This window comes from Pinus tabuliformis, chromosome 3_2 (assembly GCF_031772625.1).
Source record: "Pinus tabuliformis cultivar Carrire ecotype Pingquan chromosome 3_2, CPIR1, whole genome shotgun sequence".
Taxonomy (NCBI): Eukaryota; Viridiplantae; Streptophyta; class Pinopsida; order Pinales; family Pinaceae; genus Pinus; species Pinus tabuliformis.
The window spans coordinates 918578292-918866649 of record NC_142302.1 but is presented as its reverse complement, the minus strand read 5'-3'; the positions used below and the strand labels follow the sequence as shown (position 1 = coordinate 918866649).

General features: G+C 39.4%; 2 pseudogenes; one reads left to right on the top strand and one right to left on the bottom strand.

The window, feature by feature from the left end:
- Positions 1 to 23875: 23875 nt before the first annotated feature.
- LOC149183619 (rac-like GTP-binding protein RAC2 pseudogene) lies at positions 23876 to 24465 on the top strand (annotated as a pseudogene).
- Positions 24466 to 55982: 31517 nt separating this feature from the next.
- Positions 55983 to 242073, bottom strand: LOC149183618 (benzaldehyde dehydrogenase, mitochondrial-like; annotated as a pseudogene).
- Between the last annotated feature and the right edge of the window lie 46285 nt (positions 242074 to 288358).

Sequence of the window (288358 nt, the reverse complement as noted above, 5' to 3'; positions counted from 1 at the left end):
TAGAATAAAATAATTATTAATTTAAGATATTAAATTAATAATTATTATTCTAGAATGTTTAATTATTTAATGGAGACTTTTAGAATTAGCATATTGTTGTAACTAGATATGACTCTCCAAATGTGTCGTATCTTAGGCTCTATTATAGGGGATTAGTTAGCTAGTTGGTTTGAATAGCATTTATTGTAAATGGACACTTGTTATTTAATAAGTGATCCATAATTAGAGGTAGTTAGGACATGGAGCTTATAAATAGCTCATTGCAAGAGTGTTTGGTTGTTCGGGTGTAAGCTCTTGCAAATCAACTATGTAATTGTTTTTTTTCTGATTAATAAAATTACGTGTCTGAGGGCACTTCTGCCATTATTGTGGTATCAGAGCTCCAGTAATGCTGCAGTGGATTTGAGGAGATTTCAGCTCAACAAAGTCCTGGAAAACTCCATTCAGTTGGCCAGCAAATCATTGGTATGGAAATTGTCCAGTTTTGTTTAAAAGGAAAATAAATTTTATCATTGATTTTAGATTTTTTTAAAAAAATCTAAAATTCAATTTTTTTTTATAAAAAAATTTGCCTCTGCTATCTTGGAATTTTGTATGATTGTTTCAAATTGTTTGAGTAAATTGAAACAAAAAAAAAGGAGTACACCACTAAAGTTGTTGTTTGAACAAAGTTGCTGTTTGAGTAATTGTAGTCGCTGGGCGTTCTTTTTTAAAAGTAATTATCTGCTGCAAGACTCTGAGAGAAAACGGAGATTCCCTGAAGAAGTCCTCGTTGGAGCAAAATACAAAGCAATTTAATTGTTTTAGCTTTTTTGCGGGCATTTTGAGGCAAAAGGCTCGAATATTGGAAATAAAAGGATCATCTAGTTCATAAGTCCGAGATTATTTTGTAAAACATTTATGGATTCACTGTTTTCTGAATAAGAGATCAAGAAAATCGTTCAGTAAAGTGACTTCAGAGCGCAGAGAGTCACGCATTTGTCACAATTTTACACCAATTTGGTCGCGAGTTCCTTCTGGCAGCTACCAAAGAAACGCGCAGAGGATATAGACGAGGTCGTGTGCAGTTGAGAAAATTTGTTGTGTGCGTTTTTGGGACGAGGCCGTGTGCGGCTGAGAGAGTTTACTCTGTTCTTTTGGGACGAGACCGTGTGGAGTTGAGAGAATTTGACCCGACCACACCTACAACGGCATGCTTGGGCATAACTATTAAAACTGTTACAATTTTCTGAAGGTGAAACCACTAGGTAACTTGAACGACAGATTCGATGCTCAACATTTTGGCAGATTCGATGCTCAGCATTTTGGCAGATTCGATGACCGGCAGATTCGATGCTCAGCATTTTGGCAGATTCGATGATCGCTAGGTAACTGCCCGCCAAGCCAGCGTTAAGCTAGTAAGAAGCTAGCCCGAGCTAACTTGCAGCCAGCGTGGCAGACAGTGTAAAAATTCAGCTTCTTAAAAGTGTTTTTTTTGAAAGTTTATAGCTTAATTGAAGTTGGAAGAAATAAGAAATTAATGTGCGCGGGGACTATGCAAAGGATCGCCTTTTTAATGCTCAGCAATACGACATATTGGTGCATCGTTTTTTATTAAAGTTCAGAAATACGACGTGAAGGAGGGCGGTCATATTGGTGCATCGTTCAAGATTGAACATTTGGGTATGGTGCATTTAAAAGTAAAAATGGAGAAATGTTTTTGTTTAATTTTGTAATGTTATTGGAGTAATAAGGGGATTTGTAATTTTGGGCATATTGTATTTTGGAGAGATATGCAGTTTTTTTAATTTATTGTTTGATGAGTAATAAGGGGATTTGTAATTTTGGGAATTTATTGTTAGTGCAGAAATAAGATGTAATAGAAATTTGTAATTTTTGGAGCAATAAGGAGTTTTTTTAATTTTTCAAAGGAGATAAATGTAAACTCAAAGTAATTTTACTTTGAGGGGGGGTAATTTTCTTACCAGATTGTGCAAAAGCACCCTTGTAAAAATCAAATTTTGAAAGTTGCCTTGTAAATATTTGAGAAATTGACTAGAGCCAAGTGCAAAGCTCAGTCAATATTCTCCTGTTTTGATGACTATTCGAGGGTCAAGGCCAAGCCCCGATAGATCGTGTTTTTTGCGTGGTGTGTTGTGTTGCCTATTTTGTCCTTTCTGTTCTGCTTCTTGGTGCGTCTCTTCAACGATAAAAATGTCTAAGTTGATTAATTTATTTTCTGATTCCGACAAACTAGACGGCACCAAATCTTATAAAACGTGGCATCGTCTTATTGAAAGCACACTCATTTACAATGAATTATGGCAAGTAATATGTGATGGAGATGTAAAGCCGAATAAACCCACAGATGCAGATCCACTGGCAAAATGGGAAATCAAGAATGCTAAAGCCTTAGCTCTTATTAAATCGTCTGTGAATGATGAAATGTATGTACATATAGAGAATGCCACAGATGCATGGACTGCCTTGAAAACTTTTAAAGACCTCTTTGATACTCAGCCAGAATCAAAGAAGGTTGATCTAGAGCTAAAATTGTTGCAACAAAAATTAACTGAAGATGGTGATATTCTTGAATATCTCTCCAGACTTAAGAATATTAAGCAGGAAATTATTAATGCTGGTTTTCCCGCAATTGATGATAGCTTTATGGTCACAATTGTAATTTCTGGGCTTCGTTCTTCCTATACGCATTTTTTAGAAACTTTACAAGTAACTGGGAAATTAGAAAAACTAAAGTTTGATGAACTTTGTGAAATGTTAAGTCAGCATGATAAAACTTTTGGGAAGAAGAAGAAAGTTGGCGAAGATGTTTTTCTCACAGAAGCCAGCACAAGTAAGTCTTCAGAAGATAGTTCTCGAGGAAGAGGCCGATGGAATCAGAATCAAGCAACACATAATCGAGGTCGAAGCCAAAGTAGAGGCAAAAATTTTAACAGAGGAGGAAGAAATAATTTTCAAGGTAGAGGAAATAACCAAGGAAGAGGAAATTTTCAAGGACAAGGCTACAATAATCAAGGTCGAGGACAATCTCCAAATAGAGGTCAAAGCAGAGGCAGAGGACAATCTTCAGGACGAGGAAGAGACTTTAGTCAAATTTTGTGTCGAAGATGTAACAAAGTTGGCCATTATGCTGAAGATTGTCGAACTTCACTTAGTAGAATTCCCAAGTTTCAGCAGCATTCAGCACAATTTGCAAATGATCAAGATGAAGACAGCTCAGAATATGTTTTTACTTCTTCACCAGCATCACAAATTTCATCTCATCTTAGAAGTGACTATGAAGATGCCTGGATCTTGGATTCCGGGGCAACTCAGCACATGACATGTCAACGTGATTTTTTCTGGAATTTTCAAGAATGCCAACTTAATTCAATTTTTCTTGTTGATGATACAAAACATACTCCTTATGGAAAAGGAGTCGTAAAAGTTTTTCTCCCTGACATGAGAAAAATTGATTTCCAATGTATGGTATGTACCTAGTTTCAAGAAAAATTTGCTCTCTTTAGTCACGATTCGACAAGCAGGACATTAGGTGATTATGGAAGATGGTTTAGTGAAGATTAATTCAGTGAAACAGAACTTGAAAATAGTTATGACAGGTTATGAAGATGGAAAACTGTTACGGATGAAAGGGACAGTTATTCCAAGGCATTCTGATTTTGCAGGGGCAGTGACTACATGTATTTTACCTATCAGACTATGGCATGTAAGATATGGACATTTGAATTTTGAGAGTCTTTCACAATTGTAGAAACAAGGAATGGTTAAAGGACTTTCCACATTCAAACGGGAAAATGCAAAATGTGAAGCTTGCATTTATGGAAAACACAATCGAGAAAGTTTTCCAACAAGTTCATGGCGAGCAAACAGGCGGCTTCAACTAATTCACAGTGATGTTTGTGGTCCACTACAAACCTCATTTGGTGGTTGCAAGTATTTCTTACTATTCATTGATGATTTCAGCAGAATGACTTGGGTTTACTTCTTGAAGAACAAGTCAGAAGCATTTAATAAGTTTAGAATTTTTCGCCAACTTGTTGAAAATGAAGTCAAAGAAAAGATAGGTACTCTCAGGACGGATAATGGGGGAGAATTCACTTCAAATGAATTCAAAAATTATTGCAGTGAAAATGGCATAAGACGACATCTTACTAATGTTTACACTCCTCAGCAAAATGGAGTAGTCGAAAGAATGAACCGCACTTTGTTAGGAATGGCGAGATCCATGTTAACCTTCAAGAGGTTAAGTCCAACATATTGGGCGGAAGCAATACATATAGTTGTCTACTTAAGAAATAGATCTCCAACTGCTTCTTTAGACGGAATCACACCTTATGAAGCTTGGTTTGGTTTCAAACCTCGAGTTAAACATCTTATAGTTTTTGGGTCAGTGTGTTATGCCTTAGTTCCGAAAGAAAAACGAACTAAGCTTGACTCAAGAAGTTTAAAATGCACAATGATTGGCTATTCTGATGAGAAGAAAGGGTATCGTCTTTTGACCGATGGAAAATTCATTGTGAGCAGGGATGTCACTTTTGATGAAACAGAGAGTAAGAGCACTGAAGAAATTGAAAATCTTTTTCACAAATTAGAAACTAAGGGAAGTAAAAGAAATGGAAAAATGCAAAGTCAACCAACTTCACCAAATTGGTACGAACTTGATTTTCCTTCCTCTGAAGATGAGTCATCCAGTCCATCTACATCAACAACATCATCCGGGTCTTCTAGCAGTTCATCCGCATCTCCAAGCAGCAGTAGTTCTTCAGACAGTGAGTCTCCACATTCTTCACCTGAACGACGTACATCACTTTATATTAATCCTCTTTACAATGATGGGGACTTTACAGAAGCACAAATAAGTGAGCACCAACTTCCGAAATGGGCAGTTCAACTTTTGAAAGATGTAAAACCTGATGAACATAATAAAACTGGCACGAGAAGGACACAGAGAAGTGAAGGCAATTTTGCCTTGATAGCAAATGATTTTACTGAACCTTCCACATACAAAGAGGCAGTAAAACATCAAGAATGGCAATAGGCTATGGTTGAAGAATATAAAGCTGTAATTGATAACAACACTTGGAAACTTGTTGATTGTCCAGCAAATGTTAAACCCATCGGCTGTAAATGGGTTTACCGAATTAAGTATAATAAGAAGGGTGAACTTGACAAGTATAAAGCACGACTTGTCGCAAAAGGTTTTGCGCAGCAGGAAGGCATTGATTATGAAGAAACCTTTGCTCCAACAGCTAAATGGAACACCATCCGATTAACACTTGCATTGGCCGCTCAAAAAGGATGGAAAATTCATCAAATGGATGTGAAAAGTGCTTGGGATTTAGAAGAGGATGTGTATATGACCCAACCACCAGGTTTTGAAGTTGAAGGACAAGAACATAAAGTCTGCAAATTGATCAAGGCTTTATATGGGTTAAAAAAAGCTCCCCGAGCTTGGTATGCAAAGATGGATGATTACCTTAAGAAAGTTGGTTTTCAACGAAGTGAATCTGATGATACTTTGTATGTGCGACAACAGGTCAAATATCTGGTAATTCTTGTTATGTATGTCGATGATTTGATCATCACTGGTAATCATGATGATCATATTGCAAAGGTAAAAAAGGAGTTACATGCAGGTTTTAAGATGACATATTTGGGATTACTTCACTACTATCTTGGAGTTGAAGTCTTCCAACGTCCACATCATATTTTCATTTCTCAGAGTAAGTATGCCGCAGAGGTTCTTCAGCGATTTGGCATGCAAGATTGCAAGCCCGTTCTCACCCCCATGGAGCAAAACTTGAAACTTTAAAAATTTGAAGGGGGGAAAAGGTGGACAGTACAACTTACAGACAGTTGATTGGCAACTTGATTTATTTGACAAATACTCGTCCTGATCTATCTTATGTAGTCAGTATTCTTTCACGTTTTATGCAGGAACCACGAGACAGCCACTGGAATGCAGCCAAAAGAGTTCTTTGATATATCCAAGGAACAAAAGATTTTGGTCTTCTTTACACAAAGACTAAAAATTTTGTACTTGGTGGATATTCTGATGCCGATGTTGCTGGGAGTATTGATGATCGAGCATCAACATCAGGTTATTTAATGAACATGGGGTCAGCAGCAGTATCTTGGAATTGTAAGAAACAAGCTATAGTGGCCACTTCTTCAACAGAAGCAGAGTACATTTCAGCATGGGAAGCAGCATGTGAAATTGTTTGGTTGCACCGAATTTTGCAGGACTTGGGCATTTCTCAGGGAGAAGCTACATCATTGTTCATTGACAGCCAGTTAGCCATCAAACTTGCCAAGAACCCAATTTTTCATTCAAAGACAAAGCATGTGGACACCAAGTATCATCATATCAGGTCTCTCATTGCCAAAGATGTTCTCAAACTAGTTTATTGTCCTTCCGAAGATCAGATCTCCAACATTTTCACGAAACCGCTTGGCAGAATAAAATTTACTAAGTTCGGAGATGAACTTGGTATCTGTTGTAATGTATCTTTGGATCATAGGGGGGAATGTTAGATGATCCAAAAATACAATTTTATCATAGGTTATAAAATTAGAATAAAATTAGAATAAAATAATTATTAATTTAAGATATTAAATTAATAATTATTATTCTAGAATGTTTAATTATTTAATGGAGACTTTTAGAATTAGCATATTGTTGTAACTAGATATGACTCTCCAAATGTGTCGTATCTTAGGCTCTATTATACGAGATTAGTTAGCTAGTTGGTTTGAATAGCATTTATTGTAAATGGACACTTGTTATTTAATAAGTGATCCATAATTAGAGGTAGTTAGGACATGGAGCTTATAAATAGCTCATTGCAAGAGTGTTTGGTTGTTTGGGTGTAAGCTCTTGCAAATCAACTATGTAATTGTTTTTTTCCTGATTAATAAAATTACGTGTCTGAGGACACTTCTGCCATTAGAAATGTACACAAAAGTTGTCGATTATGTTCATGATTTTAGAGGACCAAAAGATCATCAGTGGGGAGGAATGATATAGGTGTCTCTAGACACACTCAGAGGTCAAAAAGGGCTTATAATATCTCAAAATTAAAAGTGGTCAGATTTCTCTCAAACTAGGATCAGGTTGTAGCACTCATCACCTTAATTCCAATGGTGTTAATGAAACTAAAATCTTAGTTCGTATGAAGAAGATAAATATGGTCAAATTTGGACAAGTGGCAAGTTTAATGACCTTATGAATTCGTGGAGAATCTACGCACGAAATCTGGCCATTGTCATGGTAGAATTTTCTGAACCCTTAATTTGTCTAATAAACCTTATTATCACCTGAAAACAAACAAAATGATATATTATATAAAAAATAAAAGAAAAAACAGAAAGCATTGTGGGGTGGCAGGCCACAAACATTACCACCCCAATGGTCCTCATGCCATATATATGGTGGCAGGTGGTCAAATCCTACCACCACCAGAACGAGATACAGTACGTAACCAACAATGACATATTGTATTTAATCGACCATTTCCCAAAAAAAACATTAAATGATCATGTATTAATATGAAACAAAAAGATATCAAACCTGAACTATATACTAAGGTCAATGGTAGGCAGGATTTGAACCCCGGACCTCCCTGCATCAAAAAAAATTTCTAACCAATCCACCAAGGGTAGGTGCTTTGTAAAGTTTGCCACCCAACCCCTTTATAAGCTTTGGTTTTGCTATTCGATGGGGGAGAGATACAACAGACGGAGGCCAAGCCAATGGTGGAGGAATTCTGATATGTCGGAACCACGAGTGGGACAAAGAATGGAACCATGATTTTCAGGGGTCAGGTGGAACTATGTTGGCATGCCTTTCGAGACGTATTTTTTATAGAGAACCTTGAGATGCAAAAAAGATTCCTTAGGAGGTAAACTTTCACATTGTTAGAATGTTATCAGGTTTACAGTCATTTTTCTCAAATTTTCATAGGGAGCGTGATGGTGAATTCATATTTTCTATCTAAGCAACACAATTGCAGGTTCCCCTTAGCAGGGAATCCTTGAATAATCTTGAGGAATCTTTAGATTCCCTTGGAGGCTGAAATTTGCCAGAGTAATGTAGCCAACCTTATACTCAAAAGTCTCAGAATTCCACAAGGATTCAATGGTGAGATCAGATTTTACATTTCAATGGAATATCTCCAGTCAGTGCATGGAGAAAAATATTTAGAGAATCATGGGGAATTTAAAAGATTCCCGAAGGCCCAGATTTTACAGTGTCAAAATTTGAGGAATGGATAGTTGATTTTACACTACAACATCATAAATTTAGTGGTGCGGTCAGTGCTTGCAACTGAGTTTTTAATTTGTTGGCTAGCTTTAGAAGTGAAGGTACATGAAGGAGTCATGTTATGTTTCCTTTCATTATTGTTGAGATGATGTATTATTCTTGAGATCCTTGTTTGACACTATGTCAAGGGTTCATTATTTCCACATTATGTGAGATGCTATTAGCTTGTCATGCTATGTATTGTTGTTGATATCCATCTGTAACTATGTTGAGGGGAAACTCATTTCCACAGTATATGACATCTTTTTAGTTTTTCATGTTGAAGGAAGCCCATTTTGAGTGAGAGTTCCTATAAGGAGAACATCTCATGGAGAGACAAGCCACTATTGTTGAAGGCGTATGACATTGTTATGAAAAAGAATCTTCCATGTACATCATCACCTTTTCCAACATTATATGAAGATGTCTCCAATATCTTGACACTGCGCCTAGAGATGTAGCCCACGCTAGGTGAACTCTATTATCAAATGTATCATGTTCTTGATTTAGTTATCATTGTTATGTTTCATCTTGTTTAAGCATGCACATGTAATTATTTTATTTTCTTTTAAATTCAATTCTAACAACATCATAGAAATAAAAGATCTTTGATAATTTCGGTAGATGAAGAAATCCCGGATCACCATCTCTCTCCCCCTCCATTGCCATCTCTCTTTACCTACCTCTCTTCACTCTCTCACATCCTCTCTCGCTTCCTTCCTCTCTCTCCCTTTCTCTCCCACCTCTCTCTCTCTCTCTCTCCCCCCCTCTCCACCTTCCAACTCCGTTACTATATGCCTATCTGTCTCTCTTTGCCCCCATTCACTCCATCTGTCCTTCTTTTCCTCTTTATCTCACCCCCAAATATGCACATTCTCTCTCCATATCTCCCTTTTCACTCCATCTCTCTCTCCACTTCTCACACACTATGATTTGTTCTACCATCCCTCTCTCCTGCTCCAGCTCCATCTCTCTATCCCTCCCTCTTTCCTCCTCTCTCTCAAGTCCTCTCTCTCATCCTTCCTCTCTCTCTCTTTCTCTCCTACTTCCCTCTATCTTCCCCCATCTCTCTCTCTATTTCTCTCTCTCTCTCTCTCTCTCTCTCTCTCTCTCTCTCTCTCTCTCTCTCTCTCTCTCTCTCTCTCTCTCTCTCTCTCTCTCTCTCTCTCTCTCCCCTACAATCCTCCCTCTTGCCCCATTACTCTCTCCCTCTCTCTCAAGTCCTATATCTCGTCCTTCCTCTCTCTCCCTTTCTCTCTTGCCTCCATCAATCTACCCCTTGCTCTCTCTCTCTCTCTCTCTCTCTCTCTCTCTCTCTCTCTCGCTCTCTCTCTCTCTCTCTCTTCAACTATATTATTATATCTCTTCCTTTCTCTTTCTCTCTCCTTCTCTCCCCCCTTGTATCCATTTCTCCTTCTATTTCTCTCTATCTCAACCCTGAACATAGACACTCTCTCTCCATCTCTCCCTTGTCACTCTTTCTCTCTCCACTTATCGCTCTTTATGTATTTCTTCTACCCTCCCTCTCTCCCCCTCCAAATCTATCTCTCTATCCCTCCCTCTCTCCTCCTCTCTCATCCTTCATCTCTCTTCCATTCTCTACTACCTCCCTCTCTCTTCCCCCATATCCCTCTTCCCTCTAATCCTCTCACTATCTCCCTCCCTCTCTCCTTCTCCCTCCCTCCTTCTCTCTCTCCCACCTCCATCTTTAAGTCTCCCTCTCCCTCTCTTACCCTTCTCTACCTCTCTCACTCCTCTCCCCCTCTCTTCATTCCTTTTCTCCCCTCTCCTTCTATATATCTCCATCTCTTCCTTGTGAGTCCCCCTATTTATCCACCTATATCACAATATGTCTTTGTTCTTATCTGCCACATATATCTAGAGTTTATACATATATTATAATATAACAAATTTAATATTGTATTAATGCAAAGTTATTAAATTTAGTAATAATAATATTAGGGTTAGTAATTTTCTTTTGCATGATATTAATAATAATTTGGTCCATGGTATTTGACCCATAGTCTTGTTATATAGAAAGCAACGAGAGGAATCAAATCTCTTAAGGTGAAAAACTCTTTTTTGAGTGCAAAACTTGAGAAAGGGATTTCACCTCGAGAGATTTTATCCCTCTTGGCGCTTGATAGATCTGGAGTTAACATGGATCTAGGTTGGTTTCAGTATTGTGAGGCCAAAGAAAATATAATGAATAGATGATTGATTTTATCAATAATATGTAAAATCATCTAATATTAATATAATATTTTAAATATGCTAAATATGTATCAGATTAATCTGGTCATTTTAATTTTAACTTTTCTTAATTACTTTAGTTTGTTGGGATGACAAATATTGTGAATAACTTTAATGATGAAAAATGATGAAATTAAAATTTTGAATGTAAAGTGATAATGTAATAGTGTTGAATAATAGAAAATGTGAATAATAAGAATATAGTAAATTACAAATAGGTGATTAATCTCAAACTATTTTCTTCTACTATTTTTATTGTCACCATTGTTACTTTTGTCGTCTTTTCATATTGATTATATGGAAAGGACAGGTTAAATCATTAACCATTTAAATCTTTAGCTCGAGATATTATAGTAAACATCATACCTTGTCTCTCTTTCTCTCAAATATGAATAGGTTATATTACTATAACACAAAAATTAATGTACATTGTCAATAATATTTTATGCTTACACTGAAATCAATGCACAATATTAATCAAATCATTTTAAAATTAATATACCATCATACATCCAATTACATCAAATCAGAAATCAACATATACACTGAAATCAATGCATCTAATGCAAGAATAAATAAGATTAGAAAAAAAAATTTACACTGAAGTCAATGCATCTAATACAAGCAATCAAATGTGATTAGAAATCAACATTTACACTCAAATCAATGCATCTTGTGCAAGTCAGAAAATAGGTTTATAAAACAACATCTTCATTGAAATAAATGCATCTAGTGCAAGTAATGAAATAGGATTATAAATCAATATCTAGACTGAAATAAATGCATATAGTGAAAGCAATGAAATAGGATTAGAAATCACCATCTACATTAAAGTCAATGAATTTAGTGCAAGCAAAAAAATAGGAATAGAAATCGTCTACATTGAAACCAATGTATCTAGTGTAAGCAATCAACTATTATTAGAAATAAACATCTACATTGAAATCAATGCATCGAGTGTAAGCTATCAAATAGGATTACAAATCACCATCTACACTGAAATCAATGCATTTAGTCAAAGCAATCAAATAAGATTAGAAATCATCTACATTGAAATCAATATATATAGTGCAAGCAATCAAATATCATTAGAACTCAACATCTACACTGAAATCAATGCATCTAGTGCAAACAATGAAATAGGATTAGAAATCACCATATAAACTAAAATCAATGCATGTCGTAAAATAAATATTCTTCCCTTTCTTCCCCCTCCACACACACACACACAGATATATATATATATATATATATATATATATATATATATATATATATATATATATATATATATATATCTTCCTCTGTCTCTCCTTCTTTGTCTCTCTATCTCAACCCGCCCAACACACATCGTCTCTCACTCGATATCTATCAATCACTTTGTCCTTCCCTCTCTCTCTCTCCATATCTCTCTGCTTCCCTCTCTTCACTTTCCATATATATCTCTATATCCCTTTGTCTCTCTATATCACCCCCAAAATAGACATGCTCTTTCTCAAATCTATCTATCTATCCCTCCCTCATCCTCTCCCTCCCTCTCTCTCCCCCTCTTCCCCTTCTCTCCCTCTCCCCCGCTTCTACCTCTCTTCCCTCTTGTTGTCCTCTCTCCCTTTCTATGAATTTTTCTTATCACTCCCTCTCCCTCTCTCTCTCCACCTTTCTCTTTGTATTTCTTTATTCTTACCTCCCTCTCTCCCCCTCCAAATCTATCTCTCTCTCCCTCCCTCTCTCCACTCTCTCACATCCTCTCTCTCTATCGTTTTCTCTCTCTTCACCCTTCAACTTTGTTACTATATCCTTCCCTCTCTCCCCTCTCCTTCTCTCCCCCATTCGCTCCACCTCTTCTTCTTTGTCTCTTTCTCTCACCTCCAAACATACACACTATTTCTCCATTTCTCCCTTGTCCCTCGCTCTCTCTCCACTTTTCACTCTCTATGTATTTATTCTTCCCTCCCTCTCTCCTCCTCTCTCTCAAGTCCGCTCTCCCATACATCCTCTCTCTCCCTTTCTCTCCTACCTCCCTCTCTGTTCCTCCATCACTCTCTCATAATTAGTTTGTCTGGAAAAATATAAGCACAAGTTCCATTTCCAATATATTAGCCCTTGTAAAGAATTATCTATATACCTTTGTTTAACAGTTTTGATCTCAGAATAGCGGCTTCCTTCTCCTCCAAAGACTGACATAACTCAATTTTGAACTACTTTACCTAATGAATGAAAATCACATGATAAAAAACATTGGGATCAAACATGTAATTCTTCCATTATTAATTACTATATGCCATTTTATTAGAAGAAGATTGAGATTTTATGCATCTTTCCTTTCACACAATACATGTATAGGAAAATAAAATATTCCATAAAAAGGACTACAAATTCCAATAGTTACATAGACTTATCATCAAAGTTACACAAACCATGGGTGTGACCAAAATGAACAGAAGATTCTGGTACGGTTGCGGCACTCATCCCAAGTTTTTCAGGTTGCCAAATTTGTCCAATATTTCCAGAACTCTTAAGGTCTAAGTTTATTTTGCTGATATTTTCAATGTTTTCACTAGTGTTTCTAATAAATTTCCTTTCAGAACATCAGCAATATATTCCCTAAAATTATGTTTTCAACAATTATATATATATTGAAGAAAAAAAAGACAAAAATAAAATATGAACTATACAATTGTTTAGCTTTCATAAACATATTGGTAAATATATAAACAATAAATTATAAACACTAAACTAGTAAATATCAAATATCATACATATCATTTTCTGATATGAAATCAAATTGAATTTTTAGATTTCTTACGTAAATCGAATTTAAAATTTTGAAATTTAAAATCAAATTTCAGATTTTCATCTCAAGGTATTCATAAATTCTATATCTATCAACTAAGGCCCACATAATAATATCAAATTGAAATGAAAATATCATAATATCTCAACATGTCAATGATAAAGTTGAAAACTTCAAAGAACAAAAAAAGAGATTATCTGGAAATCTCCACGAGTCTAGGAAAAAAGACTTGAGAACATAATCTATATAGTGAGGCTAATTGGACAAAAGTCATCACCCTCTAGATCCTCCAATGGAATTGTTACCCCTCATTTCAGAAAGGGTACCTATAGCTAATTTTTCCTTTTGGGAAGCATCATTGTAGTCCTAGAAAATCCAAATTGTAGACTGGTAGGTCATCTGATGCTATATATTGTGGTGTCCTATGCCTATTATTGTCTGTCATACCCAATTGACTTACACTCCACTTTTAGGTTGTTTCATCCTGCATAGGATTGGAGGGATTAGGAAGGGCATACTTGGACACATGCTTTAGAGGAGCCTTTGGTCTTGTAGCAATGATCACTATTTGTAGTATAGCCCATGTCTTGAGCACACCTATGTCCTATCCACATGGTCATCTGTCATAGAGTCTGTATGCAATCTATGGCTGTGATATATCATTCATGATGCAGTTCTCAACATGGCAGACTCTCATTTTACAACATTTCACCTTTCCCAAGGCAGTTTATAGATCCCAACACATAGGATCCCAAGGATCAAGAGTCAAAAAAGACTCAAATTACTCAACATAATTTTTACTTTCCATGCCACATGGAAATTTTATTAAAATGTCAAGACACCAAGGAGATATGCCCAATCAAAGGTGGTTGTACTCCTTTTGTGACATAGGTGGGCTTGAAGAAGGCATATTGAGGTTAATCCTTGGCCAAATGAGGCAAGTGATATGTTAAAAGTCATCAACCATTTTCTGTCCAAGAAAACCCATGTGCCCAAATTGGCAAAATCAACCTTAAAAGACAAGTCCTGGCACATCTCAGGAGATATGTTAAGCAAGGAAGCCAAGTCGTTGGGCCTCCTAAGGAATCTAAAAATTATTTCAAGTCACTTCAAACCAATTCCAAATGGAACGTTGCATCTCTAAGGCAAACCATCCTCCTCCTATGTTTTCGTCACTTTATTTACTAGTTCTTTTATGACCCATTTTTTAGCATGGACTATAAGCAATATATTATAGAGACATCGAAGAAAGCCATAGTTTTCTCCCTGTGGACAAGTATGCCATATTTGCTTCAGGTTACTATAAAAAAATCATGCATACAACATAGAAGTTTGGATGGAAATTGGAAATATGTCTGTAATAGCATGGGATAAAGATGTGAATGATTTCATGACAATCCCTAAGGTAACTGTTATGGAAATGTCGCTGAAAGTTTCAAGTCTTGGTCTCAACTTGGTTGCTGCATGTTATGTTCTTCTACTTGATCTTTGATGGAATCTAACAAATGAAAACCAACCTACTGATATATCAAATGAGATTGTACAAATGTGTCCAGTAATGGTTTCCCTATTTATAGTTAAATTTATTGTGGAATATCGTATTTTAGCACACCATTAATGGAAATGAGAAATGCTTGCATCACCATTTAGGGAGAATGGAACTGGTGGCCGTCAAATATGCCTTATAGAGGAGGACTTGATACATCTATTTATGGTTTGATAACATTGGTCTTATTTCATGAAAGGAAAAGTGACTGAGGAATTACAGAAAAAGAAGCAAAGCTACAAGTTTCAAGATAATTTTGGGATTTCATGGGAGAAAGTTATACATGAAAGTGAATTTCCATTGGGTTGCTAAGACTATACTTTTCGAAGACCACTAGACATGTATGGAATTTTCCCACAATTTTTTTTGAGCTGTCAGGAAGGAGCCACCCTTCAAGTAGCTTCCTACATGTTCTAACAGTGTTGGATTCCATTTTCTAGATCCAGTTGTAGATTCTGAGCTAAGTTTGGCTCTATTTCAGCATTTTGTGAGCCTCAAGTTTTAGCTTCCCTACCCTCCTTTTAGAAACATCTTGTGCTAATTCATGTTCACTATTCCCCTGACACTTTATATTCGTAACCTCAATTAAACCTAAGCACAGGAGTATCCATCCTACCAAAGCAACTAAAGCATGCATAGTTTATGTCTTCACTTTCCTAGATCCAGGTGTTATAGACATTTTTGTGCCTTACAGCTCTAAGAATGAAATGTCCATAAACCAAGGGATCCTAAGTCCCTAAAAGTGTTGTTCCGGCCCCTAAAGGAACAAGGTCAACAAATTACAGCTTCTCCCAGAAGTTCTCCACCAGAAACTGCTCAGAATCAGTCAAATCAGGATCATTTCAGCTGCTCCACTAGCTAGCTGCGTTGCATAGCACCCAAGTACACTAGCTAGGTGCATTGCAACGCACCTAAATACACTACCAGAGTGTGTTGAGCGGGAAATGATAAATGGTAGTGTCATTCCATGAGGTGGAAAGACAATGGAAGCTTCCAGAATCTTCCCCAATGACACTTGCGTCACTGAGTTTGACCAAGGATGAGTAAGAGGCTCTCAGTCTCCAAGTGGAAGCAAGAACCGACAGAGAGAAGCCACTAGTCAAATCATAAGCTGACTCATCCTCTTTCCATACATATATATGGATCCCTCATCCCAGAGATCCGAAGGCTGGAATTTTGTACATTGCAGAGAATTGTTATTTGTTTTGAGATAGATATCAGAGTATTGGGTGATTTATGCTTTGTTGGAGGTGAAGAGGGGACTCCTTTGCTGGGAGGTTGATGCTGGATCACGAATCATCGGTTGTAACTCCTCCTGGACCTTCTTGTTATATCAATAAAACTATTTGAGTTTCTCCTACATGCTTGTGTACCATTGATGTTTGTTACATTTGTATGTTTAGCTTAAATCTGATCCTAAGCTATTTATGAATATAAATCCATGTCTTTGTGTAGTTTTCTTCTTCTATGATCTTACAGTAACTTGGTGAAGCTGGGCAAGTAAGGGAGCAGGTAGCTGGAAGCTGTCAAAGAGAAGAGAGATTTGATCAAAGGACTAGCGCAAGACATAGGTTGGTTCATCCTATTCCTCTTCGTTTATAGTTCATAAAGAATAATACGAAAGTAGTTTTCCCTGTTTGTTTCTAAGGTCACTGTTACACCTTAGTGCGATAGGGTCGTTCTGAATAGACACTTTTCCTGTTAACAAAATGGCGACTTCACTGGGGATCGTGTCTAGTTAGTTTGTTTATGTTTCTCTTGTTGTTTGTTTCATAAACATAGAAGTAGCAATCGAACTACATTTGCCATTAACAAATGCAAAGTAGACATCTGCTACTTCAATCCATTCACTGGATCTATTTATGATTTGAACAGTTGATTCACAAATGATCTGATTGCTCTTTGTGATAGCTCTTAGACCTCTTTTAAATCTACCCGCTGATTGTGCATTACTGATTGCTTTTACTCGGCCAAAAACCATAGATTAAACTGTAAACCATGACCCAGAACCCAGATAGAATTCTCGTTTCTGCCCCAGTGCAGGCTCTGTGAAGAGATTCTGCATTTCAACGCAGTTCCCGAGAGGGCTACCTGCGCTGCAATCCAGTTTCTCTGTGTAACAGGTGTGTTGATCAGCCTAGCCATGTGCAGTTGAGGTTCTTTTCTTCATTTTTTCAGTTTTGTCTATGATTTTTGCAGCCTGTGATCAGTGTGTGTGTCTGTTTAAAAACCCCTTTTCTTTGCCTTAATTCTGCCTCCTTTGTACAAAAAGACTATAGAAGTTCTTTGTGTGTTTGTTACATCATTTACAGTTTTCCATTGAAAAAGTAGAATAGTCATACTGTCGTCCTTTGATTTAGATCTGTCGTAAGTGTCGATTTTGATCTTAGGAGAAAGTTTATTTGCTGTTGACAGTCAATTATGCTTTTATTTTTGCCTTTGGTTTGAATTTATGACTTTCTAGTGTTGAAACGAGTATTTATTTCAAAATCATAAAGTGTCGTAATCATCTCTGCCTTTTGATTTCGAAAAGAAGCTTGTTTGTGTTTGTCACTTGAAAGCAAATTCAGATTTGTACATCAACTTTCCTTTTAGGCATCAATATTACGAAAGTGAAAAACAAATACATGCACATGTGCATTTGCATATTGATAATCTGTTTGGCTCTATTTAGGAAAAAGTGCATTTACAGTGTGCTCTTTGCTCTTTGAGAAAAGATTGTGTCTTTCTTTTCCCCTTGTAGCTAGGATTTTCATTGCTGAAAAGAGATAAAAGTTTTCTTATCATCTTTAGACTGCATTTTAGGAATTACATCTACATCTCATGGTGAACCTAAAAGGAAAAATTCATAAGAAAGATCAACTTAAAATAAATTGAAAGAATCGAACAACGCTTTGGAACTTAACGCACAACATTTAAAGGTCTAGGCTAGAGACGTATTCCGGTGTCGTAAAGCCTGGTAACTGTTGTCCTCACTGATGGTTGGGTGATTCCTCCACTTTGAGATGATAAGTGCCCATACGGACTTGTGCTCCCACGTACCATCGAGTATATATTGGGAGACCCCTATAGGCTTAAAACCTTTTATACATAGGAAGCTGTGTTGGCCGCCCTACTGATCGCAATGCACCGAACACAACATTCAAGAAGATTGACTCCCGTACCGCAAAAAGTATTCTGTAGATTTGCGATTGGTTTGGTACTCCCTCTACCTAGATCTCCAGATCACTTGTCACTTCAGGCTCATTAAAAATCGAAGGAGACTAGAGTCATCTTTTGTTTTTTCTTGACTCTTAAAAATTGAAAAAACAAGTTGTGTCAAAGCGTCTAAAAATTTATTTTAAACAGAATATTCATACCCTTTTTCCTACGTTGATCTTAGGTTGAGAAAAGGGAGTCTACCAACCAAGGAATTCGCCTTGGTGGAAATCCTAGTCCCTATATGGCCACACTGTCGCTTCCAGGACTGACAATTGGCTTGCCAGTATGGCTCTTCTCAACCAATGTCGTTCAGAACACCACTATTCCTGAACAATCGAATCAGCAACCAGACGAGTCCGAAGTTGCCCACCAGCCTTCTACTTCCTCTAATTCTTCCTCTCCTCCTTCCTCTTCGCTTGATGGGACTGGCAAAGCCAAAAGTCAAGTTCCTAAGGAGAAGAAGGAGAAGAAGAAGAAAGAGAAGAAGAAGAAGGAGCCAAAGGCGAATGGGGGAAAACGAGTGTCATCTAACGAAAATCCACACACTACACCGACCAAGCCTAAATCACCATGTGTCATTTGCAAAGGTGACCACTTTCATAGATATTGTCCTTGCATCCCTCGGATACTAAGGGACTGGTCTCCTCGTTTGCACAATCCGGTGTCGTCAACCTCTGATGATCATGTTGAAAGCACACCGTCAACTAGCGAAAGTGAAGCCCCAGGACAAAACGGGAAAGCTAGATTTCCTTGTAAACTGTGCGAAGGAAATCATGCCATCCACCGTTGTCCCTTCTTAGACGAAGCGAAAAGAGTTTTGGATGATCGTCCGGTTTCACCGTTGCGACTTCCTCCTGGATATAAAAAACTCTTGCCGAATCCGTCGCTAGTTGAGAATCCAGCTGGCCCACTCAAGTGGTCGGCTGAAGCACCTATCATTGAAGATAAACCATCTGAATCCATACCAGATGAAAGTCAAAAGGTCGAGGTGGCAGTTGACCCGGTCTTGCCTTCAGAGGTTTTATCTTCGGATGATACAGTCACTGAAGAGAACAAGAATGACACCGTCCAAATTCTCTTCATCAACACAGACTCCGACGAACATGGGGGCAATCTACCCATTCCCTTTCTGTAGGAGGGAAGCTCGTCAGAGCCATACCTGGCCATCTACTCGGTCCCACCTCCAAGCAACCTAGTTGTCTCCTTCGATTGGAATCAACTAGGCAGACCCCATTTACCAGCAACCGTACCATTCCGAATTATCGTTCAAATATATAGAATGGTCATGGATGGTACCATCATAGATGAGGGGGCTTCTCTGAGTATCCTTTCCTCTACTTCTTGGAAAGCGCTTGGTTCACCATCGCTTTTGCCTGAGATGAGAAATCTGACAGGCTTTCATAAAGTAACCAGCCGACCTTTAGGGATCCTTCCCGATGTGCCCATAACATTGAGAAGGAAGACAGTTCAAATGAACGTAATGGTTGTTCAAGGACCCTTGGATTATAACCTACTCCTTGGACGAGACTATATTTATTGCATTGGAGCCATCATCTCCTCACTCTTTAGAGTAATGTGTTTTCCGCACGAAGGAAGAGTGGTCAAGCTCGTGGACCAGCTTTCATTTCCCGGATCACGCATAGCAAATAGTCATATACCATCCCTAAATGGTCTCTTCACGCAAGAAATGTCTCAATCTCCAGTCTGTCCTTCCGATGAGTGCGAGTAATTTGGAGGGATATGACTGAAACCTAGGGGGCATGCATCTTGGTCTGCTTCGGCAGGAAAACTTTGGGTATAGGGTAGGTTTCCGCGGGATAATATGACTAGTCTGTACCCCGTCTGTCGGTGGAAGAGGGGTTATTCTAGAATAAGATTCTCTTGTCAAAGTTATGTGAGTTGGCGACCATCGTCACTCACCTTTGTTTATTTCGAGTAACATCGCCAAAGAAGTGTTTTGTTTGCACCGCGAATAGAACAATCTTTGGGTAACCTGTAAGAGGTAGGCCTTTCCTGATAGAACAAATGTTTTGTCTGCAAATTGAGGGGTAACCTTGAAACCATATTTTATACCTGGGGGCATGCAAACCTTTTGGAGTGCAAGCGAGGGGCGGCTATTTATTTTTTTAAATTTTTAGGACCTCTAACCATTTAAACTCATAGGATTATTCGTTTCCTAACTTACATAAAGAAAGGATGTGGGAAACACCCGAAAGATTGCCGAGTTTTTTATATGATACATTCTTATCATATGACTGGATTAATCGAGCAGTTTTAGTGCATAGTTGAAGCTCGTTAAAAAATAAACATAAGACATGAGCAAATGTTTCCACCCGCGTTTAAGCTCGTTAAAAAATCGACTATTCCCCGGTAAATAACCACCGTGAATGAAGCATTTTAGCCATTAAAGCCTTGGTCGTGTTTGCACCGTCACCTCCACTTTTTCATTGGCCGATCATTCACCTCCATTTGATTGTTTACCTATTTTGAGGAACAGGTGCGAAGAGTGATTTCATTAGCCATCCTTGTGACACTGCCTTGATTGGAAAATTCCAAACCTTACCTGGAATCAACTGCTACCCATATTATCACTCGTTCCTCAAAAGACGAGTCTTCTTTAAGCTCTTTTCAACTGACTCGTAAAATATGAAAAGATTGTCGAGTTTTGGCTTTCCAGCTCGTTAAAGCGACCAGAAGTGCTATCCCTCCTCTAGATTTTAATCTTTTGGGACCTGAGGGATTATTGCACAAAACGATCGAGCGCTTGTTTTGTTCGGCTCGTTAAAACTATCGAAAATTCATCCCTTCTGTATTTTTTTATACTTTTTCAGACTTAAGGGATTAGATGACGAAAAAGGAATTTTGGAGTTACCTTTACGTACCTTTTCGAACTCTCTAAAAATGAAAAGGACTGAGTTTACTTTGTCGTTAAACTCGTTAAAAAGATTAATAGCGACAAACTTGTCTTTAGACGAGAACGAGTTTCACTATCGCTAGGCTCGTTAAAACATAGCGATGGGTTTGCCCGAAGGGAAAATTATAGAACAAGCATATGTTATCCTACTCAAGATTGACAAAAATAAAGAGGTACTGGTCAGCAATGACTGGGGAAAAATTGGGAAGAAAACTCAAAGAATCTTTATTGGTAGCAAGTCGCTCTTGAACATGACACTTCCACTCCGTGCCTGAGTCGGGTTGGGTTGTTTCATTCACCGGTCACATCACCATGGTCACGCCACACCATCCACATTTGGGGTAAATGCTACCAATCCATCACATAAGTGTCGCCGACATGTTCAAGAGAATTCATCCAGAGAAGTCACCCGTGTCCCATCCACTACCATACATTATACTTCATTCTTTCATGACCGCCATCCTGAACCATATATCATCAGATCGTTTTCACCTCCATCAAAGTCATTTGCTCTGTTCCGTGTCATTGATGTGGGATTCATTAAGGCCCTCCTTTGACAGGTCACTTCTTGTCGACATCAGCTCATTATCCAAGAAGTTGATCTAGGAACACCCCCTTCAGTACTTTGAAGCTTGCATGCCTCAATGGCAAGTTTCTCACTTCTAGCGACAGGTATACATCAATGACCTTCGACCGAAAGATTTTGCGTGGTGTTCGACGCCAAGTCCTTTATTCACACCACGTGAATTGTACTACAGTACCTTGAGGGTCATCATCATTATCGGTGATTCCTCTCACGCTTGTTAACAGTTTACATCATTGACTGGTAATCAAGCGATGTCTTTCCATGTTCGACTTCAAAACATTTCTCACATGGATCGACTTGTACTTCGAGTGAAGATCGGACGAGATTGAAGACCCCAGATCTAGTTTCATCCATCCGGGCTGCGATATCTATTCAGGAAAATAAAAACATTGAAATGTACAACATTGCAGCACAGATAATCATCCTACCAAAAGGATGATAACTCTATCAGAATCATCAGTCTACCATTAGACGATTGTCTGTCCTATGTACATGAAAATGAATTTATAAAGCTGAGCATGGGAATTCCCGCATCAGCTAGATCATGAAAACAGTATGAAGATAATGTATTGTATTGTATCTTATTACAGGTCTCCTCCCAGTATTGAAAGAACTTCAGATCCTCCTAATAATGCATTTCACCCGATAAACGACCTCATACTTTAGGGGGCAACTGTTATAGACATTTTTGTGCCTTACAACTCTAAGCATGAAATGTCCATAAACCAAGGGATCTTAAGTCCCTAAAAGTGTTGTTCCGGCCCCTAAAGGAACAAGGTCAACAAATTACAGCTTCTCCCAGAAGTTCTCCACCAGAAACTGCTCAGAATTAGTCAAATCAGGATCATTTCAGTTGCTCCACTAGCTAGCTACGTTGCATAGCACCCAAGTACACTAGCTAGGTGCGTTGCAACGCACCTAAATACACTACCAGGGTGCGTTGAGTGGGAAATGACAAATGGCAGTGTCATTCCACGAGGTGGACAGACAATGGAAGCTTCCAGAATCTTCCCCAATGACACTTGCCTCACCGAGTTCGACCAAGGATGAGTAAGAGGCTCTCAGTCTCCAAGTGGAAGCAAGAACTGACAGAGAGAAGCCACTAGTCAGATTATAAGCTGACTCATCCTCTTTGCATACATCTATATATGGATCCCTCATCCCAGAGATCCGGAGGCTGGAAATTTGTACATTACAGAGAATTGTTGTTGGTTTTGAGATAGATATCAGAGTATTGGGTGATTTATGCTTTGTTGGAGGTGAAGAGGGGACTCCTGTGCTGGGAGGTTGATGCTGGATCAGGAATTATCGGTTGTAACTCCTCATGGACCTTCTTGTTATATCAATAAAACTATTTGAGTTTCTCATACATGCTTGTGTACCATTGATGTTTGTTACATTTGTATGTTTAGCTTAAATCTGATCCTAAGCTATTTATGAATATAAATCCATGTCTTTGTGTAGTTTTCTTCTTCTGTGATCTTACAGGAACTTGGTGAAGCTGGGCAAGTAAGGGAGTAGGTAGCTGGAAGCTGTCAAAGAGAAGAGAGATTGGATCAAAGGACTAGCGCAAGACACAGGTTGGTTCATCCTATTCCTCTTCGTTTATAGTTCATAAAGAAGAATACGAAAGTAATTTTCCCTGTTTGTTTCTAGGGTCACTGTCACACCTTAGTGGGATAGGGTTGTTCTGAATAGACACTTTTCCCATTAACATCATGTCCCACAAGAGAAGTAGTCCCCATTCCCCCTCAGGACATTGGGTTACTCCTATGGAAGGTTGCTCGGAGGTGCTTAACACAAGACTTTTTGTAATGATAACAATTTGTTCCTCATCCAGTAGACAACCTCCCATAGAAGAAATTGGAAATAACATCATGGACTGTGACAATATCATATTATGGCCTTTAACTATCAAAATTGTTTTTTTTTTCTATAGGAAGTTGGTGGGCCTCGCAGTGTGTGAGAAGAGTGAGAAGATCAGTATTTGGTTTTTGTGAGTACAAATCCCAACTGTGATGTTCTAGATTTAGATGTTTGTTTGTTTCTTTTCAAAATGTGCTCCATTTTCTAATGGTTGTTAATCTCTCTGGGATAGCCTTTTAATATTGAATTGAGAAACAATTTTCTTTCTAGTTTGTAATCACTCTGGGTGCTTTAAAACTTTTGGCTTTCTGTTATGTCTTGTTAGCTAAGGTAAGCAGCCTTTGTGAATTCAGCTACTAGATAGGAAATGTTCCAGCAAATATAGTTAGTTTTTATGAAGAGTCAGATAAACCATGAGTACTGCTAGATTTATTAAGTGTGTGACTGTGGGGAATGGTGTTGTGGGAAAAACTTGCATGCTTGTTTCCTACACAAGCAACACATTTCGAACGGACTATGTACCAATAATGTTTGATAATTTCAGTGCAAATGTAGTGGTGGATGGAAGTACAATGAATCTTGCCCTTCATGACACGAAGGGACAAAAGGATTACAACAGGATCAGGTCCTTGAGTTATAGAGGTGTAGATGTCTTCCTCCTCGCTTTCTCCTTAATTAGTAAGGCCAATTATAGAAAAATTTCCAAAAACTGGATTCCAGAATTGAGACACTACACACCATTTGTATCTATCATTTTGTCAGGGACAAAATTAGATTTATGAAAAGATAAACAATTTTTTTTTATCATCCCGGAGCAGCTCCAATCTCAACAATGAAAGGTGAAGATTTGAAGAGGAAAATCGGGGCTGCAACATACATTGAATGCAATTATAAAACACAACAGAATGTTAAGGTTGTTTTTAATGTCGTAATAAAAGTGGTTCTTCAACCACCAAAGCAAAAGAAACATAGAAAAAAGAAAAGAACATGATTTATTCTTTAAGGGCTTTATCTATCTTTGGCATCTGCAGAACTTTAAAGTGAATTATTTAATCAAAGGATAGCATAATATTTCCCAAGTATTTATGATTTGTTACTATATGTTCAGTATGTTGAATTTATTGTAAATTCATATGCTCTGGCAAAAGGTACTTCTTTTTTCATTTTATATCATTGCCTATGTGGTTATGGAGGACTATTTTGAAATGTAAATGAAAGGTCCTGATTTTTTTCATTTTATATCATTTCCTGTTGTAGTTATGGAGGAATATTTTGAAATGTAAATGAAATTTAGGTGTACATGCATAGGATACTATGATGCGAGTGGTCAAATATGTTTTTTACCATATGAGTTCTCAATTGCAGTTGAAGTCATACTGCTAAGAATCATGTTCAAGGCATGGAGGTGTTCTGTTCCTTGCCCTGTCAGAAAGCCATGAAATTTTTATTACTGAGTTTGGCTATATTGTCTCAATGTGCAAAATTTAATTTAGTATATAAAAGATCATAGAGTATTTGGTTATTCGACTCCTTGCAAAATATCTAAAGATTTTTTTTTTTATGTAATTTCTACTTATAATTCATATGTTTTTAAGTACTGTCTACTTATTTTCATAACTTATTGGGTTTCACCAATCCAAAAATATACAATGATTAAATGGAATAGGAGCTTACTAAGGGTGACATCACCATGGGGCTCTGGAGCATGGAGCCGAGTGAGGTGCAAAGAATTCTCACGATGACCCTAACAACTGCAATGTTAGCCTTCGAAGCATCTAAGTCTCTCATTTGGATTTTCTACACTTACTCCTTCAATATGATAAATGGCCTCTAAAACTCATCAAATGCCAACACCATGTCTGCAAATAGTGAAAAAATACAGCACAAAGATTAAAGCCTAAACATGTTGTTGGCATTATGATTCAGGTTTGGTGCTATGGCACAGGTGTTGTACTTGATGGCAACTCACTCAAGTGGAAAATCTCTGTTCAGGCTCTCAAAATCATAGAAAATGAGATACCCGCAAGTGAGCCTAAGAAAAGCTGCAGACCTGTAGGTGACCAGAACAATAAGTGCAGGCATACCCGCAGGTTCTCCGAACAAAAGGTGCGGGCATCAAATTCACTCACTTCAATGCAGAGAAGCGCGTGCACGTGGGAATTTTTATGAGTGATCCATGGTATTTAGTCCGATGTGTTTGATCCTATGGTTTTGGTCTGTGGTATAGCATCTAAAATAGTGAACCCCGGTTTTGGGTCCCTTGTATTGGCTTTCTATGGTTTTGATCCATGGTTTGTGTAAGGGCTTGCCTATAAAAGGGAAAGAAGATCATTTGGCTAGACACTTATGTGTTGAATATCTTAAGAGGAACAAGATCTGAAATAATTGTAATCGGTTGGTAAGTTAGAGTTGAACTTGAGCATGGGAAGATAGATCAATTGAGGGTTCGTGATCTCTTTGGCGCATGATAAGATCTGTGGATCTGACAGTCTGTAGCAAATTGGAGGATTGATAATTTGGCTCTATTTGGAGGTACGCAGTCCAGTAGAAGGCATAGGTGCGGAGGTACGTAGTCCAGTAGAAGGTGCAGGTGCGGAGGTACGCAGTCCAGTAGAAGGTGCAGATGCGGAGGTACGTAGTCCAGTAGAAAGCACATGTGTGGAGGTACGCAGTCCAGTAGAAGGCGCAGGTGCGGAGGTGCGCGGTCCAGCAGAAGGCGCAGGTGCGGAGGTGCACAGTCCAGCAGACGGATCTGGTGTAGAGATCCGCAGCCAGTAAACGACATAGGTGTAGAGTTGTGCAGTTCAGTAGACGTATCAGGTGTGGAGGTGCGTTGTCGAGTAGATAGAGCAGGTGTGGAGCTACGCAGGCTAGACACAGAACAACTGCGGATATTCGCAGGTTTCTATTGGTGAAGTTGCGAACTTTTCTCGAAATATTTGTTGGCTGCCTTTTGTCTATTGCTGCAGAATTATGGGTTTAGATTACTGGTATTGCTTGTCTAGTTACTGCATTCTGAGAGGCTATTATCTGATTCGTTAGTTGATTATAAAAGGAGATTGGTTGATTCACATGTACTTGATGATTATTTGATGTTCATGGATCTAGTCTGAAAATTAATGAAATGTGGTCCTTGGAAGAAAATAAGTAGGTCAGCACCTACGTACTAATAGCTCAGCTAGTACAAGAGCTAAGGGGGTTGTAGCTCCATTCCAGGAGAGTCTAGAAAACTAGAGAGGGTTGTAGCTCTGTAGGTTGCAGCCTGCGTACTGGTAAAGGATTGCACCAGTACATAATCATTGTAAAAGAAGTTTCTAATTAAAAGAAGATAGAGACACGTTACAGCAGGTGGTTTTCACCCACATTGGGTTTCCACCTTATATCTGGTGTTCTTTGGTGTGATTGTTTATTTTTCTAGTTCCTGTTCATTATTATATGGTACTGACATTCAAATTAATGGTCAACATCTGAAGAGTAAATTAAATTATAAATCTATAGAGAATATTAAAAAGAATTTGATAATAATGATTCACCCCTCCCTCTCAGTATTATTTTCAACAATTGGTATTAGATCAAGTCCTTCAGAAGAAGCTTGTTTGCTTGAAGGAAGATCTATCATCATGAGAAACTACGACAGAGAAGCATCGATCAGGCCACTGATTTTTTATGGGACAAACTTTGTATATTGGAAGGTAAGATTCACTACCTATCTTCAATCTCTTGGTACAGAAGTCTGGGACATCATGGATACAGGGTACACTTTTCCGTCAGCAACACCTACAGATCCGACTGGTAAGAAGCAATATGAAACAAATGCAAAGGTTGCCAATACTCTATTAGGATGTCTATCTCAATTAGAATTCGTCAAGGTTATGCAGTATAAATCTGCAAAAGAAATATGGGACAAGATTGTTCTAAGTTATGAAGGAGATGAACAAGTAAAACGAGCAAAACTTCAAACCCTCAGAATTCAGTATGAAAATCTCAGAATGCACAATGATGAAAGTGTGGCTAACTATTTCCTTTGTGTCGATGAGATTTTTAATTGTATGAAAAACTTGGGTGAAGAAGTAAAAGAGGCTATTGTGGTTGAAAAGGTTCTAAGATCCTTGTCCCCTAAATTTGAATCTAAATTTTCTACAATAGAAGAAAAGGAGAATCTACGAATCCTCACTATGTCACAGCTGCACGGAATTCTGACCACTTACGAAATGAGGAAAGGAGGACCATCAGACAGAAGAGAAGTTGCATTCAAGGCTTCGGGCAAAGGAGATTACTATGAGTCAGGACATATATCAGAAGAAGATGAAGAATCAAATTTTGTCAAGAACCTTCAACGGGGTTGTTAACACTCAGGTTGTTCCCTTTGACTCCCAAGGGAATACGGCCGAGGTAACCACTAACCAATCTTTGGGTCACAGGTTCTAGCCTACCTATGACCAGAGAGGGCTCTCTATTTATGCTTTAGCTTTGTTTGTGTAGAATTTTTAGGCTAGCTATGATGCTCAAGGTTTGTTTTTGGACTTGGTTGGATGATGATTTCAGTCAAGATATATATGTGCTCACTAGAATGTTCTAGGTCATTGGGCATGGAGTCAGTGGTACTTTAGTTGTTTGGTGTGCTGTGTTGATACAGTAGTGATGCTGCAAAGCTGGATAAGTGTATGAGAAACAACGCTTTGAAATTGTGATTAAGTGTGATGTATCCAGTTCATGAAAGGCAGTTAAGAGTCTTCCAATAAACTGATATGCAAAAGAAGTGAGAATATTATTTAGAAGCAATGAATAATTTCTCGATAACGTTCATATTTATAGAATTAATGAAAAACATGAGCATTTAAGAATTCATGTCCATAGCTAATTCTGAAGAAAACATTTACAGCAATAAAAGATTGAGCACAGGGTGTAACCAAACATATCCTGCACTATCCCTTTTCTCTATTGCTAGATTAGTGAAACATGAGCATGATTTAATAACATAAGAAGACAAAACAGAGATTAAGAAAAACTTATTATTCCATCAGAAAGCACAAGAATTCTGCAACAGCACGCATGTCATCAGCAAAACATCAAATTTTTAGGAAATCACTGAGCTGGTCCAGCCCTTTGTATTAGATAATCTGAAAGTGTACAATACATTTGCCTCAGAGTGAAAATCACCAACCCCTCATGCGTTGCTAAGGGGGGTATATATACAAAATTTACATGAGAAAAATATCAAAGAAATGAGTTAATGGCTCATTAATGTTATGCCAACTCCTGGAGCCTTGTAGCTGAGAGAGTTAATGCTGTAATAACTCTTCAGTGCTTTAGATGTCCAAAATAGTCAGAAACTATTGACTTGGTGGCTGTTGGAGTCGGCTGAGGGTACACTGTCCAAAATTTTCGTATTTTCTTATCCTTTGGGCTAGCTGTCATTATCCATGTGCTGAGTCACCTTTCAGATGCCTTAAATGCTAACTTTATTCTGCTGTTTGTCTTCTAGTGAGTTGGAGCTGGCAATGACCGAACAACTGGAGCTATCGTGGCAGAATTTGAAGCATTGCCTGCCACCAATCCTCCTTGGGCAACTGATGTCTTCTAATTTTTACTAAAGTTTCATCAGCCTCTGTATATCTGTAAAAATTTGGAGGAATTTCAAAAAGGTGCTTTACCTCATTTTCAATAAAAAAACAGGCCTTCAAGTTTATTGTATAGGCTCTGTCCTGTTGGAGGCCCTGTTTCCTCAGAAGTACTGCCAGATGCAGCGATTTGATTTTCAATATAAGCTGCCATCCTGTTGGTATACTGCTCTCTGGAGATCAGTCTCCCTGCATCGCTTAGTAGGCTGGGCAGTCCTTTTGCTTGCAGTGCTGCCATTTTGAGTTGGTACTCATCCACCTCAGCCTGTATTTCATAGCACTTCCTCTCCACAGTTTGTACATAATTCCTGAGAGTGATTACCTTTTTAGCTGTGAGGACAGCCTCTGTTCTATTCATTATGTGAATGGCTGCCAGTTCCTCCTTTTCTTGTCTGTTCAAAAAGTCTATCATTCTATTGGCCTGGTCAGGCATGTTTCCCAGCGCTGTCTTGGCCCTCTGAATCTCTGTCTGTGCCTGGCCAATTAAATCCATTTTCTCATGTATAGTTTTAATTGACTTCCATTGCTTAGTGATGGATTGGTCAATTTTGACCCATAGAATCCTTTTTATTTCAGCCATGGTGCTTTCCAGATTCAGCTCTTTCTCCAAGGCCTTTATCCTTTCCTTTAGGGCCTTTATTTCTCTGCCTTGTTCTGCCACAGTTATTTTTGATTTATCATATTTGGCATCTAATTCTGCCAATTTTTCCTTGGCCTGTTTTATTTCATTTTCCTGGAGCTCCATTTCTTTAACGGCCTTAGTCAATTCTTCCACGCTTGTGCTGGAATCTGGAGTTGTTGTTGTTGTTGCTGCTTCTGTTGTGGGAGCCACTGCTGCCTCTGTAGTTTTTGCAGTGGTTGAAGTAGTTGGAGGATCTTGGGAAGTCGATTCTCCCTGTTTATCTTGTAATGCCCCTTCAAGCTCTTTCTCCAAATCGAGGACCTTCTGGTTTAGCTACATTATGAGGTCCAGTTGCTCATCGACCTGCTTTTCCTTTTGTAACTCTGCTGTTTGAGGGTGCTCTGTGGGCAGCAGCTTTAACCTCTTTTTTAATGCATTGAGGTCATCCTCCTTTTTCTTCATAAGGGCCCTTACACCCTTTGGATCCTTAGGATCATGTCCCAGGTAGATAATAATGTCCTCAAGTGATTTTATTCTGTTGTCCTTGGCTAGGGAGGACATTCTTTCAAAATCCAACTAAATGTTGGTATTTTTTAGTGACTCTTTTAGTTCATGGGCCATGGTTGCCTTGTCCACCAAGGTTGCATAGACCATCTCTCCAGTTTGCTTGTGGAGTTCAATTTGGTCCATGGGATGGATGTCTTTGGCTAGGACCTCCACCCTTGTCTTCACATAATCTGCCGCTGATTTTGGATGGGGCATTGTAGGTTTGAAATGGCTAAGGATCATTTTCTCCTCTTGAATGTCATATACAGACAATAGCCTTTCTTTTTGGGCTGGTGTTGCATTTAGGAATTGTTTATAGATTTCCACCCTCAACAAGTCATTCTGCGCCTTTATTTGCTTGAAAGAAGCCTTAGTGCTTTTGGGCTTCTTGCTCTGCTGAGAGGAGGAGGACACCTCCAAACCAAGTTGTAATCCCTACTCCTGCTAAAAGGAGCTTGTACCTGTATGTTGGCTGCCCTCCCTGTCTTTCCTTGAACTGTCAAGGACTTCTTCAGTGATGTCTTCTACCTCTGGGAGTCAGCCCTTTGCCTTTTGGTCTGGGGTTGTTGGGAGGATCCACTAGCAAGAGTGGACTCTTCTCTGTCTCTTTTCATACCCCTCTCCTCCTATGCTGGGGTATGCAAAATTGGAGCTGTTGGTGGCTCAGTTTGTGGAGGGGGAGTCTGCTCTTGTTGCTGCTCTGGTTGCTGCCCTTGTTGCTGCTCTTGTTGCTGCTCACTTGAAGGGGCACGCTTGTGTTTCACGGTTTCTTCTTCGGCACCCATTATTCCTTTCCCTTTGTTTGTACCTGGTGCTGTTGTAGAAGGTGCCTGTGTGGCCGGTGCAGTTCTTGAGGCCGAGGTCCCTTCTCCCGCTGAGTGCAGTTCTTTGAAGGGTACCTGCTGCACAGAATCTAGGTCAAGAGTCTTTTCCAATTCCTTGACATTCTTTTGCATTATCTCTTCTTCAGTTAATTTTTCAATTAAAGTATCCTGCTGCCATTCTTGTTGGTTGGCATATTTTTCAATGTATGGATATTTGCAATGCTTATAACCTAGTAGCCTGTACTTGAATCTTCTTGCAGTAATGAACCCTTCAGGGTCGTAAGGGACCCACCGGAAACTGTGTGATAGCTTGTATTTGTCTTTGAGGATTAGGTCAACATCTTCTCATCCTTCTTTTTTATTCATGATGAAGGGGCCCAAGTGGTGCTTGAACTTGAGCTGGGCTTTCTTTTTGGAGCTGTGAAAGTGAGTGAGGTCAGAGTGAATTAACTGCCTATAATACTCCAAGGCAAATATCCTCGTAGGCACATATTTTGGGAGCTTGTATGGACAGAGCTCACAGCCATAGACTCTGATGACTGTATGATCCTCATATAGGTACCAATCACGTATTTTGTAATTCTTGGAGAGCTGTAGAACTTTCTGTATTTCGATTGATATTCTGGGAGGAGGGGACCTCATCAATAAGCAAGAGACAGGGTATACAAATTGGTCAATAAATTCACAATAGGAATAGGGTGAATTTTGGACTTCGTGAAAGACAGATGTCCAGAAGATAACAGATCTTCTTTCCCCTTCATAATCCAGATTTTTTATGTAGCATGGAAAAACCTCGGACTGATAGTACATGAAAAGGTGGTAGATATAGGATGAGTACTTGAAGACGCCCTGTCTGTCTACTTTGCACAACTGATCATGAATCTTGTTAGCTATGAACTTGGCAAAGTTATATTTGCGGGAAGGGGGTTGGCCTGGGTTGTAAGTAGCTAACAATACCAACATTGTTTCATCCACATGCTCAGTGGTTCTGTATCCCAACACATAAGCAATCATGTCCAGCAATAGTCTACCTACCTCAGTAAAATAGACATCCAAGTAGGGAGGTGGCCCTATGTGCTGGCATTCAGGTCTCATAATGTCTTGGTGATCTTCTGAATATCCTCACTGGTCATCTTGGCACCAGTGTCCAACAGATAGTTCATGGAAAAAGGAAACAGCAGCTCAGTTTGATCAAAGTGGAGCATCTTATTGATGGATTCAGAATTAATGTGAAAGAGGATGATCCCAGATGGAGACTTAATAGCCCTGTGCTGCACATCATAATTTTCAGCACATAGGCGAATAATCTAAGGAAAAACATTGACAGAGGGGAGACAGTAGTATGGCAGATTTGACTCCCATATCCCATATGTATCCTGGCCATTCAGCTAGTCATCTCTTAATTGCATGAAGGTCTGCAAAAAGTCCCTGTTACCCACAAAGTCTTCGATGAGGTAGTCCCTGTCAGCAAGAGCCAAGGACTCCAGGTCTTTATTTGGTGCATTTATAGGAGCAACACTAAGGGCTGTGGGTGCAGGAGCAGCCATTGTGTAGTCTGAATTTGAACCAGGTGAGTGCAATGGTTTGCAAGGTTCCTCAAAGCTTAAGTGATTAGCTCACAGTAGATAATGCTTGAAATTTTCTTCAAAGTGGAATAAGCAGGCTTGGCAGAATTGTCTCTGCTGTTTTTTTGGTAAATTCACAGGGATTGTGAATTGATGAGGATGATTGCAGAGGGTGTGCGGGCTTCAATTTGGTGACATGCAAACTTGGGCCTCCACCCGGCAAAAGGGAACAATGCCGAGCAACTCGGGGCTAAATTTGTAATTGTCAAGCCGTGAATTATCGTTTGAATGTCAAATTCATGGAGCTGGGGCAATTTGGGTTGATTTAATTTCAAATTAAGTAGTAGACAGTGTGTAATTTAGGATTTGACCGACGCTTATTGGAGAATTTGCAGAGTAATGGCAAGCATAGGGACGAAACAAGGAACTTGCGATGAATACCTGGATAAAATAGCTTGGAAAGCCTGCAGGCTGAACAGTGAAAGCTCAAAGTAGCCGAGTTGACGAGTTCTGACGGTTGCAAATTCAAATTTGGAGGTTGGAGGCAACCCAACGATGAAACGGCGACAACAACTTTGTCCTTTACACTCAAAAATGACATAAAATAGCTAAAACCGTTCTTTTTAACGACGGATTCGGGCCAAAAGGGTCATTAGCACCTTTCTGCCGATGACGTAAGCGTGACATCATCGCGGGCCCGGGGTACGAAGGGTGACGTGGACGCTGAGCTGGAGGCCAGCATGGACGGACATGGTGGCGGGCAGAGAACAGTGGTAGGGCTACGTGGAGGGCCACACGGTGCGGGGGTGGACGGAGGTCGCGCAACGTCATGGTGACGTTTAGTTGACGTAGCAGGGGAGGTGGTAACGGGGAGGTGGTAAGCGGTCTCCCCGCACCACCTTTGCACAAAGGCGGTATCGGGGAAGGGGGCCCCGAAAAACCCCGCCGCTTGCCACGTGTCCTGGGTACGGCCCCCAATACCACCATTCCCCGGACGTTAAAGGGCGACGGGTCGGGATCTGATATTGACCGCCCACCGTTAGATCTGGGGTGGCGGAAGATGAACGGCTGGCGGGAGTTTCCGACCGTTCGTGCATGTTGGGGGGGACCCGCCCGCATATTAAATATTCATTTTAATATTTGGGACGCGGGACTTTAGGTGGGTTTTGTATTAGTCTGTTGGGGGAATAAGGGTTAAGGTTAGGTTTGAGTGAAGGGAAAGGGGCTCTTTGATGAAGTTCTTTAGGAAAAGTGGGGGGATGGTGGATTAGGGGGAGGTTATTACTCTAACCAGAGGTTAGAGTAATCCCATGACAGGGTTGACCATAGTCCCTGGTGGACTAATGTCTCCCTTAAACAAATTTATTTAGCTATAGTGCTAACAAGGGGGGCTATTATACATGTTTAGGGGTTTATAAACCATGGTGTTATAATAGTAGGGGGAAGGGAAAACATAAGGGATTTAGTGTAGATACAGTCAGTAGTTAGTACTGTGGGGAATGAGAATGGGAAATGGTGTTTACTAAGCTTTTTTGGGAATCAAACTTAGTCAGGGAGTAGATCAAAATGAAAAGAATTTTTACACAAGAAATGTGGCTTCTTTTCAAAGAAAGAAGTCATTTATGACATCAAATTTGTATAAATGAAGAGCATAAGGAGGACTAGTCAGGCAGATCCTGCAGTCCTCATGGGAGGTTAGTAAGAAACTTTGAAGGGAATGGGGGAAGTTAGTGATGACTTTAGCACTTTGCCACTTAGGCCACTGTTCTTGCCTTTTCTGCTGATGGCTACTTTGATTTACTCCAAGTGATGCACTTGGATTTAGCTTTCTGCAACATTCCACTGCCTACCCTGCCTATTTCCTAGCATTTTTTGTTACTTCAAGGAGGGTGCACTTGGACTTGCAAACCCTTAGGTGCCTTTTCTTTTCCTTTGGCTTTTCTTTTGATTTTCTATCTAAGGCTATCCTTATTGCCTCCAAGGCCCCAGATTAAACAGTTGGGAACCTTCTTTCTCTACGTAACTACTTTGTCTGCCAAGATTGAACTGTTTGGACAGACTTCTTTCTGTAATCTATAACAAAAATTGAAACATGGCCTGACCCAGCTTAAGTTGTTGGATCACCCATTGGGAGATAGGGCAGCATCAACCAAATGTAAATGTGTGTCTTCCATCAGAATATGAGATCTTTGCATCCCAAAGTATATCATATTGGCACTTCCCATGCCAATCATGAAAAATGAAACGTATTGGTATATGTAGCTAACAGTGGCTCCACTTGGGGATGGTTTTTCTTCTTGAAAGACCAAGAACATCAGGTCAGAATGCCTTGGCCCTTGATCTGTTCTTACCAAAATTTGAAAATTCTCTCTTTGTACTTCAAAACTAGAGGCTATTACCTCTGTGGAATTTCTGGCATATGAAGCCCCTTCCTGTTTATTTGTAGTGGCTTCTCAAACTGAACTATTTGTGTGCTGAAAGAAAATATATACAGCTGATTATGTACAGAAGGGGAAACTCTATTATATACATGGAAAGTAGTCGAAATAGTGCTTCAACATCCTGTCGTTTACAGGACCTTCACCTAAGTCAGTGCCATCCAAATTTTCCAAAAAATAAGTGTTATTTCCCTGTAGTGCTTGTATGACAAAAGGCCCTCTCCAAAGGGAGTCAAATTTTCCATGCTTACCCTTGACTTCTCTTCTTGAATCCCACTTAAGCACTTTGTCCCCTATGAAGAAATCTTCAGCCTTAGTTCTTCTGTCAAAGGCTTTCTTCAGCTTTTCTTGTAGGATTTGAACTCTGCTATACACTTGATCTCTGGTTTGCTGCAGACATATTATCTGATTGATCCTTCTCTGCATGTCATTTGGCTCAGCTTGACTTTTTTGGAGTAACTTCATGACAGGTACCCCTAGTGATGAAGGAAATTTGGCTTATAATCCATAAACTAACTCATATGGGCTGACCCCAATGGACCTCTTGGTCGTTAGTCTATCTGCCCATAAGGCATTCACAAGCTTCTTATGCCAATTCTTCTTATTTTCTTCCAACACCTTCTTTATGCTGTTCACAAGGCTTTTATTTGATGATTCAGCTAGGCCATTACCTTGAGGGTAGTATGCAGTGGAATGGCCCAAAGTAATATGAAATTTGTGGCAGAATTTCACCATCTTCTTGGATCTAAAAGCAGCAGCATTGTATGTTATTATCTTGTTGGGGCAGCCAAATCTAGACAATATGTTATTCTCCAAAAACTGAATGATTGTTGAATCATTTGCTTGTCTACATGGGATGGCTTCAATCCATTTGGTGAAGTAGTCTATGGCTGTGAGGATCCATATATGTTTGCCTGAAGATGAGGGATGAATTTCCCAATGAAATCCAAGCCCCATTGCTGAAACGGTCTCTCTGTTGCAATAGGCCTTAAAGGGAGTGGCAGTAACTTTCTCTTTCCCTCAAATATTTGACATTTGTGGCATGAGGTAGAAAACCTTTTAACATCAGAGAACAAGGTGGGCCAATAGTAACCAACCCTCAGTATTTTATCCACAGTGGACTTCCAATACAAGTGTCCACTACAATCACCTCCATGAAATTCTTCCATGATTTTGTTAGTCTCACTCTCAATTAAGTAGTTTAACAATATACCCTCATGGTTTTTCCAAAGTAAATTGCCACCCATGACACAAAATTTTGAAGCTTTCATTTTTAGGAACCTACATCTAGTTCTGGACAATCCTGGGGGAGCACACAGGTTTTGTAACACATAACATATATCAAAATACCAAGGGGATTGTTCAAAGGCTACGTTGATCTTTGGAGTCGCCAGCTCCGGTTCTCTGTCCAGTTGGTTAATGTCTAAGGCTTGAAAGTTTGCTTCTGTCATTAGTTTGGCCAAACCTTGCCCTTTTATCAGTTTTGTAGGTTTTATTTCAATAACAAATTCCAAGATGTTGGCAATCCATTTTCCTCTTCTGCCCTCTAAGTTCTCTTGAGTAAGTATGTCTTTCACAATGGGACTTGGTACATAAGCTATAACATGGGAATATAGGATGTAAATCCTAAAGTCTTTGATGGCTTTGACCAAAGAATAAGCTTGCTTCTCCATGATTTGATATTTCAGAGGTGCATCTCTAAGAGCTCTACTAAAGAAAGCAATGGGTTTCTCATTTCCTTGGTCATCCTTCTGTAATAAGACAACAGCAATGGTATGCTGGGAGGCAAAAGAGAAAATGATGAATTGTCTATCAAATTGAGGATTTTTTAAGACTGGAGCTTGGGTAAGGGCCAATTTTATACCTTCAAAAGCTTGATTTGCTTCTACCGTCCATTTTACTTTTGAACCCTTCTTTATCATGTTATTCAGTAATCTGATCAATTCTGCTAAGTTTGGGATAAACCTCCTTAAAAAGTTAATCTTTCCCAAGAAGGCTTGTAATTCTTTGATGTTTCTTGGGTAGGGAATTTGCAAGATAGCCTGTATCCTATCTGGGTCAATTCTAATGCCATCCTTTGAAATGATGTGACCTAACAACTTACCTTCTTCTAAACCAAACAGGGATTTCTTGGGATTTAAAGAAATTCCATACTTCCTACAGGTTATGAATATTTGCCTTAGATGTTTCAAATGTTCTTGGTCAGTTTTTGAGAAAGGTGTGAGATCATCTAAATAAATGACAAGGAAGTCATGAATCTCTTTAGCAAAAGCAATATCCATTGCTCTTTGGAATGTAGCCCCTGCATTCTTCAATCCAAAAGGCATTTTTACATATTTGAAGGTTCCCCATGGGGTTGTAAATGTTGTTTTGTCCTGATCATCAGGGTGAACTAGGATCTGGTTGAAGCCTGAGAATCCATCAAGTAAAGAAATTCTCGAGGCCCCCACTACTCTTTGCAAGATGCGATCCATCTTGGGTAAGGGGTAATTATCTTCCAAGGACACTTGATTCAAGTTCCTTAGATCAACACAAAGCCTTATTTCACCAGTTTTCTTTCTGTTAGGAACCAAGTTTGAAACCCAATCGGAAAATATGATTGGCGCTATGATGCCAGCCTTAAACATTTTTTGTACCTCTTGCTCCATTGCTGGGAGAAGCATAGGATTGATTCTCCTCAATTTTTTCTTAAAGGGTTTTTGATTTGGCTTGAGAGGGATAGTGTGTTGAATAACAGAGGTGTCATAGGATTTTAAATCCTCATAACTCCATGCAAAGACATCTTGGAATTCTTTAAAGAGGTTAATGTATTTAGGCTTCTGATCAGGTGGTAAAGATGCAGACAATTCAATTATCTTGGGTTGTTCTGCAGTTCCAATGTTACACTCTTCTATGGTAGTATTGAGGGGCTGCAATTTTGGCTTCCTGAGAATATCATTTGAGTCGAAAATGTCTTCCAAGGGATTAAGGCCTGTTGGGAGGAAGTTGTCTTTCAGTTGTATAATTTCAGCTTCATTATCAGCTATCTCCTCACAACTGATTTGTTTAAGTTCTTGTAGATTTTATTTGTTAAAAATGGTTGGATGTAACATTTGGTTTGCTGTTTTGGGCGAAATACTTGTTTGGTGCTGTTCCCCTGGTGTTTGTGAATGAGTTGCAGCCTCCATATCAATCTTTAGCCCTAAAAATTCTTGCTGCAAAGTCAAAAATTTATTTATATGGGTATCATCCTCAAACACTTGCCAGTCGTTGACATTGTTTGGGACAGAAGGTTTGTGTTTTACCTCGGCTGTAAAGCAATGCTGGGGTTCAAAAGGAAGTTTACAAGTGCTTCCAAATGTAGCCAAACTATGAGCATGCAGGTTATGGGTTCTAGGAATTTTGGTAATTTGAAATTCAGTGAAGGATTGTAGTAGTTCAGCAACAGCAGATCTGTAAGATCTCAATCTTTTGTCATTGGTGACAAAATCACCCTTTACTTGTTGGATAACTAGGTCTGAGTCTCCTAGGATTGAAACTTTTATGGCTTGTAAGGATTTTACTAGCTTAAGGCCTAGTAAGAGAGCTTCATATTCTGCCATATTGTTGGTGCACCTGAAGTTTAACCTATAGGCTCGGCCTTCTGCATGACTATTTTGTTTATTATGTATCCAAACCCCTGCTCCTGCCCCTAACTTGTTGACTGACCCACCAAATTCAAGGAACCATATGATATCTTGTTTTAGGGAAGAATTGTCAACTGTTATGGGAGTTAGCATCAACAACTTGAAATCTTGGCTTACATTTAGTTTTCCTTCTTGAACTGCTTTGTTAATTGATTTCTCAATCGTTATTTCTTGAACAGCAGTTTCTTCATTTATATGTTGATCTTGTTTGAGTGTTTGGTTTTCTTCATCATTTGTGGGACCTGTATTATCATTGAAGAGAATATAGGAGTCTATGTCAGAATGGATAGCATATATGGGAAAGTTTTGAGGTTTTTCTTCACTATTGACCATGTATTTCATAAGTGACTCTCTATATAACCTCTTGGGTTGACCAAAGGCTGAGATGGTGGCATATGACATGTCTAATTGTAGGGAACCTTGGAGTTTAGCCCCCCATGATCTTGATAAGAGCATCCCATATTTGGGTGGGATATCAGCAACTACAACATCCATTAGAATTGTTTTATTTGGGTACTGAACAGGGAGACACATAAGTCTTTTATTAAGCCTAAACACTTAACTTGGCTGGAGTCAAATGAGAATAGGTCCTTATATGGTCTTGTAATATCTAGATTCAATCTCTCCATGACTGATTTAGGTATTAGGTTGTGAGAGGCACCTGAGTCAAACATTGCATTGTGTAGTATCTTATCATGAACATGCAGGCTGACATAGAAAGGTAAGATCCCTGTAACTGCTGTCTTTCCATCAACCTCTGGACCAAAAAGCAATTCTGGGGTGTAATCCAACACATTGACATTATCTTTATTACGAGTAAGTTGTAGGGACTTCTTGATTTGTTGTTTATAAATGTCATTCTTGGCTAGTTCTGAGAGAGGAATAGCTACCTTCAATTTTCCAATTTCAGCTTCTAAGTCAAAGGGTCTTTCAGATTGGATCTTGGTGTTGTGGGTGACATCCTTTTCCTTGTTCACTAGGTTTTCTTCTTGATTCTTATCTTGATCTTGAGGCTTGTCCTTCTTACTCATCTCTTGAGAAGTGTTACTTGGATTGGGCTGCAAGGGTGATGTAGCCATAGGCTGTTGTTTTGAAGGCAATGGTTCAATGACTTCTTGAACGGTTATTTCATTTGTAATTGAATCAGTTGTGTCATTTGGTTCTGTGACTATGGCTCTTTTGGGCTGTTGGCTATCCTTTGTTTTTTCAGGCTGTGTTACATTTATAGTTCCGCTTCTTAGCTTATATTGCTTATGAACTTCATAAACAGCTGTGTCATAGCCTTGTTTAAAGTCAAATGACTCACCTGACCTGGTTGGGAATTGCTGAATTTCATCATCCTTATGATCCTCTTGACTCAGAAAAACTTGCTGCTCATCATTCAGGCCCATCAGGTTAATGTGGGTGTCATTTGTTTGCTCATTCGAAGTGGATGCCTCAGTATAGTTTTCTTGGAAAGGAGGTCTTATGTCTGGATCAGAACCAGCCTTGCCAACGTTTGGGTTTTGATTTCTCCTAAAATTGGGATTCCTGATAGGGTTATTTTGTGGTGCTTCCCATGATGAATTTCTTTCAACTGATTCTACTCTATCACCCAATCTCTTCATACCAGTGAGTATTGCATCCAGTTTTTGATCAAAGGCCGAGGGTTCTTATTTGAAAGTGGTTCTCTTTTCCAATCCTGCCCTGTTTCTTTTAGCAATCAGGTTAGCCTCTACTGTGACAACAACCTTTTGGGCATCTTCAAGGGTTTCAGGGGCTCTTTCCTTCAACTGATATGCCATATCAGGGTCAAAACCATCAGGAAATTTGTACAAGGTTAAATCGAGAGGAGGTCTTAAATTTTGTGGTATTGCGTTATATACATTGTTGAATCTTGCACAATACTCCAAAACGGTCTCTTGAGGACCTCGTTTGATTGTATCATATTCACCAAGTATGTGTAGGGGATCTTTCTTTTTATCCCATCTGTTAGTAAAGGCTTGATAAAGCTCATCAGGGGTTGTGATGGTATTTACAGCCAGTGATCTAAACCAAGTTCTTACATCCCCTGTTAGGCTCTGCACAAAGATTCTCATTCTCACACTGTCATCATCTATTTCATAGTTCTCAAAATGGTCTTGCATCCTTTTGGCATGCTGAATTACTGTGAAAGGGCCAGTGGAGTCAAAATACGAGATCTTGGATTGGTAGTCCTGAGGTAGAGCTGCAGCATTAGCAGGCAACTGCAGGGGTGCATATCTATTAGCCATATTTGCAGGATTTATAGGATTGACAGGGATAACTGGGATAACATGAACGACTGGTACAACAGGGGTAATGGGAACGGTAGAAACTAGAGTGTTGGTCAAGGGAAGATGTGCAGTGGATGGAGGTGTGAAAGGAGGGCTTTGAGATGTAGATGGTGAACTGGGGGAATCAGGGGTAGACCTAAATAGAACCTTGATTGGAGTTGGAACAGGTTTTCGGTAAGCTGTCTCAGGACTCAAATCAGCAAGAGCTTCCTGTCCTTGCTTCTTCCTAATGATTTTGGGGATTGTATTAGGATTTTCAAAAACAGTTGGTGGATTGGGGTCAGGATTTGACCTTGTATATCACGGATTCTTCTTGGGAGCCAGCTTCTGAACTTGTTTTTGAGTATGTTTTTGGAATATTTGTGTGTCTACAAGGGCCAGACAAGATTTTGGAATGGCTGTGTATATCTTATAGCTAGTGTGAAGATTGACTGAAGCAGCTTTTAAGAAATATACAGAAATTAGAAAATCATGAGGAGTTCCCCAGTGGAGTCGCCAATTATGTTAACACTCAGGTTGTTCCCTTTGACTCCCAAGGGAATACGGCCGAGGTAACCACTAACCAATCTTTGGGTCACAGGTTCTAGCCTACCTATGACTAGAGAGGGCTCTCTCTTTATGCTTTAGCTTTGTTTGTGTAGAATTTTTAGGCTAGCTATGATGCTCAAGGTTTGTTTTTGGACTTGGTTGGATGATCATTTCAGTCAAGATATATATGTGCTCACTAGAATGTTCTAGGTCATTGGGCATGGAGTCAGTGGTCCTTTAGTTGTTTGGTGTGCTGTGTTGATACAGTAGTGATGCTGCAGAGCTGGATAAGTGTCTGAGAAACAACGCTTTGAAATTGTGATTAAGTGTGATGTATCCAGTTCATGAAAGGCAGTTAAGAGTCTTCCAATAAAATGATATGCAAAAGAAGTGAGAATATTATTTAGAAGCAGTGAAGAATTTCTAGATAACGTTCATATTTATAGAATTAATGAAAAACATGAGCATTTAAGAATTCATGTCCATAGCTAATTCTGAAGAAAACATTTACAGCAATAAAAGATTGAGCACAGGGTGTAACCAAACATATCCTGCACTATCCCTTTTCTCTATTTCTAGATTAGTGAAACATGAGCATGATTTAATAACATAAGAATAAAAAACAGAGATTAAGAAAAACTTATTATTCCATGAGACAACACAAGAATTCTGCAACAGCACGCATGTCATCAGCAAGACATCAAATTTTCAGGAAATCACTGAGCTGGTCCAGCCCATTGTATTAGATAATCTGAAAGTGTACAATACATTTGCCTCATAGTGAAAATCACCAACCCCTCATGCGTTGCTAAGGGGGGTATATATACAAAATTTACATGAGAAAAATATCAAAGAAATGAGTTAATGGCTCATTAATGTTATGCCAACTCCTGGAGCCTTGTAGATGAGAGAGTTAATGTTGTAATAACTCTTTAGTTCTTTAGATGTCCAAAATAGTTAGAAACTGTTGACTTGGTGGATGTTGGAGTCGGCTGAGGGTACACTATCCAAAATTTGCGTATTTTCTTATCCTTTGGGCTAGCTTTTGTTCTCCATGTGCTGAGTCATCTTTCATCTGCCTTAAATGCTAACTTTATTCTGCTGTTTGTTTTCTAGTGAGTTGGAGCTGGCAATGACCGAACAACTAGAGCTATCGTGGCAGAATTTGAAGCATTGCCTGCCATCAATCCTCCTTGGGCAACTGATGTCTTCGAATTTTTACTAAAGTTTCATCGGCCTCTGTATATCTGTAAAAATTTGGAGGAATTTCAAAAAGGTGCTTTACCTCATTTTCAATAAAAAATAGGCCTTCAAGTCTATTGTATAGGCTCTGTCCTGTTGGAGGCCCTGTTTCCTCAGAAGTACTGCCAGATGCAGTGATTTGATTTTCAATATAAGTTGCCATCCTGTTGGTATACTGCTCTCTGGAGATCATTCTTCCTTCACCGCTTAGTAGGCTGGGCAGTCCTTTTGCTTGCAGTGCTTCGATTTTGAGTTGGTACTCATCCACCTCAGCCTGTATTTCATAGCACTTCCTCTCCACAGTTTGTACATAATTCCTGAGAGTGATTACCTTTTTAGCTATGAGGACAGCCTCTGTTCTGCTGACTATGTCAATGGCTGCCAGTTCCTCCTTTTCTTGTCTGTTCAAAAAGTCTATCATTCTATTGGCCTGGTCAGGCCTGTTTCCCAGCGCTGTCTTGGCCCTCTGAATCTCTGTCTGTGCCTGGCCAATTAAATCCATTTGCTCATGTATAGTTTTAATTGACTTCCATTGCTTAGCGATGTATTGGTCAATTTTGGCCCATAGAATCCTTTTTATTTCAGCCATGGTGCTTTCCAGATTCAGCTCTTTCTCCAAGGCCTTTATCCTTTCCTTTAGGGCCTTTATTTCTCTGCCTTGTTCTGCCACAGTTATTTTTGATTTATCATATTTCGCATCTAATTCTACCAATTCTTCCTTGGCCTGTTTTATTTCATTTGCCTGGAGCTCCATTTCTTTAACGACCTTAGTCAATTATTCCACGCTTGTGCTGGAATCTGGAGTTGTTGTTGTTGCTGCTGCTTCTGTTGTGGGAGCCACTGCTGCCTCTGTAGTTGTTGCAGTGGTTGAAGTAGTTGGAGGAGCTTGGGATGTGGATTCTCCCTGTTTATCTTGTAATGCCCCTTCAAGCTCTTTCTCCAAATCGAGGACCTTCTGGTTTAGCTGCATTATGAGGTCCAGTTGCTCATCGACCTGCTTTTCCTTTTGTAACTCTACTGTTTGAGGGTGCTCTGTGGGCAGCATCTTTAACCTCTTTTTTAATGCATTGAGGTCATCCTCCTTTTTCTTCATAAGGGCCCTTACACCCTTTGGATCCTTAGGATCATGTCCCAGGTAGATAATAATGTCCTCAAGTGATTTTATTCTATTGTCCTTGGCTAGGGAGGACATTCTTTCAAAATCCAACTGAATGTTGGTATTTTTTAGTGACTCTTTTAGTTCATGGACCATGGTTGCCCTGTCCACCAAGGTTGCATAGACCATCTCTCCAGTTTGCTTGTGGAGTTCAATTTGGTCCATGGGATGGATGTCTTTGGCTAGGACCTCCACCCTTGTCTTCACATAATCTGCCGCTGATTTTGGATGGGGCACTGTAGGTTTGAAATGGCTGAGGATCATTTTCTCCTCTTGAGTGTCATATACAGACATTAGCCTTTCTTTTTGGGTTGGTGTTGCATTTAGGAATTGTTTATAGACTTCCACCCTCAACAAGTCATTCTGTGCCTTTATTTGCTTGAAAGAATCCTTAGTGCTTTTGGGCTTCTTGCTCTGCTGAGAGGAGGAGGACACCTCCAAACCAAGTTGTAATCGCTACTCCTGTTGAAAGGAGCTTGTACCTGTATGTTGGCTGCCCTCCATGTCTTTCCTTGAACTGTCAAGGACTTCTTCAGTGATGTCTTCTACCTCTGGGGAGTCAGCCCTTTGCCTTTTGGTCTGGGGTTGTTGGGAGGATCCACTAGCAGGAGTGGACTCTTCTCTGTCTCTTTTCATACCCCTCTCCTCCTGTGTAGGGGTCTGCAAAATTGGAGTTGTTGGTGGCCCAGTTTGTGGAGGGGGAGTCTCCTCTTGTTGCTGCTTTGGTTGCTGCGCTTGTTGCTGCTCTTGTTGTTGCTCACTTGAAGGGGCAGGTTTTTCTTTCACGGTTTCTTCTTCAGCACCCATTATTCCTTTCCCTTTGTCTGTACTTGGTGCTGCTGTAGAAGGTGCCTGTGTGGCTGGTGCAGTTCTTGAGGCCGAGGTCCCTTCTCCTGCTGAGTGCGGTCGTTTGAAGGGTACCTGCTGCACAGAATCTAGGTCAAGAGTCTTTTCCAATTTCTTGACATTCTTTTGCATTATCTCTTCTTCAGTTAATTTTTCAATTAAAGTATCCTGCTGCCATTCTTACTGGTTGGCATATTTTTCAATGTGTGGATATTTGCAATGCTTATAACCTAGTAGCCTGTACTTGACTCTTCTAGCAGTAATGAAGCCTTCAGGGTCGTAAGGGACCCATCGGAAACTGTGTGATAGCTTGTATTTGTCTTTGAGGATTAGGTCAGCATCTTCCCATCCTTCTTTTTTATTCATGATGAAGGGGCCCAAGTGGTGCTTGAACTTGAGATGGGCTTTCTTTTTGGACCTGTGAAAGTGAGTGAGGTCAGAGTGAATTAACTGCCTATAATACTCCAAGGCAAATATCCTCATAGGCACATATTTTTGGAGCCTGTATGGACAGAGCTCACAGCTATAGACTCTGATGACTGTATGATCCTCATATAGGTACCAATCACCTATTTTGTAATTCTTGGAGAGCTGCAGGACTTTCTGTATTTCAATTGATATTCTGGGAGGAAGGGACCTCATCAATAAGCAAGAGACAGGGTATACAAATTGGTCAATAAATTCACAATAGGAATAGGGTGAATTTTGGACTTCGTGAAAGACAGATGTCCATAAGATAACAGATCTTCTTTCCCCTTTATAATCCAGATTTTTGATGTAGCATGGAAAAACCTCGGACTGATAGTACAATGAAAAGGTGGTAGATATAGGATGAGTACTTGAAGACACCCTGTCTGTCTACTTTGCACAACTGATCATGAATCTTGTTAGCTATGAACTTGGCAAAGTTATATTTGCGGGCAGGGGGTTGGCCTGGGCTATAAGCAGCTAACAATACCAGCATTGTTTCATCCACATGCTCACTGGTTCTGTATCCCAACACATAAGCAATCATGTACATCAATAGTCTACCTACCTCAGTAAAATAGGCATCCAAGTAGGGAGGTGGCCCTGTGGGCTGGCATTCAGGTCTCATAAATGTCTTGGTGATCTTCTGAATATCCTCACTGGTCATCTTGGCACCAGTGTCCAGCAGATAATTCATGGAAAAAGGGAACATCAGCTCAGTTTGATCAAAGTGGAGCATCGTATTGATGGATTCAGGATTAATGTGAAAGAGGATGCTCCCAGATGGAGACTTAATAGCTCTGTGCTACACATCATAATTTTCAACACATAGGCGAATAATCTCAGGAAAAACATTGACAGAGGGGAGACAGTAATATGGCAGATTTGACTCCCATATCCCATATTTATCCTGGCCATTCAGGTAGTCATCTCTTAATTGCCTGAAGGTCTGCAAAAAGTCCCTGTTACCCACAAAGTCGTCGATGAGGTAGTCCCTGTCAGCAAGAGGCAAGGACTCCAGGTCTTTATTTGGTGCATTTATAGGAGCAACACTGAGGGCTGTGGGTGCAGGAGCAGCCATTGTGTAGTCTGAATTTGAACCAGGTGAGTGCAATGGTTTGCAAGGTTCCTCAAAGCTTAAGTGACTGGCTCACTGTAGATAATGCTTGAAATTTTCTTCAAAGTGGAAGCAGGCTTGGCAGACTTGTCTTTGCTGTTTTTTTGGTAAATTCATAGGGATTGTGAATTGATGAGGATGATTCCAGAGGGTGTGCGGGCTTCAATTTGGTGACATGCAGACTTGGGCCTCCACCCGGCAAAAGGGAACAATGCCGAGCAACTCGGGGCTAAATTTGTAATTGTCAAGCCGTGAATTATCGTTTGAATGTCAAATTCATGGAGCTAGGGCAATGTGGGTTGATTTAATTTCAAATTAAGTAGTAGACAGTGTGTAATTTAGGATTTGACCGACGGTTATTGGAGAATTTGCAGAGTAATGGAAAGCATAGGGACGAAACAAGGAACTTGCGATGAATACTTGGATAAAATAGCTTGGAAATCTTGCGGGCTGAACAGTGAAAGCTCAAAGTAGCCGAGTTGACGAGTTCTGACGGTTGCAAATTCAAATTTGGAGGTTGGAGGCGACCTGCCGATGAAGCGACGACAACAAATCTGTCCTTTACACTCGAAAATAACATAAAACGGCTAAAACCGCGCTTTTTAACGACGGATTCAGGCCAAAAGGGTCATTGGCGCCTTTCCGCCGATGACGTCAGCATGACGTCATGGCGGGCCCGGGGTACGGAGGGTGACGTGGACGCTGAGCTGGAGGCCAGCATGGACGGACATGGTGGCGGGCAGAGAACAGTGGCAGGGCTACGTGGAGGGCCACGCGGTGCGGGGGTGGGCGGAGGTCGCGCAACGTCATGGTGACGTTTAGTTGACGTAGCAGGGGAGGTGGTAACGAGGAGGTGGTAAGAGGTCTCCCCACACCACCTTTGCGCAAAGGCGATATCGGGGAAGGGGACCCCGAACAACCCCGCCACTTGCCACGCGTCCTGGGTACGGCCCACAATACCGCCATTCTCCAGACGTTAAAGGGCGACGGGTCGGGATCTGATATTGACCGCCCACCGTTAGATCTGGGGCGGCGGAAGATGAACGGCTGGTGGGAGTTTCCGACCGTTCGTGCATGTTGGGGGGGACCCGCCCGCATATTAAATATTCATTTTAATATTTGGGATGCGGGACTTTAGGTATTGGGATTTAGGTGGGTTTTGTATTAGTCGGTTGGGGGAATAAGGGTTATGGTTAGGTTTGAGTGAAGGGAAAGGGGCTCTTTGATGAAGTTCTTTAGGAAAAGAGGGGGGATGATGGATTAGGGGGAGGTTATTACTCTAGTAATCCCATGACAGGGTTGACCATAGTCCCTGGTGGACTAATGTCTCCCTTACACAAATTTATTTAGCTATAGTGCTAACAAGGGGGGATATTATACATGTTTAGGGGTTTATACACCATGGTGTTATAATAGTAGGGGGAAGGGAAAACATAAGGGATTTAGTGTAGATACAGTCAGTAGTTAGTACTGTGGGGAATGAGAATGGGAAATGGTGTTTACTAAGCTTTTTTGGGAATCAAACTTAGTCAGGGAGTAGATCAAAATGAAAAGAATTTTTACACAAGAAATGTGGCTTCTTTTCAAAGAAAGAAGTCATTTATGAAATCAAATTTTTATAAATGAAGAGCACAAGGAGGACTGGTCAGGTAGATCCTGCAGTCCTCATGGGAGGTTAGTAAGAAACTTTGAAGGGAATGGGGGAAGTTAGTGATGACTTTAGCACTTTGCCACTTAGGCCACTGTTCTTTCCTTTTCTTCTGATGGCCACTTTGATTTACTCCAAGTGATGCACTTGGATTTAGCTTTCTGCAACATTCCACTACCTACCCTGCCTATTTCCTAGCATTTTTTGTTACTTCAAGGAGGGTGCACTTGGACTTGCAAACCCTTAGGTGCCTTTTCTTTTCCTTTGGCTTTTCTTTTGATTTTCTATCTAAGGCTATCCTTATTACCTCCAAGGCCCTAGATTAAATAGTTGGGAACCTTCTTTCTCTACCTAACTACTTTGTCTGCCAAGATTGAATTGTTTGGACAGACTTCTTTCTCTAATCTATAACAAAAATTGAAACATGGCCTGACCCAGCTTAAGCTGTTGGATCACCCATTGGGAGATAGGGAAGCATCAACCAAATGTAAATGTGCATCTTCCATCAGAATATGAGATCTTTGCATCCCCAAAGTAGATCATATTGGCACTTCCCATGCCAATCATGAAAAATGAAACCTATTGGTATAGGTAGTTAACAGGGGTGTTGGAAGATTCAGAGGTAAGTTACCTTTCAAATGCTTTGCTTGTGGAAGAGTCGGTCACTATGCTGCAAAGTGTCCTCATAAAGATAAACTTGATAAAGGTAAGGAACCTATCAGATGGAACAAGAAACAAAATGTAAATAAGAAAAGTTATTACACTCATGAAGACAGTGATGGACTTTCAAATAGTGACGAAGATGAACAAGGTAACAATTATAGACTCTTAATGGCTTTTGAAGATGATGATTTCATGGATGCTATAGATGAAGAAGGGTTGTATGAAGAGATTTCTAGACTCAAAATTTGTTTAGAAGAGAAAAATATGATTATTGATACTCTGCAATTCCAACTGGCTGAAAAAGAAAAACGTCATGAAAAATTAGAATGTGAAATTGTTGGTCTTAGAAAAGAGATTGATAAAACAAAATCTCTTAATCTTAAATTTGTTAAGGGATCTGAAACTCTGCATGAGATTATCAATGTGTAGTGTTCTCCACTAATCAAGACAGGTTTGTGATATAATGAAGAAGCATCTCAATCATCCACCTCCAAAAGTTATCTTGATGCAGCAAGGAGGAGCGAGCAAAGGCATAATAGAAATCATCAGGTAAATCAGGGACAATTTACCTCAAGAATGAACAAAGACTATCAGGTAAATCGAGGGCAATCTACTTTAAGGACAAACAGAAGCTACAACCAACCTCAGGTAAAACCTTCTCAATTTGCCTCAAGAATGGATGTCAATAGAAACTACAATCATTTGGCTAGTAGATTCGATAATCACAGGAGTTTCTTCAATGGCCAATGTTTCTCTTGTCATAACTTTGGCCACAAAGCAACTCAATGTGTTGCCTATAAGACAATCATGACTAGAGAAACTCAAAAACAAAGAAGTATTACTGGGATCACGAAAAGAACCTACAATAACTTTTCTGCCCTTGAGAATGAAATTGAATGTTCTATTTGTAACAACTTCGATCATGAAGATTCTGAATGTAGGAGCAGGTTTCGACAAACAAAGGAACAAGCCTCATATGCCAAAACATGGAGAATGAAGGAACCACAACCAGAGAGATGTGGTATAGCTTTATATGCAGAAGGGAAAGAAAATCAATGGTACATTGACAGTGGTTGTTCGAAACACATGACGGGTGATAAGGAAAAACTCTAGCCATATATTGCCTTAGAGAATGAGAAGAAGGTCTCTTTTGGAAATGACACCCCTGCACTCATAAAAGGTAAAGGTTCTGTTCGGTTGAAAGAAAAGGTCAAAGCTAGAAATGTTATGTATGTTGATGGGTTAAAGAATAATTTGTTGAGAGTCAGTCAGATGTGTGATCAAGGAATGGAAGTAATATTTTGATCAAATGAATGTAGTGTTCGTGATCTTGATACAGGAAAAACAATGATCAAAGGCATAAGGACTCCAAATAATTTATACATATTCAAAGAAGGAAAACATCAATGCTATCTAAGCAAGAACGATGAACATTGTTTATGGCACAGAAGATTGGGGCATCTTAGCTTCTCACAGATAAGGAAAGCATGTAAATACCAGGCAGTTCATGGTCTTCCAGACATCAGAATTCCAGAGAATACAATTTGAAAATCATGTCAATTTGGTAAGCAAACCAGAACTAACTTCCTTGAGAAGGAAGGATCAGCTAGCAGGCCATTTGAACTTGTCCATATTGATGTATGTGGCCCATCTAGGAAAAGGTCATCTCGAGGAGAAGAATATTTCATATTATTCATTGACGACTTTTCCAAGATGTGTTGGATAGGACTTATGAAGCACAAAGACGAAGCCTTTGACAAGTTCAAATCATTCAAAGCCTTGGTGGAGAACGAATCAGATCACAAAATCAAATGCCTCAAGTCTGATAGAGGTGGGGAGTTTACCTCGAATGAATTTTTCGACTTTTGTGAAGAACATGGAATAAGAAGGGAATTCTCTATAGCTAGGACTCCTCAGCAAAATGGAGTGGTAGAAAGGATGAACAGAACAGTTGAACAAATGGTTCGTGTTATGATTGATGAGTATGGAACTCCCGCAACCTTCTGGGGTGAAGCCGCATTTGCTACAGTTGTTATTCTCAACAAGACAAATATTCGTGTGAACAACACTCAAACTCCTCATGAGCTCTGGTATGGTGAGACTCCTTCGGTAAAACATTTCAAAATTCTTGGAAGCAAATGCTATATTAAAAATAATGATGAAAATCTTGGCAAGTTTGAACCTAGAGCAGATGAAGGCATTCTACTTGGTTATTCTCCTCACAGAAAAGCATACAAATGTTATAATAAAAGGCTTGGAAGAATTGTCGAGAGCATTGATGTAGTGGTGGATGAAAAAGAAAACACTCCCAGGCAGGTAAGATCTGAAGACTTCAAAGATGATGAGGACTATCCATCAACATCAAATCAGATTCATGATGAAGAAGAAACCCATGAAGCACCAGAGGAACAGATAAGGATAGAAGAAAAGACTCCATCCAGGTATGCTCAAAAGAATCATCTAGAATCTCAAATTTTGGGGCAAAAGGAGGCAGGCATACAAACGAGAATAACAATTGCAGAAGCTTCAAGCTATTTGGCATTACTCTCCTCCACTGAACCAAAAAATGTAAGAGAGGCATGCAAAGATGAATGTTGGGTCAAGGCAATGGATGAAGAACTTGAGCAGATCGAGAAGAACAACACATGGGAGTTGGTTCCTAGACCAAAAGATAAGAATGTCATAGGGACAAAATGGATCTTCAAAAACAAGTTGAATGAAAATGGTGAAGTAATTAGAAACAAGGCCAAACTTGTTTGTAAAGGGTATGCTCAACAAGAAGGAATAGACTTTGAAGAAACTTTTGCTCCTGTTGCAAGACTTGAGGCCATTAGAATGTTCCTTGCTCTCTCTAGCTTTCAGAAGTTCAAAGTATTTCAAATGGATGTGAAATCAACATTTCTGAATGGAGACTGAGAAGAAGAAGTGTACATTGAGCAACCAGATGGTTTCATCCTTGGGAATGATCCAAATCTTGTATGCAGCCTAAAAAAGGCTCTCTATGGTCTCAAACAGGCTGCAAGGGCTTCGTACTATCAGTTGGACAAATACCTTCATCAACAAGGTTTTTCAAAAGGATTAGCAGATAGCAATCTTTATATAAAAATTGAAAATGACAAGTTGCTAATGCTTGTTGTGTATGTAGATGATATTATCTTTGGTAGTAATGAAGAAGATATGAGTCAAAACTTTGCCTTGGTAATGAAGAAAGAATTCGAAGTGTCTTTGTTTGGAGAGCTAACATATTTTCTTGGTCTACAAATCCAACAAAATGAAGGTAGTATCTTTTTATCTCAAACCAAGTACCTCAAGCAGATCTTGAAGAAATATGGCATGGAAGATTCAAAAACAGTATGTACCCCTATGGTTATAGGATGCAGCCTCAGTGCAAATGATGAATTAGCAGCAGTGCATCAACCAACCTATAGATCCATGATTGGAAGTCTGCTTTATTTGAAAGGTACCCGACCAGACATCATGCATGCAGTGGGAATAGTCGGAAGATTCCAGGCAAATTCAGGTAGTTAAGAGAATCTTCAAGTACCTTCAAGGAACTCAAAACTATGGCTTATGGTATCCTAAAGATACAGATCTCACACTTCATGCTTATACAGATGCAGATTGGGCCGGAAGCATGGATGATAGAAAAAGTACTAGTGGAGGCACATTCTTCATGGGTTCCAGATTAGTATCTTGGTTCAGCAAAGAAACAGAGTTCAATTGCTTTATCTACAGCTGAAGCAGAGTATGTGGCTGTTGCATCTTGTTGCACATAACTTCTTTGGATGATGCAAACTTTACAGGACTTTCAAATCACTTGTACTCCACCTATCTCCATCCTATGTGATAATACAAGTGCTATCAGCATTTCAAAGAACCCAGTCATGCATTCAAAGACCAAGCATATACCAATCAAATATCATTTTCTTCCGGAACAAGTGCTTGAACAAAAGATCAAGTTGGAGTATGTTCCTTCTAAGGAATAAGTTGCTGATATACTCACCAAACCACTTCCTAGGGAGACCTTTGAATACCTCAGGAAAAAGCTGGGGGTAGTTGATGCATCATCTTGTTGTTGAATCTTATCTGTTTCAGAGATTGTTGGTTGTATGCAAGTTTCATATGGGGTATACGTGCACATTCGCTGGTTTATGGATTGGTCAAAGACCAACTGGCACAGGTTCAGGGGGAGCATATATTCTTAAAATAATGCATTGTTGGCATTATTGTAGAAGATCTTGGATGAGAATGTACAGAAGGAGAGCATGGATGTTGATCTAAATATTGTTGCTAATGTTTTGTCTCTATGTCTTATATTTATTTTTTCAAGGTCATGTAATGGCCTATGTCCGGGATGAATGATGTAATGTACTTTGTTGTCATATGTAAATTTCTGATGAAACCCCACTTGGTTCGGAGGATGATCCCCACTTGGTTTGGTGATGAATGTATGTGTAGAGTCTTTTGGTGATAGGAAGGTCATTTGGTGTATGGTGGTTTATGGTTCTTCTTGAAGAAAATTTCTTTTGCAGATCTGGCCTACAGTCAGGGGGAGCACGATCAGCACAGCAGAATAGAGTTTTCAGCATGTTCTCAGGGGGAGCATAACCCTTTGCCCTTGATGACAAAGGGGGAGAATGACTTTGAGGATCTTGGGGTTGCCATCAAGTCCAAAAGGGGAGATTGTTGGCATTATGATTCAGGTTTGGCGCTATGGCACAGGTGTTGTACTTGATGGCAACTCACTCAAGTGGCAAATCTCTGTTCAGGCTCTCAAAATCATAGAAAATGAGATACCTACAGGTGACCCTAAGAAAAGATGTGGACCCGCAGCTCCCTCAAACAATAAGTGCAGGCATACTCGCAGGTTCTCCAAACAAAAGGTGCGGGCATCAAATTCACTCACTTCAATGTAGAGAAGCGCGCGAACGTGGGAATTTTTATGAGTGATCCATGGTATTTAGTCCGACGTGTTTGATCCTATGGTTTTGGTCCGTGGTATAGCATCTAAAATAGTGAACCCTGGTTTTGGGTCCCTTGTATTGGCTTTCTATGGTTTTGATCTATGGTTTGTGTAAGGGCTTGCCTATAAAAAGGAAAGGAGATCATTTGGCTAGACACTTATGTGTTGAATATCTTAAGAGGAACAAGATCTGAAATAATTGTAATCAGTTGGTAAGCTAGAGTTGAACTTGAGCATGGGAAGATGGATCAATTGAGGGTTCATGATCTCTTTGGCGCATGATCAGATCTGTGGATCTAACAGTCTGTGGCACATTGGAGGACTGATAATTTGGCTCTATTCGGAGGTACGCAATCCAGTAGAAGGCACAGGTGCGGAGGTACACAGTCCAGTAGAAGGCACAGGTGCGGAGGTATGCAATCTAGTAGAAGGCACAGGTCCAGAGGTACGCAGTCCAGTAGAAGGCATAGGTGTGGAGGTACGCAATCCAGTAGAAGGCGCAGGTGCGGAGGTGCGCGGTCCAGCAAAAGGCGCAGGTGCAGAGGTGTACAGTCCAGCAGAGAGATCTGGTGCGGAGATCCGCAGTCCAGTAAATGGCGTAGGTGCGCAGTTGAGCAGACGAATCAGGTGTGGAGGTGTGCTGTCGAGTAGACAGAGCAGGTGCGGAGCTGCGTCGGCTAGACACAGAACAACTGCGGATATTCGCAGTTTTCTATTGGTGAAGTTGCGAACTTTTCTTGAAATATTTGTTGGATGCCTTTTGTATATTGCTGTGAAATTCTTGGTTTATATTACTGGTATTTCTTGTTTGGTTACTGCATTCTGAGAGGCTATTGGCTGATTCATTAGTTGATTGTAAAAGGAGATTTGTTGATTGGTTGATTCACATGTACTTGATGATTATTTGATGTTCATGGATCCAGTCTGAAAATTAATGAAACGCGGTCCTTGGAAGAAAAGAAGTAGTTTAGCACCTATGTACTAGTAGCTCAGCTAGTACAAGAGCTAAGGGGGTTGTAGCTCCCTTCCAAGAGAGTCTGGAAAATGAGAGAGGGTTGTAGCTCTCTGCAGGTTGCAGCCTGCGTACTGGTAAAGGACTCCACCAGTACAGAATAATTGTAAAAGAAGTTTCTAATTAAAACAAGATAGAGACACATTGCAGCAGGTGGTTTTCACCCACATTGGTTTCCACCTTATATCTGGTGTTCTTTGGTGTGACTGTCTGTTTTTCTAGTTGCTGTTCATTATTATATGGTACTGACATTCAAATTAATGGTCAACATCTGAAGAATAAATTAAATTATAAATCTAGAGGGAATATTAAAAAGAATTTGATAATACTGATTCACCCCCCCTCTTAGTATTATTTTCAACACATGCAAGTGATTAAAGCCTAAACATACAAGTGTGGATGCAAAAAAACAATGGATGTTGAACCTAAGACCTAAGATGTGTGTACTCCTCTCTATGTTGAAGACTGAAAATGGGGGAAATGAAAATGAGGGAAATGCAGTGAAGTTAAATATGAAACATACCTTGGCACCATCAAAAGACTGAAGATCAGATGGGGTTAAATACTGGGTTTGCTACTCATAAAGCCCTCATTTGTAAATCTCTTCATTATAGTTTTCACTCTCGCCTATGATCTCCTCAATCTAGTTTGCCCTCCTACCTGTTGAAAAGTGAACAGACACTACTGTTAAGTGTGAAGCCAAACTGACTCACATTGTGCTAATGTCAGCACCAACTCCCCAACACTCTGCCATCCCAATTGTCACTACCACACTCACACCAAACCTACCACACCGCCATTTGTTTCTAGATCTTCATCTAAATCACATGCACGATTCTAGATCCTCCTTTAGCCTCTATAAATTTGTATTTTCTCATCCTGAACATCAGCCTCTATAAATTTGTATTTTCTCAGCTTGAGCAAGGCAAGCCAAGGCCCAGGCTTATTGTGTAATATGAAGTGATTTCTATTCTCCAGCTATTTTTTTCTTTTCTGCTGTCAATTTATCTCTTCTCCTGTCTGTGATTGAGTACAGAATATGATCGAGTAATGCTGTTATTGCTCCATTTCCTGTGATGTTTGTCTGTTTCTAGAAATTTTTTATTTTTGTTGTGTTTCTCCAAACTAACATCAATTTTTTTTTTGATATGAACATGATAATTGAGTTCCAAATTCTGAATCTAGAGTCTTTCATAGACATGACTATGCACCTTCACAGAAAAAAAGAACCATAAATCATGGCAGAAACTATGACACCCTTCATTTTGCATTTGATATGGCCATGATAATTGAGTTCCAAAACTACAGAATATTATAGAGACACGACTGTGTAGGTTCACAGGAAAACAAGAGCATCACACCTATCTGAAGGTCATATACATTATTATTGATATAGAAAGCTAAATTCAAATTAGACTGACTTGACAATACCATCAAGAACTGAATATGTTCCCCCACAAAATAGAACCATTTGTAGGAACTAACAACGTACAAACATGGTGGATTCTTTAAAGGAGATACAACGACTTTAATCTATAAGTAGTTATTGAGATTGTAGATACCCTTCTCTCTTCCAGTGCCACTCATTTTATGCTACCAAAAGGTATACCAACATCAAAAATGTCAAAGCAATTAACCCAAACTGTTTCGGCATGTAATGCCCGAGTAAGAGTGTTCGTAGTCTCTATATTCTTTGTAAACACTCCTGCTGCCAACCCATAACGAGTAGCATTCAACTGCTTTATTACTTCATCTATAGTTCTGTTCAAGATAGCAGCAAATAGTATCCACCAAAAATACAGTTCTTAAATCAAAATTCAAACAGACATTGTGAAATCAATATCTTCGGAATCAATTCAACCATTATCTATACTTACTTGAATTTTATAATTGACTGTACTGGAACAAATATTTCGTTAGTAGCTATGGCCATGTCATCCTATTTTTGTCACAAAAACAGAGGTAAAATAAGTACTGCAACCCCATTCATGTTAAGTAGTAAAGGAAAATTTGTGCTCGAATCGACAATACCCTCACTCCTATTACTCGTGTCTAGTTCCACCAATTAAAGGTAGTAGCAAACAAATCCATAATAATGTCATCTCGAATATATGTGGATTTTAGTCATCTTTGAGAGTTAAAATCTAGTTTAGAGTGGAAAAGAAGAACCAAACCAGTAAAAAGTAAGCATTTTCATAACTAATTGGGGAAAGATTTGCAGAATTGCAATTATCCCCAAAATGTTATTCCCATACCTTAACTTATAAGAAAATGGTAGGCATAATATAGAAGCCCTTGGTACCAATTTGGTCGCCGCCCGTTACAATTTTTGCACCACTCTCCCTCCTAGCGTTGATATAACGCATAACCTTGTTAAACTGATCGTGGTCAATCTGCAGCATTTCAAAAGAAATTCTCAACAATATCAAAATAAGGCCACCGAGAACATGATGACACTTCAGATTTAAAAAATAATACTTTCTACAAGAAAAACATCCTTTGAATAGCTCAATACTTCCCAACATGCTAGTAGTAAAGTAGTCATGCTTTTGTCATTTATGGAAGGAGGACTTCACAAATCGAGCTTTGTCAATTACCAACTGGAGAACGTAGTATAGAATGACAAAATGGTTTTGATGGGCATTAACATGGTGCAAGTGCAATGCAAATTCAAGGACAAAGGGCTAGTCAAGGTCTCAATTTAAGAGTTAATCTGTAAGTCCTGCAATAGTCAACTTATAAATAGACCAAGAAACTTCTGTGGCAGGGACCACCAGCATTTATACATCAAAGTGCTCAGCATTGTCTTCACAAGATAGCATTTCCTAGAACATTTTCAGACAACAAGCTCCTTTCTCAAGTGTAGTGACCTATATTTCTCTTTTTGTAGTGAACCATGATACCCCTCAAAGCACAATTTAGAAGCTGAATTTCTTATTCAAAAAGACCCATTTATGCATCAGGTATTTGATTATCACGCATTCAGTTTCCTATTAGTTACATGTAGACAAGAAACTTTTCTCTGTTTTCTCTATTTTTGCATTAATATAGGTATTCAATGCTTAAGTAATGACCAAAAAACAGCATACCTAAGGACCTTTCTCAACACTTTTTCTAAACAGATCACCGACAACCCAACTTAAACACCGAGCTTTTGCTTTTTCTACAAACTCATCATGTATACTCTTATGTACAAAGGTTCGTGACCTGGAACAACAGCATTGACCCTACAGAAAGAGCAGCGGCTTGATTAACATGTTACAATATTGAGTTCCATGCAGATTAAATACTTGAGAGATTCAAATCCTTACCTGATTGAAAAATAATGCAAAGTAAGTGAGCTCCATGGCTTGATTGACATCAACATCTTCACATACAATAAAAGGGGACTTTCCTCCAAGTTCCAATGTCATTGGCTTAAGGTTGCTCTTGGAAGCTAACTCCAGCACTGCTTGACCAGTAGCAGTTGAACCTGTAAAAGCAACCTTATCAATATCCATGTGCCTTGCAACTACACCTCCCGTAGTTGGACCATATCCCAAAATGATAGTTAGAACTCCTGGAGGCAGTCCAGCCTCATGGAAAATTTTTGCTGCATAAAGAGTTGTTAATGGAAAATTCTAAGCAAACATAAGTAGTGGAAAATTCCAAGGGATGATTTGAGCTACAACTCGAATAGGTTCATGTAATGTTTGACTGATAAGGTCCATCAACTGGAACTATAAGACCATCTATTTTATCTTCCCACCCTGCACAATAACAAAATAGATGCACGGCCATTGGCACCTCAACCAAGGATGCTTGCTCATAAGGCTTCCCATTGTCCCGTGTTTCCAAGGCTGCAATCTCATCATTATGCTTTTCAAGCAAGTCAGCAAACCAGAGCATAATACTCTATCTCTCATAAGCATTCATTTTCAGCCATGGGCCCTCGTCAAAGGCTTTTTGTGCAGCCCTTACAACCCTATCCACGTCTTCTACATCACCTTCAGTAGCATTGACAATCAAATCCCCTATTCTGGGATCCAATCTTGGAAATGTTTTTCTAGAAGCCGGGTTAACAAATTTTCCATCGATAAGAAGGTGTGTATACTTACTTGGATAGTTGGTGCTATAGGTTCTTCCAAAGCACTTGCGGTTGTTCCTAAACTTGGAATTTGAGTATTATTTATGGATGTTTCTTGTGATGAACTTGTCAATCCAACTGCGGGTGACCTTGTGCCAACCAACAGGACTACTTCAGCTAGAAGGGAAGATAGGGGCTTTGGAGCATGGAGCTGAGTGAGGTGCAAAGGATTCTCACGATGGCCTTGACCGCTGCAATGTTGGCCTTCTGAGCATCTAAGTCTCTCATTCAGATTTTCTGCACTTGCTCCTTTAATATGATAAATGGCCTCTAAAACTCATCAAATGCCAATGCCATGCCTGTAAGTAGTAAAAAAAATGCAATATAGAGATTAAAGCCTAAACATACAAGTGTGGATGCCAAAAAATAGTGGATGTTGAACCAGAGACCTAAGATGTGTGTACTTTCTGCGTCAAAGACTGAAAATGGTGGAAATGAAAATGAGGGAAATGTAGTGAAGTTAAATATGAAACAAAACTTGGCACCGTCAATGAACTGAAGATCAGATGGGGTTCAATACTGGGCTTGCTACTGGTAAAACCATCATTCATAAATCTCTTCAATCTAGTTTTCACTCCAGCCTTTGATCTCTTCAATCTAGTTTTCACTTCTCCCTGTTGAAAAGTTAACAGACACTACTTGCTCTGGCACATTAAAAGAAGATTGGGGTTGGGAGGGGTTTCATAAAGCAAAATTAATGCTTAATTTTTTTTAAATGTGCCAAAATTTTCCTCCATAACTCAAACTCAGGTAAGAGCATAATGAAGGGGAGGTTTTTACTTTCATTTGATAAACTAGCGCTAAGTTTTTAGTTTCATTTGATAAAGTAGCGCCCATTTTCACTTTTGCGCTAAGTTTTAAGCTTTTAGTTTCATTTGATAAAGTAGTGCCTATTTTCACTTTCGTGCTGAGTTTTTAGTTTCATTTGATAAACTAGAGTCCATTTTCACTTTCATAATAAGTATTTTAGTTTCATTTGATAAACTATCACCCTCATGTGTGTTTTTGGTTGGGTTTGAAAGATCATCCTAATAGTAATTTAATTTTAAGATTATTGTTTTTATGTAACCATTTTGTTGTTAAAGTTTATGGAGAGAGATGTATTGTATTTTTGGAAAATTTGAATGTTATTTGGTTATTAAAATTTATGGAGGTACATATATTATATTATTGGAATTTGAATGTTATTAGAAGGAAACAAGTGTTTTGCATTGAAAACATTTAAGTGTAGGAAAGAAACATGTGCTCTTAATTTGTTTGTATTGAAAATATTTAAATGTTCTTGCATATTAGGTGGGTGTAAACAAAAGAGAGTGTATAGTAAATATTTAATAATTGAAAACATGTGTTAGTTTCTTAAAAGTTATATGACAAATTTGGAAGGAGTAGGGTAGGTACCCTTCTTTACGTTAAATATATTCAAATTGTTGTGTGAATGGGTTTGTAAGACCCAATGTTTTTATCTTGAGGAAATGGAGTCCTCTCCACGTCACTCGCATAGTTTAGGTTTTCATAAGAAAACTATATTTTTGCCTTAAGATGTAAACATTTCATTTTAAGAAATGTGATAATGTGGTTTCAACAAGGCAAAAAATATGGAATGAGCATGCAGGTTTGGGATGCTAGTGTTATGTTCTACTTGAGGCATGGGTGCACGTCTAAAAAGACTCTAACAAGGGTTGAAGAGGTGGAATAATTAGAGGGGTTGGGGGTTGTGGTCTCACTTAGAGGTGTAGACAAGCACGTTATGCACTATGAGAAGTTGTGAAGCTAACTTAATACATTTGACAAGTTGTGGGAAGGCAACTTGGTAGTGGTACTAAGTGAACATTCCTTGATTGAAGTTGATACCCTCTCCTTGCACTACCACTTTACAAGGTGAAGAAGAAATTTGAAATATATGTGCAACCCACTAAAGAAGTTGGCAAGGTTGTTGCAACATATATAGGTGTTTTTTTTGTGTTGCAAAAGGAAGTATTGGAACTTGGAAGGTGACCATTCAAGTAGATTTATCATGGAGTTTTAAGGAGGTGCAAGGATTTGATAAGGAATGAATTAAACAAATCTAAAAAGATAGGTCATATTGGATTAGGATATTACTATTTTTGGACATCCAAAGTTGAAGGTGCATTTTATGAAGGTGTAGTCTAAGCGCTTGGACTTTTGGTGTGTGTTAATTGTGTTAGTGCATTATGTTTGATGAGCACTATCTAGAATGTGTTCCATGAAGGCAAAAAGCCCATAAGTTTGAAATGGCTTGAGCATTTTGCATTGTAAGGTTTCTTATGCCCTAGTTTTGAGGAGACAACTAGAACCATCTTAGAGTGTGATGGGTTGTACCACGGACTTAGGTCCACTTGCATGGGTTGAGGTTTAAAGGTACCCCATGAGTTGAGGAAAATGATTCCAATGCTTATCTATATAGAGTGTTTATGATATAAGATTAATGATTTTTTTGTTTTGGAATGGAAGAGGAAGATAAGAAAGACGAGGCATTGAAGTTTGTTGTAAATTAATGAAAAGAAAGGAAAAGTGTCTCCTTTTAGTAGGATTATTCAATTTGCCTCTTCAATAGGACTAGATTCTAGTTGGAGCTTGGGAGTTGGCCTCTCAAAGGCATTGATTGGGTACTCTATAATTCCAAGACCTAACATATCTAGAATAGTCAATTAGATAAATTTGTCTTGGGCAAAGGTTGCAAAGGCTAAGGTGCAAATCTCCCCTTTTTAATGTGGGTTTTAAACCTTCCTTTTGAGAATGCTAAAAGAAAGGTGATGACCTTGAAAGGAGGTCCTTGGTTTTACCAAAACCAAATGCCAATTCTTAATCCATGGTGTGATTCTTTCTATTTGAGTTTGGCATTGAATGTTGAGAACTATCTTTGGGTCCAGTTATCACTATGTTGTTTCACTTATGCATTAAGAAGGTGTTAAGGGTTATAGAGGATAAGACAGTTATTTTCCAATACCCTTCCCTTGAAACCCTATAAAGGGATGATGTGCCCCATTTTTTTATCAAAATATTTCAACCACAAGCTCTTCATATGAGGATGCCCTTGAAGGGAGGGTTTATAAAGGAACTGGAATCATGTTGAGTCAAGGGAGGGGTATATATTGTAGGTGTCTCTAGAGATATTGACAAAGGTGAAGGGGAATGGAGTTTACCTCCTATTCCAATGCCTTTTATTCCACCATTTATGGTGCTAAAGGGCACTGACTTTAAGGTTCATAGGTGAAAGCTCATGAAGATCTTAAAAAAGAAAAGGTAGGTGTGATTTAGCATAGGATTCATTCTTCAATGGTTGACTTTTTGGGTGAGATTTCCCAGTAAATGGAAAAAATTGAAGCCCTACCACTTATAGATTAAGTAGATTATGAGAAAACGTTTCCTATGTAAGCAAGAGGTGGGTGATCTCCTTAGCGCACCCACATCATTCCCAAGGCCTACCTCTGTTTGTTTGAATGTGTGGAACTAATAGTCACAGAAGAAGGCTAAACAAATGGCATGTGCCCAATAAATTTGTATTTTTTCTCGGTACTTTTAAATGACTAAATTTTAGGGCTTTGTTCCAACAATAATATAGAAAATTTTGACTTCAATCTTAAAAAATATAAAAATATAAAAGCTAGAGAAACTTCTCACATATCAATTTTTTATGTGTTCAATTTGACAAGATTAATGGTGCAAGCCGAAAAAATTAGTCTTTGTCGTAGGTAGGGTGTTGGGTTGTGTTATATTCTTTCCATGTAGTTAACAAGGGGTTTGAAGGGCACTCGTAACCTCACTTTATGGGGTCCGGGGCAGCACCCTGGAAAATTTTGGGTTTGGACCGTATGTTAGGTTGGGTGGACCCACCTATGGTTTTATGCATGATTTTCGCACATGTTTTTTGGACACGATGCTTTTCATTCCATGGTATTGGACGCGATGGTTTTCGGTCCATGGTATTGGATGCTCCGGCATGTATAAATATGTGTTTTAACATTGAAAGGAATATAATGAAAAATGAAGTTGGTAGTCCCGGTTTTGGGATCCAGGGGAAAATCTTTGTGTATATGTGTTTTATGTGTTATGATCTCACATTGTTCATTTTCTGTGTTTTAGAATTCATATGCAGATAATTTATGTATGGGGTTAAAACCTACACTTGGTATCAGAGCTGTTTTGGCTTCAAGGGGATGCCTTTGTTGCTGAGGGGTTTTGCTCGGGCCTGTGGTAGACCCTATTCAGTGGGAGATCTGCGAGATCAACTCTGGTGCTAAAGGAAGATGGCGAGCAATGGAAAGATAGAGATCGAGAAATTTAATGGGCAGAGTTTTGAGTTGTGGAAACTCAAGATGGAGGATCTGTTGGTGGATAAAGACTAGTGGATCACGATAGATCTAGCTACTAAACCAACGGGAGTGTCCGATGAAGAATGGAAGAAATTGGATTGGAAGGCAAATAGCACAATACGATTGTGTGTCTCAAATTCAATATTGTTGAATGTATCAGGGGAAGCTATGATAAAGGCTTTGTGGGACAAGTTAGGGACTTTGTACCAATCTAAATCTCTGGTGAATAAATTGTTCCTATGGAAAACGATGTATAACCTGAGGATGAAAGATGGAGGCTCGGTGACAGAGCATCTGAATGCATTTAATACTGTGGTAAGTCAGTTAGCATCTGTTGATATTAAAATTTCAAATGAAGATAAGTGCATCAGTTTGTTGTGTTCTCTACCAAATTCGTGGGATAGTCTGGTTATTGCAATAGGTAGTAATGCAACTGCCTTGCATTTTGATGAAATAGTCTCATCCTTGCTGACGGAGGAGATGAGACGAAAAAATATTAAGAGCCTAAATGGTGATGCCTTGTTTGTACGAGGCAGGACCCAGGTCAGAAACAAAAATAAGTCATCGACTGGGAGATCTAAATTTAAAGGGAGTTCTAAATCTCCAGGAAAAACTGTAAAGGTGGTGTGCTGGAAATGTGGAAAGGAAGGGCACTACAAAAGGGATTGTAAATCTAAAGCTCCTGACAAAGGAAAGGGATCTGATGAGGCTCCTTCTGCAGAGGCGAAAACCACCTCAGATGAAGGTGGGGATGTGTACTTAGCTTCTTCAAGTACACATGTGGATCATGAGGCATGGTTGATTGACTCAGGTGCATCCTTTCGCTTCACTCCCCATAGAGAGTGGTTCTGCGAGTATGAGAAATATGATGGTGGTGATGTCTTTTTGGGGGATGACAGGAAGGCTAGAATCATTTGTCGTGGAAAAGTAAAGTTGAAGTTGCAAGGTGGAAGGGTTAGAATGCTTCCAGTTGTTCTACATATTCCTACATTAGCCAGAAATCTGATTTCTGTTAACAAGCTAGATGATGCAGGTGTAAAAACAGTGTTCGAGAAGGATACCTGCAAGATGGTTCAGGGAGCACTAGTATTGATGCGAGGAGTTCAGATTGGAACTCTGCACAGGCTGCAAGGTAGCACTATTATTGACGGGTGCAATAGTTCTGTGGTTCCTGAAAGTGGAGTAGAAAATCTAGTGGTCTCTGGAGAGAAGACCATGTTGTGGCATCAAAGGCTTGGGAATATTGGAGAAAAGGGCCTTCGGATACTTCATGGTAAAGGTATGGTAGAAGGTATGAGTAATAGCTCTCTATATTTTGATTTCTATGAAAATTGTGTATATGGGAAGCAGAATCGGGTGAGTTTCCCCTCTAGTAGTAAGAGGGCGAAACAGATATTAGAACTTGTGCACAGTGATGTGTTTGGACCTGTGAAGGTTCCATCACTAGGTAATTCTGTGTACTATGTATCATTTATAGATGAATTCTCAAGGAATACATGGATATATTTCCTTAAGAAGAAATCTGAAGTCTTTGACAGGCTTAAAGAATTTAAGGCTCTGGTGGAAAACTAGGCAGAGAAGAAGATAAAGGTGCTGAGGACAGATAACGGTGAAGAGTTTTGTAGTAAGGAATTTGAATAATTCTGTAAGAAGTGTGGTATAGAATAGTAAAAGACTACTCCATATACACCTCAGAAAAATAGAATTGCAGAAAGAATGAATAAGATGTTGATTGAAAGGGCAAGAAGCATGCTCAGTGGTGCCAGGTCAGGAAAAGAATTCTGGGCAGAAGCGGTGGATACTGCATATTACCTGGTCAACAGGTCACCTTCATTAGTGTTAGAGGATAAGACTCCACAAGAGGTATGGACTGGTAAGAAACCCTCTTGTTCACATCTGAGGGTATTTGGATGTGATGCATATGTACATGTTCCAAAGGAGAAACGAACTAAGTTGGATAGTAAATCTGAAAAGTGCATCTTTATTGGGTATAAGGATGGTTTAAAGGGTTATAAGATTTGAAACCCAGTCACACAGAAGGTTGTGTATAGCCAATATGTGGTGTTCAAAGAGGTGAAAGATGTTATTAAACATGAATTCCAACGAAAGGAACCTGAGAATATAGAGTTTGAGCTAAAGGAGGAAGAATCAGACTCTACAGTAGAGGAGGAATCAGAAGATGAAGAGCCACAAACTCTGGCTGTGAGAAGATCAGTTCGAGAAAGAAGGCAGCCTGAAAGGTATAGTCCATCTAATTTCTATTCAAATTTTGCATTATCTATTACTGACGATGATCCCAGAACTGTGAAGGAAGAAGTAGATTTCGATGATGGAAAACTCTAGAAAGAGGCCACGGTTGATGAAATGGCATCTTGGCACAAAAATGAGGCTTGGGATCTGGTGGAGTTGCCGAGTGGAAGGAAACACATTGGCAGTAAATGGGTGTTCAAAAAGAAGACAAATGCGGAAGGAAAAGTGGAGAAATACAAAGCTCTGTTGCTAGCAAAAGGTTATTCCCAGGTGCCGGGAATTGATTTTGGTGTCATTTTTTCTCCTATTGCCAATTTAACGTCTATTAGATTACTTTTATCTGTTGCTGCTGCTTTTGGTTTTGAGGTATAACAGATGGATGTGAAGATAGCATTTCCTCATGAGGATTTGGAAGAGGAAATGTACATGAAGCAACCTGAAGGCTTTGCAGCGAAGGGTAAGAAAGAACTGGTATGCAAGTAAAAGAAGTCTATGTATGGGTTAAAACAGTCACCAAGGATGTCGTATCATAAATTTGATACATTTATACAGGGACTTGGCTTCACCACAAGCAAAGTAGATCACTTTTTGTATTTTAAATTAGTTGGTGACCGTGTTATTTATCTGGTATTGTATGTGAATATATGTTGCTGGTTTGAAACGACAAAGAAATTATCTAGGATTTGAAGACCCAATTGTCCTCCAAATTCGACATGAAAGATCTTGGTGCTGCAAACTATATTTTGGGCATGGAAATAAAAGAGATCAGGCAAAGAGGAAGCTTTGGTTAAACCAAAGGAAGTATGTTGAGATAATACTGCAGAGGTTTAATATGCAGGATAGTAAACCGATGAAAGTTCCTATTCCTATAGGTGTGAGGTTATCTACTGAACAATGTCCCAAGACACAAGAAGAGGAAGAGGACATGTCCCGTGTCCCATATGCAAGTGCAGTTGGTAGCCTAATGTATGTAATTGTCTATACTAGACTATACATTACACATGCAGTGGGAGTATTGAGCAGGTTTATGTCAAAAGAAGGAAAGGAGCATTGGACAACAGTGAAGCGGGTTTTCAGGTATTTGCATGGCAATAGTGATTATGGTCTGTGTTACCAAGGAAGACCAAGATTGGATAGAGTGTTGGATATTTGTGGCTTTGTTGATGCAAACTGGGTTGGAGATCTAGATCAGAGAAGATCTACAAGTGGGTATGTGTTTAACCTATTTGGAGGTGCAGTCAGTTGGATGAGTAAGAAACAATCTGTAGTGGCACTATCAATTACAGAGGCAGAATACATGGCTGCCACTCATGCAAGCAACGAAGCAGTCTGGTTGTAGAGATTATGTTCAAGTATGGGGTTAGCACAGGAAGCTATAAGGATAGACTGTGACATGCAAAGTGCAATTTTCTTGGCAAAGAACCCTGCATATCATTCAAAGAGAAAGCAAATTGATGTTCAGTATCACTCTGCGAGGGATATGATAAAAGACAAAAAGGTGTTGCTGGTAAAGGTGGACACTTTGAAGAATACTACAGATGCATTGACAAAACCTGTGAGCTCTGAGAAGTTATCTTGGTGTAGAGAGACAATGGGCATTTCAGGGCTGGGAAAATGACTAAGCTCTCTTATGGCCCCGTATGGAAAGAAAACAACAATGGGAGAATGTTGGGTTGTGTTATAGTCTTTCCACGTAGTTAACAAGGGGTTTGAAGGGCACCCATAACCCCACTTTATGGGGTCCAGGGCAGTGTCCCGGAAAATTTTGGGTTTGGACCCTATGTTAGGTTGGGCAGACCCACCTATGGTTTTGTGCATGATTTCACACATATTTTTTGGACTTGATGGTTTTCGGTCCATGGTATTGGACGCGATGGTTTTTGGTCCATGGTATTGGACACGATGGTTTTCAGTCCATGGTATTGGATGCTTCGGCATGTATAAATATGTATTGTAACATTGAAAGGAATATAATGAAAAATCAAGCTGGTAGTCCCGGTTTTGGGATCTAGGGGGTATATGTGTTTTATGTGTTATGATCTCGCATTGTTTATTTTCTGTGTTTTAGAATTCGTATGCAGGTAATTTCTGTACGGGGTTAAAACCTACATAAGGACTAAAAATAGATCTACTAAATGGGTCTAAAACATTTTATAGATAAGAAACAAAGGAATCTCTCTTCATAATCAAATATCAATTTTGGAGTTACAAAAACAAAATAACAAAATCGATATATTTTATTTCTTAATATTCAACCATATTCCTTCACAATCTGAATGGACATAATCCACCTTCACGTCAATGTTGACATTGACATCATTGATATGTTCTTCACTTACATATTTTGTTTCTTGAAAGTCTACAACCTATGACAAATCTGCATACTCGGGTTCATATGATGTATTAATTCTCAATCCTTTTGGAGGACATGTTAACACTACATACTAGTCAATCTCAACTGGATCTTATACATAGAATACTTGTTTAGCTTGCGATTCTAGAATGAATGGATCATCTTTCCAATGATTTTGACTTAAGCATTTCTTCATATTCACCATTGTAAAATCCAAATCATTAGTTTTGATCCCTCTCTTATTGTATACATCAATCAAATTACATTTGAACAATATGTACTCCATACAAAAATAGTCCAATGTAATTATTTCTTCTACCACTCCATAAATTGTTGTGTTTCTATGTAAAGGGTTTGCATCTTTGGAACTTGACCTCATCATTGTTTGAGCTTCTATACACATGCCACTATTTTGGGTGGTTCTCTCATTCTCTATGCTTTTTGTATGGAATCTATAACCATTGATTAGGAATCCCTTGTACTTATTCATGAATTTCCTAGGGCCACATGCTAGCCATTTAAGTGTATCAGACACCTTTCCATCTCCTTCCACCTGTATAGTTGTATATTTTTAAATCTAGTTATAATTCATACATTTAACCTTTGAAAATATATTTAATTTCCTACATGACAATATTCCCATATACTGATTTTTAAGTACACTTATAATATAAATAATATTGTTACCTGTTGTTTTAACCAACTAGTAGAATTATGGGTGTGGATTTTCTGTAATACAACTTCATCTTTTTTCATTTGGGTAATTGAGTTGGCAATCTCGATTCTACGCATCCTAATTCAACAATTATGGACAACAGATATGGTGGTTAATGTGTTTTGATAAAATATAAATAAAATATGTTTAAACGTAAAATATGTTAATCTATCCATGGAGATGAATTTTGGAAAAGAAAAGGAGGTTTTAGTTAAACATGGAACCAATCAAAATAACCTCCTTTAGTTTTTGCACAGGGGTTATGGTTAAAGAGATATGAGTTTGTCTTCCTTGCTGCTCTTTTCGTTGTGCTTCTCGACGGTCATTTTTGGAATCAAGTTTGAAGAGGTTAAAATGATGTTTTTGCATCATTCAAAGGCTCCAGTGTGTAGTGGACATCTCCAAGTTTCTTCACAGGTCTTTAGCAACACTCAAAACCTCATTCAAGTCATCAAAATTTCAAGTCAACTATTTGTTGCGCCTCTGCAAATATTTGTTCCATTTATGTGTGACCAACTTCAAGCTTGGATTCTAAACAAATGGGAAAGTATTTTTGAAAATGGGAGGAGGTTTTTGTTCATAACATACCCAAAAACAAAAGCCTCTCTCATTGTTTACACAACAGTTATTGTCTTAGAGTTACAAGTGGCACTTTGAGACCCATTTTTCACAATTTCGCCATGCCAGAATTGCTGACAGGGTTCTAGAACTTTTTGAAATTCAACTTGGTGGACCTCCAACTTGGCATGGTTGACCTCAAGTTGGAGAAATGGAGACTTTGGGTTAGGAACAATATTGTTTTTCTAATGAATTTTTTGAGTTCCCAAGTCGCAAAAAAATAAGGTTATCTATGAGGGTGCTAGTGTCAGTTAGTTCAACCTGTCACCAATGATCAAATATGCTCTTACAAGGTGTTGTTAGGGCATCAAGTCAATTTTTTGTCATTTCAGTGAGTCTTAAAATAAAAATTTGGTCGTTGGCTAGTGTGTTAAGGTCTATTTCCACTCCCTCAAGAATTTCATATGCCGGTCACTTTCATCACTGAGTTGAGTCAACCATCATGAAAAAATCATTAATATGACTTCAGTCACATCATCATGGTCTCCATTCAGCTTACTGTCACCATTAGGTCATTAGGATTAAGGTCACAAAATCAGCCATTTCATGTATAAATCCAGCAAATGAGGAGTAGCAATAGGTAAATTTGTTCAATAACACTTGATTTCAACTGTAATTTATGTTTTTAGATGTAATAATGTTCCTAAGGTTCTAAAGTTACAAGCAGAGGTCCTAATTCTACAAAACTCAAAAAGAAAGTGAATTGGTGAGGTGGGCCATCCTACCTCAGTAATAACTTAAACAACAAAATAAAATTATAAAAGCACATGGAGGAGCTCATTCACACTCATTTTCACTCGCATACCATCCTAGCATCGATCTCCCCCCTCCTTTGATAAAAATTGTGATTCCATAGCCCTCACTGGAAAAAATTGACTCTCGCTACGCATAGAGAGCCTTCACTGTGCACCTGGATAGCACACTACGCACATGAATCCTCCAGTGCGCACGGGGCAGAGTTGTCCAAAATTGTTGTTTGACCACCAAACTTCATTTTTCAAATCTCCTCATCACTCATTTCATCCTCCAAGCTCTATAACAAGTAATTTTAATCATTTTCATGCCCTCCTTTGCCTCATATGTCAAGAAAATGATCAAATACTTCTTCTTCCAGGGTTTACATTATTTTCATGGTTTTGATCCTCAAATGATGAGTTGGTGCCCTAAACCCTAAATTCCTTGTCCCTAAACCTATGTTTGCAGCTAACACACCATTTCCATTGATCACAAACCCTTATCCCCTCATTTTCCATCATTTTCCTCTAAACCCTAATCTACCATATCTCTTTCTAGGATAGGCCTGTGTTTTGGCCTTTTCCACCCCCCCCCCCCCCCCCCCCTCACTCATTTCCAAAAATTCATTTTTCCCCTACTCACTGACATCACCCCCTACCCTCCTAAATTTCCTCTCAAATTTAGGCAACTCCTAAGTCCATCATACCACCTCATTCCCTCATAGCAACAAATTTCATTGTTGTTGCTTGCCTTTCACCTAGGATTTGAAGTATGGAGCCTGACTCATCACCATCAAAGAAGAGGAAGTACAAAAAGGAGAGAAAGATACTGAGGTTTGAGCACTCTAATGGAAATGAAGTCACCTCCTCCCGATTTGTCATGAAATTCTTTAAAGATGTCAATTGTTTAGGGTTTTGTCGAAGAGTGCAGGAAGTAGGTTACCATGAGCATCTCATAAGTATATTTGCCCTCACCTTGAAGGAAGACAAGCTCACCATTGCAAGGAATTCTTTCATGTTTTTAGTGGATGTCATCTCTCAAGCTATAGGCATGCCAAACTATGGTAAAAACTGGTTCAAAGGCATGAACCTAGACCTAGAAGAGTACAAACCCTACTTGAAATCACAATACAAAGGAGCTCACTCACATGTTTTCCTATTTAGATATTTGTTGGAGAGATATGACCATTGATGAGGGTTTTCATGAAATTATTCACATGTGAGGGCATAATTTCTAGGCTATATCTGTTGAGATTGCAACAAGATGATGGAGCTTAGTGAAAAGAGTCACCTTCACTAAGTGGGCTCGCAGGCTATTTTTGGCGCAAGTCTATTTTTAGACTATGTCTATTTTTAGACATATGGATCGTGTCTATGGATTGCAGGTTGTTGTTTATGGATGACTGGTCAAGTTGGGAAAAATAGATGGAATTCTATTTTTAGATCACAGCGAAGTGACTGCTCAGTCTAAATATAGAACAATCAAATATTATTAGCTCATAGTAATATTTAGACTATAAACTTAATCTTATTCTCTTGGAGCACTTCAAGATGAGCTATGGATGTGGTACATGCAGATCCTAGAAGGAATACGTGGTTACCTATGGGATGACTAATATTTGCATGCAAGACTTCAGTTAGAACTCAAGTGAGTTGAGTTTAGTGGACTGGAGGTGCAGTTGATGGAGTTGCGTTCAGTTTAGCTTTGTTAAACTGGTTGTAGTTAGTCTAACTGGCAAATAGATAAGAGATGAGTTGGGTGAATTAGTTATTAGTTAATTCACAAGTTATTAACTCATAATGCAACTATAGGATACGTCAGTTAACTCAGTTGCATGTCATTGCATGTTCAGTTCAGTAGGGACAGGTGTTAGAGGATCAAATTGCTATCAGTTGTGACTATAGTTGTGCATGATGATTTGCAAAATCAAAGGGATTGAGTATGCCAATGAATTGGCCAATACCAAGAATTGTATCCTATGCTCACGTCCAACACAGTGTGAGTGATTATTTGCAGGTGAAATACGAGTTTGGTAAACCATTCTCATAAATTCTTGAGCAGGTATTGAGTTGGAGAGGCAGGCAAGCAGTGGAATAGATTTGGAGATCAGATCTGAGCTGTATTGTGTGTAACAGGTGGAACTGGTATTGGATTGCTTGTGATAAGCATTGTACTTTGTAATGTTACATGTTCTCAATCATTAATATACAGATAGTGTGGGGTTTTTAGTGAGATGCTTTCCCCGGGTTTCATACTATGTTAATGTGTGAATGCTCTTGATGTTTTATTGTTATTCTTCTCTGAAAGGGTGAAATTGAAAGGAAAAGTGCATTATCCTAGCCTATTTCACCATAGCCTGATAAAGGTTATAGTACTCCATCAGTTGACAGAGAAGAATATGAGATGGGACACCTTCATTAAGGCAGCCTTCAAAATGCATATAACCACTTCACCAATCCAACACCAAACCATGTCAGTGCATCCCACGGAAGTTGGGTCATTAAGCAAACATGATGAGATTTCCAAGGCACCTAGGCTTGAGGTGACCAAGACATATCATAGATGCAGAAAGATTGTGTTTTCTCCTCAAATTGAGGAAGGGGCCAAACCTACTACATCAACAGAACAAGGATCACCATCACATCATGATGCTTCTTTGCATGATGAGGAGCCCATTGAGCATGAATTTGACCTAGTTGTTTTGGAGGCACATAATGAGCATAAAACCCTACAAAAAGTGATCAAAGAGAAGGATTCTTAGATCATGGAGCTCAAGGAAAATTTGGAAAGGGCCAAATTCATCATTTCATTCCTTGAGCAAGAAAACAGTCAACTTAAGGCAAAACAACTAGTCATGGAGAAAGAGAAATTCAAAGCCATGAAACAAGAGATGAAAGGCAAAGAAGTGGTGGACCATGGGGACACTGAGAAGCATGAAAGAAATGTGGCATGGAAGAGACCAAGGACAATGGGTGTTAGGAATGGTCTTCAAAAGGAAAGAGAACAAAAGCCACCAATGGAAGAATTGACCTTTGAAGATAGGATTTCCAAGGAAATAAATGAGGACAAAGATTTTCACTTGACAAAGTCAATTGCCACCTTGAGAAGCTCCTTGAAAATGCCAACAGGGATAACAAGTTGCAAAAGAAAATGACCATCCATTATTACACAAGGAATCAACTTGCCAAGGTCAAAATCAAGTAGTTGAAGGAAAAACTCAAGGAAACCTTAATCAGCCAAGAGGAGAAGAATAAGTTATATTTTCTTGTTGATGCATCCATGATTACATAAAATACCTCATTAGGAATAGTTGGACAAATTTTTGGAGTATTTGGAGAAAATTTTGTGTTTTGGTGCAGACTTGCAATTTTTAGTAATTTTCTGTCTAGGAGCATAGCAAGCTCACGTTGTGCTTCTTCCTCAAGGTTGCAGATGATGGAAAATCAACATTTTTGGAAAGATTATGACCCCCTCTCAAAACCCATTTTCCCACTTTCCTAGTTTGGAGCTCAGGTTTTGAGAAATTTTCAAAAAAGAGGCCAAAAATCACCTTTTTGCCCCTCTTTTTCCATTTCGTTGCGCACTTGGAGACACCTTGGGAGAATGACCATATATCAGCCAAAAATGGGTCATTTTGAGTGAAAAAATACTCTATATACATCTAAACTCTCCCAAATTTCCAAAACAAGCTTCAGATATGGATTTGGACTTGAGAAACGCACTCAAAAATGGCCTCCAACAACTTGCTGTGCACTTGGAAATTTCTGAGGTTTTTTTTAAAGTTCCACTGTGAATTTTTTTGCAATTCCTAGTTTGACTTTGGTAAAAGTAAAAAGGGTGAAGTATATGAATGTGAGGGGTAAACATAAATGTAAATAATTGGTGGTTAGTCTTTGTAATCCATTTTTATGTAAATTTGACCTCATTTATGAGAGAGGTTGGAGTCAAAGTTAATTGTAGAAATTGTTTTTACCTTCTCTAGACATTAGGGTTTGGTTAGAACACCTCATGGAACAGTTCCTAGAGTCATGGATTCAACCCCTGAGAGTGGGGATATGTTGTTTTGGTATTTATGTATCCGTTTCTCAGTGATAAAATGGGTTGGATTTCAAAGGAGATAACTATTGTAGCTTATACTTGGACATTTTCTGGAAATCTAAAGACACAATTTGCAGCTATTATCTAAGAATTCATGTGCAGTGAGTTTGTGATGTTTTTTTTTCTCTGTTATAAATTTATATGAAAGATATTCATCTTATCTTTCCATTCATCAATTCTTCAATGGTTTTCCTTACAATTTATAAGAAGAATTCTTTGCATAAAGCTCTATTTTGATGGAAAAATCATTATGTGTTACTTCCTTTCTTGCTTAATGAATTCATGTTTCATGATCATTAACACCTTTTTCTTCTTCTAAACACTACACTAAATCAAAAAACCCTAAGATGCATTACAAAAGTAATGCTACATTGTTCCTTTATATAGTTGCTGATGTAACCCTTTGATCTTCTGACCTAGCTACCTGGTTTTTCTCCCTTATCTAGCAACAAAACCCTAAATTTTCCAAAACCCACCCGATCCTAGCTATTTAGCCTAAAATCCTTTATATTCCACTCATCTCTTGGCTATTTTTTCATAGAGAGATCCCTCTCTGGTTTGGTAGGCCTAGATACCAAACTAAAATCCTGGTATGTGGTTACCTTCGTCGATCTCCTCATCAACCTGGGACAATGTCGAGGATAACTAAGGGCATGACAACTAGGGAGTACCAAGGTGTTCTAGTGAATGTAAGGTTCCAAATTCATGGAAAAATGTAATGCTATTTGTGAGGTCATGACTGCCAAGGTGTGTTAGGGATGCTAGGGCATGCTAACACATTCCAGATAGTACGAAGACATGTCAAACAAGCTAAGATGTGCGAAGTGCTTAGGTATGCCAAGATGTACAAGTGTGTGACGATGCATGCCAGGGTCTATCAAGGCAATGAAAGGGAGGAACAAGTTAAACTACAAGGAAATGAGCACATAATAGGGGTAATGAGTCATCAATATAACTTTTCCATGAGGGACATGCTAGGCACACCAACACTAGCTAGGTGCCAATACGTGCCAAGTGCCAAGTGTTAATGCATTCTAAGTACCAAATCATCCTCTTTTTCTTCTCATTTAGTTTCCAATAATTGATCTAATATAACTTTAATGTTAAACCATTCCAAAGCATACCAATCCATCTCAACACATGCCAAACATGCTATAAAGACTTGCCAAGTGCGAACACGTGCCAAGTGCCAATGTGCGTCAGGGAGTGTGATGCATGCTATGAAGTGGAAGAGCATATCAAAGAGTGCTAAGGTGTGCTAGAGAGTGTCAATGCATGCTGAGGAGTGTTAGGGAGTACTAGGAAAACACAAGTGAGAACTAGGTCAAAATTCATGGAAGTGAATGAATATGAGGGTGTGTTGGGGAGTGTCAATGAGTGTTAGCTGTCATGCCAAGGAGGGAGTGACAAGGTATGCTAAGCACAGGTAAGGAATGCCAGGGAGTATTAGGACATGTCAAGAAGTGGTAGAGTGTTCTAGGTAGTTCTGAGGTGTGCTAACATGTGCCAAATAGTGCCAAGGCATGCCAGGTGCTAAGACATGCTAGGATGTGCAGGGTGCTAGAGCATGCCAATTTAAAAGAAATAAAATGAATAACCAAGCTAAAACGTAAGGAAATGAACACATAGGAGGGTTAATAAGTGATGACTTTATCTTTTTCAAAAGGGGCATGCCAGGCACACTAATATATGTTCCAGTACATGCCAAGTTCCAATGTGTGCCAAGTGCTAATGTTTTTCAATGCAATATTATGCCAAGGTGTTCCAAGGAATGCTAGGTGTTGGAGAGGTAAATCCCCTCTACAGATAGAGGCGATCCCTACTAGCCCAGAATGGGACTAGCAACAATCAAACAATGCTACTGTGCAAGTTCCTAATTGCAATTAAAGAAGAGGTAAAGAACACCTACTTGGATTCCAACGCTATCGTTTGATGAAGAGATGTCGCTCTCACTCCTTCGCTCTGGCCGGTCACGATCTTCCACGATCTCCGTGAATAGATACCTGCACACACGAAGAGACAGACAAACACAAGCGTGAAATCTAATAAAAGCAATTATACATCAGTCAGAAAGGATGTAATTCACATTAACCATTGCAACGACAAATGAGAATGGAACCATAGCAGTAGTCACCTATTATTAAATCAATAACAGAGAAAGGTACAACCAATTTTCTGACGCTGAGTCCTTCTGTTGAGGGTCCAGCCAGCAAATCTCTTAAGCATTCACCCTTGGAGGTAAGTTCTCCCAATACAAAAAGCTCTCTCTCACACAAGCAATACTCACAACCTTCCTTAAGCTTCCTCTAACAAAACCACACTTGTCACACCAATTACCTACTAACAGCAGCAATCCAAGCACTATGAATTCCACACTATCCAAAACTAGCTGCTCATGGTAATGGTGGAGGTTTAAGTAGAGAAGGAGTCTCCATGAATGGTGGGAGGAGAAGCTTATCCTCAAGGAAGGTGGTTCCAAATGATGAACAGACATGCCATAGAAAGGAGGGCGACACTCACAAGGCTAACAACCAGACCTGGAACCATCTGGAAGGCTGGTTGTTGGAACAAATTCGCCCAAACTGGATCAGCGCGGGTACAACACTGAACTGACGCGCTGACAGCACATCACAATAATAGTGGAGGTTGTGTCAGCGCGGCTGGATACTTTGATAGGCTGGGCTAGCGCATAAAATTCGACTAGCGCGGGAAACCCGTGTGCTTCCGCGCTGGCAGCGCACCAGTAACACTATAAGCCGCCCGTCAGCGCGGTTATTTTAATAACAGACGCGCTGATGCAGTAAACTTTGGAAAAGTGGGTCATTTGGCCAGTTTCAGAGAGCATGAGCATGGTGCATTTGATTTCATGAGACATCAGGGAGACTGACAGGGAGACAGTGACAAATTACTGCGTAACAGATGCCCCCTAAAGCATGAGACCCGAGAGAGTGGGAGGGGTGAAATGCTTTATGAAACCGCTGATCTGGAACACCACCAAGAAGGACCTGCATGAATGTACAACTGATATCTCGATCACATGTAGTCTAGGCATGGGCGCAGCCATCCAAAAGACATATGAAGAAGGTCTGTGGTATGGATGCCGCCACCCAGCTGAAGAGACCATAAAGATAAGAGGGTATGGTCGCAGCCATCCCAAAGACTCAGGTATGGGCGCAGCCATCCATCAATGAGTCATGCAATAACAATCCACAAAATCGCAGCCTGGTTCATAACAGACAAAAACCAGGGTCTTGCGCTCCATCCCAATCCGAACAAAGTACAAGTTCAAGCATGTGAATACATGAGTTGACGTCGAACATGCATGAACATCGTCTGATTACCAGTCAATGATGAAAACTGTTAACAGACGCGAGAGGTACCACCAATAATGACAATGGTCCTCAAGGTACTTATAGGTACAATCCGCGATGTGTGAATCAATGAGCTGGTGTCGAACACCCGCAGAATCATCCGATCGGAGGCCAATGATGAAAACCTCACATCGAACACGAAGAACCTGCCATTGAGGCATGCAGGCTCCAAGGCACTGAAGGGAGTCTCTAGGTCACCTTCCTGGATAATGAGCTGAAGTCAACAGGAAGTAACCTTGATCGAAGGTGGGTGATGATGTTTCCCACATCATCGACATGAGACAGAGAAGGATAAAAGATTTTGTGTGAGATATCAGAAGGAGGTGGTAATCTTGCAGAGGCCAACTTCTCTTGAACATATCGACAGCACAAAAGCGGATTTGGCAGTATCTGACATCAAATGAGCAGAGGTCATGGTGACAAGGCAATGAGCAGATGATAGGTCAAATAGGATAACCCAAACCCATGGAGGCTAGTGTAAAACAAGATGAGAAATCCCCACCCAAACACGAATGCAGAGGAGTGCCATGTTCAAGAGCGACATACTGCCGACACGACCATTATTACAGTTTCATTTTCCCCACCATTTCTGGCAGGTACCCCGGTTATTTTTGGATGACAAGCTTGACGGGGATAGCATATGCTTGGAGAGGCGTCATCTCGACAATGTCCGATGTCATGAAGTTTTAACGAGCCTGACAAAGGAAGAGCTCGGCGTCTTTTCCTGTTTAGAGAGTCTGAAAAGACAGCGGAAAAGGAAACTCCACGGGGGTCCTTTTTCGTAAACTTGTGTCTCTCGAGCCCGAAAAAGTATAAAACAATGCTCGAAAGAACCGCCCGACCATTACGACCGAGGAGTATGTCTCGTGAATAGTAGCTTCGACCCGAAAAAGTAAAAAAGCGGTTGGAAGCACGTCGTTTTAGAGCAAATAACGAGTGCGAAACGACAAACACCCGGCGAGCTTTTTAAGTTACACGGTCAGAAAAAGAGCTCAAAAAGACCGCCTCTCATTCCCTTTAATGAGCCGAAAGGAATCTTAGCCATCTTTTCTGGATTCATGCTGGAAAAGAGCTTAAAGACGACATTTTTTGGGACCAAGTGCACGAAGAATCGTTATGACCACGCCGGTCACTAGTACCTGCACAAGAATACCACCCACATAAATCCGTTCGATATGCATAAAAACATAGTAAAACATGCATAAAGGCATAATTAAGTGACATTAGAGCTAAATCCATGGTGAAAATACGACAAAAACCCACATTGACAAGAAATTATAGCAAATTATGAGTTTTTTACCATAAATAGGGGGGTAAAAGTCATTTTTTACCATTGTTAACATTTTGAGTTGTGAAGAACGTTGAGGAGCTGCAAGGTTGACAGAGCGATTTCCAGCCCATACAGACACCATTCATCCGGTAGCCTGTTCCAGGGAGGTTCTCCTCTCCCTCCGTTTCAATTTAAGCCCTTTTTTGAGCAATTCCACGGTGGGATGTGGCCCTTTGGGCGAATTTTTTGAGCGTTGGTGCGCTCTCGGTCAGCGCGGGTTTCCCGCTCGGGACCGCGCTGATCGATTTATATTTACACGTACCACCACATGGGTCAGCGCGGAAAGCACGTGTGCTTCCGCACTGACCCAGTGAAAAAACAACGGTGCGCCATTTTTAGTGCGACTGTTTTAGAAACAGTCGCGCTGGTGCCGTAAAGATTTATTTTTTAAGAATTGGACATACAAATCTCAACGGTTAGCAACCTAATATTTTTTCATGGTCTTGCAGGGCAAAATGTCTTCTGTTTAGCAAGAGAGATCTCATGATGATGAGGATATAGCCGCCTACGCACTTGCCGAATGCTGAAATGCAATGCGAGCATGCGGATTCTTGAAATTCTTCCTTACTCCGTGCCTGAGGGCGCAGCCTGACTTGCTAGAGTTCTTAATCAGAGCCTGGAACCCAGTGGATGGCAAATTCACAATCCGTGGCCAGGACATTGAGTTCGATTCCACAGACATTTATTTCTTGACTGGATTATCGCGCGGGGGCCGAATGCCCATCCTGGAGGGGCAACGACCCAGCGGTGAGACTCTTGATGAGCTCATGGCTCGAGTGTGCCCACGGGCTGTGAAAACACGGAGCGGGAAAGTTGGTATCCCGACAGTGGCAGACATGCCTCTTCGCACCATACTCTTTCTAGTGACACGGGCAGCGGGCTCTTTGGCCAATCATGAGGCTTCAAAGACCCAACTACTACTAGCTCTGGAGTGCTTACAACCCACCATTTTCAACTGGGCAGCAGCTGTGACCACTAACATGAAGAGGCAACTGAAAAACTGTCGTCGCGGAGAGACGAAGCAGTTTGCATATGGGTCGCTTCTACTTCCGCTCATGCTGGAGCGGGTGCTGGCCCTACAGCTATAGACCATGGTTGTGGATCCACCTAGAGGTCCTCGGGAGACGAGGGCCAGTCGATGGGCCCGTGTCATGCCACGTGGAGGTGGAGGCCGCCCAGTGTCTTGGGGAGTGTATTTCAGAGAGTGGCTGGATCGCCAGGTTGTCATCATGGAGGACTGGCCATATGCTGGCATGGACTTCCACAATGATCCTGACATGCCACTGCCCGCGGGAGAGCATTGGGACGATGGAGGTATGACACTTGATCTCTTTTCGATATTTTTTGATGTTTTTTTTTTTTTCATGTACATGTCTTAATAAATGTCATGGTGTAGAGATGTGGGACCCGTGAGACCCATCGGGCTAGCCCCAACGGCATGGAGAGAGGGACAAGGAGCTGGAGCCCTGGCCCTAGTTCCTCCAGGAGTTGATACGTCGGAGACTGTAGCTCGCAACCTCGAGGGTTTGCTGGAGGGGGTGCCAGATTACCAGGGGGTCGAGGAGGTCCCTATAGAGCATCAGATCCACACAGTGGGGGTGGCACCCAGGATGCACCGCCTTTTGAGGCGAGTGGCATGGGCAGCAGTATGCTATAGAGAGCATAACCCAGATCAGTAGATATCTAGGTTTTTCACTGATGTTTTGAGAGACACCTGTCTCGGATGTACCGAGGACAGCGACTTTTATTTTTTTGGACATATACACTTATTTTTGAGCGCCTTAGTGTGCCACACGATATATATATATATATATATATATATATATATATATATATATATATATATATATATATATATATATATATATATATATATATATATATATATATATATGCTGTTTTTTGGATGGACCGTTTCACATGTGATGATGTTTTTTAATATGTTTATGCAAATTCTTAATACAAATGTGATCTATGTATCAGTTGCACAACATACAACCCATGTATTTTAATTTTTATGCAAGTTTAAAACACATATGCAGGCACACATGCAAACTATGCTTGGAAAAGAAATTACTTACATATGCTTATTATATGGTCTTATTATGCTTTCTATGTCTTCTTGTATGATGTTTATCTATTACGCAAATGTATATCCAACACATGATTTGCCAATGCATCGGTTAACGTATTTAATCGTCTCGGAATGTGTTGATATGTGATATAATCAAAATTCCTTTCCAACAACCTCACACGTAAATACAACCTTAGAATGTGTTGGTATCTGACGGAATATCACCCGTTGAGTTGATGGACCAAAAGTTGAGAGTCCAAGTTTACCACCAAAGCACGGATGCCAAGATCAACTGCTTCGGCTAGCAATTCAATTACAGCACTGTATTCGGCAACATTATTGGTGGTACGGCCCAAGAACAGGCCTTGAAGATCTAGCAACTCACCGTGAGGATCATAGATCGCCCACGCCACAGAAGACAAATTGCAAGTACTACGACAGGCGCCATCGGCGAAGCCAACGTAAGGTGTATTAGACATCTGCACAAGAAGCAGAAAACAAAATAAGAGGCAAACACACCTTCACACCAAAACAAAATAAGAAATCATGCACACATGACACACTTGCTAAGAACACACGTATGTACAAACTAGGTGCACGAAATCATGCATAATATTTCTTCAAATAGAGCCCATTGCGGGGCTTGTCAAGAGGATTTCCTTCGTAATCGATCAGCTCATATGCCCCCTTTTGCAAACCTCTCTTCACGATATAGGGGCCTAGCCACATGGATTCGAGTTTTCCTACCCCCAGCTTATCCTTAGCTTGATCATAGAGCAGTACTAGGTCTCCCTCAACAAAGGAACGAGGTCGAATGGTGTCGTCGAAGTGGGCCTTAACCCTCTTCTTTTGCGCTTCAATAGCTAGAGAAGCTAAGCGACGGGTCTCGTCTAGCCTTTCTAAATAGAGAAGTCGTTCCTCCACCGGAGTGGTGTTGGGAAGCAACTCGACAGCTAATTTTAACGAAGGAATCTCACACTCAACAGGAAGGGTGGCCTCTAGTCCATAAACAAGTTGAAAAGGAGTAAAACCGGTGGCGTCCTTCACAGAGGTCCGGTAAGCCCACAATGCAGGGAACAGCATTAGATGCCAGCTAGACTTGTGCGTATTCATGGTACGTTGGAGCATTGTGATCAAAACTTTGTTCACGGCTTCAACTTGGCCGTTGGATTGAGGGTAATATGGCGTCGAGCTATCTTGACGCAAGCCTAGCTGGGTCGTTAGTTCCGTCATCATATGATTACGGAAATGTTTTCCGTGGTCTATGACAATAGCCTGGGGGACTCCGAACCGAGTAATAACATGATTAAACAAGAACTGCGCTGCTGTGTAACCGTCTTCCTTCAGTGTAGGCATCGCTTCGGCCCATTTGTTGAAGTAATCCACGACAACGATGATATATCCATGCCCCCCGGCCGAACGAGGGTTACAAGACATATAATCGATGCCCCATTTGGAAAAGGGACCTACGGTAACAACAGGGTGAAGTGGTGCAGGAGGTGCACGCATTTTCCGGTGGTAAACCTGACATTCATGACATGCACGGACGGCAAGGATGCAATCCTTGCAAATAGAAGGCCAGAAATAACCAGCACGGAGAATCTTCTGGGTGGTAGCATATCTGGACATATGGCCGCCACAAGCACCTGAGTGGCAGTCATTCAACACCCGCTCAGCCTCCTCGAGAGTCAAGCATCGGCGGAGAACAGAATCAATGCCGAGGCGGTACAGGGTATCGGCAATAATGCGATAGGGTTGAGATTGGTGACGAATCCTTCATCGAGCGTCTTTCGATACATCAGGATGGAAGGAAGACATCTGCAAATACCCTATGATGTCCCCATACCAAGGGTCGAGGGTGCTGATTAGAAACAATGTTTGATCCGGGATATGCTCTTCCGAACGGGATGGTACAGAAGGGGATGGTAAAGAACAGAGCAGTTCTGCAAAGACCAGAGATTTCTTAGACTTGGCGGCAGTAAATTCCAAGTCAAAATCTTGTAGGATGACAATCCATTTCGAGTACTTTCCCCCCAGCAGCTGACGCGACAAGATGTAGGTCATAGGGTTGCAGTCGGAAATCACGGTCGTAGTGCGCAACAGGATATAATGCCAGAATCGTTGGACGGCGCAGACAGCTGCCAATGCGAACTTCTCGACATACGCATAGCGAGTTTCTGTATCCAAGAGATTGCGACTAAGGTAATAGATAACGTGCTCGTTGCCATCATCATCATCCTTCACCAGAACCATGCCGATGGTGGTGTCAGTGGCAGCTAGATAGAGGGAATAATCACGGTGATAGTTCAGAGGTCTCAAGAGTGGAGCCGAGACAAGGAGGTCCTTGAGTCGCTCGAAAGACTCCTGGGCGATGGCATCCCAACGAAAGGGTGTGTCTCGCTTTAATAATCGTGTGAAACCCTTAGCTACCTCGGCATAACTCGGAATGAATCGTCTAAGAAAATTCGCTTTACCCTGCAGGCTCTGCAATTGCTGCAAAGAGGCAGGGGGAGGAAGATTCAGGATGGCCTCAACTTTGAGGGGATCCAAGCAGATTCCTTCTCAGGAGACGATGAACCCGAGCAGTCGGCCGGATTCTACGCAAAAGACACACTTATGAGGATTAAGCCTTATGCGGTAGTGTCGACAGCGGAGAAAAATCTCACGAAGATGAGCAGGATGGTCCTGACGCTTAGCTGAATGAGCCAGAAGGTCATCCAGGTAAGGTTGTACAATGTGACGTATATCATGAAAGGCATAAGACATTGCACGTTGAAATGTAGCACCGGCGTTCTTTAGACCGAAAGGGAGCTTCTTATAGGCGAAGGTGCCCCAAGGACAAATAAAAGCTGTCTTGTGCTGGTCTGTGGGTGCAATGTTGATCTGGTTATAGCCAGAGAAGCCGTCCATAAACGAGTAAATCTCACTTCCTGCGCACTCATCAATAAGCTGATCGATGAAGGGCGTAGGGAAGTTATCCTTTGGACAAGCACGGTTGATATCTCGGTAGTCAACACAGACCCGGATAGTACCCTGCTTTTTATTCACAGGGACTATATTAGACACCCAATCCATAAGAGGAATGGGGTAGATGAAACCAGCTTTAAGAAGCTTTTCGACTTCGGCCTTGATGGCTGCAGCCTTTCGGGGGTGCACAGGGCGTAAGCGCTGACGAACAGGCTAAGCACCTTGGTACGTAGGTATTTTGTGCACCACTATATTAGGATCGATGCCGGGCATTTCCTCGTAGGACCATGTGAAGACATCACGAAATTCGCGAAATAGAGCGGGATAGAGCTGAACTTCCTCAGGAGTGCAAGTGACTCCGATATGAATGCATTCGACGATCCCTGGTTTGACAGAGATGTCGATCGGTTGGGTTTGCGTGATATTGCCCATATTGCCCTCTGACACTTGATACATCTGAATGGGTGTTTGGAGGGGCGGAGATGGGACACAAGAAGCAAACCGCTCGAGACATGTGGTCATTTCCGGATGGGGAGGGAGAAACGAAGAGCGATGGTGGTGATCTGACCAAGGGAGCTCTTCGAGAGACATGGTCTCTATGATGGCCTCGTCGGAAGGAAATATTTCCTTCAAAGGGTTCGACGTAGCTTCATCTCCTAGCCAAGGGAAATGATCATATGAATCGGGAACACTGCTTGGAAGAGCAGGTTCATTAGGGGGAGCCGATGCAGCGACAATCTCGATGTAGTTGAGTTCGGCAGGACTCAACGGCATCATATCACCCCAAGAGTCTTCCTGATTAGCAGGAGGAAGAACCCACGGATCTGAGCGTACAGAGATCATATTGATAGGGGCGAGATTCAGAGGTGGGTGGGGAAAAACTCCCATTAAGGTGGGATCTTTGAAAAGTCCAGCACCCATGTTCACGAGTGACTTTGAGGTATGCTCCACAAATGGCACATTACCTTCAGAAGAAGAGGCAAAGAAAGAGAGCTGGTCCACCGTGACAATCTTCCCCTGGTGAGGGAAACGAATGACATGGAACAAGGAGGAAGCCACGGCTTGCATGGCGTATGTCCAGCTCCATCCGAGGAGGAGGTTGTAAGTCAAATTGGCATCAACAACTTCAACCTCTACTTCTACGGTCTTTCCTTCCAAAGAGATGGGTAAGCGTTGGAGGATACCGTAAGGGCGAGATTTTCTTCCATCGAAAGCTTCGAGCGTCGTAGGGGACTGACTCAAAGCAGGGGAACCAATCGCTTTCCAGCAAGCAACGGACATGATGTAGGTTGAGGCACCTTCATCAATAACTGTACGGTGAATCGTTCTGCTATTGATGATGACCTGTATAAGGAAAGCGACTTGGTGAGGCAGTCGCTGCGTAAAACCCTCGAGATCGAAAGAGATCAAATCTGAATCTGCCGGGTCGATGCCACCAATAACTGATAGCAAGGACTTCCTCTGGGAGGGGCAGCTCTGGAGGACTTCTAAAGCGGACATAGCAGACGGAGCCTGAGCTAGGTCCTCAACAATGCTATAGTGCTGGGCAGCACGAGCATTAGGGTTGTAAGATGACTTCCTGAGTACTCCTTTTTGAGGGGGTCGGGGGATCGTCTCAGTGTTGGGTCTTTCGATGTGGAGAGGACCAGAACTAGATGGAGGAGCGCTGGAGGGAACCTCCGGCTCTTTCCCGGCACGAGATGGATAATCTTTCACTCGAGTTGAAACATGGATGGGGATCGTGCCAACAATGAACACTTGAGAACCGAACAAGGAAGAGGATTGAGATGGGTCTGCCACCATTTGAGTCTATTGGGAAGGGAAAGGCTCTTTGAGCACGGCAGGGGTCCCAGGAGCACCTTTTAATAACCGACTAACTTCGGACCATGTTGGGCAATCCTTAGTGTAGTGATCCTCATTGCATATGAGACAGGGATACTTAGGTTTTCGTTTAGCTCCTTCCTCGGGTGGAGGTTTAGGGGCATCCTGCTTAGGCTGACCAGATTTATCTTTAGCTTTTCCCTTCTTTTTCCCTTTTGAGGATTTATCCATCGCGGTGGACTGAACGGCATTTACCTCAGAGGTACTTCCAGGATTGGATTGGCCCTGAGAAGCATTTTCATTAGAAGCATTTTGTTTTTGCTTCCCAGGGTTCGCGGCCGATTTCTTCAATGACGAATTAACAGAGCCAATGACTCCATCGACAGATGGTTTGGGCGGAGCCTTGGTCTGTCCAGGCCTCGGGGCGTCTGGCAAATAATCATATAGAGTACCTGACTGAGAGTATACTAAGTCTAGGTACTGAGCTCGCGCGATCGCTTGCTCTTCAGTTACACAAGCTCCCATAGCGATGTCCTTCGCAATTTTAGGGACAAAGGAAGCTGTGAACCAATCGGTAAGGAGTTGATCAGGAATCCAGAATTTGATCAATCGACGACGCCTTCTCCATTCATGTATGTGATCGGATATGTGCGTAGCCATGTCCTGTTTTAGAGACGTGAGGAGATTAGTCCCTGTCTCATACCGAATGGGTAATTGAAAATGAGTTAAAAACGCCATATCCAACGAGTTAAAATCTTGAAACATGCCGCGATTCAGCTCAATATACCATTTAGCGGCTGAACTGGTGAGGGTTCTCTGAAAGAGGCGAAGTCAGATAGAGTCATCAAGCCATGAGTTCATTGAACACCAAAGGTGATAGGTCATAACATGTGCTTGAGGATCCTCCCCTGCTTTGCCATCGAATTTTGGACAATCACCGGGTATTTTAGTTGGAACTGGTGGCCGATACGCATTATGCAGAATGGGATCATTCGTTAATTTGGACACGTCCGGAAGTTCCAACGTCGCTAAGAATGGCAACTGAGGGTTAAAGGACATTTGTGGCTATGGGTTCGAGGCAGTATTAGGGTTCCAACCAGTTGGTGGTTTCCCCCACGAACTCTGTCCAGATGGACCTGGCCTGAAGGGGCCTGGCGCATAAGAACATTGTCCCGATGGACCCAGCCCAAAAGGGCCTGGCGCATAAGAACTTTGTCCCGATGGACCCGGCCCGAAAGGGCTTGGCACATAGGGACCTTGTCCGTAGGGGTTCTGCCCATATGTATTCTGTCCATATGCAGACAGTTGACCCTGGGTCTGCCCCCCAGCACCCCACGTATTAGCAACTTGACCCACAGGTGCAACATACTGATAATTTTGGTAAGGAGTGACCTGCATCTGTTGATAATTTTGGTAAGGGGTAAACTGTGTTTGCCCCTGGGGTTGCTGGTAGCCATACGTTTGCTGGGATACATACTGAGCCTGGTAAGCAGGCTGCACTTGGTAGGAAGGCTGGGGCTGTGGCCCACCTTGCATTTGATAACCCATTTGAGTTTGAGGCCCAGAATAATGTCCTTGAACTGGCTGGGCTTGGATCATCTGACCAGAAGGTTGGCCTGGTTGAACTTGGGATGGACCTGCTTTCCCAGAAGGATGTGCTTGCTGGGTGCCAGGTTGTCCTTGAGCAACCACGGGTTGTCCTTGAGGAACAGATGGCCGAGCTGGCTGGATGGCTGGTTGACCTTGCGGTTGACTAACCTGTCCAGTCGGGTGAGTAGGATGGACAGTGGGTTGGCCTTGTTGCACAGAGGGCTGGCCCGTTTGTCCAGAGGGTTGTACTGGCTGAGCAGTGGGTTGGCCCTGCTGTACGTAGGGTTGCCCCCCTTACCCATAAGGTTGTATGGACTGAGCAGTGGGTTGGCCTTGCTGTATGTAGGGTTGCCCCCCCTGCCTAGAAGGATGACTAGACTGGACAGTGGGTTGGCCCTGCTGCATGTAGGGTTGCCCGCCCTGCCCAGAAGGATACCCTTGTTGGACTGCTGGTTGACCTTGAGGGGTGTAAGTTTGCCCAGCTTTCCAGTGGGATACCCTTGCTGAAAACCAGGTTGGCCTTGTTGGATGTAAGGCTGCCCTGGCTGACCAGACAGATAACCTTGCTGGATACCAGGTTGCCCTGGGTAACCAGAAGGTTGACCCTGATAGGAAAAGGATGGACATCCCATGGCCGAAGGTTGTCCCAGGTAGGGTTGTCCTTATGGGCCCCCAGATTGTCCTGGGTAAGACTGGCCATATAGTAGTTGCCCTTGGGGGCTTGCACATGAGGTGGCTGGCCTAGATTAGGTGGTCCTTGGGGCTGTCCAGGAATTTCCCGGCACCCACGAAAAGTATGAGTAACGGGATCATATGAAACGTCTAACGGTGTCGAGACTTCAACAAAAGGTTGACGAGGCAGGGATTGAACGTGCTCGAGATACTGACTGTTAGCATCATAATAAAAGAGTGGACCTTGATAAGCCGGGTCCACAATGGGTTGCCCATGGGCATCAAACGGCCCTGCTCCTGGAACAGGACCAGAAGAGGGCTGAGCACTTTGTGCAGGATCGATGACTCCAGACGAAACCTCTAGTTGGCCACTGCCCATTTGACTGTGAGAGGGACCAGCCCCAGAGTTTGTAGATGAAGATGTTGTCATAGCACTGACGACTCGAGTTGAGTACGCTACACAAACAGTTGGATTTGTGGGAACTGAGGTAACAGGCGTATTAGGGGGTTGCGAAAGAAAGGGTTCCATGGTGGCAATGACACTAGGATCCCATATAGTCGTAGAAGGCCTTCTGGCAGCTATTCTATCCCTCATTTATTGATAGCATGGAGGGAGTGGAGAAGTAGCTGGAATGGGAGTTTCAATACTTGACACCGCGGGTGTCTCACCTGCGCTGGGTGATGTCTAATCCATTGGGGAAGTTGACATTGGAGACGACATGCTGGGAGGGGTAACAGGAATATCGTCTTCGTCAGGCTCCCAGATAGGGTTCCACTCTTCTTCGTAATCCGGATCACCCGGGGCACGTACGTTGATAGGCTGGATACTCGGGATAACTGAAAGAGTATCGCTTACAACTGGTACCTCAGGAGCAACAGAAGATGGAGAACCTTGATCACTTGGACCGGGAGTTGACGGGTCAGCCAGGATGACAAACCCCACACAGAACCCTAAAGAAAACTAACGACAAAGACCCTACTCAAACTAACGCATACAAAATCTAACCAGGTAATGTTATCGTGGCCGAATTTTTTTTTAAGACACAGGAATTGAACTTGACCTTTTCATGTTTCAAGAGTCGAGAAAAGGACGAAAAGATGACTCTAGTCTCCTTCGAATGTTTAATGAGCACGAAGTGACAAGAAGCTCACTGGCACCTTTTCATTTAGGGAGTCCGAAAAGGATCAAAAGTGACTGCTCTGGAGACTCTAGGCAAAGGGTTTACCAAGCAATCCGTAAAACTGCTTATACACCTTGGCAATCGTATGAGAACCAAGGACTTTCCGTACTACAGTCAATCTTCCCGAATGCTGTGTTCGGTGCGTTACGGGTCGCAGGGCAGCAGACTCGGCTTCCTATGGATCAAGGATAAAAGCCTAGTGGGGTCTCCCTATATACGCGACGGTACGTGGGAGCACAGTCCGTGTTAGACCACTATCGAGTCATAGAAGGAGGAATCACCCAACCGTAATGTGAAACAATAGTGACTATGTTTAAAGACGCCGGAACACGTCTCTAGCCTAGACCTCTACAATATGAGCGTTAAGTTCCAATGCGTTTTTAGATTCATTCGGTTTATTTTAAGGTTGATCTTGAGTTAAGTTTCGGTTTCAAGCCTTATCGTATGATCTCTCACAATTACCTAGATGCAAACTACATGCCAAAGAATACCATTTTGTTCGATGAATTCTAACTATGAGAAGGTTAAGAGCTTTCAATCAAACAAAAAGAACTCAATCAATCAAACAATCTAATGCAGCTAATGACAAAGAAATGAAATTTTTTCTTTTAGAACACAAATCAATGAAATGCTCGTCTTTTCATTAACTATTGAATGCAAAAGATGCTAGCTTGATTTCTCTTTCAATGGCACTAATGCACTTTAAAACAAATTTTGAGAGATAGCAACACTGAGCAAAAAGAATTAAAATCACTCAATGAAAAGCACAACAAGCGTGAAAAGAGCCGATTGAACCCTAGCAACTGTGATCTGTGCCTGGGTAGTGAAACAATCGAAGGATTGGTTCAACAACAATCACCTCAACCAATCAAGCAAAGAAGGCCAAAAGAGGAAGGTTTCCGCAACAGCAAAGGCAAGCAGCAACGAACTTTTGTGAACAAGTGAACAAAACAAGGTCAATCCAGTGAAAACGGGATGATGGCACTAGGTCACGGGACACAAAAATGAAATCCGTCCAACAAGACTTCGCAAGCAAGTGTGTAACAGTTCAAACAATAGATATCAAGTCATAAACCAAGGAGAAAAAGCTGGAGATAGGCAAACCAACAGGCTCAGGAGGCAAAATTGAAACAAATTCAATTTTACAGGATCAACGCGGGTAGCGCTCAGCAACTGTGCGCTGACAAGAGGTCACGCATAGCAACTTTGCGCTGTCAGCGTGGAAGGACACGGATTAAGCGCGCTGGTTCGATTTCAAAACCGTCGCGTCTGTTTTACGTACAAGCGCGATGACAACAGGTTTAAAGAAACAGCTATGCGCTGTCAGCGCAACTGTTTTGATATAAACCGCGCTAAGGTTAAAAAAGAGGCAAGATCAAGCCAAAAACTCCAAAACCAAGGCCAGAACTGTTTAAACAATTAAGACACTTCCCAGATTGAACTAGGAGGGCCAAAAGCAGAGAACTAATCCCCAATTTCAAAAAGAGAGAACAATCAAATTCAAACACAAAGATGGACAAAAGAGACAAAAAGGCCAGCTCCCCAGTGGAGTCGCCAAATTGTTGGAGAGGTAAATCCCCTCTACGGATAGAGGCGATCCCTACTAGCCCAGAATGGGACTAGCAACAATCAAACAATGCTACTGTGAAAGTTCCTAATTGCAATTAAAGAAGAGGTAAAGAACACCTACTTGGATTCCAACGCTATCGTTTGATAAAGAGATGTCGCTCTCACTCCTTCGCTCTGGCCGGTCACGATCTTCCATGATCCCCGTGAATAAATACCTGCACACACGAAGAGACAGACAAACACAAGCGTGAAATCTAATCAAAGCAATTATACATCAGTCAAAAAGGATGTAATTCACATTAACCATTGCAACGACAAATGAGAATGGAACCATAGCAGTAGTCACCTATTATTAAATCAATAACAGAGAAAGGTACAACCAATGTTCTGACGCTGAGTCCTTCTCTTGAGGGTCCAGCTAGAAAATCTCTTAAGCATTCACCCTTGGAGGTAAGTTCTCCCAATACAAGAAGCTATCTCTCACACAAGCAATACTCACAACCTTCCTTAAGCTTCCTCTAACAAAACCACACTTGTCACACCAATTACCTACTAACAGCAGCAATCCAAGCACTATGAATTCCACACTATCCAAAACTAGCTGCTCATGGTAATGGTGGAGGTTTAAGTAGAGAAGGAGTCTCCACGAATGGTGGGAGGAGAAGCTTATCCTCAAGGAAGGTGGTTCCAAATGATGAACAGACATGCCATAGAAAGGAGGGTGACACTCACAAGGCTAACAACCAGACCTGGAACCATCTGGAAGGCTGGTTGTTGGAACAAATTCGCCCAAACTGGATCAGCGCGGGTACAACATTGAACTGACGCGCTGACAGCGCATCACAATAACAGTGGAGGCTGTGTCAGCGCGGCTTGATACTTTGATAGGCTGCGCTGGCACATAAAATTCGACCATCGCGGGAAACCTGTGTGCTTCCGCGCTGGCAGCGCACCAGTAACACTATAAGCCGCCCGTCAGCGCGGTTATTTTAATAACAGACGCGCTGATGCAGTAAACTTTGGAAATGTGGGTCATTTGGCTAGTTTCAGAGAGCATGAGCATGGTGCATTTGATTTCATGAGACATCAGGGAGACTGATAGGGAGACAGTGACAAATTACAACGTAACACTAGGGACTACAAGGCATGCAAAGACATGATAGGGGAGTGCTATGCTATGCTGGCGCATGCCAAGATGTGCTTCAGCATCCTACTCATATCAAGATGTTCTAGGTACAAAGATGTTCCAGGTACAAATATGTTTGAAGACATGAGAGGTGCTAAGGAATGTTAGTGTACTATTCCAAAGTATGTTAAGCTATGCCATGAGTGTTGAGGAGTGCTAGGTCTCTCTCATTAACAAATTGATAGAGCTTGATTATGTGTTAAATAATATCGTTCTTTCACACACTAGTGGAACTTTATTTAAAGGAAATTTGCTAGATAATAAACCTAATAGAGATGAATCATGTGTTGACTAATACGGAAACTATATTCTTATGACTTGAGGGAAATGATACACACTAATTACTTCTTAACAAATTGACTGGTTATAGCCACTACAACCTTGCACAGATAATGAAAAGGACTCCACAACAATAGTCTTAAACCATTATCTTTTGACAAAAAAAATAGTAACAAGTACATAGCGTCATCAAAAACTCATTGGAATGATCAATGATGACGGACATTTTTTACCATCACCAAAAGTAACGAAAAAGAGCATTGGTGAGGGTCAATTAAATATTGTCACTAGAAGTGTAACCAAAGAGAGAATTAGTGATGGGCCTTTAACAACCCTCACCAAAAGTGTCACCAAAGAGAGAATTAGTGACGGCCGTTTAATGACCCTCACCAAAAGTGTCGTTGAAAATAGCTTTGGCGACAAACCTTAAAGGACCATCAATATATACACTTACAACAACGCTTTTTTAAAGACCGTCACCATATGTGACATTAGTGACGAATCTTAAAGGTCTGTCACAAGCATGACCCTCACCAATTACCTTTTTTCTTGTAGTGTTTATTGCTCATGACATCTTGAGGGGTCCTCAAATTCCTCCACCAGTGTCTCAAGAAGTAGGGGGACCTTCTAGCAGTGATCAAGTGAAAATGGATGAGGAAGCCAAAGAGACTAGAGCTACTAAGGTGCCTAGGACCTTCATGACATATCAGAGGGGCATAAGGAGATTATTTGCAGCTGATAGGCAAGTGTTTGCTCCACAAGATGTGGAAGGGACCTTGCCTTATTCATCAACCCATAAGAAAATGCTTGCTCCACAAGATGTGGAAGGGGCTTTCCTTTCTTCATCAACACAGTAGGTACAGGTGAAGCAGCTGCACAAAGGAAAAGAAAAGATGTCAGAGGACAGTTTTGATGATGAGGAGGAAGAAAGAGACTTTGATTTGACAAACCATGATGAGAGGGAGCAGCATTATACTAATCATGGCATGGAAGCAATTGAGTTAGAGGCTCAAGATGAAGAAACAATAAAGGACATCATCATACGGGAAAAGGAGGCTCAAGTCTAAGCATTGATGGATGGAGAGAGCCAAGTATGTCATCACATATTTGGAACAAGAAAACAAGCAATTGAGTGACAAGCAATTCCTCATGGAGCTATAACTTCTCAAGGCAAAACGACAAAGTGAAAAAGAGGCACAAATCACTTTGACTCCTATTGAGAAGGAGATTGAAGATGATAGAGAGACTTGGCTTGACAGAGTCAATTTGCACCTTGAGAAGCTATTGCAGAAGGCCAATATAGACAATCAGATGATCAGGCAAATCGCCTACCATTACAGGACCCGAAACAAGATTTGCAACATGAGGGTCAAAAAGATTAAAGCTAGGCTAGGGTAGGATGTGAAAGATAAAAAGGAGGATGATAGGATTAGGTTGCTTGCTGTAGATTGCTTGGCTCATCAAGATTCTTAATCGTGGTGCTTCTCACCAATTTTGGGCATGTTTGAAGGAATTTTTGTCATTTGCAAATTTTGAAATTCTACACATAGGAAAACTGCCTAAATGCGCAGATCCACCGGCGATGCGCTCTTCCTAGGGGCACCCAATGGAGAAATGGTTTGCATTTTTGGATTCAAAGTGATGAGTACATGCACCCTATAGATTTTCTATGTTTTTGGGGCAGAACTGGTCCACCCAAAGGTCGAAAAACACATTAAAAATGACCTTTCTGCCACTTTTTGGACACATAGGAGTAGTCTAGGGAGAATCACGTTTTGAGGGGCCAAATGAGATTCAAATATAGAAATTCCAGGTGTTTTGGAAATAAGACTTGAAGAAATTTCTAATGAGCTATCATGGGCTCAATTTGGATGCTGAGAAGGCCTCCAAAAGGGACCTGAAAGCGGCATTGCGCGTACGGAAAGTTTTGCACAGGATGGATATTTTTCCATTTTTTTGATTGTGTTCATGGATTTTACCTCATGAAGGATGTTTTACCATTGTAAATGATGATTTGGCATGTAGATATGATAGATAAATAGTAATAGAGGGTAGATTCATTACATTAGAAGTCAAATTGAGCTCAAATGAATTCGTTTTTCACTTTTAGAGGCAAGTTGTTGAGATGCCTATATTCTTGTTTCTTGTTCAATGTTGGTTAGATTAGCTGCTCACCTTAGGGGCTCGACCCCTAAGGATGGGAGGAGTTTGGAACAATGCCTATATATTCTTCTTCTTTCTCATTGTAGAAGGTTAGATTCAGCTGGATGCTCAGACCTTGATTATACACCATTTTTTAGCAGTTTAGAAAGAGATTAATAAGAATTGCAACTATTTTTATGGGTCCATGTGGTATGGAGTTTTAGTATAGTTTCTTCTTTTATGATCATATGTTAATGTGTTTGGTATACTTTCATTCATCATTTCATTGCTTCTAAGTGAATTCTTTCATGTTGATAGGCAGAATTCATTACATCAATGCTCAGCTTTGGGAAAGCATTCACCATTTCATGTTTTCTGCAATCTAGGAAGGATACATGGTCTTCACATGCTCTTCTTAGCTTCTCACCAGTCTTAAAAATCTCATCCCATCAATCCCTAGAGTTCTAAAGCTTATGCCTACCTTACCCCATTGAACACCTTGCATTTTTGACCTAATTCCCTAGACCTAAACTGTCCAACTCCTCCTGATCAGACAAAACCTCTTTCAAAATCCAATCAAAACTTCATGCTACTATACCTAGCCTAAAATCCTTTTCCTGATCTAGTCATCTTGGCTGAGATCTTTATGGAGAGAGCCCTCTCCTGGCCTAATAGGGCTAGCTACTTGGCTAAGCATGGTTTGTGGTTACCCTGGCATTGCCTTCCTTTAGCTTGAGGTTCAATCCAGGTGATAACATAATGGCAACCATACTAGGGAATGACAGAGTAATCACCCCGGTAATGTCTTTCACTTAAATTCTTAAGCTTATGGATGATGAGTTTTAGAATTTATTAGGCTGAATTGGAAAGTTGTAAAGCAATATATAAAACTTCAGAATTTAAGCACGCTGGCTTCGAGAAAGTACACTAGGGCCAATCTAGATCCAAACCCTGCCCTAGTAGTGGATAATCCTAACCTGATTTTGAGAGGACTCAAAAGACAAGAAAGTTCAGTCAGTCCAACACCTTCAATAAAAGTAGATTCTTGCCCTTATGAGTGGTTGTTTTTAGAAGACCTCCCATTTGATCTGTTGTTTGATCTTTCCCTATCTAGAACCAGGTCTAAAAGTGCACTTGACGACATAGTTATAGATGTAGATTTTATTGCAGATCTTGAAGTCCAAAAGGCGAACCGTTCAATCGATGAGTATATTCTAAATTCCCCTCAATCATCCCTTACTACTGCTAAGATCCCCGAGCTTTCTGAACCGGTGTCCACTACCTTAGTTCATCATTATTCCCTTCAACCTCTGAAGTTCATTCCCCACCTCCATTTATACCCTGTCAACCTATCATTCCATATCAATCACCTATTACTCTTGTTCTCCATCAACTACTGCATCAACTTCTAGTAGCATGATCCTTGCTTTAAATCCACCTCGAGTTATGGCTGCTCGATATGCACCCCTTGTTTTACCTCAGAATATTGGTGCCATGCCCGCTGATTATCAAAGCAAAATACCTTTCTTTGATGCCACTCAAACCATTACGGCTCAACAACATGTTGATAAAATGAATGATTTATTTGACCTTCATGAAGTAGATATTGAAGATGTGACAATGAGATTGTTTGTACAAATCTTTGGAGGTGAAGTTCGAAAATGGTTCAGAGCTATACCAAAAAATTCTATCACCAGTTTACCAATCCTCCATAGGAAATTCCTAGATCAATGGGAGGTGAAGAAGAATCAACTTCAAATTTTTCCTGAGTATGAGAAAATTAAAAGGAATGTTGGTGAGAGTGTGCAAGACTATTTTGTGAGGTTTAATGTAGTATATAATGTTATTCCTATAAACATTAAACCGTCAGAGGGATTGGCTTTGCTCAAGTTTCCATACGGTTTCGATGATGATATGGCATATCAGTTGTGGGAACGTGATCCTACCACACTGGAAGACATGCAAAAGAATGCTGAGAGTGTAGAAGAAAACTTACTGGCCAAAAAAGTAAGAATGAGATATGAGAAAAAAGTGACCATAATATAAGAATCATCTACTTCAGATGTAATGATGGATACATTGATTCAAATGGTGGAGAGGATGGTTGACTAGTTAACCATCATAGATAGACCTGAACCACCAATCCGAAATCCAAATTTTAGAGGACAATAGCAGCCCCAATTTTGAATCAAGAAGAGAGAACAAAAAGCACCAGAGAAACCAGCACAACAACAATAGATCAGAACTCCCTTACAGCAGAATTATCTTCAGGGAATGGAAGAAGAAGATGAGGACGATCCGATAATTGAAGCAAATCACTTTTTCACTGGTGATGGTATGCCCATATTTCTGATCGAAGATGAAGAATACACAGAAGTTCCAGACATTCAAAGGGATGAGGATCACATATTAGCAAATGACGTGGTTTTGGAGGCTGAATCTGATGATTATCAGCGTGGTTATGTGAATGATTTGACTACACAACAGAGCCAGTATTCTTTAAGGAGTAGAGATGTACTGGTCAATCCCATTTAGAAAAGAAAAGATGTGCAATCCAAGAATGATTCCTCCAACATTTAGAAGAAAGGGAAAAGACGTGCAATCCAAGAATGATTCCTCAAACATTTAGAAGAAAGGGAAAGAGCTCGCTGATCCGAATACCAACAAGGTACCATGAAGAAGTATCATTGCAAACGAGAAGCACAATCAGAAAAAAGATAGTGCAGAAAAAGAGCAAGCAAACAAGGACATTGGTGTCAAAGTGATAGAAAAGGTTTCATCCTTTAATTTAGAAAGTGAAATTACTAAACTAAAAGTGTCCATTCCTTTGATTGAGCTTCTTAAGAATATCAATTATAAACACCATGTATCTAGAATATTGCAAATAGATACTTTATCAAACATGGTGAATGTCGAGGATGATCATCCTGAACTCATTTTTGGTCCAGCCATAGAAGCTCATCCTGAAGATAGTGAAGTCCCTCCCTTTTATCTAAGTCTTAGACTACATTAGTATATTCTCCATAATGCTATGTTAGATAGCGGAGCTTCCCACAATTTGATGCCTAAACCCATTATGGAAAATTTAGGCCTAGATATCACCCAAAAATATCATGATTTGTACTCCTTTGACTTTGGTAGAGTTTGTTGCATTGGTCTCATCAGAGATTTGGTGGTTTCTTTAGATCAAATCCCAACCAAAAATGTCTTGATGGCTGTGGTAGTTGTTGATATACCGCCTCAATTTTGTATGCTCTTATCTAGATCATGGGGTGCTAAACTCAAAGGAACTTTACAACTTGACTTCTCTTATGCTACCATTCTTGTTTTCAGTTAATTGAGAAAGCTGTACCGGGAAAAGAAAATGAAATACATAATCACTAGTAAAGAGAAGCTCGTGAATCATTTGATAAATGATGTACATACTGATTTAGAGTCCTTTCGTTTGTACTCTGATAGTGGATTGAATGATGTAGATATTCAGCTTGTAAAATTAGATGATGTACCAGAAATTTCTGAGAATTTTAGAGCAGTTCTTAATCAACAAAAAGAAAAAATAGCAAGTTCTTTTGAGCCACCTACACAGTGGCCTACACAGTAGCAGAGGATCAATGAAGAGCAGAAAAATGAAGTAATCAACAAAGGTAAGGTAGAAAAGAAAATATAATTTAAGCATCTAGAAGATGAAGTAGACCTTTGGAGCATGGATTTCGATGGCACTGTGGGTAAAGATGACGCTAGTATTGGAATTTGGATTCGAAGCCCTGCTTTCCAACCTGCCAAAGTCCCAAGTAATGTTAGAGTATGTTCCTACAAGTTAGCTTTTGATTGCTCTAATAATGAAGAACAGTATGAGGTTTTGATTACATGTCTTAAAATTTTGAAGAAACTAGATGCAAAAAGGATTTCTGTTTATGGTGATTCAGAGCTGGTGATTAAACAAGTAAAAGGATAATATGAAGCAAAGTATCTGCGGATGAGAGCCTACAGAAATGCAGTTCTAGATATGTTGAGGATGTTTCCAGAATATACCTTGACAATAGTACCCCGGACTCAAAACATCATTGCAGGTTCACTCACCACTGCAGCTAGCAATTTGAAGATTCCAATGAAATCTAGCTACAAATTTGAAATTCATGTCAAACATAGGCTTGTTGTTCTTGATAATTTGAGGTATTGGCATGTTTTTTGGGATGATAATGAAATTAATGCCTTTTTGTAGAATCAAGGAAAGTTTAAGAATGCTTCCATTGATGATGTTTGTGATTCCGATGAACAAGAGATTGAGGTAAATAAGATGGAGGTTTTACAACTGAAGGATAATATTATTCCTAGTGGTCTTATACCTTTAGAGGAGATTTTTGATTAGGATGATGTGGCAAGAAAACCGAATTTAGTTCCTATGGACAAAGGAGTCAAAGATGTAAATCTTGGAATAGCTGACAAGACCAAGCTTGTAAAGTTATAAAAAACATTGTCTCCCGAAGTGAAGGCTATAAAGTTTGAATGATTAGTGTCAAGTTTGGCTGATTTGGTTTATAGTCAAGTTTAGAGTCAGTTGTGAGTTAGTTTTCAAATTGTATTGAGTCATTTTTCACTTTTTTCTTGTTTGACCATATTGCCCAATGGATGAGGCACTTGGTCTACAGTGTTCTTGACACCTCCAAGGAGCTTCCATCCCCAATAAGGCCAATGTTAGTGTCAGTATCTACATACTTCCATCAAGGATCAAACTTACTCTTTGCATTTTCATTTTAGGGGTCCCATACTAAAATTTTTACATCATTTCATTAGGTCACATCAAACTAATCCATTTATGGTTGTCTTCTCTTCCGAAAATCTTATTTTTTCCTCATAGAGTTTACTCGCTCACCCTTCTTCAAGTTGTCTTTAGTTATGGTTTCATGGTCAATTTACAATCATGCTTTCATTAGGTCATAGGGCATGTTTCCATTAGGTCTTAGGGTTTCATTTCCAAGGTCAAAACTGTTAACACCCAGGTTGTTCCCTTTGACTCCTGAGGGAATACGGCCGGGGTAACCACTAACCAAGCTTTGGATTACAGGTTCTATCCTACCTGTAATTAGAGAGGGCTCTCTCCTTTAGTTTTAACTTTGTTTTTTGAAGATTTTAGGCTAGTTATGAGGTGAAAGTTTTGTTTAAATTTTGGTTGTCAGCTATTGTTCAAAGAAGGGTATGCAAGCATTAAAGAGAGTTCAGTCCATTGGGCATGTGGAGTCCAGAAATGAATAGCATTTGATGAATGTGATAAAGAGAGGTTAAGTGCAAGGCTAGATGGGTATTTATGATACAAACTTTGATTTTTAGAAAAAGAAACAGTATAAATTACACCAGGAAAGGCAATCAAGAGTTCTTTCACAGTGCAACACGAAATGAAGAACAAATCCTACTCAGCAGCAAAAGAGAATTACTGAATAAAGACTTATCATGTGATTAGAGCAAATATGAGCATTTAAGAATTCCATAGTTGCAGCTAACCCTGAAGAAAACATATTTAGTAGTAAGGATTGAGTTTAGGGTGTCTTTAATGGACAAATCCTGAACTAGTCTTTTACCTTTCTACCAAGATTAATCACCATACATCATAGAGAGATTAAGTAAGAAATGAAATATAAATACGGTTAGAAAACACTTATTGTAACAAACCATAGCACGAGAATCCTGCAGCAGTCAATAGTTTCATCACAGCACGTCCAAGCCAAACAGATTTTTTTGGAAACCAACAGCTCCTTTGTATTATATATTTCAGAGAGTATACAACCGAGTTCTCTTGAACAAGTGAGCAACAACAACCCCCAATAAGCTATGCGGGGGTGCATATATACAAAATATCATAGAAATATCTCAACAGTGAGTTATTGCACAATAACTACTCTTACCAACTTTCAAAGATATTTCTTACAAAATTAAAAGCTACTTAAATGAATATACAATAGCTGATTGCTGTTTGTCATAAATTTTTGACTTTTGGGGCAACTGGGTCTGCCGGGTGCTTCGTATTGATTCTGAGTAATAAGCCCTTTATTGCTTTGTCGTGCTGCAGCTATCTCAGCCCTGTCATTTGCATTTGTCGGTGTTGCTTTAGTGGCCAAATTTGTTCGCTGAGTTGGCTCTGTCCACTCCTCTCCAGTCATAATGAATATATCAATTTTCTGAACATGATGACTTATAATTGATGTATAAAAATTTGATGAAAAATCTGTTTGTTCACAACAATGTCTGTATGATGCTTGTCCACCATTCCTGAGTAGGCAATTGATGTCTCAAAATTATGCCTAAGGTTTCATCTGCCTCAGTATATTTGTAGTAATTTGGAGGCACTTCAAACAGATGTCTAATCTCATGCATGATGAAAAACAAATTCTCTATTTTGTCAAAGAGGCTCTGCCCAGATGCAGGCCCTGTTTCCTCTGGGACACCTGATGCTGTAGTGATCTGATTTGTAGCATATGTATTTACCCTCTTGGCATAGTTTTCATGATATAGTAACCTTCCTGCATTGGTTAGTAAGCTGGGAAGGCCTCTGTTATGCAATGCTGTAAATTTCTCCATGAATTTGTTCACCTCTGTCTGCATTTCCTGGCACCTTCTATCCAATGTTTGCACATGATTTCTCAAAGTGAGCACCCTTTTTACTAGTAAGATGGTATCAGTTCTGTTAGAGATACCCATTGCTGCCAGCTGGGGGCTTGTGCGATTGTTAAGGACATTGATCATCCTATTGGCTATCTCAAGCATATTGCCTAGAGATGCCCTTGCTCTTTGACTTTCTTTTTGGGCCCTGCCTATGAGATCTATATGCTCATGGATGGTTTCAATATATTTCCATTGATCTGTTATAGACTGACCAATATTGGCCCACAGGACTTTCTTGACCTCAGCTACAACTTTATCAAGAGAGAGCTCTTTCTCCAGTTCTTTTATTTTCTTCTCAAGAGCCCTTACCTCTCTTGTTTTTTCAGCTACACTTTGCTTTTATTTGTCATATTTTTCATTAAGTGTAGCCAATTTTTCCTTGGCTTCATTTAGTTCTGCCATCTGGGCCTCCAGAGCTTGAAGTTCTTTCATCATATTTTGCATATCAAGGCTGGGTGTCTGTCCTGATGTTGTTGCTGGTGCTGTTGCTGAAGGCCCTGCCTCTGGTGTTTGTCCTGTGGGAGGACTTATAATTTGAGGAGGTTCCTCAAGGTTAACTACTGGCTGAGGGGGCTGAGATATCTTCCCTCCTTCTTTCTGTTTTAGGGCTTCCTGTAATGTACCCTCTGTTGCTATCAATCGTCCTTTTGTTTCTACCAATTGTTTGTGTAGTTTCAACAGCATGGCCACTACGTCTTGATCCTTTCTCTGCTGAGCAACATCTTCTGTTTGGGGGTGAAGGGTTGCTGGAAGTTTGACCATCTTCCTCAAAGCTAATATATATTCATCCTTTTTCTTCATGAGTGCCTGCACAGCTTTAGGATCACTTGGGTCATGCCCAAGCTCTATAATGATATCTTCCAAAGATCTAATCCTGTTGTCTTTGGCTTGAGAAGAAGCTTTCTCCAATTCTAGTTGGGCAATAGTATTATGGAGAGAATTTTTCAGTTTGTGTGCTAGAAATGTTTTATCTGCAAGAGTAGAGTAGACCATCTCACCCGTTTGCTTATGTAGCTCTATTTTGTCCATTGGGTGGATGTCCTTTGCAAACACTTCTAGGTTGGTCCTGATCTAATCTGCAGCTGACTGTGGCTGCAGCAAGGCAGGCATGAAATGGCTCATAGTCATCTTCCCCTCTGCAATGTCATATGCGGACATGAGCCTCTGCTGGATGGTGGGATCCATCTTGAGCAAATGATTGTAAAGCTAGATTCTGACTGGCTCATTCCTAGCTTTTATATCCATAAATTGCTTTTTGATTCCAGACTCTGCTCTTCTTTGCTGGCTTGAGGAACTGACCTCTCCTCCAAGTGGTCTCTCTTGTTCCTACTGGAAGGAACTGGCTGATGCTTCCATGCTAGGGGGACCCATACCCATGGATGGTCCAATAGGCATCTCTTCTTCAGAAAAATGGTTTAATCTTTGCATTTTCTCCCCTTGTTGACTTGCTGATGTAGTGAGGGGAGTTTCTTGCTGTCTGTCCCTCTTCCTAGTTCTCTCTTCATTTATTGGGGTTTGAAGTACCAAGGTATCCATTGCTGTTTCCTGCCTTGGAGGCACACTTTCTTGAGCCTGCTGCTCTGTGGATATAGGGGCCTCAGCCATTTCCTCTTGTTGTTCTGCTTGTTCTTTCTACTGTTCTGTTGTTGGGAGTGTTTGCTCCTGCTCCATTTCTTTTCCCTTATTTGTGCTAGCTGCTTGAGGAGTAGTTTGAGCTGCTTGCTGGGGAGCTATAGAAGATGAGGCAGCTGCTCCAAGTTGAGTATGATAAGAATAAGAAACCTGTCTACAATATTCCAAGTCAGCTTCTTTCTCAAGTTTCATTACTTCTTTTTGTGCTATTTCCTCTTTAGAACATGCCTCTTATAGGGTGCCCTCTTTCCATCTTAACAGATTTGCATATTTTTCAATATGAGGCAACCTAACATGATCATAGCTAGCCAACTTATATTTGACCCTTCTAAGACTAATGAAATGATTGGGATCATAGGGTATCCAGAGGAAACTGGTTTGCAACCCGAGGCATTGCAGGATCTTATCTGCTTCTTGCCATGCCTCTTCTCTTTTATTATAAATAAATGGGCCTAGCTGGTTTCTGACTTTGAGTTGTACCTTCTTATTTTTGCTATGGAAATGGACCATGTCTACATTCCCAAATTGTCTGAAATATTCTAAAGAAAAAAGTCTCATAGGGACATATCTTGGTAGCCTATATGGGGCTAACTCACAACCATATATTCTGATCAATGTATGGTGTTGGTAAAAGTACCAATCCCCAATGCTGTAGGCCTTTGAGAGCTGGAGGATTCTTTGCATCTCATCTGTCAATCTTGCAGGAGGCGAACTCAACAGCAAGGACATGGCTGGATGGATAAAAATGTCTATGAATTCACAGTAGCTATATGGTGAAAAAGATATGTGATGAAAGATTGAAGACCAAAATACCACAGACCTTTGGTTTCCCTGAGCATCAAACTTCTTGAGAGTAATAGGGAAGCTATCAGGATGATAAAATAGGAATAAGTGATAGATGTAAGAAGTGTATCTAAATATCCTTTCCCTCTCTAAATTCATCAATTTCTCATGGTTTTTATTGGCAATGTATGTAGCATAATCATAGTGAACAGAAGGAGGCTTTCCAGGGGAGAAGATAGACATCATGGCCAGAATAGTTTCATCAACATCCTCAGATGATTTGTATCCCAGGACATAACTGATCATATACACAAGCATTTTGCCCAACTCATTGAGATATACATTTCCAATAGGAGGAGTCCTCACAGTTTGAGAGCCTGATTGTTATAGACATTTTTGTGCCTTACACCTGTAAGCATGAAATGTCCATAAACCAAGGGATCCTAAGTCCCTAAAAGTGTTGTTCCGACCCCTAGAGGAACAAGGTCAACAAATTACACCTTCTCCCAGAAGTTCTCCACCAGAAACTACTCAGAATCAGTCAAATCAGGATCATTTCAGCTGCTCCACTAGCTAGCTGCGTTGCATAGCACCCAAGTCCACTAGCTAGGTGCATTGCAACGCACCTAAATGCACTACCAGGGTGCGCTGAGTGGGAAATGACAAATGGCAGTGTCATTCCGTGAGGTGGAAAGACAATGGAAGTTTCCAAAATCTTCCCCAATGACACTTGCCTCACTGAGTTCGACCAAGGATGAGTAAGAGGCTCTCAGTCTCCAAGTGGAAGCAAGAACTGACAGAGAGAAGCCACTAGTCAAATCATAAGCTGACTCATCCTCTTTGCATACATCTATATATGGATCCCTCATCCCAGAGATCCAGAGGCTGGAATTTTGTACATTGAAGAGAATTGGTGCTGGTTTTGAGATAGATATCAGAGTATTGGGTGATTTATGCTTTGTTGGAGGTGAAGAGGGGATTCCTTTGTTGGGGGGTTGATGCTGGATCAGGAATCATCGGTTGTAACTCCTCCTGGACCTTCTTGTTATATCAATAAAACTATTTGAGTTTCTCCTACATGCTCGTGTATCAATGATGTTTTGTTATATTTGCATGTTTAGCTTAAATCTGATCCTAAGCTATTTATGAATATAAATCCATGTCTTTGTGTAGTTTTCCTCTTCTGTGACCTTGCAGGAACTTGGTGAAGCTGGGCAAGTAAGGGAGCAGGTAGCTGGAAGCTGTCAAAGAGGAGAGAGATCAGATCAAAGGACTAGCGCAAGACACAGGTTGGTTCATCCTATTCCTCTTCGTTTATAGTTCATAAAGAAGAATACGAAAGTAGTTTTCTCTGTTTGTTTCTAAGCTATTGTCACACCTTAGTGGGATAGGGGCGTTCTGAGTAGACACTTTTCCCGTTAACAAAATGGCGACTCCACTGGGGATCGTGTCTAGTTAGTTTGTTTGTGTTTCTCTTGTTGTTTGTTTCATAAACACAGAAGTAGCAATCGAACTACATTTTCCATTATCAAATGCAAAGTAGACACCTGCTACTTCAATCCATTCACTGAATTTGTTTATGATTTGAACAGCTGATTCACAAATGATCTGATTACCCTTTGTGATAGCTCTTAGACCTCCTTTAAATCCACCCTCTGATTGTGCATTACTGATTGCTTTCACACGGCCAAAAACCATAGATTAAACTGCAAACCGTGATCCAGAACCTGGATAGAATTCTCATTTCTGCCCCACCGCAGGCACAGTGAAGAGATTCTACATTTCAACGCAGTTCCCGAGAGGGCTACCTGCGCTGCAATTCAGTTTCTCTGTGTAACAGGTGCGCTGATCAGCCTAGCCATGTGCAGCTGAGGTTCTTTGCTTCATTTTTTCAGTTTTGTCTCTGATTTTTGCAGCCTGTGATCAGTGAGTGTTTGTTTAAAAACCCCTTTTCTTTGCCTTAATTCCGCCTCCTTTGTACAAAAAGACTGTAGATGTTCGTTGTGTATTTGTTACATCATTTACAGTTTTCCATTGAAAGAGTAGAATAGTCATACTGTCGTCCTTGGATTTAGATCTGTCGTAAGTGTTGATTTTGATCTTAGGAGAAAGTTTATTTGCTGTTGATAGTCGATTATGCCTTTACTTTTGCCTTTGGTTTGAATTTGAGACTTTCTAGTGTCGAAACGAGTGGTTATTTCAAAATCATAAAGTGTCGTAATCATCTCTACCTTTTGATTTCGAAAAGAAGCTTGTTTGTGTTTGTCACTTGAAAGCAAATTCAGATTTGTACATCAACTTTCTTTTTAGGAATCAATATTAAGAAAGTGAAAACAAATACATGCATATGTGCATTTGCATATTGATAGCCTTTTTGGCTTGATTTAGGAAAAAGTGCATTTACAGTGTGCTCTTTGCTCTTTGGGAAAATATTGTGTCTTTCTTTTCCCCTTGTAGCTAGGATTTTCATTGTTGAAAAGAGTTAAAAGTTTTCTTATCATCTTTAGATTGCATTTTAGGAATTACATCTACATATTGTGGTGATCCCAAAAGGAAAACTTCTAAGAAAGATCAACTTAAAATAAATTGAATGAATCTAACAATGCTTTGGAACTTAACGCACAACATTTAGAGGTCTAGGCTAGAGACGTATTCCGACATCGTAAAGCCTGGTAACTGTTGTCCTCACTGATGGTTGGGTGATTCCTCCACTTTGAGACGATAAGTGCCAGTACAGACTTGTGCTCCCACATACCGTCGAGTATATTTTGCGAGACCCCTATAGGCTTAAAACATTTTATCCATAGGAAGCCGTGTCAGCTGCCCTATTGATCGCAATGCACCTAATAGAGCATTTTGGAAGATTGGCTGCCATACCGTAAAAAGTATTCTGCAATTTTGTGATTGGTTTGGTACTCCCTCTACCTAGATCTTCAGAGTAGTCCCTTTCGTTCCTTTTCAGACTCCTTAACGGAAAAGGTCCATCTGAGCACTTGTCACTTCAGGCTCATTAAAAATCGAAGGAGACTAGAGTCATATTTTGTTTTTTCTCGACTCTTAAAAACTGAAAAAACAAGTTGTGTCAAAGCGTCTTAAAATTTATTTTAAACAGAATATTCATACCCTTTTCCTACGTTGATCTTAGGTTGAGAAAATGGAGTCTACCAACCAAGGAATTCCCCTTGGTGGAAATCCTAGTCCCTTCTCCTCTTGGGGAGATGTTGGTGCACCCCATATGGCCAAATTGTCGCTTCCAGGACTGACAATTGGCTTGCCAGTATGGCTCTTCTCAACCAATGTCATTCAGAACACCACTTTTCCTGAACAATCAAATCAGCAATTAGACGAGTCCAGAGTTGCCCACCAACCTTCTACTTCCTCTAATTCTTCCTCTCCTCCTTCCTCTTCGCTTGATGGGGCTGGCAAAGCCAAAAGTCAGGTTCCTAAGGAGAAGAAGGAGAAGAAGAAGAAAGAAAAGAAGAAGAAGGATCCAAAGGTGAATGGGGGAAAACAAGTGTCGTCTAACGAAAATCCACACACTGCACCGACCAGGCCTAGATCGCCATGTGTCATTTGCAAAGGAGACCACTTTCACAGAGATTTTCCTTGCATCCCTCGGATACTAAGTGACTGGTCTCCTCGTTTGCACAATCCGGTGTCATCAACCTCTGATGATCATGTTGAAAGCACACCGTCAACTAGCAAAAGTGAAGCCCCAGGACAAAAAGGGAAAGCTAGATTTCCCTGCAAACTATGCGAAGGCAATCATGCCGTCCACTGTTGTCCCTTCTTAGACAAAGTGAAAAGAGTTTTGGATGATCATCCGGTTTCACCGTTACGACTTCCTCCTGCATATAAAAAACTCTTGCCGAGTCCATCGCTAGTTGAGAATCCAACTGGCCTGCTCAAGTGGTCAGCTGAAGTGCCTATCATCGAAGATAAACCATCTGAATCCATACCAGATGAAATTCAAAAGGTCGAGGCGGCAGTTGACCCGGTCTTGCCTTCAGAGGTTTTATCTTCGGATGATACAGTCACTGAAGAGAACAAGGATGACACCGTCCAAATTCTCTTCATCAACACAGACTCCGACAAACATGGGGGCAATCTACCCATTCCCTTACCGCAGGAGGGTAGTTCCTCAGAGCCATACCCGGCCATCTACTCGGTCCCACCTCTAAGCAACCTAGTTGTCTCCTTCGACTGGAAACAACTAGGCAGACCCCATTTACCAGCAAGCATACCATTCCGAATTATCGTTCAAATATATAGAATGGTCATGGCTGGTACCATCATAGATGAGGGGGCTTCTGTGAGTATCCTTTCCTCTATTTCTTGGAAAGCACTTGGTTCGTCATCGTTGTTGCCTGAGATGAGAAATCTGACAGGCTTTGATAAAGGAACCAGTCGACCTTTAGGGATCCTTCGCAATGTGCCCATAACATTGAGAGGGAAGACAGTTCAAATGAACGTAATGGTGGTTCAAGGACCCTTGGATTATAACCTACTCCTTGGACGAGACTATATTTATTGCATGGGAGCCATCGTCTCCTCACTCTTTAGAGTAATATGTTTTCCGCACGAAGGAAGAGTGGTCAAGCTCGTGGACCAACTTTCATTTCCCGGATCACGCATAGCAAATAGTCATATACCATCCCTAAATGGTCTCTTCACGCAAGAAATGTCTTTATCCCCAGTCCGTCCTCCCGATGAGTGCGAGTAATTCGGAGGGATATGACTGAAACCCAGGAGGCATGCATCCTAGTCTGCTTCGGCAGGAAAACTTCGGGTATAGGGTAGGTTTCCACGGGAGAATATGACTAGTCTGTACCCCGTTCGTGATTGGAAGAGGGGTTATTGTAGAATAAGATTCTCTTGTCAAAGTTATGTCAGGGATGGTCTCACTATATCATCCGTTCACCTTTGTTTATCTCGGTAGACATTGGCGAAGAAGTGTTTTGTTTACGCCATAAATAGAACAATCTTTGGGTAACCTGTAAGAGGTAGTACCCTTCCTGATAAAACGAATGTTTTGTCAGCTCGAATAAAGGGTGACCCTTCCTGATAAAACAAATGTTTTTTCAGCTCGAATAGAGGGAGACCTCGAAACTCTGTTTTATACCTGGGGGCATGCAAACCTTTTGGAGTGCAAGCGAGGGGCGGCTATTTATTTTTTAAATTTTTAGGACCTCTAACCCTTTAAACTCGTAGGATTAGTCATCACCTAACTTGCATAAAGAAAGGATGTGGGGCAAAAATATAAAAAATTTCCATTTTTATATGAGACTTTCTTATCATATGACTGGATTAATCGAGCAGTTTTAGCACATAGTTCAAGCTCGATAAAAAATAAACATAAGACATGAGAAAATGTTTCCACCCACGTTTAATCTCGTTAAAAAATGAACTATTCCCCGGTAAATAACGACCGTGAATAAGGCATTTCAGCCATTAAAGCCTTGGTTGTGTTTGCACCGTCACCTCCACTTTTCCATTGGCCGATCATTCACCTCCATTTGATTGTTTACCCATTTTGAGGAACAACTGCAAAGAGTGATTTCACTAGCCATCCTTGTGACACTGCCGTGATTGGAAAATTCCAACCCTTATCGAGATTCAGCTGCTACCCATTTTATCACTCGTTCCTCAAAAGATGAGTCTTCTTTAAGCTCTTTTCAACTGACTCGTAAAATATGAAAAGATTGCTGTGTTTTGGCCTTCTAGCTCGTTAAAGCGACCGAAAGCGCTATCCCTCCTCTAGATTTTAATCTTTTTGGACCTGAGGGATTATTGCACAAAAAGATCGAGCGCTTGTTTTGTTCGACTCGTTAAAACTATCGAAAATTCATCCCTACTTTTTTGGACTTAATGGATTAGATGACGAAAAAGGAATTTTGGAGTTACCTTTACGTACCTTTTTAGACACTCTAAAAATGAAAAGGACCGAGTTATATTTGTCGTTAAACTCGTTAAAATGATTAATAGCGACAAACTTGTCTTTAGACGAGAACGAGTTTCACTATCGCTAGGCTCGTTAAAACATAGCGATGGGTTTGCCCGAAGGGCAAATTATAGAACAAGCATATGTTATCCTCCTCAAGCTTGACAAAAATAAAGAGGTACTTGTCAGTAATGACTGGGGAAAAATTGGGAAGAAACTCAAAGAATCTTTATCGGTAGCAAGTCGCTCTTGAACATGACACTTCCACTCCGTGCCTGAGTCGGGTTGGGGGTTGTTTCATTCACTGGTCACATCACCATGGTCACGCCATACCATCCACATTTGGGGTAAATGCTACCAATCCATCACATAAGTGTCGCCAACGTGTTCAAGAGAAGTCATCCAGAGAAGTCATCCGTGTCCCATCCACTACCATACTTTATACTTCATTCTTTCATGACCGCCATCCTGAACCATATATCATCAGATCGTTTTCACCTCCATCAAAATCATTTTCTCCGTTCCGTGTCATTGATGTGGGATTCATCAAGGCCCTCCTTTGATGGATCGCTTCTTGTCGACATCAGCTCATTATCCAAGAAGTTGATCTAGGAACACCCCATTCAGTACATTGAAGCTTGCATGCCTCAATGGAAAGTTTCTCACTTCTGGCGACAGGTATACATCAATGACCTTCGACCGAAATATTTTGCGTGGTGTTCGACGCCAAGTCCTTTATTCACACCACGTGAATTGTGCTGCAGTACCTTGAGGTTCATCATCATTATCGGTGATTCCTCTCACGCTTGTTAACAGTTTACATCATTGACTGGTAATCAAGCGATGTCTTTCCATGTTCGACTTCAAAACATTTCTCACATGGATCGACTTGTACTTCGAGTGAACATCGGATGAGATTGAAGACCCGGATCTAGTTTCATCCATCCAGGTTGTGATATATATTCAGGAGAATAAAGACATTGAAATGTACAGCATTGCAGCACAGATAATCATCCTACCAAAAGGATGATGGCTCTATCAGAATCATCAGTCTACCATCAGACGATTGTCTGTCCTATGTACATGAAAATGAATTTATAAAGCTGAGCATGGGAATGCCCGCCTCAGCTAGATCATGAAAATAGTATGAAGATGATGTATTGTATTGTATCTTATTACATGTCTCCTCCCAGCACTGAAAGAACTTCAGACCCTCCTAATAAAGCATTTCACCCGATAAACGGCCTCATACTTTAGGGGGAAACTGTTATAGACATTTTTGTGCCTTAAAGATCTAAGCATGAAATGTCCATAAACCAAGGGATCCTAAGTCCCTAAAAGTGTTGTTCCCACCCCTAGAGGAACAAGGTCAACAAATAACAGCTTCTCCCAGAAGTTCTCCACCAGAAACTGCTTAGAATCAGTCAAATCAGGATCATTTCAGCTGCTCCACTAGCTAGCTGCGTTGCATAGCACCCAAGTAAACTAGCTAGGTGCGTTGCAATGCACCTAAATGCACTACCAAGGTGCGCTGAGAGGGAAATGACAAATGGCAGTGTCATTCCGCGAGGTGGACAGACAATGGAAGTTTCCAGAATCTTCCCCAATGACACTTGCCTCACTGAGTTCGACCAAGGATGAGTAAGAGGTTCTCAGTCTCCAAGTGGAAGCAAGAACTGACAGAGAGAAGCCACTAGTCAAATCATAAGCTGACTCATCCTCTTTGCATACATATATATATTTATCCCTCATCCCAGAGATCCAGAGGCTAGAATTTTGTACATTGCAGAGAATTGCTGTTAGTTTTGAGATAGAGATCAGAGTAGTGGGTGATTTATGCTTTGTTGGAGGTGAAGAGGGGATTCCTTTGCTGGGGGGTTGATGCTTGATCAGGAATCATCATTTGTAACTCCTCCTGGATCTTCTTGTTATATCAATAAAACTATTTGAGTTTCTCCTACATGCTCGTGTATCAATGATGTTTTGTTATATTTGCATGTTTAGCTTAAATATGATCCTAAGCTATTTATGAATATAAATCCATGTCTTTGTGTAGTTTTCCTCTTCTGTGATCTTGCAGGAACTTGGTGAAGCTGGGCAAGTAAGGGAGCAGGTAGCTGGAAGCTATCAAAGAGGAGAGAGATCGGATCAAAGGACTAGCGCAAGACACAGGTTGGTTCATCCTATTCCTCTTCGTTTATAGTTCATAAAGAAGAATACGAAAGTAGTTTTCTCTGTTTGTTTCTAAGGTACTGTCACACCTTAGTGGGATAGGGGCGTCCCGAGTAGACACTTTTCCCATTAACAATGACTGAATGAATAGTTGATTAATCTCTATGATTTGGGCACTGGATAGCTTGCCTCCTTGCTTTATCAAGTCCATCATAGATAGAGGAGTCAATGGCTTTGTAGTGTAAAAGTGCAGCATTTGATTTATAGCCTCAGGGGTGACATGGAACAAAACTGAGCCTGAGGGAGTGAGGACAGCTCTCTGACATGGGTCATAGTGGGCACTGCATCGATGGATTAAATCTGGGAGTACATTGACTTGAGGAAGATTGAAAATGGGCAAATTGGAGTCCCAAATCCCTAGAATATCATTTCCACTGAGATGTTTGGCTTTCAGCTCATTGAGTACATGAATATGGTATCTGTTGTACTCTGGGATTACTTCTGCCATCTGGTAGTCTCTGTCGGCCAGGGGCAGCCATTCTAGCTCTCTTTGTGGGGCATTTAGAGGTGGAATGTTTAGAGCTACTGGTGTCTCCATGTGTTTGGTGCTCTTCAAGCAGATTTTTACTTGGGAATGTGGGCAAATGCAGCTTTGTGCGGTGAATTGAGGTAAAAAGGTTTTTCACTGAAAATCAGGGCAGTTCTGGTGTAAAAGGGGCACAATTGGTCAGTCTTGGGAGGAATTGAATCACTAGCAGGACAAAAAAGCTTGAGTTTCAGGGGAAAATGGCAGTTCTGGGCGTTTTTTTACAGCGAAGAACGAACTGAACCAGGTGCAGGAAGAAACGGTAAATACCTGGTCACGGCGCGATGGGTGGAAGCTTATCCAAGCTGAGTTCTGGGCGGCCATGGCTTTGAATCAATTTTTTGCAGGTTGGCGGCGAGAAGGACGTAAAAATTCATGCAGGAGGCATAACAGTCTTTTTCACAAAAACGCGAAAAAACGTGAATTTGGGCGAAAATATAGGAAATTTGGCCTTTGGTGCGCTTTTCTCGGATGACGTCAGCATGACGTCATAGGTGGGGTCATGGTATGGAATGATGACATGGCGGTCTGTGAGTGGTCCAGGTGGATGGGGGACATGGCAGACAGCTCGGGGCGATGATGGGTCGGGTGCTGATGTGGTGATGACTCGGCAGTGGCATGGAGGTGACGTAGGGCCGATTGGGCGGGCGGTAAGCGGAAGGCGGTAAGCGGTAATATCAGACCGCTTAAGGTATGGGCGCGGTATTGGTAGGAGGCCGCCCGATACAACCCAGGAGTGATGTGTGTTCGAGCCCTGACATCACCCTCTGACAAATTTCGGGCGCTAAAGTACTGGCATCGAGGGTGGTCCGATATTGCTGTGGGCCGTCGGATGGGAGGGCCCTGATCCGACGGTCGACGGGAAGCGGAGGTGATCGGACAATATGGCGGGGAGAGGACAATAAACAAATGATATTTTTGGAAAGGTACATGAGGTACAAAACTTAGGACAACGACGGATTTGTGGGTTTTGTAATGTTTTTTAGAACAAATGGGTTTTCATGTATTTGTTGGTGAAATGTGCTTGGGCTGTTAAATCAACCAGATGTTGATTTAATCCCGAAATAGATCCTTTAGCGTGCTTTGCCTTAGCGCTAAACTCCCTTGTGCTCCGACCTTTTAGAACTATAAGGCTATACTTCCTAGGGGAAGGGGTATATACACTTTTTGGGTTTTTTTATGTACAATAGTGATATAGTAATAGGGAAAAGGGGAAGATAGGGAGTTAAGTAATAATAGAGTTAGTAGTTAGTATTGGATGGGAGATGTGGAAGAGAGGAGGCAAACACTAAGTTTTTAGGGAACAAACTTAGTTAGGAGAGTAGATCAAAATGAAAATATTCTTACACAAGAAATGTGGCTCTTATATACAACAAGGATCAACAAATGAGTTTGATTTATCTTATGAACCCAGGTGATAGTGGGATGTTAGGAAGGAATTTGATGGGGAATGATTGGGAAATTAGACATTCTTCACTTTACTGACACCAAAATGCTGGATAGGTGGATGTGCTCTGGCCAATATGTGTTTTCTCTGCTTAGGCCAGTGATATGAAAGAAATCATGCTTCTGCAACCCCATCTACCTACCCATTCTATAGCCTAGCATTTTTTGTTACTTCAGGGAGGGCGCACTTAGACTTGCAAACCCTCATGTGCCCTTTTCTTTTCTTTTGGCATTTACTTTTGATTTTCTATCTAAGGCTAGCCTTATTACTTCCAAGGCCCCGGATTCAGGAGTTGGGAACCTTCATTCTCTACCTAACTACTGATCTGCCAAGATTGAACAGTTTGGATAGATTTCTTTCTCTAATCTACAACAAAAATTGAAATGTGGCATGACCCAGCTTAGACTTTTGGATCACCCATTCAGAGGTAGGACATGCATCAAACAATTGTACATAGGTTTTTTCCACAAAAATATGAGATCTTTGCATCACCAAAGTAGAGCATATTTGGAACTTCCCCTGCCAATCATGAAAAATGAAACCTATTGGTATAGGTAGCTAACAGTGGCTCCACTTGCGGATGGTTTTTCTGCTTTGAAAGACCAAGAACAACAGGTCAGAATGCCTTGGCTCTTGACTTCTCATCAAAACTTGAAGGTTTTATCCTTGAATTTCAAAACTTGAATCTTCCACCATTGTGGAACTCCTGAAGTAAAAGCCTTTTCCTGCTTATTTACAAAACTTGTGAAGCTGCAGTATCTATATGCTGCAAGAAAATACTATATACAACTGATAATGTACAGGGCAAAGCCATGTTATATACATGGAAAGTAGTCGAAGTAATGCTTTAACATCCGACCATTCACAGGGCCCTCTTCAACTTCAGTTTCATCTAAATTCTTCAAGAAATAAGTGTTATTTCCTTGTACTACTTGAATTACAAAGGGTCCCCTCCAAAGGGAGTCAAATTTGCCATGCTTTCCCTTGTCTTCTCTTCTTGAATCCCATTTAAGAACTTTATCACCAATAAAGAAACCTTCAGCCTTGGTTCTTCTATCAAAGGATTTCTTCAACTTCTCTTGTAGGACTTGAACTCTGCTATACACTTGATCTCTGGTTTGCTGTAAACAAATTATCTGGTTGATTCTTCTTTGCATGTCATTTGGTTCAGCCTGTCTTTCTTGAAGTAGCTTCATGACAGGGGCCCCCAATGATGAAGGGAATTTGGCTTCCATTCCATAAACCAACTCATATGGGCTGATCCCAATAGATCTTTTAGTTGTTAACATGTCTGCCCATAAGGCATTTACAAGCTTCTTATGCCAATTTTTCTTATTCTCTTCCAGTATCTTCTTAATGATGTTGATAAGGCTTTTGTTAGATGATTCAGCTAAACTATTGCCTTGAGGGTAGTATGCGGCAGAATGGCCCAAAATAATATGGAATTTATGGAAAAATTTCACCATATTCTTGGATCTGAAAGCAGAAGCATTGCCTGTTATAATCTTATCAGGACAACCAAATCTTGAAAGAATATTAGTTTCCAGGAACTGAATGATAGTAGAATCATTTGCTTGTCTGCATGGAACAACCTCAATCCATTTAGTAAAGTAATATGTGGCTGTTAGGATCCATTTATGTTGGCCTGAAGATGAAGGATGAATTTCCCCAATGAAGTCCAAGCCCCATTGTTGAAAGGGCCTTTCTGTTGCAATAGGCTTTAAGGGAAGTGGTAGTAACTTTCTTTTTCCCTCAAACACTTGACACTTGTGACATGAAGTGGTAAAATTTTTAACATCAGAGAACAGAGTGGGCCAATAGTAACCTGCCCTTAATATCTTATCCACAGTGGACTTACAGTACAAATGTCCACCATAATCACCTGCATGGAATTATTTCATAACATTGTTAGTCTCATCCATATCCAAGCAATTCAGCAGTATACCTTCATGATTTTTCCATAGTAAATTACCATCTATAACACAAAATTTTAAAGCTTTCATTTTTAGAAATCTAGATTTGGTTCTGGACAATCCTGGGGGAGCACACAGGTTTTGCAATATATAACAGATATCAGAATACCACAGGGATTGTTCAAAGGCTACATTAATCTTTGGAGTCGCCAGCTCCGGTTCATTGTCCAGTTGGTTAATATCCAAGGCTTGGAAGTTTGCTTCAGACATCAATTTAGCCAAACCTTGCCCCTTTATCAGTTTTGTAGGTCTGATTTCAATGTCAAATTCCAAAATTTTAGCAATTCATTTTCCTCTTCTACCCTCTAAGCTTTCTTGAGTCAGTATGTCTTTCACAATGGGATTTGGTACATAAGCAATAACATGGGAGTATAGGTTGTAAATCCTAAAGTCTTTGGTGGCCTTGACCAAAGCATAAGCTTGCTTTTCCATGATTTGATATTTTAGAGGTGCATCTCTAAGGGCTCTACTAAAGAAAGCAATAGGTTTTTCATTCCCTTGATCATCTTTCTGCAATATGACAGCAACAATGGTATGCTGGGAGGCAAAAGAGAAAATGATAAATTCTCTGTCAAATTGAGGATTTGTTAAGACTGGGGTTTGGGTAAGGGCCAATTTAATACCTTCAAAAGCTTGATTTTCTTCTACTGTCCACTTCACCTTAGAATCCTTTTTTAGCATGTTGTTTAGCAATCTGATCAATTCTGCTAAGTTTGGGATAAATCTCCTTAAAAAGTTGATCTTTCCCAAGAAAGCTTGTAATTCTTTAATATTTCTTGGATGGGGCATTTGTAAGATGGCCTATATTCTGTCTGGATCAATTCTAATGCCATCCTTTGAAATGATATGACCCAATAGCTTACCCTCTTCCAAACCAAATAGAGACTTCTTGGGATTTAAGGAAATTCCATATTTCCTACATGTTATGAATATCTGTCTCAAGTGTTTCAGATGTTCTTGGTCAGATTTTGAAAAAGGTGTGAGGTCATCTAAGTAAATAACAAGGAAATCATGAATCTCTTTAGCAAAAGCAATATCCATTGCTCTCTGAAATGTAGCTCCTGCATTTTTCAACCCAAAAGGCATTTTGACATACTTGAAAGTTCCCCATGGGGTTGTGAATGTTGTTTTATCCTGATCATCAGGGTGGACTAGGATCTGATTAAAGCCTGAAAATCCATCAAGCAATGAGATTCTTGAAGATCCCACCACTCTTTAGAGAATGTGATCCATTTTGGGTAAGGGATAATTGTCTTTGAGGGACACTTGATTCAAATTCCTTAGATCAACACAAAGCCTAATCTCACCAGTCTTCTTTCTTGTGGGGACCAAATTTGAAATCTAGTCTGAAAACCTGATTGGTGCTATGATACCGGCTTTAAACATTTTTTGTACCTCTTTCTCAATGGAAGGGAGAAGCATAGGGTTGATTCTTCTTAATTTTTGCTTGAATGGCTTTTGATTAGGCTTGAGAGGGATGGTGTGTTGAATAACAGAGGTGTCATAGGATTTCAAATCCTCATAACTCCATGCAAACACATCTTGGAACTATTTAAAGAGGTCAATGTATTTGGGATTTTGGTCAGGAGGTAAAGATGCAGACAATTTTATTATCTTGGGTTTTTTAGTAGTTCCAATGTTGCATTCTTCGATGGCAGCATTAAGGGGTTGCATTTTTGGTTTTCTAGGAACATCATTTGAGTAAAAAATGTCCTCCAACGGAGTCAGGCCTGTTGGTAGAAAATTGTCTTTTAGTTGTATGACTTCAGCCTCTGCACCAGCTATTTCATCAAAATGTAACTGTTTGAGTTCTTATATATTTTCCTTGTCAAAGGTTGTTGGTCAAAGTATATGATTTGTTGTTTTGGGCGATATAGTTGTTTGGTCCTATTCACTTAGTGGTTGTGTGTCTTTTACAGAATCAACGTCAATGTTCAAACCTGAAAATTCATGCTGCAAGGTCAAGAAACTATTTATCTATGTGTCATCCTCAAATACTTGCCAATCTTTAACATTGTTTGGGATATAAGGTCTGTGTTTAATCTTAGTTGTAAAGCAGTGGTTGGGTTCAAAAGGCAATTTGCATGTACTGGCAAATGTAGCTAAACTATGTGCATGAAGGTTGTGGGTTCTAGCTATTTTGGTCATTTGAAATTCAGTGAAGGCCTTGAGTATTTCAATAGCAGCAGACCTGTATGACCTTAGTCTTTTGTCATTGGTGACAAAATTGCCTTTCACTTGTTGAATAATGAGGTCTGAGTCTCCCAGGATTGAAACTTTCATGGCCTGTAAGGATCTTACTAGTTTGAGGCCTAGCAGAAGAGCCTCATACTCTGCCATATTATTAGTATATCTGAAATTAAGCCTATAGGCTCGACCTTCTGCATGATTGCTTTGTTTGTTATGAATCCACACTCCAGCTCCTGCCCCTAATTTGTTGACTGATCCATCAAACTCAAGAAACCAAAGGATTTCTTGATTTAGGGGAGATTTAACAGCCTCTCTATGGCTTGGAATTATAAGCTGGAGATCTTGTTTTTCGTCTGGTTTGTCTTCTAAAATGGTCTCATCAATTGATTGCTCAACCTTGATTTCTTGGGAACTTGATTGCTCACTCATATGCCGATCTTGTTCAAGTATGACAGATGTTTCTCCACATATTGGACTTATATCATTATTGAATAGAATGAAGGAATCCATGTCAGAATGGATTGCATAAATAGGGAAGTTTTGAGGTTTTTCTTCACTGCTCACCATGTATTTCATGAGTGATTCTCTGTATAGCCTCTTTGGCTGCCCAAAGACAGAGATGGCGGCATATGACATGTCCAATTGTAGGGAACCTTGGAGTTTAGCTCCCCATGATCATGATAACAACATTCCATATTTAGGTGGGATATCAGCAACTACCACATCCATTAAGATTTTTTTATTTGGGTACTGAACAAGGGAAACACATAGATCTTTTATCAAGCATAAACACTTAACTTGGCTGGAGTCAAATGAAAAAAGGTCCTTATATGGTCTTGTGATGTCTAGATTCAATCTCTCCATTACTGACTTAGGCATAAGGTTATGAGAGGCGCCTGAATCAAACATTGCATTGTGTAATATCTTATCATGAATATGCAAGCTGACATAAAAAGGTAAGATTCCAGTACTTCCTGTCTTTCCATCAACTTCTGGACCGAAAAGTAATTCTGGGGTATCATCCAACACATTGACATCATCCTTATTATGGGTCAGTTGAAGGGACTTCTTGATTTGTTGCTTGTAAATGTTATGTTTGGCTAGCTCTGAAAGAGGAATGGCTATCTTTAATTTGCCAATTTCATCTTCTAAGTCAAAAGGTTTTTCAGATTGGATCTTGGTGTTCTGGTTAACAACTTTTTCTTTCTCAATTGAGTTTTTAGAGGCTTCTTCTTGACTTTCAATCTGATCTTGAGGTTTGTCCTTTTTGCTCATCTTTTGAAAAGTGTTGCTTGCATTGTGCTGTAAAGGCGGTGTAGCCAATGGTTGTTGATTTGAGGGAAATGCTTCAGTTACCTCTTCAACTGTTACTTCATTTGTAATTGTATCAGTTTTGTTAATTGGCTCTGTGATAATAACCTTCTTAGGCAGTGGGGTATCCTTTGTTTTCTCAGGCTGTGTCACATTTATAGTTCTGCTTCTCAATTTGTATTGCTTATGAACTTCAAAAACAGTTGTGTCATAGCCTTGTTTGAAATCAAATGATTCACCTGATTTGGTTTGGAACTGATTAATGTCATCATCTTTGTGATCCTCTTGACTCAGAAAAACTTACTGATCATCATTCAGGCCCATCAAGTTAATGTGGGTATCATCTATCTGCTCACTAGAAGTGGATGCTTCAACATAGTTTTCTTGGAATGGAGGCCTAATCTCTGGTTCATGGCTGGCCTTGCCAACATTAGGATTTTGATTTCTTCTAAAATTGGGATTCTTGATAGGATTGTTCTGTGGTGCTTCCCATGATGACTTCCTCTCAAATGATTCTACTCTGTCACCTAATCTATGCATACCAGTGATTATTGCATATAATTTTTGATCCCAGCCTGAAGGCTCTTCTTTGAAGGTAGTCTTTCTTTCAGTTCTGGCCCTATTTCTCTTAGCTATCAGGTTCGCTTCCACACTAACTGCTATATCTTACATCTCAGCTAAATTTCGGGGAGCTCTTTCTCTCAATTGGTATGCCATATCTGAATCAAACCCATTAGGAAAGGTGTATAGAGCCAGATCAGGTGGGGGTCTGAGATTTTGGGGAATAGCATTGTAGACATTGTTGAATCGAGCACAATAGTCCAAGACAATTTCTTGGGGACCTCTTTTGATAGCATTGTATTCAGATAAAATATGGAGTGGATCCTTTTTCTTCTCCCATCTCTTGATAAAGGTTTGGTACAGGGCTTCGGGGTCGGCTATGGAGTTTGTTGGAAGTGACCTAAACCATGATCTTACATCTCCGGTTAGACTTTGCACAAAAATTTTCATTCTGACCCCATCATCATCTATCTCATAATTTTCAAAATAATCCTGCATTTTCTCAGTATGTTGAAAGGATGAATAAGAGCCAATACTATCAAAATATGATATCTTGGTTTGATAATATTGAGGCATAGGCCCTAGATTGGCAGGTAACTTCAATGGAGCATATCTATTAGCCATGTTTGGTGAGACAATAGGGATAACAGGAACAAATGGGACAAGTGGGGGAAAGGGTATGAGAGGGGTATGTGTAGTTGATGGAGGGGTTAAAAGGACACCTTGTGAAGTGGATGAAGAAATAGGAGAGTGTGGAACAGTGGTATGAGGATGTAAAGAAACCTTAGCAGGGGTTTGAATATTAGTTTGTAGACCTGTTTCATAACTTGAATCTGATAAAGTCCCTTTCGATTTTTGTTTCTTAAGGATTCTTGAAATCAAGTTTGGATTTTGAAACTCAGGTGATGGATCTGGATCTGGGTTAGATCTTGTATAACGAGTTTTCTTCTTAGGAACCAGCTTCTATGATTTCCTTTGGGAGAATTTTCTAGGAAATATTAATCTTTGAAAAGGACTGATCAAGTATAGCACAACTGTATGGAACTTAAGACTGAATAAAGATTGACTGAGGCAGCTTTTATATACTCCTGCAAATGCAAAGCAGAGGCAGTTTCTAAGGTTGTCTAGCTGTCTCTCAGGCTTTATCCACAGTATTAAGAACTAGACAGGGGTTTATGAATTGGGTTGTCCCCAGTGGAGTCGCCATTTATGTTAACACCCAGGTTGTTCCCTTTGACTCCTGAGGGAATACGGCCAGGGTAACCACTAACCAAGCTTTGGATTACAGGTTCTAGCCTACCTGTAATCAGAGAGGGCTCTCTCCTTTAGTTTTAACTTTGTTTTTTGAATATTTTAGGCTAGTTATGAGGTGAAAGTTTTGTTTAAATTTTGGTTGTCAGCTATTGTTCAAAGAAGGGTATGCAAGCATCAAAGAGAGTTCAGTCCATTGGGCATGTGGAGTCCAGAAATGAATAGGATTTGATGTCTGTGATAAAGAGAGGTTCACTGCAAGGCTAGATGGGTATTCATGATACAAACTTTGATTTTTAGAAAAGAAACAGTATAAATTACACCAGGAAAGGCAATCAAGAGTTCTTTCACAGTGCAACACGAAATGAAGAACAAATCCTACTCAGCAACAAAAGAAAATTACTGAATAAAGACTTATCATGTGATTAGAGCAAATAGGAGCATTTAAGAATTCCATAGTTGCAGCTAACCCTGAAGAAAACATATTTAGTAGTAAGGATTGAGTTTAGGGTGTCTTTAATGGACAAATCCTGAACTAGTCTTTTACCTTTCTACCAAGATTAATCACCATACATCACAGAGAGATTAAGTAAGAAATGAAATATAAATATGGTTAGAAAACACTTATTGTAACACGCCATAGCATGAGAATCCTGCAGCAGTCAATAGTTTCATCACAGCACGTCCAAGCCAAACATATTTTTTTCGAAACCAACAGCTCCTTTGTATTATATCTTTCAGAGAATATACAGCCGAGTTCTCTTGAACAAGTGAGCAACAACAACCCCCAATAAGCTATGCGGGGGTGCATATATACAAAATATCATAGAAATATCTCAACAGTGAGTTATTGCACAATAACTGCTCTTACCAACTTTCAAAAATATTTCTTACAAAATTAAAAGCTACTTAAATGAATATACAACAACTGCTTTCTGTTTGTCAGAAATTCTTGACTTTTGAGGCAACTGGGTCTGCTGGGTGCTTCCTATTGATTCTGAGTAATAAGCCCTTTATTGCTTTGTCGTGTTGCAGCTATCTCAGCCCCGTCATCTGCATCTGTCGGTGTTGCTTTAGTGGCCAAATTTGTTCGCTGAGTTGGCTCTGTCCACTCCTCTCCAGTCATAATGAATATATCAATTTTCTGAACATGATGACTTATAATTGATGTACAAAAATTTGATGAAAAATCTGTTTGTTCACAGCAATGTCTGTATCATGCTTGTCCACCATTCCTGAGTAGGCAACTGATGTCTCAAAATTATGCCTAAGGTTTCATCTGCCTCAGTATATTTGTAGTAATTTGGAGGCACTTCAAACAGATGTCTAATCTCATGCATGATGAAAAACAAATTCTCTATTTTGTCATAGAGACTCTGCCCAGATGCAGGCCCTGTTTCCTCTGGGGCACTTGATGCTGCAGTGATCTGATTTGTAGCATATGTATTTACCCTCTTGGCATAGTTTTCATGAGATAGTAACCTTCCTGCACTGGTTAGTAAGCTGGGAAGGCCTCTGTTATGCAATGCTGTAAATTTCTCCATGAATTTGTTCACCTCTGTCTGCATTTCCTGGCACCTTCTATCCAATGTTTGCACATGATTTCTCAAAGTGAGCACCCTTTTTACTAGTAATATGGTACCAGTTCTGTTAGAGATACCCATTGCTGCCAGCTGGGGGCCTGTGCGATTGTTAAGGAAATTGATCATCCTATTGGCTATCTCAAGAATATTGCCTAAAGATGCCCTTGCTCTTTGACTTTCTTTTTGGGCCTTGCCTATGAGATCTATATGCTCATGGATGGTTTCAATATATTGCCATTGATCTGTTATAGACTGACCAATATTGGCCCACAGGACTTTCTTGACCTCAGCTACAACTTTATCAAGAGAGAGCTCTTTCTCCAGTTCTTTTATTTTCTTCTCAAGAGCCCTTACCTCTATTGTTTTTTCAGCTACACTTTGCTTTGATTTATCATATTTTTCATTAAGTGTAGCCAATTTTTCCTTGGCTTCATTTAGTTTTGCCATCTAGGCCTCCAGAGCTTGAAGTTATTTCATCATAGTTTGCATATCAAGGCTGGGTGTCTGTCCTGATGTTGTTGCTGGTGCTGCTACTGAAGGGCCTGCCTCTGGTGTTTGTCCTGTGGGAGGACTTATAATTTGAGGAGGTTCCTCAAGGTTAATTACTGGTTGAGGGGGCTAAGATATATGCCCTCCTTCTTTCTATTTCACGGCTGCCTGTAATGCACCCTCTGTTGCTATCAATTGTCCTTATGTTTCTACCAATTGTTTGTGTAGTGTCAACAGCATGGCCACTACATCTTGATCCTTTCTCTGCTGACCAACATCTTCTGTTTGGGGGTGAAGGGTTGCTGGAAGTTTGACCATCTTCCTCAAAGCTGATATGTCTTCATCCTTTTTCTTCATGAGTGCCTGCACAACTTTAGGATCACCTGGGTCATGCCCAAGCTCTATAATGATATCTTCCAAAGATCTAATCCTGTTGTCTTTGGCTTGAGAAGAAGCTTTCTCCAATTCTAGTTGGGCAGTAGTATTATGGAGAGAATTTTGCAGTTTGTGTGCTAGAAATGTTTTATCTGCAAGAGTAGAGTAGACCATCTCACCCGTTTGCTTATGTAGCTCTATTTGGTCCATTGGGTGGATGTCCTTTGCAAACACTTCTAGGTTGGTCCTGATGTAATCTACAGCTGACTGTGGCTGCAGCAAGGCAGGCATGAAATGGCTCATAGTCATCTTCCCCTCTACAATGTCATATGTGGACATGAGCCTCTGCTGGTTGGTGGGAGCCATCTTGAGCAAATGATTGTAAAGCTGGATTCTGACTGGCTCATTCCTAGCTTTTATATCCATAAATTGCTTTTTGATTCCAGACTTTGCTCTTCTTTGCTGGCTTGAGGAACTGACCTCTCCTCCAAGTGGTCTCTCTTGTTCCTGCTAGAAGGAACTGGCTGATGCTTCCATGCTAGGGGGGCCCATACCCATGGATGGTCCAATAGGCATCTCTTCTTCAGAAAAAGGGTTTAATCTTTGCCTTTTCTCCCCTTGTTGACTTGCTGATGTAGTGAGGGGAGTTTCTTGCTGTCTGTCCCTCTTCCTAGTTCTCTCTTCATTTATTGGGGTTTGAAGTACCGAGGTATCCATTGTTGTTTCCTGCCTTGGAGGCACACTTTCTTGAGCCTGCTGCTCTGTGGATACAGGGGCCTCAGCCATTTCCTCTTGCTGTTCTGCCTGTTCTTTCTGCTGTTCTGTTGTTGGAAGTGTTTGCTCCTGCTCCATTTCTTTTCCCTTATCTGAGCTAGCCGCTTGAGGAGTAGTTTGAGCTGCTTGCTGGGGATATGTAGAAGATGAGGCAGCTGCTCCAAGTTGAGTATGATAAGAAGAAGAAACATGTCCACAATATTCCAAGTCAGCTTCCTTCTCAAGTTTCCTTGCTTCTTTTTGTGCTATTTCCTCTTTAGAACTTGCCTCTTCTAGGGTGCCCTCTTTCCACCTTAACAGATTTGCACATTTTTCAATATGAGGCAACCTGTCATGATCATAGCTAGCCAGCTTATATTTGACCCTTCTAAGACTAATGAAATGATTGGGATCATAGGGTATCCAGAGGAAACTGGTTTGCAACCCGAGGCGTTGTAGGATCTTATCTGCTTCTTGCCATGCCTCTTCTCTTTTTTTATAAATAAATGGGGCTAGCTGGTTTGTGACTTTGAGTTGTACCTTCTTATTTTTGCTATGGAAATGGACCATGTCTGCATTTCCAAATTGTCTTAAATATTCTAAAGCAAAAAGTCTCATAGGGACATATCTTGGTAGCCTATATGGGGCTAACTCACAACCATATATTCTAATCACTGTATGGTGTTGGTAAAAGTACCAATCCCCAATGTTGTAGGCCTTTGAGAGCTGGAGGATTCTTTGCATCTCATCTATCAATCTTGGAGGAGGGGAACTCAACAGCAAGGACATGGCTGGATGGATAAAAAGGTCTATGAATTCATAGTAGCTATATGGTGAAAAAGATATGTGATGAAAGATTGAAGACCAAAATACCACAGACCTTTGGTTTCCCTGAGCATCAAACTTCTTGAGAGTAATAGGGAAGCTATCCGGCTGATAAAATAGGAACAAGTGGTAGATGTAAGAAGTGTATCTAAATATCCTTTCCCTCTCTAAATTCATCAATTGCTCATGAATTTTATTGGCAATGTATGTAGCATAATCATAGTGAACAGAAGGAGGCTTTCCAGGGGAGAAGATAGACATCATGGCCAGAATAGTTTCATCAACATCCTCAGATGATCTATATCCCAAGACATAACTGATCATATCCACAAGCATTTTTCCCAACTCATTGAGATATACATTTCCAATAGGAGGAGTCCTCACAGTTTGAGAGCCTGATTGAATGAATAGTTGATTAATCTCTATGATTTGGGCATTGGACAACTTGCCTCCTTGCTTTATCAAGTCCATCATAGATAGAGGAGTCAATGGCTTTGTAGTGTGAAAGTGCAGCATTTGATTTATAGCCTTAGGGGTGACATGGAACAAAACTGAGCCTGAGGGACTGAGGACAACTCTCTGACATGGGTCATAGTTGGCACTGCATCGATGGATTAAATCTGGGAGGACATTGACTTGAGGATGATTGAAAATGGGCAAATTGGAGTCCCAAATCCCTAGAATATCATTTCCACTGAGATGTTCAGCTTTCAGCTCATTGAGTACATGAATATGGTATCTGCTGTACTCTGGGATTACTTCTTCCATCTGGTAATCTCTGTCAGCCAGGGGCAGCCATTCTAGCTCTCTTTGTGGGGCATTTAGAGGTGGAATGTTTAGAGCTACTGGTGTATCCATGTGTTTGGTGCTCTTCAAGCAGATTTTTACTTGGGAATGTGGGCAAATGCAGCTTTGTGCGGTGAATTGAGGTAAAAAGGTTTTTCACTGAAAATCAAGGCAGTTTTGGTGTAAAAGGGGCACAATTGGTTAGTCTTGGGAGGAGTTGAATCACTAGGAGGACAAAAAAGCTTGAGTTTCAGGGGAAAATGGCAGTTCTAGGCGTTTTTTTACAGCGAAGAACGAACTGAACCAGGTGCAGGAAGAAACGGTAAATACCTGGTCACGGCGCGATGGGTGGAAGCTTATCCAAGCTAAGTTATGGGCACACATGACTTTGAATCAATTTTTTGCAGGTTGGTGGCGAGAAGGATGTAAAAATTCATGCAGGAGGCATAATAGTCTTTTTCACAAAAACGCGAAAAAACGTGAATTTGGGCAAAAATATAGGAAATTTGGCCTTTGGCACGCTTTTCTCGGATGACGTCAGCATGACGCCATAGGTGGGGTCATGGTACGGAATGATGACGTGGCAGTCTGTGAGTGGTCCAGGTGGACGGGGGACATGGCAGACAGCTCGGGGTGGTGGCGGGTCGGGTGCTGATGTGGTGATGACTCGGCAATGGCATGGAGGTGACGTAGGGCCGACTGGGCGGGCGGTAAGCGGAAGGAAGTAAGCGGTAATATCGGACCGCCTAAGGTACAGGTGCGGTATTGGCAGGAGGCCACCCGATACAACCCAGGAGTGACATGTGTCCGAGCCCTGACGTCACCCTCTGATAGATTTCAGGCGCTAAAGTACTAGCATCGGGGGTGGTCTGATATTTCTTTGGGCCGTCGGATGGGAGGGACCTGATCCGACAATCGACGGGAAGCGGAGGTGATCGGACAATACGACGGGGAGTGGAAAATAAACAAATGATATTTGTGGAAAGGCGCGCCAGGTACAAAACTTAGGAAAACGGCGGATTTGTGGGTTTTGTAATGTTTTTTAGAACAAATGGGTTTTCATGTATTTGTTGGTGAAATGTGCTTGGGCTGTTAAATCAACCAGATGTTGATTTAATCCTGAAATAGATCCTTTAGCGCGCTTTTCCTTAGCTCTAAACTCCCTTGTGCTCCGACCTTTTAGAACTATAAGGCTATACTGCCTAGGGGAAGGGGTATATACACTTTTGGGGTTTTGTTATGTACAATAGTGATATAGTAATAGGGAAAAGGGGAAGATAGGGAGTTAAGTAATAATAGAGTTAGTAGTTAGTATTGGATGGGAGATGTGGAAGAGAGGAGGCAAACACTAAGTTTTTAGGGAACAAACTTAGTTAGGAGAGTAGATCAAAATGAAAAGATTCTTACACAAGAAATGTGGCTCTTCTATACAGCAAGGATCAACAAATGAGTTTGATTTCTCTTATGAACCAAGGTGATAGTGGGATGTTATCAAGGAATTTGATGGGGAATGTTTGGGAAATTAGACATGCTTCACTTTATTGACACCAAAATGCTGGATAGGTGGATGTGCTTTGGCCAATATGTGTTTTCTCTGCTTAGGCCAGTGATATGAAAGAAATCATGCTTCTGCAACCCCATCTACCTACCCATTCTATAGCCTAGCATTTTTTGTTACTTCAGGGAGGGTGCACTTAGACTTGCAAACCCTCATGTGCCCTTTTCTTTTCTTTTGGCATTTCCTTTTGATTTTCTATCTAAGGCTAGCCTTATTACTTCCAAGGCCCCAGATTAAGCAGTTGGGAACCTTCATTCTCTACCTAACTACTGATCTGCCAAGATTGAATAGTTTGGACAGATTTCTTTCTCTAATCTACAACAAAAATTGAAATGTGGCATGACCCAGCTTAGACTTTTGGATCACCCATTCAGAAGTAGGACATGCATCAAACAACTGTAGATAGGTGTTTTCCACAAAAATATGAGATCTTTGCATCACTAAATTATAGCATATTTGGAACTTCCCCTACCAATCATGAAAAATGAAACCTATTGGTATAGGTAGCTAACAAAAAGCATGATTTAAAATTGTAAATAAAGGTCAGAAAGGGTACGAGGATGATAAATAAGTCAAGCATGATGGCTTGTCGGTAATAGTCACTATATCATTATCTTTTAACCTAATGTAGAGTATTTTGTGTTAATTTGTATTTCTTATATAATTTTAAGTCACTTTATGTAATAAATGATCCCAACTGCACCAAAGAATCTCTCCTTGCTGCAAGACAAAGAAACACTGCAAAAATCAGTTCAAATTGAGCATTATCCACCTGAAAGAAACCAAGAAGAAAAGACATTAGAAACAAAGTTTTGAAGAAGGTCAACAAAAGTTAGAAATTGGGTTTTTCAAGTGAAAAATGAAAATTTACTCCTATATAAGGCCTCACATTTCATTTTCAAGTTCATCATTCTCATTTGGCAAGCAAGAAGTCAAAAAGTGAGGAGAAGAGGAAAGGTTGAGTGAGTTTTTGGTGAAGGAGAGTTGGCGTTGTGCTTCTGGAGGGTGGCGCTATGCATATGAAGTGACGGTGGATTGGCGCTACGCGTAGGAAGACTGGCGATGCGCATTTCAAGTAGGCAGGGTTGGCGTTGCACGTTGAGAACTTAGCTCTGCACGTTTAGGCCCAGCGCTACGCATCTGGAGTTTTCCACAGTTAAAAATACACTGTGTTGTGCATTGAAGGGTGGTGCTATGTATCTGGGCACTGGTGCTTCGTGTTGAGCAGAAGGGCTAGGAAGCCCTCAAAACTTCAAGAAAATTCAAAATTTATCTCTCTTACCTTCCTTGCAAGTACGTTGACCTCCCTCACTACAATTTTGGTTTGCATTTCAAACTTTTAAACATCATCCCCCATGGTGAATATGAAACCCTAAATTTGCCCCTAGTTATGCCTAAAACCCTAAACCCCAATTGTTCCTCCTATCACCTATCACTACGACTCTAAACTCTTTCACTATCCCTTTGTCGCTTTATCCCTCTTCCCCAAGGACATTATCATAAACAAACCAAGACTCCCTCTCATTTTTATCATTCCTACTCCCTCATTCATTTTCTACCCCATAAGCTCATCTCCCATCCCCTCACTCCTAAAACCATTTCAGTCATTCCCTTCATACAACCTCAAGCCTTGCAAACATGGATAAAAAGGACCGAGACTATGAGGAGGAGGAAAAACAGGCAGAGACACTTCAGAAGATAGTGCTGGGCATCAGAGAAAACGACACAAGGGAGGTATAATTATCAGAGAGGAGCCATCAAACCTTACAAAATTGCAAGCCTCTCAGTTGGTTGTCACTTGTTTAAGATATCTTGGCTGCTATGAGTTCTGTGAGCGTGTAGAGAGAGTTCAACACCACCTTGAGCTCACCAGACGTTTTGTAGCTCATCTTCAGGATAACAAGGTGACTCTTGCTGGGGTAACATTCACCGTCTCACCCTCCATTATTGTAGATGCCACCAGGTTTCTGAATGTAGGGGATAGTTGGTACAGGGCATAAGACCTAGATGAACACTATTATGAGCCTTATATCAAACTCTGATACATGAAAGAGGTGAAAAGACTTTTTCCTTTCATATTTATTGAAAACAAGTATGTCCCCATGATGAAAATCATCATGAAATATTTCACTTGTGAGAGCAAATTTTCCAGGTTGTACACCTATCACATCAACCCCCTCATGAATTTTACCAAGGTGAAGATGTTAAACCTCCCTTATTTCTTGTTTAGGAATACTGAAAAGATGGCTCATTTTGTGAGAAGAAGCCATACCCTCTGCAAATGAGCAGTCTCTATATTACTCCCTGATCAAGATGATTGTGCTTCATCATCTTAGTCTCCTCAACATCTCTTGGGAGACATTTATTTCTCATGACATCTTCAGGGGTCCTAAAATTCCTCCAACAATGTCTCAAGAAGTAGGGGGACCTTCTAGTAGTGCTCAAGTGAAAATGGATGAGGAAGCCAAAAAGACTAGAGCTACTAAGGTGCCCAGGACCTTCATGAAATATCATAAGGGCACAAGGAGATTATTTGCAATCGATATGCAAGTTTTTTCTCCATGGGATGTCAAAGGGACCTTGCCTTCTTCATCAACCCATAGGCAAATGCTTGCTCCACAAGATGTGGAAGGGGCTTTCCTTTCTTCATCAACACAACACATACACTTAAAAAAGTTGCGGAAAGGAAAAGAAAAGATGCCGAAGGAAAGATTTGATGATGAGGAGGAAGAAAGAGACTTTGATTTGGAAGAGCATGATGAGCCGGAGCAACATTATACTAATCATGGCATGGAAAAAATTGACTTAGAGGCTCAGGATGAAGAAATAATAAAGGACATCATCATACGAGAAAAGGAGGCTCAAGTCTAAGCATTGATGGACAATTTGGAGAGAGCCAAGTATGTCATCACATATTTAGAACAAGAAAGCAAGCAATTGAGTGACAAGCAAGTCCTCATGGAGCTAGAACTTCTCAAGGCAAAATGACAAAGTGAAAAAGAGGCATAAGTCACTTTGACTCCTATTGAGAAGGAGATTGAAGATGATAGAGAGACTTGGCTTGAGAGAGTCAATTTTCACCTTGAGAAGTTGTTGCAGAAGGCCAATAGAGACAATCAGATGATCAGGCACATGGCCTACCATTACAGGACCCAAAACAAGATTTACAACATGAGGGTCAAAAAGATGAAGGCTAGGCTAAGGTGGGCTCTAAAAGACAAAAAGGAGGATGATAGGCTTAGGTTGCTGGCTGAAGCTTCCTTAGATCATAAAGATGCTTGATGGTGGTGCTGTTCACAAATTTTAGGCAAGTTTGGAGGAAATTTTGTCATTTGCAAATTTTGAAATTCTACACACAGGAAAACTGCCTAAACAATGGTGCTGCGCTTTTCCTAGGGGCACCCAATGGAGAAATGGTTTGCATTTTTGGATTCGTAGTGATCAAGACATTCACCCTATGGATTTTCTAAGTTTTTGGTGTAGAACAGGTCCACCAAAAGGTCAAAAAACACCCTAAAAATGATCTTTCTGCCACTTTTTGGACACAAAGAATTAGTCTTGGGAGAATCACATTTTTAGGGTCAAATGAGCTTCAAATTCTGAAATTATAGGTTTTTGGGAAAGTAGACTTGAATACCTTTCCAATGAGCTATCATGGGCTCAATTTGGATGCCTGGAAGGCCTCCAAAAGGGACTTGAAATTGGTGTTGCACATTGGGCCAGTGGCACTGTGCGTAGGACAAGTTTTGCACACGATGGCTATTTTGCCCTTTTTTAGAACGTGTTCAAGGATTTTACCTCATGGAGTCTGTTTTACCATTGTAAATGATGACTTGGAATTTAGATATGATAGATAAATAGTAATAGAGGGTAGATTCAATACATTAGAAGTCAATTTGAGCTCAAATGAATCAATTTTTCACTTTTAGAGGCAAGTTGTTGAGATGTCTATATTCCTGTTTCTTGTTCAATGTTGGTTAGATTAGCTCCTCATCTTAGGGATTTGACCCGTGAGGATGGGAGGAGGTTGAAACAATGGCTTTATATTCTTGTTCTTTCTCAGTGTAGAGGGTTGGACTCAACTGGATGCTCAGACCTTGATTGTACAACATTTTGTAGCAGTTTAGTAGGATATTAATAAGAATTGCAACTATTTTTATGGGATCCATGTGGTATGGAGTTTTTGTACAGTTTATTCTTTTTTGATCATACGTTAATGTGTTTTGTATACTTTCATTAATCATTTCATTACTTCTAAGTGAATGCTTTCAAGTTGAAAGGCAAAATTCATTACATCAGTGCTCTGCTTTGGGAAAACATTCACCATTTCATGTTTTCTGTAGTCTAGGAAGGATCGATGGTTTTCACATGCTCTTATTAGCTTCTCACCAGTCTTAAACATCTCACCCCATAGAGCCCTACAGTGCTAAACCTTATTCCTACCTTGCCCCATTGAACACCCTGCAATTTTGACCTAATTCCCTAGACCTAAATTGTCCAACTCCTCCTGATCCAACAAAACTTCTTTCAAAGTCCAATCAAAACTTTGTGCTACTATACCTAGCCTAAAATCCTTTTCTTGATCCAGTCATCTTTACTAAGATATTTACGAAGGGAGCCCTCTCTCGGCCTAGTAGTGCTAGCTACTTGGCTAAGCGTGGTTTTTGGTTACCGTGGCATTGCCTTCCTTCAGCCTGAGGTTCAATCCAGGTGATAACAATAGTGTCCCTATGCTCATGTTTACTTGCGCAAACTAGTTAGAGTGGGTAAATGTGGGAGGACGCGGCTTACAATCAAAATGCAACAAATAACGTTTTTTTGTGAGTTAACACATAGTTCTGCAACATATGATTGAATCTAAATAACCTGAGTATCTAAACTCTTGGAAGTAATTAATTTACACTAGTTACTTGGATTATTGATATTTGTTGACATAATCGAGATATATGGAGATAAATTTTGTAGAATTTAGAGAATTCCATACTTGAATTAAAATATGTTTCTATGGAAAATGTAGATCTATATGCTAGTAGGGTAGGAAAAATTGTAGAAAGGTTGAAATAAACCCAAAGTATGACATGGTAAATGATATGAATCATGATGTGGTGGTTTGACGTTAATGATGTTGATGTAGAGTTAGCAATCCTATTTGCATAAGTTGAGATACTAATTTATCAACCAGGTTAGTAAGATGGTGAAGTACAATCACCATATGTGAATATTTAGTTTAGATTTTTGCCTAAGGTGTCAATTAAATACTGGTACCAATATTCAAATAAGATAGAGTTGAAAATGAATTTTAAATCAAATACTATAATGAAAATAAATGCAAAATATATTCCTAAAAATCAGACAACTGCAATGTAACTATCAATTTTCTACAAACATAAATTCTAATTTAGAAATGTAAAAATTTAAAATAAATAAGGCTTAGTAATAAAAAATGAGTCTATACAAATTCATTAGCAGAGGTTACAATATTTCATTACTTTTAAGTTGTAAATGGTTGATTCAAAAGTATTGTGTTTAATCTATAGTTAATGACTAAAAGGAGATTTAATGAGCATTCGTAGACTATTTAACTAAGAAAAATGGAAAATGTGCAATCAGAATTGAATCTTCTAGCTAGCATCCACTATGGTTCTAGAAGTAGAAAGACATGGCACAACACATTATCACAACACTTTGATTAGATAAAATTAGTAATAGTGCTCAAGTGGCCACTTCAAATTGTTAGTAGAAGGAAGATTCAAGTTTGAGATAAAACGAATATATGACAAATCGAAAGATATAAGATTTCAATGAAGACGTGAATAACTAACATATAATAAGGAGCTAAAAAGAATATAAAATATTTATAAAGAAAAAATATATACAATGGAAACAGAAAAATCTATACGTAAGAACCCACATAAAGATAACATTGCATATGTTGAATTCACGGGGTCTCTCCAAACTTGGCATATGCAAACAAAATTACTATAATTTAAAACTTAGATTAAACACAATGATATATTAAGAAAAAAAAAATTGTACGGGGCTTAATTAAGATTTGCTTGTATACAATGGTCAATTTCTTCTATTTTGTATTGTTATTTGTACAAACTAAAATATAAAGAAAGGAGTTATGATCCCTCTCCTAAAGGAACAACATAGTGATATAGCTTCTAAAAATAGCAAATTTGATCCTTAAAGTGTGCGATATCGAGTTCCATCGCATGTAATGTATAAAATTTGAAGTCAAATCCCTATTCGTGCATTATTTAGTTTGTTGACACCCATGTTAATGGGTGCATTATTTAGTTTGTTGGCACCCATGTTAATGGGAGTGTTGATAAAAGGTTTTTTATTTTCCTTTTCTGGTGTCTGAGGGGAACAAAACTATTCCAAGAATATGGGTATTGCAATGCATCTTGGGTTTTTCTTGAAAATGTATATGACTAGTTCTACCAATAAAGAATTATGAAAATGCATTTATTCCTAAAATCTTTGACAAAATCCAGAATTTCAATATTTTAACTTGCTAACTACTAAAAATAAGAAATAAAATAGTGAATTATTGTGTGTTTTAATGTGTCTTTTTTGAAGAAAAAAAATTGTGTAAACATATGCAAATGAGGTAAAAAGAGGAAAAGTGGAACCAAGATACCTAGTATTTAACTTTGCATATTCCTTAATCCACACATCCCTTACTTTCACCAAGTTTAGTGTTAGTAAGATTTTTCAAGAAGTGAGACTTATAACATATTCTTATAGACATTAACAAATGAGGGAGACTCTCATTGTTGACTTTACGCATAGTTTTTATATAAATACCATTAGAAATATTTATGGGTGAAATATAACAAATTTTAAAAATTCTTCCAATTCAATAATTAATGTGATTTTAATAATTTTGGCTTCATGTTTGTTTTGCAAGCATAGAATTCATAATATGTGTTAACATTTTCAAATATATTAGGTGTAAGAGAAAATCAAGTAAAACAAAAAAAATATATTATAACTTCTTCATGCTTCTGCAATATTGTGGGATGAGTCAAATGGTGCTTACCCTTTTACCTTCGCACATAGTTTGCTTCCACATACTCTTTAGCTCCAAAGATGCCTTTTTTCTACATAGTTTTTAACTCTACACATACTTTTGCCACACAATAGTTCCCCATCCCCGCTTCCATAATTCCATGTGTTCGCATCCATTCTCACCTCCACACACTTCATGCGTCAACCTTCATTCCATTGAGCACTTCTTCTACACATGTACTACTTCACACAATTTATTTCCTACATTTTTCCATTCTTAGATGCTTTCCTACTCGATGCTATTAACTACTTGTATTCCACATGTTGTGATTACAAATATCTCCTAGTATAATATTTATCATTATTTGATGGATTTTTGCACCTTATAAATCATGTTTAGTACACCATGCTTTTCATCCATATGTTATGTTTCCTTTTGCATGTATTTAGGTGTGTAAAGTTTCTAAAAAAAATTCTAACTAGTTCATTTTGTACACCTCCATTCCCCACAACCCGTGTTTAAGCCACGTGCTGCTCCAGGTAATTGCTTTCTTACACGCTTTCCTACTTAGCACTATTAAATTCTTGTATTCCACCTATTATGATTATTAATACTTCGCGGTATAATATATAACATTGTTTGATGTATTTTTACACCTTATCAATTATTTGTAGTACACAATAATTTTTGTACATATGCTATGCTTCTTTTACAAGGTTTTAGAGGCATACAGTCCATAAAATTTTTCTAAATAGTTCATTTTGTATGTCATATTTGCATATATAATATAATTTTTTGCATCATTTTATTCTTATATCAAAATTTTAAACCTTATAATTACATTAAAAAAATGTAATATAGTTTTATTTCATCATATTGAAATAAAAAAAAATGCCTAGTATAAAAACAATGACTAACTACATTGCAACTCTTTCCCTATATATATATATATATATAATATATAAAAATATATATATATATATATATATATATATATATATATATATATATATAAGGATGTTCTCATTTAACACAATTTTCCTTTCACAAATTTATTGTGTACAAAATTCATGTATCCCTTGATTATTATATGTTTGTATGTATTTACCATTGGTTATTGAATTCAATGCATGATTAGGGTGATGATTAAATAATCCAAACTAATGAGAAGGATGTGAAACCCAAAGTGAAAAGTAGCGTTGGAAATTGGGAAAAATATTTTCCTTTTCATTTTGAATTTTTTAATATAATGTTTAAATATATTTGATCATTCTAACAATATTTTTTTATAAATATCTTTTTTTAAAATTTGGTAGTCAACCGATTCAAAACATGCCATTTTTTTTATAAATTTGTAAAGTTATTAAAGAGCTAATAAAAATACATGGATCGCATATTTAGAATATCATGGGGATAATTACACGCGGCCAAGCATAATTTCTACCATTTAGAAATTTTCCTAATAAGGCTTAATATTGTAAACATTTTTTTATTTAAAACCGTGACACCAAATGATTTGTATGGTTTGGTTTTGTTCTTTGTCTAAGTATGTTGAAATCATTACGTACTATTATAACTTTAGGAATGAATCCTTCATCTTGGACTTAATTTTTTTTATAAAATAAGATTGGATAGTGCATAAATTAAAAAATCTATTGAGTTGTAAAATATTCAAAGTTGGAAACAAAATTGCATAATAGAGTCTTAGTGGCATAAATATTATTTTATTTAAAAATATATTTTGAATGATATGGGTTTATTTCTTTGATGAATCTACCAAAATCACTACATACTATGAGAACATAACGGAGTGAATCCTTTAATATCTTGGATCTGAAAATATTATAAAATATGATGATGAAATAGTGAAGAAAACAAAAGATCCTAAATTGATTTGGTTAAAAAATTCACTTTTTTTCAATTTCAATGTTTTGTTATTAGGATTGTGAGATGATGTGTGTAGCGATGATATAAGAAAAATCAAATACGATAAACATTTCCACATATATATAATAACCAATATTATTAAATTGAAGGCAATTGTTTTTTTAACTATGAAAAATAGTAACTCATTAAAGGTATTTGAGAAAGGTTTAGGATTAAATCAATTATGAATTAACTTAAGTTGTTGAAATTAAGTTGTTGTTTACAACACAAATATTTAGATGGATGCTACAAGGAACATCAATTCTTGAATCAAATGTCAAGTTACCAAGTCAAGTTCAACAATATCTCTGCATAACTTCTTGGAATTCAATTAGAGTGTCCAAGGATTTGCATTTCCACTTTTTAAAACACCAAAATCAAATTCATACCTTGCACCACTTTGAAGTAGATGTTTGGATCAACACGCCTTCCTAGCTTCACTAGGTAATTGTCAATGTAGACATACTATGCTCATGAAGGTTGCATCAAAGCATACAATGTTATCTACAAAAATTATACTGACCAATACAATATACTCAGTCTCACACAAATTTATACCATGTAATCAAATCAACTAAGTCAACTTATCAAGCCTTAGATTCCAAATCTAAACTAATATCAAAGCCATAAAAGGTTTTGCCAATATCACAAACTCTTCGGATGAGGTGCCATGAAGACCTCACACCCAAATACCAGGTTACAAAAATGTTATCTATTTTCCCTGTCAACAATTATGATTTATAATATCAAGCGATAATTCATCAAGTAATAATATAAATCACTTATGTCACTATATGAAAATGCATACATTCATTGTGAGTTCATTGTAGATTAAATCACAATTATTTACACTTTAACCAATGTGCCAATACCAATGTTAATCATTAAGAATCACTATGCCCAAACTATCATGTCACATCAAGGTAAATAACCATTGTCAAGTACCAAATATGATCAAAACTCTAACATGTTGTCACTATGAATTTAGTCAATCCGTAAGCCAAAATTTATGTATGAACTATCAAGCATCATGTAAAAATTCAAATTCTTCTCATCTATATTAAATGAACAAGCCAAATATTGTTAAACCTTTGCAACTATTATCAAATACTTAGATATAATAACTTCAATGATCAAATCAAAATAACATATTGAATTGCAAATTCTAGTCCCATGCAAGCATAAATGTAGTCAACACATTCAAATTGTCTATAGTAAGTCAAACATTAAAACATCCCTGCTCATAGGACTTTATATTGCCTGCTCCATATAGCATATCAACATCAACTACTTAACCATCACATATGAAAATGACATCAAACATTCATCAATGGTTAGTGTCAAATAATTAGAACAAATAATAGGAGTATAGTTCAAGGATCATAATCACAACAACACTTCTTTATTACATTATCCAACCAGCAAGACAAGGAATCCAAATTTTCCACAATGTCAAATTTACAAAGATTATCAAAACCTAATAAGAAGGTCCTCAGTATTAACCTTATTCTCACAATTTTATCATGAAAGTTATCATGCTTATCAAAATCATTAAAAATAGTATCAAGTCACCATATAAAAAAAATAATGTATCTAGCTTGTTTCATAATATCAAGAAATCCGTCATGTCTAAAATGTAAGATACTTGTCAAATATCAAGTGCTCAATATATCACATGTACCATAAATCAATCTTACTTTCATATGCATATATGATTCATTTATGAAGGTGATAATCCCATAATACCTTAGGGCTTAGCCTCCCATCCAATATTGCAGTTGAAACAATCTACAATACATATTTATAACATTCAAATACCTTTGCACTTTGTATCACTTACTTGTCATGGGAAACTATAGTTCTTCTCTTCCTGCACTAGATGTATTTTCCCGCACCTTGGATGATTCTCAAGAAGGATGCATTTATCATATCTCATTAGGAGTTTAGAAGTATCCAAATACAAAAATGCACATGAAGGAAGTATAATCAATCATCAAATCAATAAATCTAAACAAAAGTAAAGACATAAAAAGCTAAAATAAATAAAAAAATTACTTATCTTCAATAAGAGGTTAGAATTTCCCCCTTGAATCAACCTTAAGAATCATGGCTTCCCATTGTACATGTAACATTGTTTACTTCATTATATTTCAACCAAATTCATCAACAACCAGGCTTAAGCTGCCTTCAAAGCCAAGGAGGGCCTTTTCGAATTGTTGGTTATGCCTTTCTAGTTAATGAATGTTGGGTGTGGACCCTGATTATCTTCTGTATTCAAATGTATCGCTGCATTGGACCCCAGTTCATATTGGGGCGGCAACACCGCCCGTAAAATATTCGCTATAGGGGGGTTTAGAGGGGGCGGCTACGACCTTTGGTAGCCCCCCTGGCAGGGCGATCGGTTGCAACACCCCCGAAGCTAAAAATAGATCTAAAATTTCCCTGTAAAATGTTGTAATTTTGTAGTCAATCTAGGCCGTTCATTAGGTAGAGATCTGACGGTATAAGCTATGTTTAATTTAGGGTTTTTCCCCCTAGAATTAACCCCTCGCTATATATGAGGGAATTCTACTGCGTCTATGTACATATGTATTCTGAGTGAGGAAGAGAGAGGCAATTGAGAGCGAAGATGGAATTACAGTAGATCTACTGTAGGTTGTATCTCTTCAGTTTGCTAGATAGTATAAATTGAAGGACTGGTTGTTTCTTCGTGGACGTAGCCCAAACTGGGTGAACCACATATATCTGTGTCTCTCTTGTTTTATGCATTTTTGTGTTTATATTTCTGCAATATTTTATGTGTTCCATTTCTCTATAATATATAATTTTCTAGCAACTAGTATCAAAGACGAAGGTCTATTTGGCTGATAAACTCATAGGAGAGAAGGGTTCCCGGTTCGAGTGGGAGCAATGGTCGAAGATGGTAGGTTTAGGCTTGAAAAAATTAATGACCAAAACTACCATCTGTGGAAGATGCAGATGGAAGATTTTCTATATTAGAGAGATATCTACCAACCATTGAGCAGAAAGGCAAAGAAGTTGATGAGTATGAAAGACACAAAATGGGATATTCTTGATAGAAAGGCACTTGGAACATTACGACTATTCCTAGCAGCGTCAGTAGCTTTTAATATTTCAAAGGAAATGATGACATAGGGTTTAATGTCAACATTGACCAAACTATATGAAAAACCCTTGTCCTCAAATAAGGTATTTCTTATGAAGCGTTTATTTAAAATGAAAATGTCAGAAGGTGGATCTATTGTTGATCATTTAAATGAATTTAATATAGTTACAAGTCAGTCAAGTTCTGTAGGGGTAACTTTTGATGATGAAGTTAGGGCTCTGTTACTTTTGTTCTCATTGCCAGAAAGTTAGAATGGTTTAGTTATGGCCATTAGTAACTTTGTCTCTAGATCTAGTACTTTAAAGTTTGATGATGTTGTCGGTGCAATCCTTAGCGAGGAAATGCAATGGAAAAGCTCCGATGAGACATCAGGTAATGCTTTGATTGCAAAGACTAGGGGAAGAAAAATGGAAATAGGAAAGATCCCAGAATATCATAGTAAGTCAAGGAAAGGTAGATCCAAGTCCATAACTGGCATAGTGTGCTGGAAATGCGAGAAGAAAGGACACCTGAAGAAAGACTGCAAGTCTCGGAAGGGAAAACAAGGAGACGGGTTGCAAGAAAACAATCATGCTTTGAAGATGTGTTGCAAGATGCTTTGATTCTTTCTTTATAAAATATTATTGATGCCTGGGTGGTAGATTCAGGGGTCCCATTCCATGCCACACCTGGTAGGAAACATTTTCATGATTATGTTCAAGGAGATTTTGGACAGGTTCGGTTGGGTGATGATAAACACTGTAAAATTGTAGGAATGGGTACAAATTTCATAAAATAGTAGAATAGAAATCAATGGCTATTGAAGGAGGTAAGGCATGTTCTAGATCTGAAGAAAATCTTATTTCAATAGGGCAGTTGGGAGGTGAAGGCTATGTGACTACTTTTACAGATAAAAACTTGAAGGTCACTAAAGGATCCCTGGTAATAGTAAAAGGAAAAAATGTTGGTACATTGTATTTATGCAATGGTATTTCTAGTTCTGTTAATTATTTACCTCTAAAGGAGAAGATATGAAATTGTGGCATCATAGGCTTGGGCACATGAGTGAGAAGTGGATGTAGATTCTTCACTCAAGAAATTTGTTGCCAGGTTTGGAGCATTTTGATTTAAAATTTTGTGAGAATTGTGTTTATGGATAACATAAGAGAGTCAGATTCCTCAGAGTTGGGAAAGAAAAGAAGAGAGAAAAATTATATCTTGTGCATGCAGATGTACGGGGACCTACTCAGGTATCATATATTGGTGGCTCTCGTTATTATGTTACTTTTATTGATGATGCAACCAGAAAAACCTGGATTTATTGTATTAGAATTAAATCTATTGTATTTGATACTTTCAAGAAATGGAAAGCTTTAGTTGAAAATGAGACAGGAAAAAGGTTGAAGTGTCTCAGATCAGACAATGGAGGTGAATATTGCAGCAAAGATTTTGATAGGTACTATTCAGAGAATGGAATTAACAGAGAGAAGGAAATTCTAGTAACACCACAAGAAAATGGTGTGTTAGAAAGGATGAACATGACAATCATGGAGCATGCAAGGCGCATGAGATTACATGCAGGATTGCCTTTACAATTTTGGGCAAATGTTGTAGATATTGTTGTTTATCTAATAAACAAAGGGCCTTCAAGTTCCTTGGATGGTGATCTTCTAGAGGATTCATGGACAGGTAAGAAGGTAAACTACTATTTTTTAAAGACTTTTGGTTGTGAAGCCTTTGTCCACATTAACAAAGAAAATAGAACAAAGCTTGAGGAAAAATCAAAGAATTGTAGCTTTATTGGATATGGTGTTAATGATTTTGGTTATCGCTTTTATGACTATGAAAAGCAAAAAATCATTAGGATCAAAGATGTCATATTCAATGAAAAGGTTTTGTATAAGGATCAACTGCAGGAAAAGAAACAAGAAAAGGAAAGTAGAGAATACATAGTGCTTGATGAGATCACAGAAAAAGTGATGGTTCCTGAAAATAAAAATGATCAATGGGCAGAACAATAACCACAACAATAACAAGTGCCTCAAACACCTGAAAGTGGTGTTAGAAGATCTACCCGGATAGGTAGACCCCCTGAACAATACCCTCCTTCATTATATTATGTACTATTGACTAATTCTAATGCAGGTATAAACCAGGAGGAAGTGGGAGAAAGCCATGAAAGAAGAGATGGAATTCTTAGCACATAACCAGACTTGGGACTTAGTCAAGTTTCTTGCTGGTAAAACAACATTCCAGAGTAAATGGGTTTATAAGTTGAAGGAAGAAGATGGAGGTAGAAAAAGGTATAAAGCTAGACTTTTGGTGAAATGGTTTGCACAGAAAAAAGCTATATACTTTGATGAGATAATGTCTCTTGTTGTTAAAATGACTTCAATCAGAACTATTTTAAGTCTAGTAGCAACTAAAGATTTTCATCTTGACTAGATAGATGTAAAGACAACCTTTCTCCATGGGGATTTGGAGGAAGAGGTATATATGTAGTAACCACAAGGATATGAGGCAAAAGGGAAGGAGAAACTAGTGTGCAAGTTGAAGAAGAGCTTGTATGGCTTAAAACAGGCTCCAAGGCAGTGGTATCTAAAATTTGACAGGTTTATGTTTGAACAAGGTTATACTAGATGTCACTCTGATCATTATGTTTATCTCAAAAGGAAAAAATATGGCAATTATATTATATTGTTATTGTATGTATATTACATGCTTGTTGCAGGTTCTAACATGCAGAAAATACATGTGCTCAAAAGAAAATTGGTGAACTCATTGCAATGAAGGATTTGGGTGCTACAAAACAAATCCTTGGTATGAGAACAAATAAAGACAAGAAGAATCGCAAATTAACATTGTATCAAATTGAGTACATAGAAAAGGTGTTGAAAAGTTTTAATATGCATAATGCAAAACCAATTAGTATACCTTTGGCTATCCATTTCAAATTAAGTAAGAAAGAGTTCCCAAGACTAAGGAAGAAATGGCTCATATGTCTAAAGTTCCATATGCATCATTAGTTGGAAGCTTAATGTATGCAAAGGTTTGTAAAAGGCCTAATATTGCACATGCAGTGGGAGTTGTAAGCAAGTACATGAACAATCCAGGAAAAGAACATTGGATGGCGGTCAAGTGGATTCTCAGGTATTTGAGAGGTACCACAAATCAAGCATTATTCTTTGGTGGTTCAAACATTTCTCTACAGGGATATGTTGATGTAGATATGAAGGGTGATAGAGATAACAAGAGGAGCACCACAGGGTATGTGTTTATTGTAGGTGGAACAGTTGTTAGTTGGGTCTCAAAACTGCAATGTGTTGTTGCACTCACAACAATGCAAGCAGAGTATGTTGCTACTGTAGGGGATGGTAAAGAAATTATTTGGTTACAAAGGCTTCTGGATGAATTGGGTAAGAAGCAGGAGTTGGGCAGGTTATAGCGTGACATCCAGAGTGTCATACATCTTACAAAGATCTATGTATTTCATTCCAAGACCAAACATATACAGCTCAAGTACCATTTAATACGGTCAACATTGGAAGATGGACAATTAAATATGGAAACGATACACACTAGACAAAATCCTGCAGATATGTTAACAAAAGTTGTAACTAGTGAGAAATTGAGAATCTGCTCAATTTCAATTGGTCTTCAAGTATGATGAAGAAGATGAGAAATAGTTAGGTCCAAAGTGGAGCCATTTTCCAGCAAATGAAGCAGTGGTGGAGTTTTTATAATCAGTCTTCAAGTGGGAGATTGCTGGGTGTGGAGCCTGATTATCTTCTATATTCAAACGTATCGCCGCATTGGACCATAGTTTGTAATGGGGCAGAAACGCCGCCTGTAAAATATTGATTGCATGGGGGGTCAAGGACAGCAGCCCCGAAGCTAAAAATATATGTAAAATTGCCTTGTAAAATGTTGTAATTTAGTAGTCAATCTGGGCCATTCATTAGGCGGAGATCTAATGGTAGAAATTATGTTTCATTTAGGTTTGTTTTTCCCTATAAGGCAACCCCTCACTATATATGAGGTAATTGTATTATGTCTATGTAGATATGTATTATATGTGAGGAAGAGAGAGGATATTGGGAGCGAAGAGGGAATTACAACGGATCTGTTGTAGGTTGTATCTCTTCAGTTTGCTGGATAATAAAAAGGAAGGACTGGTTGTTTCTCCATGGCCGTAGCCCAAACTGGGCGAACCAAGTATATCTGTGTCTCTCTTGTTTTCTACATTTTTTGTTTATATTTGTTTATATTTTATGTGTTCCATTGCTCTATAATATATAATTTTCTAACAACGAATTCTCCTGCAAACCTCATGAGGCTGATGGGATGACATCTTGTGTCCATTCACCAAATCATTTATAGTGGTATACTTGGATGATGTCTTGATCTTCAGCCAAAGTTGGGAAGAGCACCTCCACCACATCTGACGGGTTCTCCAAACACTGTGAAAATACAAGCTATGTACCAATTTGGAGAAATTCACTTTTGGCATGACCCAGGTTCAGTATCTAGGAAACATTATTTATGAATGGGGGGTGCATGTGGATCCATCCAAGATCCAAGTCATTCAGGATTGGCGAGCCCGAACCATTCTGGCAGAGCTCTTCACCTTTATGGGTCTTGCCAATTTCTACCATGAGTCCGTGTTAGGGTTCTCTCATATTACTTGGCCCTTGAGTTATGTCACCAAAGGAGGAGCAAAAGAAAAAATCTTTTGGTCTGAATAGAAACAGAAGGAATTCACAACGTTGAAACATCGCCTCTACTCTGCACCAGTGCTCACATTAGTAGACTTGAAACAACCATTTGAGATCAAGATAGAGCCTTTGACTATGCTATTGGGGCATTACTTACTCAACATGGGCATTTAGTGGCATATCATAGTGAGACACTTTCAAACACAGTCCAGAAGTATCCCACTTATGACAAAGAGATGTATTCCATTGTGTAGTCCTACCGACAATGGAAGCATTACATTTTGGGGAAGGAAACAATCATCCACATAGACCACCAACCCCTGCAGTTCATACAGACACAAGGGAAGTTGTAGAATGATCACCATCGGAAGTGGTCCACATACCTGCAAAAATTCCATTTGAATATCAAGTACAAGAAGCGAAGCACAAATAATGTCGCAGACTACCTCAACCAATCACCGATCATGGCGTTAGACACCGTGCTCAACTCTTGTGGGCACGAGACTTCTGATTGGCCACTTCTTTATAAAATCAACCCAAAATTCAGCCACACATACCATACGCTCTTGGAGGGTTAGCAAGTTCCATATTTTCACCTCCAGGAGGCTCTGTTATGCCACCTAGGACACCTTTTTGTTCCTCCAAGCGAGCATGTGAAGATGATTTGGGAAGTGCACTACTATCGAGAGGTTGCGCATTTTTGGGTCTAGAAAATGGTTGTAGTACCGAAAAAGTATTTCTATTCGCCAAATATTTGACACAATGTTGGGAAGTACATCAGATCCTTCACTTCCTGTGCCATTTGCAAACCAACCATCAAGAACCAAGGTTTCTATACTCTGATTCCTACCCCTAGTCAACCTTTGGAATCCATCTCTGTGGATTACGTGTCAGGCCTTCCTTCTACCAAGCATGGCAATAGTTGTGTTTTTGTGGTAGTCGATAGATTCTTGAAGATGACCATTATGTAGGCTTGCAAGAAGAGTATCACAACAGAAGGCACTGCTAAACTCTTCTTTGAAAGCGTGTGGGTACACTTTGGGATCCCACAGTCTATCATCTCATATCGAGACAATGGGTTCCTCAGTACATTTTGGTCCAGTCTCTGGTAGATGCTGGACACCAATCTCACTAAGTCCACATCTTTCTATCCCCAAAATGATGGCTAGACAGAGGTCGTCAAAAGGATGATCGTACACATTTTGTGCATGTATAACTCAAAGCATCCCCGCACATGGGATGAGAGCCTCCCCTATGTCCATCATAGCTACAACCAGGCTCTCCACAGCTCAACTAGGCACAACCCTTTTCAGGTGGGCTTGGGATTCTAGCCACTATTTCCCATTGATGTGGCCATGCCATTTGAAGCGACTCAGGAAGATTCGTCTCATGTCCCGTTCGAATCCGACAAAGAAAATAGTTTCATTGAGAACATTCAACATATCTACCAACAAGTCCATGACATATTGGACAAAGCCAATGCTAACTACAAGTAGCGGCATGATCAACATTGAGTTCCACACAGGTTCCAGGTGGGCGACAAAGTTTGGCTACATTTGCAGAAGGAGTGCCTCTCTGGGCCCCACCAAAAGGTTGATATGGGCCATACACCATCACCAAGTTTATGGGAGATAATTATTTTGAGTTCAACATTACCCCATTCCTTATCTTACACCCAGTGTTTAATGTGGATCACCTTTGGCCATACTTCCCACATTACTAGACACATCCGACATTGTAGATCATCTCAAACCAATAGAGTTAAATCCAGACTGCATGGAACAGTCTGCGACTGATCAGATCATGGAAACGCATGTCAAGAATACTCATTAGTAGAAGATCAAACTGTATTGAGTTGTCAAAGTTGACCAACTCCTGCACCAAGGAAAATGGCTCACTAGGGACCAAGTTTAGCAGAAGTTTCCTCATCTTATGGAGGAACTCAATGCAATGGAGACCATTTCTTCCTAAGGGGGGAGTAATGATCTAGGTGGATATTGGTGGCCACCCACCTATTCCACTTGGACCCCTACCATTGTTTCTTTCATTTTTTTAGTTTCCTTAAGTGTAGCACAATTTACTATTTTTGGCAGTTTTTCAGGTCTTGAACTAACCGAGATGTTTTGAGGCCCTAAATGACGTTTGTTTTTGGAAATATTCTGTTGCATGATTTCAGTTGTAGTCCTTAGAGATATCTTTCCAGCAAGGTATCATGCGTGTCAAACAAAGGTAATATGACCAAGTTACGACCCTCAGAGTTTGGCTGCCCAACTAACCCCTATGGGGCCCATAAACTCTTAGTGTTACATCTCCTTGGGTTATGGTTTGGTTGTTTAGGGTTTTATCTTATTGTTAAATAATAAAAATTCCCTTGAGCCTCATTGTAACTCAGTTCAGAGGCATGTAGCCACAACATTTCTTCTTAGAAAAGCTACCATTACTCGAGTTAGTCTCAGTTCCGTCCTGCTTGTAACCATATTTTGTTATTTGATATTAATGAAAGGAAGTGTTATTTCTATTGCATCTCTATATTTGTGGTTATATCTATAATTTTTTGTATTCCTGTTTAAATTCAGATCAAAAGTATGGTCAAAGTTCATCCACATTGAATATTAGGTGCATTCTAAGGAATCCGAGGATACTTAACTTGAACGTGTTACCACCGATAACTTGGTGATGGTGTAAGGTTTGTATCAGAGTGGACAAATCTTCTAATATGAATCTGCAAGGAAGTCCTACACGTGAAACCAAACCTTGTTTCCCACATCACACTTATGTTGCACTTGGTTTTGATCATTATGTTTTTTGTACATAGTATTAACCTTATGTATGATATCATGTGATTTCTTACAAATGTGCTTAATTAATTCAATAAACTTGGTGGCATTTTTCACTTTGAATTGAAAATGTGCAAATTTTTATTGTGTAATTGTAGGGGCAGTGTAATATCAATAAGACACAATGGTTGCAAAAATACCAAGCCATCTTGAAAGGTTCTATAGCCAATTAAACTATGAAGAGCTCTATTATAGTTGTGTTGGACATAGGGGGCAATTTCATCTGATGTACGTGGGTGTTTGGAGTTGTACATGCGTAAAATGTGCATGATCATCTTGTTGACAACCCTTTTTTACCCATCAATCGGGGATGGAAGGTAGTCAACTAGGTTATCTTGGTATCTAGCAATGACTACAAGCTTGATTAGAATTTGTTGAGGAACCTGCTATCCCGATTTGATATAATGTTATGCAAGATCCAAAATGTACTGATGCGCATTCAAAGAAGAGATTGGTAGTGGCTTCTGTTGTGATACTCTTCTTATAGGTAGCAAATATGGCCATCTTAGAAAATCTATTGATGATTATAGACACACACTCATTATGATGATTGGTAGAAGGAAGGCCAGACATAAATTCCATGGATATAGGTTCCCAATGATATTTAGGAGTAAGAATATGGGTGTATAGGCCTTGATTCTTAATGGTTGGTTTTCCAATGGAATAGGAAGTGTAGGATTTGATATATTTTCAAACATCTTGTTGGACATTCGACAAATAAAAATAATTTTGTATTACTACTACTATATTTTCCACACCAAAGTTCCCTACTACGCAACTGTAATGTTCCTCCCATGTTAACTTGCCATGATCGCCTGAAGGGAAACATATGTCTCATAAGTAGCACAATAGTGCATCCCATAGGTGGATGTCTGGAACTTTACTACCTTCCACCATCATATGGTATGTGTTGGAAAATACAAGATGACTATTGTATAGTTGTAGCCATTCAAATGTATCATGCACACAAGAGTTGAGAACAACACTCACTATAATGACCAAAAGTCAAATAAGGAAAGCTATGATGTGATTGGTGCTACCCTTATTTAATTTAATGTAGAGATAAAATTATTCCATATATGTTCACCATTTATGATGGTGATCATTTTGTAACTTCCCATATGTTTGCATAAATTGAAGAGGTTGGTGATCTGTGAGGATGATCATTTTCTTCTATAAAATATAATATTTCCATTATGTACAAGCCTACATAATGGAATACAACTCCTCATCCTAGTTGGATATATATAGATAGTATTAGAGAGCGCCTCACTATGATAGGCCACCAGATTCCCTTGATGAGGGGGGAATGCACCAATAACATAACCGAAGGAAACTATCTCAATTTCAAATGGTTGTTATAGTTATTCAAAGGGAAGGAATGGCATAGAGAAAGTGTGGTGTTTCAATTCAAGGAAATCCTTCAATCATGAATCAAGCCAAGAAAATTTTTCTTTAGGTAAAACATTTATAACTTAACTTAAGAGCCAAGTTATATGAGAGAACCCTAACACAAATCTTCTGTAGAAATTAAGGAGCAATAAGTTGCGAAGCTCCATTAGAGTCATTGGGTCCAACTAATCCTAAAGGACTTGGATCTTTGATGGGTGGATTTTCACACCTTTCTTATCAATAATGTACCCTATATATTGGACATTTTCCATCCTGAAAGAGCATTTTCTAAGTTAGCACATAGATTTTGTTACCATAGCATGTGAAGGGCTTACTGAATATCTTGCAATTTCTCTTTCCAACTTTTATTGAAGATGAGGACATCATCCATATATGCAACCAAAAAAAATTTATTGAAAGGACACAAGTTGTCATCCATCATCACCATGAAATTTGTAAGGAAATATTTCAAACCAAAGGGCATGACGAACCACTTGAAAAACCCTCCTTGGACTTGAAAGGAATATTCCATAGATTTGTGAGTTCTATTGAAACTGTTAAAATATGAAATTATGGTCAAATTCGACTTTGGACTACTGATTTGATATATATCATGATGGAATCCCATTCCTCTTTCCTAGAGGACCAAAATTGACCTAAATATCACCTCATTTGGAGAAGTGGAAGTTATGTTATGAATTATTTTATTCATACATATATTTTTGATCAGCTCGGCCTTATGCTCATGTACCAATGGAAAGGTCAAATGGACACTCATGGAAGCCTATAAATAGAAGATACATTAGGCTCATTTGGAAACACATCAATCCTTCTTGTCCTCTTTTATTTGGTCTTGGCTCACACAGGTCTGATGGAGGAAGCTCGCTCAAGGGTTTGAAACTTCAGGATGAAGCTCACACTAAACTAGGGTTTTCTGATTCAAGGTCACTCGCACACAACTGAGAATTTGGGTCTCTGGATGCTGGCACACAGTGGTCATGGCATCAAATTTGGGTACTTAGGCACTGGCACAGAGTCTTCATGAGTGTGACTGAGAGTCTGGGTCAGTTTGGTCCCAGGTTGCTGGCAGAGAATGGTATGGGAGCGACCGCGTTTTCACAGGTGCTATCATGTAGTTCACAGAGAGAGACCCTATTTTTCATAGTCACTCACATGGATCCTCCTCCCCATGACTAGGAATCCAACATGATATGTCATTGTTCCAAAGATTTCACTTAGTGACAGAAGTATTTGAGAGCAGGCTACAGGTAGTGACAGTACATTACAATTATCTGAATCACAGTTTCGATGTTTAGATGCATTTCATGGATATTGTAGTTGTTGTGAAGATATGGATCATTATACTCTCTTTCTTTTAATCATTTGATGAAAATATACTAAAATAATATTCGAAAGGGTTTTCCCCATAGTAGGTTTTTCCCTAGTCTCTGACCAATCCTGGTGTCTCTATGTGTGCATGTTTTTCTTCTATTGTTCCCTTATGTTCCACTACATTGATGATAATTTTATTGTTCTTTCATAGTTTCATATGTCGATGAATAATTATGTAAATATGAATAATGTTATGATTTTATGGGGTTAACTTAATGTGTTAATGCAGAAATACAATTATCAAAGCAACGAACTATATAGCCCTATGACAATTTAACATGGTATTGGAGTTGGGCTGAAGAAAATCCATGGAGTTCACCCCCATGGAGAAACTTTTGATAGAATCAAGAAGAGGATGGTGGAAACCTAAAAGAATGCTAGGGTATGGAGTAAATCCTAGGTAGTTAGTGCATAAGGATTTGATGGTTAGGCTTTGAGAGAAACCCTAGTTTATGGCGAAGACTTGAGATTGGATGTATATAACTATAGCATGATCTATGTAAAGATGCTCAAGCACTTGGGACAGATTTGATGAAGCCGTAGATGGCCTGGTGTTGAAAATAGCAACAAGAAACGCTAAATATAGAAGTGTTATTTTTAGCACTACCATAAACAACATTTCAGGATACCTTCCTATTTTAGTTAGTTCCTGAACTGAAATATAGAAGTAAAATTCGAATTTGTTCTTAGCAGTTGTTTGATTAATAATTAATTAATTCATCTTGAGTTAATTCGTTGGAGAAAATCAAACATGAAGTCTATGTGAAGACATGCAATAGTTTCTCCATTGATTGAGGAATTTATCCCTTAGTTAAGGAGATGAGAGTGAGTTGTACTTTGAGATGAAATTAGTTAGCTCAGTTAATTGAGTTAAGTCTAGTTAGATTAATTCTAACAGCTTGTAGAATTAATTGTGAGTTTAGTTAGTTAATGCTTGCATGCATGTAACTACTGCACTTCAGATAACTGAATATTCTCTCATAAATAACTCATGCATGTCAGTTCAGACAGAGACCTAGTTGAGATCAGATGGAGGGATATTGTACTATCAGTTGTAGGAATATTCCTTTGTGAATATATCTTGCATGCAGAAGGAATTATCTCCTTTAGGATTGCGTAATTATTTCTCAGTTTGGTGAGTTGTGTGAAAGGTGAATTCACACAGGTGGCAGCCAGAGGACCCAGGGAAAATTGCGCAAGGAAATATGAGGCTTGGAGTATTGAGGGAAGGCATATGTTGTGTCTATTCATTCTATGAGTAGCATTAAGGGATTTTACTAAGAGCTGGATAGCTTATGAGCTAAAGCTATGTGTAATCCAGAGATATTTCCACTTGTATGATAATACATATAGCAGGGTTTTTAGGCCGAGGCTTTCCCCAGAGTTATCTTCTATGTTCATGTGTGTATGCTTTATCTTCATATGTTATACGTGTTCCATTTTATCTTGCTCATATTTGATTAAGCTTACGCAAAGTTTGTTGTAGAAGTAGATCTAGTATTATGCTTTAGGATATTGCATTATCAATTGATCTACTGGTGAAATTTCTACATGGTATTAGAGCAAAGGTGATCAAAGTGAAGAATAGTATACAAGAAGGGAGAAGTACGAAGTTTAGAGTTCCTGATTATAGAAATTGAGTTCTTATCACATCTCAATTTCATCAATGGTGGTCGATGGTTTGAGGCTTGAGTATGCACTTAGACGATAATGGGTTAAAGGACTTTATTAATCAAGAAGTCCCCAAGCCTGCAGCAACTAATGCCCAAGAATTGGCGGAATGGAATAAATGTGTGGCTAGAGAAAGGAGAATCCTCGTGGAGGGAGTTCGAGACCACATAGTCTCAAGCCTCCATGGCAAGGAGACCCCATTTTCGATGTGGAAAACTTTCAAAGATTTATATCAGAACAACAATGATCAAAGGAAGTTTGTGCTAAAAGAAAATATTCATAAAATCAAGTGTGAGAAGGGCGACATGATCTCTACCTTCCTGAACAAGCTCACCACCTGCAGGGATGAGCTTGGAAGTTTAGGGATCACGACTGTTGATGATGACATGGTGAGTCTAGCACTCTTCGGTCTTCATAAGAGCTGGCATAGCTACCAAGACTTAGTAAATGGAAGAGATAAATTGCCAAATTGGGAATGACTTTGGTCAGATCTGATGCAAGAGGAGATAAGGCGAAGCACCAGAGATGGATCTTCATCAAAACAAGATGATGAAGAAAATCTAGCTTTAGCGAGTAAAGCTAGGAAAGGTAAAGGGAAGGTGTCCCAATCCAAATCTTCTCATGGTGGGAAGAAGTTTGACAAATCAAAAGTGTGATGCTTTCATTGTCATGAAGTGGGCCATTATGCTATGAATTGTCCACTGAAGAAATCCAAGAAAGGATCCTCGAAGGGATCTAATGGTGAGGCCCTTGCCTCACAGTTCGAGTTGGATTTCTCTCTTATCGCATGCATGGTTTCATCCATGGTGGGATGTGTTTGGTACCTAGACAGTGGAGCTTCTTTCCACATGTCGGGGGAAAAGAATATTTTTAGTACATTGGAGGAGAAGGATCTCCAGATGCAGATCAAAATGGGTGATAATGGAAAGTACCATGTTTCAGGTGAAGGAACAGTTGCATTTTAGAGGGAGCATGGAGCTCCTCTCACCCTAACTGATGTCAAGTATGTACCAGGTTTGAAAAAGAATCTTATTTCTGTTGCTATCCTAGAAGATAAGGGCTATGATGTAGTCTTTAGTAAAGGAAAGGTTTCCTTGAGGCATATCGGCACCGGATAGACCAAGCGAATTGGGATTCAAGTAAAGAATCTCTACAAGTTGGAGGTAGACGACTGCGCTACATTGAGTTCCAAAGCTGATTTGGTGCAAATACAAGATGTTGGTGAGCTATGGCATAGAATACTGGGCCAATTGCACCATGGAGCCCTGAAGATCATGCAACAAATTTCTACTAGCTTACTGGGGGAAAACTGGAGAAAACGGATACACACAAATGGTGTACCCTGGGTAAGTATGAAAAATCTTCCTTTCAGGATTGGGATAGTAGAGCTGCAGTAATTTTGGAGTGATTTCACTTAGATGTATGTGGACCATTCTCTACAGCCTCCACCACTAAACAAAGGTACTATGTTATTTTTATTGATGATTTTTCTCGTAGATGTTGGATCTAATTTATGAAAAAGAAGGATCAGACCTTCTTGAGGTTTTGTGAGTTTAAAGCCTTAGCAGAGAAATAATATGTAAAGAAAATAAAAGCCTTGCGAAGTGATAATGGTGGAGATTATGTCTCACAGCAGTTTAAGGACTTTTGCACTACAGAAGGAATTAAATAGGAGCTGACGACACCCCATAACCCACAATAGAATGGGGTGGCCGAAAGGAAGAACAAATCGATAGTGGGAGTAGCTTGATCGATGTTGCATGACCAAATCCTACCACTTCATTTGTGGGTTGAGGCATGCAATACAATAGTATACTTACAAAACGGAAGTCCTCACCATATTTTGGGGATGAACACACCTATGGAGGCCTATTTCAAGAAGTGACCAGATGTGAACCACTTGCACATCTTTGGATCATCAATTTACTGTCATGTGACCAAAGATGCTCGGAAGAAGCTAGACCCAACAACTAATTTGGGGATACTTGTGGGGTACATAGATACACCCCACAACTATCGAGTGTTTCTACCTGCTAGTTAGAGGATCGTAATGCACAAGGATCTGAAGTTCGATGAGCAGAGAGCCATGTGAGTGTCCCTTAAGAGGGAGCTCAAGTTGCATGCAGAGGAGGAACTTTTGGTTCCAAAGGAGGAGGAGCCTCCTGATGACGTGGAGCAGCCGCATGCAGAGGATCCGGAAGTGGAAATATCCACACATGGAGAGTCTTCCAGACATGGGCAGAAACGCAGGGAAGCTGACAGGTTGATGCTAGATGTTTCAGAGAATGCGGGGCAGCCATCCTCTTAGTGCAGACAGAGGAGATCTCCCGAGCGATATGCTGGTTACATGGCCCTGGTTAGGGAGTGTGTAGCGACCGAACCTTCTTCTTTCGAGGAGGCAGTGTAGCAACCAGTCTGGGTTGATGAAATGGTAGAGGAGTATGACTCTATCATATGGAACAGTGTGTGGGATGTTGTCCCAAGACCTGGGGACAAGTCAGTGGTTAGTTCCTGATGGCTTTACAAGGTAAAGCGGGTAGCTAATGGTAGTGTTGAGAAACACAAGGCAAGTTTCATTGCCCGTGGTTTCTCATAGGTCAAGGGGATCGACTACGATGAGACTTTTTCTCCTGTAGCAAGGTACTCATCTATCAGATCGATGTTAGCTCTATCAACTCAAATGGGTTGGAAGATCCATCAGATGGATGTGAAGATGGTGTTCCTCAATGGGAAGATTGAGGAAGAGGTGTACATTGAGCAGCTCGAAGGAGTTGAGACCTTCGACTATGAGTTTCATGTTTGCCAACTCAAGCAAGCATTGTATGGGCTGAAGCAATCACCCCATGCTTGGAACACTAGGATCGACAACTATTTTTCCTGGTTGGGCTTCATGATGAGTGAAGCAGATGCAAACCTTTACCACATCATGGTAGAAGGTATGACATTGATCATTGTTCTTTATATAGATGATCTGATTTTGATAGGTGATGATTAGTTGATCAAATCTTGCAAGGAGGACCTCGCAAGAGAGTTTGAGATGAAGGACATGGGCCTTATGCACTACTTTCTAGGCATGGAAGTGTACCATAAATATGGGGAAGTATTTGTGTCTCAAGGCAATTATTCGAATGAGATACTCAGGTGCTTTCACGTGGAGAAGTGCAAACCCAAGCATACTTCTCTAGTAGGTAACTGGAGGAAGGAAGATGCTACTTCAGGTGAGGTATTAGTAGCTACTATTTATCAGTAGCTTGTGGGTTCACTAATGTATCTAGTGAACACAAGACTAGATTTGTGCTTTGCGGTGAGCGAGCTGAGTCAAGCTATGCTTCAGCTAACCAAGTTGTTTTGGAAGGTAGTGAAGTATGTGCTGAGATACCTCAGAGGCACATCTCAGTATGGATTTTGGTATAGATAGACAGAGGGAGTGAAGCTTCAAGGCTTCATGGATGCTGATTGGGTAGGGAGTCCATAAAACCAAAAGAGCACTTCTAGAGGAATCTTCAACCTTGGTTTAGCTGCATCTTCCTAGTACAATATGAAACAGAGGTCAGTTGCACTTAGCTCAGTAGAGGCTGAATACATGGCTGCCAGTCAGGCAACATGTGAGACCATTTGGATGTGGAAGATTCTAGTGGGATTGTTTGTTTAGATGATGGATCATACCGTGATATACTGCGATAACCAGAGTTGTATCAAACTCTCTGAGAATCCAGTGTTACATGACAGGTCCAAGCACATAGATATCCATTACCATCATCTTCGAGACTGTGTGGTGAAGAAGATCATGCCATTGTTGTATGTTTTGACCGAGGAGCAGGATGCAGATATTTTGACTAAGGCATTATCAAAATGCAAGTTCGAGTTCCACAGAGACAAGATTGGGGTGACTGATAATCCCTTTCTTGTTGAGAACGAGTGTTGAAAATAGCAACAAGAACTGCTAAATATAGAAGTGTTATTTTTAGCACTACCATAAATAGCATTTCAAGATACCTTACTATTTTAGTTAGTCCCTGAACTAAAATAGAGAAGTAAAATCTGAATTTGTTCTTAGAAGCTATTTGATTAATAATTAATTAATTCATCTTGAGTTAATTTGTTGGAGAAAATGAAACATGAAGTCTATGTGAAGACATCAACAGTTTCTCCAATAATTGAGGAATTTATCCCTTAGATAAGGAGATGAGAGTGAGTTGTACTTTGAGATAAAATTAGTTAGCTCAGTTAACTAAGTTAAGTCTAGCTAGATTAATTCTAACAACTTATAGAATTAATTGTGAGTTCATTTAGTTAATGCTTGCATGCATGTAACTACTGCACTTCAGATAATTGAATATTCTCTCATAAATAACTCATGCATTTCAGTTCAGACAGAGACCCAGTTGAGATCAGATGGAGGGATAGTGTACTATCAGTTGCAGGAATATTCCTTTATGAATATCTCTTGCATGCAGAAGGAATTATCTCCTTCAGGATTGTGAAGTTATTTCTGAGTTTGGTGAGTTGTGTGAGAGGTGAATTCACATAGGTGTCAGCCAGAGGACCTAGGAAAATTTACGCAAAGAAATGGGAGGTTTTGAGGACTAATGGAAGGCATATTATGTTTTTATTTAGTCTATGAGCAGCATTGAGGGATTGTACTGAGAGCTGGATAGCTTGTGAGCTAAATCTTTGTGTAATCCAGAGATACTTCCACTTGTATGATAATACAGATAGCGGGGTTTTTAAGCTAAGGTTTTCCCCAGAGTTATCTTTTGTGTTCATGTGTGTATGCTTTCTCTTCATCTGTTATATGTGTTCCATTTGATCTTGCTCATATTCGATTCAGCTTCCGCAAAGTTTGTTGTAGAAGTAGATCTAGTATTATGCTTTAGGATATTACATTATCAATTAATCTCCATGTGAAATTTCTACACTTGGTTGTTGACAATTTTGGTTAAAGGTAATATCGTTATGTGGAATACGGAGAGTGATGACCCTTGAAGGTTGGTTCAAGAGGGATAGGATCACCTATCATTGAAGATATACTCCTTGACTTATGATGTTTTCTTTGTGTCTTTACTCTTGTTAGGCTTATGGATTTTATTATTATGATTTTTTTTTTATCATTGTTTATACGTCTTGCATCTATATCAGAGAATATGTATGGATATAACCTCCTTGATGGTATACGATAAGCATATCCCTCTTGAGGATCATTATATATGCAGGAAATAAAATATAGATCTAAAAATCAATAAAGAGGCACTTGATGAAAAGTTGAGAAGTAATAAAAGTTTCCTATGAGAAGGTGCACAGGTATTTCAACACTACATGGTATGAAAGTGTTGATAGTGTTGGACCTGTCAACATGTAAGGGTATCTCCCAGGCAATAAGTCCCAATTAGACCTCATATAGTTTGCTCCAAGAGTCCTAGGAGTGGGTCGTATGGTAATTCCTTGACCACGATTTCATATAGAGGCAAGTAAGATAACTCTATTGGTAGAAAGTGTGTTACAGCTGTAGCAAGACAAGGAAGGTGCATGAAAGGTTCTAACACATTGAGGGTGAGGTGAGTGCGCCCCTTGGAGACCTGTAATAGTATGCACCTTGGAATGTAACACACAAGCAAAGATACATCACAACATGGAAGAAAAGTTAGTGAGCAATCCAAAGTGATGGTTAGAACAACAACACATTCAAAAAATATTCATACATACTTATACATAATAGTCTATACATGCATGTGTAAGAAAGAAAATACATATATCATTTAGAGTAAACCAGATAGCATAGAATACAATACAACATATGCATGAAACATGTTGGCTCTTGTTATATTAAGAAGTGTAAGTTCTCATCATACACTACAACCATGTCCACCACTAGTTGCAATAGTGGAACGTTACAGCCACAACTCACTACTCATCTAAAGAGATGTACTAGCTCTAGGCAGTGGAGAAGCCAAGGCTCATTACAATACTTTCCAATCTCTCCCCAAGATAGTTGAAAGCTTGGCGGACCAAAAGCCTTTACAATGAGTTATGAGGTTCTATTTATAGCAAAGGGTGGTTTGACCCTTGACATTCCCCTTTTGTGACAATTCATCTACCCTCATGACTCTTCATCTACTCTATGGTTGTTACATCCAACTATTGACACTTAGCTTCCACTTGAAACAACGTTACATTACAATGCACATGTGCTCATGTGAAACAAAATGGCTTGAGAAAGCAATGAAAGACATCACTAACACTCAGTCTGTTGTGGTGAGACCAACCCTTTGACATGCATGTGATGGTGAAGGTGGTGAGTTGATACGAAGCTTGGTCGTCCGTGATGGTGTGCATGCACCCCATGGTGACATCTTGTTGAAGCAAACTCTTACCTCCGTTACATTTGGGTGCATTGGTGTGGCTCCTCATCCAACTCACCTACTAGCATGTGCATGGTCTTCTTGGTGTAACCGAACCAGCAACACACTAACGCATAGTTTCCATGTTGATCTTCTAGTGTGTGTTGGTGGTCATGTGCATCAACTCTCAACTACATGCTCAAAACTAGTCGAACTTGCTTCTTGTCTTAACCTTGGCAAGTGTGTTGAATGGGTTGGATCACGTGCATGCACACAATGAAATGCATGTTGTTGAATCTCTTGCATGTGATCAAAAACACTGCTCATCATGTCTGCTCCATGCTAGCTGCTAGGATGGATCTATAACTTGTACGAGCGTAGTTTCATCCGTGAGTGCATGTTTCACCCCTTGTTGTTCCTATTACTGATGCAACTCATTCACTTGTCTGTGCAGCTCATGTTCTTCCTTGAGTTGTTACTTCACCACATGAAACTCCTTATTTTCTCCATTCTTTGTCTTCGCATGATCGCGTCTTCACCTCATAGCCTGAGTCCCCAAAGCTTCTTTCATCTTCAATGAATCTGATGAGCTTGCAAATTTGTTCCACCTCCATGTTGTCAACAACCTTCCTCTTGAATTTGTTGCATTTGGTATGATACCTTCAGATGTTGTTCATGATATTGCTCACTCTGATGCTGATGCCATCATATCTTGATGTATTTGTCTATGAACAGTTTGATGTCTTCATGAGTAGGCAAGCCCATAGACACTTGATCGACTACATCCCCAAGTGTGCTCAAAACGATGTCTTCGACTCGTCTCTCCTGGAAACCATTGTAGTTGTGTTGTTGAAAGGCAAAAAACCTATGATACCTCGAGACATGGCAACACTCATGGCAAGAAATCTGTCAGTGGAAAACCAAAATGAACTTGAGAACTAACTTGCAACATATCTGTGTGACAGATCATGAAGGTCATGCAATTTCGGTTGGGAGGTCGAGAGACTAAGTGAAAAATATACGCAAGGCACAGTCTGGGCTGTTGGGAGGCTAACTGATTGCAGGAAGGATGATTGACTTCTGGAACTGCACAATGTACAGTCCAATGTAGCTGATGACTACTCTAATTCGCAATTCCATCTGGGAGTGAGTGCAGCTCAGGGACTGCATTGTATAATTTTCTAGGCCAGTAGTCACACTCCCTCAGAAATGTGAAAAACAATCCTAGAGGATAGTGCCTGGGAAGGATTGCACATTTATTGAGAGGAAGAGAGAGCCTTCCTTCCCCTAATTATGCAATGTTGTCTTAGTGAAGGTAGAGTCTAGGCCAAGGTTGGCTAGACTTGCTGATGGGCATCTGAAAGTGAATGTGAATGTGAATTCATGGTGATATTGAGTGTAAGCATAAGTGAATGATCGAGATTGCAAATGGTGAATGATAGATTATGAAAACAGAACAACATGCATGTGGGTGAGGTGACTCGCCGAATCAACGATCGTTCATGAAAAACAGTTTCGTGCATGCGACAATAGTGAGAAGTTAATGAAAACTAAAATAGTGATAGTAAAAGCTAGTATGTATCAAAAAGATAGCAAGCACTCACTGAAATCAAGCAGACAACATCCATACAAGGCCAAACAAAAAAGGTGCCAGAAATGTGACACAAGATATGGAAAGCGGGCTTATCCCAAAATAGTGGAGATGAATGTGTCGATAGCTCCTAGATGCGATGTGGGATGTCAAAGATGCAAGATTGATGTGAGGAATGGGCTCTATAGCATCTGGTTGATTATTTTTGATAATATCGAGGTTGGTACGTGCATGCAAAAAATATAGGGAAAGCAACACTTGGTGGGAGGTTTCTAAAATGATCATTGCATGTAACCTCAAAATGCCAAAAATAAATCCCTAAAACAAGGAATGCCTTTGCATGCTACATTGGGAGAAGTAGCCCAGGAATGCAAGTCTATTTTTCTCAGTATCGAAGGGAACCAGTCAACTCAGTTGCACATGCAATAGATTCTTCAACTGCTGGGATAAAATGTGCATTTCTGGCCAGGAGCTGGGATGGTTTCTCAGAATATTTGCACAATTTCTGGGCAGAGAAGATGAGTGCTGCCTAGACTTGCACAAATTCTAGGCTGAGCAGCCCCGTTGGTAAGGATTGTGCAGCTTTCTAGGTGAAGCTTGCTCAGCAGAATTGCACAATTCTGGGACCTAGTAGGCTTCCAGTGAGGATTGTACAATTTCTAGAGCGAAGCTTGGTTTCCCTCCAGATTTTCACAAATTCTTGAAGGAGCTGCTCAGCTTGTAGCTGGACCAAGTCTGGAGGAACAACCTGTGAGGGTAAAGCATCAAGTTTTGATTGAAAAGCTTTCTTTTTGCAAGACATGTTTTTATGAAGGATGGTAGGGAGGCTCCAAAATGAAGCTAAGGGAAAATTTTGGAGGGTGGTTGTAGCCGCTACAACACTTGGTGACACACTCGTAGAACTCTAGCTCTCTGAATGGACCTTGTTCGTGAAAACCAAGTCTAACACATCTTGAAGTATTGTTCAGTTCTCAGCTTCTCCTGGTTTCCACACTACATTGATTGTATGATGTGGCATCTGCCAAGCTCTTGGTCGGTTTAAACGCATTCCAAACCAAGTCAACATAGTTGTTTCGATTGGGATTGAGGGGTATATTGGTGCATAAGCAGTATAGTCATCAAAGTTTAAGTTTTATCTCTCGTGTTTCTCTGTTGCAATCAGCCCTGGATAGTACCCCAACGAAGTCACATAGGAACAAAAGCATGGCTCTGCTTCCGGTGATCTTGGTCAGTATCCTGAAAGAGTTACTTGCATCACCTATCTGTGCAGGAATCCTTTATCTTTTTTCTCCTTATTCATTATTCATTTTTTCAAACTTTTTCCAATTTTTGTTTTTTTCATTATTCATCTTCATAATTGTGCATATCACTTATTCCTTTCAGAGGCAGGAGAGGTTGTTCTTGTAGAGAAGTAGTTTATTATACCTGTGATGTCCCTGTTAAGGTTTCCCCCCTCACCTTAGTCTACTTGACTGAGTTGACAAGGATTAACCCAAAAACAACTGACTAGAGTAAGTGATACTAGTGAGCATACAATCATTGTGTTTTCACCAAGGTTCAATTCAAAAGCACATATTTTCCATTGATGTATCATGGATTGAAGATAACAAGTTCTTACATAAGAGAGCAGAAAATAGATAACCATATGTTGATAGTTGTACAAGTCCTCTCATACATTACCTGACTTGTTTGAAGAGTCACAGATGGTTTCATGTTAAACTAATCTACGAACAAAACAAGCAAACAAATGAAAATGCAAGCAGAAGTAGAAGAAAAAGAGAAAGAAAAGAGAGTAAGCAAACAGGCAAGCAAGCAAACAAACCAACAAAGTGATTAATCAAACAAGCATGCAATCAAACAAACTGAAATCAAACACTACTCCTACTCCTAAGTTAACAGTGCATGGGCCATCTCACGTGAAGTGATACTTCCAATGCAGCCACCGATGCATTGGTTGACCCATGTTGGTGGAGGCATGGTTCATGAACAAGATAACTATGTGAACCAACAAACAAGAAATATATAGCAATGAATAGAAACACACTTCGAGTTTGGAAGCGACCACGGAACAGAGATGAGTGAAAGCATATGACATGCACTCTATGGGGCTGCCATGGTGTTGTGTTACATTTCATGCAGATGTTGAGTGTGTGCATTCTCGTGACTGTGACATGAAAGAAAATGTGAGAAAGGTAGACCACTTATGATGTGCATGTGTGCTTGTTGTGTAAGATTCCTCCAACACATCAGTGATGGGATTGTGTAGTTCAAGTGGAGGAAGAAAAATATTGGTGTTAGGTTGATCTTCAATTTAAAGCGGAGAGTGATGAGGAGCCTTGCGTGTTTCAACAATTTTCTGACCAGAAGTGAAACCAAGCTCTGGATAGCGAGGGCCTAACATAACCATCAGCTCGGGCTGAAGTACCTCGACATTATGTTGGGTTTCAACTTCGTTGAAAGATAGATCATTGTAGATAAGTTTCTTAGATAGATTAACAACGATTGAGTCAACATCATGATCGAATGAGGAAGTGAATACATCATGACAACCAAGATTAGAAAATTCAGGATGTTTGTCGGCATCCTCATGATTTGATGAATCGGGCAGAGAGGTAGATGGGAAGCAAAGATGTTCACCCTCTGTGTTTTCAGGAAAGATAGATAATAGATCAAACATATGTTATGAGGAATATGTGTCCTCTCCACACTATAATGACAGACTGACATCCAACGTGTCTTGTGAATGATTAGAAGTAGAAACATACAAAAATGGGTTTTCACAGGGGAAATCGGCAGTGGAAAAATCACAAGGGATGTCAGGATGAAGAGGATGAGGCGGGGCTAGAAGGGAGTCATCCTTTGCCGCAAGTTCTTCATTATATTCCCGCACACACTTGTCATGAATGATGGCATAGGAGTCTGGAATGGGAGAACAGAAGACAATACGATTCGAAGGATCAATAGAATGTGAGGACGAAGATCGAGGGAATGAATCCACGTAAAAACCAACATGCTTGCAAGCCAAATCTACACAGATATCTAGAGCAGGTGGGGTGGGAGGATGTGACAATTCAACAGAGGTGTGTGCATGATCTCCCAAATCACTCCATGGTGGTGGAGTTGTTTAATGAGGTGAAGGTGGAAAATCACTTGTGACATTGACTATGCCTTCCTGTGATTGTACAACTCCATCACCGAAGCATGCTAAGAGGGGTTTGAATATGTGAAGAAGATACTCATATCTTCCATAAAGAAATTCCCAATCAATTTCATCTTTAGGCAATTGTATGCAAGATTACAAAAGCGTGGGTAAAATGGATCAATGGATTCATCAAATGCTTTTCGTAATTTCATAATTTCTTAGTCAAGTGCTTCATGGTCAAAGTGATTGAAATCACAGTCTATCTCTACGACCAAATGAAAAAGAGAATGAATATATTTTTTGGGTTGCATGGCACACTAGTGCATTAGGTGCCCTTGAAGTGTGTAGATGAACAACATGTTGCTCTTGTATTCCTCAAAGAATCCATGTCTTTTGCATGAGCCTATGACCACGAGCCTAACCAAGGTTGTGTAGCCTCCATCATCATATGTTTTATGAGACAAGTTATCCAAGAGCTTTTCCGAGATAGTGAAACTGTTTCCATATGACATACATTCTGGAAGAGAAACTTGGTAGTTAGTCATGATAGATGTGTAGAGATTCAAAATAGATATGAGGACTCAACTTATCATCTAGCCATCCTTCTAGCGCCAAAATGTAGACGGTGCTGGATCCACCAACATGTAAGGGGATCTCCACGGTAATAAGTCCTAATTAGACCTTAGACCATTTGGTGTAGTGTTGTGGGGAAAAATGCCTATGCAGGACGATCCTATCCACCTAAGGTGTGACAGTGCCTTAGCAACAAACGAGTACAGCTATTCTGGTTTCTTCCTTTATGGAATGTGAAAGAAGAGAGATCAATAGACTTACCGGTGTCTTCTGTTTGTCCCTCGATCCGGTCTCTCTTCTCCTTGGGTGTTCACAGCTACTTGCCTTCTTGCTTATCCAGCTTCAACTTCCTGCAATATCACAAGAGAACAGCTACTTGCAACAAGAGAACAGCTACTTGAGACAAGAGAAGAAAACTACACAAAGACAGATGTTTCACATTCATAACTAGTTTAGGATTAGAAATAAACCAAATACACTAATACATTCATACATCAAAATACATCAGCATATAGGAGAAACCAAGATAGCTTTATTCATGAATAACAAGGTTCAGGAAGAGATACAACCCAGAGGGCTCCAATCCAGCATCTCCTTCCCAGCAAATGGAATTCCTCTCTTTTCCCCCTTCAAAGCATTAAGCACCCAATGATTCTAGTCTCAAACCAACAGCAATTCTTTGCAATAACAAAATTCCAGCCTCTAGATCTCATGGAGGAGAGATCCATATATAGATGTTTGGAGAGAGGACGAGTCAGCTTGAGATCTGACTAGTTTCCTCTCCCTCTGTCAGTTCTTGAGTCCACTTGGAGGTTCTTGCTTCCACTTGGAAATTTGGAACCTCTTACTCATCACCAGTCGAATTCCCTGAGGCAAGTGTCATTTTGGAAGCTTCCTGGGTTTTGACACCTTGAGAAATGAGCCTGCCACTTGTCCACTCTCGTTCAGCGCAGGTAGCTAGTGTTCTAGTGGACATTCAACGCAGGTAGCCAGTGTTGGCTTTGACATTCAACGCAAACAGCTAGTGTAGCCACAGAAATGATCCTGAATTGACTTGTTTTTGAGCAGTTTCACGTGGAGAACTTCTGTGAATTGTTGTGGATTGTTAGCCTTGTTCCTCTAGGGGTAGGAACAACATGCTTAGGGACTTTTGATCCCTTATATTATGGACATTTCATGCTCAATGCTGTAAGGCACAAAAATTTCAATAACAGTTGCCCCCTAAAGTATGAGGCAGTTTATCGGGCAAAATGCTTTATCAGGGGGATCCGAAGTTCTTCCAATGCTGGGAGGAGACCTGTAATAAGATACAATATAGTACATTATTTTTCATACTGCTTTCATGATCTAGCTGAGACAGGCATTCCCATGCTCAGCTTTATAAATTCATTTTTCTATACATAGAACAGACAATCGTCTGATGGTAGACTGATAATTTTGATGAAATTATCATCCTTTGAGTAGGATGATTATCTGCTGCAATGATGTACATGTCAATGTATTTATCTTTCCTGAATATATATCGCAGCTCGGATGGATGAAACTAGATCCGGGGTCTTCAAACTCGTTCGATCTTCACTCTAAGTACAAGTCGATCCATATGAGAAATGTTCTGAAGTCGAGCATGGAACGACATCGCTTGATTACCAGTCAATGATGTAAACCGTTAACAAGCGCGAGAGGAATCACCGATAATGATAATGACCCTCAAGGTACTGCAGTACAATTCACGTGGTGTGAATAAAGGACTTGGCGTCGAACACCACGCAAAATATTTCGGTCGAAGGTCATTGATGTATACCTGTCGCCGGAAGTGAGAAACTTGCCATTGTGGCATGCAAGCTTCAAAGTACTGAAGGGTTTGTTCCTAGATCAACTTCCTGGATAATGAGCTGATGTCGACAAGAAGCGATCCATCACAGGAGGGCCTTAATGAATCCCACATCAGTGACACAGAACGGACCTAATGATTTTAATGGAGGTGAAAACGATCTGTGACATATGATTCAGGGTGGCTGTCATGAAAGGATGAAGGATAATGTATGGCAGTGGATGGGACTCGGTTGACTTTTTCTGAACGACTTCTCTTGAACATATGGCGACACTGATGCGATGGATTGGTAGCATTACCCCAAATACGGATGGTATGGCGAGACCATGGATGTGACCGGTTGTTGTTGGGAAAAGTATCCAATACGGAATGACCCTATCCCACTCTAAGGGTGATAGTTCCTTAGCAATAATCAAAGCAAAGCTATCTGAGATTACTTCTTTATGAGATGTAAAAGAGGGGAGAAAGAGATCCACTAACCGATGTCTTTCGCTAATGATTGATCCAATCTTCTCTCCTTGCTGCTTGCTCCCAGCTCCTTGCTCTTTCACTGGCCCAGCTACACCAAGATCCTGCAAAATGGCAAGAGAGGGAAACTACAAGAAGCATACATTCATAATTGATTCAAGGATTAGAATAAATCAAATACACAAGTATAACAATACATCATTGAGACACATGCATATAGAAGAACCTCAAATGCTTTATTAATGGAAGAAGTAAAGTTCAGGAAGTGATACAACCATAAGAGGCCCAATCCAGCATCACCTTCCCAGCAGAAGGAAATCTCCTCTTCACCTCCTTCAAAGCAAATCACCCAATAGTTCTAAACTCAAACCAACAGCAATTCTTTACATTCACAAGATTCCAGCCTCCCTAGACCTCATGAGAGAGATCTATATATAGGAGTTTTGGAGAAAGGATGAGTCAGCTTGAGGCTGGCATGAAGCTGACTAGTGTCCTCTCCCACTTCAGTTTTTCTTCAGTTCTTGAGTCCACTTGGAGGTTCTTGCTTCCACTTGGAGATCTATAACCTCTTACTCATCACCAATCGAATTCCCTGATCCAAGTGTCATTTTGGAAGCTTCCTGGGCATTGACACCTTGAGGAATGACTGTGCAACTTGTCCAAACTCGCCCAGCGCAGGTAGCCTTCTTTGCAGTTGACATTCAACGCAGGTAGACAGTGGAGCACTTGACATTCAGCGCAGATGCTCAGTGGAGCAGTTGACATGATCCAGAATTGCCTTGTTTTTGAGTGTTTTCAGGTGGAGAACTTTTGTTCAGTGCTGTGGTTTGCTGACCTTGTTCCTCTAGGGGTAGGAACAACATGTTTAGGGACTTTGGATCCCTTAGATTATGGACATTTCATGCTTCATGCTGTAAGGCACAAAAATGTCTATAACAGTTGCCCCCTAAAGTATGAGGTCGTTTATCGGGTGAAATGCTTTATCAGGAGGATCCGAAGTTCATTCAATCGTTGAGAGGTGACCTGTAATAAGATACAATACAATACATTATTTTTCATACTGTTTTCATGATCTAGCTGAGGCAGGCATTCCCATGCTCAGCTTTATAAATTCATTTTGGTACATAGAACAGACGATCGTCTAATGGTAGACTGATAATTTTGGTGAAAATTATCATCCTTTGAGTAGGATGATCATCTGCTGCAATGATGTACATGTCAAATGTCTTTATATTTCCTGGATATATATCGCAGCCCGGATGGATGAAACTAGATCCGGGGTCTTCAAACTCGCTCAATCTTCACTCTAAGTACAAGTCGATCCATGTGAGAATTGCACTGAAGTCGAACATGGAAAGACATCGCTTGATTACCGGTCAATGATGTAAACCGTTAACAAGCGCGAGAGGAATCACCGATAATGATAATGACCCTCAAGGTACTGCAGTACAATTCACGTGGTGTGAATATAGGACTTGGCGTCGGACACCACGCAAAATCTTCTGGTCGAAGGTCATTGATGTATACCTGTCACCGGAAGTGAGAAACTTGCCATTGAGGCATGCAAGCTTCAAAGTACTGAGGGGGGTGTCCCTAGATCAACTTCTTGGATAATGAGCTGAAGTTGACAAGAAGCAATCCGTCAAAGGAGGGCCTTAATGAATCCCACATCAGTGACACGGAACGGAGCTAATGATAGTGATGAATGTGAAAACGATCTGTGAAATATGATTCAGGGTGGCGGTCATGAAAGGATGAAATATGATGTATGGTAGTGGATGGGACACGGTTGACTCTTTCTGAACCACATCTCTTGAACATATAACGACACTGATGCGATGGATCGGTAGCATTACCCCAAATGTGGATGGTTTGGCGAGACCATGGTGATGAGACCGGTGAATGAAACAACCCAACCTGATGTGGTACGGAGGAAAAGTGTCATGTTCAAGAGCGACTTGCTACCATTAAAGCTTTGAGGTTCTCCCAATTTTTCCCCAGTCATTTCTGACCAGTACCTCTTTATTTTTGTCAAGCTTGAGGAGGATAACATATGCTTGTTCTATAACCTACCCTTCGGGCAAGCCCATCGCTATGTTTTAACGAGCTTAGCGATAGGGAAACTCGTTCTCGTCTAAAGACAAGTTTGTCGCTATTTAATCATTTTAACGAGTCTAACGACAAGGAAAATTTGGCCCTTTTCATTTTTAGAGAGTCTGAAAAGGTACATAAAGTTAATTCCACAATTCCTTTTTCGTCATCTAATCCCTTAAGTCCGAAAAAGTATAAAACAATACAGAAGGAATGAGTTTTCGACAATTTTAACGAGCCGAATAAAACAAGCGCTTGACCTTTTTGTGCAATAATCCCTCAGGTCCAAAAAGATTGAAATCACTCTTCGCAGCTGTTCCTCAAAATGGGTAAACAATCATATGGAGGTGAACGATCGGCCAAATGAAAGTGGAGGTGGCAGGTGCAAACATGACCAAGGCTTTTTATGGCTGATAAATTTACAATCACAGTGGTTATTTACCGGGATAGGTTCATTTTTTAGTTAAAAATGAGCTTAAACTCTGGAGGAAACATTGCTCACTGCTTATATTTATTTTTTAACGAGCATGAACACCGCGTTAAAACTGCTCGGATCTTGCGTTTATTTTTTAACGAGCATGAACTTTATGCTAAAACTGCTCGTTTATACCAGTCATAAGATAAGAAATGTCTCACGTGAGATCTCTATTTTTTATGGAGCTTCATCTTCACTAAGCTTTGCTCCCTCTCCTTTCTTTATGCAAGTTTGGAAACGGCTAATCCTACGAGTTTAAAGGGTTAGACCTACGGGTTTAAAGGGAGGACCTAAAAATTTAAAAAATAAATAGTCGCCCCTTGCTTGCACTCCAAAAGGTTGCATGCCCCCAGGTATAAAATACAATTTCAAGGCTGCCCCTCCTCCTTCTCACCTCTGCTTTTCTTTGGGCGTTCACAGCTACTTGTCATCTTGCCAGTCTAATGTTAACGATACTTGTCTTCTCGTTAATTTTAACGTGTCTTATTCGATACTTGTCTTCTCGTCAGCCCAACTTTTAACAGATCTTTCGCAAGATCGCAAGAGAACAGCTACTTGTGACAAGAGAAGAACACTACTCAAAGACAAAACATTTGTGTTATTGAGGGAGGCTTACCTCTTTCTGGTTACCCAAAGATTGTCTCGTTAATCTTTCAAACAAAACACTTCCTCGGCAATGCCTACCGAAATAGACAAGGGTGAATGACTGGTGCCAAACACGTAACTTTGACAAAAGAATCTTATTCCAGAACAACCCCTCTTCCATCCACGGACGGGGTACGGACTAGTCATATTCTCTCGCAAAAATTCTACCTTATACCCAAGGTTTTCTCTGCCCGAAGCAGACTAGGATGCATGCCCCCTGGGTTCCAGTCCCATCTTTCCGAATCACTCGCACTCATCGGGAAGGAGGACTGGGGGTGGAGACATTTCTTGGTTGAATAGACCATTCAGGGTTGGTATGTGACTATTTGCGATGCGTGATCCTGGAAATGAAAGTTGGTCTACGAGCTTGCCCATTCTTCCTTCGTGTGGAAAACACATTACTCTAAAGAGTGAGGAGACTACAACTCCCATGCAATATATATAGTCTCGTCCAAGGAGTAGGTTATAATCCAAGGGTCCTTGAATGACCATCACGTTCATTTGAACGGTCTTCCCTTTCAATGTAACAGGCACATTGGGGAGGATCCCTAATGGTCAACTGGTTCCTTTATCGAAACCCGAGAGATTTCTTATCTCAGGCAAAAGCGCCGGGGAACCCAGTGCTTTCCAAGCAACAGAGGAAAGGATACTCACAGATGCCCCTTCATCAATGATAGTGCCAGCCATTACCATTCTATATATTTGGACTATGATTCTGAATGGTATACTGGCTGGCAACCGGGGTCTGCCTAGTTGGTTCCAATCAAAGGACACAACTAGGTTGCTTGGTGGTGGGACCGTACACGGCCAGATACGATCCTGACGATGTTCCTTCCTGCGATAAAGGAATGGGCGCATTTCCCTGACGCTCGTCAGAGTCTGTGTTGATGAAAAGAATCTGGATGGTGTCATCCTTATCCTCTTCAGTGAGGATGTCATTTGAAGATGAATCTTCAGTGACGGTGTCATTTGAAGATGAGACTTCTGAAGGGAGAACCGGGTCAACTGTCGTTTCGACCTTTGGACTTTCGTCCGGTCTGGATTCAGTAGGTTCATTTTCAATGACTGACGCTTCAGCTGACCACTTGAGCGGGCCAGCTGTATTCTCAACCAACGAAGGACTTGGCATGCGTTTTTTGTATCCAGGAGGAAGTCTCAACAGTGAAACCGGACGATCTTCCAAAACTCTCTTCGCTTCGTCTAAGAAGGGACAACGGTGGATGGCGTGATCGCCTTCACACAGTCTGCAGGGGGATCTTGCTCCCCCTCTTTGCCTTGAACCTTCACTTTCGCTGGTTGACGGTAAGCATTCAACATGGCTATCAGAGGTTGATGCTCCCGAATTGTGCAAACGAGGGGACCAGTCCCTTAGTATCCGGGGAATACAGGGACAATCTCTATGGAAGTGGTCTCCTCTACATATGACACATGGCGATTTAGGCCCGGTCTATGCTGTGTGTGGATTTTTGTCAGATGTCTTTTGCTTGCCCCCAGTCGCCTTAGGCTCCTTCTTCTTCTTCTCTCTCTTCTTCTTCTCCTTCTTCTCCACGGGAGCATGGCTTTTTCCGGCTCCACCTTGCGAAGATGAAGGATTGGAGGAAGAGTTATAGGAAGTAGAAGGCTGGTGGGCAGCTCTAGACTAATCTAACTGTTGACTCGACTGTTCAGGAACCATGGTGTTCTGAACTACATTGGTTGAGAATAGCCATATTGGCAGGCCAATTGTTAGTCCTGGAAGCGACAATGTGGCCATGTGGGGCGCACCAACTTCTCCCCAAGAGGAGAAAGGACTAGGATTGCCATCATGGGGAATTCCTTGGTTGGTGCGTTCCATGTTCTCAACCTACAGATCAACGCAGGAATAGGAGGTGATTATGTTCCGTTTAAAATAAATTTTATAACGACGCTTTAGACACAACTTGCTTTTTCACTTTTTAAAAGTCGAGAAAAAGCTAAAGATGACTCTAGTCTCCTTCGATGTTTTAACGAGCCCGAAGTGACAAATGCTCGGATGGACTTTTTCAGTTATAGAGTTTGAAAAAGGCCAAAAGAAACTACTCTGGAGTTCTAGGCAGAGGGTGTGCCAAACTTTTCGCAAAACCACAGAATACGTTTTACGGTACGGGTGGTCGATCTTCGTGAATGTTGTGTTCACTGCATTGCGATCGGTAGGGCGGCCGACACGGCTTCCTATGGATAAAGGCTTTGTTCCTATAGGGGTCTCCCAATATATATGCGACGGTACGTGGGAGCACAAGTCTGTATTGATACTTATCGCTTCACCGTGGAGGAATCACCCAACCACTCAACGCTAAGATATCACGTTTAATGACGTCGGAACACGTCTCTAGCTTAGACCTCTATGTGTTTGCATTATGTTTCAAAGCGTTTTTATGTAAATTCAATTTATTTTAGGTTGATCTTGTTTAGCAGTTTGCCTTTATGGATCACCACGAGATGTATGGTACAACTCCTAAATGCAGTCTAAAGATGAGAAGCAAGATTTTTCAATCTTTTCAACTTATGAAAATCTTAACTACTGAGGGAAAAGAAAGACACCATATTTTCACACAGATCATAGAGCACACACTAATGCACTTTTCCTAAATCAACATGCAAGCCGTCAAAAATCCACATGCACAATATAGGTATTTCTTTTCTCTTTCTTAATGTTGATGTATTACAAAAAGAAAGTTGTTGTATAACTTCGAATTCAATTTCAAGTGAAAGCAAACAAGCTTTTGTCCAAAATCAAAAGACACCTTAAGATTTACTTGTTTCAACACTAGAAATACATAAATTCAAACCATATGACGAAAGCAAAAGCTCAATCATCTATGAACAGCAAACAAACTAACTCTTAAGATCAAAACGACACTTATCACAGGTCTAGATCTAAGAGGCCACAACAAGACTAGTTCACTTTCGTTATGGGAAACTGCAAATGATGTAAGAAATACACAAAGAAAAAATACAGTTTCTTTATACAACCGAGGCGGAATAGTGGCAAAGAAAGGTGGTTTCAGATAGGTACATTGACTGATAACAGGCTGCAAAAACAAGGATGAAAACAGGGCAACAGAAAGCAGAGAACCCCAGTTGCACAAGGCCACACTGGTTCAGCGCAGGTAGAACACTGTCTGTTTGACATTCAGCGCAGGTAGCCCCTTCGGGACCTGCGATGAAATGCAGACTGCCTTCACAATGCCTGCAATGAAGAGAGAAACTCTCGTTTTTCTCAGGTTCTGGGTCACAGATTGCTCAAAAATCAACAGTTTTTGGCCAAATCAAAGCTACCAATCAAGTACACACTAAAGGATGATTCAAAGGAGGATGAAAAGCTATCACTAAGAGCTATTCAAAGTCCTTGTGGATCAGCTATTCAAATCATAAACATGCCCAGAAACTGAGCTAGAGTAGCTACCCTCTACTTTGCATTTGAAAGATCCAAATGCAGTTCGATTCGGTACTCCCCGTGTTTAGGAAATGAATAGCAAAAACACAAACAACCAATAAGATACGATCCCCAACGGAGTCGCCAATTTGTTGTTGGGAAAAGTATCCAATATGGAATGACCCTATCCCACTCTAAGGGTGATAGTTCCTTAGCAACAATGAAAGCAAAGCTATCTGAGATTACTTCTTTATGAGATATAAAAGAGGGGAGAAAGAGATCCACTAACCGATGTCTTTCGCTAATGATTGATCCAATCTTCTCTCCTTGCTACTTGCTCCCAGCTCCTTGCTCTTTCACTGGCCCAGCTACACCAAGATCCTGCAAAATGGCAAGAGAGGGAAATTACAAGAAGCATACATTCATAATTGATTCAAGGATTAGAATAAATCAAATACACAAGTATAACAATACATCATTGAGACACATGCATATAGAAGAACCTCAAATGCTTTATTAATGGAAGAAGTAAAGTTTAGGAAGTGATACAACCATAAGAGGCCCAATCCAGCATCACCTTCCCAACAGAAAGAAATCTCCTCTTCACCTCCTTCAAAGCAAATCACCCAATAGTTCTAAACTCAAACCAACAACAATTCTTTACATTCACAAGATTCCAGCCTCCCTAGACCTCATGAGAGAGATCTATATATAGGAGTTTTTGTTGGGTGTGGAGCCTGATTATCTTCTATAGTACCGGCATTTTGGACCCCAGTTCAAAATGGGGCAGCAACGCCGCCCATAAAATGATCGCTGTCGTGGGGGGTCCAGGGGGGGGCGGCAGGGAGTTTATGGAGCCCCCCCGTGGTGGGGGGTTTCGGGGGCAGCGCCCCCGAAGCTAAAAACAGCTGTAAAATTTCCTTGTAAAAGTATAGTAATTTCTAGTCAATCTGGGCCGTTCATTAGGCAGATGATCTGACGGTAGAACTTATGTTTAGTTTAGGGTTTTTTGCCCTAGAAGGCAACCCCTCTCTTTATATGAGGGCATTGTATTTGAGGCTGTGATAGATGTGTATTCGGTGAGCGAGAAACATAGAGGTGAGACTGTGAGAGAAAACAAAGGATATTTTGCCCTAGAAGGCAACCCCTCTCTTTATATGAGGGCATTGTATTTGAGGCTGTGATAGATGTGTATTCGGTGAGCAAGAAACATAGAGGTGAGACTGTGAGAGAAAACAGAGGATATTACAACGGTTTTGCTGTAGGTTGTATCTCTTCATTTTGCTGGATAATAGAAAGGAAGGACTGGCTGTTCGGGGTAGACGTAGCCCAAACTGGGTGAACCACGTATATCTGTGTCTCTCTTGTTTTGTGCGTTTTCTGTGTTTATATTTCTGCAATATTTTATGTGTTCCATTGCTCCGTAATATATAATTTTCTAACAGTTTTGGAGAAAGAATGAGTCAGCTTGAGGCTGGCATGAAGCTTACTAGTGTCCTCTCCCACTTCAGTTTTTCTTCAGTTCTTGAGTCCACTTGGAGGTTCTTGCTTCCACTTGGAGATCTAGAACCTCTTACTCATCACCAGTCGAATTCCCTGATCCAAGTGTCATTTTGGAAGCTTCCTGGGCATTGACACCTTGAGGAATGACTATGCCACTTGTCCAAAATCGCCCAGCGCAGGTAGCCTTCTTTGCAGTTGACATTCAACGCAGGTAGACAGTGGAGCACTTGACATTCAGCGCAGATGCTCAGTGGAGCACTTGACATAATCCAGAATTGCCTTGTTTTTTAGTGTTTTCAAGTGGAGAACTTTTGTTCAGTGTTGTGGTTTGCTGACCTTGTTCCTCTAGGGGTAGGAACAACATGTTTAGGGACTTTGGATCCCTTAGATTATGGACATTTCATGCTTCATGCTATAGGGCACAAAAATGTCTATAACACTGGTGAATGAAACAACCCAACCTGATTGTGGTACGGAGGAAAAGTGTCATGTTCAAGAGCGACTTGCTACCATCAAAGTTTTCTTTAGTTTCTCCCAATTTTTCCCCAGTCATTGCTGACCATGTTGTTGGGAAAAGTATCCAATACGGAATGACCCTATCCCACTCTAATGGTGATAGTACCTCAACAACAATCGAAGCAAAGCTATCTAAGATTTCTTCTTTATGAAAGTAAAATAGGGGAGAAAGAGATCCACTAACCGATGTCTTTCGCTAATTATTGATCCAATCTTCTCTACTTACTGCTTGCTCCCAGCTCCTTGCTCTTTTACTGGCCCAGCTACACCAAGATCCTACAAAATGGAAAGAGAGGGAAACTACAAGAAGCATACATTCATAATTGATTCAAGGATTAGAATAAATCAAATACACAAGTATAACAATACACCATTGAGACACATTCATATAGAAGAACCTGAAATGCTTTATTAATGGAAGAAGTAAAGTTCAGGAAGTGATACAACCATAAAAGGCCCAATCCAGCATCACCTCCCAGCAGAAAGAAATCTCCTCTTCACCTCCTTCAAAGCAAATCACCCAATAGTTCTAAACTCAAACCAACAACAATTCTTTACATTCACAAGATTCCAACCTCCCTAGACCTCATGAGAGAGCTCTATATATAGGAGTTTTGGAGAAAGGATGAGTCAGCTTGAGGTTCGCATGAAGCTGACTAGTGTCCTCTCCCACTTTAGTTATTCTTCAGTTCTTGAGTCAACTTGGAGGTTCTTGCTTCCACATGGAGATCTAGACCCTCTTACTCATCACCAGTCGAATTCCTTGATCCAAGTGTCATTTTGTAAGCTTCCTGGGCATTGACACGTTGAGGAATGACTGTGCCACTTGTCCCAACTCGCCCAGCGCAGGTATCCTTCTTTGAAGTTGACATTCAGCGCAGGTAGACAGTGGAGCAGCTGGCATTCAGCGCAGATGCTCAGTGGAGCAGTTGACATGATCCAGAATTAGCTTGTTTTTGAGTGTTTTCAGGTGGAGAACTGCTATTCAGTGCTGTGGTTTGCTGACCTTGTTCCTCTAGGGGTAGGAACAAAATGTTTAGGGACTTTGGATCCCTTAGATTATGGACATTTCATGCTTCATGCTGAAAGGCACAAAAATGTCTATAACAGTTGCCCCCTAAAGTATGAGGTCGTTTATCGGGTGAAATGCTTTATCAGGAGGATCCGAAGTTCATTCAATCGCTGAGAGGTGACCTGTAATAAAATACAATAAAATACATTATTTTTCATTCTGCTTTCATGATCTAGCTGAGGCGGGCATTCCCATGCTCAGCTTTATAAATTCATTTTGGTACATAGAAAAGACGATCGTCTGATGGTAGACTGATAATTCTCTACTGAAATTATCATCCTTTGAGTAGGATGATCATCTGCTGCAATGATGTACATGTCAAATGTCTTTATATTTCCTGAATATATATCGCAGCCCGGATGGATGAAACTAGATCCGGGGTCTTCAAACTCGTTCGATCTTCACTCTAAGTACAAGTCGATCCATGTGAGAATTGTGCTGAAGTTGAACATGGAAAGACATCGCTTGATTACCGGTCAATGATGTAAACCGTTAACAAGCGCGAGAGGAATCACCGATAATGATAATGACCCTCAAGGTACTGCAGTACAATTCACGTGGTGCGAATATAGGACTTGGCGTCGAACACCACGCAAAATCTTCTGGTCGAAGGTCATTGATGTATACCTGTCGCCGGAAGTGAGAAACTTGCCATTGAGGCATGCAAGCTTCAAAGTACTGAGGGGGGTGTTCCTAGATCAACTTCTTGGATAATGAGCTGAAGTCGACAAGAAGCGATCCGTCAAAGGAGGGCCTTAATGAATCCCACATCAGTGACACGGAACGGAGCTAATGACTTTAATGGAGGTGAAAACAATCTGTGACATATGATTCAGGGTGGCGATCATGGATGGATGAAGGATAATGTATGGCAGTGGATGGGACACGGTTGACTCTTTCTGAACAACATCTCTTGAGCATATAACGACACTGATGCGATGGATTAGTAGCATTACCCCAAATGTGGATGGTTTGGCGAGACCATGGTGATGAGACCGGTGAATGAAACAACCCAAACCGATGTGATACGGAGGAAAAGAGTCATGTTCAAGAGCGACTTGCTACCATTAAAGCTTTGAGGTTCTCCAAATTTTTCCCCAGTCATTTCTGACCAGTACCTCTTTATTTTTGTCAAGCTTGAGGAGGATAACATATACTTGTTCTATAACCTGCCCTTCGGGCAAGCCCATCGCTATGTTTTAACGATCTTAGCGATAGGGAAACTCGTTCTCGTCTAAAGACAAGTTTGTCGCTATTTAATCATTTTAACGAGTCTAACGACAAGGAAAACTCGGTCCTTTTCATTTTTAGAGAGTCTGAAAAGGTACAGAAAGTTAACTCCAAAATTCCTTTTTCGTCATCTAATCCCTTAAGTCCGAAAAAGTATAAAACAATACAGAAGGGATGAGTTTTCGATAATTTTAATGAGCCGAATAAAACAAGCACTCGACCTTTTTGTGCAATAATCCCTCAAGTCCAAAAAGATTAAAATCTAGAGGAGGGATAGCTCTTCCGGTCCTTTAACGAGCTGGAAGGCCAAAACTCGGCAAACTTTTCATATTTTACGAGTCAGTTGAAAAGAGCTTAAAGAAGACTCGTCTTTTGAGGAACGAGTGATAAAAAGGGATAGCAACAGATTCCAGGTACAGGATGGAATTTTCCAATCACGGCAGTGTCACAAGGATGGCTAGGTGAAATCACTCTTCGCAGCTGTTCCTCAAAATGGGTAAACAATCATATGGAGGTGAACGATCGGCCAAATGGAATGGAGGTGGCAGGTGCAAAACACGACCAAGGCTTTTTATGGCTGATAAATTTACGATCACAGTGGTTATTTACCGGGATGGGTTCATTTTTTAACGAGCTTGAATGTGCCAAAACACTGCTCAATCTTATGTTTATTTTTTAACGAGCATGAACTATGTGCTAAAACTGCTCCGATCTTGCGTTTATTTTTTAACGAGCATGAACTTTATGCTAAAACTTCTCGAATCTCGCTTTTCTATTTTTTAATGAGCATAAATTCCGCGGTAAAACTGCTCGATTCTATGGTCAAATTTTGATTTTTACCATTACTAGCTTTTCTCTTTTCAAGGATAGTACTGCATTCTCAATTGCTGCAACAAACTTTGTTAGAAATGAATAATATTTACACGAAAATGAGATTATAACCCTAATATTTCGCTTTGAACTACGTAAAAAGCCATTAAAAGGTGTTTTTACCTCTCATTTTACCATTTCATTTGCATTTGGTTTGTTGGAGCTCTGGAGGTACCTCTTTCCCCTTGATTTTCACCAGCTGATTCCGGGAGATTCTGCGGACGATTTTCGGCGTCGTCTGGACCAGGTAGGAGCTAAACCCTAGCTCTTTCTTTTCATGGTTTCCTTTTCCAGTTTTATGTCTATTTTTCAGTCTTTCTGGGCCTCAGGGGTTTTGCCAGGGCGCCCTAACTTCAGTGCAGGTTCCCCATTCGAAACCTGCACTAAATGTCAAGCTACCTTAAGGCAGCCTAACCTTCAGGCCAGGTGGGACACTCTCTGCCTGCGTTGGGCTCAGAAAACGGAGTTTCCAGCTCATTTTTTGATGAATTTTCGCCATTTTTTCATCAAAATCAGGAACTTACTCCTTCTCTTGTTTGCTTTGCAGGGAACTTTGAACAAAATTTCCCTTACATGGCGAGAACGAGAACATGAAGAGGAGGACCTGATTGCCCTCCATGACCCTGTCACGGTGAACGCGCTGCGGAACTGTGGCCTGCTGAAGTTTTTCTGTATCTCTAGCATGAGAGCAGAGATCACTTTGCTGCAGTATATGCTTGATGCTTGGGATCCTATTAACCAAGTATTCCAGATTAGGGGAAAGTCCATCCCCTTGACCATAGAGGACATGTACTTCTTAACTGGATTGTCAAGGCGAGGTGCCCCCATTTCCTTGTCAGGTACGGCCCGGGGGATCGATTCCGTGAGAGATTATGTCCGCCAGTATTGCAGGGAAGGTTCCCAGCCGAGCAGAGACGGCAAGATTGTTATCCGTGAGATTACTGACAGGTCTCTCAGGTCCATTCTGTATACCATTGGTAGGATGGCCGGTAGCACAGCTCTACATGTTCCCAACAGATCTTATATGCAGCACGCCTTGGAGTGTCTCCAACCGAAAGTATTCAACTGGTGTGATGCAGTACTTGTTCAGATGAAAAGTCAGTTGACCAAGGTGAAGGACGGGAAGCTGAAGAACTTTGGATTTGGTTCTATTCTGACTGCCTTTGCCTTGGAGAAAATCCCACTCATGCAGCCTCAGTATATTATACTCGACTTGCCTTCTCCGACCGAGCCACGCATGCAGATGTGGGTCGATCACATGTTTAGGCATGCTGGTCAATCTCAGATTACTTTTACTGATGCCTTCTTCAGGTGGTTCGAGTGCCAGGAGATGGTCTTTTCCGAGTATCCATATGTGGGTATGGATTTCCGAGGTGATCCGGATTTGGTGCTACCGGATGGCGAACAGTGGGGCGCTATTGGTAAATTCTTTGACCATATCACTGTTTACTGTTTTATTCATAATGTTGCTATGCTTTATTCTATCAAGACTTTTAATCATACTCTTTGGTGCATGCAGATGTTGGTCCTGTTCGTCCAACAGTTCGTCCGAGACCGCCAGTTCCTACCCCAGCAGTGGAGCCTGCTAGGAGAGCTATTCTTCGCGACCTTGATGATACTGAGACCCTTACAGCTGTGCAGGAGCATGTTGAGAGCCTTACTCTCGGCATTCCCGATGTGAGGATTGATGAGTTACCTTTACAGCTGCAGCGACACACTACTGGTGTGCCTAGACAATGGACTCGTCTCTTGCGCATGATTGCACAGGCCGTGACGTGCTATCATGAGCACCACTAGGCTAGGGTGCCCCCTAGCACTTTTTGAGTTTTGGGTCATATGACCAATTTTGTCTTGGTTACAGAACATTATGTATGAACTATAAACAACTTATATATATTTTGATTTTCGAGTTTTATTCTGTTTGAGTTATATGATCCATATGTACAATCTTTGATGATGTGTCCTTTTTATAAATGTTGCAAATGTCTATCTAACACATAGTTTGCTAATGAGTCAGTTAATGTGTTTAATTTTCTGGAAATATGTTGATATTGAATTGAATCAAATTGTCTTTCCAAAATCTTAACCCTTAGGAACATGCGATAAATAGCTCGATTGCGAACATAATATATACCATTGAGTTGTAGTATTACGAGCTGTGAGTCTAGCCTGACAATTAGTCGGCGTATGCCACGTGTGATGGCATCAAAGAGTAGTTCTATCAATGCGCTATACTCAGCGATGTTATTCGTTGATTGCCCAATACACACTCCTCTGAAACTTACTAACTCGCCGCTTGGATCAAAAATGGCCCAAGCTGCAGAGGATAGGTTCTGCGAACTACGACTCGCTCCGTCGGCATATCCAACACATGTATCCAGAAGGTTTGACATCTGCAACAAAATAGAAAAGGTGAATCACTCGACCAGAAAAAATACTTTAGCGAAAACAAAATACAACAAAAGCATGCAGGTTACTACTTAAGCATAGTAACGCTTGAGGTACAGCCCGTTGCGGGGCTGCGCCAGTGGAATTCCGTCGTAATCCATTAACTCGTAGGCTCCTTTTGCTAACACCCTTTTAACAATATAGGGGCCCATCCATAAGGATTTGATTTTACCTGCTCCCAATTTATCGGATTCTTGGTCATAAAGCAAGACCAAATCTCCTTCTGAGAAGACACGGGGTTTGACACTTTTGTCGAACTGAGCCTTGACTCATTTCTTATGAGCTTCATTAGCCAAAGCGGCATCACGACGGGTTTCATCCAATTGGATTAATTCCAAGAAACGAGCCTCTTCTTCTGAAGTTCCGGGGAGAAGATCGATTGCGAGTTTAAGTGACAAAATTTCGCACTGGATCGGCAAGACTGCTTCCAGGCCATACACCAGTTGAAAAGGTGTGAACCCGGTTGCGTTCTTTACCGACGTTCGGTAAGCCCACAAGGCTGAGTACAGGATTAGGTTCCACCTTCTTTTATGAACCCCGATCATCCTTTGCAACATACGCTTCAGGACTTTGTTGATTGCTTCAACTTGTCCGTTGGCTTGCGGATAATATGGGGTAGAGCTGTCGTGAGATAGCCCTAGCTTGGCGGCTAATTCGACCATCATGTGATTGCGAAAATGCGACCCATTATCTGTCACTATAGCCTGTGGTACGCCGAACCTGGCGACTACATGATTAAAAAAGAAAAGGGCAGTTGTTTCACCAGTGTTATCCAATGTAGGCATCGCCTCGGCCCATTTGGTAAAATAGTCAACAACGACTATAATATACCCATGCCCCCCGGTCGAGGTGGGGTTACATTGCATGAAATCGATGCCCCATTTGGCAAAGGGCCCAACAACAACTATCGGCTATAAAGGTGCGGGTGGTCGTCTGGTTTTGCTATCAAAAATTTGACAAGCATGGCAACTTCTTACTGTGGTTATGCAATCTTTGAACATGGTTGGCCAGAAGTATCCTGCTCGTAAGATTTTTTGTGCTGTTGCATATCCAGATTGATGCCCCCCACACACGCTTGAATGACATTCATTCAGGGCTTTTTCAGCCTCCTCATCGGTAAGGCACCTCCTCAGAACTGTATCGATACCACGACGGTAAAGTGTATCACCGACGATCATGTAGTCTTTTGCTTGGTATCGTATACGTTTTTGTTCGGAGTGAGAGGTGCTTGGCCTGAATTTTTGGGTTTGGAGATAAACTATGATATCTCCATACCACTCATCGCTTGTAGATATCAGAAACAAACTTTCGTCCATGATTGACTCTTCCGATGTTTCATCGTTGGACGACGACGGGAGATCACACAATAATTCTGCGAAAACTAGAGCTTTCTTTGATTTGGATTTTACAAATTCCAGATCAAACTCTTGAAGGATCACTATCCATTTTGAATATTTGCCCCCCAGCAACTGTCGCGACAGTATATAAGTCATGGGGTTGCAATCTGACAAGATGGTAGTTTTCCGAAAGAGGACATAATGTCGAAACCTTTGAATCGCTTGAACAGCTGCAAGCGCTAGTTTTTCAACATAAGAATATTTACTTTCTGTATCATTTAAGTTTTTACTTAAATAATAGATAGGATGTTCAATTCCGTCGACTTCTTGAACTAAAACCATCGCAATGGTCGTATCCACTGCAGCTAGCAAGTTCTGCGTAATTTGGAATGAACCTCCTCAGAAAGTTCGCTTTCCCTTGGAGTTTCTGAATCTGAAGCAAATTTGAAGGTGGAGGCAAATTAATGATTGCCTGAACCTTGCAGGGGTCGAGACGAATCCCATCCTTAGAGACTACAAAGCCAAGTAAACGACCAGAACCGACGCAAAACACACATTTGTGTGGATTGAGTCTTATCTTGTAGTGTCGGCAACGTAGAAATATCGCTCTCAAATGCTGCGGATGATCAGTCCGCTTTCGCGAATGAGCCGGGAGGTCATCGAGATAAGGTTGAACAATGTTCTTGATGTCATGGAAGGCATAATTCATTTCCCTCTGAAACGTCGCCCCTGCGTTCTTTAAACAAAAGGGTAATTTTCGATAAGCGAATGTACCCCACGGACAAATAAATGCAGTCTTTGACTGGTCCTGTGGGTGGATATTTATTTGATTATACCCGGAAAATCCATCCATAATTAAAAGATTTCACATTCGGCGCATTCATCAATTATCTGGTCGATGAAGGGTGTAGGGTAGTTGTCCTTGGGGCAAGCTTGGTTTACATCCCTATAATCGACACACACTCTAATCGTCCCTCGTTTCTTCATAACAGGGACAATATTTGATACCCAATCGGTTAGAGGAACTGGGTAGATGAATCCAGCATGGAGAAGTTTTTCAACTTCTGCCTTAATGGCAGCGGCTTTCTTGGGGTGCACCTGCCGAAGCCGTTGTCTTACTTGTTTGACATCAGGATACATTTTAATTTCATGTTCAACGATACTCGAGTCAATGCCTGGCATTTCATCATATGACCAAGCAAAGACATCTCTGAACTCGCGAAAAAGAGCGTTATATATTTCCAGTTCTGAAGGGGAACAACCTTTGCCGACATAAATATTCTCTACAACATCTGTTTTGGTCGAGATATTTATGGCTATAGTCTCTTCAATATTGGATAGGTTTCGCTCGGAATCCACCGTATTTACAGTATTTGTTAGGAATTCAAAAACTGAAGGGTGATAAAGGTCACTTTGAGTATCTTCTTCGTATTCTGGAAGAAGGAAACGATGGTGGTGATCATTCCATGGTGCCCCCTCAATCAACATTGATTGTAAGATTCCTTCGTCAGTCCCATGTACTTTCGACCAAGGATCTAATGGGGTTTCATATTCTCTAGACCTATCTACCAAAACGCTTGACGAGCGTTGATTTTGGTTCGCCTCCCATGCTTGAAACATTGATTGCTACAATATTTCTAAAGGGCTTGGGGGCAAAAGAACCGCATGATCCATGTTGACATTGTCTTTTGCAACCTTCGTGGAAGATATCATGTTGCAGGTTGCTACAAACGGTACATTTCCTATACAAATAGGAGGTGGTAGCGCGAAAGTTCCCATCAACGTGGGGTCTTTCAATAATCCTACTACGATATCTTGAAGCGAATGGTTGCTCTCATGGATCATGGGAATGCTTCCTGTAACTTGTGAACCATTAGGGAGGAAGTTCTGTTGGTTGACGACCATAATCCCTCCTTCAAACGGGAATGCGATCTTCCTAAAATAAGTCGACACAACAGCTGCCATGGCATAAATCCATGGTCTACCCAGTAGGATGTTGTAGTCAAGATTTCCATCGATGACCTCAACATGAATTTCTACTATTTTTCCTCCTAGTCCAACTTTCAGGTTATTAAGGATACCATACGGGGTATAGGTCCTTCCGTCGAAAGCTTTTAATGTCGTCGAAGATCGCGACAAGGTTGGAGATCCTAAAGTTTTCCAGCAACTCATCGACATAATACATGTTGATGCTCCCTCATCAATAATCGTTCTGTGAACAGTTTTGTTGAGGGCTTTCACTTGAATAAGGAAAGCTAGTTGAGCTGGTAACTGAGGATCGTATCCTCTGTGATCAAAGGATACAATATTGGAATCCTTAGGATCAACCCCACCAATAGCCGATAACAAAGCCTGCCTTTGGGATGGACAATTTTGTAGTACCTCAAGAGTCGACATAGCGGATGGCGATTGTGCCAAATCTTCCACTATGTTATAATGCTGCGCCGCTCTGGCGCGAGGATTAAATGTCAACTTGTGTACTACACCCTTTAGCGGTTTGATTGTTAATTCAGGAATGATGGGCGGTACAACTTCTGTAGAAGTTGTTGTCGAACTACTTGGTTGATCTTTACCTTTGTTGTTCGACAGATGAGGATTCCCGTAATCTTTGTTCCTTGTCGAGATCAAAGCATCATTCTGCTGTTTTGAGACCGACAACATAAGTACTTGGGACGGGGAAGCATTTCCACTATCAACCAGATTTTGAACTGGGTTGGGAAATGGATCAGTTAACACAGCTGAGGTTTGGGAACTTTTAAAGCACCTATTTAATTCAGCTTTGAATGGGCAATTCCTTGTGATATGATCCTCATCATCACATATTTGACATGGATAATTTTGTTTCCCTTTTCCACGAGGGTTCGAAGAATTTTTTCCAGGGGATGACTCACCCTGTTTCTTCTTCTTCCCTTTGTTTTGCTTTTTCTTGCTTCCTGGTTGACTGGTTTCTTTGCTTTATCTGCTGATACGACATTTACTTCCGAAGCAAGAATTTCTTCTTTTGCACTTTGATCCGAATTATTACGGGATTTCTTTGACGAAGCCTTTATCGATTTCGCGTTTGCCGTGCCAATCACGCCATCACCGGCATGAGAGTCACTATTTGATTTAGGAGGAGGAGGAATTGAAAATTCTGGTCTAGGGGCGTCGGGTATTTTGTCGTAGAGCGTGCCGGACTGAGTATAAACTAAGTCCAAATACTGTGCACGAGAAATAACCTGCTCCTCTGTTACGACTCCGCCCTTGGCCACATCTTCCGTAATAGCAGGAAGTAACGACTTTATAAACCATTCAGCTAATAGCTGATCGGGAACGTATGTTTTCACCATCCTACGACGACGACGCCACTCATGTATATGATCAGATATATGGGTGGCAGTTGTCTGCTTGAAGTTGGTTAATATTTATGTTCCCGTTTCATACCTTATCGGTAATTGAAAATGGATTAAGAAAGTCGTGGCTAGGGAACTAAAATTGTCGAAAGAGGCTCTTGGCAATTCAATATACCATTTAGCCGCTGGACCTGTCAATGTACTCTGAAAAAGGCGAAGCCTTATCGAATCGTTGTTTAGGGTGTTCGACGAACACCACAGATGAAAAGTCATCACGTGATTCGATGGGTCTTCACCTCGATTTCCATTGAATTTAGGAATGTCAGATGGAAGTTTATGAGGAATCGCTGGCCACCAAGGGGCATAAGCAGTCGGATCGTTGGTTAACCGGTGTAAATCAGGTAACTCTAAAGTTGCCACGAATGGTAACTGTTGATTCAGGTTAGGCGAAGCATAACCAGGGTATGATGGAATCGCTTGAGCAGTGGGCCTTTGCATACCAGCATAATGTAATTGATGTTGGTATGACTGATACGGTTGGTGGACTTGACCACTATAAAGTGGTTGGTTTTGACCGTTTTGGATATACGGTTGTCCACTGTTCGCAAAGATCTGCTGCTCAGAACCTTGGTACACTTGCTGGAATTGTGGTTGTTGGTATTGCACTAGCCACGGTTGTGAAGCCATGTTCTGTTGTGCTATGCTAACCGTTGGACCAAGGTGAGGGGTAATTGTACCCATTTGGACCTGTGTCGCCCCACCAGTTGGTGATTGTGGTTGTGACCCATGTTCAAGAGGCTGTTGCATTACAACCTGAGAAATCTGAGGTTGACATGCAACAAGTATCGCTTGAACTTGTGACACTGTTACAATAGCCGGTGTGGTTGGGATGTTCGTCACAGGTACACACTGTTGTATAGAATATACAACCCTTGGTTGTTGAGGTAGTATAGGTACCCAACTACTTGATGCAATTCCAGTATAACCTGAATACTGTTGAGAACTGCCATATGGATATCCTCCCTGAGGAGGTAACGAAAGGGCATACTGCCCCCCATATGGTAGCAATCCGGAACTCAAAGGGATTGTTTGTCCTTGAGGGCTGGATGGCCCAAATTGACCTCCATGAGGATTAATCTGTCGAGTCTCAACGTAAGAGTTGCCGGATATTATTCTGGATGAACAAACTGGAACAGACCACACTGTCGTCATAGTCCCTTGGTGGACTTCTTCTAGCGGTTGCGAGCTAGTCGGGACAGATGGTATGCCGGAAAACATCGTCGGAGTGACGGCAGGGTCTTCTGCTATCGCTGTGTCATTTGACATAGTCCTAGATGATGACGGTTGTTCAGACATTTTAAGTCTATCCAATAGATTTCCAAGCGATTCTACAGGAACCTCCACTTGTGGTGGATTAACTTCTGATGAAGGAAATAGAGTGACCCCGACTCCAAAATGGGTTGGAGTACTTGCTTGCGGATCCTCTGCAATTTCCTCTATCGCAATCAAACCCGGTGGAAGAGGAAGACCGTCAGGTCCGTAAAATATTTCTGGTGCCGAAGAAGTGGTTGTTTCGACAGCGACAGTTGTTTGAGGAACAAAACTCTCTGGACCGGTTATAGATGGAACTGGTTCAGTTATACAAGTATTTGCCCCCAGACTAGGATCAGTATTACTGTCCTTCTGTGGCTGTTGAACTTCTTCTATAGAGGCAGGGTTCCCAGAAATGTTTGGAGTAACCAGAACCTCAGATGCAGTTGGAACACTTGTTCTAACGTTTATAGGAGATTTTGAACCGGTTAAACGAGTTCGCTTTGTCCGTACTATTTTCGATTCCGGAGACAAAGACGGTTGACTCGTAAGCCTCCGCGAACGACGAGGTTTCAATTGACTTTCTTCCACGATTGCGGATTACTCGATCAACCAAAATATTAAAAGGGGAAATTTGTGTTTCCGAATTGAATGAATTTTATTAGACGCTTTTTAGACACAACTTGCTTTTTCACTTTTTAAGAGTCGAGAAAAAGATAAAGATGACTCTAGTCTCCTTCGATGTTTTAACGAGCCCGAAGTGACAATTGCTCGGATGGACTTTTTCAGTTATAGAGTTTGGAAAAGGCCAAAAGAAATTGCTCTGGAGATCTAGGCAGAGGGTGTGCAAAACTTTTCGCAAAACCACAGAATACGTTTTACGGTACGAGTGGTCGATCTTCGTGAATGCTGTGTTCACTGCATTGCGATCAGTAGGGCGGCCGACACGGCTTCCTATGGATAAAGGCTTTGTTCCTATAGGGGTCTCCCAATATATACGCGACGGTACGTGGGAGCACAAGTCCGTATTAGTGCCACCGACTCTCAGGAGGAATCACCCACCTTCTTCGAGATCGACAGTCACTACGTTTAACGACGCCGGAACACGTCTCTAGCTTAGACCTCTATGTGTTTGCGTTATGTTTCAAAGCGTTGTTAGGTTCATTCAATATATTTTAAGTTGATCTTTTTAAAGTTTGCCTTTCAAGGTTCACCACGAGATGTATGATACAAATTCCTAAATGCAGTCTAAAGATGAGAAGCAAGCTTTTTCAATCTTTTCAACTTATGAAAATATTAACTACTGAGGGAAAAGAAAGACATCATCTTTTCACACAGATCATAGAGCACACACTAATGCACTTTTTCCTAAATCAACATGCAAACTGTCAAAATGCACATGCACAATGCAGGTATTTCTTTTCTCTTTCTTAATGTTGATGTAATACAAAAAGAAAGCTGTTGTATAACTTTGAATTCAATTTCAAGTGAAAGCAAACAAGCTTTTGTCCAAAATCAAAAGACACCTTAAGATTTACTTGTTTCGACACTAGAAATATATAAATTCAAACCATATGACGAAAGCAAAAAACTCAATCAGCTATGAACAGCAAACAAACTAACTCTTAAGATCAAAACGACACTTATCACAGGTCTAGATCTAAGAGGCCACAGCAAGACTAGTTCACTTTCGTTATGGGAAACTGCAAATGATGTAAGAAATACACAAAGAGCAAATATAGTTTCTTTATACAACCGAGGCAGAATAGTGGCAAGGAAAGGTGGTTTCAGATAGGTACATTGACTGATAACGGGCTGCAAAAACAAGGATGAAAACAGGGCAACAGAAAGCAGGGAACCCTAGTTGCACAAGGCAAAACTGGTTCAGCGCAGGTAGTAAACTGTCAGTTTGACATTCAGCGCAGGTAGCCCCTTCGGGACCTGCGATGAAATGCAGCCTGCCTTCACAGTACCTGCAATGAAGAGATAAACTTTTGTTTTTCTCAGTTTTCGGGTTACAGATTGCTCAAAATTCACAGTTTTTGGCCAAATCAGAAGCTATCAATCAAGTACACACTACAGGATGAAAAGGAGGATGAAAAGCTATCACTAAGAGCTGTTCAGAGTCCTTGTGGATCAGCTCTTCAAATCATAAACATGCCCAGAAACTCAGCCAGTGTAGCTGCCCTCTACTTTGCACTTGAAAGATCCAAATGCAGTTCGATTCGGTACTCTTTGTGTTTAGGAGATGAATAGCAAAAACACAAACAACCAACAAGATACGATCCCCAGCGGAGTCGCCAATTTGTTGTTGGGAAAAGTATCCAATACAGAATGACCCTATCCCACTCTAAGGGTGATAGTACCTCAGCAACAATCGAAGCAAAGCTATCTAAGATTTCTTCTTTATGAAAGTAAAATAGGGGAGAAAGAGATCCACTAACCGATGTCTTTCGCTAATGGTTGATCCAATCTTCTCTCCTTACTGCTTGCTCCCAGCTCCTTGCTCTTTTACTGGCCCAGCTACACCAAGATCCTGCAAAATGGCAAGAGAGGGAAACTACAAGAAGCATACATTCATAATTGATTCAAGGATTAGAATAAATCAAATACACAAGTATAACAATACACCATTGAGACACATGCATATAGAAGAACCTCAAATGCTTTATTAATGGAAGCAGTAAAGTTCAAGAAGTGATACAACCATAAAAGACCCAATCCAGCATCACCTCCCAGCAGAAAGAAATCTCCTCTTCACCTCCTTCAAAGAAAATCACCCAATAGTTCTAAACTCAAACCAACAACAATTCTTTACATTCACAAGATTCCAGCCTCCCTAGACCTCATGAGAGAGCTCTATATATAGGAGTTTTGGAGAAAGGATGAGTCAGCTTGATGTTGGCATGAAGCTGACTAGTGTCCTCTCCCACTTCAGTTATTCTTCAATTCTTGAGTCCACTTGGAGGTTCTTGCTTCCACTTGGAAATCTAGACCCTCTTACTCATCACCAGTCGAATTCCTTGATCCAAGTGTCATTTTGGAAGCTTCCTAGGCATTGAGACCTTGAGGAATGATTGTGCCACTTGTCCCAACTCGCCCAGCGCAGGTAGCCTTCTTTGAAGTTGACATTCAGCGTAGGTAGACAGTGGAGCAGTTGGCATTCAATGCAGATGCTCAGTGGAGCAGTTGACATGATCCAGAATTAGCTTGTTTTTGAGTGTTTTCAGGTGGAGAACTTTTGTTCAGTGCTGTGGTTTGCTGACCTTGTTCCTCTAGGGGTAGGAACAACATGTTTAGGGACTTTGGATCCCTTAGATTATGGACATTTCATGCTTCATGCTGCAAGGCACAAAAATGTCTATAACAGACCAGTACCTCTTTATTTTTGTCAAGCTTGAGGAGGATAACATATGCTTGTTCTATAACCTACCCTTCGGGCAAGCCCATCGCTATGTTTTAACGAGCCTAGCGCTAGTGAAACTCGTTCTCGTCTAAAGACAAGTTTGTCGCTATTTAATGATTTTAATGAGTCTAACGACAAGGATAACTCGGTCCTTTTCATTTTTAGAGAGTATGAAAAGGTACATAAAGTTAACTCCAAAATTCCTTTTTCATCATCTAATCCCTTAAGTCCGAAAAAGTATAAAACAATACAGAAGGGATGAGTTTTCGATAGTTTTAATGAGCCAAACAAAACAAGCGCTCGATCTTTTTGTGCAATAATCCCTCGGGCCCAAAAATATTAAAATCTAGAGGAGGGATAGCACTTCCGGTCGCTTTAACGAGCTGGAAGGCCAAAACTCGGCAACCTTTTCATATTTTACGAGTCAGTTGAAAAGAGCTTAAAGAAGACTCGTCTTTTGAGGAACGAGTGATAAACAGGGATAGCAGCTGATTCCAAGTACAGGTTGGAATTTTCCAATCACGGCAGTGTCACAAGGATGGCTAGGTGAAATCACTCTTCACAGCTGTTCCTCAAAATGGGTAAACAATCATATGGAGGTGAACGATCGGCCAAATGAAAAGTGGAGGTGACGGTGCAAACACGACCAAGGCTTTAATGGCTGATGACTTACTGTTTCTCTTGTTTGTTTTGCAGGGACTTTTGAGAAAAATGACCCTCACATGGCGAGAACGAGAACATGAAGAAGAGGACATGATTGCCCTCCATGACCCTGTCATGGTGAACGCGCTGCGGAACTGTGGCCTACTGAAGTTCTTCCGTATCTCTAGTATGAGAGCACAGATCTCTTTACTGTAGTATATGCTTGATGCTTGGGATCCTATTAACCAAGTATTTCAGATCAGGAGCAAATCCATCCCTTTGACCGTGGTAGACATTTACTTCTTGACTGGTTTGTCAAGGCGGGGTGCCCCCATTTCTTTGTCTGGTTCGGCCCGAGCGAATGACTCCGTGAGAGATTATGTCCGCCAATATTGCAGGGAGGGATCCCAGTCGAGTAGAGACGGCAAGGTTGTTATCCGTGAGATTACTGACAGGTCTCTCAGGTCCATTCTATATACTATTGGTAGGATGGCCGGTAGCGCATCTCTACATGTTGCCAACAGATCTTATGTGAAGCACGCCTTGGAGTGTCTCCAACCGAAAGTATTCAACTGGTGTGATGCAGTACTTCTTCAGATGAAAACTCAGTTGAACAAGGTAAAGGACGGGAAGCTGAAGAACTTTGGATTTGGTTCTATTCTGATTTGCCTTTGCCTTGGAGAAAATACCACTGATGCAGCCTCAGTATATCGCACTCGACTTGCCTTCTCCTACCGAGCCACGCATTTAGAGATGGGTTGATCACATGTCTAGGCATGCTGGTCAATCTCAGATTTCTTTTACTGATACCTTCTTCAGGTGGTTCGAGCGTCAGGAGATGGTCTATTCTGAGTATCCATATGTTGGTATGGATTTCCGAGGTGATCCGGACTTGGTACTGCCGGATGGTTAACAGTGGGGCGCTATTGGTAAAATCTTCAACCATATTACTCTTTACTGTTCTTATCTATAATGTCCTTGTGCTTTATTCTATCAAGACTTTAATCAAACTCATGTGTGCATGCAGATGTTGGTCCTGTTCGTCCAGCAGTTCACCCGAGAGCGCCAGTTGCTACCCCAGGAGGGGAGACTGCTGGGAGAGTTATTCTCCACGACCTTGACGTAGCCAAGACCCTTACAGCTGTGCAGGAGTAGGTTGAGAGCCTTACTCTCGGCATTCCCGATGTGAGGATTGATGAGTTACCTTTACAGTTGCAGCGGCATACTACTGGCGTGCCTAGACGATGTACTCGTCTCTTGCGCATGATTGCACAGGCCGTGACATGCTATCATGAGCATCACTAGGCTAGGGTGCCCCCTAGCATTTTTGAGTTTTTGGGTCATATGACCGATTTTTGTCTTGGTTACAGAACATTATGTATAAACCATAAATAGCTTATATATATTTTTATTTTCGAGTTTTATTCTGGTTGAGTTATATGATCCATATGTACAACATTGATGATGTGTCTCTTTTTATAAATGTCGCAAATGTCTATCTAACACATAGTTTGCTAATGAGTCGGTTAATGTGTTTAAGTTTCTGGAAATATGCTGGTATTGAATTGAATCAAATTGTCTTTCCAAAATCTTAACCCTTAGGAACATGCGATAAATAGCTGGATTGCGAACAGAATATATACCATTGAGTTGTAGTATTACGAGCTGTGAGTCTAGCCTGACAATTAGTCCGCGTATACCATGGGTGATGGCATCAGAGAGTAGTTCTATCAACGCGCTATACTCAGCGATGTTATTCGTTGATTGCCCAATACACACACCTCTGAAACTTACTAACTCGCCGCTTGGATAAAAAATGGCCCAGGCTGCGGAGGATAGGTTCCGCGAACTACGACTCGCTCCGTCGGCATATCCAACACATGTCTCCAAAAGGTTTGACATCTGCAATAAATGTAAAAAGGTGGATCACTCGACCAAAACAAATACTTTAGCGAAAACAAAATACAACAAAAGCATACAGGTTACTATTTAAGCATAGTAACGCTTGAGGTACAACCCATTACGGGGTTGCGCCAGTGGAATTCCGTCATAATCCATCAACACGTAGGCTCCTTTTACTAACACTCATTTAACAATATAGGGGCCCATCCATAAAGAATTAAATTTTCCTGCTCCCAATTTATCGGATTCTTGGTCATAAAGCAAGACCAAGTCACCTTCTGAGAAGACACGGGGTTTGACATTTTTGTCGAACTGCGCCTTGACTCGTTTCTTATGGGCTTTGTTAGCCAAAGCGGCGTCACAACGGGTTTCATCCAATTGGATTAATTCCAAGAAACGAGCCTCTTCTTCCGAAGTTCTGGGGAGGAGATCAATTGCGAGTTTAAGTGACGAAATTTCGCACTGGATTGGCAAGACTTCTTCCAGGCCATACACCAGTTGGAAAGGTGTGAACCCGGTCGCGTTCTTTACTGATGTTCGGTAAGCCCACAAGGCTGAAAGGCCCAACAGCAACTATTGGCTGTAAAGGTGCGGGTGGTCTTCTGGCTTTGCTATCAAAAATTTGACAAGCATGGCAACTTCTGACTGCGGTTATGCAATCTTTGAACATGGTTGGCCAGAAGTATCCTGCTCATAAGATGTTTTGTGCTGTAGCATATCCAGATTGATGCCCTCCACACGCGCCTGAATGACACTCATTCAGGGCTTTTTCGGCCTCTTCATGGGTGAGACACCTCCTCAGAACTGTATCGATACCACGACGGTAAAGCGTATCATCGACGATCATGTAGTCTTTCGCTTGGTATCGTATACGTTTCTGTTCTGAGTGAGAGGTGTCAGGCCTGAATTTTTGGGTTTGGAGATAAATTATAATATCTCCATACCATTCATCGCTTGCAGATATCAGAAACAAAATTTCGTCCACGATTGACTGTTCTGATGTTTCATCGTTGGACGACGATGGGAGATCGCACAATAATTCTGCGAAAACTAAAGCTTTCTTTGATTTAGATTTTACAAATTCCAGATCAAACTCTTGAAGGATGGCTATCCATTTTGAATACTTGCCCCCCAGCAACTGTCGCGACAATATATAAGTCATGGGGTTGCAATCTGATAGAATGGTAGTTTTCCGAAAGAGGACATAATGTCGAAATCTTTGTATCGCTTGAACAGCAGCGAGTGCTAGCCTTTCAACATAAGAATATTTGCTTTCTGTATCATTCAAGTTTTTACTTAAATAATATATTGGATGTTCAATTCCATCGACTTCTTGAACTAAAACCATCGCAATGGTCGTATCCGCTGCAGCCAGATACAGGTTAAAATCTCTTTTGTAGTCCGGGGCATACATTAATGATGCTTTTACTAGAGAATCTTTCAGAGCATCAAAGGAAGCTTGCACCACCTGATCCCAGACGAAAGGTACATCCTTTTTCAAAAGACGAGTATAACCTTTAGCAAGTTCTGCGTAATTTGGAATGAACCTCCTCAGAAAGTTTGCTTTCCCTTGGAGTTTCTAAATCTGAATCAAATTTGAAGGTGGAGGCAAATTAATGATTGCATGAACCTTGCAAGGGTCGAGCCGAATCCCATCCTTAGAGACTACAAAACCAAGTAAACGACCAGAACCGACGCAAAACATACATTTGTGCGGATTGAGTCTTTTCTTGTAGTGTCGACAACGTAGAAATATCGCTCTTAAATGCTGCGGATGATCAGTCCGCTTTTGCGAATGAGCCGGAAGGTCGTCGAGATAAGGTTGGACGATGTTCTTGATGTCATGGAAGGCATAATTCATTGCCCTCTGAAACGTCGCCCCTGTGTTCTTTAAACCAAAGGGTAATTTTCGATAAGCGAATGTGCCCCACAGATAGATGAATGCAGTCTTTGACTGGTCCTGTGGGCAGATATTTATTTGATTATACCCGGAAAATCCATCCATAAATGAAAAGATTTCACATCCGGCGCATTCGTCAATTATCTGGTCGATGAAGGGTGTAGGGTAGTTGTCCTTCGGACAAGCTTGGTTTACATCCCTATAGTCGACACACACTCTAATTGTCCCTTGTTTCTTCATAACAGGTACAATATTCGATACCCAATCGATTAGAGGAACCGGGTAGATGAATCCAGCATGGAGAAGTTTTTCAACTTCTGCCCTAATGGCAGTGGCTTTCTTGGGGTGCACCTGCCGAAGCCGTTGTCTTACTGGTTTGACATCAGGATACATTTTAATTTCATGTTCAACGATACTCGAGTCAATGCCTGGAATTTCATCATATGACCAAGCAAAGACATCTCTGAACTCGCGAAAAAGAGCGTTATATATTTCCAGTTCTGAAGGAGAACATCCTTTGCCGACATAAATATTCTCTACAACATTTGTTTTATTCGAGATATTTATGGCTATAGTCTCTTCAATATTGGATAAGTTTCGCTCGGAATCCACCGTATTTACATTATTTGATAGGAATTCAAAAACTGAAGGGTGGTAAAGGTCATGCTGAGTATCTTCTTCATATTTCGGAAGAAGGGAACGATGGTGGCAATCATTCCATGGTGTCCCCTCAATCAACATTGATTGTAGAATTCCTTCATCAGTCCCATGTACTTTCAACCAAGGATCTAATGGGGTACCATATTCTATAGACCTATCTACCCAAACGCTTGATGAGCATTGATTTGGGTTTGCCTCCCATGCTCGAAACGTTGATTGCTAAAATATTTCAATGGGGCTTGGGGGCAAAACCATTGCATGATCCATTTCGACATCGTCTTCTGAGATCTTCGTGGAAGATATCATGTTTCAAGCTCTTACGAATGCTACTTCTCCTATATAGAATGGAGGCGGAAGTGCGAAAGTTCCCATTAATGTGGGGTCTTTCAGTAGGCCTACTCCGATGTCTTGAAGCGAGTGGTTGCTTCCATGGATCATGGGAATGCTTCCTGTAACTTGTGAACCATTAGGGAGGAAGTCTTGCTGGTCGACGATCGTAATCCCTCCTTGAAAAGGGAATGCAATCTTCCTAAAATAAGTCGACACAACAGCTGCCATGGCATATATCCATGGTCTTCCCAGTAGGATGTTGTAGTCCAGATTCCCATCGATGACTTCAACATCTATTTCTACTGTTTTTCCTCCCAGTTCAACTTTCAAGTTATTAAGGATACCGCACGGGGTATATGTACTTCCATCGAATGCTTTTAATGTCGTCGGAGATCGTGACAAGGTTGGAGATCCTAAAGTTTTCCAGCAACGCATCGACATAATACATGTAGATTCCCCCTCATCAATAATTGTTCGGTGAACAGTTTTGTTGAGGGCTTTCACTTGAATAAGGAAAGCTAGTTGAGCTGGTAACTGAGGATCATATCCTTTGTGATCAAGGATACAAGATTGGAATCCTTAGGATCAACCCCACCAATAGCCGATAACAACGCCTGCCTTTGGGATGGGCAATTTTGTAGTACTTCAAGAGTCGACATAGCGGATGGTGATTGGGCCAAATCTTCCACTATGTTATAATGTTGCGCTGCTCTGGCGTGAGGATTAAATGTCGACTTGTGTACTACTCCCTTTGGCGGTTTTATTGTTAATTCAGGAATGATGGGTGGTACAACTTCTGTCGAAGCTGTTTTCAAACTACTTGGTTGATCTTTACCTTTATCGTTCGACAGCTGTGGATTCCCATAATCTTTGTTCCTTGTCGAAATCAAAGAATCATTCTGCTGTTTTGAAACCGACAACATAAGCACTTGCGATGGGGAAGCATTTCCACTATCAACCAGATTTTGACCTGGGTTTGGGAATGGATCAGTTAACACAGCTGAGGTTTGCGAACTTTTGAAGAACCTTCTAAGCTCAGCTTTGTATGGCCAATCGGCTGTCCAATGGTCCTCGTCACATATCATGCATGGACTTTTTGGTTTCCCTTTCCTAGGAGGGTTTGAAGAAGTTTTTCCTGCAGATGAATCGCCCTGTTTCTTCTTCTTCCCTTTGTTTTGCTTCTTCTTGCTTCCTGGTTGATTGGTTTCTTTGCCTTTATCTGGTGATACGGAATTTACTTCCGAAGCAAGAATTTCATCTTTTGCATTTTGATCCGAATTCTTACGGGCTTTCTTAGACGAAGCCTTTGTCGATTTCGCGTTTGCCATGCGAATCACGCCATCGCCGGCATGAGAGTCACTATTTGATTTAGGAGGAGGAGGAATTGAAAATTACGGTCTAGGGGCGTCAGGTATTTTGTCGTAGAGCGTGCCAGACTGAGTATAAACTAAGTCTAGATATTGTGCACGAGCAATAACTTGCTCCTCTGTTACGACTCCCCCTTTGCCACATCTTCTGTTATAGCAGGAAGTAACAACTTTATAAACCATTCAGCTAACAACTGATCGGGAACGTATGCTTTGACCATCCTACGACGACTACGCCACTCATGTATATGATCGGATATATGAGTGGCCGTTGTCTGCTTGAAGTTGGTTAAGATTTCTGTTCCCGTTTCATACCTTATCGGTAATTGAAAATGTGTTAAGAAAATCGTGGCTAGGGAGATAAAATTGTCGAACGAGGCTCTAGGTAATTCAATATACCATTTTTCCGATGGACCCGTTAACGTCCTCTGGAAAAGGCGAAGCCTTATCGAATCATCATTGAGGGTGTTTGATGAACACCACAGATGAAAAGTCATCACGTGATTCGATGGGTCTTCACCTGGATTTCCATTGAATTTAGGAATGTCAGATGGAAGTTTGTGAGGAATCGCTGGCCACCAAGGGGCGTAAGCAATCGGATCGTTGGTTAACCGGAGTAGATCGGGTAACTCTAAAGTTGCCACGAATGGTAACTGTTGATTCAGGTTAGGTGAAGCATACCCAGGGTACGATGGGATCACCTGAGCAGTGGGTCTTTGCATACCAGCATAATGTAATTGATGTTGGTATGACTGATACGGTTGGTGGACTTGACCACTGTAAAGTGGTTGGTTTTGACCGTTTTGAATATACGGTTGTCCACTGTTCACAAAGATCTGTTGCTCAGAACCTTGGTACACTTGCTGGAATTGTGGTTGTTGGTATTACACCAGCCATGGTTGTGAAGCCATGTTCTGTTGTGCTATACTAACTATTGGACCAAGGTGTGGGGTAATTGTACCCGTTTGGACCTGTGTCGCCCCACCAGTTGGCGATTGTGGTTGTGTCCCAGGGTCAAGGGGCTGTTGCATTAAAACTTGAGAAATCTGAGGTTGACATACAACAGGCAACGTTTGAACTTGCGACACTGTCACAATAGCCGGTGTGGTCGGGATGTTCGACATAGGTACACACTGTTGCATAGAATATACAACCCTTGGTTGTTGAGGTAGCATAGGTACCCAACCACTTGATGTAATTCCAGTATAACCTGAATACTGTTGTGAACTCCCGTATGGATACCCTCTCGGAGGGGGTAATGAAAGGGCATACTGCCCCCCATACAGTAGCAATCCGGAACTCAAGGGGATTGTTTGTCCTTGGGGACTAGATTGCCCAAACTGACCTCCAAATGGATCAATCTGGTGAGTCTCAACATAAGAGTTGCCGGATATTATTCCGGAGGAACAAACTGGAATAGACCACACTGTCGAAATAGTCCCTTGGTGGACTCCTTCTAGCGGTTGTGAGCTAGTCGGGACAGATGGTATGCCGACAAACATCATCGGAGTGATAGAAGGGGCTTCTGTTGTCGTTGTGTCGTTTGACACAGTCCTAGATGTTGACGGTTGTTTAGACATTTTGAGTCTATCCAATAGATTGCCTAGCGATTCTACAAGAACTTCCACTTGTGGTGGATTAACTTCAGATGAAGGAAATAGAGTGACCCCGACTCCAAAATGGGTTGGAGTACTTGCTTGCGGATCCTCTACAATTTCCTCTATCGCAATCAAATCCGGTGGAAGAGGAAGACCGTTAGGTTCGTAAAATATTTCTGGTGCCAAAGAAGGGGTTGAATCGACAGCGACAGTTGTTTGAGGAGCAAGACTCTCTAAACCGGTTACAGATGGAACTGGTTCGGTAACGCAAGTATTTGCTCCCAGACTAGGATCAGTGTTACTATCCCTCTGTGGCTGTTGAACTTCTTCTATAGAGGCAGGGTTTCCAGAAATGTTTGGAGTAACTGGAATCTCAGATGTGGTTAGAACACTTGTTCTAACTTTGATAGGAGATTTCGAACCGGTTAAACGAGTTCGCTTTGTCCGTACTGTTTTCGATTCCGGAGACAAAGACGGTTGACTCGTAAGCCTCCGCGAACGACGGGGTTTCAATTGACTTTCTTCCACGATTGCGGATTACTCGATCAACCAAAATACAAAAGAGGAAAGTGTGTTTCCAAATTAAATGAATTTTTAGACGCTTTTAGACACAACTTTCTTTTTCAGTTTTAAAAAGTCGAGAAAAAGCTAAAGATGACTCTAGTCTCCTTCGATGTTTTAACGAGCCCGAAGTGACAAATTCTCGGATGGACTTTTTCTGTTATAGAGTCTGAAAAAGGCCAAAAGGAACTGCTCTAGAGTTCTAGGCAGAGGGTGTGCCAAACTTTTCGCAAAACCGCAGAATACTTTTTAGGGTACGGGCGGTTGATCTTCCTGAATGCTGTGTTCAGTGCATTACGATGAGTAGGGCGGCTGACACGGCTTCCTAAGGATAAAGGTTTTTATGCCTATAGGGGTCTCCCAATATATACGCGACGGTACGTGGGATCACAATCCGTACTGGCGCTATGGTCCCTCAGGAGGAATCACCCACCATCCACGAGATCGACAGTCACCAGGCTTAACGACGCCGGAACACGTCTCTAGCCTAGACCTCTATGTTGTGCGTTATGTTGCAAAGTGTTTTTAAGTTCATTCAATTTATTTTAGGTTGATCTTTTTAAAGTTTTCCTTTCAAGGTTCACCACGAGATGTATGATACAAATTCCTAAATGCAGTTTAAAGATGATAAGCAAGCTTTATATCTTTTCAACTTTGAAAATCCTAGCTACTAAGGGAAAAGAAAGACACCATCTTTTCTCAAAGAGCAATCAGCACACTCTAATGCACTTTTCCTAAATCCAACATGCAAACTATCAAATTCAAATGCACAATGCAGGTTTTTGTTTTCCGCTTTCTTAGTATTTATGCCTACAAAGAAAGCTCTTTGTACAACTTTGAATTTGCTTTTAAATGATCAATACAAACAAGTTTACTTTTTCGAAATCAGAGAGGGTAGAAGAGATTACAACACTTAACGATTTTCGAAATAAAGACTTGTTTCGACACTTAAAAGAGACAAATTCAAACCAATAAGCAAAAGTAAATGTATAATCAATCTGCAAACATCCAATGAACTCTCTTCTAAGATCACAATCAATCAGATCTGAAACAAAGGCTACAGGATGACTATTTCACTCATGCAAAGGAAAACTGTAAATGACGCCAAAAACACATAAAAACACTCACAACATTTTTGTACAAAAGGAGGCGGAATCTAAGCAGAGAAAAGGAGTTATCAGACTGGTACCTATGCTGGTTACAGGCTGCAAAAAACAGAGATCAAAACAAGGCAAAACAGAGCAGAGAACCCCAGCTGCACAAGGACAAACTGGTTCAGCGCAACCTCAACACAGGGGTTTTGACATTCAGCGCAAGTAGCCTTCACGGGACCTGCGTTGAAATGTAGAATCCCTTCATAGGGTTGCGCTGAAGGAGAAACTCTCGTTTCCCTCAGGTTCTGGGTCACAGATTGCTATTTAATTCACTGTTTCAGGCCAAATAAAAGCAACAAGCAAGGTGTAATCAAAGGGATGCTTTGAGGGGCTACTAAGATCTATCACAAGGATCATCAAATCATTTGTGAATCCATTGTTCAGATCATAGACAAGTCCAGCAATTGGATCAAAGCAGCAACTTTCTACTTTGTATCCGGGAAAGATGCAGTTCGATTGTTGCTGTCAAGTCTATGAAACAAACAATGATAGAAACACAAATAAAATGACTAAACAGATCTCCCTAGCGGAGTCGCCAATTTGTTGTGGGGAAAAATACCTATGCAGGACGATCCTATCCACCTAAGGTGTGACAGTGCCTTAGCAACAAACGAGTACAACTATTCTGGTTTCTTCCTTTATGGAATGTGAAAGAAGAGAGATCAATAGACTTACCGGTGTCTTCCGTTTGTCCCTCGATCTGGTCTCTCTTCTCCTTGGGTGTTCACAGCTACTTGCCTTCTTGCTTATCCAGCTTCAACTTCCTGCAATATCACAAGAGAATAGCTACTTGCGACAAGAGAACAGCTACTTGAGACAAGAGAAGAACACTACACAAAGACAGATGTTCACATTCATAACTAGATTAGGATTAGAAATAAACCAAATACACTAATACATTCATACATCAAAATACATCAGCATATAGGAGAAACCAAGATAGCTTTATTGATGAATAACAAGGTTCAGGAAGAGATACAACCCAGAGGGCTCCAATCCAGCATCTCCTTCCCAGCAAATGGAATTCCTCTCTTTTCCCCCTTCAAAGCGTTAAGCACCCAATGATTCTAGTCTCAAACCAACAACAATTCTTTGCAATAACAAAATTCCAGCCTCTAGATCTCATGGAGGAGAGATCCATATATAGATGTTTGGAGAGAGGATGAGTCAGCTTGAGATCTGACTAGTGTCCTCTCCCTCTGTCAGTTCTTGAGTCCACTTGGAGGTTCTTGCTTCCACTTGGAGATTTGGAAACTCTTACTCATCACCAGTCGAATTCCCTGAGGCAAGTGTCATTTTGGAAGCTTCCTGGGTTTTGACACCTTGAGAAATGAGCCTGCCACTTGTCCACTCTCGTTCAGCGCAGGTAGCTAGTGTTTTAGTTGACATTCAACGCAGGTAGCCAGTGTTGGCTTTGAAATTCAGCGCAAAGAGCTAGTGTAGCCACTGTAATGATCCTGAATTGACTTGTTTTTGAGCAGTTTCAGGTGGAGAACTTCTGTGAATTGCTGTGGTTTGTTAGCCTTGTTCCTCTAGGGGTAGGAACAACATGTTTAGGGACTTTGGATCCCTTAGATTATGGACATTTCATGCTCAATGCTGTAAGGCACAAAAATGTCTATAACATGTAGGAGTCCTAGCACTTGGTCTTATGTTAATGCCTTGACCATGATTTCACACAAAGGCAAGTAAGATAACTATGTTGGTAGAAAGGGTGTGACAGTTGTAGTTAGACAAGTAAGGTGCATGAAAGGTTCTAACACATTTAGAGTGAGGTGAGTGCGCCCCTTGGAGACATGTAATAGTACACGAGTTGGAAGGGAGCACACAAGCGAAGATACATCACAACATGCAAGGAACGTTAGTGAGAAATCTAAAGTGATGCTTAAACCAACAACACATTTCAGTAAGATTCATGCATACTTATACAGAATAGTCTATACATGTACACATAAGAAAGAAAATATGTATATCATTTAGTGTAAACCAAATAGCATAGAATACAATACATCATATGCATGAAACGTGTTGGCTCCTGTTATATTAAGAAGTGTAAGTTCCTATCATACAATACATCCATTTCCACCACTAGTTCCAATAGCGGAATGTTATAGCCACAACTGCCTGCTCCTCCAAAGAGATGTACTAGCTCTGCATAGTGGAGAAGCCAAGGCTCATTACAATACTATCCAATCTCTCCCCAAGGTAGTCTTGTCGGAAGCTTGGTTGACTAAAATCCTTTACAATGAGTTATGAGGTTTTATTTATGACAAAGGGTGGGGTCACCCTTGACATTCCCCTTTGTGACAGTTCATCTACCCTCATGACTCTTCATCTACTCTATGATTGTTACATACAACTATTGACACTTGAACTTCCACTTGACATGACATTACATTAGAATGCACTTGTGCTCATGTGAGACAAAAAGTCTAGAGAAATCCATGCAAGGCATCACTGACACTCGGTATGTCGTGAGACCAACTCTTTAACATGCTTGGGATGGTGAAGGTGGTGAGTTGATGCCAAGCTTGGTCATCCATAATGGTGTGCATGCACCTCATGGTGACATCTTGTTGAAGTGAACTCTTGCCTCCATTTCATTTGGGTGCATTTGTGTGGCTCCTCATCCAACTCGTCTGCTAGGATGTTGATGCCAGCCTAAGCCAACAATTCCCACACTATGCATATAAAATGAATATATCTTATTTATACCAGGAATTTCAATTACCCTACCTATTCAAACCTTCATAAATTAAAGTTTAAGGCCCCTTAATAAATCCTCATGCGGAAATGTTTCAAAGACTATTCAATGGTCTAAACCTTAATTAACTTCTCTAGTGGAATCTTACTCAACCCTCATAAACTTTGATTATTTCTTAAACCCACACATATTAACCTTACCTTTCCACTTTTTGCACCGCCTTGGCACATTTTCTGAGGCTCACCTAAAAATGACATAGGAGGTCAATTGAACAACAATTGAATAACAACTGATTGAATAACAATTGAATAGAAATCGATTGAACAACAATTGAACAACAACTGATTAAGTAGCAATTGAACAGAAATTTATTGAACAACAATTGTACAACAACCAATTGAACAACAATTGAAAAACAACCGATTGAACAACAATTGAACAGAAACCGATTGAACAACAATTGAACAAAAACCGATTGAACAGAAATTGAACAACAACCATTCCCACATTGACTTCAACGTTTACTTTCCCTTTTTGCACAGGTGCTTCATTCTACATTGTTGATCAAAGCATGCTAGATCCAATGGTTCACAACGATATCGGCCATGGAACTTGCACGACACTTAATCACCCTTACGGAGCCAACAAGGATTATAAATCCTCAATCTATAAATGTTCGGGTCCGTTTTGAGGTTAACGTCTGATCACCTTTATGGCCCGATATCCGCTAGATACAGAGCCCATCAAATCCTATGGTCTGCGGCCCTTCAACTAACACACGGGTTAAAAACAACTTAACCCCCACAGTTGACTGTGACGTAAAAGGTTGAAAATGTGATCGACGACTAGAAATTAGTACGATGCTTCAACCCCAATCAAAACACCTGTAGACTCCTAACCTCCACACTTTCGCATTTCACTTTGGCTTGCTTCACTTCTCTACCAAACTTCCTTCTCACCTCTAGATCTAGTTTTTAGCAAGTTCAACTCTGCCAACTCCTTTCTCTGCTTAGAAAGAGTGTGTCAAGACTTTTCTAATTTCTTTACTCTGCCTTGCAACTATACCTATGTTTCCTTAACACAACTTCGAATTGGAATACATAATACTCTCTATATTATTTCCCTTCTTCTAGATTTATCATGTCAGGATAAACTAACACATCAATAGGCAGCTGAGAAGAGAGTTGCTCATAACACATAGATATGGTCGTCGGGCTAGGCAGGAACAAGGAACGAAGATGAATATCACTCCTAGATGGTTACTCAAGAGACATTACTTCCATGATACCTTCTTCAACAAGAAAAGTCTCGACTAAGGGATCAAGAGTCCAAAGTTTCAAGCCACGGGGATTGAGAATATGTATTGAGAGAGGTCTTCGAAATAGAAGAATCAGAGGATGTGGAACCTGAGGTCGAAACAATTTCCACGTAATTAATTTTAGAAGGACTAAGTGGCATAACCTCACCCCAGGGATCAAAAGATCTGATGAAGGTATGACCCAAGGGTCAGATTTTACCAAGATCATGTTGACAGAGGCAACATGAGGAGGTGGGAGTGGAAAAATTCCCATTAAGGTAGAATCTTTAAAAAGACCTGCCCCCGCACTCTCATAGGGAGAACCAATGTGTGTAAAGAGGCAAAGAAGGATAGTTGGTCGACAGTGAAAATATTGTTAGGATATTCCGACACATAGGAAATAGTTAAGTTCAACTTAGTCTAGTATAGAGTTAGGTATAGAGTTAGGTAAAGTGTGTTTCTTTACCGTTGTACATTTTGTAACTTACAATCCAACGGTCACGATATGTAGTGATCCGACGGTTCATTCTCTCCTCGGTATTACCGACACTTGATTCGTGGCTTGACACCCGATTGGTCCATGACTTCTATTTAAAGTGCATGGAGGGTCATTGTTCGGGTAATCCGTGCATGAGAGAAGCTTATGTAAATTTTCATTCTTTGATTAATAAATTTCCTGTAGTACCCACGTTGGGACAGGCCGCGGACTATTTCCCTCTTTGAGGGTTTTAACCACGTCAAAAATACTGGTGTATTGATCTGTGATCTGGTTGTGAGCAGTGTCCTTTTGGTATTCTTTCTGAGGAACTTACCTTGTAAATTCCTACATGGTATCGGAGCTATTTGAGGGCCGCGTCCGTTGGTGATCCAAATCTGAAGCCGGTAGAACTGCATGCGGCTGTCGTTTCCTAGATCTGCTATTTCTAACTGCTTTCGGGCCGAGAGGACTGCTTTGTTTCGTTCGGAGCATCTGTTCCAGTGAGGAACCCCTTTCGTTTCACGCGAAAAGGTTTCCGGTAGCCCTAGCTGCGTCATTTTTCAGATCGGGAGGTATACATTGTTTTTTGCAGTATACTGTTATTTTCTCTCTGCTTATTTCGGTTTCGGTTTATTTAGCCCTTTTTCTAACCGGATCTATACCTTTCATTTCTGCGTATGCTCTTTGCCCTGTGACTCTGTGCGATCTGGGCAAATCAGAAATAGAAAGGAAGGATTTTTCTCATGCGTATGCTCTTTTCCCTGCACCTTAGTGTGATCTCGGAAAATCAGAAACATTGAGAAAAATATTTAGTTTTTCGGCTAAAGCTAACTTTGAGATTTTTTTTAAAAATTTCTAGTTCTTTGGCTAAAGCTAACTTCGAGCCGCAAGGTTCGTTTTTCTTTGCATATTCGTGTTGGGTTTTGTGTTTTGTGTTTTGTAGGGAAAAAGAGCTTTCTCAAGGCAAGCACGCAAACCAAGGCCCCCCCTCCCCTCTCTCTCTCTCTCTCTCTCTCTCTCTCTCAAATTTTTTGTATAGATCAATTGGTTCAAAGCTATTTTAAGAGAGTAGAGGTCTTGGGTTCAAGTCTCCATTTTGTGGGGGCGGATTTTTTCATTCCCGCACATTCGCGCACTTTGCCGGCAACGTCAACAATTTTTTTCAAAAAGCCATAACTTCTTCATCCGGAAGCCTTTTTTAGAGCCGTTTTTTTTAAAACCGCCTATTTTTTCGAGATCTATCCATTGGAACACTTAATTTTAGCATCTTCAGCTTTATTTTAAAAAAAATGGAAAGTCCATGCCAAGTCATTCTTGACAGCACTAACTACTTCCAATGGGTAGCCTACATGGAAGATTTACTTAGAAGCAAAGGTCTCTTCAGAATAGCCACAGACCAAGAGAAGAAACCAAAAGATGAAGACAAGGCTGCAAAATTGGAAAATAGACAAGATCAAGCACGTGGTTTGATAGGGATGTCTATTTCTCCTGATCTTAGATTCCACATTGCAGAACTTGAGACTCCTCATGAAGCATTAGAAAAACTTGCTAAAGTTTTTGAGATTAAAAATGAAATTAGAGCCCATCAACTTGAAAATGAGTTGCTTACATTGGATCCTAATAATTTTTCTTGCATTGAAGATTTCTTGTCCAAATTCAAGACCCTTAGATATCTCTTGGAAGGTGTTAAAGTTAAGAAAGAAGATGGTAACCTTATTTATTCCATCCTTACTAAGTTGGGACCAGCCTACTCTGTATTTGTTTCCACTTTCCATTCTACAAGGGAAGCTTTCATTTGTGAAGGAAAAGACTACAAGGCCCCTTCCTTTGACTCCTTTTGTGATTCCTTAATAAGAGAACAAGAAAAACTCTTACACCTTGGTCTTCTTAATCTTGGAAACTCTTCCACGAAAGCGTTAGCCGACCAGCAGCAACCAAATTCAAAGAATCCTAAGAAGTCATATCCTCAAAAGAATGGTCCTAAACCAACTCAGCCTCAAAATGAAAGATCATTTCAGCAAAATGATAAGACCAATAAAAACAAATGGAAGAAGACTGATAGACGTTGTAACTTTTGTAATCGAGATGGCCACTTAGAATCTAAATGCTTTAAGAAAATGGAAGCCTTGGAAGCCGCAATGAAGAAACATAACATCCATGTGGAGCCTACTTCAACTTCAACTTCCGGAATGGCACTTTCTGCATGTCGTTTTCAATCATCTCAGTCTGGTTATGCATTAAATGTATCTTCTTCTTCTTCTCATTCTCATGAGTGGCTCATTGATTCTGGAGCCTCTTATCACATGGCCAAAAACCAAGCCATGTTTTCTTCTTTAAATGATTGTAACACCAAAAATATATATGTTGGTGATGATAGATCTCTTAATGTTGTAGGGACTAGAACTGTTCATCTAGACAATGGTCAGTTTAATGATGTATTATGTGTTCCAACCTTATCCTGCAACCTTCTATCTGTCTATCAGATAACTCATTCAGGTGAAGGTAAAATTGTTGAATTTTCACCTCATGATGTTGTAATCAAGGATCTAAAAGATCCTAAACAGATTCTAGCTACTGGTCTTGCTGATGATTCCACAAGGTTGTATAAGTTTCCCAACTTTGGGTCATCAAATCTTCCCTCAGTATTTGTTGCTCATAATGATGAAGTGAGCAAAATTTGGCATGAGCGATTTGGTCACTTAAACTATCGCTCTCTTCAACATCTATGTAAAGAAAATATGGTGACAGGTCTTCCTATGGTATCTTGCAGAGATGGTGTTTGTTCCGGATGTGTACTTGGAAAACATCATCAGGACAGTTTTGACAAATGTGCCTCTTGGCACGCCTCAACCCCTTTACAGCTTGTGCACAATGATTTATGTGGTCCTCTTCCTGTTGCTTCATTCTCTGGCTACAAGTACTTCTTAACTTTCATTGATGATTTCTCCAGACGCACTTGGGTATACTTCTTAAAACTCAAGAGCGAAGTATTTAACACTTTTTTGGCCTTCAAAGCCTTTGTTGAAAAACAATCTGGACATCAAATCCTTAAGCTAAGAACTGATAATGGTGGAGAATATGTTAAAAACACATTCATGCAAAACTCTTTTTTGAGTGCAAAACTTGAGTAAACGTTTTCACCTCGAGAGATTTTATCCCTCTTGGTGCTTGATAGATCTGGAGTTAAAATGAATCTAGTTCGGTTTCAGCCGTGTGAGGCCAAAGAAAATCTAAGGAATAGATGATTGATTTTATCAATAATATATAAAATTATCTAATATTAATATAATATTTTAAATATGCTAAATATGTCTCAGATTAATCTGGTCATTTCAATTTTAAGTTTTCTTAGTTACCTTAGTTTGTTGAGATGATAAATATTGTGAATAACTTTAATGATGAAAAATGATGAAATTAAAATTTTGAATGTAAGGTGACAATGTAATAGCGTTGAATGATAGAAAATGTGAATAATAAGAATATAGTAAATTACAAATAGGTCATTAATCTCCAACTATTTTCTTCTACTATTTTTATTGTCACCCTTGTTACTTTTGCTGTCTTTTCATATCGATTATATGAAAAGGACAGGTTAAATCATAAACCATTTAAATCTTTAGCTCGAGATATTATAGTAAACATCATACCTTATCTCTCTTTCTCTCGAATATTAATAGGTTGAATTACTATAACACAAAAATCAATCTACATCGTCAATAATATTTTATGCTTACACTGAAATCAATGCACAATATTAATACAATAAGTTTAAAATTAATGTACCATCATACATCCAATTACATCAAATCAGAAATCAACATATACATTGAAATCAATGCATCTAATGCAAGAAAATAAGTAATATTAGAAAACAACATTTATAGTGAAGTCAATGCATGTAATACAAGCAATCAAATATGATTAGAAATCAACATTTACACTCAAACCAATGCATCTTGTGCAAGTCAGAAAATAGGTTTATAAACCACCATCTACACTGAAAAATATGCATATAGTGCAAGTAATGAAATAGGATTATAAATCAACATTTGGAATGAAATCAATGCATATAGTGAAAGAAATGAAATAGATTTAGAAATCACCATCTACACTAAAATCAATGGATTTAGTGCAAGCAATAAAATAGAAATAGAAATCGTCTACATTGAAATCAGTGTATTTAGTGCAAGCAACCAAATATTATTAGAAGTCAACATCTACATTGAAATCAATGCATGTAGTGCAATAAATATTCCTCCCTCTCTTCCACCTCTATATATATATATATATATATATTCCTCCATCTATCCTTATTTTTCTCTCTATCTCAACCCCCCCAACACATGTGGTCTCTCACTCGATATCTATCAATCACTTTGTCCCTCCCTCTCTCTCTCTCTCTCTTCCCCTTCTCTCCCTCTCACCTGCTTCTACCTCTCTTCCCTCTTGTTGTCCTCTCTCCCCTTCTATGCATTTTTCTTATCACTCCCTCTCTCTCTCTCCACCTTTATCTTTTTATTTCTTTATTCTTACCTCCCTCTCTCCCCTTCCAAATCCATCTCTCTCTCCCTCCCTCTCTCCACTCTCTCACATCCTCTCTCTCTCTCTCTTCACCCTTCAACTCTATTACTATATCCTTCCCTCTCCCCTCTCTCCTCCTCTCCCCCATTCGCTCCACCTCTCCTTCATTGTCTCTTTCTCTCACCTCCAAAGATACACACTATTTATCCATCTCTCCCTTGTCACTCTCTCTCTCTCTCAACTTCTCACTTTCTATGTATTTCTTCTTCCCTCCCTCTCTCCTCCTATCTCTCAAGTCCGCTCTCTCATACATCCTCTCTCTCCATTTCTCTCCTACCTCCCTCTCTCTTCCCCAATCACTCTCTCTTTTCCCTCCAATCCTCTCTCTTCCCCCATGACTCTCCTCCTCTCTCAAGTCTTGTCTCTCATTATCTCTCTCTCTCTCTCTCCAATCCTCCCTCTCTCTCTCTCTCTCTCCAATCCTCCCTCTCTCTCTCCCTCTCTCCAATCCTCCCTCTCTCTCTCTCTCTCCAATCCTACCTCTCTCTCTCTCTTTCTTCCCTCAAATCCTATATGTTCCCCCATCACTCTCTCTTTCTCTCCAACTATGTTATCATATCCATCCCTCTCTCCTTCTCTGCCCACCTTCTCTACATCTCTCTTTCTTTGTCTCTTTATCTCACCCCTAAGCATACTCTCTCTCTCTCCATCTCTCCCTTGTCACTTCCTCTCTCACCACTTCTCACTCTCTATGTATTTCTTCTTCCCTCCCTCTCTCCTCCTCTCTTGCAATTCCTCTCTCTAATCCTTCATCTCTCTCCATTTCTCTTCTACCTTCCTCTCTCTTCCCCCATATCTCTCTCTCTCTCTCCACTCTTCAATACTCTCACTATCTCCCTCCCTCCCTCTCTACTTCTCTCTCTCCCCATCCATCTTTGTGTTTCCCTCTCTTACCCTTCTCTACATCTCCCACTCATCTCCCTCTTGATTTCTCTTCTCCCATATCGTTCAATTTATCTGTATCTCTCCCTTGTCACCCCCCCATCTCTCCACCTCTATCACTCTATGTCTTTGTTCTTCCCTCCAATGTATATCTAGAGTTAATATATATCATGATATTTTAACATAAATTTAATATTGCATTAAACCAAAGCTATCAAATTTAATAATATTACTATTATAATATATTAATATGAATATTAGATTTAATAATAATATATACAATATTAATATTAATATCAGGGTTAATAATTTTTTTTCGTGAGCTCCATAGTGAAACAGGTGGTTCGGCCGTTCCTAAAACACCATGGATGGAAAGGATCTACCATCTCTGTGAGAATAGGAACATTGAGGATGAAAACCACTTCCTCTTAGAGTGCCCTGCGTACAACCACATTAGATCCCAGTTTCATAATCTTTGTAGTGAGCTTGGGAGGCTTCTCTCCAAGCTTTTTGAGCATAGGAATAAAATCTTAAACCAAACTAAATAATTTATGTCTTTAGGTGCGATAGACCAAAGTTGGTCTTAGTGGACGTTAACCATCATCATCAATAATAATTTGGCCCATAGACGTCACCTCAATAAAACGTATTCTTTGATCGTTAGTAAGTATAAAGAGGTTTTATTTATTTACCATGCCTCTTAATTTATTTTGTTATTTATTTATTATGCCTCTTTATAACTTTTTTATATTTATTTATTTACCATACCTCTTTTATAAATATGGTATTTGGCCCATGGTATTAATAATTATTTGTCTCATGGTATTTGGCCCATAGTGTTCACCTAAATAAAACATATTTTTTTTATTTTAGGCTTGCAATATAATTAGATGTTGATTTCTAATCCTAATTGATATATTTTTATTTATTTATCATACCTCTTTATACCCCTTTTATATTTATTTATTTACCATACCTCTTTTATAAATATGGTATTTGGCCTATGGTATTAATAATTATTTGTTCCATGGTATTTCGCCAAAAGGCTTTACCTAAATAAAACCTATTTTTTGAGTTTTTGTAAATATAAAATATAAAGGAGCTTTTATTTATTTACCATACCTCTAGTTTATTTATACTTTTATTTATTTACCATACCTGTGGAGTAAATATAAAAAAAGGTTTTATTTATTTACCATACATCTAATTTATTTATATTTTATTTATTTACCATACATCTTTTTTTAGTGTCTGTAAACCTCTTTATATTTTTTAATTTATATTGTGTTTATACATACAACAATTAGATTGATTTTTAAATAGAGGAGACATTAGATTACAAATGATAAATGGTAAACATTACATTTACATCTACATTTACATTTACATTTTTATGTGAGATCTACACCCATACTAGGCTGTAGAGCCCCTCTAGGGACAATTAGATGTTGATTCCTTATCCTATTTGATACATTTTTATGTATTTACCATACCTTTTTTTGAGTGTTTTCAAACCTCTTCATCTTTTAAATCTATATTTTGTTTATACATAATAATAATTAGATTGATTTCTCAATAGGACCCAAATGTTAAATTTTAAACATTACATGTTGTTCAATTTACATTTACCTGAGATCTACCCCTATACTATAGAGCACCTCTAAGGGCAATAACAAGTTATTTGTCATAAAATTATATATATATATATATATATATATATATATATATATATATATATATATATATGAATTGAAAATAAAACAAAATAATAAAAAAAATACATAAATGAAATATATAGCTAAATTAATTTGTTTTTGAACATAAATCTAAATTTAGAACTGACATAAATATTTTTCATCATTTTATTCTTTTCATACTTCCATTTAAAATTTACAAAAACACAACAAAAATTCTAATTAAAATTATTTTAATATATTACCAATAATGCAATACAATAATATAAGTGAAGTATTAAATTTCTACAAAATAAATTAAGAATTTATTTTACCTATGCTTAGTAAAATAAAGGGTAAATTTTCACACTATTGTATAGTAATTTGCCAAACTTTTGTTAATCCAATTGCTATGATTATTTGATAATGTGATCAACATCTAATTCAATGCTAATGCATTAATTGTATGGGTATGTGCCCATCAAGACAATACTGCATTTTCCTCCTTGTGTGTAAATGCCTCATTTGATTCTCATGTATTCATTTTCTCCCCATGTGGTTCTCCAAGAGTTTTTTATTATCCAATATTTTTGTGAGCAACACAACTTTTTTTCCTCTTAGCCTTGTAAGTATAGTAAAATTCTTCAGTTATCCCTCACCCTCTTTTTTTGATATAGTTGAAGGCATCGATAATGTTCCCTCCGTTGTGATCATTTCCTTGGCGAGTGTAGTCAAGCAATCGCTTTGCGGCGATAGGGTCAACAATTGTTTTGTAGGAGGACAAGAAGTTAGGTACATTGCAACAAAGTGCAAAGTTGATAGACAATGTATGTTTGTCTAAAAACTTCATTGGAGTAGGAAGGATGTACCTTTTAGTAATAAAATAAAAGTAAATACATTTATTAAATAATTCTAAAGCTTATTTATTTTTTTGGATTTAGAAATCAAATATAATGTATATTGATATTATATTTGAAATATGGAATATATCTTAATTTTAAAAGAAGTGGTTTTTGGTCAATAAAGTGTTTATTAATGAGATTTTAATACAAATATTGATACTTAAAAAAACCATGAATCTCACATCTAAAATGTCAAACTAATTAATTAAGGTGAATTTAATTAATTATTCAAAGGAAAGCCATGAGTCACACATGATTCCTAAAATACAAATAATTTTATTAATTTAATTACATTAAAAATTAACATGAGCCACCCATGTTTGGTAAAAAACAATGTTCTCCATATCCTTGATAGTTATATGTGACTAAGGAAAAAAAATGCATTAAAGAAGGAATATAAATGCTAACATGAGTAGAGTATCCATGCAATTGTGTATATGGATGATAACATTATTACAAAACTATGAAATAACCCAATCATGCATATGCAAAATGAGTTGAGACATGTAAAACACACATTTTTTTGAATGAAAACATATTAATAAACACACAATAACAAATCTAATGCATGGCCAATATGAAAAACACAAATAATTTGTATTGATAATGTTGTTTTTCTCTATCCCCATGATAGGCACATATAAGTGATTCACATATAGGTGATTATTGATATATTCATATTTATGTAGGCTTACCTATATGTACATGAAAATATAGATTTTATAGGTATTGAGTGTGTAGAAGTGAAGTAGGAATAATAGTAAGAAGGGAATGAATAGATAAAATAGGCATAAAATAATTGTGAATGTGGGAAACATAAACGTTTTTGTGTAGGAAGACAAGAAGTTAGGCATATGACAACAAAGTGAAAAGTTGAGGAGCTACTGAGGAAGAAAACATGTAAAGCCAATAAAAGAATATGATCGATTGTTATGTTAAGATCGTTGGAGGACTTAAAATTGAACAAATTTCGAAAGTTGTGATGGTTAAAAGGGAAAAGGAGAAGGAATTTAGGTTATCTCATGAGAGGAGAGTAAGAAATAATGGTGTTTGGTAGGCTCAAAGAAAGTAAAGATTAGCTTAAGGAAGAGATATTTCTTTCAAAAGGGTGATTCCATAGGAAAAATATATAGAAGAAGCCCAAGAATTTGATCTTATGAAAAATAGAATGTCAAAATGATTCTATAAGAACATGATCTCAATACTTAGGAAAAAGGTTCATGAGATTCAATGATATGTCTAAAGAGAAATCAATTTTTTTAATGGAACTAAGTTAATATGTTTATTATTAGTGCAGTTTGTTGAAAATAGCAACAAGAAATTCTAAATATAAAAGTGTTAAAAATAACATTTCTATAAATAGCATTTCGGGATACATTCCAATTCTAGTTAGTTCGTCAACTAAAATTGTGAATTAAAATTCGAATTTGATCTTAGCACTTGTTTGTAAAATAATTAATTAATTCATCTTGAGTTAATTAGTTGAGGAAAATCAAACACGAAGTCTATGTGAGGACATGTAACAGTTATTCTTTTGATTGAGGAATTTATCCCTTAGCTCAAGAGATAAGGATGAGTTGTAATCTTGAGTTATAATTAGTTAGCTTAGTTAACTAATTTAAGTCCAGTTAGATCAATTCCAATAGTTGGAGTAACTGATTGTGAGTTCAGTTAGTTAATGCATGCATGCATGTTAGTTCTATCAGAGACCCAGTTGAGATCAAATGGTGGGACAGTGTACTATTAGTTGCAGGAATATTCCATTGTGAATATCTATTGCATGCAGAAGGAATTCATTCCTTAAGTATTGTGCAGTTATCTCTTAGTTCAGTGAGTTGTATGAGGCCAGACTTCACATGGGTGGAATCATTGAACCCCAAGAAAAACTGTGCAAGGAAATAGCAGGCTTGGTGGATTGAGGGAATGCATATGTTGTGTCTATTTAGTCTGTGAGCTATATTTGAGGGATTGTACTGAGAGTTGGATAGCTTCGAAGCTAAGGCTTTGTGTAATCCAGACTAGTTTCACTTGTATGATAATGCAGAAATTGGGGGTTTTAGCCGAGGCTTTCCCAGAGTATTCTTCTGCGTTTCATGTGCATGATTTCTCATTCTCTGTAATATGTGTTCTATTTGATCTTGATCAAATTGATTAAGCTTCCACAAAGTTTGTTGTAGAAGTAGATCTAGTATTTTACTTTAGTATATTACATTATCAGGTGATCTACAGTGGGAATTTCTACATGGTATCGGAGCATAGGTGATCAAAGCAAAGAACAATATACAAGAAGGGAGAAGTTCCAAGTTTCATGTTCCTGATTATAGAAATCGAGTTCTTATCACATCTCAATTTCACCAATGGCATTCAACGGTTTAAGTCTCGAGTATGCCCTTGATGGTAGCTCGAATTTTATAGCCTGGAAGGATTGCATGGAAGTGGTATTAGAGGAAAATAGTTTGAAGGAATTCATTGATCAAGAAGTCCCCAAGCCCACAACAACGAATGCCCAAGAATTCGTGGAATAGAAGAAATGTGTGGCTAGAGCAAGGCGAATCCTCCTTGAGGGAGTTCGAGACCACATTGTCTCAAGCCTCCATGGGAAGGAGACACCATATCTAATGTGAAAAACATTGAAGGATCTATATCATAAGAAAAACGATCAGAGGAAGTTGTCACTGAAAGACAAGCTTCAGAAAATCAAGTGTGAAAGGGGAGACACGATTTCAACATACCTGACCAATCTCACCACCTGTAGGGATGAGCTTGGAAGTGTAGGGATCATGATTGCTGATAATGACATGGTGAGTCTTTCTCTCCTCGGTCTTCCTAAGAGCTAGCATAGCTACCAAGACTCGGTAAATGGAAGAGAGAAACTGCCAAATTGTGAACGAGTTTTGTTGGATCTGATGCAGGAGGAGATAAGAAGAAGCACCAGAGATGGATCTTCATCAAAACAAGATGATGAAGAAAATATATCTTTAGCAAGTAAAGCTAGGAAAGGGAAAGGGAAGGCGTCCCATCCCAAATAAATTTCTTCCCATGGTGGGAAGAATTTTGACAAATCGAAAGTGAGATGCTTTCATTGTCATGAGGTGGGCCATTATGCTATGAATTATCCACAAAAGAAATCCAAGAAAGGATCCTCGAAGGGATCAGATGATGAAGCACTGGCCTCATAGTTTGAGTTGGATTTCTCTCTCATTGCATGCATGGTTTCATACATGGTGGGATGTGTTTGGTACCTCGATAGTGGAGCTTCATTCCACATGTCAGGTGACAAGAATATATTCAGTACCCTGGAGGAGAAGGATCCCCAGATGCGTATTGAGATGGGCGATGATGGAAAGTACCATGTTTTAGGTGAAGGTAAGGTTGTGTTTCAGAGGGAGCATGGAGATCCTCTCACCCTCACTGGCATAAAGTATGTACCGGGTTTAAAGAAGAATCTTATGTTCGTTGCTATGCTAGAAGATAAAAGCTATGATGTAGTCTTTAGTAAAGGGAAGGTATTCCTGAGGCATATTGGCACTAGATAGACCAAGCAAATTGGAATTCGTGTAAAGAATCTCTACAAGTTGGGGGTAGATGACTGTGCTACATTGAGTTCCAAAGCAGAGGTGGTGCAGAGCCAATATGTTGGTGAGATATGGCATAGAAGATTGGGCCACTTGCACCACGGGGCCTTGAAGATCATGCAAAAAAATTCTACTGGACTACCCAAGGGAAAATTGAAGCGAGTGGATACATGCAAAGGTTACACCTTGGGTAAGTATGCGAAATATTCCTTTTAGGATTGAGACAGTAGAGCTGGAGCAATCCTGGAGCGAGTTCACACAGATGTATGTGGACCATTCTCTATAGCCCCCACCACTAAAGAAAGGTACTATCTTATCTTTATTGATGATTCTTCTCGTAGATGTTGGATCTACTTTATGCAAAAGAAGGATCAGACCTTCTTGAGGTTTTTTGAGTTCAAAGCCTTGGCAGAGAAAAAATCTGGAAAGAAATAAGAGCCTTGTGAAGTGATAAGGGTGGAGAGTATGTCTCCCAATAGTTTAAGGACTTCTGCGTAACAGAAGGAATTAAACGGGAGTTGACGACACCCCATAACCCACAACAGAATGAGGTGGCTGAAAGGAAGAACTGATCTATTGTGGGAACAACTCGAGCGATGTTGCATGACCAAAGCCTACCACTTCATTTGTGGGTTGAGGCATGAAATACAGTAGTATATTGTAGAATAGAAGTCTACACCGAATACAAGGGATGAAGACACTAATGTAGGCCTTTTTTGGGAAATGACCAGATGCGAGTCACTTCAAGATCTTTGTATCATTGGTTTATTTCCATGTGACCAAAGATGCCGACAAGAAGCTAGATCCAACAGCTGAGTTGGGGATACTTGTGGGGTACACTGATATGCCCCACAACTATCAGGTGTTCCTGCCTACCAGTCAAAAGACAATGGTACAAAAAGATCTAAAGTTTGACGAGAAGGAATCCATGCGAGTATCACTTGAGAGGGAGCTCAAGTTGCATGCAGAGGAGGAACTTTTGGTTCCAAAGGAGGAGGAGCCTCATATTTATGTGGCTAGCTGCATGTAGAGGATCTTGTAGTGGGGACATCCATTCATGCAGAGTCTTCCAGAGATGGGCAGAAATGCTCAAGGGAAGCTGACAGGTTGATGCCAGATGCATGAGAGAATACGACACAACCATCCTCTCAACGGAGACAGAGGAGATCACCCGAGCGGTACACTGGTTACATGGCCCTGATTGGGGAGTGTGTAGCGATCAAACCTTCTTATTTCGAGGAAGCAGTGCAGAAGCCAGTCTGGGTTGATGCTATGGTAGAGGAGTACGACTCTATCATTCGGAACAGTGTGTGGGATGTTGTCCCAAGACCAGTGGACAAGTCAGTGGTGAGTTCTCAATGGATTTACAAGGTAAAGTAGGCAAGTGATGGCAGTGTTAAGAAACATAAGGCAAGGTTTGTTGCGCGTGGTTTCTCATAAGTCGAGGGGATCAACTACGATGAGACATTTTCTCCTGTACCAAGGTACTCATCTATCAGATCAATGATGGCACTATCAGCTCAGATGAGTCAGAGGATCCATCAGATCGATGTGAAGACTACATTCCTCAATGCGAAGATTGTGGAATATGTGTACATTGAGCAGCCCGAAGGATTTGAGGCCTTCAATCGTAAGTCGCATATGTACCGACTCGAGCAAGCATTATATGGGCTTAACCAAGCACCTCGTGCTTGGTACACGAGGATCGACAACCATTTCACTGAATTGGGCTTCAATAAGAGTGAAGTAGCTGCGAATCTTTACCACATCATGGTAGAAGGTAAGCCATTAATCATTGTACTTTATGTTGATGATTTGATTTTGACAGGTGATGATCAGTTGATCAAGTCTTGCAAGGAGGACCTTGTAAGAGAGTTTGAGATGAATGACATGGGCCTCATGCACTACTTTCTAGGCATGGAAGTGTAGTAGAAGGATGGGGAATTATTTGTGTCTCAAGGCAAGTATGCCAATGAGATGCTCAAGTGATTCCACATGGAGAAGTGCAAGCCCATGCAGACTCCTCTAACTAGTAACTGGAGGAAGGAGGATTCTACTTCAAGTGAGGTAGCAGCTGCTACTCTTTATTGACAGCTTGTGGGTTCACTACTGTATCTAGTGAACACAAGACCAGATTTGTGCTTTGCGGTGAACTAGCTGAGTCAAGCTATGGTTCAACCTACCAAGCTATTTTGGAAGGCAACGAAGCATATGCTGAGATACCTCAGAGGCAAATATTAGTATGGATTGTGGTACAGACGGATAGAGGGAGTACATCAGACTGGAACAACACTTCTGGAGGAATCTTCAACCTTGGTTTAGCTGAAATTTCCTGGTACAGTAGGAAACAAAGTTTAGTTGCACTTAGCTCAGCAGAGGCTAAATACATGATTGCCAGTCATGCAGCATGCGAGGCCATTTGGGTGTAGAAGATTCTAATGGGATTGTTTGGTCAAATGATGGATCTAACTGTGATCTATTGCGATATATGTATCAAACTCTCTGAGAATCCAGTGTTTCATGACAGGTCCAAGCACATTGATATATGTTACTATCATCTTTGAGACTGTGTGGTGAATAGGATTATGTCGTTGCTGTATGTTTCGACTGAGGAGTGGGATGCAGATATTTTGACTAACACGTTGCCAAAACGCAAGTTCGAGTTCCACAGAGACAAGATTGGGGTGACTGATAATCCCTTTCTTCTTGAGAGGGAGTGTTGAAAATAGCAACAAGAAATGCTAAATATAGAAGTGCTAAAAATAGCATTGCTATAAATAGTATTTGAGGATACATTCCAATTTTAGTTGGTCCCTCAACTAAAATTGTGAATTAAAATTCGAATTTGATCTTAGCAGTTGTTTATAAAATAATTAATTAATTCATCTTGAGTTAATTAGTTAAGGAAAATCAAACATGAAGTCTATATGAGGACATGCAATAGTTATTCCTTTGATTGAGGAATTTATCCCTTAGCTAAAGAGATAAGGATGAGTTTTAATTAGTTAGATCAATTAACTGAGTTAAGTCTAGTGAGATGTATTGAGGGATTTTACTGAGAGATGGAGAGCTTCCTTTCACTTGTATGATAATACAGAGATCAAGGTTTTAGCTGAGGCTTTCCCTAGAGTATTCCTTTGTGTTTAATGTGTATGATTTCTCATTCTCTGTTATATGTGTTCTATTGATGTTGCTCAAATTGATTAAGCTTCTACAAAGTTTGTTGTAGAAGTAGATCTAGTATTTTTCTTTAGTATATTGCATTATCAAGCTATCTATAGTGGGAATTTCTACACAATTCCTTGCAACATTTATTAACGCTATTAATATATCCGTGGTAAGTAGATCACATTTGAATATTAAATAAATTTCACTATGTTTGTTGATTCAATTGAATTTAGCAAGTGGCTAAATGAATAACATATCTCCTACAAATAAAATGACAATTGAAGGTGATAGGGTTGTTTATTTTCCATATTTTGTAGTATCTATAATTTTATTATATTTTATGTAATAAGCTTGGTGGAAATGACCCCATCAATTAATATAATACCATTAAACTCCTAAAATGCACACACACAATGAGTGAGTGAGAGAGAGAGAGAGAGAATCATATATATATATATATATATATATATATATATATATATATATATATATATATATATATATATATAGATATATATATGAGAGAAACAAAAATATACTACTGTCTAGTGCTCAATGCACTATTCAGAAAACATCATATAGAGATAGATTATTTCTCTCTATAGATCTTGAATGATCCATATAAATATATATATATATATATATATATATATATATATATATATATATATATATATATATATATATATATATATATATATATATATATATATCTATATATATATATATATATATCTATATCTATATATATATATCTATATATATATATATATATATATATAGAGAGAGAGAGAGAGAGAGAGAGAGAGAGAGATGAGAAACAAAAATATACTATTCTAGTGCTCAATGCACTATTCAGGAAACACTATCTAGAGATAGATCACTTTTCTCTATAGATCTTGAATGATCCATAACTTTCATAATATCAAGTAGTTATCAACCAAGTAGTTGAGAAAAAATATTACACTTAACAATTCCATGTACCTAGAAAAACACAAGTTAGAAAAGAGCTCATAAATTATCAAATGGAAATAGTGGTAAAGTCATAGTACTATCATCTTGTACTTATTCTATGAAACTGCAAGTCTTAAGTAGATGAAGTCCTTCCTTTGAGAGGTGATGAAGTCCTCTCTCTCTCCCTTTCTCTCCCACCTATCTCTCTCTCTCTCTTCACCTTCCAACTCCGTTACTATATGCCTGTCTCTCTCTCTTCCCCCCCACCCTCTCTCCATCTCTCCTTCTTTTCCTCTTTATCTCACCCCAAAACATTTACATCTCCCCATATCTCCCTTTTCACTCCATCTCTCTCTCCACTTCTCACACACTATGTATTTGTTCAACCATCCCTCTCTACCCCTCCCACTTCATCTATCTATCCCTCCCTCTCTCTTCCTCTCTCTCATCCTTCCTCTCTCTCTCTCTCTCTTTCTCTCTTGCCTCCTTCTTTGTTCCCCCATCTCTCTCTCTATTTCTCTCTTTTAGTCTTTCCCCTACAATCTTCTCTCTTGCCCCATTACTCTCCCTCTCTCTGAAGTCCTCTATCTCGTCTTTCCTCTCTCTCCCTTTCTCTCCTGCCTCCATCAATCTGCCCCCTGCTTCCTCTCTCTCTCTCTAACTATATTACTATATCCCTTCCTTTCCCTTTCTTTCTCCTTCTCTCCCCCCTTGTATCCATCTCTCCTTCTATTTCTCTTTATCTCAACCCTAAACATAGACACTCTCTCTCCAGCACTCCCTCGTCACTCCTTCTCTCTCCACTTATCGCTCTTTATGTGTTTCTTCTACCCTCCCTCTCTCCCTCTCGAAATCCATCTCTCTATCCCACCCTCTCTCCTCCTCTCTCTGAAGTCCTCTCTCTCATCCTCCATCTCTCTCCCTTTCTCTACTAACTCCCTCTCTCTTCCCCCATATCCCTCTTCCCTGTAATCCTCTCACTATCTCCCGCCCTCTATCCTTTTCCCTCCCTCCTCTCTCTCCCACCTCCATCTTTAAGTCTCCCTCTCCTTCTCTTACCCTTCTCTACCTCTCTCACTCCTCTCCCCCTCTCTCTCTTCATTCCTTTTCTCCCCTCTCCTTCAATTTATCTCCATCTCTCCCGTGTGAGTCACCCTATTTCTCCACCTCTAACACAATATGTATTTTCTCTTACCTCCCATACATATCTAGATTTAATATATATATATATATATATATATATATATATATATATATATATATATATATATATATATATATATATATATATGAATATATGTTATAATATAACAAATTTAATATTGTATTAATACAAAGTTATTAAATTTAATAATAATAATAGGGTTAATAATGTTCTTTTGCATGGTATTAATAATAATTTGGTCCATGGTATTTGGCCCATAGGCTTGTTATATAACAAGCAACGAGAGGAATCAAATCTCTTGAGGTGCAAAATTTGTTTTTGAGTGCAAAACTTGAGGAAAGGTTTTCACCTAGAGAGATTTTGTCCCTCTTGGCACTTGATAGATCCGGAGTTAACATGGATCTAGGTTGGTTTCAGTCGTGTGAGGCCAAACAAAATCTAATGAACAAATGATTGATTTTATCAATAATATGTAACATCATCTAATATTAATATAATAATTTAAATATGACAAATATGTCTCAGATTAATCTAGTCATTTTAATTTTAATTTTTCTTAGTTACCTGTTGTGCCCTACAACAACCCCCCATTTCATATCATCTATATTTACAAATAATCAACATATGAAATGGGTCCCTTTTAAAAAATTAATTGGTATTAAAGAATTAATTCGGAAAAGGTATGATAATCAAATGAGTATGTAAATTGAAGCCTTTTTCAAATAACAATGTTTCCAAAATAAAACAATCTTTTGTTATTGCGATAAAGCGATCGCAAGATCGCATATTGCAATGACAAGAGAGGCGCACTTAAACGGCACTTTGGCCTTTGCCGATGCGATATCGCTATCGGCAGTCGGCGTTTTATTTGCATACACAGAAAGAGCACATATCTCATTCCCCGATGCGACACTATATCGGCGATCGGCTATCGGCACTGCCTCTTATGAGAAAACGCTTTAAGTTATAAACCCCGACCCGATGCAATATCGCTATCGGCCGTCGGCGTTATCCCATGCATTTTTTATAAGGCGCCCACCTCTTTCCCCGATGCGATGCGAATTTGCTATCGGAGTTCGGCAGATCACTTAAATTGTATCTGGTAATGTGTTCATATGCTAGTCCAATGCAATATCGCAATCGGCGTTCGCCAGGGCTACTTTCAAACGATAATGTAACACTCTCCCCCCATGCGATGCGACATTGTTCATCGGTAATCGGCATTTTCAAAAAGTGATTGTTTTAAGCTTTAAAGTTATATTTAAATCCGGTTGATAAGGCGCAGATTTCAAAATGCCGATTAAATTCAGGGATAAGGTAATGCATGCGTATTTAATAACCTTGCCCCTTCGATTAACGAATACTTGCGTCTAAGGCATATCATATCTGTTGCACGCGTTGGGTGGTCATTCAACTGAATAATAGCGTAAATGGTCATTTAATGGGTAGCAAGCCTTAAAATCACCATTAATGCATATGCAATCTCTTACCAGTGATTGGATCCGCAGCCACTTTTTGAAGATTAATAGCGCCACGCTTCAAGTGATATATACCTTTCCAATTATGCTTTGTCTTCATTATTCCTCGTGTTACGATTTCTCTCGCACTTGTGTAGAGTTCGTTTGTTGAAGAAAGCCTGAACATGATGGGGAAGAAAAATAAGAGGAGTTCTGGTTCTACTACAACATCTGTTGCAGGTCAAGCTGCTCCAATTTCAAAGAAAGGCTTAATCTCGGACACTACGTGCGCTGGTCTTCATAGGACCACATGGCAAGGCACATATAATCTGTTGGAGGCCGAGCAACCAAAAGTGACAGTGAGAACGGCTAGTGTAGATGTATTAAGGAAGTCTGATGCAACGCTCAAAGACTTGGCCGACTCCTTTTTACACAGAATAGCGGCCAGAGAGCAGGTTCTCCCTTACACAGACGTGGTGCGCTGGGCAATCGAAGAAGAAGCCTTCCCGGTTACTACTAGAAGTAAAATTGCTTCTGAACTCCCCCAGGCAACTTCAAAGAAGAGGAGCGCAAGCGCTACTACAGCAAAAGAAAAAGTTCCCCTAAAGAAGTCACCTGTGGTAGTTCCTTCAAATCAGCCTTCAACTTCTAGTTCTCCTTCAACATCCAAGACTCTAGTAGTATCCGATTCCATGGAATATAACATTGTTGATGATATGAAGAAAACCAAGGCAAATATAACCATGTTTGAACTCAGTAAACTGAAGCATCAGCAAAAGCTACTTCTTAAAGAGTTAAATGCTGTTCCCTCTATTCCCCTTCCCATTGCAAGAGCTGCCAACGATTCAGGCCAGCCTCCTGCAGGCATGGTTGAAATTACCGATTCAGTCTTGATCGGAGATAAATCAAATTCTCACACTCCACCCTTCCTGTTTACTTATGAGATTTATAATAGAAACCTACACAACTGTTTAATAGATTCAGGGGCCTCATCTAATATAATGCCAGCTTCAGTTTGCTCTAAGCTGAACATTGAACCCCAGAAATCTGCAATTCATATTGTACAGTTGGATAGAACTAAAGTGCAGGTGGTGGGAGAAATTAATTCTGTAACCATCAGGTTGTCAGCCGACCCCAGAATTGTCCAGAGAATTGACATCTTAATCGCTGACATACCCGAATTTTATGGTTTAATATTGAGCAGAGATTGGTCCGAAAAATTGCATGGGTATATCTCTACAGATTGGTCACACATGTGGCTTCCCTACAAGGGAAAGCCAAATCAGATAAGGATCGATCGTGAGAAACATATGACCCACACAGTTACTGAATTCGAGCAAGAAAACCAACCTGTGGCATTCAACAATAACATTTTGGGGAATTATTCGGCAGAATCATTCTTTGGCAACTTTGTTGCCCAACCATCTCCTTTTTCAGTTAATCATTTTACATCTCAAGTAGAAAATTTTTCACAAACTGATAGGTCCAGATGTTATAATGATGCTGAGAAAAATGTAGATACTTTTGTTAATATTCCTTTATTTTGGTCTCTATATTTTGATGGCTCTAAGTCCCCTGAAGGTTCAGGAGCTGGATGTATATTGGTTAGTCCGCAAGGAGAAAAGACAATGTTGTCTTGTAGGTTAGAGTTTGAGTGCACTAATAATACAGCCGAATATGAGGCTTTAATCCAAGGATTATATAAAGCAATCGGTCTGGAGGTACGATATCTAAAGGTTTTCGGCGATTCGGAAATCATTGTCAAACAGGTTAGAAATGCAATTCATTGCCTTTTGACTCACCTTAAACATTACCAATCGCTCGTTCAAGAACTTACCTCACACTTTCTTGCATTCAACATTTCTTCTATACCTTGATCTCAAAATGCAGCCGCAGATTTGCTAGCCAATGTAGCTTCAAAGCTTCTACCTTCTGAAGACTACAACCTTGATAGATTTTCCGTAGAATTACTTTTCAGACCTTCAATTCCCGACAATGTCACTAATTGGAGAGTATTTAATCATGACGATGATATTTTGCAGTTTTTAACTTCTGAGAATTCTTATGATAAGCAAGTTATTGAGGAAGATGATCATGATTCCCAGATGAAAGGAGTGCCCAAAGAAAATTCGATCCCCAAACCAGTGGTAAAATTAAAAGATCTTTACGATATCAAAGACAGGTTTAAACCTGTAATCAACACAAAGCTTCAAAGTTCTACCCTTAGGTTTGAATTGATAAATCTAGGAACCAACGAATCTCCTCAAAACATCAATTTAGGAACAGGACTATCTCAGAATGAAAAGGGAGCATTTATTAAATTGTTGAGAAAGAACAAACAGGTTTTTTCTTGGAAATATGATGACTTAAAGACATACGATACATCTATTATCCAGCATACCATTCCTATGCTTCCTGATAAAAAACCAATTCAGCAAAAATTAAGAAAAATACACCCAAATTTGGAGAGCTAGATTAAGTCGGAGCTTAATAAGCTTTTAAAAGCCAAAATTATTTTTCCAGTCCGACATTCAAACTGGGTCTCTAACATGGTGCCAGTCAGGAAGAAAAATGGCGACATTCGAATTTGTATTGATTTCAGGAATTTAAACAAAGCGAGCTTAAAAGACAACTTCCCATTGCCCACTATGGAGCAAATTCTCCAATCGGTGGCAGGTTCTGAATTGATGTCTTTTCTAAATGGTTTTTCAGGGTACAATCAAGTTCTGGTACATCCCGATGACCAGCTCAAAACTACATTCAGGACAAAATGGGGAACCTATGCATATCAGAAAATGCCTTTTGGTCTTATAAACGCCGGAGCGACATTTCAGAGAGCTATGGACATGGCCTTCAGAGGGTTAATTAATCGATCAGTAGTCGTCTACCTAGACGATATTACTGTGTATTCTAAAAAGAGAGATAATCATTTGCACGACTTAAATCAGATCTTTTAGAGATGCAAAAGATATGGTATTTCTCTAAACCCAAAAAAGTCCTTCTTTGCTCTAGATCAAGGAAAACTCTTAGGGTTTATAGTATCCAAAGATGGTATTTATATTGATCCTGAACGAATTAATGAAATTTCTGAAATCCCTTTCCCACACAACAAAAAATCGATGCAGTCATTTTTAGGTCAGATTAATTTTGTCAAACGATTTATTCCAGATTTTTCACAGATTGTATTACCACTTCAGACAATGATCAAGAAGAATTCAGTCTTCAAATGGGGATCAGAAGAAAAGCAAGCTTTTGATGTTATCAAACAGTCAATAATCAATGCCCCAGCATTGAATACTCCAAATTTTTCTAATCATTTTACACTATATACTATTGCATCCAACACTTCATATGCTGCAGTACTTACACAACTAAATGATAACAACCTAGAAGCACCCATATCATTTTTTAGTTCAAATCTTCAAGGTGCCGAATTAAATTATTCAGATGTGGAAAAACAAGCCTTTGCTGTGTTCAAAGCAGTCAAACATTATAGACCCTTCCTTTTGAAAACCCACACGAAAGTAGTAGTTCCTTTCCCAGCGGTAAGACAACTACTAATTCAGAAAGAATTGGGTGAAAAAAGAGCCAATTGGGTTACAACGCTTCAAGAGTATGACTTAGAAATAAAGCCAGCAAAGATTGTTAGGGGCCAAGGTTTTTGCAGGATATTGGCGGGAGCATCAAACATTCACGAATCAAGCGATGAAGATCAGATTAAATCCATCAATCAGATAAGTGTCACTGATTCTGAATCTCAATATGCTGATTTGATATTTTATTTGAAGAACGGTTACGCTCCTCCAAATTTATCTTACAAAAATAAAAGGGCCATTAGGTTGAAAGCTAAGAATTTCACTCTCATTGATGATGTGTTGTTTAAACAAAATTATGATTCAATCCTGCTAAGATGTCTTGAGAAAACTGAAGCACTAAAGGTTCTGCAGGAGCTACATGATGGACCAGCTGGAGGACATTTTGGAGCCGACGCAACAGCTCATAAGATTATTCATGCTGGATATTATTGGCCTACTCTATTTAGAGATTGCCATGAGCACGTAAGAAAATGCCTTAATTGCCAAACATCTGGTGGAAGACAACGAAAACCTGCTTTCCCTCTGCAACCTGTCAACATTGAACAGCCATTCGAACAATGGGGATTAGATATCATCGGGGAAATTACTCCACCATCTTCCAAACAACATAGGTATATCCTTACCACTACTGATTATTTTACTAAATGGGTAGAGGCTATTCCTTTGAAGGCAGCAAATGCAGAGGCAATCATCGAGTTCATCGACCAATTCATCATTACCAGGTTCGGTGTTCCAAACGCTCTTTTTTTCGATAATGCTTCTTATTTCTCAGGAAACGCTATATATGATTTTGCTATTAAAAGGGGGTTTAAACTGAAATATTCTTCCAATTACTATCCCCAGGGAAACTGTTGAATAGAATCATAGAAACTGGCATAAATCTTTGGTCTTTGCATTATGGGCTGATAGAATAACACAAAAGGCTTCAATAGGGACCTCTCCTTTCAATCTGGTATATGGAAAAGAAGCCGTGTTGCCTACAAATCTTGTTCTTCCATCTTTAGCCCTAGTGCAGTTTATTCAAGAGACTCCGTCTTCTTCTATCCAACTTAGACATGACCAAATTCTCAAATTAGAAGAAGAAAGGGAAAAGGCCAGAATCACTCATGCCAAGCATCAACAAATCATCAAAGCATCTTTTGACTCAGCATCATCCCCTTCCAAACAACTTCAAGTTGGTGACTTAGTTCTCAAATGGGACAAGGCCCATGAGGATAAAGGCAAGCATACCAAATTTCAGAAAATGTGGCTTGGACCATTTCAGATCTGTGAAAAGATAGGCCATTCAACTTTTATATTGCAAAGCTTATCAGGGTTGAGAGATTCTCTCCCCGTCAATGGCCTGGTCCTGAAGAAATTCTTTAACTGAGAAGGTAACCCCTTCTCCTTTTTAGATTTGCGTAGTTTGTAGGATTAGTAGGAAATAAAACTGTAGAGTACCTACATTGACCTTTTGTTGTGTTTAAGAAAGCTGTCTCATAGAAATAATATAAATACTTGTTTCTAGATAATAGAATCCTCACTCAAAAGAAATAGTTTCTAGGAAATTAGATATCCTTGTGTTCTGAAATTTTAATCTAAGTTTTGAAGACTCCTCTCAGGAGGTAAAAGTTCTGAATCATTTTCTGTTTCCAAAATAGTCTCCAAAGGTTATCTGTTAAAAGAAATAGAGGCTAAACCATTTTTCAGTATCTTCAACTCTTCACTTGTCATCCATCGGCTCTTAAGGAGAAAATTGTTCACCCCATTCACTAAAGGATGTGATTATTCAGAGTGTAATTCTAAAATATAAAAGATTAAAGATAAGAGGTCTTATCATAAGCCTGCTTACCATGTTCATAGGGAAATAGCTTAACTGACATTACCAATACTGCCTACCAAAACAGGGTAATGGCTTGAAATTTCAAGACAAGGGGTCTCATCACGAGCCGGCTTGATCAGTTAACTTATTACCAGTGAATGGCATTGTCATAAGCTGGCTACCAAACCAGGACAGTGGCTTTTTATCTTATTTATTACAAAGAAAAACAGATGAAGAAGTGAAATATGAAAACATTTTATGGATTCGTTCTGTTAATCACACTCTTATGTGAATGGAAAAGTAGACAATATTATGGTTAAAAGGTATCCCTGTCGAGACTATAAATGTCTGCAGGCAACAGAGGCTCTACCTATGACAAAGGAGTTAATTATAAAAGCTGATATGGGAAAGTTTTCTATTTTTATCATTATGAACCAATAAAGACTTATTTTAGAAACTTTTTATGTATTTGGTTTCTTTAAACTAAATGGGACGAAGTTAACAAAATGGAATTCACATTTGTCAGAACACATGAATATCTAGTTATATTAGAAATTTCTCCTTCTGATTGAGTTTCTATTTATGAAAGGCTTGAATGTTTATGTTAATTTCAGAGATAACTGGTTCTACCAACGAATCGCCAATTGTTGTGCCCTACAACAACCCCCCATTTCATATCATCTATATTTACAAATAATCAACATATGAAATGGGTCCCTTTTAAAAAATTAATTGGTATTAATGAATTAATTCGGAAAAGGTATGATAATCAAATGAGTATGTAAATTGAAGCCTTTTTCGAATAACAATGTTTCCAAAATAAAACAATCTTTTGTTATTGCGATAAAGCGATCGCAAGATCGCATATCGCAATGACAAGAGAGGCGCACTTAAATGGCACTTTGGCCTTTGCCGATGCGATATCGCTATCGGCAGTCGGCGTTTTATTTGCATACACAGAAAGAGCACATATCTCATTCCCCGATGCGACACTATATCGGCGATCGGCTATCAGCACTGCCTCTTATGAGAAAACGCTTTAAGTTATAAACCCCGACCCGATGCAATATCGCTATCGGCCGTCGGCATTATCCCATGCATTTTTTATAAGGCACCCACCTCTTTCCCCGATGCGATGCGAATTTGCTATCGGAGTTCGGCAGATCACTTAAATTGTATCTGGTAATGTGTTCATATGCTAGTCCAATGCAATATCGCAATCGGCGTTCGCCAGGGCTACTTTCAAACGATAATGTAACACTCTCCCCCCATGCGATGCGACATTGTTCATCAGTAATCGGCATTTTCAAAAAGTGATTGTTTTAAGCTTTAAAGTTATATTTAAATCCGGTTGATAAGGCGCAGATTTCAAAATGCCGATTAAATTCAGGGATAAGGTAATGCATGCGTATTTAATAACCTTGCCCCTTCGATTAACGAATACTTGCGTCTAAGGCATATCATATCTGTTGTACGCGTTGGGTGGTCATTCAATTGAATAATAGCATAAATGGTCATTTAATGGGTAGCAAGCCTTAAAATCACCATTAATGCATATGCAATCTCTTACCAGTGATTGGATCCGCAGCCACTTTTTGAAGATTAATAGCGCCACGCTTCAAGTGATATATACCTTTCCAATTATGCTTTGTCTTCATTATTCCTCGTGTTACGATTTCTCTCGCACTTGTGTAGAGTTCGTTTGTTGAAGAAAGCCTGAACATGATGGGGAAGAAAAATAAGAGGAGTTCTGGTTCTAGTACAACATCTGTTGCAGGTCAAGCTGCTCCAATTTCAAAGAAAGGCTTAATCTCGGACACTACGTGCGCTGGTCTTCATAGGACCACATGGCAAGGCACATATAATCTGTTGGAGGCCGAGCAACCAAAAGTGACAGTGAGAACAGCTAGTGTAGATGTATTAAGGAAGTCTGATGCAACGCTCAAAGACTTGGCCGACTCCTTTTTACACAGAATAGCGGCCAGAGAGCAGGTTCTCCCTTACACAGACGTGGTGCGCTGGGCAATCGAAGAAATCCCCATCACTGATAGAACTTTCCATACAAGGGACGGAAGGATTTTCGGGTCATTCAAGCCTGATGACCTGAGGCGAATGTATCATCTGCCTGAACCGGAGCTAGTCTACAACAGAACCTTCGTGGAGAAATTCGCAAAAGAAAATGAATCACCATCCGAACCCCTCCGAGATTGGAGGCAGAACCCAGCCAAGCACAAGCATGAAAGTTCGGGTAAGTACTCCAATGTTTCTTTGGCTTCTCCCTATTGCTATGCGGGGATTATGATGTGTAGATTGTGGGGATTACATGATTCTGTTAATATCAATATTGACATGGTTCCCCTAATGGAAGCGGCTATCAATTCTATAATCATGGACTGGGCCACTATTCTTTCCGATAAATTGGTCGTAGCTGTTCGTGAATTCAGAAACAAAACTATAGTCTCTGAAAGGAAAATCCCTCCATTCTATTATTCTGCTTACATTATGGATACCCTGTGTCTTAATTCTGAGTTTCCTGTCCTCGGTTGGAGATGGACCACCCAGGATCCAACACCCATTCATTTATACCATCAGAAATTGTGGAAGTCCTCTTACAAGGACCATTTGTACCAAATTTGTAATGGTTTCATGGCGCCCATTTACTATTCTATTTTTGACAGACCCATTTCCAGAATTTCTTATGAAGCCTCCTTTGACTTACCTGCCGTAGCGAGTTGGTTTGGGGAAGAGTATTTCTCCTATATCAGAGTTTTTGGGAGTAAGGCTAGGCCACATGTCCTCCCTTTGTATATCCCAGACAAGCTGTTAGCCCGGGAAATCTGCTACCAGATTATGGCCGACAGTGTCACACAAACTCTCAAAGAAGAGAAGAAGAAAGGTTGGCCCTCTTTTCCTTTAAGAATTGGGGTTTTTACTCTGCTTAATTACAAGCACGCAGAAAAAGAAGCAGCAAAAATCCAAGCTTTATCCCTGGACATTCTCCCAAGCAGACTCTATGATCCAAAGAAAACTGCCTACATTGCCCTAGAACAAGCAAAATTAACAAAAGTTGATCATCAAGAGGATATATTTGATGACTTGTTCATAGGTGCCGAGACAATAAGCCAAGTCAAACAGCTTGCCATAATGAAATACAACGATGAGGCGTTGACTGAGTTTAATAAACTTAGGGAGCAGAGGTTGCAAACTCTGCCCCTAGAGTTATTATCCACAACCCCAGCATCTTCCTCAAGCGAGCCTGGTCGGCAACAGATACATTCACCTCTTGTTACAACTAAAGAACAGGATAAACAACAGGAGGAAAGACAGAAAAAGCTGCAGGCTGAGAAGCAGAAAAAAGAGCAAGCAGAGAGGCAGAAAAAGGAGCAGATAGAAAGGCAGCAAAAGACACAGAGGGAAGAAGAGCAGAGGAAGAAGAAGGAAGAAGAAAGATTAAAGAAAGAACTAGCAGATAGGCAGAAAAAGGAATTGGAGGAGCAGCAGCGGAAAACGCAAGAGGAGTAGCAGCGAAAATCACTTGAAGAACAGCAGAAGTTAGAACAAGAGAAAGAACGGAGCAAAGCCCATAAGCAATCTTCCATTGATCCTGAATTGATTAAACAATGGAATCAATTCGATTCCATTATCAGTGGTAAGGAAGGCTCCAAAGACACAGGCTCCTCTAAAACAAGCAATGCGCCCGATATCACTTCTTCTCGGGTTCTAGGAGGAACCAGCGGCCCACCCATTTCACAGGATGTTGAGATTATCAATAAGGACCCTTCCGATCAAATTGTTCTCCAGGTGGAAGAAATTCCTCCCCTGGATATTTTCTATAGCCCAAAGCATAGAGCCGTTATCAAGCGCCCTAAGAAAAGACGAAGGCTTGATCAACCTTTATCTTTCCTGAGCAAACAGTCACGGGCAATATGGTCTGGAAGGAGGATTTGGATCCCTCCGATGATCTAACAAAGCTGTCGCAATTCGCGGGAGCTTATTCTGCAGCAACTATCGACAAAGCATCAGAGGTAATTCTTCTGTTGAAGACTAAAGATCATGAAATATATGCATTGTAGGCAGAGGTGATTGAAGCGAAAAACAAAGCAGCACAGGTGGAAGAGCAGTTGCTGGCTCAACAGCAAGAGAACAATTTGTTAACCCAGCAACTGCAAATTGAAAGACAAAGGATAGACCAAAGTGAAACTCAGAAGGCAAAAGAATTGTCGGAGGCATTGTCACAGTTGGAAGCATCAAATGAGCTGATGATGAAATCAAAAGATGAGCGAATAGCTCAACTATCAACACAGCTCGAAGGTATCAAGAGCACACAGAATGTGAAAGTCTTCAGAGCAGAGGCAACTCAAATAAATGGCGCATTACTGTCTCAGATCAGACTTTTATGTCAAAAACTTGCTAAGGCTGAGCAATTATGCGAAATATCTACAACAGTGTGTGAGCAAATAGAGAAGGCCAGGAATGAGCTAGATCAGGCTGAAGAAGCCATATCCGATTATATTGAGTGGCAAGATACTGACGAAGGGAAAGTGGCGAATTTGTCCCGAATCCATGAAACGTACAAAGACATCCTCTTCACGGAATGGAACACTCAGGTAATGAAAGCAGAAAGGGCGGCTTCAAGGTGTAAAATAATTGCCAGCAATATGATCAACCTAGTCAATGATACACTTTATTTGGCGAACATGATCTCCAAGTGCACACCTGGAAGCATAACAACAGCAGGTATGCTTGAAGAATCAAGTTATCCTGACTTGGAGGAACAGAGGAAATTAATTACCGGAGTAAATACTTTAACCTCTGATGCATATTGGCTCTTTCTAATCAAGCCACATACTCAAAGGTCTTCTCTCAAGTGTTTAACAGATGCCCTCAGATACCTGATCCTCGACATTCAAGATGCTACATATGATGCTCAGCTAACTTCGCGTCTCAACACTCCACCAGAAGTAGAGCCAATGCTGGCAATATGTCAGCTAAGGAGTAAAGGCAAAGAACCCATCGAATCAAGCATTGCCGCCAACTGCCAGATTGCCAAAAAAGATGGAACAAACATTTATTGATGCCAATTTAATAGCTTTTCAGTTGTTTTGATATTTAGATTAGTATAGTATTTATATACCCTTTCATTGTTTTGGAAAGGGTCGTAAAATTTTGTAATAAGACTTAAAGGCTGAAGTTAGCACTATTGTGCTTCAGTCTATATTCTTTTTGTGAAACTCGACCAATGGTTCTGAATTTTGATTAGAAGGCTGTTTTATACAATTGCGCACGACTGTCTGTTGTTTGGAATGCTTTCCAATTGGAAGGAAGGACTGCGACATAGTGATTGATGTACTGGATTGATCGATCAGCTTACATGGTACTATTATCTGTATCTGTGTTCTTTCTGATTATATGAATTGCTGTGTTATTATCTTTGCTATTGTTGAATGCATGTATGCGATATAACAGCGAATCGTCATTTCACTTCACTATTGAATGTTTGTGTTGATTTGTTATCTCTTTCACTCATGCATGTATCAATGATATGAATGATTAAGCGTAGTAATTCGCTCTAATCGCTCTGCATAACTAATTATGCAGAGCAATGTTTAAATGGTTCAAACGTCTATGCTTAAAGTGTTAGAGTCATTTATATGCCTGCCTTAAAGCACAGATCATCAAACGCTACGCTTTGCCTAGTAATAAGTCCCGGGATCCGATTATAGTTATTACATTTTGTTTATAGTTTAGCTGTCCGCTCATTACCATCTTATCTCATAAGTCATTCATCCATCCCATTCACTTATACTTCTTGGGAAACTGGTCCCATTATCCCCAGTCGGAACCACTATTCCAAACGGAAAAGGAGCTGCATTAAGGTCCGGACCGGGTGGTATCCCCTTTGTTGTGGCAGCGATTTTCGAGGCCTCAACATTACCTTAGGTTGTTGAGATGATAAATGTTTTGAATAACTTTAATGATGAAAAATGATGAAATTAAAATTTTGAATGTAGTGTTGAATGATAGAAAATGTGAATAATAAGAATATAGTAAATTACAAATAGCTCATTAATCTCAAACTATTTTCTTCTACTATTTTTATTGTCACCCTTGTTACTTTTGTCTTCTTTCCATATCGATTATATGAAAAGGAAAGGTTAAATCATAAACCATTTAAATATTTAGCTTGAGATATTATAGTAAACATCATACCTTGTCCCTCTTTCTCTCAAATATTAATAGGTTGAATTACTATAACACAAAAATCTATGTACATTGTCAATAATATTTTATGCTTACACTGAAATTAATGCACAATATTAATCTAATCAGTTTAAAGTTAATGTACCATCATACATCCAATAACATCAAATAAAAAATCAACATCTACAATAAAATCAATACATCTAATGCAAGAAAAGAAAAAGAAGATTAGAAAACAACATTTACACTGAAGTCAATGCATGTAATACAAGCAATCAAATATGATAATAAATCAACATTTACACACAAATCAATGCATCTTGTGCAAGTCAAAAAATAGGTAAACCAACATCTACACTGAAATAAATGCATCTAGTGCAAGTAACGAAATATGATTATAAATCAACATCTAGGCTGAAATCAAAGCATATAGTGAAAGTAATGAAATAGGATTAGAAAGCACCATCTGCACTGAAATCAATGCATTTAGTCAAAGCAATCAAATAGGATTATAAATCATCTAAATTCAAATAAATACATCTAGTGCAAGAAATCAAATATCATTAGAAATCAACATCTACATTAAAATCAATGCATCTAGTGCAAGCAATGAAATAGCATTAGAAATCACCATATAAACTAAGATCAATGCATGTAGTGCAATAAATATTCTTCCCTCTCTTCCCCCTCCATATATATATATATATATATATATATATATATATATATATATATATATCTTCCTCCATCTCTCCTTCTTTGTCTCTCTATCTCAGCCCCCCCCCAAAAAACGTTCTCTCACTCAATATCTATCAATCACTTTGTCCCTCCCTCTCTCTCTCTCCATCTCCCTCTGCTTCCCTCTCTTCACTTTCCATATATATCTCTATTCCCTTTGTCTCTCTATATCACCCCCAAAACATACATGCTCCTCCTCCAATCTATCTATCTCTCCCTCCCTCCTCCTCTCCCTCCCTCTCTCCCTCTCTCTTCCCATTTTCTCCCTCTCTTCTCTCTTGTTGTCCTCTCTCCCTTTCTATGCGTATTTCTTATCACTCCCTCTCTCTCTCTTTCCACCTTTCTCTTTGTATTTCTTTATTCTTACCTCCCTCTCTCCCCCCTACAAATCCATCTCTCTCTCCCTCCCTCTCTCCATTCTCTCACATCCTCTCTCTCTCTATCTCTTTCTCTCTCTTCACCCTTCAACTATGTTACTATATCCTTCCCTCTCTCCTCTCTCCTTCTCTCCCCCATTCGCTCCACCTCTCCTTATTTTCTCTTTCCCTCACCTCCAAACATACACACTATTTCTCCATCTCCCCCTTGTCACTCCCTTTCTCTCTCCACTTCCAACTCTCTATGTATTTATTCTTCCCTCCCTTTCTCCTCCTCTCTCTCTCAAGTCCACTCTCTCATACATCCTCTCTCTCCCTTTCTCTCCTACCTCCCTCTTTCTTCCCCCATCACTCTCTCTCTTTTCCCTCCAATCCTCTCTCTTCCCCCATGTCTCTTCTCCTCTCTCTCAATTCTTGTCTTTCATTATCTCTCTCTCTCTCTCTCTCTCTCTCTCTCTCTCTCTCTCTCTCCAATCCTCCCTCTCTCTCTCTCTCTTTCTTCCCTCCAATCCTATCTCTTCCCCCATCACTCTCTCTTTCTCTCTCCAACTATGCTACTATATCCATCCCTCTCTCCTTCTCTGTCCCCCTTCTCTATATCTCTCTTTCTTTGTCTCTTTATCTCACCCCTAAGCATACTCTCTCTCTCTCTCTCTATCTCTCCCTTGTCACTCCTTCTCCCATCACTTCTCACTCTCTATGTATTTCTTCTTCCCTCCCTATCTCCTCCTCTCTTGCAATTCCTCTCTCTCCCTTTCTCTCCTACCTTCCTCTCTCTCTTACCCCATCTCTCTCACTCTCTCTCCACTCTTCAATCATCTCACTATCTCCCTCACTCTCTCCTCTCTCTCCCCTTCCATATTTGTGTCTCCCTCTCTTACCCTTCTCTACATCTCTCACTCATCTCCCTCTTGATTTCTCCTCTCCCCTATCCTAAAGTTTATCTCCATCTATCCCTTGTGACTCCTCCTATCTCTCCACCTCTATCACTCTATGTCCTTGTTCTTCCCTCCCATATATATCTAGAGTTAATATATATCATGATATTTTAATATATATTATACTATAACAAATTTAATATTGCATTAATCCAAATCTATTAAATCTAATAAAATTAATATTATAATCTATTAATATGCATATTAGATGTAATGATAATATATTTAATATTGGTATTAATATCAGGGTTAATAATGTTTTTTCTGTATGGTATTAATGATAATTTGGCCCATGGTATTTGGCCATAGAGGCCACCTCAGTCAAACCTATTCTTTGATCATTAGTAAGTATAAAGAGGTTTTATTTATTTACCATGCCTCTCGTTAATTTATTTTGTTATTTATTTATTATGCCTCCTTATACCATTTTTATATTTGTTTATTTACCATACCTATTTTATAAATATGGTATTTTGCCCAAACCTAAATAAAACATATTTTTTGAGTTTTTGTAAATATAAAATATAAAAGGATGTTTTATTTATTTACCATAGATCTTTTTTGAGTGTTCGTAAACCTCTTTATATTTTTAATTTATATTGTATTTATACATAGTAATAATTAGATTAATTTTTAAATAGGAGAGACATTAGATTACAAATGTTAAATGTTAAACATTACATTTACATCTAGATCTACATTTACACTTTTATGTCAAATCTACCCCATATTGGGTTGTTTACATTTACATGTGAGATCTACACCCATACTAGGCTATTGAGCCCCTCTAGGGGCAATTAGATGTTGATTTCTTATCCTATTTGATATATTTTTATATATTTACCATATTACCTCTTTTTTGAATGTTTGCAAACCTCTTCATATATTAAATTTATATTTTATTTATACATAATAATAATTAGATTGATTTCTCAATAAGACCCAAATGTTAAATGTTAAACATTCCATTGTAACATTCCCCGGTAACCTCACATGTAAAAGCAGGGAGTTAGAATTACAATTTACCCTCAAGTAATTATTACTAGGCTGTTGAGCCTCTTTAGGGACAATTAGATGTTGATTTCTTATCCTATTTGATATATTTTTATGTATTTACCATATTACCTCTTTTTTGAGTGTTTACAAACCTCTTCATATTTTCATTTATATTTTGTTTATACATAATAATAATTAGATTGATTTCTCAATAAGACCCAAATGTTAAATGTTAAACATTACATTGTAACATTCCCTGGTAACCTCACATGTAAAAGCAGGGAGTTAGAATTTTTTTTATATACAATTTACCCTTAAGTAATTATCCAAATCACAACTCCAAATTCCTCATTATCCATTAGATATAATGTTTATTAGTACATAAAGTAATTTTCAATAGAGGATAGTAAGTTGCATAACCATTGTCAACCTCCGTTGTAGTACAATAACATAAATTAGCTGATGAACCTTGCATCCATTACATGATTTCCTTAACCATAATAATTAATCACATACTTGGAATTATGACTATCACATTAATAAGGAATCAACATCATCAAGGATTTAACACCATCAATCTAACACAAAAGGAAATCACACCATTGAACCCTGATATACCATGGAAACCCCGTAGGGTGAAAACTAGCAAATGTTTAATCTTATTATTAAACGCCCGTGAGGGTTTTCACCCCTCACTCAATGGATTATAAGGGATTCCATCCCTCATCCATTGTTACAAAATATTACAATGAAATATCATTAAAATGTCTCATAACTAGCTAAAGGCTATTACAATTTCCATGAAACCGTTTACCTACATATTACCACATGCTACATCCTTATGGCATGAATGTTCCATCTATGTACGATCCCGCAACCCGTACTCATTTGCATGGACCATTAATTCTATACCTGCCACAATGTTAAATATAATCTTTTCCTGCCAACATTGATATCATGGTTACAATTATAAATAATCATATTAACTAATATTTCCCTTCGCATAAGCACATATTCTTAGAGGGAAAAACACTAAAGCATTCCTTGAAGGGACTAACTACAACATCAGTTATAATCTCCTTACATGAAAATTTACATAAACTTTATCAAAAGAGCTAGTTCTTTAGCTATTACTTTTGATGCCTGCAAAGATGTAAAGCAAACTAACACAACTTGTTTTCTCTTCCTGCATTCGTATGTATACCCTTTCTAATGAAATCTAACACAAATCTCGTGTGCTTACACATCTCATTCAACAAGAAACTAAGATAATATTTATGTTAGCATAAAGTAATCACATATCATTTTCCTAAAGAAATATGGCTCAATAGTTCTATCCATACAAAGAACATACCTCTATAACACAATGGATACTCCTTAGTGCATCCCATAACTTATCATAATAGCCCTTCTTTGATGTATGCTATATTCTCTTTCCTAGAGTACTACCTTCACTTCATGTAACAAATTACATACTTCTTTCTTAAAGAAAATCATTATAACCTCATACGTGCATAAAGTAATCGCATATCGTTTTACTAAAGAAATATGGCTCAATAGTTCTATCCATACAAAGAACATACCTTTATAACACAACGACTACTCCTTAGTGTATCCCATAACTTATCATAATAGCCCTTCTTTGATGTATGCTATATTCTCTTCTCTAGAATACTACCTTCATTTCATGTAACAAATTACATACTTCTCTCTTAAAGGGAATCATTATAACCTCATTTCTCTATCTTACTATAGATAAGTTTCTCATGCTTCTCGAAATTACTATAGATACCCATCTTTACACTTAAAAATCAAAAAACAATAACAATGTTAACTTAACCCTTTATGCACTAAAATCAAGAAATCAATCCAACTCATCTAGCAAGACACTCTTTTCAAGAGATTAATATTTCCAAGAAAATTAACATCGTTTATTAACACAAATTACTTTTACTTCAATGCACATAATCTTTTCATGAAACAAGTATGGATTCTTGTTCTTGTATGAACACTATTCATATGTGTCTTTTAAGGAAGGAATCTCTATTTTTATTTTCAAGAGATCTCTCATAAAAGCCATCATTTTCATACATGAAGTATGCACATTTTTTCTAAAAAGAAACTATATTTATGTGTATATAAAACATACACTTTTTTTCGAGAAAGTTAGAAATGAATATCTATGCGCTTAGAAGCACATCATTAGCTATTTCTATCGTGCATGCAATGCATAATAATTATTTCACAAGAAACTTAGAAATTAGCTAGTATCACAATGCAATTAAGAACATATCCCTTTTCAAGTAGCTAGTATCACAATGCAATTAAGAACATATCCCTTTTCAAGAAAATGACAAGTGACTTGGCATTTAACACAGAAGATTTACATGTAATCATTCTAAGAGAAAAACTACATATTTTCTTTACAAGAAAAATTACATATTTTCTTAGCTTTTATGTCCACACATTTTCCACATTCTTCTTTGCATACTATTAGGCATATATTTTCTAAATTTGGTAAGAAATCTTTCAAAAAGATACCCAAATAAAACATACATTTATTTTTCCTTGAAGAAATCTAGCAAATTACTTATCTTATTCATGGCAGCCTCCTGGCCTCCATGACCTTTGTTCTAGGAGTTGAACCCACGAATCAATTTCTTGTAACCAAGAGAAGAACCCAACAAGAGTTTGAATAGCAGCAACCCGAACACATTTAGAAGATAACAACTCTCCCCTTGGCGGTTCTATTTATAAACCTGAATTAACTGCATAAAAACAACCAGACGCATGCATTGTTTAACATATGCATGAGTGCAAAAACACACGAGTAACCAAAGCAAACAAGAGCACCAGCAAACATCTCGCTCATTATGCTCTACAAAACTTCTCCTATTATCTATTTTGGCCCTTGAATGTCATTCCATTGCTATGTCTGTCCGCAGAACCATAAAATACGTTGTCACAAGATCATCAATGAGATAATCGTGTGTATTGTTTGGGCCTCATAGCGATAACGGATGGAGAGGCTGGGTTCCTAGCTTCTCCAACTCTTGTAGTTGTTCCAAGAAATCAAGTAAACTTGATGGGACTTGCTGATTTGGTGCAGTACGCTCAGTGTCAACAAGAGTTGAAAAATAGGGTCGCGCCACTTAAACATTATTTGTTTCATCCCCTGCGCCCTCCCCACTACCAGATCCAGATTTGACAGCCAAACATTTCCCGGTGGAGTTGGTGCAGCAAGCAGCACCGTTTCCCAGCTCTTCAAAGTTATCTTAACCCTTTTTGCAGGATCCAACGTTTCGCTTGGAAGAAACAAGCTGCCCCCTCCCCCAGCATGAAGGTATGGACTCCAAAACATATACGAGCTTCCACCTCCCGGATTCAAACAAAACAGGTAACCACTTTCTTCCATCCCCTTCCCCATTGCTTGGGAGACTTTCCTTGTTTCTTGCCTAGGATTCCCATTCACTTTCACAACTACCAAGAATTAATTTTTGAACTGATTTGTAACTCTTTCATTTTACAATGAGTTATTTGGTTATTTACGAGAGGAATATTACATACATGTTAAATTTTAAATTTAACTGAGATCTACCCCTATACTATAGAGCACCTCTAAGGGTAATAACTACTTATTTGTCATAAAATTATAAATATATTTTTAAATGAATTGAAAATAAAGCAAAATAACAAAAAAATACATAAATGAAATATATAGCTAAATTAATTTTCTTTTGAAAATAAATCTAAATTTAAAACTGACATGAATAGTTTTCATCATTTTATTCTTTTCATACTTGCATTTAAAATTTTCAAAAACACAACAAAATTTCTAACTAAAATTATTTTAATATATTACCAATAATGCAATACAATAATATAAGTGAAGTATTAAACTTCTACAAAATAAATTAAGAATTTATTTTACCTATGCTTAATAAAATAAAGGGTAAATTTTCACACTATTGTACAGTAATTTGCCAAACTTCTGTCAAGCCAATTGCTAGCATTATTTGATAATGTGATCAACATATAATTCAATGCCAATGAATTAAATATTGAATGGGATGATGCCCTTAGTGGCAAGACCGCATTTTCCATCTCTTCCAACATTTCGTTTAATTCTCATGTATCCATTTTCTCCCCATGTAGTTCCCCAGGAGTTTTTTATTATCCAATATTTTTCTATACAACACTCACTTCTTTGCTCTCCATATCCAACCACTACAACTGCATGGTTAAATGTGTGGCCGCAATAATCATTATATACTCCCTATCCAACAAACAAACAAAATTTTGTTAGTTACACTTGCTAGATTATTCATCTCTTTCTTATTTTTTCTCAAAAAAAAAAAAAAAAAACTATATAAGGAATCATAACCACTTACAGCCCCATAATCTCTGATATATCGATGGCCAAACTTTACCCCTACAGCGACAGGTCCCCTAGCTACTGCTCGTTGGAGTTCGGCTTCACCATAGATTCTTTCAACACCCGCAATAGTTGCTCCCCGAGGAACCTATATCAAAACAAAACAAAACAATGATTTAATTGTCTTACAAATTAGATGAAGTTATTATTATAAATAATATATTGTTATTTATAAAAACTAATTATGTTTTTAGTATTTTTTAACAAAATTTCTAAAATATTTTGTTTGCCTAATTATATAGAGTCTATACAATTTAATATTCTGAATATGGTTAGTTGTGAAAAGTTAAAACCTCTCATAAACGAAATAACAGGAAATGATTCTAATAATTCCAAAACCACTTCAAAATTTAAAATAATTAGAAAGTAGAAAACCAATCCAAATCCTAACCCATTTAAACTCCATCTCAACGGAATCTAACTATCTTAATGCACAAATCCATCTTAGTATGTATCATTAAGCCTTATTATTGTACCACTCCTTCTTGGCACGGGGTCTTCATCCCCTGGTAACGATAGTAAACTTCTCCAGTTATGCCATTCCGTCTCTTTCGGACATGCTCGAAGGCAGCGTCCATGTCCCCTCCGAAGCAATCGTTTCCTACGCCAGTGCAGTCGAGCAACTGCTGCGGCGAGAGGGTCAACAATTCTCTTGTTTTTATCTTGTGGAGGCCTTCTATAGCAGCTGCAGTTGCAATGGCCCAACAACTACCTGCAAGGCCAAAAAAATAAAAAAATATTAGAAAATGATATTGGGTATCAAGAATATCGGCATGGCAATTTAGAAAAGAATATTGGTATTGATCTCGTGTGGACTATGTTCGACACATATTTCCGTTTCTAAATTTAAAAACTTACTCATCACCAGATCCCCTGGTCTGTCTTTCTATACAAATTTTTGCTTCCTCAAATGGAACCTGATCGCTGATCCTTAGCTACCATTTACCTAAAGTTTCTATCTAGTAATAGTAATATCTTAATTGAAATTATTTCTCTCATCATACATACCGCAATCCCCTTGATCCCTCACATAAGTTACTGCTCGCCTCGCTCTCCAATCCACAGCTTTCGGCAAGTCCTGGTTCATGAATGATCCATTCTTCACTCTACTCATGTCTCCACTGTATATGAAATTCTTAAGGCATTTCGTGCGCACAACGAATTCTTGGTCAGTCATATCTGCAAACTGATTCAATCCAAGATGGTACGTAAGATTCTTCTTATTCACAGAGTCGATGTATTTCACATTTTCTACAAATATTTTGAATCGCTCATCCGATGTATTTCTGGCTGAGCCATGCTGAAGCACCCACTTATGATAAAGGAGTCGCAGGCTTTCTTCAGACTCCAGGTCTTTGTCTGTGAATCCAGCACGAGAGGCATTCACCGATAAAGCCCACAAGGCTGCCACGAACAGAAATAGAAACAGGGTCGCTCGTGCCATAACTAAAGAAAACAATAACTCGTCGATATAATTCCCAGAAATAATATGAATGGGTGGAGATAAAGCAGAAGGGGATCGTGTTATATAGCAAATCGGACGGATAATAATACAAATAACCATACTTAATAAAACCATGAATCCCACGTTCAAAAGGATTCTATTAAATTAGTTTAATTCATTAATATGACTTTCATTAACTATTGAAGCATTATAAGTCACACTAATTATAAAATAGAATTAATTAAGGATTCCATTAAACTGGTTTAATTAATTAATATGACTTTAATTAATTATTGAAACATCATGAGTCACACATGATTATAAAACAGAATTAATTAAGGATTCCATTAAACTGGTTTAATTAATTAATATGACTTTAATTAACTATTGAAGTACCATGAGTCACACATGATTATAAAATAGAATTAATTAAGTACTCCATTAAACTGGTTTAATTAATTAATATGACTTTAATTAACTATTGAAACACCATGAGTCACACATGATTATAAAATAGAATTAATTTAATTAATATTCTTAATTAGAGAAATTAACAAGAAGGGCACATGTTCAGTGATAACCAATGTGCTAATATGAGTAGAGTATGCATGCAAGTGTGTAAACAAATGATAACACTATTACAAAACTAGGAAATAATATAATCATATATATGCAAAATGAATTGAGAATGTTGTTTTTCTCTAGTGATAGACATATATAAAAATCATACAAGTGATGCACATATATGTGATTAAGGAGATGACCTATAAAAAACACATATAAGTGATTAGGGATATATTAATATTTATGAAGGATTATCTACATGTACGTGAGAAGTAGATGTTATAAGTAATTAGTGTCTAGAAGTGAAGTAGGAATAGAGGTAAGAAGAGAAAGAATAGATAAAGTGGGGATAAATAAGTGTGTATGTGTGAAATAGAAAAGTTTTTGTGTAGGAGGACAAGAAGTTAGACACATTGCAACAATAGTGCAAAGCCGATTTTAATGGGTCCCACTTGAAGGTAGATAGACAATGTATGTTTTTCTAAAAACTTCCTTTTGTGAGTAGGAAGGATGTATCTTTTAGTAATAAAATAAAAGTAAATACATTTATGAAATAATTCTAAAGCTTATTTATTTTTTTGGATTTAGAAATCAAATATAATGTATATTGATATTATATTTGAAATATGGAATATATGTTAATTTTAAAAGAAGTGGTTTTTGGTCAATAAAGTTGTTTAGTAATGAGATTTTAATATAAATAATGATACTTTGAAAAACCATGAATCTCACATCTAAAATGTCAAACTAATTAATTAAGGTGAATTTAATTAATTATTCAAACAAAAGCCATGTGTCACACATGATTCCTAAAATACAAACAATTTTATTAATTTAATTACATTAAAAATTAACATGAACTACCTTTGTTTGGTAAAAAACAATGTTCTCCATATCCTTGATAGTTATATGTGACTAAGGAAAAAAATGCATTAAAGAAGGAATATAAATGCTAACATTAGTAGAGTATCCATGCAATTGTGTATATGGATGATAACATTATTACAAAACTATGAAATAACCCAATCATGCATATGCAAAATGAGTTGAGACACGTAAAACACACATTTTTGTGAATGAAAACATATTAATAAACACACAATAACAAATTTGATGCATTCCCAATAGTAATAACACAAATAATTTATATTGATAATGTTGTTTTTCTCTGTCCCCATGATAGACACATATAAGTGATTCACATATAGGTGATTATTGATATATTCTAATTTATGTAGGATTACCTATATGTACGTGAAAATATATATTTTATAGGTGTTGAGTGTGTAGAAGTGAAGTAGGAATAATGGTAAGAAGGGAAAGAATAGATAAAGTAGGCATAAAATAATTGTGTATGTGGGGAACATAAACGTTTTTGTGTAGGAAGACAAGAAGTTAGGCATATGACAACAAAGTGAAAAGTTGAGGAGCTACTGAGGAAGAAAACATGTAAAACCAATAAAAGAATATGATCAATTGTTATGTTAAGATCGTTGGAGGACTAAAATTTGAACAAATTTTGAAAATTGTGATGGTTAAAAGGGAAAAGGAGAAGGAATTTAGGTTAGTTCATGAGAGGAGAGTAAGAAATAATGGTGTTTGGTAGGCTCAAAGAAAGTAAAGATTAGCTTAAAGGAAGATATATTTCTTTCAAAAGGGTGATTCCATAGGAAAAATATATAGAAGAAGTCCAAGAATTTGATCTTATGAAAAACAGAATGTCAGAATGATTCTATAAGAACATGATCTCAATACCTAGGAAAAAGGTTCATGAGATTAAATGATATGTCTAAAGAGAAATCAATTTTTTTAATGAAACTAAGTTAATATGTTTATTGTTAGTGCAATTTGTTGAAAATAGCAACAAGAAATGCTAAATATAAAAGTGTTAAAAATAGCATTGCTATAAATAGAATTTCAGGATACATTCCAATTTTAGTTCATCCGTGAACTAAAATTGTGAATTAAAATTTGAATTTGATCTTAGCAGTTGTTTGTAAAATAATTAATTAATTCATCTTGAGTTAATTAGTTGAGGAAAACCAAACACGAAGTTTGTGTGAGGACATGCAACAGTTATTCCTTTGATTGAGGAATTTATCCCTTAGTTAAAGAGATAAGGATGAGTTGTAATCTTGAATTGTAATTAGTTAGCTCAATTAATTGAGCTAAGTCCAGTTATATTAGTTTCAACAGTTGGAGCAACTGATTGTGAGTTCAATTAGTTAATGCATGCATGCATGTCAGTTCTGTCAGAGACCCAGTTGAGATGAAATGGTGGGACAATGTACTATCAATTGGAGGAATATTCCATGGTGGATATCTATTGCATGCAGAAGGAATTCATTCCTTAAGGATTGTGCAGTTATTTCTGAGTTCAATGAGTTGTATGAGGCCAGACTTCACACGGGTGGCATCATTGAACCCCAAGAAAAGTTGTGCAAGGAAATAGGAGGCTTAGAGGATTGAGGGTGCATATGTTGTGTCTATTCAGTCTGTGAGCTGTATTGAGGGATTGTATTGAGAGTTGGATAGTTTCAGAGCTAAGGCTTTGTGTAATCTAGACTATTTTCACTTGTATGATAATGCAAATATTGGGGTTTTTAGCTGAGGCTTTCCCAGAGTATTCTTTTGTGTTTCATGTGTATGATTTCTCATTCTCTGTTATATGTGTTCTATTTGATCTTTCTCAAATTGATTAAGCTTCCACAAAGTTTGTTGTAGAAGTAGATCTAGTATTTTGCTTTAGTATATTGCATTATCAGGTGATCTACAGTGGGAATTTCTACATGGTATCGAAGCATAGGTGATCAAAGCAAATAACAATATACAAGAAGGGAAAATTTCTAAGTTTCAAGTTCTTGATTATAGAAATCGAGTTCTTATCACATCTCAGTTTCACCAATGGCATTCAGCAGTTTGAGACTCGAGTATGCCCTTGATGGTAGCTCGAATTATATAGCCTGGAAGGATCACATAGAAGTTGTATTAGAGGAAAACAGTTTGAAGGAATTCATTGATCAAGAAGTCCCCAAGCCCACAACATCTAATGCCCAAGAATTGGTGGAATAGAATAAATGTGTGGCTAGAGTGAGGAGAATCCTCCTAGAGGGAGTTCGAGACCACATTGTCTCAAGCCTCCATGGGAAGGAGACACCGTATTTAATGTGGAAAACATTGAAGGATCTATATAAGAAGAACAACGATCAGAGGAAGCTGGCGCTGAAAGACAAGCTTCAGAAAATCAAGTGTGAAAAGGGAGACACGATCTCAACATACCTGACCAATCTCACCACCTGTAGGGATGAGCTTGGAAGTGTAGGGATCATGACTGCTGACAATGACATGGTGAGTCTTGCTCTCCTTGGTCTTCCTAAGAGCTGGCATAGCTACCAAGACTCAGTAAATGGAAGAGAGAAACTGCCAAATTGGGAACGACTTTTGTCGGATCTGATGCAGGAGGAGATAAGAAGAAGCACCAGAGATGGATCTTCATCAAAACAAGATGATGAAGAAAATCTAGCTTTAGCGAGTAAAGCTAGGAGAGGGAAAGGGAAGGTGTCCCATCCCAAATCGAGTTCTTCGCATGGTGGGAAGAAGTTTGACAAATCAAAAGTGAGATGCTTTCATTGTCATGAGGTGGGCCATTATGCTACGAATTGTCCACAAAAGAAATCCAAGAAAGGATCCTTGAAGGGATCATATGGTGAGGCATTGGCCTCATAGTTTGAGTTGGATTTCTCTCTCATCGCATGCATGGTTTCATCCATGGTGGGATGTGTGTGGTACCTGGACAGTGGAGCTTCATTCCACATGTCAGGTGACAAGAATCTATTCAGTACCCTAGAGGAGAAGGATCTCCAGATGCGCATTGAGATGGGCGATGATGGAAAGTACCGTGTTTCAGGTGAAGGTATGGTTGTGTTTCAAAGGGAGCATGGAACTCCTCTCACCCTCACTGATGTAAAGTATGTACCGGGTCTAAAGAAGAATCTTGTGTCTGTTGCTATGCTAGAAGATAAAGGCTATGATGTAGTCTTTAGTAAAGGAAAGGTATTCCTGAGGCATATCAGCGCTGGACAGACCAAGCGAATAAAGAATCTCTATAAGCTGGAGGTAAACAACTGTGCTGCATTGAGTTCCAAAGCAGAGGTGGTGCAGAGCCAATATGTTGGCAATATATGGCATAGAAGATTGGGCCACTTGCACCACGGGGCCTTGAATATCATGCAGCAAATTTCTACTAGACTACCCAAGGAAAAACTGGAGCGAGTGGATACATGCAAAGGTTGTACCTTGGGTAAGTATGCGAAATATTCCTTTTAGGATCGAGACAGTAGAGCTGGAGCAAGTTCACACAGATGTATGTGGACCATTCTATACAACCTCCACTGCTAAAGAAAGGTACTATGTTATTTTTATTGATGATTTTTCTCGTAGATGTTGGATCTACTTGATGCAAAAGAAGGATCAGACCTTCTTGATGTTTTGTGAGTTCAAACCCTTGGCAGAGAAAGAATCTGGAAAGAAATAAGAGCCTTGTGAAGCGATAATGGTGGAGAGTATGTCTCCCAGCAATTTAAGGACTTCTGCGTAACAGAAGGAATTAAACAGGAGTTTACGGCACCCCATAACCCACAGCAGAATGGGGTGGATGAAAGGAAGAACTGATCGATTGTGGGAGCAGCTCGATCGATGTTGCATGACCAAAGCCTACCACTTCATTTGTGGGCTGAGGCATGCAATACAACAGTATATTGCAGAATAGAAGTCTGCACCGTATACTGGGGATGAAGACACCAATGCAGGCCTTTTCTGGGAAGCGACTAGATGTGAGTCACTTCAGGATCTTTGGATCATTGGTTTATTGCCATGTGACCAAAGATGCCGGCAAGAAGCTGGATCCAACAGCTAAGTTGGGGATACTTGTGGACTACACTGATACACCCCACAACTATCAGGTGTTCTTCCCTACCAGTCAGAAGAGAGTGGTGCGCAGAGATTTGAAGTTCGACTAGCAAAAATCCATGCAAGTATCACTTGAGAGGGAGCTCAAGTTGCATGCAGAGGAGGAACTTTTGGTTCTGTTGTGGAAGCCCCCCTTGAAAATTTAAAAAAATCTATGTTTTATGATAAGGTAAGACACAAATCTTTCCTTAAGAAATATTGCATCGCAAAAAGATAACGGGATACCTCCTTATGAGATGAATTTTAAGCATTGTGAGATTGCAATGTGCGATAATCAAATATCGCATCGCATACAACACAATTTACAACAAAACACTTTAATTTGCCAATATGCGATGACGCCGATCGCAAAATCGCATTTCGCAGAAAACAGGTTAACAAAGATTGTCATACATAACATTCTTGCAATATTGCGATATTGCGATCTCGCAATACAGCGACAATGTGATAATACGATATCACGAGAAACCAACTTTGCGATGTTACGATTCTGCGATGTTATCATTTCGCGATGTTGCGATCTGTGATATTGCGAAGAAAATCATAAAATTGCTTCATCGCAGATCTTTCAGGCATGTTATTCAAGAAAAGTATTTTCCATAAACTGACACCTGGTTATGCGCTTTAATGCTAATAAATGAGGTAGTTGCCAGTTATTAATGGAATATGGGTTCGTGCTTATCGAAAAATCATCTCACGTAAGGTGGTATATTTGATGTGTCTATGGAATTTAAAACTTTCCCATCACCCTTCCTTGTCATTCATTTTCACTTCACTTGTGAATTGCAGGAACGGAGAACAGAGGACAATACAAAGCAATACGCAGGTTAAAATGGGAAAGAAAAGCAAAGCTCCGAGCTCCGAAGAAAAAGAAATGGCGCCCTTGTATACAGACATGGCATGTAATAGAGACGCAGGAATTGCTATGTGGGAAGGCATGTATAATCTGCTCAAAGAGGAGAATCCAAGAGTAATGGAAGTTACTGCTACCGTGGGCTCAAACAGTTCATCTGAGGCATCCATCACAGAGTTAGCCTGCTCATTCTTACATCGGATAGCAGCAAGGCCCAAAATTCTCCCATACACAGACATGGTGAAATGGATACTGGACGACGCAGATATCAGAAACAGACAGTTTAAAACTCAGGGTCAAGAGCTTACGGAATTATTATTTTTACAAATGTTGAACTTTATATCCGCTAGAAGGAAAAAGCGCAAAAGGCGAAAAGTGCATCAAGGAAACCCGAATCAAGAAACAGAGGCAGTTTCCGATGCACGATTAGCGCTAGCGCTAATTGCGCAACCCTGAGAAAAAATTCTCGAAAAGGAAAGCGGCTTGTTCCCAGTCACCTGCAAGCCCCGAAAATTGCAACAAAACAAGACTAGAGGCAGATTGGAAATAGAAGGCCTAAGAAAAGGCACAAGCAGTCCAAGGGTTAACCAAGTTGAACTGGGATTATTACTAGGCATACTTGGTAAAGCCACATAGCCAATGGATGACTCTTAAGTGTATCATCGATTCGGCCGAAAAGATGGTGCCAACTCTTGTCGATTCTATTTTCTCAGCTCAGCTAAAATCTGAAGTCGGCCAGCCGTCTCTTCTCAAAAAGATGCTGCATGCATGCGATTTCAAGGACAAAATACAGAAGTAGTTTAATTTTAGATTTAATTTTAGTTTTAATTTTGTTTTATTTTCCTGAAAAGAGGATGGTAATTAAACCGCATCCTATATTTTTGTAATAATTTATTTTTAGATTTAGTTAGTAGTATTTAAACTCTTCTCATGCATTTAGAGAAGGGTTCTGAAATTTATCAAAAACTTATCCCTAGAACATGGATTGTTGTACCCTCTGAGGAGGTTTTGATGAATGAATGGAACAAGATTTATTGCTGTTTGCATTTGATATCTGCTACTGATGTTGCACTTTTGTACTCTTAGTGGATATTTGATCAAGAAGAGATAAATCGTTATCGCTTGAAGCTCATGAGTAGGTGTTATAGACAATTTTGTGCCTTACAGCAACAAGCATGAATTGTCAATAATCCAAGGGATCCAAATTTCCCTAAACATGATGTTCCTACCCCTAGAGGAACAAGGTCAGCAAACCAACAGTTGCAGATCAGTTCTCCACCTGAAAACACTCAAAAACAAGCAACCCTGAAATCAAAGCAGGTGCTCCACTAGGCTTCTGCGCTGAAACTCAAATCCTCCATGGTGTACCTGCGTTGCAAAGCAAGTGGAACAAAGGCCACCTACGCTGAGCGAGATGGGACAAGTGGCACACTGAGTCATTGCTCCAAAAATGACACTTGGATCAGGGATTTCGCCTTGTGATGAGTCAGAGGCTCTGTTTCTCCAAGTGGAAGCAAGGTTCTCCAAGTGGACTCAAGAACTGAAGATCAACTAAAGATTAACTGAAGAGAGAGAGGACACAAGGCAGCTACACATCAGTTGCAAGCTGACTCATCCTTCCTCAATTCATCTATATATTGAGCTCTCTCCTATGAGCTCAGGGGGCTGGAATTTTGTGCAAAGTAATGATATGCTGTTGGTTTCACTATAGAGCTATTGAGTGATTGCTTGAGAGAGGTGAAGAGGAGAAATTCTTTCTGCTGGGAGGTGTTGCTGGATTAGGACCTTCAATGGTTGTAACACTCTCAGAACCTTTACTTCTTCATTAATAAAAGCTATTGAGGTTCTTCTATATGCTCTTGTTTCAATGATATATTGTGATGATTGTATATTTGATTTACACTAATCTATGAATCAGTTATGATTGCATGTTGCTTGTAGTTTCCTTCTTTGCTATTTTGCAGGATTTCATTGTAGCTGGGCCAGCAATAGAGCAAGGAGCTGGGAGCAAGCAGCCATAGAGAAGAGTTTGGATTCGACATTAAGCGCAAGGCAACGGTTAGTGCATTTATCTACTCTCTTTTGCTTTCATAAAGAAGTAAACCTTAAGTAGTTTTCTTTACAGTTGTTGCTGAGGTACTATCACCCTTAGAGTGGGATAGGGTCATCCGAGTCGGATACTTTTCCCTACAACAAACTGGCGACTCCACTGGGGATCGTATCCGTTTGATTGTGTTTGTAGTATTTTGCTATTCATTTCCTGAACAAAAGAGTACCAAATCGAAAAGCTTTTGACTATATCAAAAGCGAAGTAGAGGGCAGCTACTCTAGCTCATTTCTGAGCAAGTTCATGATTTGAAGAGCTGATCTACAAGGATCCTTGTAAGCTCTTAGTGATAGCTTTTCACCTTCCTTATCATCCCTTTCAGTGTGCTTGACTGATTGCTTCTGATTTGAGCAAAAACTGTGCATTTTTTAGAAAATTATGACCCGGAAATTGTGAAAACGCAACTTTTGTTTTCCAAAGCAGGTAGTACACAGGCTACCTGCTTTGCAACGCAGGTCCCGAAGGGGCTACCTGCACTGAGAGCCAGACTAGCTGTGCAGCACCTGCGTTGGCCCAATTTTGCCTAGTGCTGTTGGGGTTTCCTCCTTTTCTCTTGCCTGTTTTCACTATAGATTTGGCTGCCAGTTACCAGTCTTGCACCTGTTCTGAAACCAACATTACTTGCCATCATTTTGCCTCTGTTATATAATGAAATTGTACTTGTTCTTTTGTATTTCTTAATCATTTACAATTTCCCATAACGAAGAGTAAACTAGTCTTGCTTTTGGCCTCTTAGATCTGAACCTGTGTTAGGCATTTTGCTGATCTTAAGAGTTAGTTTGTTTGTTGTTCATAGCTGATTGGTCTTTTGCTTTCGTCATATGGTTTGATTTCATATATTTCTAGTGTCGAAACAAGTGAATCTTAAGGTGTCTTTTGATTTTGGACAAGCTTGTTTGTTTTCACTCGAAATTGAACTCAAAAGTTATATAACAGCTTTCTTTCTGTAATACATCAACATTAAGAAAGAGAAAAGAAATACTTGCATTGTGCATTTTGCATCTGAAAAGTTTGCATGTTGATTTAGGAGAAAGTGCATTAGTTTGTGCTGTATGAACTGTGTGAAAAGATATGCCTTTCTTCTCCCTCAGTAGTTAAGATTTTCATCAGTCAAAAAGATTTGAAAAAGCTTGCTTCTCATCTTAGGCTGCATTTAGGAATTTGTCACATACATCTCGTGGTGAACCTTGAAAGGCAAACTTTAAAAAGATCAACTTAAAATATACTGAATGAACCTAACAACGCTTTGAAACATAACGCAAACACATAGAGGTCTAAGCTAGAGACGTGTTCCGGCGTCGTTAAACGTAGTGACTGTCGATCTCGAAGAAGGTGGGTGATTCCTCTTGAGAGTCGGTGGCACTAATACGGACTTGTGCTCCCACGTACCGTCGAGTATATATTGGGAGACCCCTATAGGCATATATCCTTTATCCTTAGGAAGCCGTGTCGACCGCCCTACTGATCGCAATGCAGTGAACACAGCATTCACGAAGATTGACCACACGTACCGTAAAACGTATTTAGTGGTTTTGCGAAAAGTTTGGCACACCCTCTGCCTAGATCTCCAGAGCAGTTTCTTTTGGCCTTTTTCAAACTCTATAACTGAAAAAGTCCATCCGAGCATTTGTCACTTCGGGCTCGTTAAAACATCGAAGGAGACTAGAGTCATCTTTAGCTTTTTCTCGACTCTTTAAAACTGAAAAAGCAAGTTGTGTCTAAAGCGTCGTTATAAAATTTATTTTAAGTGGAATAATCATCACCCTTCCCTCGTTGATCTTCGAAGTTAGTCCACCACAAGTGGAAGTTCCTGTAGAATCGCTAAGAAATCTTTTGGATAGACTAGATATGTCTGAACAACCGTCGACATCTAGGACTGTGTCGTCCGACACAGCAGCAGCAGAACCTCCTGCTGCTACTCCGACGATGTTCGCTGGTATACCATCTGTCCCGGCGAATTGTCAACAACAAGCCGGAGTCCAATCAGGGACAACGACATGGTTAGTTCCTATTTCTTCATCCGGATTATCATCTGGTACTTCTTATGTTGAAACTCAACAAATTGATCCAATGTGTCTTCAAAGGCCAATTTACCCTTTAAGTATTGGATTTCCACCATGTGGAGGGCAGTACGCTCTTTCATTGTTCCCTCCCGGAGAACAACCATGTGGGAGTTTACAACAAAGTTCAGGTCAAACTGGAATCACATCTAGCGGTTGGGTACCAATACTCCCTCAACAATCAGGAGTTGCATATTCAATGCAACCAGTACACCCTGTGTCGAATATCCCCACCACACCTGCTATGGCGAATGCGTCGCAAGTACAAGCGCTACCTGTTGTAATACAACAACCTCTTGTCTCAGCGGCTCAATCACAATCTCAGGGTAGTGCCTCCTTATCTGGAGCGACTCAGGCTCGAACAACTACTGTGACTCCTCATCCTGGTCAATCACCCAGTGTTGGTCAACAACCGCCATTCCAGCAATCATATCAAGGACCTGAGCAACAAGTCTTTGTAAGTAATGGGCAACCATACTATAATGGTTATGCCCATCAACCTTGTCAAAGTTGCCAGCATTATGCTGGTCTGCAAAGACCCATTGCTCAGGCGATACCATCTTATCCTGGATATGCTTCGCCTAACCTGAACCAACAGTTGCCCTTTGTAGCAACTCTAGAATTACCAGATCTAAACCGGCTGACGAATGATCCAATTGCTTATGCCCCTTGGTGGCCAGCGATTCCACACAAACTTCCATCAGACATTCCTAAATTTAATGGAAATCCAGGAGAAGACCCGTCGAATCATGTGATGACATTCCATCTATGGTGTTCATCAAACACCCTGAATGATGATTCGATAAGACTTCGCCTTTTTCAGAGGACATTGACAGGTCCAGCGGCTAAATGGTACATTGAATTGCCAAGAGCCTCTTTCGACAATTTCAGCTCCTTAGCCACGACTTTCTTAACCCATTTTCAATTACCGATAAGGTATGAAACGGGAACAGAACTCCTTACCAACTTCAAACAGACAACGGCCACTCACATATCTGATCATATACATGAGTGGCGACGTCGTCGTAGGATGGTGAAAAGTTACGTTCCCGATCAGCTGTTAGCTGAATGGTTTATAAAGTCGTTACTTCCGGCTATAACGGAAGATGTGGCCAAGGGGGGGGGGTCATAATAGAGGAGCAGGTCATTGCTCGTGCTCAATATCTGGACTTAGTATATACTCAGTCTGGCACGCTCTACGACAAAATACCTGACGCCCCCAGACCTGAATTTTCAATTCCTCCCCCTCCTGAATCGAATACTAACTCTCACGCCAGTAATGGCGTGACTGGCAAACGCAAAATTTCTAGTCAAAATGCAAATGAGGAACTTCTTGCCTCAGAAGTAAATGCCATGTCGACCGACAAGGACAAACAACTGAAGCAACCAGGGGGCAAGAAGAAAAAGAAAAGGAAAGGGAGACCCCCGACAGGGTGTCATATATGCGATGAGGATCATTGGACAAAAGATTGTCCACATATACCTGAAGTTAAGAAACTCTTCAAGAGTTCGAAAACCCCGACAGTATTGACTGATCCGTTTCCTAATCCAAGACAAAATCTGGTTGTGAATCAAAATGCTTCCCAATCCCAAGTGCTTATGTTGTCCACCTCGAAACAGCAAAATAATGCTTTGACAAAGAATAAAGATTACAGGAATCCAAAGCAGTCGAATAACAAGGCTGATAAACAACCTAGTAGTTTGACAACAACTTTGAACGAAGTTGTGCCACCCATCGTTCCTAAGCCAGTAATAAACTCGCCAAAGGGAGTAGTGCACAAATCGACATTTAATCCTGGTGCAAAAGTAGCACAGAATTATAATATAATAGAGGACCTGACCCAATCGTCGTCCGCTATGTCGACGCTTGAGGTAGCGCAAAATTGCACCTCCCAAGAGCAAGCTTTATTATCAACCATAGGTGGGATTGGCCCAATGGATTCCAATCTTGTGGCCTTTGATCATAAAGGATATGACCCTCAGATACCAGCTCAACTAGCTTTCCTTATTCAAGTGAAAGCCCTCAACAAAACTGTTCATCGAACAATTATTGATGAGGGGGCATCTACATGTCTTATGTCGATGAGTTGCTGGAAAAATTTAGGCTCACCACCCTTGTCGAAATCGTCAACGACCTTAAAAGCATTTGATGGACGATCATACACTCCATACGGGATTTTAAGTAACTTGCAAGTTGAACTGGGGGGCAAAACAGTAGAAGTTGATGTTGAAGTAATCGATGGAAACCTCGATTACAACATCCTACTGGGAAGGCCTTGGATATATGCCATGGCTGCAGTTGTGTCGACCTACTTCAGGAGGATTGTATTTCCTTTTCAAGGAAAAATTACAATCGTCGACCAACAAACATTTCTTCCCAACAGTTCCCAAGTTACGGGAAGCAGCACAATGATCCATGAAAGTAATCAATCACTCCAAAATATCGGAGTAGGTCTCCTAAAAGACCCTGCCTTAATGGGTACTTTTGCCCTACCGCCGGCAGGTAATCTGGCGGAAGTAGCCACAGTGGAAACCTACAATATGAAATCTTCCATATCCAACGGATTCAGAAGGTTCCTAAATATTTTGTCAGCATGGATCGTCGCCCTAATGGAAATACTGTAAATACAGTGGGCCCCGAGGACGGTTCTTATCTCGTGTCAACCTCGTTAAAAAATGAAACAAGGAGTCATGAGGATAGTTCTTTTACTATGTCAACCTCATTAAAAAATGAAACAAATCCCCTTTTTCAAAATTCAAAGGTAAACCTTCATTCCAACCACCAAGTTGAATGCAATGAAGCTTGGGGGGCACCCTCCTTTGACATGCGTTATTATGATGCTGGGGGCATGCAAGAATCGAGCAGTTTTAGCACACAGTTCATGCTCGTTAAAAAATAAACGCAAGATCCGAGCAGTTTTAATACATAGTTCATGCTCGTTAAAAAATAAACATAAGTTGTGAGCAATCTTTCCCTACAGTTCAAGCTCATCCAGAAAAAATGAACCGGTAAATAACCTTGAGGAATGTAACCTTTGACAGCCATATTAAAAGCCCTTGGTCATGTTTATATGCCGTCACCTCCATCCGTTCATTTGGCCAATCGTTCATCTCCATATGTTTGTTTACCCATTTTGAGGAATAGCTGCGAAGGGTGATTTCACTTAGCCATCCTTGTGACACTGCCGTGATTGGAAAATTCCAACCTGTACCTGGAATCTGATGCTATCCCTGTTTATCACTCGTTCCTCAAAAGACGAGTCTTCTTTGAGCTCTTTTCACTGACTCGTAAAATATGAAAAGTTTGCCGAGTTTTGGCCTTCCAGCTCATTAAAAGGACCGGAAGAGCTATCCCTCCTCTAGATTTTAATCTTTTTGGACCTGAGGGATTATTGCACAAAAAGATCGAGCGCTTGTTTTGTTCGGCTCGTTAAAGAAATCGAAAATTCATCCCTTTTGTATTGTTTTATACTTTTTCGGACTTAAGGGATTAGATGACGAAAAAGGAATTTTGGAGTTAACTTTCCGTACCTTTTCAGACTCTCTAAAAATGAAAAGGACCGAGTTTTCCTTGTCGTTAGACTCGTTAAAATGATTAAATAGCGACAAACTTGTCTTTAGACGAGAACGAGTTTCCCTATCGCTAGGCTCGTTAAAACATAGCGATGGGCTTGCCCGAAGGGCAGGTTATAGAACAAGCATATGTTATCCTCCTCAAGCTTGACAAAAATAAAGAGGTACTAGTCAGCAATGACTGGGGAAAAATTGGGAGAACCTCACAGCATTAATGGTAGCAAGTTGCTCTTGAACATGACACTTTGTCCTCCGTATCACATCGGGTTAGGTTGTTTCATTCACCGGTCTCATAACCATGGTCCTCGCCACACCATCCACAATTGGGGGTAATGCTACCAATCCATCACATCAGTGTCGTTATATGTTCAAGAGATGTGGTTCTGCAAAGAGTCAACCGTGTCCCATCCACTGCCATACATTATCCTTCATCCACTTCATGGCCGCCACCCTGAATCATACATCACAGTTTGTTTTCACCTCATCACAATCACTAGCTCCGTTCCGTGTCACTGATGTGGGATTCATTAAGGCCCTCCTTTGACGGATCGCTCCTTGTCGACATCAGCTCATTATCCAAGGAGTTGATCTAGGAACACCCCCTTCAGTACTTTGAAGCTTGCATGCCTCAATGGCAAGTTTCCCACTTCCGGCGACAGGTATACATCAATGACCTTCGACCAGAAGATTTTGCATGGTGGTCGACGCCAAGTCCTTTATTCCCGCCATGTGAATTGTACTACCATACCTTGAGGGTCATCATCCTTATCGGTGATTCCTCTCGCGCTTGTTAACAGTTTACATCATTGACCGGTAATCAAGCGATGTCTTTCCATGTTCGACTTCAAAAAATTCTCACATGGATCGACTTGTACATCGAGTGAAGATCGGAAGAGATTAAAGACCCCAGATCTAGTTTCATCCATTCGGGCTGCGATATATATTCAGGACATAAAGACATTTGATATGTACATCATTACAGCAGATGATCATCCTTCTCAAAGGATGATAATTTCAGCAGAGAATTATCGGTCTACAATCAGACGATCGTCTGTTCTATGTACCAAAATGTATTTATAAAGCTGAGCATGGGAATGCCCGCCTCAGCTAGATCATGAAAATGTATGAAAAATAATGTATTGTATTGTATCTTATTACAGGACACTTCTCAGCAGATTGAATGAACTTCGGATCCCCTCAATAAAGCATTTCACCCGATAAACGACCTCATACTTTAGGGGGCATCTGTTATAGACAATTTTGTGCCTTACAGCAACAAGCATGAATTGTCAATAATCCAAGGGATCCAAAGTTCCCTAAACATGATGTTCCTACCCATAGAGGAACAAGGTCAGCAAACCAACAGTTGCAGATCAGTTCTCCACCTGAAAACACTCAAAAACAAGCAACCCTGAAATCAAAGCAGGTGCTCCACTAGGCTTCTGCGCTGAAACTCAGATCCTCCATGGTGTACCTGCGTTGCAAAGCAAGTGGAACAAAGGCCACCTGCGCTGAGCGAGATGGGACAAGTGGCACACTGATTCATTGCCCCAAAAATGACACTTGGATCAGGGATTTCGCCTTGTGATGAGTCAGAGGCTCTGTTTCTCCAAGTGGAAGCAAGGTTCTCCAAGTGGACTCAAGAACTGAAGATCAACTAAAGATTAACTGAAGAGATAGAGGACACAAGGCAGCTACACATCAGTTGCAAGCTGACTCATCCTTCCTCAATTCATCTATATATTGAGCTCTCTCCTATGAGCTCAGGGGGCTGGAATTTTGTGCAAAGTAATGATATGCTGTTGGTTTCACTATAGAGCTATTGGGTGATTGCTTGAGAGAGGTGAAGAGGAGAAATTCTTTCTGCTGGGAGGTGTTGCTGGATTAGGACCTTCAATGGTTGTAACACTCTCAGAACCTTTACTTCTTCATTAATAAAAGCTATTGAGGTTCTTCTATATGCTCTTGTTTCAATGATATATTGTGATGATTGTATATTTGATTTACACTAATCTATGAATCAATTATGATTGCATGTTGCTTGTAGTTTCCTTCTTTGCTATTTTGCAGGATTTCATTGTAGCTGGGCCAGCAATAGAGCAAGGAGCTGGGAGCAAGCAGCCATAGAGAAGAGTTTGGATTCGACATTAAGCGCAAGGCAACGGTTAGTGCATTTATCTACTCTCTTTTGCTTTCATAAAGAAGTAAACCTTAAGTAGTTTTCTTTACAGTTGTTGCTGAGGTACTATCACCCTTAGAGTGGGATAGGGTCATCCGAGTCGGATACTTTTCCCTACAACAGTAGGACTAGTTATAAATGGTATTTCTATCTCTTAACTATTTTTTCCTTGTGTTAGAGTGATTTTCAGTTCAGTTATTTATATATTGATGTATGAATGCCTGAGTTATCATTTGGAACTTTTGTACGGTGATAGCTATTTATTTATGCTTAGTGTATGAATAGCTTATTATGCGATATGTTTTTCACAACTATTTCATCTAACTTTTTATATGAAGTGGTTCATATTTATTGAATTCTTTTCTCATAATAGCTGAACGATCTTTATTACCAGTTGTTTTTTGAAATCATTTTAGATCGCATAGAAGAAAAATTACACCCCGGGTAAGTGTAGATTTAGATATTTCTGCTTATTAGAATATAATTTCCTTATAATTAGATTAGAATTAGAGTAGAAGTATTCCATTTAGAAACTGTTAGAAACAGAAATATCCAACTTTCTCACACACACACATAACTTGGGAAATTGGTCCCATATCACCAATTGGACCCGCTATACCAAACGGAAAAGGAGCTGCCAACCAAGGTCTGGACCGGGCGGGTATCCCCCTTGTTGTAGACCCAATTTTCGGGGCTTCAACATATTTGGAGCTAGAAGGAGGGCCATGAATTGTGAATGGAAAGAAAATCCAAATCTAAATACCATTCTGAGAGTAAATCGCCCTCACCATCTCCTCCAACTTCTCCATTGCATTCAGAAACCTTAAATCCAGAGTTAGAAGTCACTGGAGCAACAACCGTTGCTACAAACCCTGATATTTCAGAACAATCCACTATTGAACCTCCTGAAGTTGAATCTTTGATTCACAAATTTCAGTGATTTTCTATATCTCCTCAGAAATCTGACAAATCTCAAGGCAGCATGACTTCGCAATATAACCCTGCGCATCCTCTTGCCAAGTTAAAGAGTGAAAACTTTGGTGTTCAGCCAACTGAATTACCTCTACCTACTAGGAAGAGAGCAAGGAAGTCTCCTAAAGGATCTGATAGCGAGACTCTACCATCATCATCATCCATCTCAACCTCTTCACTGCAAAGTCAACCATCCACTCCTCCACTTCAAAACATCGCCCATCAGCCTATTGCAACTTCCTCAACTCCTTCTCAACCATCTGGAGTCATAATATCCTCATCTTCTCAACCACAGGGATCATCTTCTGCACTTTCCTCTATTAGTAGTTCAACGATGGCCCAAACTCAATGGAATAACCCAGGGGAAGTCTTAATGCCTGCACCCTTGAGTCAGATACCGGCCCATCCTAAAAAATGGCTGCCTAAGTTTAATCCTGAGGCAGGCATGCTAGCAGAAGAACATATAAATAACATTATGTTATCCATAAACCTCAATGGAGTTGTTAATTAGGATGATGGTGTTCGACTTTTCCCTTATACTTTGCAAGGAGAAATCGAATCATGGTATTTCTCGTTACCTTCTGGATCTATTACTAGTTGGGACATCTTCCAAGAGCAATTCCTGACCAAGTTTGGTGATGACAGGTCTATAGCGACACTGATCAATGACTTTTCTAACCTTAGGGCTAAGTCAAGAGAACCTATCAAAGATTTCAATTTACGTTTCAATAAAATTTTAAACAAAATACCTACTGCTTCTCAGCCTAGTGAAGAAGTGCGAAGTGAATGGTACATTACTGATTTACCATCAAACTTAGCAATCTTTGTTGATAGGGCTAACAAAACAACCTTAGTTGAAAATATGAAAGAAGCGATAGCAGTAGAGAAACGTATTACGGCCCTAGAAAAGAAAAATGTGATAGAAGAACGAAAATCTAAGAAGGTATCATTCGAAGAAGATCACAAGAAAAAACAACCGAAAGATCCTTTTGATTTAGAAGGATTACAAAAAGTTTTGAAGACCATGTCTAACGAAATGGTCGACATTAAGAAACAAGTGGCAGAAATTTCTTCTAAAAATCCATACAGGCCTTTTAAAAGAAATCCTTCAACTGATTCCAAACCCCCTAACGCTATATCGAATGCTGAGTTAGAAGAAGAAGAAAAGGAAAACACTACCGAAGAACATACCGATGAAGAAGAAGTCGTAGAGTTACAAGGTATGTGGGATTTCATCCTCTCGAATGAAGAAGATCAAGAGGCATTCTTGGTTAGTACTCGTAGCTGAAATCAGCTTGAACCTCCTCAGCCTTCACCTAAGCCAAAGAGTGCAAGCTCGATGATTAAGGATAAAGTCGTAGCCAAGAAAACATCACCTAAAGCGACTCAAACCAACCCAATCCAAACAGACACATATACTCCATCTAAAATGCTAATTGTTTCGGACGAAATGGAGTATAATATCGTAGAAGAGATGTAAAATACTAGGGCCAATATTACTCTTTTTGAATTGAGCAAGTTAAAACACTAGCAGAAAGTACTTTTTAAAGAATTACATGCTGTGCTAGTTGCACCTTTACCAATTGCTATAATCTCTCAAGCTTCCCATGATATGGGAAGACCTCCAACTAGTATGATGAATAAAGTTGATCTAAATGATATCGCATTAATTGGAGGAAGATCGAGATCGCACACCCCCCCATTTCTCCTTATGAAATTTTCAATAAAAATGTGCATAATTTCTTAGTTGATTCTGGAGCTTCATCAAATATTTTACCAAGATCAATTTGTGCAAAATTGAACGTTCAACCACAGAAATCTGTTGTACGCATAGTCCAATTAGATCGATCGCAAATTGAAGTGATTGGTGAATTAAATCAAGTTACCATAAGGTTGTCATCCAACCCAAAGGTATGTCAAGTTATCGACATTTTAGTTGTTGATATTCCTGAATTTTATGGCTTAATTCTTAGTAGAGATTAGTCAGAAAAACTTCATGGATACTTTGCAACTGACTGGTCTCACATGTGGCCGCCTTATAATGGTAAACCAAACTAGATAAAAGTTGAATGCGAAAAACATCAGAAATACATAGTAATAGAACTTGAGGGAGAAAACGAACCAATAGCATACAATTCTAACATTATAGGCAACTATTCAGTAGATTCTTTCCTAGGAAATTTCAATGCTCATACTTCACCTTACATAGAACATTCTGTTTTATCTCAAGTAGAAATTTTTTCTCAAACAGATAGTTCTAAATGCATTAATTTTATAGATAGTCCTGTAAATAAATCTTTGTTTTGGAAACTATTTTTTGATGGTTCTAAGTCTAATGAAGGAGCAGGAGCAGGAGCACGAAGCGTGTTAGTAAGCCCAGAGGGAGATAAAACCATGCTAACTTGCAGACTCGAATTCGAGTGCACCAACAATACCACAGAGTGCGAGGCTCTAGTCCAAGGGTTATACAAAGAAATCGGATTACACGTCAAATACTTGCAAGTTTGCGGAGATTATGAAATTGTAATCAGACAAGTACGTAATACTATACACTATTTATGAGGTCATTTAAATAATTACCAATCTTTAGTTCAAGATCTAACTGAACATTTTATAGAATTTAATATTTCATCAATTCCCAGACTCCAGAATGCTAGCGCAGACCTCTTAGCCAACGTAGCTTCCAAGCTCATTCCTTCAGAAGATTTTAGCCCTGACCGATTTTCAATTGAGTTAATTCTTAGACCATCTATCCCTGATAACATTACCAATTGGAGGATTTTCAATGACGATCCTGATATCGTGAGTTTTCTCACATCTGAGGATCCTACACCAATCAAATAATTGACAAAGACCAGAATTACCAGCTATTGCAACAAGATAGTACTAACAATGCTATACCTAAATCAGTAGTCAAATTAGAAGACCTTTATGATTTGAAAGATCGATTCAAAAGATCTACCAATTCAAAACTCCAAAGTTCAACTTTGAATTATGAATTAGTAAATCTAGGAATTGATGCCAAACTACAGAGTATCAACCTAGACCTTGGCCTAGCCCCTGAAGAAAAATTAGCATATATCCGTCTCTTGAAACAATACAAAAGTGTCTTTGCTTGGAATTATGATGAACTCGAAACATATGACACCTCTATCATCCAAGATATTATCCCAATGATTGATAATGAAAAACCTGTCCAACAAAAATTGAGAAAGATCCATCCAAATTTATAAAATCAGATCAAAACTGAACTCAACAAGTTATTGAAAGCCAAAATAATCTTTCCCGTTAGACATTCTAAATGGGTCTCCAATATGGTACCTGTTAGAAAGAAAAACGGAGATATTAGAATCTGCATCTACTTTTGAAACCTTAACAAGGCTTGCCAAAAGGATAATTTTCCTTTAACTCCCATGGAACAATTATTGCAGGCAGTTGCGGGCTCAGAATTAATGTCATTCTTGGATGGATTCTCAGGATACAACCAAGTGCTGGTGCATCCCAACGATCAATTAAAAATAAAATTCAGAACTAAATGGGGCACATACGCATATCAAAAGATGCCATTTGGTTTGATTAACGCGGGTGCCACATTTTAGAGAGCCATGGACATTGCATTCAAAGGGTTAGTTAATAATTCAGTGGTAATCTATTTGGATGACATTACTTTTTATTCCAAGAAACGAAACAACAATCTCAGGGATTTAAAACAAATCTTCCAACGTTGTTTAAGGTATGGGATTTCACTTAACCCGAAAAAATCTTTTTTCGCATTAAGTGAAGGAAAGCTTCTAGGATTCATAGTGTCAAAATCTGGAATTCACATTGATCCTGACAGAATCAAGGAAATTTCCGCAGTACCCCTACCTCACAACAAGAAAGCCATGCAATCTTTCCTTGGCCAGATTAACTTTGTAAAGAGATTTGTTCCAGATTTTTCAAGAATCGTGTCTCCTTTACAAGCTATGATTAAAAAGAATGCAAACTTTAAATGGGGCCAAGATGAACATGAAGCATTCAATCTGATCAAACAAGCAATTATCAATGCTCCATCTTTAGCAACTCCAAATTTTTCCGATCCTTTTATTTTGTATACATTTGCCTCAGATAGATCATATGCTGTGATACTCACTCAAGAAAATCAAGAAAAGGCAGAAGCCCCAATTACTTTTTTCAGTTCCAATTTACAAGGTGCTGAATTGAATTATTCAAATGTGGAGAAACAAGCTTATGCTATTTTTAAAGCAATTAAATATTTCAGACCTTTTTTACTCCAAACACATACCAAGATCATAGTACCGTTTCCAGCGGTAAGAAATCTTCTAGTACAGAAGGATGTGGGTGAGAAAAGGGAAAATTGGGTTACTGCCTTACAAGAATACAACGTAGAAATCAAACCAGCAAGTATTGTAAAAGGTCAAGGCTTTTGCAAAATGTCGGCAGGAGCATCGCTAATGCTCGAAAATCCATCTGAAGAGGTACAAGTATACGAGGTAAGCCTAAACGATGCTGAGTCATTATATGCTGATATTATTTATTATTTAAAGAATGGATATGCTCCTCAAAACCTCGATCATACCAAGAAAAGAGCTCTAAGGTTAAAAGCCAAACAATATCAACTCGTAAATTATGTTCTTTTTAGAATAAATTATGATTCTATTCTACTTAGATGTCTTGAGAAATCTGAAGCTGAAAAAGTCTTGCAGGAACTCCATGATGGGCTAGCAGGCAGACACTACGCTGGAGATGCCACTGCTCATAAGATCTTACACGCAGGCTATTACTAGCCCACATTATTCAAAGACTCACATAATTATGTGAGGAAATGTCAAGTCTGTCAAACCGCTGCTGGGAGTCAAAAGAAACCATCCTTGCCACTGTAACTAGTTACCATCAAATAGCCTTTCGATCAGTGGGGATTGGACATAATAGGTGAGATCGTTCCTCACTCTTCTAAATAGCATAGATACATCCTTACAGTGACATATTACTTTACTAAATGGGTAGAAGCAGTTCCACTCAAGACGACTAATGCTGAAAATATCATTGAATTCATAGACCAGTTCATAATCACCAGGTTTGGATTGCCTTCCACTTTAATGTTTGATAATGCATCATACTTTTCTGGTAATGTAATGACTGAATTTGCACTCAAAAGGGGTTTCAAACTTAAATACTCAGCTAATTATTATCCACAAGGGAATGGTTTAGCTGAATCTACAAATAAGAACTTAATCAGAATCATTAAGCGAACCATTGAGCAAAATCATAGGAATTGGCATAAGTCTTTAATATATGCTTTATGGGTAGATCGAATAACGTAGAAAGCCTCTATCGACACTTCTCCCTTTAATTTAGTTTATGGGAAAGAAGTTGTTCTTCCAACACATCTGGAAATTCCCTCTTTAGCCTTGGTCCAATATATTGATGAAGTACCAACTTCCTCTTTACAACTTACGCAGCTGGAATTAATTAAATTAGAAGAACAACGAGAAAGGGCTAAAATAACTCACGCTCATCATCAAGCATTGGTAAAGGCCTCTTTTGATTCCAATATGATATCCAGAAAATATTTTCAGATGGGAGATCTAGTTTTAAAATGGGACAAGGCTCATGAGGAAAAGGGAAAACATACAAAATTTCAAAGAATGTGGCTTGTTCCTTTTCAGATCATAGAAGTCATAGGTTCGTCTACCTTCATGTTACAAGATTTAACAGGAAAAAGAGATTCTCTACCTGTTAATGGTCAGATTCTTAAGAAATATTTTCCATAGAAGATTATTCTTCTATTTTGTAGAGTAGTTGTTTTTCTTTTCATAATAAAACCAGTTGTGAATGGTCACAATAGGCATTTACGAAAAAGCCACCAATTCTCTTTCAAATTTTGATCTTTCGCTTGTATAAATAGCAAATCTTTTGGAAATTTGATCTTTATTATTGAAAGATACAGTTAAAAACTTTAGCCTAGATATGATACTAGCTTCAACTTCATAAAATTTGATGAAAACAACCTTTAGTCAGAAATTGTTTTATATCAGTACAATGAAAGGTATCAATAACAAAATAAAAGATTCTTTGTAGAACAACTATTTCCAAAAACTCCATTATTGTCGTCCAGAGCTATCTTAAGGAAACAATGACTTCCTCCCTACTAAGAAAATCACAACTTTCAGAGGAACAATCCAAGGATACATTTTATCTTAAAGAGTGAGAGGTCTCATCACGAGCCGGCTTATCATGATCATAGATGTTATAACTTGCGGAATTTGCCAATACTGCATACCACAATAGGGTAATGAATCGAGATTGTTAAAATCAAAAGACGAGGGGTCTCATCATGAGCCAGCTTGTTCAGCAAAGTTATAAATCAGTGAATGACTGTGTCAAGAATTGGCTACCAAACCAAGACATTTCTCTTTAAGGATAAAAAAGAAAATGAAATCAGAAAGTGTGGATGTGGATTCTTCTTTGGGAATTGTAGGTTTCTTTAAGTAGGATACAAGATCATTGCTGGGTAACAGGTAACCTTGTCGAGGCTATAAATGCCTGCTGGCAGCAGAGGCTCTACATACGACAAATGAGCATATTTAAAACTGGTTTACAAAGAAGACTTTGTTTTATCTTTACAAGCCAAGTAATGACTAATGTAAATACAAGGACTAGCTTGAGGCAGCAAATAATCAAAGTTGAAAATAGTTGAAACAAAATGTCATTGACGGGTTAAAGCATAATGTACTTTATCTTTCTATAATAAAGTTTAACTTTCTAGAAAATTTGTTGTTTTGGAAGTTTTGAAAATTCAAAAAGCAGCAGAGATAACTGGTTCTTCCAAGTGAATCGCCAATTGTTGTGGCCAACAACAACCCCCCTTCTTATTTAGTGTAATTCCTAATACTAAATAAGTGGGGACCCTTAGCAAAAAATTTAAAAATCAAAGTAGTGTTTAAATTTCCTTTTTCGAATAAAATTACCATCATAAGCTTAGGAAGCCCCCCTTGAAAATTAAAAAAAATCTAAGTTTTATGATAAGGTAAGACACAAATCTTTCCTTAGGAAATATCGCATCGCAAAAAGATAGCGAGATACCTCCTTATGAGCTGAATTTTAAGCATTGCGAGATTGCGATGTGCGATAATCAAATATCGCATTGCATACAACGCAATTTACAACAAAACACTTTAATTTGCCGATATGCGATGACACCGATCGCAAAATCGCATTTCGAAGAAAACAGGTTAACAAAGATTGTCATACATAACATTCTTGCAATATTATGATATTGCGATCTCGTGATACATCGACAATGCGATAATACAATATCACGAGCAACCAACTTTGCGATGTTACGATTCTGCGATGTTATCATTTCGCGATGTTGCGATCTGCGATATTGCGAAGCAAATCGCAAAATCGCTTCATCGCAGATCTTTCTAGCATGTTATTCAAGAAAAGTATTTTCCATAAACTGACACCTGGTTATGCACTTTAATGCTAACAAATGAGGTAGTTGCCAGTTATTAATGGAATATGGGTTCGTGCTTATCAAAAAATCATCTCACGTAAGGTGGTATATTTGATGTGTCTGCGGCATTTAAAGCTTTACCATCACCCTTCCTTGTCATTCATTTTCACTTCACTTGTGAATTGCAAGAACGGAGAACAGAGGATGATACAAAGCAATACACATGTTTAAATGGGAAAGAAAATCAAAGCTCCAAGCTCCGAAGAAAAATAAATGGTGCCCTTGTATACAGACACAGCCTATAATAGAGACGCGGGAATTGCTACGTGGGAAAGCATGTATAATCTGCTCAAAGAGGAGAATCCAAGAGTAATGGAAGTTACTGCTACCGCGGGCTCAAACATTTCATCTGAGGCATCCATCACAGAGTTGGCCTACTCATTCTTACATTGGATAGTAGCAAGGCGCAAAATTCGCCCATACACGGACATGGTGAAGTGGATACTGGACAGCGCAGATATCAGAAACAGACAGTTTAAAACCCAAGGTGAAGAGCTTACGGAATTATTATTTTTACAAATGTTGAACTTTATATCCGCTAGAAGGAAAAAGCGCAAAAGGCGAAAAACGCATCAAGGAAACCCGAATCAAGAAACGGAGGCAGTTTCCGATGCGCGATTAGGCTGAGAAAAATTTCTTGAAAAGGAAAGTTTTTTATTGCCCAGTCACCTGCAAGCCCTGAAAATTGCAGGAAAACAAGACTAGAGGTAGATTGGAAACAGAAGGCCCAAGAAAAGGCACAAGCAATCCAAGGGTTAACCAAGTTGAACTGGGATTAATACTGGGCATACTTGGTAAAGCCACATAGCCAATGGATGACTCTTAAGTGTATCATCAATACGGCCGAAAAGATGGTGCCAGCTCTTGTCCATTATGTTTTCTCAGCTCAACTAAAATCGAAAATCGGCCAGCCGACTCTTCTCAAATAGATGTTGCATGCATGCGATTTCAAGGACCAAATACAGAAGTAGTTTAATTTTAGATTTAATTTTAGTTTTAATTTTGTTTTATTTTCCTGAAAAGAGGACGTTCATTTAAACCGCATCCTATTTTTTTGTAAAGAAATATTTTTTGATTTAGTTAGTAGTATTTAAACCCTTCTCATGCATTTAGAGAAGGGTCTTGAAATTTATCAAAAAGGTATCCCGAGAACATGCACTTTTGTACCCTCTGAGGAGGTTTTGATGATTGAATAGAACAGGATTTATTGATGTTTGCATTTGATATCTGCTACTGATGTTGCACTTTTGTACTATTAGTGGATATTTGATCAAGAAGAGATAAATTGTTATCGCTTGAAGCTCATGAGTAGGACTAGTTATAAATGGTATTTCTATCTCTTAACTATTTCTGGCTTGTGTTAGAGTGATTTTCAGTTCAGTTATTTACATATTGATGTATGAATGCCTGAGTTATCATTTGGCACTTTTGTACGGTGATAGCTATTTATTTATGCTTAGTGTATGAATAGCTTATTATGCAATATGTTTTTTACAACTGTTTCGTCTAACCTTGTATACGAAGTGGTTCATCTTTATTGAATTATTTTCTCATAACAGTTAAATGACCTTTATTACCAATTGTTGTTTGAAATCATTTTAGATCGCATAGAAGAAATATTACACCCTGGGTTAGTGTAGATTTAGATATTCCTACTTATTAGAATATAATTTCCTTATTATTATATTAGAATTATAGTAGAAGTATTCCATTTAGAAGCTATTACAAAGAGAAATATCCATCTTTCTCACACACACACATAAATTGGGAAACTGGTCCCATATCACCAGTCGGACCTGCTATACCAAACAGAAAAGGAACTACCAACCAAGGTTCGGACCGGGCGGGTATCCTGTTGTAGGGAAAAGTATCCGATTCGGATGACCCTATCCCACTCTAAGGGTGATAGTACCTCAGCAACAACTGTAAAGGAAACTACTGAAGGTTTACTTCTTTATGAAAGCAAAAGAGAATGAAAGAATGCACTAACCGTTGCCTTGCGCTTAATGTCGAATCCAAACTCTTCTCTATGGCTGCTTGCTCCCAGCTCCTTGCTCTATTGCTGGCCCAGCTACAATGAGATCCTGCAAAATAGCAAAGAAGGAAACTACAAGCAACATGCAATCATAACTGATTTAGGGATTAGTGTAAATCAAATATACAATTATCACAATATATCATTGAAACAAGAGCATATAGAAGAACCTCAATAGCTTTTATTAATGAAGAAGTAAAGGTTCTGAGAGTGTTACAACCATTGAAGGCTCCAATCCAGCAACACCTCCCAGCAGAAAGAATTTCTCCTCTTCACCTCCTTCAAGCAATCACCCAATAGCTCTATAGTGAAACCAACAACATATAATTACTTTGCACAAAATTCTAGCCTCCTGAGCTCATAGGAGAGAGCTCAATATATAGATGAATTGAGAAAGGATGAGTCATCTTGCAACTGATGTGTAGCTGCCTTGTGTCCTCTCGCTCTTCAGTTGATCTTCAGTTCTTGAGTCCACTTGGAGAACCTTGCTTCCACTTGGAGAAACAGAGCCTCTGACTCATCACAAGGCGAAATCCCTGATCCAAGTGTCCTTTTTGGAGCAATGACTCAGTGTGCCACTTGTCCAATCTCGCTCAACGCAGGTGGCCTTTGTTCTACCTACTTTGCAACACAGGTACACCATGGAGGAGTTGTGTTTCTGCGCAGAGGCCTAGTGGAGCACCTGCTTTGATTTCAGGATTGCTTGTTTTTGAGTGTTTTCAGGTGGAGAACTGATCTGAGAGCTGTTGGTTTGCTGACCTTGTTCCTCTAGGGGTAGGAACATCATGTTTAGGGAACTTTGGATCCCTTGGATTATTGACAATTCATACCTGTTGCTGTAAGGCACAAAATTGTCTATAACAGATGCCCCCTAAAGTATGAGGTCGTTTATCGGGTGAAATGCTTTATTGAGAGGATCCGAAGTTCATTCAATCTGCTGAGAAGTGTCCTGTAATAAGATACGATACAATACATTATTTTTCATACATTTTCATGATCTAGCTGAGGCGGGCATTCCCATGCTCAGCTTTATAAATACATTTTGGTACATAGAACAGACGATCGTCTGATTGTAGACCAATAATTCTCTGCTGAAATTATCATCCTTTGAGAAGGATGATCATCTGCTGTAATGATGTACATATCAAATGTCTTTATGTCCTGAATATATATCGCAGCCCGGATGGATGAAACTAGATCCGGGGACTTCGATCTCTTCCGATCTTCACTCGATGTACAAGTCGATCCATGTGAGAATTTCTTGAAGTCGAACATGGAAAGACATCGCTTGATTATCGGTCAATGATGTAAACCGTTAACAAGCGCGAGAGGAATCACCGATAAGGATGATGACCCTCAAGGTACGGCAGTACAATTCACATGGTGGGAATAAAGGACTTGGCGTCGACCACCATGCAAAATCTTCTGGTCGAAGGTCATTGATGTATACCTGTCGCCGGAAGTGAGAAACTTGCCATTGAGGCATGCAAGCTTCAAAGTACTGAAGGGGGTGTTCCTAGATCAACTCCTTGGATAATGAGCTGATGTCGACAAGGGGTGATCCGTCAAAGGAGGGCCTTAATGAATCCCACATCAGTGACACAGAATGGAGCTAATGATTGTGATGAGGTGAAAACAAACTGCGATGTATGATTCAGGGTGGCGGTCATGAAATGGATGAAGGACAATGTATGGCAGTGGATGGGACACGGTTGACTCTTTGCAGAACAACATCTCTTGAACATATAACGACACTGATGTGATGGATTGGTAGCATTACCCCAAAATGTGGATGGTGTGGCGAGGACCATGGTTATGAGACCGGTGAATGAAACAACCCAACCCGATGTGATACGGAGGACAAAGTGTCATGTTCAAGAGTGACTTGCTACCATTAAAGCTGTGAGGTTTTCCCAATTTTTCCCCAGTCATTGCTGACCAGTACCTCTTTATTTTTGTCAAGCTTGAGGAGGATAACATATGCTTGTTCTATAACCTGCCCTTCGGGCAAGCCCATCGCTATGTTTTAACGAGCCTAGCGATAGGGAAACTCGTTCTTGTCTAAAGACAAGTTTGTCACTATTTAATCATTTTAACGAGTCTAACGACAAGGAAAACTCGGTCCTTTTCATTTTTAGAGAGTCTGAAAAGGTACGGAAAGTTAACTCCAAAATTCCTTTTTCGTCATCTAATCCCTTAAGTCCGAAAAAGTATAAAACAATACAGAAGGGATGAATTTTCGATTTCTTTAACGAGCCAAACAAAACAAGCGCTCGATCTTTTTGTGCAATAATCCCTCAGGTCCAAAAAGATTAAAATCTAGAGGAGGGATAGCTCTTCCGGTCCTTTTAACGAGCTGGAAGGCCAAAACTCGGCAAACTTTTCATATTTTACGAGTTAGTGAAAAGAGCTCAAAGAAGACTCGTCTTTTGAGGAACGAGTGATAAACAGGGATAGCAGCAGATTCCAGGTACAGGTTGGAATTTTCCAATCACGGCAGTGTCACAAGGATGGCTAAGTGAAATCACTCTTCGCAGCTGTTCCTCAAAATGGGTAAACAAACATATGGAGATGAACGATTGGCCAACTGAACGGATGGAGGTGATGGCATATAAACACGACCAAGGGCTTTCAATATGGCTGTCAAAGGTTACATTTCTCAAGGTTATTTACCGGTTCATTTTTTCTGGGTGAGCTTGAACTGTAGGGGAAGATTGCTCACAACTTATGTTTATTTTTTAACGAGCATGAACTATGTATTAAAACTGCTCGGATTCTTGCGTTTATTTTTTAACGAGCATGAACATTGCTAAAACTGCTCGATCTGGATGCCCCCAGCATAATAATAATGCAGATGAGGCATATGCCCCCCTAAACTTTAAGGGGCAGTTCATTTTTTAACGAGCTTGAATGCGTTCAAACCTTGCTCAATTATACCAGTCTTAATACAAGGAACGCCTCAGGTGAGGTATTCTTATTTAAGGAGCTATACCTCACTAGCTACTCCAATTTGGCAAGTTTTAACTTTTGCCCCACATCCTTTCTTCGTGCAAGCTGGAAACGGCTAATCCTACGAGTTTAACGGGTTAGACCTACAGGTTTAAAAGGGAGGACCTAAAAATTTAAAAAAATAAATAGTCGTCCCGTGCTCGCACTCCAAAAGGTTCGCATGCCCCCAGGTATAAAGTATAATTTCGAGATTCTTCCTCTTACTTATTATCCGAAAAATGGTTTTGTTTGCTGCCGCAAACTAAACTCTCTTTTCGGCGATGTCTATCATTAGGTTGCTAAGGATGGTGACTACTTGTTGCAGCAATTTCATCTCTTTCTTTGGAGACTGCCCCTACTTATCCTTCAAAACATATGTTTTAATGGGTGAGGCTTGACTTCAAAGATGGTGGCTACTTGCCGCCACAAATGGATCTCCTCCCTTAGGAGAGCCTACTTTTTTAGACAAAGGGAGCGATTCTTCTGCTCACATAACTTTGACAAAAGAACTTTATCCTAGAACAACCCTCTCTTCCTTTCTTCGGACGGGGTACGGACTAGTCCATTCTTCTGCGGAAATTAACTTTATACCCAAGGTTTCCTCTGCCCAAGGCAGGCCAGGGTGCATGCCCCCTGGGTCCCAGTTCTTTCTTTCCGAATCACTCGCATTCATCGGGAAGTAGAACCGGGGGTGGAGGCATTCCTTGAGTGAATAGACTGTTAAGGGATGGTATTTGACTATTTGCGATGCGTGATCCTGGAAATGAAAGTTGGTCTACGAGCTTGACCATTCTTCCTTCGTGCGGAAAACACATAACTCTAAAGAGTGAGGACACTATCGCCTCCATGCAATATATATAGTCTCGTCCAAGGAGTAAGTTATAAACCAAGGGTCCCTGGACGACCATGATGTTCATATGAACTGTCTTCCCTTTCAATGTAACTGGAACATTGGGGAGAATCCCTAACGGGTGACTGGTTCCTTTATCAAAACCTGATAGATTTCTTATCTCAGGTAAAAGCGCCGGGGAACCCAGTGCTTTCCAAGCAATAGAGGAAAGGATACTCACAGATGCCCCTTCATCAATGATAGTTCCAACCATCACCATTCTGTAGATTTGGACGATGATTCTGAATGGGATACTGGCTGGTAACCGGGGTCTGCCTAGTTGATTCCAATCAAAGGATACAACTAGGTTGCTTGGTGGTGGGACCGAATATACGGCCGGATACGACCCTGACGATGTTCCTTCCTGCGATAAAGGAATGGGCGCATTGCCCTGATGCTCATCAGAGTCTGTGTTGATGAAAAGAATATGGATGGTGTCATCCTTATCCTCTTCAGTGAGGGTGTCATTTGAAGATAAATCTTCAATGACGGTGTCATTTGAGGATGAAACCTCTGAAGGAATAACCGGGTCAACTGCCGTTTCGACCTTTAGACTTTCGTCTGGTCTGGATTCAGCAGGTTCATTCTCAATGACTGACACTTCAGCTGACCACTTGAGCGGGTCAGCTGGATTTTCAACTATCGAGGGATTAGGCACGAGTTTTTGGTATCCAGGAGGAAGTCGTAACGGTGGTACCAGACGATCTTCCAAAACTCTCTTCGCCTCATCTAAGAATGGACATCGGTGGATGGCGTGATCGCCTTCACACAACATACAGGGTGATCTTGGTCTCCCTTTTCGTCTTTCACTCTCGCTAGTTGACGGACTGCAATCAACATGACTACCAGAGGTTGATGCTACCGGATTGTGCAACCTGGGGGACCAGTCCCTTAGTATCCGGGGAATACAAGGACAATCACGATGGAAGTGGGTCCCTTTGCAGATGACACATGGCGATTTAGGCCCGGTCGGTACAGTGTGTGGATTTTTGTCAGATGTCTTTTGCTTGCCCCCAGTCGCCTTCGCCATAGGCCCCTTCTGCTTCTTTTCTCTCTTCTTCTTTTCCTTCTTCTCCATGGGAGGCTGACCTTTGCCGGCTCTACCTTTTGAAGATGAAGGATCAGAGGAAGAATTGTAAAAAGTGGAAGGCTGGTGGGTAGTTCTAGACTGGTCTGACTGTTGATTCGACTGCTCAGGATTAGTGGCGATCTGAACTACATTAGTTGAAAAGAGCCATACAGGTAGGCCAATTGTCAATCCTGGAAGTGACAATGTGGCCATATGAGGCGCACCAACATCTCCCCAAGAGGAGAAGGGGTTGGGACTTCCGCCAAGGTTACTTCCTTGGTTGGTGGGCTCCATACTTTTCAACTGAAAGATCAACGTGGGAATAACAGGTGATTATGTTCCGATTAAAATAAATTTTATTAACGACGCTTTTAGACACAACTTTCTTTTTCATGTTTTAAGAGTCGAGAAAAAGCTAAAGATGACTCTAGTCGCCTTCGATGTTTTAACGAGCCCGAAGTGACAAATGCTCGGATGGACTTTTTCAGTTATAGAGTTTGAAAAAGGCCAAAAGAAACTGCTCTGGAGTTCTAGGCAGAGGGTGTGCCAAACCTTTCGCGAAACCACAGAATACGTTTTGGGTGGTCGATCTTCGTGAATGCTGTGTTCACTGCATCGCGATCAGTAGGGCGGTCGACACGGCTTCCTAAGGATAAAGGCTTTGTTCCTATAGGGGTCTCCCAATATATACGCGACGGTACGTGGGAGCACAAGTCCGTATTAGTGCCACCGACTCTCAGGAGGAATCACCCACCTTCGTAGAGATCGACAGTCACTATGTTTAACGACGCCGGAACACGTCTCTACCTAGACCTCTATATGTTTGCGTTGTGTTACAAAGCATTGTTATGTAAATTTAATTTATTTTAATGTTGATCTTGCTTAGCAGTTTGCCTTTAAGGATCACCACGAGATGTATGTAACAAATCCCTGAATGCAGTCTAAGATGAGAAGCAATCTTTTCAATCTTTCAACTTTGAAAATCTTAACTACTGAGGAGAAGAAAGGAAAATCTTTTCACACAGATCATAGAGCACACACTAATGCAATTTCTCCTAAATCATCATGCAAACTTTTTCAAATGAAAAATGCACAATGCATGTATTTTCTTTTCCCTTTCTTAATGTTGCTGGGTTACAAAAAGAAAGTTGTTATATAACTTTGATTTCGATTTAAAGAGAAAACAAACAAGTTTGTCCAAAACCAAAAGACACCTTAAGATTTACTTGTTTAATCACTGGAAATACATGAAATCAAACCATAATGACGAAAGTAAAAAGACTAATCAGCTATGGACAGCACACAAGCTAACTCTTTAGACCAGCAAAATGCCTAACACAGGTTCAGATCTAAGAGGCCAAAGCAAGACTAGTTTACTCTTCGTTATGGGAAATTCTAAATGAAATAAGAAATGCAAAAGAACAAGTACAATTTCGTTATATAACAGAGGCGGAATGATGGCAAGTAATGTTGGTTTCAGAACAGGGACAAGACTGGTAACTGGCAGCCAAATCTATGGTGAAAACAGGCAAGAGAAAGGGAGGAAACCCCAACAGCACTAGGCAAAATTGGGCCAACGTAGGTGCTGCACAGCCAGTCTGGCTCTCAGCGCAGGTAGCCCCTTCGGGACCTGCGTTGCAAAGTAGGTAGCCTGTGTACTAACTGCTTTGGAAAACGAAAGTTGCGTTTTCACAGTTTCCGGGTCACAATTTTCTCAAAAATGCACAGTTTTTGCTCAAATCAGAAGCAATCAGTCAAGCACACTCAAAGGGATGATTAGGAAGATGAAAAGCTATCACTAAGAGCTTACAAGGATCCTTGTAGATCAGCTCTTCAAATCATGAACATGCTCAGAAATGAGCTAGAGTAGTTGCCCTCTACTTCGCTTTTGATATAGTCAAAAGCTTTTCGATTTGGTACTCTTTTGTTCAGGAAATGAATAGCAAAATACTACAAACAATCAAATAGATACGATCCCCAGTGGAGTCGCCAGTTTGTTGTAGGGAAAAGTATCCGATTCGGATGACCCTATCCCACTCTAAGGGTGATAGTACCTCAGCAACAACTGTAAAGGAAACTACTGAAGGTTTACTTCTTTATGAAAGCACTAACCATTGCCTTGTGCTTAATGTCGAATCCAAACTCTTCTCTATGGCTGCTTGCTCCCAGCTCCTTGCTCTATTGCTGGCCCAGCTACAATGAGATCCTGCAAAATAGCAAAGAAGGAAACTACAAGCAACATGCAATCATAACTGATTCAGGGATTAGTGTAAATCAAATATACAATTATCACAATATATCATTGAAACAAGAGCATATAGAAGAACCTCAATAGCTTTTATTAATGAAGAAGTAAAGGTTCTGAGAGTGTTACAACCATTGAAGGCTCCAATCCAGCAACACCTCCCAGCAGAAAGAATTTCTCCTCTTCACCTCCTTCAAGCAATCACCCAATAGCTCTATAGTGAAACCAACAGCATATAATTACTTTGCACAAAATTCCAGCCTCCTGAGCTCATAGGAGAGAGCTCAATATATAGATGAATTGAGAAAGGATGAGTCAGCTTGCAACTGATGTGTAGCTACCTTGTGTCCTCTCTCTCTTCAGTTGATCTTCAGTTCTTGAGTCCACTTGGAGAACCTTGATTCCACTTGGAGAAACAGAGCCTCTGACTCATCACAAGGCGAAATCCCTGATCCAAGTGTCCTTTTTGGAGCAATGACTCAGTGTGCCACTTGTCCAATCTCGCTCAACGCAGGTGGCCTTTGTTCTACCTGCTTTGCAACGCAGGTACACCATGGAGGAGTTGTGTTTCAGCGCAAAAGCCTAGTGGAGCACCTGCTTTGATTTCAGGATTGCTTGTTTTTGAGTGTTTTCAGGTGGAGAACTGATCTGAGAGCTGTTGGTTTGCTGACCTTGTTCCTCTAGGGGTAGGAACATCATGTTTAGGGAAATTTGGATCCCTTGGATTATTGATAATTCATGCCTATTGCTGTAAGGCACAAAATTGTCTATAACATATCCCCCTTGTTGTAGACCCGATTTTTGGGGCTTCAACAGGTTCCAAAGGAGGAGGAGACTCATAATGATGCGGAGAAGCCGCATGCAGAGGATCCAGTAGTGGAGACATCCACTCATGCAAAGTCTTCCAGAGATGGGTAGAAGCGCTCAAGGGAAGATGACAGGTTGATGCTAGATGCATGAGAGAATGTGGCACAACCATCCTCTTAGCGCAGACATAGGATATCACTTGAGCTGTACACTGGTTACATGGCCTTGATTGGGGAGTGTGTAGCGATCAAACCTTCTTCTTTCAAGGAAGTAATGCAGCAACCAGTCTGGGTTGATGTTATGGTAGAGGAGTATGACCCTATCATTCGGAACAGTGTGTGGGATGTTGTCCCAAGACCAGCAGACAAGTCAGTGGTGAGTTCCCAATGGCTTTACAAGGTAAAGCAGGCAGGTGATGGCAATGTTGAGAAACATAAGGCAAGGTTTGTTGCCCGTGGTTTCTCACAGGTCGAGGGGATCGACTACGATGAAACATTTTCTCCTGTACCAAGGTACTCATCTATCAGATCGATGTTGGCACTATCAGCTCAGATGGGTCGAAAGATCCATCATATGGATGTGAAGACTGCATTCTTTAATGGGAAGATTGAGGAAGAGGTGTACATTGAGCAACCCGACGGATTTGAGACCTTCGATCGTGAGTCACATGTGTGCCGACTCAAGTGAGCATTGTATGGGCTTAAGCAATCACCTTGTGCTTCGTACACTAGGATCGACAACTATTTCACTTTGTTGGGCTTCAATAAGAGTGAAGCAAATGTGAACCTTTACCACATCATGGTAGAAGGTAAGCCATTGAACATCACACTTTATTTTGATGATCTAATTTTGATAGGTGATGATCAGTTGATCAAGTCTTGCAAGCAGGGCCTTACAAGAGAGTTTGAGATGAAACACGTGGGCCTCATGCACTACTTTCTAGGCATGGAAGTGTAGCAGAAGGATGGGGAAGTATTTGTGTCTCGAGGCAAGTATGCCATTGAGATACTCAGGTGTTTCCACATGGAGAATTGCAAGCCCATGCAAACTCCTCTAGCTGGTAACTGGACGAAGGAGGATGATACTTCAGGTGAGGTAGCAGCTGCTACTCTTTATTGGTAGCTTGTGGGTTCACTAATGTATCTAGTGAACACATGACCAAATTTGTGCTTTGTGGTGAACCACTTGAGTCAAGCTATGGTTCAATCTACCAAGCTATTTTGGAAGGCAGCGAAGCATGTGCTGAGATACCTCAAAGGCACATCTCGGTATGGATTGTGGTACAGACAGACAAAGGGAGTGAAGCTTCAGGGCTTCACGGATGTTGATTGGGCAGGGAGTACATCAGACTAGAAGAGAACTTATGGAGGAATCTTCAACCTTGGTTCAGCTGCAATTTCCTGGTACAGTAGGAAACAAAGGTCAGTTGTACTTAGCTCAGCAGAGGTTGAATACATGGTTGCCAGTCAAGCAGCATGTGAGGCCATTTGGATGCAAAAGATTCTAGTGGGATTGTTTGGTCAGATGATGGATCTAATTGTGATCTATTGCGAAATTGTATCAAACTCTCTGAGAATCTAGTCTTTCATGATAGGTCCAAGTACATTGAGATCTATTACTATAATCTTCAAGACTGTGTGGTGAAGAGGATCATGTTGTTGCTGTATGTCTCGACCGAGGAGCGGGATGCAGATATTTTGACTAAGGCATTGCCAAAATGCAAGTTCGAGTTCTATAGAGATAGGATTGGGGTGACTGATAATCCCTTTCTTGTTGAGAGGGAGTGTTGAAAATAGCAACAAGAAATGCTAAATATTTAAGTGCTAAAAATAACATTACTATAAATAGCATTTCGAGATACATTGCAATTTTAGTTGGTCCTTCAACTAAAATTGTGAATTAAAATTCCAATTTGATATTAGCGGTTGTTTGTAAAATAAATAATTAATTCATCTTAAGTTGATTAGTTGAGGAAAATCAAACATGAAGTCTATGTGAGGACGTGCAATAGTTATTTCTTTGATTGAGGAATTTATCCCATAGCTAAAGAGATAAGGATGAGTTTTAATTAGTTAGCTCTGTTAACTGAGTTAAGTCTAGTTAGATTAGTTCCAATAGTTGGAGGAACTGATTGCGAGTTTAGTTAGTTAATGCATGCATGCACGTAAGTACTGCAATTCATATAACTGAATATTCTCTCATAAATAACTCATGCATGTCAGTTCTATCAGAGACCCAGTTGAGATCAGATGATGGGACAGTGTACTATCAGTTGCAAGAATATTCCATTATGAATATCTCTTGCATGCAGGAGGAATTCATTCCTTAAGGATTTTGTAGTTATTTCTGAGTTCAGTGAGCTGTATGAGGCCAGACTTCACACAGGTGGCAACATTGGACCACAAGAAAATTTGCGCAAGGAAATAAGAGGCTTGGAGGATTGAGGGAAGGCATATGTTCTTTCTATTCAGTCTATGAGATGTATTGAGGGATTTTACTGAGAGCTGGAGAGCTTCCGAGCTAAGGCTTTCTGTAATCCAAACTATTTTCACTTTTATGATAATACAGAGATCAAAGTTTTTAGTTGAGGCTTTGCCTAGAGTATTCCTCTATGTTTCATGTGTATGATTTCTCATTCTCTCTTATATGTGTTCTATTTGATCTTGCTCAAATTGATTAAGCTTCTTCAAAGTTTGTTGTAGAAGTAGACCTAGTATTTTGCTTTAGCATATTGCATTATCAGGTTATATGCAGTGGGAATTTCTACACAATTCGTTGCAACATTTATTAACGCTAGTAATGTATCCATGGTAAGTAGATCACATCTGAATATTAAATAAATTTCACTATGTTTGTTGATTCAATCGAATTTAGCAAGTGGCTAAATGAATAACATATCTCCTACAAATAAAATGACAATTGAAGGTGATAGGGTTGTTTATTTTCCATATTTTGTATTATTTATAATTTTATTATTTTTATGTAATAAGCTTGGTGAAAATGACCTCTTCAATTAATATAATAGCATTAAACTCCTAAAATGCGCACACACAATGAGTGAGCGAGAGAGAGAATCATATATATATATATATATATATATATATATATATATATATATATATATATATATATATATATATATATATATATATATATATATATATATCTATATCTATATCTATATCTATATCTATATATATCTATATATATATATATATATATATATATATATATATATGAGAGAAACAAAAATATACTACTCTAGTGCTCAATGCACTATTCAGAAAACATCATCTAGAGATAGATCATTTCTCTCTATAGATCATGAATGATCCATAACTTTCACAATATCAAGTAGTTATCAACCAAGTAGTTGAAAACAAATATTACACTTAACAATTCCATGTACTCAGAAAAACACAAGTTCGAAAAGAGCTCGTAAATTATCAAATGGAAATAGTGGTAAAGTCATAGTACTATCATCTTGTACTTATTCTATGAAACTGTAAGTCTTATATAGATGAAGTCCTCTCTCTCCCTTTCTCTCCCTCTCTCTCTCTCTCTCTCTCTCTCTCTCTCTCTCTCTCTCTCTCTCTCTTCACCTTCCAACTCTGTTACTATATGCCTATCTCTCTCTCTTGCCCCCTTTCTCTCCATCTCTCCTTCTTTTCCACTTGATCTCACCCCCAAACACATACATTCTCTCCCCATATCTCCCTTTTCACTCCATCTATCTCTCCACTTCTCACTCACTATGTATGTGTTCTACCATCCCTCTCTACCCCTCCCACTTCATCCCTCTATCCCTCCCTCTCTCCTCCTCTCTCTCAAGTCCTCTCTCTAATCCTTCCTCTCTCTTTGTTTCTCTCCTGCCTCCCTCTCTATTCCCCCATCTCTCTCTATATTTATATCTCTTTTTATTTCCCCTACAATCCTCTCTCTTGCCCCATTACTCTCTCCCTCTCTCTCAAGTCCTCTATCTCACCTTTCCTCTCTCTCCCTTTCTCTCTTGCCTCCATCAATCTGCCCCCTGCTCTCTCTCTCTCTCTCTCTCTCTCTCTCTCTCTCTCTCTCTATCCAACTATATTACTATATCCCTTCCTTTCCCTTTCTCTCTCCTTCTCCCATCTCTCCTATTTCTCTTTATCTCAACCCTAAACATAGACACTCTCTCTCCATCTCTCCCTTATCACTCTTTCTCTCTCCACTTATCACTCCTTATGTATTTCTTCTATCATCCCTCTCTCCCCCTCAAAATCCATCTCTCTATCCCTCCCTCTCTCCTCCTCTCTCTGAAGTCGTCTCTCTCCCTTTCTCTACTACCTCCCTCTCTCTTCCCCCATATCCCTCTTCCCTCTAATACTCTCACTATCTCACTCCCTCTATCCTTCTCCCTCCCTCCATCTCTCTCTCCCACCTCCATATTTAAATCTCCCTCTCCCTCTCTTACCCTTCTCTACCTCTCTCGCTCCTCTCCCCCCCTCTCTCTCTCTTCATTCCTTTTCTTTCGCCTCCTTCAATTTATCTCCATCTCTCCCTTCTGAGTCACCCTATTTCTCCACCTCTATCACATTATGTATCTGTTCTAACCTCACACACACACACACACACACACACACACACACAGATATATATATATATATCTATATATATATATATATATATATATATATATATATATATATATATATATATATATATATATATAAATTTAATATTTTATTAATGCAAAGTTATTAAATTTAATAATAATAATAATAATAGGGTTAATAATGTTCTTTTTCATGGTATTAATAATAATTTGGTCCATGGTATTTGGCGCATAGGCTTGTTATATAACAAGCAACGAGAGGAATCAAATCTCTTGAGGTGCAAAACTCTTTTTTGAGTGCAAAACTTGAGGAAAGGTTTTCACCTCGAAAGATTTTATCCCTCTTGGCACTTGATAGATCCAGAGTTAACATGGATCTAAGCTGGTTTTAGTTGTGTGAGGCCAAATAAAATCTAATGAATAGATGATTGATTTTATCAGTAATATGTAAATTCATCTAATATTAATGTAATATTTCAAATATGATAAATATGTCTCAGATTAATCTAGTCATTTTAATTTTAATTCTCCTAGTTACCTTAGTTTGTTGAGATGATAAATATTGTGAATAACTTTAATGATGAAAAATGATGAAATTATAATTTTGAATGTAGTGTTGAATGATAGAAAATGTGAATAATAAGAATATAGTAAATTACAAATAGGTGATTAATCTCAAACTATTTTCTTCTACTATTTTTATTATCACCCTTGTTACTTTTGTCGTCTTTTCATAGAAAAAATACAAGTTAAATAATAAACCATTTAAATCTTTAGCTCGAGATATTATAGTAAACATCATACCTTGTCCCTCTTTCTCTTGAATATTAATAGGTTGAATTACTATAACACAAAAATCAATGTACATTGTCAATAATATTTTATGCTTACACTGAAATCAATGCACAATATTAATCCAATCAGTTTAAAGTTAATGTACCATCATACATCCAATTACATCAAATCAGAAATCAACATCTACACTGAAATCAATGCATCTAATGCAAGAAAAGAAATAAGATTAGAAAACAACATTTACACTGAAGTCAATGCATGTAATACAAGCAATCAAATATGATTAAAAATCAACATTTACACTCAAATCAATGCATCTTGTGCAAGTTAGAAAATAGGTTTATAAACCAACATCTACATTGAAATAAATGCATCTAGTGCAAGTAATGAAATATGATTATAAATCAACATCTAGACTGAAATCAATGCATATAGTGAAAGCAATGAAATAGAATTAGAAATCACCATCTACACTAAAATCAATGAATTTAATGCAAGCAATAAAATAGGAATAGAAATCGTCTACATTTAAATCAATGTATCTGGTGCAAGCAATCAAATACTATTAGAAATCAACATCTACATTGAAATCAATACATCAAGTGTAAGCAATCAAATAGGATTAGAAATCACCATCTACACTGAAATCAATGCATCTAGTGCAAGTAATGAAATAGCATTAGAAATCACCATATAAACTAAAATCAATGCATGTAGTGCAATAAATATTCTTCCCTCTCTTCCCCCTCCATATATATATATATATATATATATCTTCCTCCATATCTTCTTCTTTGTCTCTCTATCTCAACCCCCCCAACACACGTGGTATCTCACTCAATATCTATCAATCACTTTGTCCCTCCCTCTCTCTCTCCATCTCTCTTTGCTTCCCTCTCTTCACTTTCCATATATATCTCTATATCGCTTTGTCTCTATATCACCCCCAAAACATACATGCTCTTTCCCCAATCTATCTATCTATCTATCCCTCCTTCCTACTCTCCCTCCCTCTCTCTCTCTCTCTCTTCCCCTTCTCTCCCTCTCCCTCGCTTCTACCTATCTTCCCTCTTCTTGTCCTCTCTCCCTTTGTATGCATTTTTCTTATCACTCTCTCACTCTCTCTCTCCACCTTTCTCTTTGTATTTATTTATTCTTACCTCCCTCTCTCCGACTCCAAATCCATCTCTCTCTCCCTCCTTCTCTCCATTCTCTCACATCCTCTATCTCTCTATCTCTTTCTCTCTCTTCACCTTTTAACTCTGTTACTATATCCTTCCCTCTCTCCACTCTCCTTCTCTCCCCCATTCGCTCCACCTCACCTTCTTTGTCTCTTTCTCTCACCTCCAAACATACACACTATTTCTCCATCTCTCCCTTGTCACTCCCTCTCTCTCTCCACTTCTCACTCTCTATGTATTTCTTCTTCCCTCCCTCTCTCCTCCTCTCTCTCAAGTCGGCTCTCTCATACATCCTCTCTCTCCCTTTCTCTCCTACCTCCCTCTCTCTTCCCCCATCACTCTCTCTCTCTCTCTCTCCAACTATGTTACTAAATCCATCCCTCTCTCATTCTCTTCCCCCCTTCTCTACATCTCTCTTTCTTTGTCTCTTTATCTCACCCCTAAGCATACTCTCTCTCTCTCTCTCTCTCTCTCTCTCTCTCCCTTGTCACTCTCTCTCTCACCACTTCTCACTCTCTATGTATTTATTCTTCCCTCCCTCCCTCCTCCTCTCTTGCAATTCCTCTTTCTATTCCTTCCTCTCTCTCCATTTTTCTCCTACCTTCCTCTCTCTTCCCCCATCTCTCTCTCTCCCTCTCTCTCCACTCTTCAATCCTCTCACTATCTCCCTCCCTCTTGATTTCTCCTCTCCCCTATCCTTACATTTATCTCCATCTCTCCCTTGTCACTCCCCCTATCTCTCCACCTCTATCACTCTATGTCTTTGTTCTTCTCTCCCATATATATCTAGAGTTAATATATATCATGATATTTTAATATATATTATACTATAACAAATTTAATATTGCATTAATCCAAAGCTATTAAATTTAATAATATTTATATTATAATATATTAATATGAATATTAGATTTAATAATAATATATATAATATTAATATGAATATCAGGGTTAACAATGTTTTTTTCTGTATGGTATTAATAATAATTTGGCGTATGGTATTTGGCAATAGATGTCACCTCAATAAAACCTATTCTTTGATCATTAGTAAGTATAAAGAGGGTTTATTTATTTATTATGCCTCTTTATACCTTTTTTATTTATTTATTTAAAATACATCTTTTATAAATATGGTATTTGGCCCATGGTATTAATAATTATTTGTCCCATGGTATTTGGCCCATAGGGTTCACCTAAATAAAACATATTTTTTGAGTTTAGGCTTGATATATAATTAGTTGTTGATTTCTAATCCTAATTGATATATTTTTATTTATTTATCATACCTCTTTTATATTTATTTATTTACCATACCACTTTTATAAATATGGTATTTGGCCTATGGTATTAATAATTATTTGTTCCATGGTATTTGGTGCAATGGCTTCAACTAAATAAAACATATTGAGTTTTTGTAAATATAAAATATAAAATGAGGTTTTATTTATTTACCATACCTCTAGTTGATTTATATTTTATTTATTTACCATACATGTTTTTTGAGTGTTCGTAAACCTCTTTATATTTTTAATTTATATTGTGTTTATACATACTAATAATTAGATTGATTTTTAAATAGGGGAGACATTAGATTACAAATGTTAAATGTTAAACATTACAACATCTACATTTACATTTACGTTTTTATGTGAGATCTACCCCATATTGGGTTGTTTACATTTACATGTTTACATTTTTATGTAAGATCTACACCCATACTAGGCTGTAGAGCCCCTCTACGGGCAATTAGATGTTGATTTCTTATCCTATTTGATATATTTTTATGTATTTACCATACTTCTTTTTTGAGTGTTTGCAAACCTCTTCATATTTTAAATTTATATTTTGTTTATACATAATAATAATTAGATTGATTTCTCAATAGGACCCAAATGTTAAATGTTAAACATTACATGTTGTTAAAATTACATTTACCTGAAATCTACCCCTATACTATAGAGCACCTCTAAGGGCAATAGCAAGTTATTTGTCATAAAATTATATATATATATATATATATATATATATATATATATATATATATATATATATATAATTGAAAATAAACAAAATAACAAAAAATACATAAATGAAATATAGACCTAAATTAATTTGTTTTTGAGGTGACATAAATATTTTTCATCATTTTTTTCTTTTCATAGTTCCATTTAAAATTTACAAAAACACAACAAAATTTCTAATTAAAATTATTTTAATATATTACCAATAATGCAATACAATAATATAAGTGAAGTATTAAACTCCTACAAAATAAATTAAGAATTTATTTTACCTATGCTTAATAAAATAAAGGGTAAATTTTCACACTATTGTATAGTAATTTGCCAAACTTTTGTGAAGCCAATTGCTATCATTATTTGATAATGTGATCAACATCTAATTCAATGCCAATGCATTAATTGTATGGGTATGTGCCCATCAAGGCAATACTGGATTTTCCTCCTAATGTGTTAATGTCTCGTTTAATTCTCATGTATCCATTTTCTCCCCATCTGGTTCCCCAAGAGTTTTTTATTATCCAATATTTTTGTGAGAACAAAAAACTTCTTTTCCTTTCCATATCCAACAACTACCACTTAATGGTCAAAATGTTTTCTTCATTTACCATTATATACTCCCTGCTCAACAAACAAACAAAATTATGTTAGTTACACTTGCTAAATTATTCATCTCTTTCTTATTTTTTCTCAAAAAAGACAATATAAAGAATCATAGCCACTTACACTCCAATAACTTCGGATATCTCTAATATTTTTAAACTTTACCACTAGAGCTAAAGGTTTAGTGGATACTGCTTGTTTGAGAGTGTCTTCAGTACCAGGAGAGACAAATCTAACATCCCTAATAGTTGTTCCCTGAGGAAGCTATATCGAAACAAAAGAAAACAATGATGTAATTGTCTTACAAATTAGATGACATTATTAGTATAAATAATATATTGCTATTTATAAAAACTAATTACATTTTTAGTATTTTTTTAACAAAATTTCCAAAATATTTTGTTTGCCTAATTATATAGAGTCTATACAATTTAATATCCTGACTATCAAATATAGTTAGTTGTGAAGACCGACAAAATGACATGAAATGATTCTAATAATTCCAAAACCACTTCAAAATTTAAAATAATTAAAAATTATAAAACCAATCCAAATCCTAACCCATTTAAACTCTATCTCAACGGAATCTAACTATACAAATCCTAACCCATTTAAATGCACAAATCCATCTTAGTATGTATCATTAAGCCTTATTAGTGTACCAATCGTTCTTGGCACGGGTGCATAGTAAAATTCTTCAGTTATCCCTCGTCCTCTTTTTTTTGACATAGTTGAAGGCATCGATAGGGTCAAGGAGGACAAGAAGTTAGGTACATTGCAACAAAGAGAAAAGTTGATTTTAATGGGTCTTACTTAAAGGTAGATAGACAATGTATGTTTTTCTAAAAACTTCCATTTATGAGTAGCAAGGATGTATCTTTTAGTAATAAAATAAAAGTAAATACATTTATGAAATAATTCTAAAGCTTATTTATTTTTTTGGATTTAGAAATCAAATATAATGTATATTGATATTATATTTGAAATATGGAATATATCTTAATTTTAAAAGAAGTGGTTTTTGGTCAATAAAGTTGTTAATTAATGAGATTTTAATATAAATAATGATACTTAAAAAAACCATGAATCTCACATCTAAAATGTCAAACTAATTAATTAAGGTGAATTTAATTAATTATTCAAACAAAAGCCATGAGTCACACATGATTCCTAAAATACAAATAATTTTATTAATTTAATTACATTAAAAATTAACATGAGCCACCCATGTTTGGTAAAAACCAATGTTCTCCATATCCTTGATAGTTATATGTGACTAAGGAATAAAAAATGCATTAAAGAAGGAATATAAATGCTACCATGAGTAGAGTATCCATGCAATTGTGTATATGGATGATAACATTATTACAAAACTATGAAATAACCAATCATGCATATGCAAAATGAGTTGAGACACGTAAAACACACATTTTTTTGAATGAAAACATATTAATAAACACACAATAACAAATCTGATGCATGGCCAAAGGAAAAACACAAATAAGTTGTACTGATAATGTTGTTTTTCTCTGTCCCCATGATAGACATATATAAAACACATATAAGTGATTCACATATAGGTGATTATTGATATATTCTAATTTATGTTGGATTACCTATATGTACATGAAAATATAGATTTTATAGGTGTTGAGTGTGTAGAAGTGAAGTAGGAATAATGGTAAGAAGGGAAAGAATAGATAAAGTAGGCATAAATAAGTGTGTATGTGGGGAACATATACATTTTTGTGTAGGAAGACAAGAAGCTAGGCATATGACAACAAAGTGAAAAGTTGAGGAGCTACTGAGGAAGAAAACATGTAAAGCCAATAAAAGAATATGAACGATTGTTATGTTAAGATCATTGGAGGATTGAAAGTTGAACAAATTTCAAAAGTGGTGATGGTTAAAAGGCAAAAGCAGAAGGAATTTAGGTTAGTTCATGAGAGGAGAGTAAGAAATAATGGTGTTTTTTAGGCTCTAAGAAAGTAAAGATTAGCTTAAAGGAAGAGATATTTCTTTCAAAAGGGTGATTCCATAGGAAAAATATATATAAGAAGTCCAAGAAGTTGATCTTATGAAAAATAGAATGTCAGAATGATTCTATAAGAACGTGATCTCAATACCTAGGAAAAAGGTTCATGAGATTAAATGATATGTCTAAAGAGAAATCAATTTTTTTAATGAAACTAAGTCGATATGTTTATTATTAGTGCGATTCCTTACAACATTTATTAACATTAGTAATGTATCTGTGGTAAGTAGA